Raw genomic sequence first — 235,442 nt, 5'->3', positions numbered from 1 at the left:
CATTATACCAGAAAATTGACATTATCACACCATAACATAGTTACAGTAAGTGTTGGAACTATTAACAACAGTTCATCCACGGAGATACGGTCAGTGAGCTCATCGGAGGTGGTAACCTCACTATGACGACTTTAAATACAGTAGTTGGAGTGTACAGTGTCTTGACTTAATTATAGAGGAGTATTGGTAGGTGGGGGTAAATAGGGGTGTTGGTAGATGTATTTTTGAACTGTTGACAGAGGCTAGCTACTTCCCTTTGCTTCCAGTAATGATGCTAAGCTAAGCTAATCACCTCCTGGCTCTAGCTCCATATTTAACCCCATTTAAGACTGTATGGGAGACAGACCTGGATGCTTCCCACTGAATAGCTCAGGTAAGCTGCTAAATGCTGCTCTTTATTGGAGTTGGGGAAGTTAACGAGACATACATATTAACAAAAACTGCATACTGCATTCCAAGATGGCGCCCCACTCATTCCTATGAAAGTGCTTATGCGCTCACTGGGCGCAAAATCGCCAGCCGTGCACATAAGCCAAAAAAGCTTTTTAGCCTCCTGGTTTACTTCCATGCTGTGCGGCCCACTGCACATGCACATCAGTGTTTCTCTGCTGGCCCCGCCCATCTGTGTCAACTGGGAACATAGACTTTACATTAGGATGATGGCATTCACTTAAATCACTTTCCTATGCTCCAAGAAAGTTTTACACACATAAAATCTCTGTGGATAAAAAATTCATAGGAAGAGTAAGAACGACCTTGTTTGGAGTTTGAGGTGTCCTGTCAGCAGTTTTAAAGACGTCGCTCTTATAATGGTGGTCTATGGGAAACTTTTCGTTGCAATACCACAAGTAGCTGCAAGGACAAATTAGCAGCAAGGCTGAATGGTGGTGCTGTGTACAGCTCTATGAATACATCCTTGGCCCATAGAGCAAGCACACTAGAGTCCTTCTCAAGCCGAGCCAGTGCATGCACGTTTGACACTTCCTTTGGTCCCCGCACATATGAATGGGATAAAATAATTTAATCATACGGCTCTTCTAGACTTTCCAAATGTTATTAACTTCAAACCAGTGAGAACAGCACAGAGAAAATCTCACGTAAAATAACCAAAACTGTTGTAATTTTGGCAGACAGTTTGCTAACCCATAACCTAGCTAACTTTAGTTATATTACTTGCTGTATCTTTTTTGCTCTATATCATAGTATTTGTCATGGTATTGGATTTCTCCAGAATCGCATATAAAGACATTTCTGTAATTGAGTCCTAAAAAACCTTATTCTGCAGTGCAGTGAGAATATTTCCTGTTTTAATTCAAATGTTCTACAAATAAATGTCTATATTTTGCAACAAGACGATTTTAGAAAATTCTCATACTTGATTTGCATTGAAAATTTAAATAATCTGAAAGTACTGTCAGATTATTTGCAATTTTTTATAAGAAAAAAAAAGTAAGGACTCAATTCTACTATAAAATGGCCCGATACAAGGGAGAACAATGAATAATATGTTTTATATGAAAACTTGTAAAATATGTGAAGTAACTCCAGCTGTCAGATAAATGTAAAAAGTACAATATTTTTTAAATAAAGAGTAAAAAGTACAATATTTTCCTTTGAAAGGTAGTGAAGTGAAAGTATAAAGTAGCCTAGCATAAAATGGAAATACTCAAGTAAAGTACAAGTACCTCAGAACTGTACTTCAGTATGGTACTTTAGTAAATGTACTTAGTTACTCCCCACAATTGCAAACACGGGGACATAATCAATCAGAACTAATCGATCATAAACTGACTGAGTGACAACGTAGTTTACTCACTGTGTGCGCACTCCCGCTTGGAAGAGGCATACACACGTGAGCGCGCACGCCCGTTGCTTAGACACCGTTGGATCTGCCGCGTGCCCAAGCTGTGAGTCCGGTAAAGCCGCTGCCTGTCTCCATAGCGACGACACCCCGGAAATATACCGTAACCTGCCAGTGGTGATCAGCTTACTGTATGTTTATCTGCCGCTTTGTTTATCAAACAAGAACAAACTCATATCCGCCGAGTTTGTTTGTTTGTTTGTTTGTTTGTTTGTTAGTCCTTTGAGCCAGTAAACATGTCGGAGCCCGAGGAAGAGCTGCAGGGAGAGCAGAGAGACAGCACGAAGAAGAAGAAGAAAGAAAAACGAAGCGGGAAGAAGAAGAAGAAGAAGGAGAAGCGGGAAGAAGAACAGCAGCAGGTGGAGGAGGAAGAAGAGGAGCAGAGGTGAGTGTTTGTTGTGAGATTCTTCCAGTTTCAGGTTCCCCACGGAACCACAGAGAGCTCTCTGACTGGTTCATACAACAAACTGTTGAATCAGACGAAACAACAGAGTTGAGTTTACACAGTGAAAGGAGGCCCTTAAAGCCTTCATTTCAGTAAAAGTATCAAAAACCACAAAACTCCTTTAAAGTAAAAGCCCTGCGGTCAAAACTTTACCAAAGTAAAAGTAAAACAATGGATTATTTTGGACTATTAAATGATTTGCATCAACAGGTACTACTATGAAAATACCCAAAATGCATTTTACTGCTTTCAGATCAGTTGTAGATCCACATTAGCCCCAGGTTCAGATTAATTTTCTGCAGCTCTTCAGTGGTCAAAGTTTTCATCCAAATGTAGTGCAAATTTTAATTGAATTTTAACAAAAGTCAGCAAAAGAAAATGCAAATTATTCGGTGCATTTCTGTCCACCTCTTTTTATTTGCATTTTCAATTTGTGCATAGAAACAGCTGGATGGAAACGCCGAAAATCTGCGTGGAGCAACGAGGAGACTATAAGCTTCCTCAAATTAATAATGAAACAAACATAAATGCCATATTTCCATCACGTTTTCCACATAAAGTGTTTCAGGGATGTTGTGTTTGTGTGTGTCAGTGAGTGTGTTGTGCTGCGTGGGATCTTCAAACTGGGGAAGAAGAGTCACGACGTCCTGCTCACCAGAACCAGACTGACCTGGACCCCCATCACCCCGGAGACCCCCACAGGTCAGTTACCACGATGGCAGGTTGTCATGGTGATCAGTTGTCCTGCTGATGTCAGACAGACAGACTGTGTGTATGTCGAGGCAGCTGGTGCTGTAATGGAGAAGTTCTGTCATGTTGAGACCACCTGAAACATGACATCTGGACGGACACACACACACACACACACACGCACACACACACACACACACACACACACACACAATATTACTACAGTTATGAGGTTGTTTGTGTTAGATCCCACAGTTCTGATGATCTTCTGGTTGTTTAAAACTCAGCTGGATGATGTCAAATCATCAATTCAATTGTCATTGTGAGCATGTTAGCATGCTGCCGTTAGCATGTAGCTCAAAGTACCGCTGTGTCTAAGTTCAGCCTCACAGAACCAATCTTATTGGTTTGAAAAAGTAAAGTGTACTGATTTGGAGACATGTTCCAGTCTTCTGCCTGTATTAGAATAATGACATGACAATATAATTTACTGTCCACCACCACAGGGTTAATGTCTTTTGAAGAAAAAGAAGTTAGGCTATATGTTCTGGAGTTAAAAAACAGACAAACATATTTTCCACAAGATCTGAGTTGGCCAAAGTTTTGTTAAGTGGTGCAGTGTGCATTGGTGGAGTTTGGTGCTTCACTCTGCTAACATTATGATGATGTACGAAGTCTTCACAAAATACTTAATTATTAAGTTGTTAAATCCAAAATGTGCCCAAGTGCTTTGTACAAAATCACTCCATATTTACTATATAGTGCCTTATTAAAAAAGACAGTATTTGATAAGTTACCCATAACATTAACTATCTTACAACTAGCTCACTTTGTGTTGCAAGTCGCAACATGCAAGAGCGCTGATGCTAACTTATCAGTACGATGATACAGGTTATTGAGTTATCAACATTATTTTCACTCTTTATCACTACACCAGCTGAATTTTGCTTTGGTGGTCTGGAAGCTGATTTATCAACATGATTAAAACTTTCAACTATTTAATAAATATATCTTTTATGAATAATATAATTTGGAATAATCAGCGTGTTACACAATAATAAGCCCATGTCATGGAAAACTGGACTGTGTGTAATAGTGTAACTAACCAAATTAGTCTCCACTGTGACTCTGTGTTTTGGAACAAGAAATATTGTATCGGCACATGTTTCGAATGGCCACTCAGACAGCTGTTATGATATCATATTGTTATAAACACATAATAAAACACATTCTGACCAGTCACCACGACTATTATAACAGCAACATGACCAGTTTATCCCAGAGCTGTGTGGGAGAACTGATCTACTTAGTGCCGCTATGTAAACAGATAAAGGTGATCACAAGCAGCAGATATCAATCTACACAATACAACACATTCCCACTTCTGTTGTAGACAGGAAATTAATAGACAAAATCATGTAGTCGGAACACTTCCTTGTTGCTGAAACATTATTAACGTCAATATAGGTAGTAGTTATTGAGTGAACGAGGGAGTGTTTTTGGACACAGCAGACATGACTTTATTGTGGACGTGTTGTACACCATCTTAATGCTGTCCTTACAACACGGTCGCACCTTTTACGTTCCGCCAACATAATCGTATTAACAGCCTACAAAAATTGAATTTTGGAATCTGTGAATCGATTCAGAATCATATAAGAAAAAATTGCAATTGTTATATGAATCTTTGCTCTATTTTTTCTTTGTCTACTACTACCTGGACTAACGGCAGGGCCACCACCATCTCTCAGACGGTATCTCAGCCGTGCTGGCTTCCTGCAGCTCTGATCACAGCAGAAGCTGGCAGAAAGAGATTAGCTAGCTACATCTCCAGCTTGCTAAAACAAAACACACATTTAAAGACACACTTTTAGTTTTTTATTCTGCAAGAGGAGACGTGTGTGTGAAGGATCTTCCTCCAGTTAGGAACTGAGAGTGTGAACCTTTAAGGTTTAACACAGTCTCTGGTTTAGTCATGTTTTGGTGATATTGTGGCAACATTTTGGCATTATTTTGATTATTTTGGTAATGTCCTGTGTTGTGTGTTTTTGTTTTTGGTTGAAATCCATGCAGGCAGAACTGGTTAGTGAAGCAGGATGAAGGTTTAAATACAGTGTGCGTATGTGTGTGTGTGTGTGTGTGTGTGTGTGTGTGTGTACTTGTACTTGCTACATAGAGAGGACTGAAACACGTCTTTTACCTACAGAGTGAGGACATTTTTGGAAAGGGAGGACATTTTGGCCGGTCCTCACAACTTCAAAGGGCTGTTTGAAGGTTAAGACTTGGTTTTAAGGGTTAGGGTAGAATTAGGTTACGGTTAGGGTGAGGGTGAGGGTTGGGGTTAGGCATTTAGTTGTGATGGTTAAGGTTAGGGTAAGGGGCTAGGGAATGCATTATTTCAATGACGGTCCTCACAAAGATAGAAGTGCAAAGATGTGTGTGTCTGTGTGTGTATGGTTGAAGCCAATCTGTTTTGCTGTATTTCATCCAAGTTAATGTCATTAAGCCAGCACTGTGTGTGTGTGTTGGCAGTAGTATAGAGCAGTTGGTTCGGCCCATGGGGGGTTATTAGAGTCTCTCAGTGTGAGGAGATTAACACACACACACAGTCAGCCTGTCAGCATGCTGTGTGTGTGTGTGTGTGTGTGTGTGTGTGTGTGTTGATGAGATATTTCTATATAAATGGATCAGCTGTTGTTGTTTATTTCTACACATGAATTCATCCTGTCTCACCCAGCAGCCTGTCTCTCTGTCTGTCAGGGAGGTGAGACCTGAGCTGTCAGACAGACAGACAGACAGACAGACAGACAGACCGTACTTTAGTGTTTTGTACTATCATGAAACATACATGCAGACAGATTTCAATAGAGGTTCGAAGTGCGAGGAGCAATTTCGGGTGCCCCAGCTTTGGGAAGTAAAATCACATTCATTTTCTTCATAGACAATGTTAGGTGACTGACAGTTGGAGCACTTCAAGGCTTGGATCGGCATGAAACTCTCCAGACAACTGTGTTAGAAAATATCTGGTTCTTTTATAAGAAGTTCAGGGGAGAAGTTAACTACGACTCCTAAAGGTATTTCGGTAAGACACATCCAATCACAGAGCTTAAGTTCTGCGACGTGCGCAGCAAATGGCGCGTGGAAGCTAAAGATTGTGATAATACAATCTGCAGCTTAAATTAATTCACTTGTGCATTCTGGGTCAATTTTGGATGAATTCAGCAACTATGGCGCCATGTTTTGTTCTCAACTACAACGACATAGTGTTCTGAATTTGCTACTGCACTGAGTCACGCCTCTGACTGGCATATTCTCCATGACAATGAAGGCTGCTCAAAATTAGCTTGAACTCTTCTGTGGCAGTATAACTGCTATATTCAGAGCTTAAAAAGATATTGGCTGACAGCAGAGCTATGCCGATGTACTGACACTAACTAGTAGCCGCTAGCCGAGCTACAACACAGGTACCCACACAGCGAATCTCTCACAGGGTCATAAATGTGCTTCTAGAGACTGTCAAAGCTCCACCAGATTCACTAGCATCTCGTGGCTGGTTAGCTCTGACTACCAGCTCTTACGTAGCTGTCCATGCCACACTGAACGGTGGACAGTCTCCCCCGTATCCTCTGACCCTTGACGTCACATACTAGGTAGCCACAGGGCCATGCCTCCTACAGCCGTTGCTCCCCCACTCCTGTGTTGCATTTTTTTAAATATGCTTTCTAGCAGAATTTGAGGGTGTAGTTACTCTTTAAAGAAAAATTTGAAATGGGTATACAGAATGGAGAAAAAAAAAGGTTCCTCTAACTTCATAACTATTAGACTAACTGTTAAAACTGTGACTTTGGATTGCCATTCTCAATAAAATTTTTACAAAAAACAGTATGGCACCGGGACACTGTTTTTCTTTATTCTGGGTTAAAAACTGAGAATTCCTACAGACAGTAAAGTATCTCTGAGGGTTTTAGGCTAGTAAGAAGTGTGAAGGAACAATAACTGATCAATTTACAATCAATTTAAAAATATCAGAGCGGTAGAGCAGTTTACATGATCAATGTTGTCAGTGACACTGAAGGAGTGATGCAGTGCTGCAGCCTGTGTGTGTGTGTGTGTGTGTGTGTGTGTGTGTGTGTGTGTGTGTGTGTGTGTAAACTATGATCCATAACTCCCACAGTGAGCCACATGGCCTGGTCACCATGAGACAGGACTGCCACTGTGTGTGTGTGTATATGTTGTGGGGCTCTCCTTATGCATTTAACCAATTATTTTTAGGATTTAGATGAGTTTTTAGTGTTTAGTTTGGAATTAGGAGAAGGTGAAGGGAGTGAATGGAAGTTGGTACAAGGTCCTCACAAGTATAATAATACCAACATAACATATATATTATATATTTATTTGTGCGTGTGAGTGTGTATTTGTATGTTGGCGCAGTCGGTGGTGAGGGCATGAAGGAAACTCATCTCCATCTGCAACCAACACGCTACCTGTGATGAGCAATACCCTGTGTGTGTGTGTGTGTGCGCGCGTGTGTGTGCGTGCAGCGACTCTGCAGGTCTCGTCAACTCAGATCAGATCAGAGTCATCTTTATTGAGGTGGATGGAAAATCTGTCTCTCTCTCTTTCAATTTAATTTTTTTATTTCCACCTCCTTTATTGAGATGACGTGTGATGTACATTAGTGTTGCGATCTGGGCATATTTTAATGGATTAGTATCAGCTAAAATAAATCAGATCAAAATACTATTTTCTTTACTGAACTCTACTGTGTTTTGTTCACCTTTATGACAGCCGGCTCTACATTTCACTGCATATGTGAGATTGAAGAGTGTATGAATGTGAAAAAATATTTGAGTGCACCGGTGAGTGATTCTGAGTTTTGCTAAGCTCTGATGCTAATTATCATTAGTAAAGAGCAGTGTACAAAACATTCAGGTTGCAGTTTCTCAGTTTTAGCTGGCACTAAGCTTTCTCTGAAAAAATGAAAAGCAGCAGCTTTCGCTAATTAACCTTAATTCTGTGAGTAACTTGATGGCAGGCCAATATGATACTTGTCTGTTGTCTGGCTAAAGTGCTCTCTGCAGCCAGTGTCTGTACTCAGCCTAAGATTTTTAGTGAGGGAAGAAGCTCCACTATGTAATATCACTACAATCAGAGTGGACGAGGGTTTCTGTAGTTCCAACAAATCCAGTGGAGTGATCCGTCTTCTCTCTATCAGATTGCGTCATTTCAATTTCAGGAGTCACATTCTCTCACTTAAACTTTCATTCATATTATATCAATAATTTAAACTCATTAACTTAATGTTTTTGAACCGAGACCTGACAAAGTTAGCATCTAGCTGGTGAAGAAAGAGGAAACAATTAGCCATATGAGATTTTTCTCAGGTGGAGACCAAACCAGAGTGAATATTAGACTTAACATTTGTCGGGTGGACACAAATGCAACTGCAAAGCCATGATAATATTGCTTTGTGTCTGCTGGATGTATAAGCAACTGTTTGCTAACAAGTTCGCTATATCAACTTTTTAAAGTGATAATATGTTTGATAATGTGTTTCTCATGTTGTTGTTGCCTGAAAGTGGCTAAAAAAATATATTAATGCAGCTGTGAAATGTCATTTCAATGGGAACAGATCTGTAAATGACTTAATTTAGTGATTTACACACTTACACACTTCATAAACGTATGGAGACGAGAAAAAACTAAAACACATTTTGGGGGAAATAATAGAAAGAACTGAGTGAGTTGTGAGTCTGAGCTGAACACAAACACACCCAGACGCACACAATAGCTAACTGACAAAGTAGTTTTTTGACCAACACGTTAGCATTCAGAGATAACACAAACATTTATGTGTACGTTGTGTTCCTGGCGCTGCTTCACAGTAAAATAAACCTGGTGAAAAAGTGTCCTGCAGATGTGTTTAAAGCAGGAATCTGCATCCTTGTCACTGAAGTGTGTTCTGCATTCAAAAAATCCCTTCACTGGATTCCTCACCTGAAGAGCTGATTTGTCATGTGACTCAGCAGAAAATAACTTTTAATATTCACAACATTAAATGAACACAATGAGCAGAGACTGAAGCAACAGCGACAGACAGACCACTGCCCCACACACTGTGACCCTGACATATGGATGCTGGCCTCTCTGGGTGGAAGAGGGGTGGGTGGTTTTGGGTATTTGGTATTTGATAACAACAGGAGGGTATTTCACAGGGGGGAGACTTTGACTATATGTTTGCTGTAGGGGCGCAAAGTTCAAGCAATTTCCTTAACCAATTATTGGACTTGTTAACAACAAACAAAAAATGACACATTTTTCCATAACAGCATTTTAAAACTACTGGCATGACCCATAATTGCAGCAAAATCCAAATAAAGAAGTGTTTGAACAATAAAATAAATAAACATTAAATAAAAATAACAAAATAATGCCTTCACTTTTCACCAATTACGGTGCTCTATCGCTGTTCAAACATAAAATAAACATAAAATAGGATTTCAGGCTCCAACCTTTGGGCCTATTGCATATCACATACAGTATTTTATACTATATACAGTACAAACTAACACGAAACTCATTCAAAAGGATTTGAACGAAAGTTTGAATTTCAAATAAAAAGTGACAGACCGACTATATACTGTCTATAGCAGGGCTGTAAAACTTTAGAGGTTTAAATCTGGATTGATAAATAATAAAAAAGATATCTGGATGGATTTAAATATTTTTGATGATTAAAGTGGATTAATATATCTCAGTAAGGAGAACAGATGTTTGTCCACCTGCTGTGATGTGTCTGTCCCTTCAGCTTCTTTCCCTTCTGAAGCTAGTTTGATCTTCTAAATAAAAGCCATTTTTTATGTCAAATACACAAACAAATAGGGCTGCAACCAATTATTATTTTCCTTTATAGAGTAATCTCATTTTATTTAGAAAATGTTAGAAAATAGTGAAAAATGTCTATCATAAGTTACCAGATTCCAAGCTGACATCTTTATGTCTTATTTTGTCTGACCAACAGTCAAACACTCAAAGATATTTGGTTTAAAACAGAAAAGAAGAACAGAAAAGTTTCAAAATTCTCACATTTCAGAAGCTGAATCCAGCAAATATTTGGAATTTTTCCTTGATAAATGACTTTATGATTATTTGACTTGATTATAGAGAGCAGAAGTGAAACCGGGTTCTGTTCCAGAAGTGAGAAAACCTCGTTCAAAATCCCATTGACATTCGTAACAACGCTGAAAATTAAAAATCCAGCCTTGGAAAAGAGCCTTTCTCAACAGTATGTCTTGTGGCTTGCTTCATATGTTTAGATAAGGAAAAACGATCTAATGTCGTTGTTTATTCAATATATATGTTTTTTAGCGTCTTTTAACAAACAACATCTACCATAAGCCCTAGATGTTTGCAGGATAAATGTCACGGCTCTACAGAAGAGGAGAGCATGAGCTGCGGTTAGCTCAGACATGTCTGTAATAACAGCAGGACAGGGAGGAGTCAATGCTGTAGAAGGTTTTAGACAGCAGAGATTACATCTAGAAAGTTGAAAAAATTACTTTAGAAGAGAGTGTTGGTGAGTTTTATGGATATGGATGAAACCAAAGTACGGCAAGGCAACATGGACGGCAAAAGACTCCTCGTTGTTCTCTTGTCATTGTTCGCTACTTTCCAAGAAATGTTGATTTACATTGTATTTCAACGCCATGCGGAGGAACAAGAAATGAGATTTACAAAGAATTACAATATATTAACTTACCATCCACCAAAAAATGAACTCCAAAAAAGGTTTCATTTTCTCATAGTAAGTGCTGTAGTGGAGCTGATTTGTCTTAGATTATGGAAAGTGAACCTCAGGAACACACTTCATGTTTTCAGAAATGGATGGATGAAAGAAATGCTGAATGAGAGATTGCATTGAGTTACAGAAGCCAGTGGAATAGAGGCTAGCCCGGATGTGACGTCGGCTCTCATTAAAATGGTTGACGATTCATTTTCTATTGATCGACTAATCGATTAATTGTTTCAGCCCTACACACAAACAAACTTTCTAGTGCTCTAGGAAGTTCTACAAATATTGAATCATTATGGTTTAAGTCAAAAGTCATATTAAAAAGAGTAATAATTGACGTTGTTTGCAGTTGGAGGTGTCCTGTCAACAATTTTACAGATGTGTCTTTTATATGGGTGGTCTACGGGGAAATGCTTTAGTACCGCCCTCGGCGTATGGTATGGATAAAATCTGTGTGTGTATGTTATGTAACTCTGAGTGTACTGTCTGAGCTCTGCTGACATTATCTTTAGAGGATTGGATGCTTAATCTGACATGGACCAATCAGATTTCAGAATTTCTCCCCGATTACACAGACTGATTGACAGGTGCTACTGTACGTTCTGCTATCAATGGATTAGTGATAATTACAGTTAATGATATTATGTAATGTGAACACAGATGAACCAGTAGCAGTTTGCTACTTTCATATTTTACTCACTGACAAAGGGGGGTGGACAAAATAATGTGAACACCTCTTCTTTACAGCCTGAGTATTGTAATTAAGTGAAAAAAGTAAAGGGGTCCGAATACTTTCTGCTTCTGAACAGCATTATTAAAGAAAAAGTCCAACATTTTGGGAAATACTCATGTCATGGAATTTGGTACAACCAAATACCTGCAAAACTAATGACATTCCCATAAATTATCAAATGTTAGCATGGTAACACATTAAATTAAGACAGTGAGCATGGTAAATATAATACCTGCTAATCATCAGCATGTTAGCATGCTGACCATTTAGCTGACCATCAGAGCCGCTAGCATGGCTGTAGACGCTGTAGTCTTGTTTCTGCCACTGCAACAATGTTCATCCCTTGACTTATACATAAGAATTTAGATCTTTCTGACGCATGAACACGAGTAAGCAGGCTTTTCAAACTCAAAAAGTCTGCATTTCACTAATAGTGAACAGTAATCATAAAAAATTACATTATTAGTAAAGTGTGTTGTGTCCAGGTGCTGTGTGTTAATGCTTCCTCTCTCCGTGCAGCTGAGGTGTGCGTGCTGCAGCCAGATGTGGTGCTGCTGCAGGACGTGTTTGCGGTGAAGGTGAAGCGGCGGCGAGCGGCGGGCCAGCAGACAGGGGGAGCCGTGCTCGGCGTGACTCTGTTCTGCTGCAGGAGGAGAGGGAGCAGGCTGGAGGAGGACACCCTGCACCTCCACAACGCCTCAGCAGAACACACAAACACCTGGTACAACACCCTGAAGGAACTGCTCACAGGTAACACACACATTCAGATGGCCATACAGTGTGAAGAGCAAGCACAAAAAAGAAATTGTGAGTTTTACATAATTTTAAGCTTGTCCCTTTTCAACAGGTGAATGTCATTATTTTCCATTGGCTGTTGAAAATTTGGATTAACCACTTTTCAGCCCAGGGTGGTGTACAACAGTTTAACAGAACATTAATTCACTACAAAATGTAATGGAAGGAGGATTTCCAAATGTTTTAGTGTCTAGAGAGGTTGGGAATAATATCCTGTGCACACTTGTTTCTTTTTGAATGAAAATAGTTGGAAATAAAAGCTGTTGACAGTGATGTTTGTGGATCATCAAGAGTAATGGGTCATTGTTTCTGTTTTGCTTTGGACAAAAGCTTTTTGACAAATGTATGTAATGTGAATGCTATTTTTTGGCTTTTAGTACCATAAACGGCAAACTTTGACAAATCAAACCTAAACTATCTGAATAGGGAGATGGCATTTAGTGACTTGGAATACATATTTTTTTGTGTAATTTGGATGAACTGAGCTTTAAACAGATATCCCACTTGGGGCCCAGTTTGGAGCCTCCTTGGCCCCACATGGAGTCTCTGTCAATCTCATTGACAGTTTGTCTGTATGACACACCGTAAGAGCTGAGATAAACTGGAAACATGACTCAGTACTTCTATGAGTGTCATACTGTAAGATGATTATAAACACACACACACGCTGTTGAGTAATACTGTTATTATTAGCACTAATTGTCACTGTATGCATTCACCTCTCCATCAGATAGATAGATTAAATGCAGCTGACGTTGCATTGTGTAGCTCAGCTCCAGGGTCAGCATAACATTTTTTAAAAATCTGTCATTTTCAATAATACCTGTATAGGCTTATTACAACAGTTGCTGCCTTGGACTATGAGTTTAGGGCAAGTGATTCAAATCCAACAGCTCTGGTTAGCATTTGGCTAGCTAGCCAGTCTGGACATGTTAGCGATTTCTTTTTCCATTAGTGGACAGTAGTGGAAAAGAGGCACTGTTTTTTCTCCTGTGTGTAGCCCTTACAGGTGGTCACCTCGTCATACCTTCTTTCAGGTATTTATTATAATATATTCCACTACCTTGTGTGATTTGGAATAAAGTTGAAACATGTGAATATATTTGTTTAAATTGCTCTTTGCAGACATGGACATTCACCACTGCAGCCACTCATAATGGGCATCCTGGAATATAAAACAAAGTCACCTTTGTCTACTCTATCTCTACAGATGGCTTTCATTGACATGATAGGGGGAGAAAAAACTTGCAAACTGTATAGATGAGGTATACATTTGTCATGTCCATTGGTTAGCTAGTTGTTAGCCAGTGCTGCTCAGATTATAATTTCATTGTTTTCTGTCAGCCTGTTCGTCACTCAGTTTAATGAGGTGAGTCACAGTTACGTCAGACAGTAGAGCTTATCTGCTAATCCACCGGAACAAAGTGACCGATTACTTACACACACGCACACACACACACACATTCAGCGGTACTCTGTAACATGCTGTCAGCAGTTGAATCATGTTGTCTGCAAGAGAGATTAGCTAAAAGATTGTCTACACAAACATGTGTGTGTCCAATTTACATTAGTTCACTGTGAAAACCACCCTGCAGAGACTTGAAACTTTAGCTAAGATACACTACAAGGCCAAAAGGATGTGGACATTCGAACATGACACCTGTATGTGATTCCAAAACCATCTGCTGCTATAACAGCCTCCACTCTTCTGGTTTCAGAGTTTTCACCAGATTTCTGAAACTGGCTGCAGGGATGTGCTCCCATTCAGCCACAAGAGCATTAGTGAGGTTCAACACTGATGTTGGGCGATAAGGCCTGGCTCACAGTCGATGTTCCAGTTCACCCCAAAGGTGTTGGATGGGGTTGAGGTCAGAGCACTGAATCCAGTTGTTCCACACCTAACTGGGAAAACCACAGACATGAGATTTATATCAAACTTCGCATCTCAGTCTCAGAAAGAAATAGATCAAATGTCTTGCACAAAATGTTAAATTATGCCTTTAAAGCTGCACTAGTAAATATTTCTATGCTAACAATGGATTAAATGTCACTTGTAGAAACAACCCACAGATAATTATCACCCAACTCTGCTGTTCCCCTCAGCTCTTCTGATCATTACTGTTTTGTTTCACTCTCAACGCTTGCATCGATCATTTCCAGCCGCAGCTAGACAGCTGTTTTCAGCAAAAAAAGCTTTGATAAACCCACTGTACATTACCTACTCAGCACCAAAATGTTGCTCCGTGTCTGCTTGATCAATAGTTATATAAATAGATGTAAATAGGCAGGTTCTTGCTTGACACCAACAACTTTATAAGGTGACAATATGTCAGTGGAGTGTTTACAGCTTGTGACGGTAAAAATTTGATTTTCTCCTAACCCATGCTTTCTAAAAATCTCCCTCAGTGTTTTCTGCCATCATTAAATGTTCCTTTGTGTTCTTTTCATCTTTAACATGCTCCCTATAAAAAATTTAATAGCATGAATTCAGGCAACTTGTACCACAGCAGCACAACCTCCTCCTGACAGGACCTGTTTAATAAAGTTTTGGATGTTGCTGCAGACTCAAGTTCCCAGACGCTGGTTTCCCAGGTGCACTGTAGTGGGCGGTGCCTGGCTGACACTTACCACACAATAGAAATGTTGGAGTGCTGTGTGTATGGATTTAACTCACACAAACACACTTTACATTTCAGGTTTTCTCTGTTAGTCCAACAATGTCGGCTCAAGCAGAGATGTTACGAGCCATCCGTAAATGAGGAGGTCAAAGGTCACACACACGCTACCGTTGTCCTGTCACCATGGCATTGGTCTGACACGTTATCGCTGGTCACCTGTCTGTCTGTCCGTCTGTCTGTCCATCAAACCAGATTACCCATGAGGCCCTGCAGCAAAGTCACAACTTCTTTAAGTGTTTGTCTTTGGCCTCACACACACACACACACACACACACACACACACGCAAATGGCTCACAGGTCGTGTGTCAGCTCGCGTGGTCACACTGCACATCAAACTGTGACGGCTTTTGTGACTTTACACACCGCGGCGGAGGAGTCTGTGTGTGTGTGTGTGTGTGTGTGTGTGGAAGGTAAACACAGTCGGTTGCTCTGCTGCTGTGCGAACATTAAGCCTATTTTCCAGCCAGAGGTCAGTGTGAAAAGCGCATTGTTGTGTGAATCGTGGCGTTGCAGAGCGGGCAGTTCCGCCACTGCAGACACCACTGCCACTTCTTAACCTTCAGGTCCGAACATTCAGCTGCACAATGGTGAGCAGAGAGCAGACACTTTCTGTTTCCAGCGCGTTATTCTGTGCTGTTCGCTGTGTGAAGCAGCTGCAGAACGCTGCGCAGAGAGTGAATGGCAGTCAGGGTGACAAAAGGCGACGGTGATGCTGTATAGAGTCTGTTTCCATACACCCAGTCAGACGCCGGGATGGATTGACTGCAGTTGTTTAACAGCACAACAGACTGACAGGCCGGTGGCGGCTATGGAGTTCATGGGACGGCTGGACTGAGCTTGTCCAGGCCGCCAGGGGCTGTTGCGACTCCTCCCAGATCAATTGTCTTGTCAATCCAATGTCAGTTTTCTGCTCGCTTACAGAGCTGTTAGTTTGCGTTCACAGTGACGAAGTGAAATCAGAGGGAGATGGCAGCGGTCGGTCGGGCAGTGCTGTAAGGTGTCATAAGGTCAAAATGAGGAATAGGAATGGCTTTCGATAGCATTTTATCAAATTCAAATCCATTATCCAATTCACTTATCGAATCTAAATCCTTTCAAATCTCTTATTGAATCTTATTAGGTTTTCCTTTCTACATTTGTAAGTAACTAAAGTCTAAAATAACTCAAAGATGTCTAATCACATTTGTCTTGGCTGAGAAGGCAGAAACACTACAGTTGTTAGTGTCAGCCTAATTAATGTTGAAACTGAGATGAGCAGCATAATATATGAGATGTTAATTAAATGTATCTGACGCATTCAATTAACAGCTGTAGCCTACTGTACTTCTCCAGCTACTTACTCCAAATACTGAAGGTCCTGATTCACAGCTATGAAGCTGATCAGATTAAAATGTTGATATGATATGAATAAAAGTTTAACTGATAGATTCTGAAAAGAGAACTCCACTGATTAAGCATTACACTGCTATAACGCTGTCGGACTCACGATGGACAGTGTATAAAAAAAATCAATGAACAGAACCAGAGATATCGCCTTTCTTATTCCATGCGTTCTTCTTTCTTGTGAAAACATGCCGACTACTTAACGAATCTGTATTTTGCCGAACGAGGACCAGATCCACAGTGGAACCGGTTATTGGAGCACATTCCTAGTGGCCAGAAAAGATCAACACCCAACAGACACAAAGGAAAAATGCAACTTTATTCTTATAATAATAAGACTTTTTCTCATAAAATTGCAACTTATGACTAGGGCTGCAACTAACAATTCTTTTCATTATTGATGAATCTTTCGATTCTTTTGTTGATTAATCAGTTCGTCTATAAAATGGCAGAAAATAGTATTTAAAAAAGCCCATCATAATTTCCCTAAAGACCGATGTGACGTCTTCAAACTGTCCAAAACCACAGATACTCCGTTTACAATGATATAAAACAGAAACGCGGTAAATCCTCACAATGGACAAGCTGGAACCAGAGAACAGATGTTATTTTTCTTAAACGATTATTTGATTATCAAAATAGCTAATTATGACTATTCTCTCGTAAAATAACAACTTTTTTTCTCAATATATTCTTACTTTATTCTCAAAATCTCAAACATCCAAATGATGCCATTGTCATCCAAGATCCCAATGCAACAGACACTCGGAATCACAGAGGAAGAACAAAGACTGCAGTAATAAACGCAACGCAACAATATTAGTTTTACTGATGGTGACGTGACCAACACAACCTGGTGTATCAAACCGTGAGCACTCAGAACACTAAACTGTGTGTTATTATTGCTCTCTTCTAGTTTGTCTCTTTTAACAGAAGAGACAGTTCAGTCTGACGAGGACGCCTCTATAAACTGCTTTATGGCCCAGTGTTTGTGTGTGTGCAGCTCTGTGTTACATATTAACTGGTGTGTCCGAGAAGTCAGTGAGTGTATCCATAGTGACATGATGAGAGAAACCTGTCTACCTCCCTGTCTCTCTCTTTCATATTCAGGTTGAAGGCTTTATTAGTTTGTCGGGAAACATACTTTATTGTACAGCAGCACACATTCACACCCCACCCCCCATCCACCCAATTAATATACAGGAGGTCAAACCCTCGAAACCCCTGATTGTAATGCAACCTGGCAACTCAAACATTGCTCACGAGAGAGAAAAATAATTCTGCTGGTGTTCTTGCTGTCACCTGTCAGTGTCAGTTAATCTGTATGTCACAGGAGAGTGATTGTACTCCACAGTTCTAAAGTAAGGTAGAGCTTTTTCCCTTTTTATCCTTGCTAGTGGTGTGGCTCTAAGGATGGCAATGTTGGTCGGAGGGTCAGTCGGTCTAGACTTTGGTCCAGACTGAACTATATCTCATAAGGTAGATTAGCATGAAATTTTGTACAGTCGTGGTCCCCAGAGGATGAATCCTAATTACTTTGGTGATCCCCTGACTTTTCTTCTAGCACCACTAGCAAGTCAAAATTTCTGGTTTTGAGTGAAATAGCCTGACAACTATTGGATGGATTGCCATGAAATTTGGTACAGACATTCATGTTCCCTTCAGGATGAATTGTAATAACTTTGGTGATCCCTTAACTTCTCATCTAGCACCATCATTAGGTCAAAATTTTTATTTGTTCAATACTCTGGTTTATGACTAAATACCTGCAAAACTAATGACATTCCCATCAGCCTCAGCTGCACTTTGTGTTTAATGCTAATTAGCAAATGCTAGCAGGCTAACATGCTAAACTAAGATGGTAACCATTATACCTGCCAAACATCAGCATGTTTGCTTTGTCACTGTGAGCATGTTAGCATCCTGATCATAGCATTTAGCCAGCGAGTACCACTGTGCATAAATACAGCCTCACAGAGCCTCTAGCGTGGCTGTAGACTCTTAGTCTTATTTCAATTTGGAAACTTGCTGACGCAAATCAAGTTGCTGCATTTGCTGCCACTTCTCTAGTACTTCTGTAGCATGCAAACAAGCTACATAGAGAGTGAGCCACAGCCTCACAGCAATGAATCAGGCGGCAAGTTGACATGACAGTGGATATGCTACAGCTACAGGGATTTCCAGAAGAATACTTTCTGTGTTTACTTTTGGTTGGACATAATCCCAAATCTGTACAGAGGAGGTGAGAATACCACGAATATCATGACTGATAGTCGTTATAGAAAAAATATGAGAATCAGACCCTGGTTGACAAATACTTAGAGCTGCTAACTAATATCAGAATTGTTGCCAATTAATTTTCATTCAGCTAATTGATTTAACTGACTAATCGTTTCAGCTCTAAAACTACTAGAATTCCCCTTTAAGTCTCATGTCTATGAAACATCTGTATTATTCCAGAGAATCTGATTAAACTGGATGTTTAAAGCCTTTAATTAATTACTACTGTCCATTGACCACAGATGGAGTCCGCACCAAAATATGATCTGTTTTTGTCAACAACATTCAGCCGCTCAGACTTAAGTCCTCTGTCAGAAACTCAACCCTTTTCTTTGACAAAACTGGGATTGTTTGCCATGGTAACGCTTTAGCAGCACCATAGCAACCTACCGCTGGCCGAGGCTGGGAGATGATCTGATGGATACTTTATCTCTCTACATCTACCTGGCTGTCTACCTTTCTTCTTAGAAATAGATCAACAAATTGAATGACATCATCTCCTATGATACTGTGTGTGTGTGTGTGAGCATCAATCACTTAGAGAGAGAGAGGAGGACAGAGAGGCCCGTTTAAGGCATTCAGGTTCACTATAGGACTGAGAATAACTATTTTTCTTTAGTGATGTAACAATGATTTTGACATTATTTTGTCATTAACGCCATGTGCATTAATCTGCTCTCTTTAAGCAGGTAAACAGTATACTTCCTGTAAAAAGGAAGGAAGCAAATTGGGACCATCGAATTAGCTATTAGTTGTTTGTGTTTGCAGTGTACTAATGGATGTAAAGACAACTATGACTGAATTACTTTGATACTGAAGAAAACTTAAAAATGTGAAGATTCTCAAGTAAGTTCTGGAAATATTTTTTCCATGATTTCTAAGTGGATTTATTTGTGATGGACGTTATGTATGTGTAGTAAAGCACCCAAAAAGAAGCACCGGACAGAGGATAATGTTTCATGTTACTTTACTGTGGGCGAGCATTTTACAACTCCACACACGTCTTTTTTCTTATCAAGTAGCATAATAGCAGTTACATAGTGCCACCTATTGGCCTGGAATAAGATTAGCTTTCAGAACACATTTCCCCCTTTCTTAAAAAGGGTTACTTCTACACTAAAACAAAGTGGGGTAACCAGATACAAACAAATATCTTCTATAATGATAACCTGGGTGTTACTTCACCTATAACAATAAGCAGAACAGTTTTTTTAACACTGTTACAGCAACAGACTATATATCCTTCTTGTATTCTCAAGTGACATAGTCTTTGATCCAGGATGGCTATTTTCTATTTCGCTGGCTCCTATTTCGTCACTTGTAGCAGGCTCCGTCTTCCTCTGTTCTTCTGCTGGAAGAGTGAAGGTCTCTGGCAGCACAATCAGGTGTGAAGCATCCCATCAGTCAGTGTGTAGCTGTGAGGTCCTTTCTGTTGTGTCACTTTTCAGAGGCTCACTGAACTCAGACTTTCCTTTCTTGACATGCACATGGTATCTCATGTGCACGAGACTTCCTGGGTGCAGTTTAGGAGTCTTGGCATGTCTCTTGGCATCAGTCTATGTTTTCATGTGTAGCTGCAGCTGTGAGCTTTGGCTGGAAAGAGAGTTTGGTTCTCATTTTTCTTCCATATATGAATGTAGCTTTACTGGCACCACTATTCTGTGACACTCTCTCAGAATAAGTGACTCGTGCACGGACAGTTAATTCCTGTAGAGTACAGCTTTCAGGTGTGTTTCATGATCAGCACGGCAAGATGAATAGACACTGATGTCATTGAGATACACTTAAACTCCAGGTAGGTCTTGCAGCACCATGGACATCATCTTCTGAAATGCTGAGGGTGCTGATGCTTGCCCATTGCAAACTCGCTTGTATCTGAAGAGCCCCTCGTGGGTTATGAAGGCAGTCAGATCTCTGCTGTCCTCATGCAGAGGAACCTGATTGTAAGCATTTGCAAGGTCGATGGTTGAGAACATGGGTGCTCCTCTGAGTTCTGAAAAGAGCTCCTCCATGTGTGGAATGGGGTAGCAATCAGTCACTACAGCCTTGTTGGGCTTCCTGAGGTCTGTACACATTCGTATTCTTGCTGAGTTCTTCCGTTGAGTCACAATGATTGGCGACACCCAAGGAGACGTGTCAATCTTCTCGATGGTGTCAGCATCTAGTAGGTGTTTTAACTCTGCAGAAACAGCATCTCTGACAGAAGGGCAATCTTCTCAATTTCTGTTGCACAGGTTTCACATCATCTCTCACTTTGACTTTATGCACAAAGTTTTTCACACAGCCCATGGTAAGTAGAGGTGGAGCTGTAGTAGCAGGCGTAGGTGGAACTGCTATCTCCCTGACTGTTCTGATATGAGTTTCACTTTGTTTTCCACAATGAACATTTCCAGTGCTTCAACTAAGTCCAACCCCAGCAGTTGTGAACCTGACTCCACAATGTAAAAGGAGGCTAATGCAGAACATCCATCATGAAGTGCGTGTATATCCAGTCTTGCGCACGTCACCAGAGGAATCTTTGTGTGTTTCAGGGGTATGTCACTGAATGAGTTCTCATAAACATGAGTAGACAGCAATGAAACTGAAGATCCAGTATCTACTATCATCTCGACTGGGACAGCAACTTTCAGAAATAACTATATAATATTATAATAATATATATATATATATATATATATATATATATATATATATATATATATATATATATATATATATATATATATATATATATAATTAATAGCTATACTTCCTGTCTTTTTTCTTATCAAGTAGTATAATAGCAGTTACATAGGGCCATCTATTGGTCTGGAATAAGATTAGCTTTCAGAACACAACAATGAACATCAGAGATAATGATATACTCGGGAAGTATAAGTAACACTGTATCTAAAAATATGTGTATCATGTCTGTGAGTTATGACTCTGTGAATAAGTAAGAATTTTCATGCTAATTGCGACAAGTTAAGCTAAGCTAAGTACCTTAGTAGCCTCCATGAGCTCTGTGGCATCATGAACTATGTTGACAGCCTATCAATGCGTCTGTGCTGACTGCATTGATAAGCAGTCAAATCAGCATGCCAAATTACAATAACTAACTTCCTGTTGTTTTTAGAACACCGGCATGCACCTGTCCCTTTCACCTCATATAGTATCTTTGCCTCACCTCTCTCCCTCCCCAGGGGAACACGAGAGAGTTGAAGGGGAGGCGCACCTCACAGTTTAAAAGCTCTTTTCCAGTGGACCAGGAACCTTTAGAAGAACTCAGGAACTTTACCTCAGTTTCACAGAAGGAACCAGGGACTAAATGTAGTTCCTGTATGGTAGTTCCAGGTGTAAAAAAAAAGCCTCTGGGGTTGTACTTGGTGATGGTTCAGGAACTATCAGGGCAGAGTATGATGGGCAAACACAGACACCCTGGCTGCTACAACATGCGTACAGCTACACTCACAAAATCAGGAAGAACTGGGTCACCCTAATATCAATAATATGACGAGGGGTGTACATGTCCCATAATTTTTTATTAATTTTAAAAGCATAGTTATGTAGAGAGACAGCGAGAATGCGGTGGTGGTTGATTGAGCTAGGCAGTGAATGAGAGGATCGGTAATAAGAGAACAAAGCAAGTGAACAAGAGAAATAGATCTTAATTTGCTGATTGTTTCATCGAAGTAACACTTCAGCAGATCTTCCACTGTGGAGACAGGTGCTCTGGAGTTTTCAGTCTCCTTTTCCATCTCTGCATCTCAAATTTATATTAGTTCATTACATCCACTCAAACAACAGGGTCATGCAACAGTAAAAACAAAGAACAACACATGACTCCGTGTTGTTGTTTCAATGTGTGTGAAAATTGTGCTTCAAACGCTGCTGTTGTTTTTCATTCCTTATTTGCCTAATCTTCACGGTTCATCAGATGCAGTGGAAATGCAAACAGAAATGTGCAAATGGGACTTTTGGTTTCATAGTTCCTGGAACTGTTTGGTCAAAAAGGGCTAAGTTGGACGGGGTCCAAAGTGCCATCCCAAGCCCCATTGCCATCATGGCTCCCAGTATCATCCTGGGTCCTTTAGCACAGGGCGGCTGCAAGTATCTCTTACCATTCACAAGGATGTGAAACTTGTAAACCAGGGTAGAAATTCATGTTTTAGTCAGGTTTGTGGTCTATAAGTGCTGTAGTATTTAGGGCTCACACAGGAATCATGTTGGTTAGAGGGGGTTGGGCAAAAAGAAATTTGGGGGGTACCAAAGAAATGGTTGGAGCTTCTGGTAATGGTGGGGGTCCAGTAGAGAGAGAAGAGTGGTGGGGGTGTTGGGTAACTCCTCACAGGGACTCCTGAGTACCTGCTCAGACCTGTGGGGTGGAGTGATGGCAGGAGGTGCACTGAGTGTATGTGTGTGTGTGTGTGTGTGGGGTCATTAACAGGGCGAGGTCACAGTCTTTTGGGAGCAGATTATAGTAATGATCTGGATAATGGAGCTGGTGTGTGTGTGAGTGTGTATATTGATCTGTGCTGGTCTATGGGGATTTATAATGCGGTCTCTAAATCTGCCTAATGATGAGCTGTACAGGGGGTCAGTGTGTGTGTGTCTGTAGTTTGGAGTCGATACCATGTAAGCACACACACACACACACACACACATACGCACACACAAACACTCTTACATGGTCTACCAGTGTTGGTGATGTATACGATATCCTGAATATTTTGTATCAAACAAGCCAGATGTTAGAACAGTATACAGGTGTCTGCTCTTTAATTACAATTTACAATTCATCCATCCAGACTTGTACTAGTTTGGTTTTTGAATTTATGTGACAAATACAAGCTGGTTGCTGATCCAAACTAAGGTCACATGCAGTGACTGTAAGCTGTCTGCGTAGTTCCTAAAGTGTGTTCAGTTGTTTGATGTTGGTGATGATAACACAGTATATAGTGATCAGTGTTCATTCCAGGCAGGATGAACAGGGACCTGTAAAGGCTGATGACTGTCTCAAATGACAGGGTCAGTTTTTGTGCTGCAACAATGATTATTTTCATCATCAATTTTTCATTTGATTATTGTTTTCATTTTATCCATTAACAGAAAATCATGACAAATGCTTATCAGAATTTCACAGAGCTCAAAGGGACCAAACAACAGTCCAAACCCCAAAGATATTAAGTTTACAATGATATAAAACAGAGAAAAGCAGCAAATCCTCACATTTGAAAAGCTGGAACCAAAGAAATTCTGGTAAATTGTGATGGGCATTTTTCACTACTACTTAACATTTTATGGACTAAACAATTAACTAATTAATCACAAAAACCCCACATACTAATCACTATAAAATGTGCTATTTGACAAAAGAAGCAAATACATTTAAATAGACACATCCAGCAAATAGTGAACTAGCCTTATAGTAGAGCATAATGGGTAAAAAGGTTTTTACGAGGTAAAAACTTTGTCTTGTTTTTAGGCGTTGCGACAAAAACGCTGGTCCTCCCATTCACTGAACGTGCGTTTGGGCTGCGGCAGTGGGGACCGCAGGGGGATGCTGGGAAAAAATCGCAACGGCCGTGCGGCGAAAAGTTGAAACAGAATCAACTTTGGGAGAAACGCAACCCAACGTCGTGCTGGGGTGGCCAATCACGTAAGCCACCCACGGGAAGAACAACCTTGTTTACAATGTACCTTTGTAGCATTCAACTGCTTACCGAGCAACTGTGAAGATGGAAGAGAGGCTGAGCTGAGAACTGTGCTTTGGCAACACATGTCAAATGTCATGCCAATAAAGCCTATTGAAAGTGAAGCGAGCTAGAGAGAGAACAAAGAGAGGCAGCAGTGGTAGAGAGAAAGCCGGTGAATCAGAGAAATAAAACGTTATTTTCTGATTGATTTATTATTTCACAGCGGTTACGTTCTAAGCACAAATAAACACACACCCGCACAACCCTGCGCTAACCCCCGCAACACCTGATTTGGTGTGTGTCCCAACTCACTCACTCATTCACTATTCACTGAAAAGTATATTGAAATTTTATTAATTATCAACATTTTGCATCATCACTAACAAGTGTAGCGTCACACAACAGGATTTTTTTTTCATTTTTAAAATGCAGCGTATTACATTGTGAGATTGTTAGCTGATGCCATTGCCACTACTTTTTTCGTTCCATTGTGGATTTTTTGAGACACTAAATAAAATGGCCAAGGGTAAATGTAGCGCACTATGTAGTAAAGAGGGAGTGATTTCAGACACAAGAAAGAGTCCACAGCCATCAGTACACTTTACTTTTTCAAACAAAGAAGACTAAGAGTCTACAGCCATGCTAGCGGCTCTGTGAGGCTGTTCTTAGGCACAGCAGTGCTCTGAGCTACATGCTAACGGCAGCATGCTAACATGCTCACAATGACAATGCTAACATGCTGATGTTTAGCAGATATAAATATACCATGTTCACCATCTTACTTCAGCATGTTTGCATGCTATGATGAGAATGAAACCAAAGTGTTGGACAGATTAAATATTTGACCCGATGATGGTGCTAGATAAAAAGTTAAATCGATACATCGTCTGGGAACCATGAATTTCTGTACAGTCCATCTAGTCCGTTTTGAGGTATTTCACTGGATAAGTGAAAAGTAATGGTTGCTTTAGAGGAAAAGCCAGGGGATCGCCAAAGTCATTGGGATTCATGAATGTCTGTGCAAAATTTCATAGCATTACCATTTCAGCCTGGACCAAAGTGGTGGATCGACTGACATTTCCTCGCCATGCTGCTAGCCATGCTAGCGAGACATGACAATTTTCACTGTAAAACATTACATTAAAAATGTGAAAACTACAGATAACTGGACAGAATGTTTTTACCCTCTTTTATTTTCAGCAAAACTCAACCTGTTGACAGTGTGCCTTAAAATTTGTAGCTTCCTCTCTCTTGTGTGTGTGTGTGTGTGTGTGTATGCAGGGTTCAGCAGTCGTCCCAGGTGTCTGAAGGTGTTCATCAACCCCAGCAGCCACAAGAAGGAGGCCGTTCATATCTACAGAGAACATGTGGCTCCGCTCTTCAAGATGGCTGACATCTGCACTGACATCACCGGTCAGTCCACCCACTTGTTCATGTACCTACTGATAATCTTCACAACAAATAGTAGTGATTATTATTTCATTCTTCAGACTGACAGTGGGCGGGACCACAGTCGATTTTTGCATGATGTCACACTTTGTGTATTGTAATAAAATTATGTGTAAGGGCAGCAGAACTGTTGTAGTGGTTTTAACAGTTGTAACAGCCCCTTCTTTATTGACAACAGAGTAGACAATGTGAAATCTGTGTGTGTGTGTGTGTGTGTGTGTGTGTGTGTGTGTGTGTGTGTGTGTGTGGAGGTCCAAAGGTCAGCGTTAATGGCAGTCTCTGGTCGCTAGGTAACATGATACAGGGGGCGGAGCTTAGCCCATCTGTTGTGACAGAGGGAGACAACCTGCTTCTCTCTCCTCTCCTCTCCTCGTTTCCTCTCCTCTCCTTTCCTGTGTCTTCTCCTCTCATCTCCTCTCCTTGCTTCCTCTCCATGTCACTTCTCCTTATCTCCTCTTGCTCCTTGTTTCCTTCCCTTTCTGCTCTTCTCCTTTCCTGTGTTTCCTCTACTTTCCTATCCTCTCCTCTCTTGTTTCCTCTGTTTTCTTTCCTCTCCTCTTTTCTCCTGGTTTTCCTCTCCTTTATTCCTCCTCCTCATATCTTCTCCTCTCCTCTCTTGTTTCCTCCCCTCTCCTCTTTTCTCCTGGTTTGCTCTCCTCTCCTTTCTTCCTCATATCTTCTCCTCTCCTCTCTTGTTTCCTCTCCTCTCCTTCTTCCCTCCTTCTCATACCTTCTCCTCTCCTCCTCTCAGCAGATGGTGTGATATCCGTTGTCCCACTTTTTTTTGGCAGCCATCGAACACACACTTGTGTACATGTGACCACACACATGCACGAACACTATCTCTGTCCATCTCAATGTCTCTCCATCTGTTTCCCTCCCTCTTCCTGTCTCTCTCTGTCTCTCGCCCTGTATCTCTCTCTGTCTCCCTATCTGTCTCTCTCTCTCCCTGTCTCTCTCTCTCCAGTGACAGAGAGGAAGGGTCATGCTCTCTCAGTGATGAAGGAATGCAAGCTGGATGAATATGATGGGTTAGTTGTCTCTCATCCCTTGTCTCTCTGTCTCACCACTCTCTCTCTCTCTCTCCCCTGTGATTTTAAATTGATTACTTGGCTTGGAATATATCACTCTTTTTCCAGGAAAATCGTGATTTCCTGCTATAAATTAAGTTTGTTGCGGAAAATTGCTCAGAAAATGATGCTTATTCTAATATTCTGATATTATTCTTTCATGTAAGTTAGATAGTTAAAAGTATTGTCAAATTAGGAAATGGTTGCAGCTTAAAAGTTGATTCGGTTATATTTAAAAATAACTTCTAAGTTTAATATTTACAGTGGCATGGTAGCGTTAATGAGATTTGGAGAAGGTATTTTCCCCGGGAAAGGGGCCAGTTTTTAGCCAAAATCGCTCCATTGACCGTTCACTAAGCCCCACCCTAGTTACTGTTGCTACCTGTGTCAAGCTGATAGAAATTATGGACAAAAATATTAAAATAAGACATAAGGTATATGAAACCGTTTAATTTTACACAGGAAAATAAAGTCTAACATGTTAAAGCTAAATGAGATGTATATTATAAAATAAAGGCCCTGTGTTTAGATAAACGTTAGCATGTCATGATCAAACTGTGACATCATCCTTCCATAACAGACTGAACCACCAGGTTACTGTCAGAGGCTGACACTAAAACACACTGACCCAGACTGATTACACACACACACACACACACACACACACACAGGTAAGGTCAAACACCAACTGCTAACTGAGCTAACCTCACTAATGAAAGTGAAAATAATATTTTGTGCTTCTGAAGCAAATAATAATACAACAATAGCTACGACTACAAAAACACTGATCAAACTCATCACTATCTGTGATGGTCTCTGTGTGTTCGTGTGTGTGTGTAAGCAGCTTTTGTGCTCAGCCCTCATAAAGCTTAATGTGCTTAGAGAAGATTAGCTCAGCATTGCTAAGCTAGCTGCTGAGTGTGTGTGTGAGGCTGCTCTGGTGAGGATTTGGTTGAAACCTACATTTGCCAATTAGGCTGGCTATCACCGTGGCGACCAGAGCTTCAGGTAATCCCAGGAGGAGGGGGAGGGGCGGAGTCTGTTTACCTCACATTTACTGCAAACTCTGAAGATGAACCTTCTCGCTTTTCAATGAGCTCCTGAAAATGTCAAACAATCAAGTTATGATATGTATTATTGTCTTTTACGACTACCACTATTATCACTACTGCTAATAATAATACACAAACAAAGTCATGCAACAATATTCATACAAAAATTAAAGAGAATGACAGTAATAAGAAAATATTGATCTGTACAAACCAGGGTTGAATGTTTTCTTCCACACTCATTATTTCTTATTTTTTAGGTTTTGTCTGCGTGTTTGTTGTCCAGTTATCAGGGTCGTAGACAGGATTTTAGAGTCCATATTCCCCCAGCAGAACCCTTATGGTGTGTTCAGACCAAAAGCAAAGCAAATTTTCCACGTGGCGCGATCACATACAGGAGTCAGTGCAAATAGACACGAATTTGTGCCGGGTGACGCGGATATGCGTCCACACAAGTTAAAAATGTTTCAACTTGAGCGAAAAATTTGCATGATGCAAAATTTGCATTGCACTGAGAATCAGAAACTTATTGTCGCCGTCTGTTGGGTTGGGTTGAGTCAACGTCTTTACTGTACAGACAGAACAAAAAAAGGAGAGGGCATGGAATACAGTGAGAGAACCCCCCCCCCATTTATTATTTGAGTTGTTTGAGTCTGTTTTCATGTTTCTCTCTGTCCCAAAGTAAAACAATCCACTGGACTTTTATTGTGAAGTTGAAGTCATTTACTGCTAGGGCTGGGTATCATTTACAATTTTCCATACCTGAGTTTTAGTACCGATACCACAACAATTCTGTATTGATATCTCTACTTTAAGAAATACAAACATGTTTTTCTACAAAATATTTTTTTTCATTTAACAAAAGAATCCAAGGTTTTCAAATGTTTGACTAAATAAAATACTGTCTAAAATTGGCAGAATTTTGATTTAAATCAGGATCTGTAAGTAAACAAGACTACAAATATGATCAGACATTCAGTGCCAGTGTTACACACTTGACGGTTTCCATACTTGGTGCTACAGACACATATCGGTTGGTTCCAAAAAAGTACTGAGGTTTGATACCCAGTCCTATTCAGTGCTATTGTTAGTAAGGAAATGCTCAGCAATGGTCCTGAGGAGAAGCCACACCCCCTGCTGAATGACTATGTATTTGAGGATACCTGTTTTTATGAGCGTTCGCTGTCACTGGATTTCCTGTTGGCCATCAGAATAAAAGTTCAGAGGATTGTTTCATTTTGACCTGGATGACAACTCTACAAAGACACAAATCATTTTCTACCTGTTTGACTCAACCTGTCTACCTGGCTGTCCTTACACCGTTTTGTCTCCACCTGTCTGTCAGGCTGGTGTGTGTTGGTGGGGACGGTTCGGTGGCGGAGCTGTGTCATGCTCTGGTCCTCAGAGCTCAGCTGGATGCTGATTCTCCAGAGAAACCAGTGAAACCAGTGCTGCCACTTGGAATCATTCCTGCTGGTGAGAGAGTGAACATACAGTACCCTCATACAGATCCACTGCATGTCGATCCACACACTGTAGACCAACATTGTACAGACACACATATATCCACATTATGTAGAAACTGCCAGAAAGGGTGTTTTAACTGTCTGTCTGTCCATCTTTACAGGTTCTACTGACGTGGTTTCCTGTTCTGTTCATGGAGTCAGAGATCCAGTCACTGCAGCCCTGCACATCATCCTCGGTAGGTTCTACGTGTTCTAGTTCTGTAGGTACAACATCCTAGGTCTGTAGTCACAATGGCTGTGGTGGGTTCTCCCTGGTCTAAATCTATAGTAACATTGTCATGGGTGCGTTCTACTTGTTCTAGATCGTTAGTCACATTGTCCTGGACAGGTTCTACCTGGTCTATATCTGTATTATGATTGTCATGGGTGGGTTCTACCTGTTCCATGGTCAGATTGTCTTAGGTAGCTTATACGTGTTCTGTGTCTATAGTTACCTTTACCTGTTGGGTTTACCTGTCTGCATCTGTGGTCACTGGGCCCTGGGTAGGTTCTACCTGTTCTATGTTTATACTTTTGTCATCCTGGGTGGACTCTGCCTGGTGGGACCTACTTGTTTTTCCTTGGTGGACTCTACCATTTCTAAATCAATAGTTGTGTTGTCTTGGGTGAGTCATACCTGTCCCAGATCTATTGTCACATTGTCCTGGGTGGCATCTACCTATTCTAGCTCTATAGTTTTATTGTCCTGGCTGGGTTCTATTTATTATTCTACCAGTTGTAGCTCTACAGTCACATCCTGGGTGGGTTTTACTTGTTCTATATCTATAGTCACACCATTGTCACATCGTCCTTTGTGGGTTCTTCCTGTTCTAGATCTGTAGTCACATTGTACTGACTGGGTTTTACTTGTTCTATATCTATAGCGACACCATTCTAGGTCAGGTATACCTTGTTTAGATCTATAGTCACTTTTACTCTGTGGGTTCTACCAGTTCTGGATCTAATGTCACATCGTACTGGGTGGCTGCTACCTCTTCCAGATCTGTAGTCACATCGTCCTTTGTGGGTTCTACCTTATTCTACCCGTTCTAGGTCTATAGTCACCTCCCCATCGTTGTTCTAATTTAATTTACTTCAAGCAACACAGGGAGCCAATCAGGAGCTTGTGTTCTTGTTAAGCTTTGATGTGATTGGCTGACAGTCACTCAGACAGTTTGAGAACAAACAAACCCCCCGACAGAGTGGAACAGACGGTGTGACTGGACTCCTGAGGGAGGGAGCAGACAGATGTCTAACAGCAGGATCACTTTCACTCTAAATCACAGGTTTACTCTGCTCACTGTAGCCCCGCCCCCTTCAACCTCTCCCTGCCTCCTTTCAGGTAAACCTGCCGACCAATCAGCTGGCAGCAGGGCAGGCTGCTGTGTTTGAATGACAGGTTGTGGTGTGATGGTGGTTCATTAACACTAATTAACACTGGAGCTGTGTGTGTGTGTGACAGATGGGAGTATTTAGTGGCACAAATAAGAATAATTCCTGAACAATAGAAAACAGTTAAAGTTCCCAGGCTGTTCCCACAGACACCAGGTGACTACAGGTGAGTTCAGATGTATTCACGACATAACCAAGGTGAACATACCTGAACTGTTTGTAATGATACCCCACAGTGTCCTGATACAATAAACGAGTCAATTATTGTCTATGTCAGCACATCAGTGTGTGTTTAAATCTTCCTCCATGTTTTACAGTGTGTTTGTATTCAGTTTAACCCATGGTTAGTCAGTTAACTACTAACGGAGCCTGAAGCATCAATACTGTTCTTATGGTTACCTGCTGTTTAACAGAACTTGAGCACCAATTCAAAATGGTGGTTAAACTGCTGACCTGAATTATGTTTAACATGTTAACAGGGTTGTAGCTACCATTGAGGACACTTCGATCATGTCCTCATGTCATGCCTTCTTTTTTGTGGGAACCTGGTGTACACATGGTGGGTGTTTAATTGGGTGATTCCCTTTTTTTTAGATTTAGTATATTTAAAATACTAGTTCAACATTTTGGGAAATGCCCCAACCGACGTTGCACCAAGCACAGAGTGAGACATACAACCAGATGTCATATCTCTGAGATATAAGAATGCAATGATAGAGATGGAAAACCATGAAGCAGCCCGTGTATAGGGCGGCCAATGAGGCAATGCTCCTCGTCCATCCGCGTAGCAAAACCCTTCGCCTCGTAAGCCATGCAAATTGCACCATGCCAGCCGCCACACCGTCAGAGGAGCACAGGGACACAGGAAGGTTTCCAGAAGTACAATAACATAGCAGCTGAGTGCACAGACAGGACACAGAGAGCAAGGGACCTGAACCTTGGACCTGAAGGTGAATGTGATGACTTTGGGTTGAGTCAGAGATCCCCTGCCCTCTAGTTGTGGAAAGGGGCTAAAAGGAGCGCTGTCTATGTGGACAAAATACCCAGGCACACCTGCTGCTAGAGTTCAAGAGCCAGGCCTGAAAGATACCCATGACCACCATCCGCAGATCTCACTAGGAAATCAGGCAAAAGGTGGGAGGCCGCAGTCTGCAAACCTTTCATAAAATCACATCACAAGCCGGTTTCTTGTGCTTGAAGCTGCCATAGCCGGCCGCTATCGCTGCAGCAAACACCCCCAAGGCGCGACACATCCTGCTGGAGGCAAGGACACGGGTCGATGGCACTGCTCGTGCACCAAACCGTAAACACAGGCCCACAGTGGCCCACACGCCCTGCAAGTGGAGGAGGTTAATTTGTTTAAGTGGAACCATTGCAGCTGGGAGACCTAAGCTGCTCAGCTCCGCCCTCTCAGCCGCCAAGGACGGGGTACACCGAATCAGCGTCAGGGGAAGATCTTGGATTGGCCTTCGGCATCGGCCATGATTTTGTTTATAAATCAAACTCTCTAGTATATTTCCTGCTGGTTAAAATAAATATTGGTTGCACCTTTAAGAAGCGCTGCAGGTTTGATCTCACTGACACACTGACTGTGAGACTGACCGTCTCAGGATTAAAGCCGAGACACACACACACACACACACACACACACTGATAACATGCCATATGGTGAGGAAATCAGATTCTATCCAGAGAGACAGACAGGCAGTCAGACAGACAGGTGGGGAGACAGCAGTTCAGTAGGTTATAGCAGGTATGTGGCCAGATGGCATGCTGTGTGTGTGCGTGTGTGTGTGTGTGTGTGTGTGTGTGTTTGTGGAGCATCTTCTTGATGGCAAAATCAGGTTGATTATATTTTTATTGCAGTTACGTCTATGGTTTGTGACGCGTTCACAGACTGTGGGAAAATAAACATTAATAGTTAATACAACTTTCACTGTGATCAGAGTAGAATTGCAGATATCAGATATTTCTTCAGCCAGACGGTCTGAACAGAGTTGGTTGAAGTCTTTTCCTGGACCTTCCCACATATTAAAGAAACTGTGTTAGTACAAAATGCAACTGATCCTTATAAATTACTTTGAAAATCTGAAAGATGTTGCATATGCTCGTGATGGGTGTTCAAAGCCACCAAAAAGTAGCCTAACAAAGCCTTCACCTGCCTCTGTTGGTCACATGACCCTTGCCTTGTATGTGTGTAGCCGTCCATCAAGAGTCTACCAGTGAAGTACACAACTTTCATGTTTATATTACCAATTATGAACAACGTAATGTCGACTAATCAGAAACCTTCAGAAAAAGACGTTGCTGGCTGCTTTACATCAGCTGGGCTGGAGTCACATTTCGACAATAAAGTTCTTAGTAGAAGTGAGTTTGAGTTTTTCAGCCACATCTTGTGGACTTAGTCAGCTGATGGAGTTTTAATGGATTCTGAAAAATCTCATGTTGTTTCTGTTGGCTCAAATGTTCCCACAGAACAGAAGTCAAATCATAGTGTTAGTCATTTAAAGGAGAATTTCACCCAAAAGTGAGAATCATTTAATCTTCACTTACACTGACAGACACATTTGTCTTAAATATGCTGTAAATGTCCTCTGAATTCTGCTGCAAAAGAGACTGGTCTAACTGGACTGATATACCACCAGAGACTGGTCCGACTGGATTGATATACAGCCAGACTGGTCTAACTGGAGCAATAACAACCAGAGACTGGTCACTCTACTGCAATGGGATTTTACTGAAGTTTATAGATATTAACACACACACACTCCTGACCTCTTTCTGTCGCCCATATTTCAAATGATGCTTCTCATGAATAATAATAAGATTCTCACCATACGACTACTTGGCTTTCTTGCAGTCTGTGTGTGTGTGTGTGTGTGTGTGTGTGTGTGTGTGTGTAGGGCCCTATGTTTTTCATAACTCAAAAATAATCTTTCATCAGTATTTCATTTCTCTCTCTCTGTCTGCAGGTCACCTGCAGCAGGTGGACATGTGCAGCTTCTCGTCTCTCGGTCAGTTGGTGCGTTTCGGTTTCTCCGCCATGTTTGGCTTTGGTGGACGGAGCTTAGCACGGGCGGAGAAGAAGAGGTGGATGCCGTCGTCACGGCGACGAGAATATGCTCTGGTGAAGACACTAGCTAGGCTGAGGTAACACACACACACAATTTTGGAGTTATATACAGTAAGTTGAATTTTATTATTATTTATTATATATTTGCTATTTAAATAAAACTGACTTGAAGTACATTCTTAGCCGTGCTAGCGGCGTATTGGATGGATGGTGCTCAGAGGATGAATCCTACTGATTTTGGTGATCCTCTGAGCTTTCCTCAAGCGCCACCAGCAGGTTGACATGTGTGTCAGACATTCATGTCCCTTTTGCTAATTAGCAAATGTTAGCATGCTAACAGGCTAAGCTAAGATGGTGAACATCATACCTGCTAAACATCAGCATGCTAGCATTTAGCTCAAAGCACCGCTGTGCCTAAGTACAACCTCACAGAGCTGCTAGCGTGGCTGCAGACTCTTAGTTTCTTAGTCTTTTTCTCCTCTCTCTCCCTCAGACCAGAAGACTGTCAGCTGTCTTTTCTACCAGTGAAGAAGTCAAACAGGAATTTGTCTAAACATCGGTGAGAAACACACACAACATTAGCAATGTGTGAAACAATGCAGTAAGCGGTTGTTTCAAGCTTCAGGCTCAAGGCTCTGTACCAGTGGTGGCTGGTGATTATTTACCTAGGTGAGGCTACCGGCACTGAGGGCTTCTGCTTACACACTAACAATGTTGTTGTCAAGCTTGGCGCACTAAGCTTTGACTTCAGCTATAGAAGACTCTATTGAACGGCCTCCACTGCTCTCTACATTCACTTTTAGACTTATTTGTTATGTACCTGCTCCAAATCTGTATCGTCACTTTAACACCACTGTGATTTAATAACTGATTTAATAAGTTGTCTAACTACTGTTTTGTTGGCATAACCTCTGATTTTATTACTTATTGATTTCATAAAAGGTTTTCCTGGTTTGAATGCAGTAGAGAAATATCGTGTACGTGTTTATAAATGTGAGTTTGTCATATTGATTCTCTTCAGAATAAACACAACTGTGTGTTTTAACCAAAATTTAATTTCTTTCTCAGAGACCAGGACCAGGACCCAGAGTCAGGTGAGACCGGTACTTGTCTGTGTTTAGACGGACACTTGTGGACAAGAGATCAAAGCTGGTTCAGATTTCCGTCTCTGTCTGCCAGTTTGATTTACTTTTTTCTTTCTGTGATTGGTTGGTGCAGAAGGGGGGGAGTCCTGGACGACCAATCAGGGCCTGTATCTGAGCATCAGCATCATGTCCATCCCCTGTCTGAGTCCACACGCACCTCAAGGACTGGCTCCCAACACCAGGTACATGGGTGTATGACGAGCAGTTAATCCTTCTGAGAATGTTAAAGTCAGCTGTGTTGCGTTGTGACCTTGAATGCACCACGCTGCAGGTAATTTGATCATGATTCTGCTACTGAATGTCGCTTCCACTTCCTGTTTGTGTGACAGGTTGGCAAATGGCAGCGCAGCATTGATTGCAGTAGGAAACACTTCCAGGTCAGAGTTCATCAAACACCTGAAGCGATACAGCAGCTCTAGTGAACAGGTGAGAGCAGCTGTCAATCAACATCCTCTCAGTTTTTACTTTCAGGAAAAACTGGAAACAACATTAATTCTACAATGTTTTAGGCTAGAGACGGAGTTCGATAACATTTTATCAAATAATAATCCAGTATTGCATCCTTTCGAATCCCTTATTGATTCTTATTAGGTTTACCTTTCAACATTTGCAAGTAACCAAAGGCTGAAATAGCTCCAACTCAAAGATGTCTAATCATCTTTTCTTGGCTTAGAAGCAGAAACAATACAGTTTTTAGTGACAGCCTAATTAATGTTCACAACCTGAAACGGAGATGAACAGCATGATATTTATTATTATTGAATTAATTAAATGTATCTGAAACATTTAAGCTACTTACTCCAAATACTGAAGAAAACTATGAAGTTGATCCAATTAAAATGTCAAAGTTTAAGTGGGAGATTCTTAAAGTGACATAAATCTATATTTTTATAATAACAATGTATCAAATGACAATGTGAAAACAATGTGAAAACAATGTGAAAGGGGTCCTCCTGAGAATTATCACCTGAATCTGCAGATCCCCTCGGCTTTACGGAGCTTTATAGTGAGTTTTAGCTCGTTGTTTAGCTGTCCGGCCCACAATTTTACTGTTTTGGATCACGTTCAGAGCTCTCATAGCGTCGTTTTCGGCAGCAGAAGGCAGTGAAAAAGCTCTAGAAACCCACTGTACACTCGAGCCCAGCACCAAACAGAAGACGGACACAGTTAGCGACTAGCTGATGAACGTATTGGAGCATTTAGCAGCTTGAAAAGGTGACGATATGTCAATGTTCACAGCTTGTTTCCACTGCCTGTTATTTTATTGCAGGTTTAAACTGACGTCAGGTGATCGAGAAGAGTCACCTCTGTTGGTTCCTGTTAAACAACAAAAACATAGTCTTCTCGCGGTCGTTCAGTGGCGTTACAGAGCGATGTGTCTTTTCACTCGCAAACAATCTTTGGCTGAATACAGACATCTGCGGCAGAGAGCACAGTAACCAGAGAACAGACAAACTTTTCACTTTAGCTGTTAATTAGTTCAAGTCAATTCGCTACAGCGGAACTGATCTGCCACCGGAGATGTTTGTCATTTTAACCAGCGACAGTCGGCTAAAAATAAGAAGCTTCTACCTGAATGTTTTCCATTGCTCTTTGCTAATAAAAAAAAGGAGTGGGGAGAGATAAAAGGTTTGATAAAACATTTGTTAGCGCCAGAGCTTAATGAATCCAGTTATTTTGCCGACCGAGAACCGGATCTGACCCCATCCCTTACATGGGTTGTGTTTGATTTAATTCCATCAGTTGCTGACATGTCTCACTCTTGACCTCGCCATCCCAAGGCTCCACCTCTCACAGCGCCAAAAAAAACAACTAGTTAGTGAGTAGATTAACCTAGTGGCCTGGCCTGTGAGACCGCACACTAACCCACTTACTAAATATACTGACAGTGTTCACTGTCCTGCAGAGCAAACGCGCTGTTTATTTACTGACCTACATCCTGTTAGCCTCCATCCTGATGGAGGGACAAACAGCTAAGTGTCAAACACGACAAGACGGGGCGTCCTGGTGGAGCAGCTCACGTGTAACCATGACGACCTCATTAGTCAGTCCTGTCTGGTCAAGTGTGTTCGAAAAACTGAAAGTAAACCAGAATTTTCAGCAGCGACATCTAAACACCAGAGTCAGAAACATCCACTCTGCTTCCTAGTGCACCAGGAAGGGAATCATAGACAGGAGGAAAGATTACAGCAAGTTCATACGGCACCTGAAGTATTCAGATCCTTTACTTAAGTAAAAGTACCAATACCACACTGTAAAAATACTCTGTTACAAGTAAAAGTCCTGCATTGAAAATGTTACTTAAGTAGAAGTACTAGAAGTATTATCAGGAAAATGTACTTGAAGTATCAAAAGTAAAAGGACTCAATGCAGAGAAATTACCCCTGTGAGTGTATATAGTATAAGGAATGCTATACTGTATATATACTATTATATATTATATCATCAGATTATTATTACTTAATGTTTAAGCAGCATTTTACTGTTGTTTGAGGTGGAGCTAATTTATATAGATCTGCAACTAATGATTATTTTCATTATGGATTAATCTGCTGGTTATTTTCTTGATCAATCCATTTATTGTTTGGTTTGTTAAACCAAAGTGACACCTTCACATGCCTTGTTTTGTCTGACCAACAGTCCAGACTTCAACATTATTCAGTTTGCTGTAATTTAAGACAAGGAAAAGCAGCAAATCCTGATATTTGAGAAGCTGAAACCATGAAATGTTTAATTGATTTTTGCATTAAAAATGACCTAAATGATTAATCAGTCTTAAAAATATTCACTAATCAACTAAATGATTAATTGATTACTCATTTAAGATCAAATTTAATAGACAAAGGGGTAGTAACATTTTTTGCAATGCATCACAAAAGTTCTTCATATGTTTTGTATGCAGAATCTTAACTAGTAAGTGAACTTATTAAATCAACGTAGTGGAGTAAAAAGTACCATATTTCCCTCAGAAATATAGTGGAGTAGAAGTATAAAGTGCCATAAAAAGTAAAGTACAGATACCTCAAATTTGTACTTAAGTACAGGACTTAAATAATTGTACTTAGTTACACTCCACCACTGAACTATTGTTGTAAAGCAGACTAGAAAAACTGTGAACCTTTCCTCTTTCAGCTTTATTCTCAGAAAAAAGAACAAACCTGAGGAGGAAAGAAAGCAGACAGACAGGACAGAGAGAGAGAGTCTGTCTGTCTGTCTGTCTGTTGGTCTTTGCTGCCCCCTGTTGGAGCTTCGTTGTGTTACAGTAGAGACAGCAGAGGACAGTAAACAGGAAGAAACTCTCACTCTTCCACATTAACAAGCTGCTTAATGAGGATCTTAATGAGCCTTTCTTTCCTCCTCAGTTGACCTTTGACCTGCAGGACTCACTCACACACACACACACACACACACTCACACACTCACTGTCTCTCCTGGTTGTTTTTTGTCCGTCTGACTGTCCGATTGTCCGTCTGCAGTTCAGCTTCCCCTTTGTGGAGACGCATGCCGTGTCAGCAGTGAGGATCCGCCCGCGGTCGCTGATTGGCTGGTCGGAGGAGGAGAGCGAGGAAGAGGCTGACTCCAAAACCTCGCCCATCATCCAATCAGAGGGGTCCGCCTTCCCCTGGAACATCGACGGAGAGCTGGTGGAGATCGCTAACGAAGTGCTCGTCAGGTATAATGATCACTGTTATTATTACTGAAAAAAGATATACTTATAATAATCAGAAATACTGCTGTATTATTACACAGTGAAACAGGGCTAATGATTAATTAAAATTATTGAGTAATCTGCTCTTGATAAATTGATTATTCGTTTGGTCTATAAAATCTGTCACAGTTTCCTAAAGTCCAAGGTGACGTCTTCAGTTTTCTAGATATTGAAGCTATAGCAATATGTAATAAACATATGTATACGCACATTACATAAATACTGTATATCATATCAAAGTGCACTCAAGATCACTTTTACAAAAGACAACAATATTTTGTCACTTCCCTCTCGTGGTATCTGTCTGAGCAGATAGTTTTGGCTTTAATTAATATAATAATTAATATCTGTCTCTGAGAGTTTTGCCACCACCTGCACTCCACCGATTTTACACACAACGATCAGTTCACTCATCATGGTCCGCACCACTCAGCCCGTGAAAAACAGCTGTATAATGCTTTCTGTGGCTCTGGAGGACCTTTGTCAAGTCTGGTGAAATATGTTGAAGATGATGTCACAGTGATGTCATCAGACCTCGGAGTCTGTCCTATTTCATCTCAGGTTAGGTCGAGCGAGAGAACCCAAGCAGACACATACAAGCTAATTTTGAGCAGAAACAGCAGTTTTTACGCACAATATGTGTTTTGTGTATTAACATCATGTGTCAGTAAGAATCTATGTGATTATGTGTACAGCGCAAAAACAACAGAGTGCACGAGTGACACTCACCCGCAGTGAATCCATTAATAATGCTGTTTGTTGATCTTTCTAAGGCTTTTCATGCTTAAGTTAAACTACGCTGTCTTTGTTTGGATGTTTTTGCTCAGAACTGGTTTTGTGCGTATCTGTCTGATTGAGCACAGGCGATCTGTACTGAAGGTCTCAAAACAACCCCCCTTGGGATAAATAAGGGGGAACCACAGGGTTCTGCGCTGGATCCTTTACTATTAACATTCTCCATAAGCAATATTATCACTCCAACACAGACTTATAACATCCATTTTTATGCAGATGACTGTCTTGTATGCATTTGGCTCGTCTTCAACTCAAGATTACAATCTGCCTTTAACTCTATTCTTCAGACATCTCTGCATAATCTTAAGCTTGTACTGAATGCTGACAAGACAAAATGTGTTTTAATCTCAAGAACACCAGTCCGTATGTCCCTGCCATCCACACGCTAAATGGAACTGAAACTGAAAGTGTCCAATGTTAAAAATACCTGGGAATTTGACTAAACAGCAGTCTCACTCTTAAACAGCATGTGGAGCAACTAGCACAGAAAATATAGATAAAAACGGGTTTCTTATATCGGAATAAAGCATCTTTTTTATCTTGAAGACATATTCTTTCTACCAAAGAATGAAAACTGTTGACTCTGAGTTATGAGTATTGTCCAAAGTAATGGAAGTAAATGTTGCTGTTGATTTTTTAAAATGTCATTTTCAATGCAGCGAGCACCACAAACTAAATTGCAGTCTCCTCCATTGTATTGGGGTGAAGACAGAAATCTCACAGGCACAGATATCTTAAAAATGTGGAAAAAATAAACTCCAAACTCTCTACATGGAGAGAAACCACCAGAGGGTGGTGAGAATTGTTTGTTTGTTTTGTGGTCTGGGTGAACTGACCCTTTACCTGTTACATTATTTTACATTTTTATCTCGTAACTAAAGATATTGAACATGAGACAGACAGAATCAGGGCATACGCTTCACCTGTAACCATAGCAACCATCCCTCCCTCCCTCTGCACGTATGTGCGTGCGTGCGTGTATGTGTGTCCATGGTGCGTTCAGGGTCCACCCGCGGCTCATCACTCTGTACGGGGAGGAGGTGGACGAGGCCGAGTCGACCGTCTCCTGCAGCTGCATCTGAGTCCAGCAGAGGGCGCTGCTGTGATAAAGACACGTTGCCATGGTGACTACAATGACTCAACAGTGCCCTCTCTAGGTCATTACTGTTTCCATGGCAATGTGAACTGATGTAGAAGTTTCATTCAAAGCAGCAGAAACACATAAAAGTAGCCACAGCAGCTTTGCAGCTACTTGTTTACGACGTACGTTTAAGCTGCATTAACTGATTTCTTTTTTGATAGATTACAGCAGCTTTAATAACCTATAAGATCAATTGTAAGCTACCTTTAACTCCAAATTGCCTATGCTTTATGATATAAAAGTTTACCACTTCTAGAACTGATATAATGGATAAAGATAAATGTTTTATATTCGATGTTTATATTTTACTATATTTTAATTACCGGCTCTTCTCAGATGACTAATTCGTGCTGCCTATTTTTTTTTTATTACAATTTTAATTTAGTTTTATCTCGTCCAGTTTCCGGTTCTGTGGCAGAGAACAAAGATTAATCTGTATTTAGTTTGTGAGTTCAAACTATAAACATGAGCTAAAAAAGTTGCTGCAACACAAGCAGAATCGGACTGGATGAGCTCAATGTGTCCAAAGACTGTAAAAGTTTTATATTTGAAAATAACAGAGCTGTTTTTACTTAATATGGCAGATTTTATTTAGAAGCTCTTTTAAGCTTTTGTATTGAGAAAATGCAGCTGTGATCATGATGAGAAAAAACAAGTACAAGTTGTTGTTTAAATAGAAATTCCTTCATTTTAATAGAAAAGTGTTGATAAAAGCAGTGAGACTCTCCAGTGCAGAACAACTTCACATAAACAAAAACAAACTAATTTATTAAAATATTAAAAACATCTCTGTGTGTGATGTGCATTTGTACTAAATAGGTAAAAAGAAGGGAAGGTAGCAGCTGTTTTAAATGTCTACATTCACAAAATACAGACCGTTAAAACAATGCTGTTGAATAGTTTAAATACGTTACACATTTCTTTTAAATGCTGATATTCAAGTAGTCGTCCATCATTCAACCCTGTGGCTCAATTTGTTGCTGGCTCTGTTACCTGTCTGTTATCCAACAAGTTGCATCTTTTACTGCTCTGATAGTTTAGTTTGAATCCAGGAGCGGTTCACCGAAGAATTTGGTGACACTGAAGCTTTTTACAAACCAAGGTGTCGACCAAGAAACTATACCCGGGTTCACCTGAACAGGTTTGAGATCAGTTCCAGTGAAACTGGTTGGACGCTTCATGTGCTTTGAGTATCTTGAAAAGCGCTCTATAAATTAAATATATTATTATTATTATTATTATTAGAGAACTCCCACAGGATGAACATTCATGTGGGCATGTCATGATTGTTACCAAGAAAAGTACGGAGGTAAACAGCTGCACAGCGGACGACACAAGCTGACCACAGATCAGAAAAACAGGGAACAAGTGTGAAATCGGACTGACGGGGTTAAGGCCCGGTCCCACCAGAAAGTGGCACAGCGAAATTCCTCCATGCAGTATTTGGTTTCAGAAGCTTGCTGAAATAGTGGGTGCTTTCCATTCTGATAATTATGCTTCCTCCCATCCTCCGGCCCGTGACCTGGAAATCCATCGAGGTCTGACATTAACGAAGATGTTCCAATCCCTTAAAAGCATCTCGAAGGAGACGAGGAGCTTGGAGAGAGAAGGAACCACAGGTATATCCTCTTGATTGGCCTGGGCTGTTAAAATAATGTTAATATTGCATGATTTGTACTGTAGGTTTGGCAAAACCTTTTCCATTCCAAGTGCATCAAAAAATATAATAAAAATATACAGTTACAGTCCTACAGCTGCACCTCCACAGTTGTTATTATTAGTCCTATAATATCATCCTGAGGCTGAAAAAGACGTCAGTGGTCTGTGGTCTTTTACAAACTCATTAAGCTATAGATTTTATTCAGAGCATTTATAGCTGTTTTTATTGCTTCCTCACATCTATTCTGCTTTTTAATTAATTTTCTTAAGTGTATTATTTCTATCACATTCTGATGCCACATATATTCAAGTCAAGTCAATTTTATTTATATAGCCCAATATCACAACTATCTATATTAAGTGTTGGACCAGCAGTCATCAGGCACCAGATGTTTGTTCTTTTATACTTTTACTGAATTATTTCTTAACATTTGACAGTTAAGATGTTGTCCGTCATGAGTATTTGGAGTCTCCTCAAAATGATGCTGAAGTGAGTGAGGATGTCCCGTTGGGTAACTATGATCCCTCCATGCTCGCATCCCCACTGGGAGGAGTTAGACCGAGTGAGGGAAGCGAAGAGCCACGCTGGCCAAATGGAAAGTACCCAGTGACTCACAGAGCTAGTTGGTGAACTACTGTAGGTGGTGAGCTAACCGCTAACACAATAGCTTCTTTCTATTTTCTTTCTTCTTTCTATTGGGCTGTTTACTTCCCCCCTGGCATTTTGTTCTCAACATTGTACATCCTGTAATTCAATTCAATTCAGATATTGAGAAGGGGAAAAAAAGCTAACGTGCAAGCGCTAACTGTGAGTTATTGTCTAGTTGATGGTTCGCTAACGAGACAAAATACATATTTGTACAGTTGACAGTTGACAAACCATTCCTCTTTTGTGGAGCAGTTTATACTCCGACTGAGGAGGTTAAATAAAAGTGGATGGTGCAACACAACTAATAAGCTACGATAGCTTTCTCCATTTTGGACTCTCCAGCTCTCCTTTCCCCCAAAGGTCAGCACTGTTAAGACGGCTTGCTATTGGCCAGATTCGCACATATTTACTGCCCCTGTGCGCAAATCCATTGATCATGTGACTCAGTTGAAATTAAGAGATTCTGACATGAAACGTCATCATTAAATGCTGGTGTGACCGGGCCTTTAGATGAACAAAAACCAGAGTGAAAACCAGCACAAACAGTGATGGCGTTCGGCGTGCTGATTGTTTTCTACGTAAGAACTGTACCAGCACATCCCAGTAGACCATCAGCACCTGCGTACTACTTGTGTGTGTGTGTGTGTGTGTCACCAGTACATAAAGTGTTGGTCAGCAGATAAACAAAAATGTAGAAATAATGTACACAGACCAAACTGAGGTTTTCCAGAGAGTCATGAGCCAATCAGAGGCCAGGTTTCCATCCCCTGAGATCAAAGGTCATCAGAAAATCACTTCCTTTGGTTTGTTTCCTCTTAAAAGAGTCACAGATGATGTCACATCCCCAGGAAGCCCAGAGGCCTTCTAATTGGTCAAGATTTGATTGTTTCAGGTTCACTTCCCTTTTAATTAATCCTCCATTCATCGCTGCTTTTTCAAGTCTTTGAACTTGTCTGTATTTGTGAAGGCACATCAGGCAAAATAGTGTAAAAGTCACGGTCAGATTCATGTGTGTTCGGGAGGCGTTCACTTGAGACATTTTATCATCCGTCACACTCAAGACAGGTCTGGGTCGAAACCAGCTGACTTGTCATGAGTGTGGCTTCAAACCATCTGACACAGTCTGGACAGATTTCATTGGCCGATGACGTTCAACAGCAGTACTTTCTACTGTTTTGGACAAATTGGGTTGCCATATTTTCATACACAGCGCTCCATCCATCGTTGCACAGTCACAATGTGAACTCCACGCAATGGTCAGAGGTCAGGGGTTAGGAAGTGCTCTCTCTTTTGTTGTTTTTAGGAACATAGTCCCAGCTGTCTCTCCTCAACTCCTTCTTCTGGATCTCCCTCTTAAAGAAACCAGCCTGAGAGACACACAAGGTAGACAAACAGGTGGACAGACAGAAAGACAGACAAGTAGACAGAGACATAAAGTCAAAAAATGAGGCTGTATATTGTGATAAACTGTGCTTTATCAGTAGATTATATTGCGATACACTGAGATTTATCAGTACCATTATATTCCAATATACTGCAGTTTATCTGCACATTTTATTCTGATATACTATAGTTCTCAGTACAGTACAGCAGAAGTGATACAGGTTTTACGGCACTGTGACATGTGCAAAGCAAATGTGTTCGTGTTTGAAGCATCTTTACATGAGAACCCAACTGATACATAGGCTTGGTCGATATATTCTAAGAATCTGCGTAGATGTTGGCCTATAAGCAACAAGAATATTGCAGTACAGAAATGCCAAAGATTTGAGGTGCAGCAATTTAGAAACAGTATCTCTGTTCCATAGTGTGTCCATCAGAGAGCACTTACAAGTTTATTCTTCAACTGTTAAATGTCATAAAATCAAAGATATTTGTTTATGATGGGTGTTTATGTAAAAAAAACAACAACAACGAATATTTACCTTCCACAGACACCAGATGAGAGCAGCCAGGATCATCAGACCCAAAATTAAACTGACGACGATGATGAAGACTTGCACTGTTGTTGAGGGTTTCTGGGTAAAAAGAGCTTCCACCACCACCTGGAAATGTACCACAAACAATATATGATTATTAGTAACACCTAGAATATACAGTAGGAATAACATTCAACAGCTACGACTACCATAAGGCTTTGATGGTGCACTTATGTGAGAAACTCATTTCCAGGTTGAATCTTCGATGAGGAGATAGCTGATGATGATGATGATGATGAAGTGTCAGATAGCAGAGTAAACACCCAGATGAGCTCGTTCCAGATGTGTTCTAGTTTGTCTCCCTCTACAGTGTTGTGACTGGTGTCAAGGTGATTTTACCTGTGCGACAGGTTGATCGTTGATGAGGATGGTGTGAGGACCTTCTCTGGGATTTGACACCATTGCTGTGCTCTCTAACCTCATGATACCATGACGACCCTGAGACAGACACACAGAGAAACAGATGTAAACACGTGTCTGTCTAAATCGAAGGCGGCCTGGTTACATAGCAGTAGAAAAACTTCTGCAGAAAGACCGAGAGAGAACAAGCACAACTTTTCCAATGTTGTCTACTTGTCAAAGCCATGTTTTAATGCCTGTCCTCTGTGACTACTTTACGCTAATGCCACCAGAAATGAGTTTTAGATTCTGGAAGCAATTAGACTTGTGAAAAGCCGAAAATACAAGACATGATCACCTTGTGTATAGTTCGATAAATACACTTGTACTTTTGCATATTTTGACATGAGAAGTTACAGTAAGATACAACTTAATTGAGCCTTTTTCAAATAATCATGATGTTTGATATAACATTGGCCAGCTATGGATTGGCCACGCTTTTTTTCTCACACTATCATATTTGTATTTTTACATTGTTTTTAATTTGTGAATGAATTGTTTGAGGGTATTTGTGTTTGAAAAGCAGTGGGGGAAGAAGTAATCAAAACTTTTACTTAAGTAAAAGTACAAAAGTATTATCATCAAAATATAGTTAAAGTACCAAAAGTAAAACTACTTATTATGGAGAATGTCCCATTTCAGAATAATGTGTTATTAGATTATGATTATTGATGCATTAATGTGTTCATCACTTTAATGTTGCAGCTGGTAAAGGTGGGGCTAATTTTAATTACTTTATATGCTGCTTGGTAAGTACATCAATAATGTCTTATCTTAATCTATAATAAAACTTCATAATTTATATTTATATTAGATTATATTTTGTATTATTAATATCAATCTGCAAAGTAACTAGTAACTAAAGTTATCAAATAAATGTCATATTTGCCTCTGAAATGTAGTGGAATATAGGTATAAAGTAACAGAAAATGAAGTACCTCAAAATTGTACTTAAGTACGGTACTCGAATAAATGTACTTAGTTACTTTTCACCACTGTTGAAAGGTTGTTTGCCTCAAATTGCCCCTTGAGGGACAAATAAATGATTTTTAATTGAACTTAAACTCAACACTTCCTGAAACTTCTTAATAAAAGCCTTTTAGTTAAAAGAACTGACTGAGGCTTTTACTATCAAGCGGCTGCAGGAAGTGTTGAGTTACAGTCGGTGTGTGATCGGTGCTCGGTGTTCGGTGATCAGCTTAAGTTAGTTTTTCTCTGTGGACCAGTTTTACATCGTTTCTACACAGGCTGCGTAGTGAAAGCAGCACGTTAGCAGAGCAGCAGCTTCAATGCTCCGTCTGTGTCTACACAGGATGCGTTCAGGCACAGTACTGAGTGTAGGTCACCCGTGTTTTGGCACTCAGAGTCTTAATACACACCAGAGCTGATTCAGTCTAAGTGAAAACAGTAATCTGTGTGTGTGTGTGTGTTACCGGAGCTTGCAGTAGTACAGCAGGGTTCAGTCTGATCTCCAGTTGGATAATGGCTTCTCTCCCCACCTCCAGGTTACCGAGATGACACACCAACCGCTCACACACCTCATCACCACGGCCACAAAACTACAAACACACATAACAAACAAACAATTGAGGTCAGTAGGTCAGCGTGTAGTTCTGGGGTGGCGGAGTGATGAATGTTGACTCCAGCTCAAGCATCTCAGGTTCTCAGCCACAAATTATTACCCGTGCTAGCAGCGTGGCTCTGTGGATGGCAATATCGGTCGTTGGCATCCATAGCAGTCTGATTAAGGTGGCAGACCTTAATCAGACTGTAGTACCCATGCAAGGTCAGCTCAGTTTGAAATGTGGGATGGCTCTACTACTAACCAATGAGTGGGCGAGCACTGCATAATGTAATTCTGAGAGAATTAATGTGTAAGGCTTCTTTGTGTGTGTGTGTGTGTGTGTGTGTGTACCATTCTGCGGGTGGTGGTGGAGGAGAAGAAGAAGACGAGCTGTTTGATGAAGGAAGCTTCAGGGACATCACAGTCCTCGATGACTGAAACAGTTGTGTCGCTGATCGAACACACACCGTGAGTCGACTGCAGAGAGAGAGAATCAATATATTAATATTATATACACACTGCTACCACTGGCTACGACTATCACCACAACTACTACTGCACTTCTACTGCCAATTCAACCACTGCTACCATTACCCAATCAGCAACCACCAAGGCTGAGTGTTGAAACCATTGCTAAAGTGTCTTAAATAAAACTGCCAAAAACCCCTAAATCTGTGTGAAGACCAGGGCTGGATGTCAGACATCAACATCAGTGGTACAGACCCGAAATCAGTCCATAGCACCGAGAATCAAAAACTCTTGTTGGCGTTTACATTAAAGGTCCAGTTTGTAACATTTAGAAGGAGCTGTAGGCAGAAATGGGATATAATATTTCTAAGTATATTTTCATTAGTGTATAATCGCCTGAAAATCAGAATCGTTGTGTTTTCATTACCTTAGATTAAGCTGTTTTTATCTACAGAGGGAGCTGGTCCCCTCCCACAGAGGTCGCCAGGTTGCACCGCCATGTTTCTACAGTAGCCCAGAACGGACAAACCAAACACTGGTTCTAGAGAGGGCCATTCACGGTTTTCGCGGCCACCGTAGTTTCTCCTAAGTTTTTGTGCGGCTGCTTGTTGAAATTTAATTCCCCCAAGAGGATTAATAAAGTTCTTCTTCTTGTGTTTAGAGAACATTTAACATTTAAAAACTTTGGCTTCTTTTGTTAAATGGAATAAAAGGTTTTAAAGAAAAACATGAACAGAAGCCTGACTTCTGCTGGTGAAAGCCGGTACTGAACTGTCCACCTGCTGTTGACTCTCACCGTCTGTTTTTATTGAAAGTTAGTTTGGGGTTTAATTACTGTTAATGCTGCAGTTCCTCTAGTGGCCACTGGATGCTGCTCTAAAGAAATTCTGGCTGTTTTCAAGTGAATGGGAAAATCCTCAGCTTCTCTCTAGAAATACAAAGTCAATATATTTTGGTCTCAGAACATCATTTTACTTCTTCTAATGTGAGCCTGAGTTGAGATTTTCAGAATGTTCAATTAAGATGATATTAAAGCTTAATGGCCATGTTTGCCATAATGTCAGGTGTCTCAGTCTATCACACTCAGCCGTAGTTTTTGCTGGTTGCTTGTTCTACCTCGGCCCCAGCCCTCTTTACCCAAATTGGGTTTCTCTGGCTCCAGTAACTGACAAAGATGGCAGCAAGTGGTAAAGTCAAACACTGGCAATTAAAAATGTATCTTCAGAAACCTGTGAGGGACCACACAGATACTACTTCTACTTCTGTTGCTACTGCTGCTGCTGGACGTACCTGCCAGTCGACCACCTGCAGCAGTCTGTGTTTGTAAGGTGTGAGGATCTTCGGTAGCGCGATGTGGACCACAGTATCTACAGACCTGCTGGGACCAGAGTTTAACACCTGTAGACAAACAAAACAACAAATATACCAGATTAGAATAGACTTTTTGCCTCCTGGATCCAACATTTTATGGCCTCACTTCTATGCACAGGGCCAACTCACATGGATGTGTCTTAACCTCAGTTAGCGCTGCTTAAAGCAAATTAACATCTATTCACTTCATGCACACTTTCCGTTGACTTTGTATGTGATTGCACTGCGCCCAGAATTCACTTTGCGTTCTGTCTGAACACACCTGAAGGAACTTCATACCTTGTACGTGTAGTTGAATCTTTCAGTGTAGCAGGCAACTTGAGTCGAGTCTTCATCTCCAAACACAAATGAGGTGGGAGTCACAAAACTGCAAGACAGACAGTCAGACGTCAGTGGCGGCTGGTGATTATTTACCTGGGTGGGCTTCTGCTTACACACTAACAATGTTGTTGTGTAGCTTGGTGCACTAAGCTTTGACGCCAACTGTCGATGACTATTACATTTAACTGAATCAGAAACGCAAACACATTCCATCCATCAGCTCAACGTTGCTATTTAATCCAACTGTCTCTTTTCTCACCAAGCAGAAAGATCCTCAAACCTTGGACTTGAAAAAAAGTGTATTTTCAGTATTTTTAAAACTGGAGTGTGGAACGTTTGTCTCCCCCTTCTGGCAGTGAGAGTGATGACACAAACACTGTCGACGTGCTTATGATGTATGCATACAGGTGAGCTCGCCCCAGGCTCCTGTTCAGAAATAGTTACCAAAATACAGAGAAATTTCCACAGTTCCAAGACAATGATCCATTATTTAGGTAATAAGTTTAAAACATTTAAGTAAATGTAATAGCTTCATAGCCTACTCCAAATATTTTACCAACCTGTCCAAGAGCAGTAAGGCGACATCTGTGTCTGCCCTCAGGCCCTTCTCTGATGAGGAAAAGCTAAAGCTACACCAATGGTTATCCGTGTTTGTCCTCACTGTCGATTGCTCTCTTATTTTGACAGTACTCCTTCCTCTGAACACCGAGTTTCTTTTTTTTATCTGTAGCGTCCAACACTTTTCTCGGACGCTTCTTAGGTTTTACTCCTAGTTGCTGTTGCCTACTCCATCGCTACGGTTGTTTCAGAGCCATGTAGAGGGAGAGCTGCGTCAACGCCGTTCAATTTCCATTCAAGTGGCTTTATTGGCGTGACTGTATATAATACAATGTTTCCAAAGCATATTAACACAAACTATACAATCATAATGAACAAAATAAACAATAAACAATGCTCATTAATAAATATTCTCTCCAATGGAGCTTTTTCTTTTTACAGCAATGGCGGATCGTGGAGTTCTCTACATGGCTCTGGGTTGCTCCTCACTTCCAATAATTGCCGGTTGACGTAAAACGCATCATTACCGGTGTGCCAGTGCGGGAATGTCGCCACAGACACCAGATTTAAAAACTCCGCTATACTGCCAAATACAGAGAGATTTACCTGCCGGTGAATGCTTAATCAGCATTGTGTGAACTCGTTTGGTAAGGGCTCGAATGTAACGGACATTCATTTGTGTGTAAAAGTCCCACACTCTAGCTTTAAATTCAACATAAATACTTGTTTTTCATATTAGAATTATAGTCTTGACTTGTTGTAATATTCTGCTTCTCTGTTTACTGCTATTTACTGCTTCTGTGATAGTTATAGCAAATGACAATATGCAACAGTGCATAGAAAAAGTGGCAACAGCCTAGAGTTTAGTCTAGCATGCCATATTGCTATTGACTGCTCCGTTTTTCTGCGTTGTTGCCATCTGGACCAGTGGAGCTGGCAACAGCTAATATTGAGGTAATGTATAGGCGTTTCCTACTGTGTACTATGACTAGATGTAAACAGGAAGAAGTTGAATAAAGTCAGAGCCAGAATTACTGCAATGTGTTGATAACACAAATACCTGATATAATAATTAATAATAATAACAATAAATTAATAATTTATTTGTTAAAAGAGTGGGCGAGTGAGTCACTGCTTCACTTACACTAAGCTACAGTTATTGATAGTCCAAGAAACAAAAAACAGGATCGGCTTCCCTTGTGTGGGTTCAATCATGAGTCGCATTGTTTTATTGATTTTATTGTGCTGTCTTCTGTGCCCTTTTTACACCCATTTACTTGTATTAGTAATGTAATAGTAATGTAGTAATGTATGCTGACTCACCCGTGGATGTTGACGTTGACTCCATATTTGAGAGGAAGAAGGAGACTGAGGGAGTTGTCGTGGAGATACTCCTCCCTCTCATAGTTATCACTGAAGAGAAAATTGATTAACACATAATTAACCTGCAAACGTCTCATCTTTAACTCACAGATGGAAGTTTAGAAGTTTAGTTCAAAAATAATTTAAGTTTATATTGTGCCTCAAATAATTTACAATACAAATATCTTTTCTGCACATATTGTCTGATTTCTCCTTTAGTTTCTTTTTCTGGCATAACTTTGCTGCAACTGCAACAATAAAGTAACACTGTGGATGAAAATATTCTTCACAAGTAGTTCTTTAGCTTTTGATACTCAAATTTTATTTACTGTGAATGCTTCTATACTTTTACTTTATTAACTTATGTAAAGGTTTTGAGGACTTTCTTCCCCTCTGGACATGAGAGGATGGGGTGTGTCCTTACCTGCTGGTGTTGAGGTGAATGATGATGTCACCAGGTGTGCTGTTCTGGTTAATGTCCAATAGGAAGCTGATATTCAACTAAAAGAAACAGGAAATGTGTCTGTGATTTCAAATAGTTTTCTTATACATCTGTTTTAATGACTGACAGCTGCAGGAAGATCAATCTGATTTGTTTCTTCTCATTTTGACATTTTCTTCCTTTACTATAGACTTTAATCTAGTATCTTTATTCCTTTAATTTTTTTCATCTATTATATATGTTAAACCATAACCTTTTACATGTTGAAAGAAATTCCACCTTAAAACTGCCGCGCTATCTTTTTATAAAAGGGGAACTGATATTTCAACATTTTGTTTAACAGTATTTACTCTGAAAAACAACAAAGATGAAGGAAATACAGCGAATATCTGCTGACAAGACAAAAGCTAGAGAACAAAAAGTACAGACACACTGGACCTCACCTTTGACCTCTGGACTACAGGAAGTTTTGAGTAAGACCGGGCTGAGGAGCAAAACTAGCTAACTGTGTTTATTAGCCATGCTATCAGCGTGACAATAGGGATGGCAATATGTGTCTGTCGGTCCACCACTTTGGTCCAGACTGAAATTTCCCACCATTGAAGGGACTGGCACAAAGTTTTGTACAGATATTCATGATGCCCAGACAATAAACCCTAATGATTGTGGAGATCCTCTGACCTTTCCTCTAGCGCCACCATCAGGTTCACATTTATGCTTTGGAGTGAAATGTCTCAACAGCCCATGAAATGCGTTTTATTCATGGCCTCCTCAGGATTAATTATATTTTTGGTGATCCCCTAACTGTCATCTAGTGCCATTATCAGGTTAAAATTTTTGTCCAATATTTTGGTTTATGACTAAATACCTGCAAAACTAATAACAGCAATGATCCGCATCAACTGTACTTTGTGTTACAACAACTAACACACTAAAATAAGGTGGCGCCAGTGATAAACATTACCTGCCAAACATCTGCATGTTAGCATGCTGACGTTAGCATTTAGCTCAAAGCATTGCTATGCCTAAGTGCAGCTTCACAGTGCAGCTAGCATGACTGTAGATTCTTAGTTTGTTAAAAAAAACTATTTTAATAACAGCGTGTGATTGGTTGAGGCTTACCTGCGCGTGGGCTGAGAGGAGGAGGCTGGTGACGCTACAGTCAACACCCGCCGTTGTACTGTTGACTTCTTGTGTGATATCACAACTGACCACATTGTCCTCCTGCACACACAGACACACACAGGCAGTTTGTTGTGGTTACTTTGTTAAATTAGTTATTTGTGATATTTTGATTTTCATAAAAATCAAACTCTGTTTTTGATACTGTTTATGGTTGGGTTTTTTCAGCAAAAGTCATTCAATGTATTTACATTTTATATCGTAGTTTTTATTTTTAGTGGCGTAGTCCGCCATTCCCGCTTCAGATTGCCTTCATACAGATGAGGGATTCACTGGAAATGATGCAGCATGTAATCCAGCGTAATATCATCTAATTGATATCAGCCTCACTGTTTATTGTTAACTCTCCTACAGCCATATCAGAGCTGGATTAAGTTATTGCTAATGCTAACACAACATTTATTACTGCTTCTGCTTCATATTAATAACATTCACCTGGCGAAACAGAGGGTGGCTTTTATTGTGAAGCAGTCACAACACAATATGAGTTTGTTGTGCTGCACTGTAAACAGATATACCAGTTGATCTTCTGTTGTATTTATGACTTTAAGTAGCTGCTCAATGAGTGTTTGCTGTATTAAACCACACTTGCTGTTAGCACCAGTAACCACAGGTGTTGCCAAATCAACCAGGATTGAAATCTTACGTATTTTAACTTTCAAATCAACCAGTTATTTCCTCAAGCTGCCCAATCAGCATGACGTAAACTCACGTTCTGCAAAACTTTAATGTAGTGGATATTTTTGGGGAAACGAAGCGTCAGTCGCGGCAGAAAGGCATCATCTCCAGAGTTCTGCAGCAAGGTTTTCAACATGATGGTCTGTCCAGAGCCAAGAGCAAAGTACTGCTGCTGACTGATGACAAACAACAACAAGATGATAAACAACAACAACATTGGTATTCCGGTCAGAACTAACATGAAAATACAGCTGCTGACTAATGACAACAACAAACACCAGGGCTGGGCAACAGAAACAATTTTAAAACTTAGGGCTATAGAAACATTTCCCAGATAAGAAAATGATCAACTTTGCTACTGTTAATGCTTGACGTACAATCAATTACATCACAGAAACAAAGGCTAACATCACTAACAGCACTGCCAAGATTTTTGCTTCATTTTTGGATAATATGTAGATTTTCTGTTTGCAGCTCATACAAGTGTTTTTTTTGGATTTTGAATCTACTCGTAGGCAATTTTAGGTTTTTTAACAAAAATATTGACTTTAAGGAATTGGTTACCATTTTCAAATAAGCTTATTTGCTTTCTTAACAACAGTTAGATGAGAAGATCGATACTCTCATGTCTGTACGCTTAAATATGAAGCTGCTGACAGGAAACAGTTAGCTTAGCTTAGCATAAAGACTGGAAACAGGGGGAAATTGCTAGCCTGGCTCTGTCCATAGTTTAAATATATGCCTACCAGCACCTCTGTTGCTCTCTAAATCACACATTATATTGCATTTGTTTAATCCATAACAAAAATGTAAAAAATAAATTTGTAGTTTTGGTAAGTGTATTTTTGAACTTCGGACAGAGCCAGGCCAGCTGTTTCCCTCTGCTTCTAGTGTTTATGTTAAGCTAGCCTAACCACATCCTGACTGACTCCAGCTCTGTGCACAACATTTGATTTATATCAATCCTCTCATCTCACTCTTGCCAAGAAAAGTGAATACGCATTTTTCACAAAAAGCACTGAACTATTCCTTTAATTTAATCAATATCAACTGCTGTAATACATTTTTTTGCCATATCGCCCAGCCCTAATGAACACAACAACAGCATGGTCCAGCCAAAACCAAGATCAAAGCACTGCTGCTAAGTGATGTTCTAAGTAAACCCTCCTGAATTTGCTAGCAGCTAATTAGCATCATATAAAGTTGAATAGCCTCCATGTTGTTTTTACAGAACTGAACCGCTGGTCTTGGATTATCTTGTACATAAAGCACAACGCAAGAGAAGTCATCACTACTATGACCTGTGTGTGACTAAAATGTTATAACTGGACAAATAAAATACGACAGGTGCTAATCCTGCTGAACTGAAATCTGCTGTTATTTCAACCTCTTTCTCCCTCTGTCTCTTTCTTTGTTAGCCATGTGTGTGTGTGTGTTAGTTTGTTGTGTCTGTGTGTGTGTTCTTACTGTGGCAGCACTAGTTGAGCTGAGAGCTGCATGTTGGTCGAACAGTTCACCAGAGAACAGGAACGAGCAAACCAAGTCTGACAGAGAGAAAGAGGCAGGGACTTTATCAATGACATCAATAATGATGATGAATTTAGAGTCATAATTTTCCACTTCGACTACTGTGACCTCTGACCCCTGACCATAGTCTTACAGATGGTGAATAATGTAACTGATGAGTAACTCCAGCTGTAAATTCCTACATGTTAACTTTTCCTGCTCTGTTTTTATGAGTCAGTGGGACATGGGGTGGACACAGGATGAGCTGAATGATGTTTGTTAATGTGCTGCAGATGATCTGTTGCAGCTGTAAACACAGGAAGTCATTATCAGTGTGTCAGATCTTATGTCAGATCCACCACACACGGTCTCCTTTCCTTTAAAACAGATAAGTTTGGTGATTGATAGACAGATCTGATACTGAAGCTGTTCTGACAGGAAAGTGATGGGTTAGTAAGCAGGGATGGGCGATACCAAACGTTTTTAATTCGATATGTTACCGATACTTTTTCAAAATATGGTGACGGTGTAGTCCCTCATTCGTCCAGGAGTGTTCTATACTATTCTATACCGATACTTTTTGTTACAATTTTAACGATACTGATGCACATACTGATCATTTCTTAAATGGGTATGTGATTTTGTAAAATAAATGTCATTTTTAGAAAATAAATATCATTACACTTAAAGGCAAATCACATTACACATACCTCCCATTTCTAACAAATGTATTAGCAAATATTAGTACAATTAAATAAACTTTTTTGTGCTAATAAGTGTAAAAAAAATAGCCCAGTATTTTACAGAAATACTGATTAAATACTAGTAAAATAAATAAATAATTATAACATAAATATGAATAAAATAAATTAAAATACTAACAACACAAAACGTGCACATTTATACTTTCTTAAAGATTTCTTAATCTTCCTAAACAGGCCATGATTTTTCCAGAGCAACTTCCACTATTTGTGGCACTTTGTCACAAATAGTGCATCTTGCTGTATTTTTAACTACAAGTGAAAAGTAGCACTACACCACGCTACGTTTCCTTTCTGCCATTCTCTCACAACTTTGATGTGAAAATGTGCGACTGTGCGCAGCTGCTTGTTTTCTCAATTCTTCATCTGTATGTATGTGATTCTGATGTTTTCTTTTGAAACTATGTTTGTTGACAGTTTGAAATAAAGATTAAAGGGGGGGGAGAGAGAGAGACGCGACTGGACGCTTGGTTCTCTCTTCTTCTCTAGCCGGAACCTTGTGTGTGTTAGCACTGGTACCTAGTTGGTTTTAGCACTAGCTGGTACCTAGTTGTTTTTTGTTAGCACTGGCCAGAACCTGGTAGCAATAATAGCTGGTACCTAGTTAGTTTTAGCACTAGCTGGTACCTAGTTGGTTTTAGCACTGGTATCTCATTGGTGGTAACACTAGCCTGTGCCTGCATGGTTAGTGTTAGCACTGATACCTAGTTGGTGTTAACACTAGCCTGTGCCTAGTTGGTGTTAGCACTAGCTGGTACCCAGTTGGTGTTAGCACTACCTAGTACCTAGTTGGTTTTAGCACTGGTACCTAATTGGTGTTAGCACTAGCGTTTACCTAGCTGGTGTTTGCACTAGCCTGGACCTGGATGGTGCTAGCACTATCCTGTGCCTAGTTGGTGTTAGCACTAGTCGGTACCTGGTCAATGTTAGCACTAGCTGGTAGCTAGTTGGTATTAGTACTAGCCTGTACCTGGTTGGTGTTAGCACTAGTCTGTCCCTGGTTGATGTTCACACTAGCCTGTACCTGGTTGGTGTTAGCACTAGCCTATACCTGGTTGGTGTTAGTACTAGCCTGCACCTGGTTGGTGTAAGTAGTAGTATCTAGTTGGTATTAGCACTAGCTGGTAACTAGCTGGTGTTAGCACTGGTCAGTACCTGGTTGGTGATAGTGTTCTTGTGTCCTGCGCTCTGCTGCAGAATGGGTTTTAATGGAGGGAAGGTTTTGGAAGAGGCTCTGTGGGTCTTTGCTTCTATGTGACTGTAGGACGCCTCAAACTGGACCGGAGTATAAATGTCCCTCACATCTTTCTGTAGGAGGAATAAACATTGTTAGCATCACTATAGCTAATCCAATCAGTTATTAACAGGTTATTAAATATTAAATGTATTCACTGTATGTTTTTTGCATGTGTGTGTGTGTTACCCTTTGGTAAGCCACGTGTGTTGAACAAGTGAGCTGGCCGTGTCGTGTTCTCACATGCCCCCTTGTGCTATTGGATGACCCGTTACCATGGAAATAGAAACGATGAGGGAAGGATGGTTTATAGACAGAGGTCAAATTATATTGAAGATCTGAAGAGCAGAGGAGAGGAACAATCTTAAATAACTGTAGTTACACTTGAACACTAATGTATAATATAATTAACCCCCCACTAACAATGATTGTCCAATCGTAGCTTAGCAACTGTAACTAGGCACAGCAGGACTGTCAAGCTTTGGATTTCTCAACATGTTGAAGCGCTGTACATGTGGGTTATAGATTACGTTAAAAAAGCCAAGTTCACGACAAGTACATCCACTGTGTTGCAGTCGGTCCTGGATGCTATCAGAGTTTACTTTAACTTTAGTGGCTCTGTGGAGCTCTGTCGAGATTTGGGAACATTTACACTCCAGAAACCCCAGCAAAACTTGTTATGTGTGATAGCATTACATTAGCCAAACACATTAGTTAGTCCTCATCCGAAAAGCCTTGTCTCTTGTAACATTAAAAGTCAAACATAATGTTTGAAAGTATGTAAGCTAAGCAGCCAAACAGGGTTTGTCCGAATGAAATAACAGTCTAACTAGCTCTACACTACTACACAAGAACATGGCGGTTTCTATGTTTCCATGTCTTTTTGCCTGGTATATGTGAGCTCAACCTCAGTCTTTTAGCATGATATCATGTATGTAGCCACAAAGTGCATATAAAGACCCTTTTACAGGGTCAACTGAAAAAGTCAGCCAAAGAAACCATTTCAAACCAACCTATGGAGCTATCATTAGTTTAAATAGCTAGCTATCTACACCTGATAAAATCTGACAATGACAGTTCTCATATCAGCCGGCAAAGTTGACAGCCGCCACTTAGAAATAAAAAGCTGCTTTTGTCTACCTCTGTCTGAAATGAAGGACCCATTGTTTCAATTAATACTAAGAATGTCTTCTTTAAATCTGCCAAAGTTATCGTTGTAAACTGCATATGTGCTCTGCGAGAATTTAAAACTTGAAAGGCGTTGTGACAATAAATAAGGGAGGCGGGACATAGAGAGCAGTCATTTGGGTGATCGGCAGGTTGGGTCGACAATCGTATAAATTAGCAGATTGGACCTAGAATCTTATATAATCGACAGTAGAGGGTACAGTACCTATCGCTCCTCTGAACTGTCTGGACCTGACACTGAAGCAGACAGTAACATTAAAGCAGACAGTCGGAGTCTTGTGTTCTCTGCACAGCGCCACCCGCTGGTCAATCTGCTCAGGCAGAGCCAGAGACGCCTTCACTTGTATCACAGGACGGGTCCTACAGCACACAGGACACATTCAGATAAATTATTACAGCATGCTGACTGAAATACAGTCATATGATTCCCTGTTGACAATTTTCATATCTGGATTGAAAACTGGAGATGGATTTTATTATTTACAATGATGAATCTGTTTCTAGAAAATCTTTTTCCTTAAAGCAAAGATTTCCGTCCACAATATTATCAACAGATGTTGGGAAACTTGGGTTATCTTATTGTGGGATGTCCTGCTTCCCCTGCTGTACAATATCAAATCAGCTAAAATAAGGTTTTACCTGAGAACCACGGCCGAGTCCGAGAGGAACGCGCCAACCGCCACATCTGCAGACACAGAGAGAGTTTAACCTGGTTTAAAGCAGAACTAATGAGAAAATAAACGTACAATATGGCAATATGGAAACGGTTGTTGTGACAGTTCATTTTACCCTGGTAGCCGTTATCATCGATGTCAATGCCAGAGCTCAGCGACTGGCCGAACATCCTGACGTCACGACCTAGGGTGGATCCAGTAATCCTCTGAAAACACACACACACACACCATGTGGTCTAAAATGACTTTACAGATTTGTATCTGTGCAAAGTTTGTCACTAGAGAGGTGTTTTCACATTCCTCTATTGAAGAGGGAGATGTCTGTATACTTCCCTAAAATCTGAGATTCAAGCGTACTCTGGGCGCTTGACATGCACCGCTCTCTCACCCATATCCATGCTCTCACCGGCACCGTACAACCTAACACGTACCAGTGGTGGGCGGGGCATTCATAGATCCAGAATTTCTCAATGAGGGAGAAAGAGTAGATGTGCTTCCAGCCCCTTTTCTGATTATTTTTATTTTTTTTACTTTTTATGTGGGATAACCATCTTAAACAAAATATTAATCATAGCAGAGTATTTTTACATACTTTAAAACATGTCTGGAGGGGAACTTTAATTTTGCCTTGTTTTGTACCTAAACTTTTAAATCTATGCTACTTTTCTCTACTACTACAAAGTAATACTGTTTAATACTGTAATTTATTTATTCTATTTATTTAATCTAATTATTCTATTATTATTGTCTTATGTGCAGTATCAGTGTTGGTGTTTGTACCTGAGATGGAGTTGGTGAGATACCGTCCTTCCTGCCGTTGTAAATGTAGACAGCTCCTTTTAGGTCGTCTTCCTGTGGGGCACCAACCGCCACATCTACACACACACACAGAAGTTTATATTACTGTATTTGTGAGGACTCTTGTTGTCTCCATTCAGTAACCCTTCAGCCTAGCCTCAACCTTTCACCTATAAATTGATTTCCTTTCCTCCTCTCTGGGAGGGAGCTCAGGTCCAAATTTTGGGGTGAGGTGGAGTGGATGTTGGAGAGGAGCCTGGACTTATGACCTCTGTATTTCTAAAATCCAAACTAAAGCCCTGCTGGAAAATGTTTAGCAGGATGAAAGTATTCAGGATTAGTATTTAATAATGAGAAAACATACCATAACCCTAACCCTAACCACTACTTAACCCTAACCTTGCCCTAACCTTAAACCAAGTCTTCATCTTAAAATTTAATGATTTACGTTATGGTGACTTGCATTTTGTCCCCAAAAGGAAGGTGAGTCCCCAAAATGTGACTGTGTCAACAGATTTATGTCCCCACAACATGAGTAATGCATGTCCACACAGACACAGACACACACAGCCTTTTTTCAAGCTTTGGCAGATTAGAAGGCAGGTTCAGTTACAGAGCAGCAACAGTCTGTCATTACAGTTTGAATGAACTTAATAACACACTCCACCCCTCACACACACACACACACACACACACGCACACAGACACAGATGGTGAGGGGTCTCTGTGTGTGTGTGAGGGGTTGTGTAGATGTATAATAACCTCCACACGGGTATCAAACCAAACATCACAGTATGATACAATAGCCTACGGCCAACTAAAGCAGGGCACAGTATACTCTGCAGAGTGATGTACTATATTCTATAGTTTATCGGCACAACACGGATAGGTCAAATAGCAAAACAGCCTAAACACACAAATGTATGAGCATTAAATCAAAAACAGAGCATGCCAGGCTGGCTACAAGGGATCGAGTCCTCATCATTAACGCTTAAAGTTACCCATCACATACAGATGAGCACAGTAATTTCTCGGTACAATTACTGTAACACATCAAATGTGAGGGTCTCGTATTAACAAAACCCGCCTATAACAACATACACATGCATGAGCATTTTAAATACCAACTAAAATAGGCCAGGCTGCCTACAAAGGATCCAGTCCTCATCAACACCCATCACATAGCCTACGATATAGTGCTAACAGGCAATAATACAGTTAATTGGGAATGGCCCTTACCTTTAAACAGAAGCAACCACAGAGGCCTGTTTTTTTTAAATCTTTGAGTGAAGTGAGTGAAGTTTATGATATTGTGCCGCCACGCTTCGATGGTGATAGCAAGAATAGCATGCATTCTTTATTAAATTGAATTAGTGATGAATCACCCTCATACATCAATAGCCCAATTTTATGCATGATCCATGATGATGAAGATACAGAAAAATAGAAATGCATGACAAAAATAGCATATTGTCAATATTTTAGAGACCCCCCAAAATTTCACAAATCATGTTTTCAGGGGAGCTCATGTCTTATTAAGAGGAGCCAAGCTCCCCCCCGCTCCCCTGTAGTTGTGCTCCCTTGGTGAGAAACCAAAAATACACACTGTATGTGTTTTTGGTTGTTTAGTGCTGCAGTAGCAGTAAAAGTATTGTAGTAGGATTAGTAGTATTGTAGGGTAATTTTTGAGGCAGAAAGCGAAATAGCAGCACTTAAACCGCCCTAATTACCACTGTAGAGGTGTCCTTGAACAAGGAAATTAACACCCAGCTGCTCCAGTGGAACTGCTCAGTCTACATCTGAAGATAGTACTACTGCTACTACTGAAGCTGCAATAGTAATAGCAGTACAGGCTTTTAAAGTAATATTAGTTGTAGTATCAGAAATAGTAGAAGCAGTATTGGAGTACTATTAGCTGTAGCTATATTTATATTTGCACTGGTATTAGCAACAGTAATAGTAGCAGTAGTATTAGTAGTTAAAACAGAAAGAGTTGTATTTGCAGTTATTAGTAGTATCAGAAGGAGTGGTAGTATTTGCAACAGTAGTAGTAGTTATGATTAGTAGTATTTGCAGTAGCAGAAGTTATTGGTGATATCAGAATAAGTTGTAGTATTATATTGTAATAGTAGCAGTATTTATTAGTAGCATCAGAAGTAGTAGAAGCAGTGTTGCAGTACTATTAGCAGTAGTACTAGTTAGGGTGTTAATGATGTTAGCAGCAGTAATAGTATCAGTAGTATTTGCTGTGATACAGTAGTTTAAGTAGTATTTGCAGTGGCAGAAGTAGTTATTAGTAATATCAGAAGAAGTACTAGTATCTTGCTGTAGTAGTGGAAGCGGTAGATATTAATAGTATCAGATATAGTAGAAGCTGTATTGCAGTACCATAACAGTAGCAATAGTTATTGGATTATAGTTATATAACCAATAGTTATAGTATTTGCAGAGGTATTAGCAGCAGTAGTATTAGTAGTGCCATGTATACTTGAAATGGTTTCACCAGGCTGTGCAAGTGTGGTCATTACCAGAGTAACCGTCATCGTCCAGGTCTCCCAGGTCAGCGATGGTCTCTCCAAATCGGGCGGCGTAGGCATTGCTGCCAGTCAGCTGAAACTCCGCCTCCAACAGCTTCGCCTGAAACGGATCCCAGATTAATATTCACTGTTTTGAGCTAAAATTAATAAACTGTGTGTTCGAGAGTGTGTGTGTGTGTGTGTGTGTGTGTGTGTGTGTGCGTGCGCGTGCTTACCTGCCCCTGGTTGATGTACACATGGACTCTTCCCTCCTCCCTGGTGATGCCTGTTGCCATGGGAGCGCCGACCAACAGATCTGACAAACCATCAGCGTTCAGATCCACCACACACACACTGGAGCCGAAGTAAGATCCCAGCTACACAAACACGCAAAGACACACAGGCTAGCAAGTGCTAAGTATTCCATCGTTTTGAATGGAGGATGCTAATGCTAAGTGGCTTCTTACCTCTTTTCCGGACACTTCGGAGACGACCCGCAGCATGGTATTGTCTACTGTGAAGATGAAGACCTGCACAAAGACACGCACACAATAACCTCAACCATCAAAACTACATAACACAACACACAATATCAACAAAAACTCAATTACAACTCAACTTTTATCCCAAACTTATAAGTTTTCACAACACTATCAAGAGGAAGTGAGGATGAGACTAACTGTAACCAACAAACATTCAAAATGTCAGAGGAGTTAGTAACAGACAGACAGGTAGACAGCTACACAGGTAGGTCCTACCTTGCCCTTCTGGTTGTATTGCGGAGCTCCACCCACCACCTCCACAGTAGCAGGACTCAGGAAGTGACCGGCTCCGACAGAGTAACCTGAACAGCAGCAGGAAACAGTGTCACATATTCAGATTTTTGCAGTGGTGAAAAATAAGTAATTGCATTTACTCAAGTTCTGAAGTACAATTTCGAGATACTTGTACTTTACTTAAATCTTTCTATTTTATGCTACTTTATACTTCTACTGCACTAAGGAAATATTGCATTTATTACTCAACTACAGTTATATGACAGCTGTAGTTACTAGTTACTTTTCATTTTTAAAAAAACACAAGTTTTACAGCACATTAAACCAAAGATTCTCAAACCTTTTGGATCTTGACCTCTGACAAAAAGCAGTGTGTAGTTGGGCTCATATTTCAGATATCTATGAGTTGTTAGCAGTTCCACCAAAAAGACATTTCCCCTATAAACTTCTAACATGGTTTCCTTTAAATAATTGTTTGAGGACCAAAGAGGTCAAATCATCCAATATTTGACAAAAAACAAAAGCAAAACTTTGAGAAAAGTAAAAAAAAAAATGAACACAAATTTAGCAGCATTTTGTTTTAGGGACATTTTTCTGCAGAACAAGTACTTTTACTTTTCATACTTTAAGTACATTTAGCTGATAATGCTTCTGTACTTTTACCTAGGTAAGATTTTGAATGTATTTTTATAAAGTTGTACTGGTACTTTTACTCAAGTAAAACATCAGAGTACTTCTTCCACCACTGATGACTTTTGACTGTCAGCATAATGTCTCCTGTACAGAAGACCAGGCCTGTTGGTTGTCATGCAAACTGACCAGTCTGCAACTGAAACAATACTACCAGAAAACCAGACCTACATGAAACTAGTCTTCATAGCTCACCACTTGATATAACTCATGCAAGAACATTTTCAAATTCTTATCCTAAATCTCACTTACTTTTTTGTTTGTTTGCTCCCATGAATGTTCAAAGTCAGATTCACCAAACTTGTTGTAAATTGCTCGTTTCAGCCTGATGAATGCCACCTTGTGTAAAAACTTGACTCAACTTGTGTAAAAAAGAGTCACTGTGCCTGGCCAAGAAATAGTCCGGCAAATAACACCCCCTAAAACGTCAATTTATCTAGAGTTATTTATTTTTTACACTTTGATTTACATATTAAACAAACGAGATGTAACGTGTTAATTAGTGAGCTTTAGAGGTACTGGTAGGTGGACTTTGTTACTTTTGGACAGGGCCGGCTAACTGTTTCCACCTGTTTCCAGTCTTTGTGCTAAGCTAAGCTAACCTGCTGCATACCGTAACTTTATATTTAGTGTACAGAAATTCGAGTGGTATCAATCTTTTCATCTAACTCTCAGCAAGTAATCAAATAAGCGTATTTCCCAATATGTAGAACTATTTCTTTAATACAGTATTGCTGTGAGCACGCAGTAATAACTGGAAGCGATCCAAATGAATTAATCACCATCTTTATCTTCTCTCATCTGCATTTTGTTTAGAGAGATTTTATTAATTACATCAAACTGAAAATGTCAAAGTAAGATTTGAAGAGTAGAAATGTACAGTGTGATCAGAAAGGGTTGAGACTTGGGTTATGGTTAAGGTTAGGGTTTGACATGTCCTGGTTATGGTTGAAGTGTGTGTGTGTGTGTGTGTGTGTGTGTGTGTGTAAGCGAGAGAGAGAGAAAGTGGGTGTCAGAGAAAGTCGCAAGAACAACCACAGCTTTTACATGTACAGTTTTCAAACCAAACCTCCGCCTTTGATATCAGCCTTTACTTCCTGTTGATTTGTGTTGATCAGTGAGTTAAACTGCTGCACACACACACACACATACTTGTACTTCTACCAAGTCTTCACCCTAAAATTTAATGATTTACTTTACGGGGACTGTTTTGCCACCAAAAGGAAGGCGAGTCCCCACAATGTGACTGTGTAAACAGATTTATGTCCCCACAACATGTGTACTACACGCTCACACACACACACTCCTAATGGAAGACAACATATACTCAAAGCTTCCACTTCCATCATAACTGAACAGACAACATGTTGTTGGGCTAGTGTCACTGTCTGATCCTCAGCTCATCAGTCTTGTTATTATCATCAGTCTTTGTGCGTCTTTTCTGACATGGTGAGAGCAATGTTTTCTTCTTGTGGAGTCAGAGCAAAGAAACACCTTTATTTGAAGATCATCACATCTTTCTGCTCAGTTTCCTGTATATCCTGTTCAGCACAAATACTGAGAAGTGATGTGTCGTGGTGACTTAGAAAGTACGCTCAGTTTTAGTGTTGAAATGCACTTGTGTTATTGTGATTTTTCTGCAGTAAACTCATTTCTTAAACATTGTTTCTTGAATCAGGATTAAAAGACACCTGACTCTTGGTCATGTAAACACTTGACATTTTTACATGCAGGGTTCACCCAGTTAAATTTAATAATAATACCGCTAATAATAATACCAATAATACCACATAGAATGCAATTTGATACCTGCTTCACAATCACACTGGCCAAAGCATGTAGGGATGATATGGCCTAGAATTATTAATTATTATATCACATTTTTTTTAATACTTCCCAGCAGTAAGTAACAATAATCCCATAATATAAATTCATTAAATTAACTTGACCTGAACCCAGATAACCTGCAGAAAACAGATGAATGGATTAACCAATTTAAAATGATTCATTCTTTCATTTAAGTTCATTTAAGTTTTGGCTAATACTGACACTTTTCATTATGAGACGATGAGCTTCCTAGCCTTTGTAGCTACCAGTAGTGGCCGTGTTTGCTTCAGATCTGATGGTGCTGACTGAAACTCCACAAAAAACGATTGAACAGCCCCCTGCAGCAGCACTGTCAAAATAATCCCACTTTTAGTTTATAGATGTATAACGTCACCCGACAGCCTGTAATCAGATACCTTACAGATCAGATAAAAACATTACTATCAACGGGAGGCAAGAGAACACGTTAACGACATTTGTAAATGAAAAGACTTTTTAATACCTTCTAAGGTATATCTTTTTGAGGAAACTAAATGCAATGCTTTTTAAAACTTTCAAGACCTTCAGATACCCTGTATATGTGAACATGGTCAGGACAAAGAGTCAGGAAGGAGAAAGTATCACTGTGACAGCAGTGTGGTGGGATGAAAATAAACGGCACAACTGCAGCTGTATCTAAAATTGTTCCCCACAAAGTCAGAGCTTGAACTGAAACTGAGATAAGTAACACATGCACAATAAGAAAAACTGTGATCTCTCTGTCATCTCACTACACCATCACTCCACATCATCCAACCAAAAACAAACAACCAAAAAACTCTCCAAGCTGTAGCATAATATATAATATATATATATATAAATAATACATAATATAATATAAATAATATTTCTGTAGAGCTGAGCCACAAGAAACTACAACCATTAAGTCATGCTGGCACAGTGTGAATGGTTTTTCAAAGGACAGCATTACTTTGATAATACCTTAATTTAGGCAGCTCACTGTGGGTGTTTCTTCCTGTATTATTCCTGCCTGCAATATTTAAAACTAATTCGGACTCAACTCAACTTTTGCCGCAACACAGTGCAACTTCATCCAGCAACACACTGCATTGTCCAATCAAATACATTCAAGTGCACATTCCTGGTAGATTACTTTGTAAAGAGCAACACCAGGCCTGTGGAAAAACACTATGATACACTTCAAATATGTATATTACAGTTTTGGTTGGAAAATATGGTCAAGTGAAGTGGCGAAATCAGATTACTGTTTAAATAACAACTTAGTCATGCAACTAGGTTTTATGCAGCTGAATCCTATCACACCCTGTCTACACAGGCTGCTCAGTGAAAGTGGCACATCAGCAACACAGCAGTAGCAGCCGGAGTCCGTCAGTACGCTTGGGTAAAAGTGATGTTCTATCAGCTGAAACATTATACACCAATTGTACACCAATTGTCACTATTTATGGATCAGTATTCTATCAATCTGCTGTGTTGCAGCTGGTTTTAGTACTTCCGGTATGCAAAGTGAACTGTATGTTTAAACTCACAGGTAGAAGGTGTATACTGCTGGTAGGAACAATAGTACCAGTAGTAGCATGTGTATTATTTACCCAGGTAGTGGTGGGTTTTAGTGGCAGTAGTAGGAACTGTATCTGGCAGTTTGTGTATGTGGCTATATTACAGTCGTAGTACCACCAGTGGCTACAGTAGGTATTAGGACAGATATATCCACTGCTGTGTGGCGACAAATGCATTGCATTTCGTATAACTTTTCCACGGTAAAAGCATCCCACTGGTTCGCCTGTGGAAAGCTTTTAATGTGAAGCAGCAGCAGCAGGAAATGTTCGGTTTAAATCAGCAGTGACTGTAAACGTACGGCTTGGCTTGGCACAGCACGGCTAAAGCAGGCCGACCAGTGTCCATGGAAAAACCTGTTGTACATCGGTAGTAAGCATTATTTCATTACTAGTACTGGAACAGTAGCAGGTGTATCAGTTACCCAGGTAGCTTCCATAGCTGACGGCTCCAGCATCGTCGTCCAGGTACACTGACATCCCTCCGCTGGACGTGTTAAAGACCAGAACTGAGCCCGTCCAATAAGACGTCCCCGGAGCCCCCATGATGATCAGATCCTGAGAGATAATGTGACCTCTGTTAAAGCTCTGTCATGTCTCTACATATGGCATATCTCTAAGTATCACAAAATCATAATTTCTGCAACATTTGATGCTTTAAAATGGAAGTTGTGAGTTTTCATTCTCGACACAGATAGCTGACAGTTTTTGTTTTCTTTACTTAAATGGTGAAAATGAATTTCTACATTTCAACAGACTGAGGAAGAATAAGAAAGTGGCTTCATAGGCTCCAGATTTTAAAACACCATATACTTCTGAGGGATCACATTCAGTCTGCTGGTGGAAACAGTGAAGACAAACAGGATTTTAAATTAGCTTGTTGCCTGTGTTACTGACCTCTGTCAGGAAGTTAGAAATACCGGCCTGACATGACCCATAATCCTCACCGAACTTCCTCTGGTGGTCTGCAAGAGACAGACAGAGACACAAACAGACAAACAGAAATGAAGATAAAACCTAAATGTTTTCCTCCTGCAGCAGGACAGCTGCTGCTTTCACACACTCTCACACACACAACAACATCACTTCATCCAGCAAGTTCTGGCAGTAGCTTAATATTTAGCTAGCGTACAGATTTAAGAGTGGTGTCAATCTTCTTATTTAACTCTCTGCAAGAAAGAGATTAAGCGTGTTTCCCAAAATGTCTGACTTTTTCTTTAAATGGGATAATATGATCATACCTCTGCGTTACCAAGGGATGGGAGGTCGACCAGGAGAAGTGGCCTCGGAAATTAGCTTAGCGTTAGCTAGGGGATGTTGTGAGGTGGGACTTTGCGGCTCTAACTTGACTCTGCATTGAGATAGACGCGGTTTTGCTCCACCTCCTTTAATAAAATGTGTGTGACTTTATTTCTATGGAAGTACTGATGTGCCTCAGAGCTTTTCAGGTTGTTCATTGGTTCACGGTCGATAGCAACAAAGTAGTGCTGGCTAAGTTAGTTACTGCACGCCATCCGAGGCCACTTCTTCAGGTCGTCCTCCTCTCCCTCGGTAGTAGCTAACAGAGGTGTGATATCATTATGCAGTTAGGTGTGAAAAGGTGTGTTCACACATCATTGTATGCTATATACAGGAAGTCACACCCATAATTCATGCAAGGTATCATAGGGTTAACAATAAGGTGGATATTGTTAAATTTTGGGTCGGTAGGTGGTAATTGGGGAAATTACATTTTTCCAAAAAGGCCCCGTCCACTTCGAACCACTTAATTTCCTTTCATATTGTGGAGTTATGAGAAAACGAGAAATTCACACAATACTTACATAATGTGTGTGTGTGTGTGTGTGTGTGTGTGTGTGTGTGTGTGTGTGTACCTCTGTAGCAGGGGATGATGGGTTGGGCGTGTCTCAGGTCGCTGCCATAGCGATAACAGACTCCGTTAGGCAGCTTGTGGTTCTGACCGTCTTTCTTTGAGTAGAAGACGTTCTTCCAGCGGTGAGCACATGCCTGAACACACACACACACACACACACACAACACACAAACAACATGTGATATGGACTCATTACTGACAATAACACAGTCACAAGTTAGCAAAAGAGTGTTGTTATTCCCATGACCCATGTCACTGTGACAGAGACTCTGTGAGTGTCAAACATTATCAGGATTTACAAATCTACTCTGCTGGTGAATGACTTTTCTCTGAAATTAAAATTCACATTTGCTAAGAATTCTCATTTTTTTGTGTAAGGAAATATAAACTATACTGATACTCCATTTTTCAAAGGAGAATAAAACCATTTTTGCACAAAAAAGTAATATGGAAGCTAGCAAGCTAGGCTAAATAGCTTGCACTTTCTGCGTGGATTCAGCATTCAGTTAAGACTTGAGCTGTGTTGAAGTGTTACAGACCTTTATGTAAAAGTGACTCTGGCTTTTATTCAGGCATGAGACCAACATGTGAAATTGCCAGAACATTTACTTAATCAAACTGTAATGAGTACACATCTGAAAAGGGCTGAAATTTGTGTGCGTGGTACTGAGAAACAGCAGATTATTGAGTATTTTTCTTCCTCATCCATTTATCCTCATTTATCTTCACTGTTGACAATCAGTCGTCATCGTGAACATGGAGGGAGAAACACAAGCAGCCTAAGGTGACCAATCACAGCTCGTCTACCTCTAACACCCTGATGTGTTGATACACTTCAGTGTTGGTGCATGTGTGTGTGAGAGAGAGAGAAAGTGTGTGTGTTACCAGGATGTGTCCTCCATTGTCTCCAGGTTGTCTGGACAGACTGACTCCCATCCACTGGTGATCACTCTCTGCTTCACATGTCTTCCCACAGCTCAGCATGTCTGCAAACATAGACAAACACACACAAATTAATTCAACTGTTCCTTCACAGGAAATTCAGTGGTGTTTTACTGTTAAATGGACAGACCTTGTTGTGAGCAGTTTCACGTAGGAACTATCGGTAGAAAGAAAATAGTTCCTACATGAAACTGCTCACAACAAATCTGTGGATTATCTTGAATAACCGGGTCGTGATTTCTGGAAAGAGGCATTGCTGTTGAGTTTTTCAAATATATTTTTTGGCGCTTTGAGCACCACAAGCCGAGTGCCATATAGTTCCATTATATTCAAGAAATGCAGACATCTCTACGGCCGATATCTCCAAAACTCACAAACAATCTAGATGGATAAATAGCACTGCAGGTAAGAGGACAAATATGTATTTTGATTTTGGGGTGAACTCTCCCTTTAAAGGCCACAGCTGATAGTGTTTACATGGTAGACAGCAAGACTGGAAACAGGGCTAGCCTGACTCTCTCCAAAGGCAACAAAGTCCACCTACCAGCACCTCTAAAGCTCAATATTTAACACGTTCTGTCTCATTTGTTTAATCTGTACAAAAACTTAAGTGTAAAAACAACAAGTTGTGGTTTAAAGGGGCTCATGTGCGGGACTAGGCGGATTGTTTTCTCTGGACAGAGTAACATTTTACTGTAACCCACCCTGTTTAGCATTTATAAGCAGTATTTAATAAATGGTTTATAACACATTATAATGTAGTTGTAAGCACATATAAGGACATTTTAAGTGTATAACAATGTACAGTAATTGTCAACAATTAGAATTTCTCCTATGAAGACCTATTTTAAATTATTACAACTGTGTTTTACTATATTGTCATTCATTATCTGTTTATACAGCAGCCTCTACTTGTGGCTGCCCACAGGAGGAGTTATAATTGTTGACAAATACATTAATACATTAAAACACTTACATCTGCTAACAACTATATTATAGTGTGTTTATTCAATATTTATATGCTGCTTATGAACACTAAATGTGAGGTGGGGCGCAGGGTTTAAGTAAAGCGAAAAAGTAATATTGTCATTGTTTACATTCTGATGTAGTTTGTTGTGTCACAGTTAGCTGCTTTGTAGGAGAGGTAATGCTTTATAATAGCAATGTAATAGATAATGCTTTAGATAATGCCCGTTTGCACATTTGGTGTGAGGAACAGGTTAGTTGGTGTAGTCATCTGGACACTGTTTTCAGAATCAAGATGTTTCGGCTCCCATCCGGAAGTCATTCGTCCAGGAGTGTTCTATCGTAGAAAAGGTTTCAGTCGTAGTCATCTGGACACTGTTTTCAGAATCAAGACGTTTCGGCTCCCATCCGGAAGTCATTCTCAATTGTGAAAAAAAATTTCACTATTTGAAAAAATCCATTTTTTCACAATTGAGAATGACTTCCGGATGGGAGCCGAAACATCTTGATTCTGAAAACAGTGTCCAGATGACTACGACTGAAACCTTTTCTATGATAGAACAGGTTAGTATTTCAAATCCTTGAGATGGGACTTAACAACACACACACTGACAGACAGAAACACACCAGCATGTATGTGGTGGCAGAGCTGGCGCTCAGCAGTGATGTTGCAGCGGTAAACAGCTCCTGGAGATCGAACCGACGGACTGGAGGACGAGTTCGCTACTGGGGCTCCAACCACCAACCTGAGAGAGAGAGAGAGGATCTGTCTTTGTGTCTGTTCAGTGTCTGAATGGCATCTGTGTGTGAAGCATCAAAGAGCTTCTCTCATTGACGAGAACTGGCTAATTAGCATGCACACACACACAAACACACACAGACACAGTCCTACTGTGAAGATGGCAGCTAATAAAGCATCACTATGATAATGAAATAAATCTAAATTTACTGATCTCTGCAGCTCAATAAGGACAGCAGTAATTTATTTTTACTACTTAAAGGTCAAAATTCACAACTGAGGAGATTCATCACTAACATTATTAACACCTATAATGCTTTGATATGTAGTTCAGCCATCCATGAGATCAAAACGCCCAGATTTCCAGGAGTTTAATATAAATTAATAGCAGATCAATAGCGGATCAACAGCAGATTAATAGCAGATCAACAAAGGTTCAATAGTAGATCACTATAGAAGATCTATAGAAGATCAACGCGATCAATTGTAGATCAATTAGAGATTCAACAATCAGATCAATAAAAGATCAATAGCAGATTAACAAAAGATCAATAAAAGATCAATAGTAGATAAAAATAGGGTGAATAGTAGATCAATAGAAAATCACTAGCAGATCAATAAAATATTAATAGATGATCAAAAATGGATCAACAGAGGATGAGTAGATGTTTAGTATAGGACAGCTAGAGGATCGATAGCAGAAGGACAGGGGATCAATAATAGATCAACAGAGGATCAATAATAGATCAACAGAAGATCAATAGAGGATCAATCACAGATCAATATCAGATGAACAGTATAGATCCAGACCAGCTGTGAGCTCTGTGGCGATGAAGCAGGACTGAGTATCCAAACATGGAGGAGGGGGGGCCGCTGAACTCCAGACTGTGTTCCTGATCCAGAGTGTATCCTGCCACAGGAAGGACCAGGACCAGGACTTGAACCAGGACCAGGATCAGGCTGCAGTGCGTGCACACGCTGCCCTCTGAGGGACGCATGATGAAGGACAAACTGCAGGACACCAGAGAGACACGAATCAATAACAATCAATACACATGAGGTCAGAACAAACTTTAAATCCAGAGAAGCCACAAGAATCATCAGCAGCTTCGTCTCCATCTTTACAAACTCAGGCTGTCTCATGTCTGCAGACAGTTAGCTTAGCTTAGCATAAAGACTGGAAACTGCTAGCCTGGCTCTGCCCAAATGTAACTAAATCCACCTACCAGCACTTCTAAAGCTCACTAATTCATTAAACACGTTACATCTTGTTTGTTTAATCTGTACGAAAACCGAAGTGTAAAAACAACAATTCTGCGTTTTAACGGGTGTTATGTGCCGGACCAGTAACTTCCAGTAGTCTCCGCTGCCTGGTTGCCTGGCAACTGCTCCTGGCCATGTAATAGTCCGCACATAACTTCAGTGAATTGTTGTCTTTACACTTCGGTTTTTGTACAGATTAAACAAACAAGATATACCTGCTAGTTAGTAAGCTTTAGAGGTGCTGGTAGGTGGATTTTGTTCGGACAGAGCCACACTAACTTTGTTCCCCCTGTTTACACTTTTTATGCTAAGCTAAGCTAACCAGCTGCTGGCTATAGCTACATATTTAATGACAGACATTTGAGTTGTATCAATTTTCTTATCTAACTGTGAGCAAAAAAAGCGAACTAGTGTTTTCCCCAAAATGTTGAACTGTATAGCTGTAACTCAGTTTGTGTTGTTATCGAACATTTTATTATTATATTTTGTCTTTGTTCGTTTCCTTCTGAGTTTTTCTTCTCATTTTAGTCTTGTTTTAGAAGCACTTTGGGCTGCACCCCTGCTTGAAAGGTGCTATAATTAAAAAAAAAAGTGAATTGCTTGATCAGAAAGGGGAAAATCAGAGTTGAAATATTTAAGCTAATCAAATGATGAAGTGATTCCTGTAAACCAGCTTGTACCAGTTTAACTTCCATACAATTAAACACATTATTATTTTTAAATAACTAGTCTAGCTAAGTCTTAGCTTGCAGACTAATTAGCCTAATCTACAGTTTAAATCAGATTTATGAATCAGACTTTGACATGAAATCCGACTGAATCAGTTGGAGGAACAAACTGACTGGGGACAGTTTTTTTCCAGAGCCCCCAAACTTCTTGGTCTGACCATGTCGACTCTTATTATCAATATTTTTAATTAATAAAAGTTTGATATCAGGGCGTTTAGCCTACTTGAAATTGAGCATTTTTACATTGCGGTTCTTTTACTGAAGAACAGGATTTGGGGACATTTTTCACCACTATAACTAACGATTAGTCGTATTAGGCTATCATCATCAGTTTATTTACGCATCAATTTTGATCAATCAATTAATCTTTAAAATGTCCACACACAAAAAAAAAACCCACACCAAATATCACCAAACTTATTTTTCAACAGTCCACAAATTCAAAGACATTCAGTTTAAGACAGAAAAGCGTCGCATTGAAGAAACGGAAAATGTTTTGTTTAGTGTTTTTATGACTGAAAACTTTTCTTTATTAACTTTGTCAACTAGTTTATTAACCGACTAACGGTCAACGTTTACTGTAGCCTACCTCTCAGACAGCAGATATCCCGGGTCAGACAGCAGATATCCCGGGTCAGACTGTGTGTCCAGTCGGTACCGGGCAGTGGTTGGATCAGTACCGGGCAGGCAGAGTCAAAGAGCCGCAGTGTGCTCCAAAAGTCTCCGTTACAATCCTTCCTGTCCCGGTGTGAGTCGCTCGCGAAACCTCCTGTTGCTTCTCGGTCCGTTAAGCGTCTCGTGTGTGAACCGGCTTGTCCGTCTGCGCGAGGCAGCGCACGAGGCTCCGGGATTCCCTAACTGACAGAAAAGTGAGCTGAGATGAAACCGAGTGAACAAAACTGAAGGCAAAAATCAGCAAAAACTAGAGTTCATCTGAGTTTCAGATTAAGTCAATGAAAATGAGAAGTGAGCGCGCGGAGACCATCCCTCCTTCTGCGCGCGTGCGCGTGTGTAACGGTGTTTCCTCTCCACCCCGGTTGTCCGCCTAAACTGAGCGCGCAAGGGTGTGCACACAGCTTTCTCTGTGTGTGTGTGTGTGTGTGTGTGTGAGTGTGTGTGTGTGAGCGTGTGTGTGTGTGTGTGTGTGTGTGTGTGTGTGTGTGTGTGTGTGTTCGGGGTGTTTCCTCTTCCTTTATCACTAAAGTGTGAATGGAGTCAGTGTGGCTGTAATCCGATTTTACCGTCTGAACGCTGAAACACACGAATACTCAAATATACAGCTTTGGAAACAAACAAACAAACAAACAACATAAATATGAGTCAGACTCTGATGGTCAGAGCCATAGACTAGTCCGAGCTTTTAGGCTACAGATGTTACAGATGTTACAGATGTGACACTGGACCACAGTGGTGGAACATACCAAAGTACATTTACTCAAGTACTGCACAAGTACAATTTTGAGGTATTTGTACTTAAATATTTCCATTTTTGCTACTTAAAATATTGTACTTTTTAATCCACCACATTTATTTGCTAACTTAAGTTAGTAGTTACTTTGCGGATAATACTAATATTACAATCAACAAATAAATTATGATGTATTATTAGGTTAAAATAAGACTTTATTAATCCCTGGGGAATTCACACGCTATCCAGCAGTATATAAAGTTATTAAAATCAGCCCCACCTTCACCAGATACAACATTAATACACAATAATCCATCAATAAAATAATCCAGTAATATAGTATATATTATTATGAAATGGGCAATTCAGCATAATGTGTGGCCTTCTTTCACTTTTGGTGCTTTGGGCTATTTTGATGCTAATTGTACTTTTACTAGCTAAAATTTGAATGCAGGACTTTTACTATCTTTTACTATTTACTATTCTTTACTTTTACTAGCCTATTGCTACTTTTACTTAAAAGATCTGAGTGAAATATCTGAGTACTTCCTCCACCACTGCTGGACCATAAATTAAAAGACGACATGAGCTGGCACTGAACGTTGTTTTTTTAAAAAGTGAACTTAAAGTTGATTTACATTTAAAGAAGTTTAGGAGTACTATAATTCCGGTATTGGAGTGTAACCCCAGTGGGACGTTACAGCAGTTATGTGGTCTGTAATCCTGCTCAGCTGAAGCGACACTTAACTAACCGTATAATTATTAATAAGGCAGTGCTCAGACCAACATTAGCCACATTTCAGACCGAAAACAACACCGTGTTATAACAAGACATGGGTGTCTGAAATCACTCCCTCGTTCAATAATTCACTATACCTCCATAATAAACATTTAATAGTTTGCTAGGTATAGACTTAGGACACTTATGAATAATCATAATTTTAGGTCTGTTGCCTGACTCTTTTTATTCCATTTCATCACACTCAGCATTCGGACACTCAAATTAAATAAATATAGTGCATATATGTTAAATAGCGACTGATTACAGCCACACTATAAGCTCTGTGAGGCCGTGCTTGAACACAACAGTGCTTTAGCTAAATGCTAACATCAGCATGCTAACATGCTCACAATGTTTACCATGTTCACCGTCTTAGTTTCGCACGTTTGCATGCTAACATTTGCTAATTAGCACTAAGCACAAAGTGCAGCTGAGGCTGGCGGGAATATCATTAGTTTTGCTGGTATTTGGTCAGAAAACCAAAGTATTAGACTAAGTAAAATTTTGACCTGATGATGGCGCTAGATGACAGTAAAGGGATCACCATAGTCATTAGGATTCATCCTCTGGGAACCAGTAATGTGCTGCTTTGGTTGCTTTGGTTGGGGGCGTGTTGTTTCAGGTACAGGTGAGATGATGAAATATGTTCCAGGAAGTCCAGTTTGAGTAATTGTCTGTGTCTAAACTAAGACGGTGAACATGTGTATACCTTCTAAACATCAGCATATTCGCATTGTCATTGTGAGCATGTTAGCATGCTGACGTTAGCATTTAGCTCAAAGCACCGCCGTGCCTAAATACGGCTTCATAGACTGAACATGGCTGCTAGCATGGCTGTAGACTGTTAGTCTTGTTATTTTGTCTGTTACCCAGACAACAAAAACTCCCCCAAAAGCTCTGCAGTATAAAGAGACAAGACATGATTATAGAGAAAAGATATACAGCCCAGTAGTTGTAGTAGTATCATATCAGTTATGTGTTGTTGCAGTTAAGTCAGTTCAACAGATCCGTCCAGCTGTTTCTGTGTAAATATTCACTAAAAATACATTCTACAGCACTAACTACTTGTGTGATTCAAACAGTTTTAATCCAGCGTTACTGGACTCAATAAACAATGACTTTATAAGTAGTTTGGAGTTTGAAGTGATGAATAGCTTACAGTTGTAAATTCAGGGGAAGAATATTTGCCCTTACAGAGTCACCGAAGAACTCAAACCGCTCTGTGGTTCATTCCAGACCTTCAACCAGCCATCAGAAAATAAACCAGAAGAAAATAAAAGAGGAACAGCATTTTTTTTAATTTTCAACAATGTTTATTCAGAGTGTCTGTATGTACTTTCACAGAAAGTTGTGAGCGCAAAAAAAAAAATAGGAATGTACCAAACTTTCTTCAACTCAAACTTTATAGCAAACATCTCTATTCATCACTATATAACTACTACATCAACTATAATTCTGATTTTAACTATTGTGATAAAAATAGCTCCAGACAGAAAGGCAGTTGCGGAGCAGACAGACTGATTGTGTGAATCTTGGACAGGAACTCTGTACTACACACATACATACACATTCACTCAGTGTGTTTGTTGGTATTTCCTGTTAATGACCCTCCAGTTATTATGTTGGAATCTGTCCAGCTGCTGTTCCCACCCTCCCACACACTCTGAGTTTAAATTACTGACAGAGACACGAAGTAGAGTCGAGTTTCCTCCTCCGAGTCCGTTATTGTCTGATATCAGAACACCTGGGAGTCCATTATGTCTCTTATACCACGTCCACTGACCAAAGGAACAAAGACAGGCTGTATTTAAATCCTCCTCCTCCATCCTCCAACTGTGTTTGTAGTCAGTTTAATGCACGGTTTGGTTAGTTTCAACACTCAGTTAACAGTTAGTCAGTTAGCGAACAGAGTCTGAAACGTCAGTACTTGCTATGGTTAACCTTATTATACAGTATATTGAGCACTGATTTAGTACAATAGAGACAGAGCACAGTCCCGCCCACACCGGAGGGTAAAACAATTCATCGCTCTCTCCAGTGATTTTGTACTGCGTGAAGGTGCCTCCTTGTCACTTTGGTCCACTAGCAATCAACAGAAAAACGCCTAAAAGCTGCTGTGTGGTGGGATGCACTACCAACAGGGTACAGCACCCAGAACGAAGTTTTTATTAGCTGCTGAGCCGAAAAACTGAGCTTTTAAGAAGACAAATGTGTATACAGGCAATAAGACGTGATTTGCTGTAACTGGTGTGTGGGGTTACTACCCTCTATGCCGAAATGTATAAATACTAAATTGTATGCTTGTGTGACCTCAGTCGCCTTGCAAACCTATTCAGGTCTTTATAGATTTCAATAATGATCTTTAAAAACTCTGATGACGTTGCCTCCGAACCTTTGATTTCAACTGCAAAAGCAAGGTAAGGAGAAGGGACACTGACACAGACCGACAATATTGAGTTTGTCAATATACCTTTTCCTCTCTGGTAGACATAGGGTGCTAAAATAATCCTTTGACATGCTGAATGTTTTTAGCTAGCTACAGGCATTTTGTTAGCGTTTCAGCCCTTCAGTTGCTCTCAGTCTCTATGGTTGAACTGTTGACCTGTTTTAACAGACACCTGTTAGCCAATTAGAGAGCAGGATTTTCCTTGGCTGTGGTATTTTAATTAAAATTTCTAAATATTAAATGAGACAAATATTAATGAGACTGGTATACACAGCTCAAGTATTAAGACGACATACTGTATTATGAGTGACATTTTATCTAAAACAACAATTTTTTGGCAGAAGGAGCCATTTACCTCTTGCTCTGTTTCCATGGAGATGGCGCATTTGAGGACGGATCAAACATGGCAGCTCAGGCGTCAGAAAATGGGTCTATTTTCTTTTAGACTCATACAGATTTTGGGTGTGTCGTTAATGCATTAATAGTGACTGTTGTCAATGTTTTCCGCGGACACTAACTCCTAAACTTAAAAAAAAAACCTGAGGGAAGTGGTAAGAGCTAACTGTAACAGAGATCAAGTGAAGACAGATGGGTAAAATATATAGAGTGAGAGTACCGTAGTCTGAAGCTGTCATTTCCTTTGTTTGTTTGTTTTGTTTTTGCTTTGTTGTGTGTGTTTGCTTAAAGAGTGGCAGATCAACTTTTCTCGCGCAGCACATTGTCACTAGCAGATTTTATCAGCTGTAGCTAGCTTGCTAATTAAGATAGCGTTAGCTTAATGAGTTGGTTGAAAACACCGTCTCTGGTGGACTTTTTAACGTTTCCAGCTTACTTGTTTTAAAACAAGAATCTTGTGAAAGATTCATGATCTCGTGCTAAAAGGCTGAAGCTAAAGCTAACAGCCTCCTCACCAGGTAATGATCCATGTAGAGGACATTTAAATAAACATAATTGTTCTTGCTCTATAAGGAAACAGTAGTCTCTCATTTTATTCCTGTATTATAAAATTATTTCATTCTAACATAACCCTGTCTGGCTGCTTAGCTTACAGACTTGTTAATATTTTCAAACATTATGTTTTCGCTTTTAACATTACAAGAGAAAAGGCTTTTAGGATGAGGACTAACCGATAAGTTTAGCAAATGTAACGCTATCTCAGGTAATATTGGCAGGGGTTGCTGGAGTGTAAACTTAAAGGCCGAATGAGTAGGATTTTCCTAAAAACAATGTACTCATACAAAAATAGAGAGAGAAACAACAAAAACAAGCAAAAAATAAAAAGGATAGAAATACAGATAAGATTAATTAATTAACAGGAGGTGTACTACTCCAAGGGGGCATTTCTGGTCGGCCCCTGGGATGTGTCGGGGTGGAACCAGGACACGACCGTTGGGTCCCTTTATTTTATCCCTCTATTTTGTTTTGTTGTTTTGATTTTGTTTGTTTTTCCTTTTTCCCCCTTTCTCATTTGTTCTTGCTTTTTTTTTTTTTGCTTTCTTGTGCTTAAGGCCACCCCGAGACCCGTAGGAGGTAGCTGGCCCGTTGCAGGTCAGATCCCCTCTAGAACAGCCCCCACCCCTACAGGAGGGGGAAGAGGACTTAGCATCGATCAGGCCCTCTCCCACCATGCCATCCCATACTAGTCCATTCCCCCCAAACCCTCCTCAGCTGCCAGTCTAGCCAATCAGAGGTGTCATCCCATTCTGGGGAACCCTTGGTTATTACAACTGTAGGTTGTAAGATAGTTTGCCAGACATGCTAACGATGTACAGCTTCAACATGTGGAGAAATCCAAAGCTTGACAGACCCGTTGTGCCTATAGTTTGATTGGACAACTGTTAGGGGGAGGGGTTTGGAGAATGGTCAAATTACTGTTGGCCCGGTTAACAGGAAGCTTTAATGCCATCACATCACTTTCATTAAAGACAAATTAGTTGTTTAACCAGCTGAGACTCACCAGACTGTCCAGGTGATGGATGTCTGTAACACCAGACAGATTAGCAACCACTCAACTAATTTGAACTGAACTCAGCTAGACTCTAGTTAGTCTAGACAACTATTTTAAACATCTAAACTAAAGTAAACTGGAAAGACTGGACGTCTAAACTCTACTAAAGGGGTGGCAGTGGCTTAGAGATAGAGCAGTTGCCCACTAATCAGAAGATCAGCGGTTCAATCCTCAGCTTCCCCTGCATGTCGGAGCGTGAGTGTGTGAGAATGATTAGTTTCTTTCTGATGAGCAGTTGGCACCTTGCATCGGTGTGTGAATGGGACACGTAGTGTAAAGTGCTTGGAAGACTGGAAAGGTGCTATACAAGTACACTAAGAAGAACAAGAGATTTTTTGGGTTTCAGTGTGAACGCAAGATGTTTTTACATGTAACCAGTTTTCAGATTTAAGTGATTTTGTTTTGGACAAATCAGGTTACTGAAGCACACACGCTGACTGCCATCCTGCTCATTCATTAGCGTTCCTGCTAGCACTGATAGCACCCCTTTAGCTGCCAGTAAGACCAGTTAAAACAACCAGTATAAGCACTTAGTCTCAATCATACACACAGAAAGCAGCAGCAGTGCTGTCAGTCATGCAGTCATCATGCGCTGAGTGTGTGCTTTTGTTTCAGATGACAGCTCACAGCTTTGACACTTCCCCAGTTCTCTTTTCATTTCACTCTCTTTTTTCTCACATTCCTGGGAGTACATCCACACTAAACCAATTAAAATTGGATCAGCCCTCCACACCGATTAAAACAGTGTTTTTCTCCTCCAAAACTGAGCTTTTTCGAATCTGTCTTCAGAGTGTGTAAATTGTTTCTGTGTGTACGGGAAAACTGACCTTTTCTAAAACGATGACGTAAGCTGCACAGTGAGGGTAGGGCGCTATGTGGCAGCAACGTTTAGAAGGCCTTTCTGTTCCCTACAACTTTCTTCGTAATCGATGTTGCGATTAAAAGCAAATGATTTTATCGCCGCGGCACAGCAGGTTGGGATTGACTGCTGGTTAACATGTAGAGTTTATGAGCCACAATTAAATCACTATTTCTTTCTAGTTCAGTTGGCTAACAACAGAAACAGAAAATATGTAAATGAGAACAACTATATTATGATTTTCAGCTGTAATAAAACACAGTACTGTTGATCACAGAGAGCAGGAGGAGACTGAACAGAGGTGAAACCGGCTGTGTCTGTAGCAGTTTAAGCAAAAACTGAACATTATAACCTTCATAAGACTGTTGTATTAGACTGCATTGGTTTTTGCTAGGTGTACCTAATAAACCAGCGACTGAGTGTACGGGCATGTTGTCATGTTGTGTTCAAGTGCAACTTAACAGAGACGTGACGAGATGCATTCGATCAGTCAGTCAACTGTTCTCCAAGTGTTGTCCCCTCTTTCTTTTTTTCTGCTTTACAGTTTCCTAAAAGGCTGATGTGTCACAGTTTCTACAGATGTGGAGGAGTGATTGTGTGTAACAACGACATCAAGAAAACAACTTTCTGGGGCGCCCCAGTAGCTCACCTACTAAAACGCACACTCTGCCCATTACTGCATGTCATCCCCCCCCCCTCTCTCCCCCTTTCCTGTCTATGTTCGACCGCACTATCAAATAAAGGCACAAAAAAAAAGAAGACAACTTTCTCAACACAGCAGCCCAGGATTGGATTTTTCCTCTGCTAGTAGCTCGCATGTATGAGTGTCTATTAAATCATTTTAGTATGGTGGTGCAGTCGTCATGACAAGAGAAACATGAAACAACACACAGTATCTCAGCAACAACATCTGTGTGAATGGATACTGAAAGACAAATTCAGAAAACGGGAAACAGAACAGAAATTACCTTAGAATAAACACTATTTATGTAAAGTTTCCCTTCAGCGGAAAATGGAAAATTTAACTTTGTTTTATTTTAGTTGTTAAAATCAGTCTAGTTCTTTAGTTTTTCATTTTATTTTAGTTTCTTTTGTATAGTTCTTGAATTTCTTCAATAGATTTTGGAAGTTTAACTTACTTTTGTTTTTCCAGTTTATTTATTTATAGATTTAGATCTTTAGTTTATTTAAATTTTCTTTACTTTAGCAATTTAGTTTAGTAGAGTTGTTTAATTTACTTTAGTAGAGTTTCCATGTTTAGTTTTTTCATTAGTTGTTTAGTTCAGATTCTTCAGTTTGGATGTTTAATTTTTTGTTAACTTTAGCTTAGTTTAGTTTATTATTATAGTTTTCTTTAGTAGAGTTTATATGTTCTGTTTTTCCAGTTTCCTTTCATTTGGATGTTTAGTTTACTTCAGTTTTCCCAGTTTAGTTTAGCTGTCTAATTATCTTTATGGAGTTTTGACGTTTACTTTACTTGCAGAACGTTGTCTAATTTACTTTAAATGGACTGTACTTGTATAGCGCCTTTCTAGTCTTCCAAACACTCGGAGCACTTTACACTACGTGTCCCATTCACACACCGATGCAAGGTGCCAACTGCTCATCAGAAAGAAACTAATCATTCTCACACACTCACGCTCCGACATGCAGGGGAAGCTGAGGATTGAACCGCTGATCTTCTGATTAGTGGGCAACTGCTCTATCTCTAAGCCACTGCCACCCCTTTAGTAGAGTTTAGACGTCCAGTCTTTCCAGTTTACTTTAGTTTAGATGTTTAAAATAGTTGTCTAGACTAACTAGAGTCTAGCTGAGTTCAGTTCAAATTAGTTGAGTGGTTGCTAATCTGTCTGGTGTTACACAGTAAACAATTTAATTCACAACCACATATAACTACAAAATATTATATAAGATAAATGGCGACTAAATTTAACCTAAAACAAAAATGCATCCAATTTGTAAAAACGTGACAAAAAAACTAATACATTTGAAGCGTCAACAAATAAACAGATCACAGGTCTGTAACAGTTTGTTTGTCTTCTCTGCTGATGGCTGATTCACATGATAAACATGACTAAAAGAGCTGAACTCACTTCATGAGACAGACCGTGTGTGTGTGTGTGTGTGTGTGTGTGTGTGTGTGTGTGTGTGTGTGTGTGTGTGTTATCTTGTTATCTGTGGTATGCTAATAGACAGCTGATCCCTGCTGTGTTCACATCTACACAGATCAGTGTGATCAGATACAGGGCTTTGATCTCAGAGTGGGATGTGTGTGTGTGTGTGTGTGTGTGTGTGTGTGTGTGTGTGTGTGTGTGTGTGTGTGTGTGTGTGTGTGTGTGTGTGTGTGTGTGTGTGTGAGGAGGAGGCTGCACAGGATCAGGAGGAGACAGGGAGGGAGAGGATGGAGGAGGTGAGCGGGGCTGCTGACATTACTGAAAATGGAAGGACACGCATAAACACACACACAGTGACCTACTGACCACATCTGATAGAATCCATTTAACATTTCCCCTCATGTTTCTTTGAATTAAAACTTCCACATTGTGCCTCTGTAAGAGAAAATACTTGTTTCTGATTGGCTGGCTGTCGTCTGTTTAAGGAGTCTTTAAAGCCCCGGTCACAACAGAAAGTGGCACAGAGAAATTCATCCTAGTTGGTGACTCAGTAGTAGGTAATTGTAGCTGGCCAGCCTGAATCATGCAAGCCCTTCAGTCAGAGTAGCTATCGAGCTAGCTAGGTTGGTCGCTAACGAGACAGTAAGTTCACACAGTTTATTCAAAAGACGTATGTGGACTGTCGAATCCTGTCTTATAATTTTCTGCAAACCATTCCTCTCTTGTGGAGCAGTTTATACTCTGACAGAGGAGGTTAAATATAACTGGATGGGCTATACACAGCACAACATATAATACTTCCTCCATTTTGGACTCTCCGACTCTCAGTTCCCATAAAGATCAGCACTGTCAAGAAAGCTTACTATTTGTCAGCAGTGAAAATTTCTGTTTCAAAGTTCACCAAATTTGAACTCTTCACCCCTGTGAGCGAAACCACTGATCACAGCAATTTCATTGAAATGAGCCGATTTTATTTTAAATGCTGACCAGACTGTTACTCATGACCACTTTTTCTGAACCCAGGTCTGGACCAAGTTACTCCAACCAGGTAGTCTGAGATCAGTTCCAGGTGAACTTTAAAGTGTGATGTATTGTTCTAAATTATACCAAATGTATAAAATGTCAAAATTGATGGTGAAGTTGTTTCCTAGCAACAGCGGTAAACAGACACACTTTACAGATTTGAGCTGAGAGAGAAAACGGTCCGATTTTAAACATGAGCACGGACACAGCACTCCGAAGCTTTGTGTGTTCACAGCCTTATATGGAGATGTTCCTGTGGCTGAGGTCACTGACAGTCAGTTAGCCATGACTTCACACACACACACACACACACACACACACACACACACACACACACACACACACACACACAGATGAATGTAGGTCAGTAATATAAACTGTAAAACACAGAGGACTGTAAATATTTTAGCAGTGATGTATGTGCAGTGACACACACACAACCACACACACAGAGACCCCCTGGGGGGAGGAGGGGGGCTGGGGGGGTCTGAACAGCTTGTGACGTCTCCAGGCCATGATAACGTCTGCTAATTGGTTCCATCAGGCCTCACTGTGTGTGTGTGTGTGTGTGTATGTGCTCTGTTGTCTATGAACTATCTCACAGTCACAATTACACACAGCCTGCAAGTATGTTTCCTGTACGTTTTAAACAAAAAGGGAAGCCGCCATTTTACGTGGAGGAGGAAACAGCAACATGCAGCTATAGTGTCGGAGTGCAACAGTCAGTTTGCACATGGCAACAGAGGAGATGCATGGACAGAAGTGGTGGAAAGTAGCTAAATACGTTTACTCAAGTACTGCACTTAAGTACAGTTTTGAGGTACTTCTGCAACTTTATACTTTTACTCCACTATGTTTATTTGATAACTTTAGTTATTAGTTCATTTCTAAATTCAGTTTAATAATACAAAATATAGTCAACAAATAAATGCAAACCCAGCAGTATCTAAAGTAATTAAAATGAATTCTGAAATGTGCCATTCTGCATGATGGGTACTTTTACATTTTGTCCTTTAGGTAAAGTTTGTTGCTAATATTTTTGTACTTTTACTTAAGTAAAATTTTGATTACATGACTTTTACTTGTAACAGAGTATTTCTACACTGTAGTATTGCTACTTTAACTTAAGTAGAGGATCTGAGTACTTCTTCCACCACTGATGGACAGGCACAAACAGACCTTCACCCTGGACGTAGAAGGAACGAGAGTCTGACACCATGTCCTGACATCCTTCACAGGTGGCTTCACACAACAATGTGACCTGCCTCACATATGACCTGTCCAACACTCAGGTGACATCAACTTGTGAAAGATCCATGATAGACACTATACAAGTACAGTCCATTTACCATTTACCAAGAGAATTTTAAAAAACGGGGCAAAACACCACCACAGAGATCCACGGTTCATTTCCAGGTGGTGGTACTTTACCGAGTACACCAGTGGTAGAAGAAGTTCTCAGATCTTAAAGGTGGGGTATGCGATTTTGGAGGAATCCAATACCATGACAAATACTATGATATTAAGTAAATAACGACACAGCAAGTAATATAACTAACGTTAGCTAGGTTGTGGGTTAGCAAACTGTCCCTACAGTTGCTGCTGCAAAGCTAACAGCCAGAGAGGACGAGACGGTTTCCCAGAGCCAGCACAGCAGCTCCAGACAGCGATACTCACAACTCTCCTGCTACTATAGCTAACGTCACAAAAACAGCATATCTTGGCAAACTAGAAAGTAAGCTGAATGTCCGTGGGCAAGTCATTTAATGTTACACGACACACACATCATGGCTGGAATAGTGTTGTGTGGCTCAGTCCGAGCCACTTTGTTTGTTTCCCATTTACAGAGCTGTGTACAAATACTGGAGTTTTTTTCAGTACACATACTGAACGGACAGATAGCGGACTGCGAGGAGATATTCGCTGAATTTGACAAAAAGCCATGTATTGGATTAGAATCACATACCCCGCCTTTAAGTAAAAGTAGCAATACTACAGTATAGAAATACTCATGTGTTAAAGTTTTAGTTATGTAAATGTAGCTTCAGCCAGGAGCCGGTTAGCTTAGCTTAGCATAAAAACTAGAAGCAGGGGGAAACAGCTAGCCTGGCTCTGTCCAAAGGTAACAAATTTGAGTTTGTGGTTTTACCTAAATTTTATGACGACGCAGACTGTACACACCCGATGGCACGTGTGAACATGTCTGCCTATGCAGCAGTATAAACAGAGCCGTTCACATGTCTACTTTGGAGTATATCAGGGAATTTAGAGTGACAAGGACTGCTTTGTGAGAGGACTGGATGTTAAAGATGGAGCGGAAACATGGAAAAAATGCCAAAAATAGATAGAAGGTTAAAAATGTCTGGGACTTCTCACCAGTAAACAATCAGGGGAACTGAGGAAGCCTCTCAGATGAGAAGAGAAACATCTTCCAGAATTAAACAGTAAAAACAGCTGCCTTCAACTCAATACTTTTAGATATTCTATAACCTGAATGAGCGAGAATCTTTAATGCAGAAGAAACACCTTCTACTGTTTCTGACGACAGAAAACTGATCACAGAATGACGCAGGAGTCCCAACTGTGAAACTCAACATAAATAAACTCGGTCCAGTGAACTGTGTCAGAGTTCATATCGTCAGTCTGTCTTATTTTAAATACAACAGCAGTAATTAATGACAAGATCAGAAGAAACAGTTTACTGTGTGTGTGTGTGTGTGTGTGTAGCCATATGTTGATCAGTAATGAGCTACAGGCCTGCAGCAGTTATACCGTGTGTGTGTGTGTGTGTGTGTGTGTGTGTGTGTGTGTGTGTGTGTGTGTGTGTGTGTGTGTGTTGTCCCACAGGCAACACAAGCTGTTACTGAAGAAGATGCCTTCGGATACACACACGCGCGCACGCGCGCACACACACACACACACACACACACACACTGGCTGCTGACTGAGGAAATGACTCTACACACAATGAGACTCTAGCAGCTCTCAGTTTTTTCTAAAACACTGTCAAATGTCTCCTGTACAGTGGCCCTGAGAGTTCAGCGCAGTGCGACTTAAGAAAACACATGCAAACAGACAAAACACGAGCAAATTAAGAAATCGTCTTCACCAATTTGACAACACATGCGCAGCATTTAGAAAAAAATGTTGCATAGTAATAAAACACAACCAAATACCGAAATGCTGCAAGTAGCACAGACGACAACGGAAACTGTTTCCAGAAGACATTAAAAAGCGAAGAGCATGCTCGAACACGGCAAGGACAGGCTTGTTGTCCCACAAAAACAAAAATTAATTTTAGCTTATTTTCCAATGCCACTTACGGATAGCTGACTTCAATAACTTCATGAGTCACAAACCATGGCAACAACAAGCATGTCCCAGCTGTGCGCATCACTTTTTAGTGAACTACTTAGACATACAACTATTATGTGCATACAAGTAGGTGAAAAATAGGTGTATATATAAATATATATATAATGCTTGTGCACTGTCAGATATTGTAAAACAGGCAGCAGGATTTGCTCTCTTATAACGATAAATCATGAAATTGATGAGAAAATGAATCAGTGTATTCACTGTTAGAAGCATCCCTCATGCTCACGATGGTCATTTATTAAGGCTTCAACAGCAAAATAAGTTTTAAAAATCCATCAGTGATGCAGCGAACATAAAACACTCTTCCTCCTTACTTCTTACCTCACCTCTCTCTCTGCTCCTCGCTCTCTTTCTCGCACACCCAGTGGCAAATATCGCTCAAGCATGCAGCTCTTTCGGTAAGCTGTCATGTCTGAATAAAGCCCTAAGAAACGTTAAAGTAAAAGTCACCTGTGTCTGAATGACAAAAAGCCATCACTTTAATGGACAGATGAAGTTAGCAAAGTTATGTATGAAAAGGGCTTAAGATTTGAGACATGACATGTATGTAAAAGTGACGTTTATTCAGACATGAGATCAACATGTAAAATTGCCATCACATTTACGTAAAGAGGTGGATGGTGCAGAGGTTTGTCTTTTCTTATGAGATATACTCTTTTGTCAGTCTGAACAGCTATAGTACGATGACTCTGGAGTCTGGTGTGTTTCTGTTTCAGTCTTTTATTGTTAGGATGAGCCTTAATACTTTTAACTAAACACAGCTGGAATTACACTCCTGTGTCAGGCTGGTGTGGAGACGCAAACCTGTAACAACACATCAGCAGAAACGCCACATGGAGAGCAGGAGAGCTGTGATTGGTCAGCTGAGACTGCTTGTGTTTCCTCCTCCATGTTTCTGATAACAAATGATGAAAAAGGTTCAATAATATGGTATTCCAAAAGTGAATAAAATGTTAAATTAATAATTAACTTAACATATAATTTGTAATTTAGCCAAGCAGCATAGATCTGGTATTTTACCACTCAATGTTGAAACATTGGAAACAAGGTTGCTATGTCAGTCTGGAGGAACTTGTCCAATGTGCCAATTCAAGTTATATAGAAAATAGGTTTTCTATTTCTATTTTTAATGGAAACCACACAATATATTGTTTAGTAAGATAAAAACAGAAATAGCTTTTTTTTCAAACACAGAAGCTGCACAAAGACTGAGTTGGCTGTTCACATACGAAACAATTAAACTCACCTGTTACTTTGAGAAAAGATGAGGAAACAAGCCCTGTTACAAGCAGTTTCTTTCTTCCTTATGCTATTTAATGTACAATTTATTTAAACATTTTGTCCCAAAACATGTCACCTGAAATAATGTAAATATACATATAATGTTATGATTGCTTTTATTGATATGTGTTACTGAAAGATGTCTTGATGTAAAGCAGTGTCTTTAATGTGACATAAATAAAGAGTAGATTTTTTCAATTTGGTTGTTCCTTTAATTCAGTTTTTTTAATGTCAGAATTTAGCACAGGGGGGAAAAATGCACAGACATTTTGGCTATGCCTTCTTTAGTGTGCAATCGTCCTTCAGTTTCATGGTTGAGTCAGTCAACTTCTCTCCAGCAGGTGCATCAAGTGGCCACAGGTAGTCAGAGGCATCCTCAGACCTGCCAACTGAGCCCCTTACCAACATAAAATCCTATAAGTCTATCAACCAGAGACAAAGCTATACATTAATTCACAAAACTATATGCAGATTATACAAACAAGAGCCATATGGGCAATTCTAAAACAATTTCCAACCAATATGTGTTACTGTTATACCAGGCCTTACAGCCTGTAATCACCCACACCTGCTACCAACCACACTCCTGCTCCCCATCAATCCCAATCACAGCCAGTATAAGAACACTCCACTCACCTCATTCAGTGTCCGGCCTCGTTTGAGTCTAGGACTCCCCTTACCATTTACCAAAGAACCTCATTGGGATTGTTTCCCCTGTCTCTGGTGGTTTCCCAGACTCTGCATCCCTCCAGTGACCTCCCTACATCCACTTCCCCTTTCCTAACACTCTCCACTCCTGGCTGTCATTAAATAAAGATCATTCCTGTCACCCTCTGTGTCGCCCGCTTGTCTGTAACCGTAACATTATGGACAACAACAAAAAAAATCCCATGCTAAATTTTGACATTGTAAACTGAATAAAAGGAACAATCTCATTGATTTGGGTGCGTGAACCATTTTTGTACGTTTTTGATAAATAAAAAGAGTAAAATGTATAAATTAACCAATACATTGATAATTTAATTAGTTAATTAATTAGTTAATTTGTTTATTAACATTTTATTTTTTATTAACACTATTATTGATGAATTATTGTGAAATATTTTTCGTCATTATTGTCATAGTAACTAAGTAAGTCTATAGTTAAATTGGCGTTGAATTGAATTTTCTACCAATTTTTTTTATCTCATTATAATGGCTTAATTTTCTGAACAAATTTTTCCCCACTAACTCTTCACAACACAGTAGACATAACTCTATCAGCTAGCTTGACACTAGCTAGTTAGCTAGCTAGCAAGGTAGCATCTGCAGCCTTGTTACAGTAAATAAAAGGAAAGGTTAGTTGTTCTGTCGGTCTGTATTTATTTACAGCAGCAGCTAGTTGGTTGATTCACAATTACTTTGGCATTGTTGTTGTTCTGGCTAACACAAGCTAGCAGGCTAACTTTGGTAGCAGTTGTAGAGCTTGCTAAGAGAGGGCGGAGGCATGTGATTGGCTGAGGAGAGAGGGGGAGGTTACTTGTGACATCATCACTGTCATAAAAAGTCACTTATAATACATACTTACTTATAAAACATACATACTACATACTTACACATACAAATACATTTTTCAATGAGAAAATTTGACAAACAAAAAATGATAATAATAAATATAATAGAAACCCAAATTTTCTATAATGAAATTAAAATGAACTTTATAAAAACGCATTAGAAATAACACCAACTCATAATATTGACATTTGTTTTGGTAATTCATGAAATTACTGTGCAGTTTTTGGTTATTTATACATTTATAATGCATTTATATGATTTTTCATTTCATAATGTGATTGAGTTATTTAATATTGGCCATTTTGGTCCCATTCAGGCCCATACAAAACTGTAAAACCCTTTCCATAAACTTCCCTCTCATTGTGATTGTGCCTCTTATCCACACAGTGAATGACAGGAATACTTTGAATACACAAAATGACCTGATAACGTACAACACGTCTATCTACGTTTGCAGTGGAGCTACAACAATGAATCTCTGAGTCTGACCTCAGCTATAACATGGATGGATAGATACGATGCTCTGTCCTCCACTTTACAGGAGTTTCACACACACATCAGCTCCTTCCTGTCCCAAAGTCCTTAATGATGATGTCACATCCTGTCTGGAACAACAGCCATTGTGTTCCCCAGGACGTGGACATCCCACGGACAGTACATTCTTCCCTCTGAGGGTCAGTCAGTGCAGTCTGACTCTGATGCTGTATAGCAACAGGAAGAGTCATTATGAAGATTCATCACCATGACAGTGCTGTGTGAATGTAACACAGCGACAGTGTTTAGTTCACACCAGCACAGGTCATTTAAGTGTAGAGGCGAGTATTTCTCCTTCCACATATATAGATACATGATTCACGATACGATACAAAAATGATGCAGTTAAGTTTGTGACAATACGACATGTCACCCCAGTTTTCAGTGGTGAACTTTTTTCAGTTCCTGAATCAAAGCAGGTAAAATAGTTTGACTTTCACACAGAATTTGTTCCGGATCTGTGGTTGTGTATCGATGTAGCATCTCCAACTCTTGTATCAGTTCCCCAATATGTATCAGTTCCCAAATATGTATCAGTTAATCATTACACACCCTTATTAAAAGACACACACACTACATTCTCCACTGTTTATTTAAGATTCTGCCGTGAGGCTTTATTTTGAAATTTCTATAATGGCAGTCCTACCATGTGTTCAGTCCTCACAGGATATGTGATAAAGTGTCAGGTGTTTGTGATGCATATACAGTATCAAGCTGTGTCTCATCTCAGGTTCAGGACTATGAGGCTCAGCTCAGGTGCCACCCACATACATTAAAAGTGTAATCACTTGAAAATCGTAATCCAGGGTGTCACAGTTCGCCGCTCTGTGAGGCTGTACTTGCTTTGGGCTAAATGCTAACCTCAGCATGCTAACATGTTCACAATGACAATGCTAACGTGCTGATGTTTAGCAGGTGTAATATTCACCATGTTGACCATATTAGTGTAGCGTGTTAGCATGCTAACATTTGCTAAATAACACTAAACACAAAGTACCGCTGAAGATGATGGGAATGTCATTAGTTATTAGTTTTGTTTTCATTTTTTGAAATTTTGACCAGATGGTGGCGCTGGATGAAAAGTTAAGGGATCATCAAAGTTATTACTAATCCTATTAAGGACTTCTACCACACAAGTTACTAATATCCACCTACTCTAATCTCATCACGTTGCCACAGAGTGGGCGGGTTGTAGCTTAAAATGTTTAGCATTATGTGACACATGGTTAATGCAGCAAGTTAAGCTAACTAATACCATAAGTCATTGTGCCAGACTGGATAATCAGACTTTGAAGCTGATGTTGCTCCAAGACCACACCAAAGGTGTATACTTCAGGGAACTCAGATACCAGTAGCAGCAAACTTCAATCATCGTCAACTCAGACGGCAGTGATGAAGAGCCGTGCACATTCACGAGAGCGGCAGCTGTCCTCTTTGTCCTTGCCGCTGCCATCGTGTTTACATTGGAAACAATAGAGCCTTTTACAGTTTGTAAACAATGATGACGTACGTAAGCATGCGCATGTAGTTTGGAAGGAAGTGTGGTGGAGTGCAATAGTTTGTCAAGCAAGGGCATTAACCACCAAAGATTTTGAATGCTACCTAAACAAATTGACTTTGACAAATGGGGACCGATTTCCAGAACCGTGTGCTATTAGTGATTGGCTAGAAGACATCAGCAAGTGGCCCAGTATTCAGTGGACAGATATATACATGTATTTGGTGGAGAAACTTAGTGTGTATACCAGCGAGAAATTACTAGCATACAAGTCACTAGATGCTTACGACTACATTATCTGTGGTCACGTACAGAACGTCAAATACCATGACATAAACTGTGCCTTGAAATCAGACGTCCTCCCTAGCCAAAGACAAGGACATAAGACCACTATGTATGAGGCTTGGGTTATAATTAACAAACCAGAAAATTACGTCTTAACTGCAAATTGTACCTGCATGGTTGGGTATTATTTTGTGTTGTTGGCTTGCTAACTAGCTGATATAGTTGTTATGCTTATGCAAACATGAATTCTGCTTCTGTTTTACTGTAATTTTGTCCCCTTACTCTTATTACTTGCCTCACCATATCAAAAATCGAATGTGCCTTGCCCCTGTAACTTAGTCAACACATTTAATAACATTAGATTGCAGCCATAGACGCCGCCGGTTGCTCTGAAACAGTCGTGATCCTATCGGAGTTCTGAAGAACTTGAGTTCGCTATTGGACTATAGATTCTGACAACCGAACACACAGCAACCAGACATTTTGATGCTGGTAACAGTTTTAATTCAATACATATATACAATCCTAAAGTTTGCTAACTCGTTTAGATGGCTGGGTCAGAACGCCACTTCCGTTGCCGACATGCACGTGCATATTTTTGATGACGTCGGCTGTAAAAGGGTCTATAGAGTGAGCGATGGCCACCGCTCGCTGTCTAATATACAAAACATTTCCTGAATATTATCAACCTACAATTCAAATCAGTTAAATGAAGACTGTTTACAACCTGGATGGAAATCTTACCTGTAGATTACATTGCAACAGTTCATTTAGAGACAGGAATGTGCAACATTAAAATCTCCATAGTTTGTTTTATTAGTGTGTACTTTTTATTTTTATTATGTATTGTATCATTAACTTTATCATTAACTCAGCTTTTTCCACAGTCACAGACGATGATGCTCATATGACTGATATGCTGTCAGATCCTGTTGTTAAATTGCTTTGAACACTGTCACGCCATTAATTCGCAGAGCAGATGAGACTCAAAGTGTTAAGTGAACTCTTCTGCTGTGTCAGAGTCTTAAATGAACACTGAGGACTTTGTTCTGTCTGTTAACCTGCAGCTTCATTAAGCTAATGAGCATCAATTAATTATGTTAATGAGCTGCAGTTAAAATCTCTCCTGGAGGGAAACTGATAGTCTGTTAACGAGCTGAAGGCTGAGAGACGATCCGATTGGCTCAAACAGCCGTTAGAGCCAGAGCATGTGTTTGTGTGTGTGTGTGTGTGTGTGTGTGTGTGTGGGGGGGCTTCATCCTGAATTTTATCTCTCTGTGGCCCTGACATGCTTATCTCTAACAAGTACACACACACATAAGACCTTGTCCAACTGTGGTCTCCTGCCAGACAGGAAAAGATCTGTGTGTGTGTGTGTGTGTATTGGATCCAGCTGTTGGCTTCATATCTGTGACCTCCTGTGGTGGGTGTGTTTTGGGGGGAAGGAAGCTATAAGGGGTTCACACTAATATCATCCCTAATGAAGCTCCTGTGTGTGTGTGTGTGTGTGTGTGTGTTTGGGAGAGAGAGTGCGATAGGCAGATGGAGGACATTCTCCATTTAGGTGGAATGAAGTCAGAAGTCAGATTTGTGTTGGCAAACGCACAATTGAAACCATCAAAGCCAGAAAACAAAAAACTAGTATGATGTGTTCATTTTCTGATCAGAACAAGGTGACGTGCAGTTTGTTACACAACAGTACAGGATATTAATTAACTGACAGAATAATGCACTGTCAGCATCATTACACAGTATGTAGTTTACAGTGGAAGTGGAAGAAAGTGCATTAAATTACATGCTGTGAAGGAACAATTAAAAAGAATTGACCTTCATTTTGACAAATTACAGGTTCTTTTCATCGACTGGGACTGTCTTTTATTCATTCATCCTAAACCCTTATTTGGGATGGAAAATGATGATGTCAGCTTAAAAACAAAGACTGCAGTGTGAGGTCTTGCTGAGGCTTTAACAGCAGAACACACACTCTCCCATTAACAGCTGTGTTGTCTCCCACAGCTCTCTGACTGTTTTCAACTGTTGATGATTCATTAACAGACTCTGCTGGAAGTGGAGCTCTTTCTCCTGACGTGATGCTTTGTGTTAGGAGAGTTTCAGAGTACAAATATCTTGGGATCTGGCTGGATCAAAAAGTTACATATAAATTTGACACACTTGTCAGCAAGCTGCGACAAAAAATGTTAAGTAGGAAGGATAACTGAGGCCGTCTTCTTGTCTGTCTTGGACTATGGTGATGTTTTCTATTGACACGCCTCTGCCTCCACTCTTAAACTGCTAGATTCAGTTTATCACTTCGCCCTAAGATTTATTACCGGTGACAGTTATTCTACTCAACATTGCATCTTGTATGAAAAGGTTGGGTGGGCATCTCTAACAGTAAGATGTGACAGGCATTGGTTTCTATTTATTAATAAAGCCCTTAGTGGCAATCACTTCCTTATTAAACTGGTCGAGTCATTATTTGACTCGATCTAGTGATTGGTTGAAGCTCGATGTCTCGCGTGCAAACACTGAATTTGGGAAAACTGCTTTCCATTTTTGTGCTGCACACACTTGGAACATTTTACAACACACACTAAAACTCAACACATTTGTACCTATAGGTCAATTTAAAACCATGATTACAAACTACTCCGCACTTGAATTAATTGTTTTTAACTGTGTTCTGTTGCTGTTTTCTCGTTACTTATTTTTTGTGTGCATTTATTCTGTTTTGTACTCTCGACATCATTGAAAATGAGGGCATGCCCTCAATGATTCCTCGCGATTTAAATAAAGGTTGAATGAATGAATGAAATGACAAAATACCTCATTTCTAAGTAACTGCCCTCCAGATCGACACAAAGAAGCATTTTCTGATCTGATGCCCCCATCAGCAGGACAACAATCATTTGTCAGTGTCTTCTAAAATGTACAAATCACCACACCAATAAAACAATCTTCTTATGGGTCATCACTGTGGTGAGGTTAGGGAGAGAGCATGGTGTGGGTTAAAATAACTACTTGGTTAAGGTTAGGGAAAGATCGTGGTCATGGTTAAAAGAAACAAACTGTCACTTGAAAACGGGAAGCAGTTTACTATCTGCCTATATAAACCTGGCAACCCCGTCTTTTAACCCATCACAGGTCGCTTTCATCTAATGGACAGCTGTCATCTGTGTACTTGTCCACTGAAAGGTCACCAACAAATAAGGTTTGACTTGAAAGGGATTGAACTTTGAGTGCACTGGTGAGGTGTGAAATCTGAGCGGTGTGCATTGCAGCTATTTTCAGCAAATTTGTATAGTATACTCCACTCAACTGCTTGTTGGCTGGCCGAACAGCTTCAGAAACTCCCCTCCCCCAACAGCTTGCCGATGTCAGAATTGGGCGCGCTGTGTCCAACTATTTCTGTAACTTTCTGAAAGAGATGATCGAACATTTACGCCCACTTCACACTGTGACTGGCCAGAAAGTGAGAAGAGTTTGAACTTCTCTCTCTAGCTCTCTTTTTTCATTCTTCCCACAACTATTTCACTTTTAACGTGAACAGCCAAGTGCAAAATGTCTTCTAGGAGACACAGTTTGAAAATGTGTGCTTTTATCCCCATATTTAAATGATTACTGCATCTCCCGCCTCTATGTGACGGTCTGCTTTTCACACTGCGTTCCAGTGTGGCCGTTCTAAACAGCTATAAACACTTTTGCCTTCCAATGTGGTCGCACAATATGTCGTACAAACTAGTTCTTTTCTAGCATAACCCGGGCCCCAATTCTCCCAGCACCAATCTGTTGCACACCTCAAGTATGACAAAGACAACAGTCGGATACCGTTGACTTGAATATTAGCTTAACTTTTAAGTCTTTCTCAAAACAATACTGACTTGCCCATGTGCACATTAGGAGAGTAATGTAATCATCCCTCCTGTCCGTACCAGCTGTGAAGAGATGCCTTCCAATGGAAGAGATAGAGGACTGTGGATTTTGTACTCTTTCTGTAGAAAAATGTATTTCAACGTTCAGCTGAAGGTAATATGAGGCTTCAGTATCTGGTATCTTGAAAAGCAAAATTCCCTTTTTTTTGGTTTCCTCTGATAGTGTTTCCCCCTTTCTTCATAGCCAGTATAAATAGGAGGAAGGATTACAGTGTCCAATAACTCTTTCACTGTGCATATGGACATGATCAGTGTTGCTTTGAGAGTTGAACAAAAATCCCACTATTAGAAGCAGAACCGATCCATGCCGACAGCATCATCAGCCTGTGGCAAAGTCCAAAACTTTCTGACAAGACCAGACTGGCTTACTTGTTTGACTTCGACTTAATAATTAATAATCTTGACGTCTAAATCAGAGACAGAATTAGTCTAGTATTTGTAATGTGACCTACGAACCTCCAGGACTTTAAACCCATGACTGAAGACAGACGGTTGTTCACTGAGCGTGCTGAAGCAGTTCAACAGTGAAATTACCTCTTTCTACCGTTTGTCCTTCAGGAATCATAGTATCACATGGTGACCCGAATGTAACATGGCTGTCACATGGCACACACACACAGACAAATAGCCTCAGGATGGTGATGTCAGTCTGTCAAAACACTCCAGAGCAATATCGCTTCGGAAACCCCTTCCCTCCCCCCACACCTTTCTGACTCAGATTTGGGGGGGCTGCATCCATCAATTTTATTAGCTTTCTAAAACTGACAATCCGACATTCACCCACTGCACGCCATGATTGGCCAGGTGTAAGAAAGTAAGCAGGCTTTTGTGTGAACAAACGATTGCAACACGATGAATGCCTTCCAGGAGAGACTGTCTGAAAATGTGCGTCATTACCCCCGTATTTAAACCATTATTGCATTCAAACTTACTGAAGTTAAATGTAGCAGAAAAACAGGCTGATTTTTCATTTAAGTTCAGATAAGTGATGATTTTTTTTTATCATCATATATTTACATTTATTCATTTTGTAAGCACTTTTGTTCAAAGCGATGTACAAATGAAGAATATATGAATATATCTGTAAATGCTTGCTCATGGTGGGATTTGTTGGGTCTCTGTAAATAATATTATAAAGAGTGCGGTCTAGACCTGCTCTATAGGAAAAGTGCAATGAGATAACTTCTGTTATGAATTGGTGCTATATAAATAAATCGAATTGAATTAATGTATGTAGTAATTTAACACTATGGACTGACTGTACAGTGTGTGTGTGTGTGTGTGTGTGTGTGTGAAACTACAGGTGTGGCAATGAGGTTTTTGGTTGGAAAAAACTGTATTAGTCAGATACAGTCAGAGGTCAAAGGTCACCACACTGACTGCTGCTTCCTCTCAGCTGTTTTTTTGGTTCGAAATACCTTGGTAACCATGGCGACGGCACCAAACTTCCTCTTTGCTTTTTGACAATGAGGCAATCTGGTGTTCCGCCGTCACTGGGGAGGTTTTGGCACCCGTTGCCCCCGGCAACAGATGTTGGCTCATCTTCCGTTATCCGTCCCTCCCTCTTCCTGTCGTTACAGGACGTTCACCAATGTCAAGGCCTCTCCTATTTAAGGACATCAAAATAAAAGCACTGAATGCTGACCTCCTGTCAAAAGAAGAGTTTTGTCCTTCACCTCTGTCAGAGAGAAAAAAAACATCCTGAACGCAGACACACGCAGCCCCGTCTCTGCTTCCTCCTGATTGGTGGACAGAAAGAGGGTCGCTGTGACATCACCAGCTAAGGCCATGTCATCAGCATATTTCAACAAGGACCAGGAAATTAATTTTTTATACAGATGAAAGTAAGTAAGTAAAAGTAAGGAGGCTGGACAGACAGGAAATCGAGTCGGAGTCAAGTCGCCATTAACCCCAAATACAATGTGCCTCTGTACAATCAAATCTAAAAATAAAACTCTTTTGGATGCATGAGATTTTTTTGTAATGATGTTAAGAACGGTCTGCACTGAATTTGTATTTGAATTGGGAATTGAGATCCAAGCATTTCCCAGGAATAATGCCTGCAGGAAACTTGGGTTTTCAACTTGTGTGTGCTTTCATGTCTTTGTGCATGTCTTTGAGTGGTCACGTACTGAAGCCTGTTGTATGTACTGTAACAAAGTCCCCGTCTCCAAATCTAATTAAAAGGAATAGTTCGCCATTTTGGGAAAAATGCTTATTCGCTCTCTTGCCGAGAGTTAGATGAGAAGATTGATACCACTCTCATGTCTGGTTAGCTTAACTTAGCTTAAAGACTGAAAACAGGGGGAAACAGCTAGCCTCGCTAAACCTCACCGATCAGATCGGATTATCTCGAACATTAAATGTGATGTTTTCCCGACAACATCTCTACTGTTCATTCATCTTTCTCCCAAACAACAAAGAAGTCTTCTCAACCAGCTGACAGCTGCACTCTGTGTGTGTGTGTGTGTGTGTGTGTATGTGTGTGTGTGGTTTCCATTCTGCTGTTTATTTCCCTGGTTAAAATAAACAAACAGGAAGTGAGATAGAATGGCAGGAATGGGACATCCTGTGAGGGGAGAGCCCCAGTAATATAACCTCCAATCAGACACTAGAGCTGTAGTGAGGCTACTTCCTGTTGGCTCAGCGCCATCAGAGGGAAACTCTGAAAACTGCAACTGGTTTCTATTCAGAACAAAATGGATTTCTGCAGAGTGCGCAAACGCTGCAGCGAGTGGACGGAGAGGACAGAAGCACCTCACAGTGTATTTATGCTAATGACGTTTTTTCTCCTCATCGTGGTAGAGGCTATGTTGATGAAAATTATGTTGTTGTTTTCATCATGGTTGCCAGTAGCGGTGTTGACATCAGGAACCAGAACAGCTGGCGTAACTGGAGGCATCCTCACAGCAACACAGACCCACAATGCCTCTGGAGCAAAACAGCTGTTCTGTCCAGGGGCGAGAGACAGAGATAGACAGAGAGACTCACAGAAAAAGACACATGCGTGGCAGTTTTATTAATTTTTTAGTTGCCCAGAAACTGTAACAATACTGCTTGGTCTCTGTGTCAGTTCATTTGATTAACCTCACATTTATTAGTGGCTATAATCAATATTTTTATATATTAACAATGGATCAAATGACTACTAGTATGTGAAAGTGGTCACATTACTGTTTTTGTTCACTCTCAATGCCCTCATCAACCTTGTTTGATAAACCCACTGTACATTACCTGCTCAGCACCAAACAGCAGACAAAGTCAGAGAGGTGAACACAGTGGAGCATTTAGCAGCTAAAGAGCCAGATATTTTTCTCAGAAGTTGGTGGAAATTAGATAACAATGTCTTAGGTAATCGTACTTTCATGTTTCAAATTCCTAAACAACATTTGATCAATTTATGTGCAACTAGCTGAAAAACAGTGAACCTGGGGCTATTGGGGCCCTTGGGTGTCTGGGAACCTGGGCGTTTGGTGGTAATCTAGCCTTGAGTAGGACTCATTACTTTCCTGTTTTTGTTTTCTAAATGAATACATAAATCAAGGAATTTATCAGTGTTTATTTTAAATATTAAAAACCAGGTGACAATCTGATTTTTCTTTTTAAATGGATGCCACAAAAATACTGCACAAATACTACGCAGACACACATTTTATGTACTTTTTATTTACAATGAGGGACCCACAACTCTACAGGATAAATAGGTACAGATGATAAATGACTGGGTGGATCAATTGATCTGGATATCTTTTGTTGAAAACTGCTAAAAAGATGATGACTCTTATGTATCAGTGTGCTGATTGATTAAAAAAAACAGGCAAGGGGTGTTTTGAAAGTGCACTGTGCTGTTAATGTTGTTGGCAGCCATGTTGGTTTGACATCAGGTGGAAAACTGTGGTTTAAGGAAACCTACCTGACATCCAGAGGAGGAAGTGTTGCTGAGACTGAAGTTTGATTTTCTTTTGATCATGGCATTATTTTAGATAGACTGAGGCACTGGGTGGGCATTTCTGGCACTGCACTGGACTGGTTCTCATCTTATTTGTCCAATAGGAAATTCTGTGTCACCATTAATAACTACATGTCATCCCTTTCCCATATCAACTACGGTGTGCTACAACGTTCAATTCTGGGACCAATACTGTTCTCACTATGTATGCTCCCCTTGGGTGATGTCATCCGCCGACATGGGATTTCTTTTCATTGTTATATCGTAGAAAAGGTTTCGGTCGTAGTCATCTCGACGCTGTTTTCAGAATCAAGACGTTTCGGCTCCCATCCGGAAGTCATTCTCAATTGTGAAAAAATGGGACGGGAACTAGAAATATAAGCTACTCTGTGTTATATAAGCCCTGCCCTCAGGAAGGAATCTACCTGAGTATCTGTTAATTAGCTAGTTTCACAGATACTCAGGTAGATTCACCTGAAACTAGGTAGATTTCACCTGAAACTAGCTAATTAACAGATACTCCGGCAGATTCCTTCCTGAGGGCAGGGCTTATGTAACAAAGAGTAGCTTATATTTCTATTATATATTTCTATTTTTTCACAATTGAGAATGACTTCCGGATGGGAGCCGAAACGTCTTGATTCTGAAAACTGTGTCCAGATGACTACGACCAAAACCTTTTCTACGATAAAACACTCCTGGACGAATGAGGGACTACACCGTCTTTTCATTGTTATGCAGATGACACACAGTTGTACCTCCCTGTCAAGCCCACTGACCTCAGTATGCTGAGTTCTCTGCAGGACTGCCTGTCTGACATAAAACACTGGATGTCGATACATTTTCTTCAGCTCAACTCAAATAAAACTCAAATACAAATCCTTGTTATTGGGCCCCAACACATCACTAAACAAATACTGCCATCTACTGGTAACCTGTCACAACATATCAAGCCTGTTGCAAGAAATCTTGGTGTCCTGTTTGATACCAATTTAGTTTTTCATATCACTAAGCTTGTCCAATCATGTTTTTATCACCTGAGAAACATTGCAAAAATCTGATCTATTTTAAATCTTAGTGATGCAGAAACTGTTGTACATGCTTTTATCTCCTCACGCCTTGATTATTGTAACAGCCTGTTCACTTGTCTTAATCAAAAAACTTTGAAACGACTGCAGACTGTACAAAACTCAGCTGCTCGGCTGTTAACCAGGACCAAGAGGTATGACCACATCACACCTGTTTCAGCCTCTTTACATTGGCTCCCTGTTGGTTTTAGGATTGATTTTAAGATCTTGTTGATTACTTTTAAGGCTCTTCATGGCCTGGCTCCAGACTATATTTTAGACCTTGTAATCCCTTATGAACCCTCACGTAGTTTGAGATCTTCGTGCAGGGGTCTCCTGTGTGTTCCTGAGTCCAGGATGAAAACTAAGGGGGACAGAGCTATCAGGGCCCCGAGGCTCTGGAACAACTTGCCCCAAAAAATTAGGTTGTCTGAGTCAGTGTCTTCTTTTAAGTCTCTTCTCAAGACGCATTTTTATCGGAAAGCATATCCTGATTTTACCTGAACTGTCTGTTTATTTTATTGTTTTTATGTATTTTAAGTATTTTATTTATTTTATATTTTATCATTCACTGTGGTATTTTATTTCTCTCTCTGTGAAGCACTTTGTACTTTGTTTTGATAAGGGCTCTATAAATAAAGTTCTTTTATTTATTTTTCTTGATGAGACATTAATGCAGAGTTCAGACTTTCAACTGAAAGTGTCAGAAAGCAGAGAAACACCAACACACACTGACAGAGGAGCTCTGCCTGAAGCTGACCTCTCATTACATGGTCTGTGATTGGACCAGTTTTCAAATGGGCCAATCAGAGGTGGATCAGGTCTGCCTGAGTGTGTAGATTCAACTGACTGCACCTGGAGAGGAACAATGATAATATTACTTTATTTTAGAAATGACACAAATAGTTGAACAATAATATTACTTTATTTTCATGGCACTTTAAAGACACATGTTACAAGGTGCTTTACATGAATAAAATAAAGAGTCACTAAAACACATACATATAGTAGAATCTATAAGTTAGGATCATAAAACAAAAATGTAAAGAAAATAATAAAAGAAATGATAAAATAGATCAAATAAAACATTTTAGCAAAAGTACACCATATAAAATGACTTCTCAAAGGTGTTTAAAAAGCAAGACAGACATCATGACGATGAGCTCGAATCTTCACATCTAGAACATGGACTTAAATAAACAGAACAGATTTATCTAATTCATATACAGTTTTCTCCTGCAGACAGATGACCTTCCTCACTGCCTGCAGAGGAGCGTATCAATATGCACTGCTGGAGAAACTAGTTCCACTAAATCAGCTGAGCGATGAAGTCACACAGAAACACAGACAGACAAACAAACACTGAAGTCAAATGTGAAATATGAATCAGGACGTACAGTGTGTGTGTGTGTGTGTGTGTGTGTGTAAATTCCATGTCTAATTAAAGTTTAAATTTGTCCTTCCTGTCCACAGTTCCCATGGTGACCGTGGGAGAGACTGAGGGGGTGTTTGATTGTCTAGCAATACACACACACACACTCACACACACACACTCACACACACACACACACTGTACATTCACACGATGAGCAGATAAAAACTCTGCAGAAAAATTTACTATTTAGTATTTTGCATTCGAGAATCAGCAGTAAGTGGGTCAAATATAGCACAAAGGCAGAATTTAAAGTTCAACTTCTAACTAAAGTTGAATGTACTTTTTGTCCAGTCCTATTTTCTATGACTTTTATTTCATAAACATCTAAATGCTGTTTTAAAAGCCTATCAGGAATCGGCCTATAAAACAAGTGTTTTTAACTGTAAATGTGAACTCCCACCAGGTTGCTAAAACCTTTAAAGCGGCTATAATTAATATTTTTATAATAACACTATATTAAATCACGTCTTTGAGACCTAAATGCAGTTTTTTTTCTTTAATCTTGAACCGTCAGCTTTTTCGAAAACTCTTTGCTGTAAATAAATGTATAACGATTATAAATCTGTTCCTGCACGATCTCAAATCACAGATTAACTTTGGCATACATTTATGTTCTCTCACTACTTATTTCATATTAACATTAATAATGTTCCCTTGCTGCAGCAGCAGGAGAGGAGCAGATTCACTGCTGGACACTTTCTGGTTAAGATCTGAGAGAAACGGGACAGGAAACAGGCTTCCCCCGCCCTCCAACAGAAACAGAAAAATATACAGAACAGTCTGTGTGTGTTGTTAGTGTTTCAACTCTATTGTTCTGTTTTGTCCCAGATCTGACAAAGCTAAAGTAACTGTATTAATGATGAGGAGGCTAACAAACACACACACACACACACACACACACACACACGGTGCAGTGTTAAGTTGTTGGACAGCAGAATAGAGCTCTGTTGTCACATCTGCAGCTCTTTGCATTTTCCTTCTTACAGAGTTCAAAGGTTATTCCACCACTGGGAGGTCAAAGGTCACCTCCTCCTAGTCCCACAGCTGCTCCTCCCTCTCTGATGTCTTGAAATTTAAACTTGAGTCTCGGTGTGACTGCAGTTAATGTTCCTCTTTGTTCGGAAACAAAGAACTTATGTCATCTGAGAACAAACATTACTCAGATGAGATATTACATACTGAGGAGGATATACTGCAGTACAGTGTGTAACCATGACAGACCCAGTTAACAGTTAAGTATACTGACGATGAACAGCAGACACTGAGGATCAGCAGGCCTGTTGGAAGTTTTCCTGTGAATCCAAAAACAGACATTCTTTCAACCTTTAGTGGGCTGAGCATGCTCGTTTCCACCATTAATCAACTAATTCTTTATATGTTGTAGCTTGAGCTGTTTTCCGGTGTCTTTAAACCTGCAATAATTTATTTTTTTACCACTTAGGGGCAACAGAAACAAGCTGTAAATACAACATTATCATCACTATAAAATTGACATGGCTAACATGTTAGCAAAAAGTTGCTTATTTACAGATCCAGCAGTCACAGAAGAACATGATCATCCTATTGGAGTCATGTTTGTGTCCACCTTATGAATGTAAGACCAATTTTCAATCTCCTTTTAGCTCTGTTTTTAGTCTCCACCAACTCCTAAAGGAAATATGTGGCTCTTTAGCTTCTAAATGCTCCACTACGTCCACCAGCTAGTCACTAACTTTGTCTGTCTGCTGTTTGGTGCAGAGCAAGTAGTGTACAGTGGGTTTTTAGAGCTTTTTCACTGACGCTATGAGAGCGGTGAGATTGGATAAAAACAGCAAAAGCAAAACAATTAGCTAAAAGAAGCTAAAAAGCCATGTACTAATTCATAACACAGCATGTGTGTGAATATCCAGCGTTCGCATAGTATCTTTCAAACACATCGCCACAGTAGACATGATGGATGTAATCACTGCACAGGAATTAAGTACTAACACATTTCCTCAATCATATTGTTATTTTTTCAAGGTCCTAACATATCCAAATTGAGCGTGCAAAGCGGTCAAAGGCTTGGCTACATTTCAGTAAAGCCAAAGATAAGAAGGAAGCGAAATGCCATTAATGCCATTAATAAAATTAACGATCCCCATCTCCATCATCTGGAGTCCCGCCATGCTCGACAGCGCCATCTGGAGTCCCGCTATGATCGACAACAGCACCATAAGGAGTCTCACAGTGCAGGACAGCACCATCTGAAGCCCCACAATGCTCAACTGTACCGTCAGGAGTCCCGCCATGCTTGATAACATCACCATTAGGAGTTCCACTATGTTCCACAGCACCATCAAGAGTCCCACCATCATCAACAGCACCATTAAGAGTCCTACTGTGCTCAAAAACCACACCAAGAAGGTTTTTATGCTGTTTCGCTCTTATTTTTTTATGTAAAGCACTCTGAATTGCCTTTGTGTGTGAAATGTGCTATACAAATAAACTTGCCTTGCGTTACCTGGACCACATGTTTGAACAGCACTTTTTTGTATTTTGTGAAAGGAAAGTGTGCTCTAAAATTGGACCGATTGGTTCAAAATGTACCTATCCTGCCGTCTGGATGGAACCTCGGAGCTCATTTTCGATTTCCACGTGCTGAGCGACACATGCATGTTGGGGCGGTGCTTTTCAAGCAGGAAAAAAATGGCGGTCTGGTCACAAACTTTCTCAAATTACATCTAAACAGTACACTAAAATGTGTTTCTGAGAACACTTGAGGTGGGAATGCAATAACAGAATCTTGATTCATATTTGATCTGCACTGCCTAGTTTGACAGTTTTATCTGAGTTTCGTGAGCTTGGTGCCTTTCGCTGTATCAACCAATCAGAGCAGTGAAACATGTGAGTGTGACTTCAAATCTGGGCCGGTAACACTGATCTGTCATCATATCAAACACGCCCCATATTAGATAAATGTCTGTGATTGGCCCGACCGAATCCAGGACGGTGGGAATCTGTTTGAATGGGAGGGGGGGCCAGACGTGCCTGCCAGAGCAAATGAAACGGCAGATTCATCTGGTTCCCAGGCTAAAATTTACCACTTCTATTCAAAGTAAGTGTTTTGCTTTCATAGCCTTAAACAGTAGAAGAATAAGAATTATAATAAAAAATAAGGCTTTAAGAACTCGAGTCATTAAACAAATATCTATGTATATCTAAATATATATGATTTTGATTAATTGGAGCATCTTTATCAGACTGAAATCTGTGTCCTCACAGGAATACAAACCTGCAGAGGTGTGTATTTGAAAGAAAAGAATAAAGAGCAGGACATAAACAGTGTGTGTGTGTGTGTGTGTGTGTGTGTGTGTGTGTGTGTGTGCGCAGTATTTATGCATGTTATACCAGTGGGACTGTACAAAACAATGCAGCATCATAATAACTGAACCATTTCATTTATCACTTGCAGTCTCAGCCCTGTGTGTGTGTGTGTGTGTGCGCGCGCTTTCATTAATCACAGCAGTGTTGTTCCTCCAGCGGGACACTCTGATCTCAGGAGGGGAACCATCTGTTGCTCAACACCTTTTCTTCTTCTGTGGTGAAACACACATCAAACATCAGAGATGATAAAACACTTAAAGTCATCGTCAAATCTGTTCTCACACTGAGTGCTGGAGGAACGAGCAGGTTGAATTTCTCACTGAATTTACACTTATATGTTTTTATATGTATTTACAGGGCACATCACATCCACACTAACACACCACTCTCCCCCAGATATCATAATGAACACAATGCTAAATATTTTAGGAAACCTTCAAGGGAAAGCTATAACATAAGCTTAATTTTCGTCATGCAGAGCTATTCAGCTGTCAAGCATCTTCTACAATTTTTAATATAGGCCTGCTGCAAACTAAGCGTGCACTGTGTTTTGTAGGAAAAAACAAGATTAAGAGTCTACAGCCATGATTGCAGCTCTGAGGTTGTCCTTAGACACAGTGCTGCTTTGAGCTGAATGCTAACATCAGCATGCTAACATGCTCACAATGAGAACGCTAACGTGTTGATGTTCAGCAGGTATAATGTTGTCCGTGTTCATCATCTTAGTTTAGCTTGTTAGCATGCTAACATTTGTTAATTAGCACTAAACACAAAGTGCAGCCGAGGCTGATGGGGATGTCATTAGTTTTGCAGGTGTTTGGTCATAAACCAAAGTATTTGGACAAATAGGAATTCTGACCTGAGGGTGGCACTATATTTAAAGTTAAGGGATCAACAAAGTTATTACAGTTCATCCTGAGGGGGACATAAATGTCTGTACCAAATTTCATGTCAATCCATCCAATAGCTGAGATATTTTACTCCAAACCTAAATACACGTTCCACATCATGTTTCCAGTGTGTAACTCACTGCCTAATCCATCCCAAAATACATGTTAGAAGATAACAAATCTGCAGTGACATCAAACGAGTCAGAGAAGAGGGCTGCAGCTTGATCCCAACTTAAACTCTTATTACATTTAGTGAAAACTAAAGCAAGGCCTCCACCTAGAGTCAGAACCATGATATGAGCACCTGCTGGAGCACACAAGAGAACCACAGGGCAGGAAGTCCTGAGATCTCCTCGGGGTGGTGATTGGTAGGAAAAAAAACATAATGCATCAGGTTGGATTTATACATTAAAACACAGTGTCACCCCATGGTTTTAATTAGGAATGTGACATAAAACCCTTTATGTAAAAACAGGAATTACATAATGTAATTTCCTTTCCCCCTGTTTGATGATAATATGTCTCCCTCTGGTGCCAAGACCTGGAACAAATATTGATTTGTTTCTTCTCATGCATATTCTGCAGAATGTAGCCTGCATATTTTTCATGAAAACGTTTAAAAAAACGTGTATTATAAGTTCTTTATAAGCTACATTGTGTGTTTTCTCTGAACACAACAAAATGATAGGGGTGTTATTTTGTATAATGTCATCTCCTAATTTTATGTTGTCATATACAGACTGGTTTTTGCCTGACGAGGACCTTGCAGGTTAAAACATTGCACTATGAAAAATTTGTGAGCTTGGAAATGTCAGTGTGTTGACAGTCTCTCATTTTCCTTTATTGCTGTTTTAAAGGAAAAGGACCTGGGATGAGATGTTTACACTATTTATTTATTTATTTTTACAGTTTTGTACGGTGGCCGACAAGAGCAAACGCACTGCAACTTAAGAAAAAACATGCAAATAGACAAAACACAATCAAATTAAGAAAACATCTTCATCAATGTGACAACACATGAGCAGCATTTAGAAACCATGCTGCAAATACACAAACCAACAACAGAAGTGTTTTATAATTAGCTAGTATCTTTATGCATTTACAATTATGCAAATGCGAAATGGTACAAGGAAAAGACACATTATCCAATATACAAGATGAGCTATCTTAGATCAGTATACTCAGTGGTGGAGGAAGTATTCAGATCCTTTACTTAGGTAAAAGTACTAATACCACACTGTAAAAATACTCCATCACAAGTAAAAGTACTTAAGTAAAAATAGGTAAGCATAATCAGGAAAAATGTACTTAAAGTATTAAAACTAAAAGTACTTGTGCAGAAAAATGACCCCTGTGACTGTTATACTATTATATATTATATCATTAGATTATTATTACTCATGCATTTATGTAAACACAGGATTTTACTGTAGTTGGTTGAGGTGGAGTTCATTTTGGACTACTTTGTGTAGAACTGATTATTTCTATTATGGATTAATCTGTTGATTATTTTCTCCATTAATCGATTGATTGTTTGGTTTGTTAAAAATTCTGAAAATAGTGAGAAATACTCGTCAGAATTACCCAAAGCCCAAGGTGACACCTTCACAATGCTTGTTTTGTCTAACCAACAGTACAAAATTCAAAAGTATTAAAAATAAATTAAAATACTTCAAAGATAAGCAGAAAATCCTCACATTTGTGAAAAAGCACTGAAACGATTATCAAAATTGTTAAAAATTAGCTCCACCTCAAACAACTACAGTAAAATCCTGCTTATATAATTATTAATATATAATAGAATAACAGTCACACAGGGGATTTTTCTGCATTGAGTCAGGCCTATTTTTAGTTTGAATACTTTAAGTACATTTTCCTGATTAAACTCACATACTTTTACTTAAGTGACATTTTCAATGCAGGACTTTTACTTGTGACAGTGTTTTTACAGTGTGGTATTGGTATTTTTACTTAAGTAAAGGATTTGAATACTTCCTTCACCACTGGTTGTACTTCCTACACGGACCGGGAACCTCTGCCTCCATTTCCCATCATGCCCCTCGGTGATTTCTCCGGAAGAAAACCTCTGCTTTTCCCTTGCACTTCCTCTTTCCGTCAACGGAGTTTAGGTAGGACAGCTACTCTCTGATTCCTGTCCTTAAATCTGCTCTAAATCGTGCTTTTATTAGTTCATCCACTTTAAACCAACAGTTCTAAATGTGCAGCAAATGTATAAGAATAAGACCTATTGTGTATTTTAACGGCAGACGTCTGTGTTTAAGCCTTTTTTTGTGGTTCTGTGTAGCTCATTGATGACATGGCGCTGTAACAGCGGTGTGTAACGGCTAAAAGGCCGACAGTCGCTACAGACAGCACGGATCTGTGTTTCATGTGAACCCTTTTGACAAGCTAGAGAGTTTAATTTGTACATAACTATCAAAGTTGTCACCAGTTTGTTCTGTCATGCCACTGCGTACCGTAACATTAACAATATAAGCTAGTAAGTTACGGTGATAGCTTGCTAGGCTAACGATAGCTTACAACTTAAAGATCGTTTTAGAAACATGTGAGGTAAAGTTAGGTTAATGGTAGCTTTCGGCTTTAGCCCACTCCTAACATGGCGTTTTAAGTTACCTCCACGCAAGAAGGCTGTGTTTTGTTTTTAAGTCAATAATTTAGCATTAGCCGCAGGCCTCGAAGTTAGCGTTCACATGTCACGCTGGTAAATAACGCTAAGTTGTGGTCTGTTTCAGTACACGATGGGACGTGTGATCAGGGGACAGAGAAAAGGTGCGGGCTCCGTGTTCAAAGCCCACATCAAGCACAGGAAAGGTGCTGCTAAACTCCGGCACATTGACTTCGCTGAACGCCATGGTTACATCAAGGGGATCGTGAAGGTAAGGAGGAGACTCTCCACTGTCTTCAGGGAGCAGATCAAAGTCATGCTGGTTTGTTGTTGGTGAGTTTGTGTCATTGTTTTCCTCTCTGCGGTCTACCTGCTCTCAGGATATTATCCATGACCCCGGCCGTGGTGCTCCCCTGGCCAAAGTGGCCTTCCGTGACCCGTACCGCTTCAAGAAGAGGACAGAGCTCTTTATCGCTGCTGAGGGCATCCACACTGGACAGTTCATCTACTGCGGCAAGAAGGGTAAGAGGCTAAATGTAGACTTAAGGGACACTAACTGTTTTGACTGTAGTCTTGTTGTCCTAGCTCTAATGTCTCATTTCCACCGCAGAGTCTGACTCAACTCGCGTGGAACTGTTCTGTTTTTGGTTTTCCATTTGCAAAAGTTGTGGATAGTGACTGGTACGGTGAGGGCGAGGGGTTATCACTTTTTTAATCAAGACCACCATCCCTTCGATATCCTCCATTGTTCCTGTTCGTGTAGTGTTGAAGATGATGTCAAGGCAGTTTGATGTAGCGTCACTATGACTATCAGCTTAGACTCCCACCTACAACGAAAGGGGTGCTATCTACAGTGCAGAACGAAGTTAGAAAAGTACCTAGTACCGAAAGTCGAGCCGAGCCGTACCGTGCAGTGGAAATTAGACTTAACGTAAAGCCCTTTTTAGACATGCAGTTTAAATAATGGCTTTTATACTTAGAAATATTGGTCTCTGTTACGTAAATGTTCCAAGATGATTTAAGCATGACGGGGTCGTTACAGATGCAGTTGTATTGCTTGCACACTATCAAGGGAGGGATTTTAAAACAAATTTTGCAGCAACATTTAACTCTGTAAATGTATTAATGATCATTTTTTAAGTGCGAGTCACTTTACCAGGCATGTAAAATTGCCGGCACATGTTAAGGTGCATGTCTGAAAGGGTTCTTGACTGTAAAACTTGGTTTAAGTTTGGATAGTCACCAGTGTGGTGGTTTTAATTCATCTGTGGTGTTTTTTTAAGTCTTGTTTCTATTAACCCTGGATTTGAAGTTGAAATATGTTTAGCTGGATTGGATGCATCCGTCTTTTTACAGCATGTTTGGCATCTTTCTGTTTGCTTTGTATGCATTTATGCTTCCTCAAAATTTTGTATTGCATGCATGTTTATACTGGACCCAATTTTAGATTAGTCCGCCTACAAGAAGTGGCATCAAAAGCAAAGAAATGGGATTGTCTAAACGATAACAAAGCAGGTTGTTCTTTAAAATGCAACGCTTGTAGTTTGGTGGTTATTAAGGGTCACGTTTTCAGTGTGAACCCTGTGCCCTTACTATGTTTTATCCCACAGCTCAGCTGAACATTGGCAATGTCCTGCCCGTTGGCACAATGCCTGAGGGAACCATCATCTGCTGCCTGGAGGAGAAGCCCGGCGACAGAGGCAAGCTGGCCCGCGCTTCAGGAAACTACGCCACAGTCATCTCCCACAACCCTGAGACCAGGAAGTCCAGAGTCAAGCTGCCCTCTGGCTCCAAGAAGGTTATCTCCTCTGCCAACAGAGCTGTTGTTGGTAAGGACCCTTAATGGCTGGTAGCTGATGTTTCCTCATCGCCTTTATGACCTACTTTGGAAACTAACGCCTTCTGTGTAGTTATAAACAGTTCATTTGGCGTTTGTGAACTGAATATGATTGTACCAGTGCATTTTTTTGACCAGCTCTACCCCGTTTGTTAAAGGTGTGGTTGCTGGAGGTGGTCGTATTGACAAGCCCATCCTGAAGGCTGGTCGTGCCTACCACAAGTACAAGGCCAAGAGGAACTGCTGGCCACGCGTCCGTGGTGTGGCTATGAACGTAAGTGAACATGAACATACTGCAACTGTTATCTATGATGCAAACCAGGTAAAACAGAATACATTCAAGAATAATTGAGTGCAGAGAACTTGACCCTCAAGGCCAGAAGTAGCAGTCAGCACAGGATGAGGAACAGTAGTGAGCGATGAGATGGGGACAGATGTTTAATTTACTAGGTGCACGTATGAATGCATTTGAGCTGGGTAATATATCGCCTAATAGATTCTGTTCTACTGGGATTTCAGTTTTTGTAATGTGTTGGTCCCGTCAAACAGCGTTACTTGTAGGTCGTATTTTGCACTTTTTTCCAGAATCTGGAGAAAGGTTTAATAATGAGACTTAAATAATTTCACTGTCTAATGAAGCATATGGGAAGAGTATGTTTAATGGGCTGAAATACTGTGAAACTTGAGGAGAAAGGGATGCAGACAGCATGGTTTTCTGTTGTATAAGGAGGTGATCATTAAGCTTTAACAATGTCTTGTAATTTCTGGAGTTTCACACACATTGCACTTTTGAGTTACCTGTAGATGTGCGAGGTGGTTCAGCGGCTGAGACGGACTGCTCGCCTTTTTTTAAAATATGGCTCAGTAAAAACTTTGTCAAGCAAGGTGGAGCTGACATGAGGATTTGGTCTTGAATCTTAAAAGCATTTTTGACAACTTTAACATTTTCCTAATTGGATCATGTTGGTTTAACCACCTTCCTGAGTGTCTACATTTTAGAAAATCCCTCACATTAAGAGTCAGAATTTGTCTCTCAATGTGAATGTCACAATGTCTTTAAAATATAATCACAGCTCACCAGATAGAAGCTTGCTGGATTCCTGGAGCTAAGAGTATAATGAAAGGTTGAGATGCTTTCCCTTGTCATAATGAAGTATAGAAGACATGTTCTGTATGTTTGTGCACACTGGAGATAAGGCTAAGTATTCAGCAGGTTAGACGCAAGTTCATGCAGGACGCTCAAGCAGCACATTAGGGAGAGGAGGGAGTTTGAGGCTGGCGTCTCGTTCCCTGGCTCAATGTGAGGATGAAACCACACTATATCAAATCCAGGTTCCTCAGCCTGATGTCCCTTTTTTTCTCTCTCTCTCTCCACACAGCCTGTTGAGCATCCCTTCGGTGGTGGTAACCATCAGCATATTGGCAAACCCTCAACAATCAGGAGGGATGCACCTGCTGGTCGCAAGGTCGGTCTTATTGCTGCCCGTCGTACAGGCAGACTGCGCGGAACAAAGACCGTACAGGAGAAGGAGAACTAAATCTGACTTTCTTGATAATAAAAATATGTTCCAAAAGAATCTGTTTTCTTGCTTCGTTTTTGGGTCCACACACACACACACACACACAAAGGTCAAAGTGGAACTGATGTTTACGTTGCATATTGGGGGGGGGAGAAACAGGTGTAAACAGATGTTTACAGGTGTAAAAGATAAAATCCATTTAGCTGCTACAGTTTTAGGGTCCTGGTATTGCTGTCTCACTGTCCTTACTGGGACACTTGAATAGAAAAGAGCCATTGTTAATGTTGTAAGTGACACCTGTGCTTTTCCTACTAAGACGAATCACAATGTTTGCAGTGAAATTCTTATAATCTTGTGTACCACTAACCCAAAAAGGCAATTTGCTGCTTCCAGCTACACAAATATGGGATAATCAGTTTTAATGTCAAATAGATTTGTTTGTGGGTTGTTTTGTTTTTTTTAGCTGTCCTAAGCTGTTTTTAACACTTAACTATTATAACTAGTTAATTCAAAACAGGAGCTTGACTATTGGCTACTAATCACATCTGATTTTAAGTTTGTGGTGACTATAAAAACAATTATCGCAGCATGAAATCCCTTTAGATTATATTGATTATATTTTTGTTGAAACTGTTGTTGCAAAGGTGTTGATTCACCGTCATGGTCAGTTTGGCAGGTGCAGTTTGTGTTGTTGAATTATTATGAGGTGTTTCCAATGTTTTATGTACTTTAATATCAGACAACCACAAACTACAGCCTCCAAAATGACCATGAAGTTGAATCCACACATTATAAGCCTCATGAAGGTAGGATTTACTGCAAGAACTTCAAATTACATTGTAGTTGTAGCTAGGTGTACCTAATAAAGTGGTAACATAGTGTATGTACACTAGAGGGAGCTCGTGCATCAGGACAGTTTGGTTGTTGTAGCCCTCATGCAATGCTGGATCTATTAATAGGCTGTAGTTGGCCTTTCACGATAATAACTTGATCGACTTATCGAGGCCAGCAAAATATTATCGAGGTCATGTCCATGTATCGTGCGATATTGCCCGTTGTGTTTATGTGAATGTTTATTTGGACAAGAATGTCACCAACATTTTAGCGAACATGATGCCAGAATAAACAGCAGGGTTTTCCCTACATTATAAGACTTGGGCACAACAGAAAACAACTACGCTGAGTCTGAGACACATTTAGCTGTAATTTCTGGTCCTTCTGTCCGCTCGTCGTCTGTGTCTGTCCTGTCAGAGTTTCACCCTGGGCGGGGCTCAGGCAGCTTAAAAGTTCATTGCTCTTTGAAAGGTTGTACTTGCATTATTATGCTATTATATTATCATTATATCAGTGGCATAAAATGGTCTTAAAATGACGATAATATCGTTTATCGCAATTTTTTCAGGGCCAATATTATCGTCCAACAAAAGTAGTTATCACGACAGGCCTAGCTGTAGGGGATTTAATAGTGCAGAGGCTCCCAAGTTTATTTGGCTTGTGACTCCTTAAAATTACGTGTCCACTCACAGATTACGGCCTTTGTGTGAACGTGAGTTGTGAACAGTTAAACCAAAAGAGTGATTTTCCCTCTTTTAAGAGACATTAAAAGGTTAAAATATCCAGTATTTGTCAAGAAAAACTGAAAAAAACAATTAACAGAAATTCATTAACAGAAGTATCTGAAATCTTTCTTGGGACCCCTTGAAAGGTGGCCCCCAGGTTGGGAACCACGATTAACATCCAGCAGTTAAGTATGTCACTTCCATAAAGCTGGGGCACTCCAAAGAGGTCAAAACTGAAGCAGCAGAGGCCAAAATATCTTGACTTTTAAGATTGTAGCACAAAGTGTCAAGCTCCAGAAACACTGGATCCTGCCTGGTGAACAGGTACGTCTTTCATATGATGTGTGTTGCAGAGTTGCTGCCCAAGCTCAAAATTAGCAGGCTGGTTTACACGCACACATTTACAGAAATGCTCCTTTATGTGTTCATTATTGAAAAGTCAAGATAACCCTGATGACATCATCTAGGTAAGACTTTGGAGCGCACCCTCTGCAGCAATACAAGACATTACACACTCAGTTGCCAGTATATTAGGTACACCAAGCTAAAGTTAATAGTCTTAATACAACAGTCCTGCAATACATCCTGAAGGTTATAATGTTCAGTTTTTTGTTGAAACTGTTTTAGAGAGGTTTGGATTTAACTGTGTGGACATTTGGGAGGATGTAATTTGTGGTGCTGTTGCACTATACTGCATTATACTGGCAGGTGTTTCCATTATTTTGTCCACCCCGTTAACATCAATGAGGATATCCTAACAGTTAAACAGCAGCACAAACTACATCAGGGAGGATTTATTGCCGGACTGTTGTATTAGACTGCATTTGTTTTAGCTTGGTGTACCTAATAACTGGTGCAAAGTAACTAAGTACATTTACTCGAGTACAATTTTGAGGTATTGTACTTAAGTATTTCCATTTTCTGCTACATTATACTTCTACTCCACTACAATTCAGAGGCAAATATTGTACTTTTTACTCCATGACATTTATTTGATAACTTTAGTTACTTTCCAGATTCAGATATAAAATATAATCAAAAAACAAATATTATCAATAAGACATTATTGATCTCCAGGGGGAAATTCACAAGCTACCCAGCAGTATATAAAGAAATGTATATAATATATATAACTACATTAGAATTAGCCCCACATTTACCAGCTGCAATAATATAGCACTGTACACATCAACGCATCAATAATTATAATGCAATAATATAATAAATATTATTCTGAAATGGTCCATTCAGCATGAGTACTTTTACTTTTGGTACTTTAAGTATATTCTCATGCTAATACTTTTGTAATTTTAAATGCAGGACTTTTACTTGTAGCAGTTTTTCTGTACTGTAGTAATGCTACTTATACTTAAGTAAAAGGTCAGAGTACTTCTTCCACCTTTGCTAATAAACTGCTGTCGTATAGTAGTACATGACAAGTGAACTTGATGTGTAAAATAGGTGGAGTGCCCCTTTAAGAGAGGTTTCAAATCACGTGACCAAAAAATGTCCCTGCGACAGTGACCTCTCTAATCTCCTCACTGTCTTAACTGATGCAGAATCAACAAACCTTACTTGTCATAACTTCACGACTTGGTACAAAACAAAACGGCACTTTGAACCCTGCCGAAATGTCAGCAGCAAATGTGAATGCATTTTGTAACAATACTAGATAGGGTTTAGCTGACTAATGTGTGTATAAAGTATTTCTGATATAATTGGACACTTTCTGGATGGAAGTCTGTGATGCTTAGCAGATGTTTACTTTCCACAAGTAGAAATGAGACACAGGCAAGATTCCATGTTCTTTATTTGCTAAGGGCGCAATGCTTTTTTTTTTTTGTTATATTTCTGTGCACAAAAAACCTCACAAAGTGAAAGTCCACATCGCGACTGTAGCTCCAGAATTCAACGTCACACCATGGCCAAAACAAAAGTCGGCAAAAAACAGGGCGCAGAACTCTGTACAGTCAATATCTTCTTTAAAAATAACACAAGGACAAAAATGTTCCTCTTAAATCAAATTCTATTTTTAGTGAAATACAACAAAATAAATTCTATAAAATAAGAGCAAAATATTTAAATATAATACGATGGGCAGAATATTTTCATTTGCAGGAGTATTTGGTATGTTTTTAGACAAAAAAAAAAATTCAAAAAATACATGCATTCAAGTTACCAATTAAATACAGTATTTACTGATGTTTACCTTTTACTCCTACAGAATTACGTTAGCTCAAGTTGCAACATGACTAACCAGCCGCTATTCTTACGGTACAACCCTGCTGTGGAACCTATTCTCCGTGGAGCGAGAGAGGGCGAGGGTCTCGCTGTGGTTTGGGATGAAGTCACTAATCCCGAGCAGCAGCCAGACGCCAAACCTGACCAGCTCCACGGCAAAAAGGAAGCCGATGGGCAACAAGTCTGTCTACGACTAGGCTCTATTGAAGAGACAGAAGCAAACCACACAGTCTAGTATACACCAGATAGCCCAGTGCAGCAATTCTGTTGCATATGTGTTTCATTTTTCAGAATTCCTAAATATGAAAGCTAAGCCGTCTATCCCACCAAAACTGACTGCCAAATGTGAAGTTGGAGGATTATAATGTGCAATTGAAAAGCCACTTATTCATACATTGGTTCAAAATATCGCCCTCATTTGTAGATAGGGTAGATGAGTAGAAAAAGGAACAAAAACAAAAAACCTAAGGGTAACAACACCCCTCTGGAGATGTGGATTAAGAACAGCTTTAGGTTGTTATGATCACAAGTCTTCTCTTGGGCTACACTATTCTGGTGAGAAGCCATGCTAAATGTTACAGCATATTAACTAGAGCTTCGAAAAAGGATTGAATTAATTACCAGAACAAACAAAAAAAAAAAAAAAAAAAAAAAAAGAAAGGCAATGAGTTTCAGAACAATGTTGCATCACTGCTTTTTCACATCAACCAAACACCGTAAAAGTCCACCCAACCATTCCTTATCTCACACTAAAACCAACCACAGCTCATGAGTTGATTTGGCATCGGTCGTAAGGTTGCCAAGGAGCTTAAGAATAATAATATAATTATGATAATAACAATGTGTCCTTCTACAGTTGAATGACCAGTAACTGTCCGATGGTAGAACAAACTTTACTGCTGAGCATGGGTGATAAAACAAAGAGGAGTTGTTGTCTTCTTACAGTTTTTTTTGGGCATTTTTCTTATTTATAATATCCATTTTGTTTTTCATAATATCTGCAACATCTCCCAACAGCAAACCACACAGAGTTATGCTACTGGGGGATCTGAACAGTCAAAAACATTAACATACTATGTACACCTTTTCGTCTTGTAGACAAGCGCATCAGCATCGTCGGCTCTGGGTAAATTTGTTTTTCTTTATTAGAACTCTTGTCCACTCCCTCGCCTCTGCAGCCGCCAGCAGGCCCCTGTCACACGGTCAGGCAGCCCCAGGCCAGGGAAGAGCACCTCTCACTGGATGACGGGAGAGAGAAGTGGCCTGGAGAGGGGATGGGAGGCCCGGCTCTGCCCTGCCCTGGGGCCAGAAAGAAAGAGAGAGAGAGAGAGAGAGCGAGAGAGAGGCGCCCGACAAGGAGCTCTGTTGACCGAAGGATGAGAGGAAGGAGAGCGGGACGATGGAGGCTCGAGGCACAGCAGACAGGGAGGGGATGTTACTCCTTAGGCGGGGCAGGCGCTGGGGTGGAGGCTGGGGCGGGTGCGGGTGCGGGGGCAGGGGCGACCTCCTCGGTGCTCTCCCAGTTCTCTTGTGCTCGCGGGCTTGGGCCGGGAGTGGGACCAGGGCCTGGGGTGGCGGTCTGTGTGGGGCCTGGAGTCGGGGCAGAGGCAGGACCAGGACGCTGGGGGTTGTTCATGTGTTGAGCAGCAGGCCCGGTGTACGGCTGCCCATGGGGGTGGTTGTTCTGTTCAGGAGGAGAGAGTGGACAAAAATCAGTGCACTGTGAACTATTGTTTACCAATTGTTTAACTTTTTGTTTAAGTAATAAATTTGTCCGAGCACCCACAGCCATGTTTTGGGCTTGTCCAAGGCTGGAAGACTTCTAGACACCATGAAAAGACTAAAAACCAACAATAAATTGATCCTACTAACAAGTATCGTCTGTGTATGAAAAGCCTGAGATGTCTTATTCCTGTATCAGAGAGCGCCATTGTTGTCCAAAAAACAATGAAAACACAAAACATGCCACATCATAGCACTGGGTGACATGTTCCATTTTGAGTCGAAATGTCCTGAGAGACAAACTAATGCATTGTTTGCTTTGGTCTTTTAACAGGATTTGTTGACGATAACAGAAACATTTTGAATATTGCTAACCTTGTCCCTTAATGATCCTAATCCTTTAACGGCCATATTCTCGGTGGTCTCGAAGGACTTAAAGATCACAGCTAACCAAGAAGAAGCTGTGGTCTTTTCTACATTGCTTGATTCTCCTCAGATGGAAGAAAAACTATGCTGCCCTGTCACTGACGGTTAGATAAGGTAACGGCACATCTCAAACTCAAACACACCCCTCAGAGCTAAGAGAGGAATTTTTATAAGATCTGGCAACTATTTTATTTTCAAAACTGGGCTGATCTCCATTAGTGTGTGTAATGTAATAGTTACTTATTCCGTGTTATTTTATTCCCCTTCTTATCGTTTACTCCTTCATGCCACATATATTTTTTAAATTTATTTTCTCTCTCTTTTTTTTAAACTTATTTATTTATTTTTAAATGGGACTGGTGTAAACATCTTTTAATGTGTGATGAAAGATTGTGAGGATATTTTTTTTGATATTCAGACTTCAGATTTTTTTTAAAAACAAAAGTAGTTAATTTGTCAGGAAAACTGACTTTAAACTTGAGCCTCTGGTTGTTTGAGCACTCGGGCACTAAATAACTCTTGGGATGCTTAAGTAAAAATCTCTGTTGCCATGGTTACTGGCATTACACATGGCTGTGTGAGACTGGCTACGAGAACTGACGCCACTTCCATGTTCATACTCCCTGCTCTGCTGTAATAGGTGAGACACAAATAGAAAATACGACAAACCGAAATCCCAGCAGCATGAAAGAAACCAGATCGTCTTTTACACATCACTGCCTGTCGTGAGGATGTGAGGTAAACGGGACCCCGATACACTACCTGCTGAAACTGGGTAGTTCCAGGAGAATGTGGGTACAGAGACGTGTCCTCAGGTGGGGAGGAGTCTTGATCGTCAGGTGCTTCCTGTTCATCTGGCTCCTAGCAGATATGGGATAAATGTTATCACAAATTAATTTAAATTTTCAAAGTAAATTAGAGACTATATATAAAATATATACAGCAGGAATTGCTACTTTATTTGAACAAAATAGTGGGTATAATGTTAAGCCTCTGTCAGTAGGTTGTGTGGGGAAAGTCAAATTTACAACTGTGTTACATTATCAAGTAAATGAGGTTTAAATGAGATTTGATTATGTGTGTGGGTGGATTCTACACCTGAGAGAATCCTCTCAGCACCAGAGCTGCTGGTAATTGTTTAGAAAAACAGCTAACAGAAGGTGCACATGAACCTCTCTACTGTCGAGGTTATTTCAGTGTGCCATTTTCAAAGGACAAGGCTGGTGATAGTTTTTAATTTTTCTTATGCCATTTGTTGACAGTAAGAAAAATATTAAATAACAGCAGCCTTATCATTTCACAATAGTTAATCATATATCTATGTGATGGTAAATTACATTTCTGTGTGCAAATGAACATATTACAACATGATGTAAAATCATAAGTGGGAAAACAACAGAACCTGTCAGGCTATTAACACAAATTTGTACTAATAAATGCCATCACAAAAACCATCCTTGTGTTGTTTTAACTCTTTAAATCTAGCTATTATCCGAACTATATCAAAAATGTGTGAATTTTTGTTGCCTACAAGATTTTAAACTACATCTGATTTGAATCAAATAAAATAAATGATTGACAACCTTGTGTTAGAGGTTGTTTTGTCAAATTATGTCCTAATTTTCTAAAGGAGTGGTTCTCCCAACTAACAGGTGAGGATATTCAGTTTTAAAATGTATGTTTACTGGTACATAATATCAAAGGTTAACAGGTAACTACCAAAATGACAAAAGCCTATAAATACATAGTATATTAGCTACAATAACATAATGGGGACAAAATCTTGCTTACAGTACAGTCATTGTCTCACAGTTTAAATACTGTAACTACGACTGAATACTGAAGTATAGATGAGGCTAAGAGTTTTCAATCAGATGCAGGTGGCTGGCAGCATCACAATTTGAGTTGGGGAGGAAGCAAAAATTGGCAAAAGAGCACTAGATTGAGATGGAAGACTGGGTATGTCAGTGATGTTGCTTTGGCGAATCACTGGCACTGACTGGGCAACAGGACAGCAAGAGAACAAAGATCTGTTCACTGTGTGCAGCTGCATAACATGATCTCTTATGCCAGTTACACTGTATGGCATCTCACTGGCAGCCTGTCTACCTTTTCTTTTATTATATACGAGTGGACAACAGGATGGGGGATGGCAGTTTTTACTTTGTCGTTTATCTATGGTCATAATCTGACTTACTAACACAGCATGTACATAATTTGAGAACATACTTTCTACATATACAAGATAGAAAAACAATAATACACATCTCAAGGGGTTATATACTGGAAATAAAAGTGTTGACAACTCAAAGTGCTAATTAATTTACTGTCTATAAATCATTCTGGCAGTTTGTATAAACATAGCCTACTCTAACATTCTGTGCTTAACTATTTATATAACATGTTTGTCACATAAATAAGAATCCAAAAAGAAAACTGAGAAAAGTTGAAAGAATTGGGAAAACTATGGGGACTCAAGATGTTTCTAGCCTCTGCCACTGATGACTATCTAAGCTACAGGAAACTCAAATATGTGCAATTCTAACTAAACAAATGTTAATTGTGTCGGAGGCCTATAATTTGGCCAACTGTTCATTGTTTCTCTGCTGATTCTTTAATCAAATTTTGTTTCATTTCCTTCCTTTATGTTGTGGTGCCTGGAATACTGACCTTCCCTGGGCTTCCCTGAGTACACTTGAGCTGTGTATGGAATATTACAGGAGAAGTGTGTCATTTGACTGGATTTGTCAACATAAAAATACAAGTAACTTATTTTAAGTGAGAACAAAAAAATTATATTTGTATGCATTGTGAACTGCAGCCATGTATCAATACAAAACATATTCAGCATAGTAAACATATCATAGCTGTAACTTGGGAGGACATTTACATTTAATGGCTTGTTGGAAACACTAAATTAATGGGTCCAATTAATCATTCTAAGTCTTAAATGTCAGATTTTTAAAATTCAGTCTATAAAATCATTTATTCTATCAAATGTCAGAAAAAAGCAACAGCCACAAAACCGAAACATATTCAATTTATAATGACATCAGATAGAGAAAAAGAAAAATCAATCATTAAAATTGTTGATAAATATTCTGGTCAACTTAGTACTCAGTGGGTTGCTGTGTTGATGTGGGTACACATCAGATTGTTAAAGCTCCTCTGGCTCAGTCATACAGTATTTCTGGGGGATTTTTCTGTTACCTTCAACACTGTACACCATTGTTAACATGTTCCCATAGCAACCTCGGCCATGTAGATATGTTTTACTGTGGTGTTTTCAGGTACATTTTCAATATTCACGTGGCCGCCTTGATTTCATATATTTGCATTTAACAGAAAGACCCCTTGCCATACTGATGTTTGACTTAATCTGAAAAGTTTGACAGAACTGTTGTGATTCTGAACAGCTGTTTTGAACTTCAGATGTTTTTTTAACTTATCACATGTATACCTACATACAGTGTCCTATAGCTTTACTGGTATGGTTTGGCTCCCTAAGCACAATCCCTAAGACTGAAAGATAATGCTAATGTGACATTAGGCAAAAGTGTGCGTGCATGTGTGTGAGTGAAGGGTACAACGTGAATGCAATTACCTCCTCGGGACAAAGTTCACAGGCTTTGGCCAGTGTCATACGTGCACTGTGTGAACGCTCCAGGAAATAGCCGTTGGAGGTCTCGTTGCTCTGAACCGGAGGGGACCAGTTGTTGTAGGTGTACTGGGGGTTCCCTGTGTATGGCCTCCTTTCAAGCTCATCCCCCAACCACTCCACTGCCCACGTCCACTTTCGTTTCAGGTCACCATTACTCTGTATGCACAAGAAGAACATGCTGATTAGCATATATGGCTTCACCTGTTGTATGGATGAATGCCACAGTTTACTGTTCTTAACATGTAATTTGACTGTTTTATAGTGCTGTGCTCGGACAGGAGAAAGACATTGGTTCCTATTCAATCAATGAGTCTTGAGTGTATATTAGCTAGTGTTTGGAAGAGACAGCTTCTGGTAGAGATGGAAAATACAAATAAAATAAGAAGATAAATGCTCTTCACCAAGGATAAGTAACTGGGCCTGACAACAGGAGAACTGTATCGAAGATACAGGTTTTTTTTTGTCCTGCCCAAAGTTATCTGGCATTTTCAAATCACAAAATACTTTTAATGGTGTATGTGTAGTGTGACATGTCGTGTAGACAACAGGAGAGAGAGATCGTTCCATCTGTCAGTAAGCGTACCTGTAGGATCTGGTAAGCCACAGAGCAGTTGCTAAAGAGGGCCACCATGCACTTGATGCACTGGTAGGCTCGTTTCTGGTAGTGGTTCTTGGAGCGCTGGATGGTGTCAAAAAGCCCATCTCTGTCATCAGGAATGCCCTTCAGCACATTGTGGATCCTACACAACCAAACAGGGAAATGAGAAATTTAAACTCTGACCACATTCAAAACAACGCAGTACTCATAATTTACACACTGAGCAATCGGTCTGACCTGTGTGTCTGCCAGGAGTCCTCAATGAGCAGGATCTGTAGCAGCAAGTCCAGGTAAGGCCTCAGCTCATAGGTGTAGGAGTACGCCACCTGCAGACACACAACACATACGTGATCTGAACATAGGGTCTTGTGGATACATACAAGTAAGCCACCTGTGGAATTATGGATGTCCTGTTGGTCTAAAGAAGCATTTAGACATTTACCTGCCAGAGGAGCTCACTGAGCACAGTGGAGGAGAACTGAGGGTTCTCCCAGCAGCTGAAGCGAAGCAGCTTCACTGTCTCCTCAGAGTTGCTGCAGTCCTCGATGATCTTCTTCACATAGCTGGTCCTCACAAACAGGATCTCTGCCACCAGCTGCTGCACAGGCATCACTGGGGCTGTCAGGTTGTTGTCACCATACGGGTTAGGAAGAGGAGGGTTACCTGGAGAGGGTAGAGGAAAGAAATTTAGAGTAACTCTAATCTGAAATACATGTAGTTATTAGAGGCAAATATATATATAGAAAAGTTTTCTTCAGACAGTGCCTTTCACCCATCATCTCTGAAAGCCCTCAGCTCCAAGCTCTGCCTACACAAGGCAAGAGGCTCAGAGTGGCTGGTTTGTCAGTCACTAGATCCTGAGCAAGGATGAAAATCCTCATTGGGCTCCAACTCTCCCCACCCCACCCCACCCCAGGCTGTTTAATGATTTATTACTGGCTAATATCGGCTCAGTGCAGATCACATTTAGTGTGGCTGATGAGTAAAACACTTACCATTGATGGAGGACTGCATGCGTGTAGAGACGTCACAGCAACGGACCAGCTGGGAGACCACAGTGTAGAGCTTGCCCAGCTCAGCGTACTGGTACTTAATGGGAGGGCCGGGACCCTCGTCCAGAGCAACCAACATGAAAGTGGCAGGGACATTCAGCTTCAACAGCTGGGTCTTTTCTGCCAGGCCTGTGTGAATTATATTTTGCATTAACCTTGCTTGTACAATTCACTGAGGAACAGATGTACATGACAGGAGTGTGATTGCTATGTGCTACTTACCAAGATTGGCATACATGACAAAGAGGTTGAAGTACTGCTGCAGGTGACGGCCGTGTTCAGAAACCTCTCTTCTGAGCAGGTTGAGTACAGCTCTCAACAGGTGGTCACTTAGACTGAGGTTATCACAGCCCTGATGTACAAACATGGAAAACAAATGACAAACCACAGCAGGGTTACATCAATCAAAAAAAACAGGAAGGCAACACTCTCAGTAATACAAACTGCCTAAAGTATCTTCCAAGAATTGGTGACTCAAACTTCCAGAAAATCCTAATAAAAGCCCATATTCCAGAGAGCTCAGCTGAAGCCTGGCACCAACCTGAGTAGAGGGTCCAGGCGAGGCGGTGGGGGAGGGGCAGGGGCCGTCTTGCATGGAGAAGTGAGCGATGAAGACAATGAGCTTGGCAAATGCACCACGGACCTCAGCGCTCGGGCACTCAAGCAGGTACTCCGAGAACCGGTTAGGGTAAGCGAACAGAACGTTGTGTGCAAACCAATAGCGTACATTCTTACTGTGTCTCAGGAGGATGCAGAGGGCGTCATACCTGGAAGGAAGGACAAGGAGAATATTTATAGAGAAGCAGAAAACAGAGAGAAAACCCCAAAACACAGATGCAGACAGAGCTTACCAGTCACTGGCAGGACCCCGTACTACTTTCTTGGTGTGAAAACCTGTGCTGAAGAGGAACCTTGCAGCCAGCTGAGCACTTATCATAGCAATCTCCTCTGCCTCTGGCAGAAGATGGTCTTGTCCTGATAAAAAGAGAGCAATGATTAACAAAACATGAAAATCTTTTGTTGCCTAATTTGGGAACTATAAACAAAATGGGTTACAATTCCTACACAGATGTAAACATTCTCAAATTGAAGCTGACAGTTGGCACTTTAACCTCGTAGTCATTATTTCATGTCAAATCCAATGTGCTGGAGTACAGAGTCAACACAATGAATAATGCGCGAACCACGACTACTTTATACACATCCTATTATAAAGAGTGACGTAAAAGATACTGAATGCCATCATGTCTCATCCTAGTTCAATCCAGCATAAACAAAATGCAAGATGATAACGCAGCCGCTGGGAAGTAGTCAGCTCAGAAAGAGAGACAGCAGCGTTAAGGCTCAGAGCAAGCTACAAAAAATGTCCACTGATCTCTGAGTGAGGCCAATCAGTAATATATCAAATCATACATTCAAACTACCATACTGGGTCAATCTGTTGGGTCAGTAGCTGGGTTGTCTGAAAACCTAGCTTATGACAATAAATTATTTTGTAAAAATCACTTTGCTGCTGCTGAAAACGATATAAAGGTAGCAAACAAAATGTACTACCCATCCATGTTCTTCAAGATCTGAATCATTCTATCGCATGCTTCTATTTTAACGACTGCCCTCAAACATTTATTTTCCTGTGGAACATTACCAGGCTCTGGCTCCATTAATAATGCATTGCAGAGGCAGTGCATTTCTCGGCAGCCAATGCTAAATGCTACTGACCACCAATTCTTTCCACAGGGATGCTGTATATTAGCATCACTTTGAAATGTAACTCTTCAGACAAGCAAGCTAGATATTAGTGATAAAATTATAATGGCAGCTGCTACATCTTCAACGTCTAAGAGAGAAGCTTTGAAATCCACAGTGGAGATATGATGATACCCCATCTGGGGTTATTGGATATGCAGTCATAACTGGAGGAGTGACGTGATACTGTGCAGCTGTAACAAATCACATGCCTCACATTTACAGTCACTCTCACAATCGTGCACACGCAAGGGTTGAACTGTACGTTTGTAGAGTCAACCATTCCTTATCAGGTATATTATCGATCCCTGATGTATTTACCCACGTTGTGGAACAAAGACAAACACTAATTACTTGTCTGATTAATGCTTGGTCTCTTATTATCTTATTTTACCCTTCTTAATATCTGTCGCTTGTTTTTGTATCGCAACTTTATTTAGCTGCCATCTTCGCCAGGTTTCGATCCCAAAAGAGGTTTTCAAGTTCACTGGGCTTTACCTGGTTAAATAAAATAAGTAAAAACAGCTACACAGTGTGAGAAATGTAGATTTCATAGATAGACATAGAAAACAATATTGTGTTCACAACCATCATTTACCAGGGCAATATCTGTTGCAACAGCCAGCTTTTGTGTGCGTTTTTGTTGCAGTTTATGTTTCAAGTGTTTGTACAGTGCTTCTAAAACATCCCACCCAAGGTTTGAGTTGCGGTTAAGTGGCTACCTAGAAGCGTTTCATTTTTTCTATCTTTCAATATACAATAATATTGAAGATCCACTGAATTAGTTTTGAATTTAAAAACCCATTTAGCAGCACACACAAAAATGATGCATACCTGGAGGAGGGTTTAAATAGACACTGTTACAGGTCAGAAGTTTCTTAATGAACTGGAAATATTCCAGGCTGTATTGCATTCGGTTGTGCATGAATTGGACGTTCTGCTTGCGGACGCTGCACTCGATGACACCAGGCATCTTGACCTGATGCGGCTTGGTGGAGGAGACGGTCAACTCTGAGATGTATTTGACAAGCTCGCTGTCCTTGTCCAGTGAGTCCATACGCTCATAGAAAAGGATGTAGGCGTTCCACCAGCGCTTCTGCCTCCGGTACGACATCCTTTTCATCATATGATCGAACACCTCGCCCATGTATTCCCCTCCAAAGCACTGGTTCTTCATCTCCTCCTCATCGTCCATCTTGCACTCAGTCACATCACCATCATCAAACTTATACCAGCGGTTCTTCTCGCCATCACCCCCGTTCCTCTGGATTATGTAGGAATAGTAGTGTCCGCCACTGGCCTGGCCTGAGTGGACCAGCACTCCCACCAGACGATACTTAGAGCTGCCTGAAGGTGTGGGTTCAGAGGGCTCGTTCTGTTGGATCACCTGGTTCTCCGGGTTGACGTCATCGCCCTCTAGCTTAGCCACACCAGCTACAGTGTACGGCTCCATGTCGAGTTCCCTGGGGAACTCAAAGTAGTCATTGAACTTAATGGCACACTCTCTCTCCCAGTCATAGTCAAAGCGCTTCAGCTGGATGGCCAGGACAGGTGGCAGCTTCTTAATCAGCAGGCGCTTCACTGTGTCCACCTGACAAGGAGAGCAAACATTACAGATTACCTCTCTGGCCCTTTAAATAAATCTCCAAGAAGTTAATGAGAAAAAGAAAACAGATACTGGTCAGTAAACCATGGGACAGCCATTAATGCCTCCTCTGTTTTATCACAGCACTTTATGATTATCACATTCTAACATTGGCTGGCAACCAGATGGGTGCTCCATTCTCACCTTCTTATTACACTTCTCACAGTGGTAGGCGTTGGCTCCCTCAAGCAGATCTCCTTTAACGTACTGCTCCATGGAGTCCAACAGGTTCTGGTGGTTTCTGATGTCTACATTGAGTGTTGTGAACGACTCTTCACACTCATACCTGACAACATAAAAAATTATTAATAAAAAGGTAACAAGAAGAAAAGGCAGTCTGAAGTTTATATTTCTGAAAGTGTTAAAATATTTCCAGTAACCACGCACAGGGAAAACGACTGCACTCACCTGTGAGGGCATCCCTGACAGATCTTCTGGTCAGCGAAGGACCCTCCCAACACCTTGCTGAGCATGGCGGGGTGGCCCAGGGCTTTCAAGGCTTCATCGAGACTGTCCACCAAAGAGTTGAAAAACTCCAGAGCATCATGCTGCTCCCGCAAGTTCACTGGCTCACCCCATAACCTAAAAAGACAATAATGCATCAGCAACTGCTGAACAGGCAAAACGCATATCCAATCAAAATTACTTTGAGTCTTTGAAATACCTGAACTGTTTCCAGAATCCCCTAGGGACATAGTACTGCAGTCTGGATGCAGCCAGATGTCCAAAAATGACCTGTAGGTGGCGTAGTACCCCAATGTTGTACTCTTTCCTGTCCTCTGACTTACTGGCGGGCTTATCATCGAACTGATGGTGGTAGCTGAACACCTCATCACGAGGATCCACGTTACTCTGTGGAGACAAAACGTACAGATGAAACATAACTAACAACATGTCTCCACATCCACAATTGTTCATTACTTTTTGCTACTGTATGTCATTGTGTTCACTGGGGACACAAATCAAATTTTGTCATTGGATGTTGAGAAAGGATGAACATCGTTATAGAGCAAAGCCTTTATTCCAACACAAACTCTCACTGTACCTCATTCTCCTGCTTCTCATCCCCTGACATGTCATCATCCACATCAGTGCCTGTGCCTTCAATGGCCAGGATGCCGTTGCGAATTGGAGGGATCATGTACAGCTGCTGAATGACAGAGTTCATATAACAGGTGGCCCCAGCGTTCTTCAAACCTACAAAGCCTTTGTTGGGCCGTGGCCCCACCGGAGGCAAATACTCCCACTCCGTCAGTGTCTCACAACCTAGAAGGAGAGGCATGGTGTAGTTTACAAATCGTCAGTGAAATTCATCTGTGAAAATGCCAGACTGGAGTCTCCCTACCTAAGTAGTACATGTCAGTCAGGGTGTCGACTATTTGCTTGAGGTTGCGGACACAGCCAACAGCCAGTGCCACCAGGAGCTCAAAGCCAGCGTTGATGGAAGCAGGGGTGCTGCACACTGGGATGGCCTGCTCTGTGGGGAACTCGCCACTCTTCATGTACTGCAGGTACACATTAGATGCTGGGAAGATGAAGTCGTCGATCAGCTCCTAATCAGAAGAAAGGGAGAAATTACCTCTTAGTTATGTTGTTGATAAAAGAGACAAAATTAGAGAAGGGATGGTTTGTTGTACCTTAATGAGGTTGGCGCCTCCTTTCTCGCAGCCGATGTAATACTTCTTCTCGGGTGTCTGGAAGGCTAGAAGCTCTTTGGTGACCCCAAGGTGGCCCTCCAGGATGGTCTCCTCCACACCCGTCTCCCCTGTTCTCTTAACCTCATCCTAGTAAATGCAAACATTATGTACCATCAGCTCTGCCTCAAACTCAACTGTGAGGGCCAAACAACAGGCTCTTTTAGGGGGTGTAATACAACATATTGGCTAAAATATTTAAAGTATAAAAACCGATCATGAACATATGATTAACAAGCGATTGTACCCTTATCCGTTTCAGCCAGTCGATCTCATTGTTGAGCAGCACCTCAGCATTTGGCAGGTTGATGTTGCTGTTGTAGGCATAGTTCAAAAGATGTCGGAGTAAAGTGAAGTAGTCTCCAGCATGTTTGGCCCGCTCCTTGGCTGTACTCTGGACATGGACAATATGTAATTAGGATCTTGTAAGCAGTTAACTGTTGTTGTCTGGCACTGTGGTGATGCACTATAATGCATATTATAAAAGAAAGTAGAGATAAATGATAGTTTTTAAGAACACAAGGCATACAGCCACTCACCCCCAGCACAGTGAAGAGGAGGGTGATAAAGAAGAGGAGGGGTCGATGGCCCATACAGCACCTAGTTGCCATCAGGAAAAACTGCTCCTGGGCCATTTGACGCACAGATCTGTTTAACACAAATGACAACATCACCATCATGGTATTCTGTCAGAACTATAAAAGGCTACAGATAATGAGGATGTCGCCGCCATTTAAGTCAGTACATTTATGCTTCAGCAATTGGTTAGAACGCATCCTGGTGTACTTACTTGCTGTGGCAGTGTAGCAGCAAGTCTATGATGAAGGTTTGCCAAGCCTTCTCCTTACTGAGTGTGTCGAGAGCCGTGGGCATTAGGGCGAAACACAGTGTCATCACTTCGAGGGCCTCGCAACACACCTGCTCATCTTCCCCATCCGGCTCCTTAGCTGCATTTGTCTAGAAAAAGAAAGATCAAAGATATTTTGCAAAAATACATACAGTATTGCAATTTTTAAATTGCTAATCCCTTCAAAGTCCACTAAGCCCATCAAGCACTCTTTGTCTCTCGGTTGTATCTTGCTCAAAAGCTTAGGACCTTTAGAGATCAAGGTTTTACTGTCCTGCCTCCTAGGTTCTACAACAGTCTGCATCTATTATGGAGGGATGTGCAGCGCGGATTTTATTCCATTTATTCCATTATGGAATAAAATCTACTTCCTATTCAATTACTTATACTTTATGAACTGATGTTTTCTAAAATAATACACATATCACAATAATATTACTTTCAACAAAAATTAAAACCAAAAACTCTCACAAGAGCAACATTCAAAGGCAACTTACCTTTTCATATATCTTGCTGATTTCTTCATTTGAACTGAAGACAAGCTGCACTGTACCACAGCCTGATGCCCACACTATTTTCTGTACTGCTCGAATCACACAAATGTCTGGGATGTACTTCGATGCCTGGAAGAAATTCTGTTGAAAAAAAATTATCCCATTAAAGGCCAATTGTCCCATAAAAATCCTCTTCTTATCTTTATGTACAACCAACACTACGTTAAATATCAAATTTTCAAGAGTATCTACCTTTATTACTAGCTTATTTATGCAGACATTTACCCTTAAATTACTATCTGACATACAGTGCCTATAAAAAAAATATTCATTAAAATTCATTACCACACTAGTTCACAATATTCTAATATTACAAACCTTAGAAAAAATCCATTCTTACATTTTCTGTTACCTCATCAGAAATCTGCTGCGCCAGGCGGATGGCTACGTTGCGCAGCATGCATTCTGAGGCAGGGTTGGGGATGTTTTGCAGGGCACTTTGGAGGACCAGGGCCTGGTCATGAGTGGCCTGATTAATCTATAGACAATGCAGGTGATGGGGGTGTGGAGAAAGACAAAGACATGTCAGTGATATGGTAGTTAACTATAGGAACTACTAGAACTAGTCATACTGGTATGTCTCTGTGTGAGTTATGTGTGTGGCCTAACCGGTGAGACAGGAATATTTCCCTCAGCATTGGGCTGGCAGGCCTCTGCCACAGCTTTCACATGCCCAAAGCCTACGGCAGTAAGAAGGAGCTTGGCGATCTTCAACGCATTGAGGTAGGCCCCACGCCGTGTCTCCATGTCCGCTGATGGGAGGAAGTTGTTCCTGGTGAGCATGCTCAACACCAGGGGCAACCCACCACTCTTCAAAAAGTTGTACTGGAAGTCGCTGGCGTCCTCGCCCAGAGTGGCACTGGCTGGCATCAGCAAAGCATAAACAACCTGGAGCATGGGCGAGAATAGTGTGAACCTTCTTATAGATGGACAGACATGGGACAGAAACAGTGGGTCTGTTTCACATAGCAGGATTAGTGGCATATCTTGGTATCTTTGCTGAGTAAAAGCAGGAACTCTCAAATGTGGCACATGGTTAACACGTTCTGTTCACTGTAGTTATCCAGCTAATTTAGTAATTTTGCATTGTGAGACGGACTACATATTTCTATACTATCTCATGACTGCTAATGAAGTTGTAGTACTGCTGTTCACACACAAATCAACACACAATGGCACACTACTGCATCACAGGCTAGTCAAGCTGAAAATGCAAAAAAGTGGTTATCAGGGTACAAAAGGTATCACCACGTGTGATGCAAAAGCACACTGGAACCCACCTCAATGAGGTAGAGCACTTGTGAGGGTGAGGGGCCGAAGAAGCGCGAGTCCAGTGATGGACTGAGGCTGTTCTCACCAAGCTTGGCGTGGTCCAGACACACAGCTCGCAGATTCTCCACTGTAGTGTTATCTAAGGACACAGACACAGGACAAACATGACCATTGAGTTAACATTGCCTGTGTGGGTGTCTGTGTAGGTGAATGTTTTCATAAAGTAAATTGGCTGGAAAATATTGAGAGAATAGGTGCTTCTATACCTGGGGGCATGAGTTTCATGAGAATTCGAGCTCCATCTCTAAGCAGTGGCATGTTGAGGTTGCAGCCCAGGTCAGCCACCTGCCACAGGAAGGAAATGTAGCGCAGATGCAGCGACATAATCTGTGAAACAGGGCAGAGGTTGTTAAGAGCACTGCTGTTATACTATACATACTGATCAACACACAATGACACACTGCCTCATGTTCGATTCAGGGGTTAGAACACAAAACACACTGTAGTAAACGTTAGGGATGAGTGATGTTGACATTTTCACATTGTGATTTTGACTTCACAAAGTAATATGATGTACAATATAAGGGTCCCTAAATAATAAATAAGACATTTGATATAAAGGTTAAGTAATATTTTAAAATTACTGCTCACTATTGCTTAAAATTTGCATCCATGGAAATTACTGCCAAGGGATTGCTCCAGATTCTTTGTTTTCCTTTCTAATAACATAACTAGCTTACAAAAATCACATTATCATAACAGGGTATATGCAGGAATCCTGATGTTAAATTTAACACCATTTTAAAAAGACCCTTTCCAGAAATTTTAAGACCTCATCGCCACTTCGAGTTGACTAACCCAATGCATCAGTAATACACAAGAGCTAGAAACACAATCTCGTTCCCTTTAACACACACACACACACACACACACACACACACTTGAACTCTGTGTTATTAGGCTACTATATATGAATTCTTTATATTACTCTTTTATATGTATGTTATGGCACAATTAAAAGGAACTGGAGGTCAAGAATGTCCCTACATGTACTTGTATAACCAGTATTAGACCAATGAACTTTGATAAAAGTTAATATTTGAAACTTTGGTGAGCTTCAGGGGTGTGATGTCATGTAAGAGCTTGCTCTTATCAAATACCCATCATGGCATCTGTTGATGCTATCAACAAGCTGTTCTTTAAAGTATGGGGCTAAACCGAATCGGACTATGTACCCTTTTCCACAGGCAAACATCTTGGCTATTTCCGAATCTGGGAACATCGCTCGAAAAAGATCTGAAATCCTGTCATTAGAGTTGAGGGATTGGTGTTTTGCTGCTATGATGAAACACCACAGAACCTCAGCGTGCAGCGTTGGGAGTGGTACCCATTATCACTCAGAGGTCAGCAGCAGATGATAAAGCGGAGGCCGTTGTAGTAGCTTCAGTGGTGGTTGGTAGGGATGGTGGTGTAGCACAGAACTGCGTGAAAGAGACCCGCTGTCTGCGTCCCATGACGGCTTTGTGGCTAGCACTTAGCATGTGGGACCAGACAGTGTTGATTTCTGTCGAGGCTACACTTATCGCCTTCCGACACACAGAGTATGCCTCACTGTTATTTCCAGAGACGTGCCTCAGCCAGGCGTAAAAGGACATTCGTGTAACGATATCAAGCAGCAGTCAGTCAGAGGGACAGTGAGCGTGCTAACGGTTGTCCTTTCCAGATGACGTCAAATCTAGCAGGATTCCATAATTAAACTACACAGAATCCCACTATGCGCCTACACAATGATTAAATTCATGCAAACGTTAGCATACAACCTCTTTGGATAAATATACATATTGAAAACTAGCTAAAAAATGTTATACCTTGGAAAATGGCATTTAAGACTTTTTAAGATCCCCATAAACCCTGTATACACAACATGTCACACATCATCAATTAATGATTTAATTAAAACATCACTCAGCCCTTGTTATCGCGGCACAAGTAAAGTATTTGGAGGTAACATGGAAATAGCTCAGTTTGTGCAATTAATACAGTAACTGTGCTGCAAACTCACCACACCAGGAAGACAGCTCTCCACCTCAGGGTTGGGCCCATCGCTGTAGTGGTTGCCGTGGTTACCAGGAGAGCCAGTGGATGAGTCAGAGGAGCTGTCTGGGCTTGAGGGCATGTTAGCACTCACCTGGGTCAGCTTGGCCGTAATCAGCTATACAAAAGAAATTACAGAAATTACAGAGTTAATGCTGATCTAATAGATAACGAAACTAACAATGGTGGGCATCAAATTAACTGTTATTTTGGCTTTAAAATAAGTGGTACTTTTGAAGTGGAAACAATGGTTAGGATCACTCATTTTAATTAACAGTAAAGAGCAAGAAAGTGCCATACAGTGTGCTTTTGTATGCACATTCTAACATTTGTATGCACATACAAAAGCACAGAGAAGGCAGCACAGCACCTTTAATGAAAAGATTTCTATTTTGTTTATGCAAAAGAATAACATTCAGTCCAACATTCTCACCGTTTTGTCCTTCAAATTGAGCTGTCCAATCAGCTTCCTGTCGTCAGCTGGATCAACAACCTCCCCACCAATAAAGAGCTCTATCTTGGTATGTGCAGCATTAGCTTTGATTCTGTTTAGGATGCCACGCCGAACAGAGCCGATTGTGTCATTGGTGTGTGACCAGATATCCAAGTCATCTACCTGACGCCCCTGGTTGGGGAAACGGACGATCAATGTGATATGCTTCCCACGGAAAGCTCTGCAGGAGAAATGGAAGAAAGAGGTATAAGTGAAACAGTAAAGACATGCCACCTTATATATCGTATAGCGTATATCTCACTGAGAGGAACACGGCAATAAATGTGAATAAAGCAAATACTCTTGCCTTGTTCTGGAGCGTACACACTCAAAAGGGAAAACAGGAGGTCCTCATTTATGGTGGGCAGCAATTTATCAAATTTTGAGAAGTAATGTAGATTAATTCTAATGTGTGACCTGTAAAAAAGCTTGCTGCAGTGTCTGGGTTGGCGACAATGTTGATTTTGTTTTTTTCTTATCATTTTATCACACTGAAAATGATGGTACTGCCAGGCATCTTTCATGTCAAAGCCTCAACCCGTTGATAAACAGTAATACGTTAACATCTATTTATGAAAAATGAAGCTCAATGTCATTGTTGCTGTACCTTGACATAGGCAGTATAGTCCTCTCCTCATGGTAGTCACTGTCACACTCATTGATGTACTCCTTGAGCACAGTGAGAACTCGCACCATACGAATAGCCTCCTGACGGGCGCAGTTGATGCTGTCTTTGTCTCCATCTAACACACACAGGGTGTCATAGGATGCCTTCAGACGGTCAAAACAAGACTGGATGAAATCTTCATGAATTTCAACCTAAAGGGAAAGGAAACGGGTACAACGATGAAGACAAGTAACTTGTCATTACACCAAATTATTTAAAATAGTTTCAATTGACCCTTTAACAGTACAACATTTGCTGACAGATAAACCTGCACAGGAAGGAGTCAAGAAGTAGAAAAAAGAAAACACAGACACAAGCAGATTAAACTTCTACTGCCAAACAGAACAGTTGATGTACCTGATTGACTTGTAGTTTTGGTCCGAGGTTGGTGTAGATTTCTTTCAGCAGGTCAATGGCTCGGCTGGCAATGTCATCACTTCCTTGAATTACCACCTGGGAGAGAAGAGAAAATGGGAAAAAAAGTCTTTTTTTTCCCCCCAAGCACGGCTCTCCATCATACTCAGCTGAGTCTGACTTCAATGCATACATGTCTGTGGAGGTTCAAAGCACTAAAGTAAAGAGAAGCCTCATTATTGAGCACTCAGAACACAAGAGGGGGCAAGGCGCAATGAACTACAAGACTTTTTTTTTCTCAGTATAGTGGAAACAGAATGACAAAACATAGCAGAATTGGCTCTGGAGGAACAGAGGACCTCAAAAACACGTTCACAGTGCCAGTCATACCTGCCAGTCCACTCTCAACTGTTCTTTTGTTAACAATGCAATTCTTACCTCAAGGCTACAGTGACAAGTGTACAGTAGTGACAAACTGCAAAACATATTTTGCTCATATGTGAACCAACTTAGGAACATTACATCAAAGTTTTTAAAAGTTCTCAGAGCAGAGAGTGTGAGTGTAATGTGAGCCTAAACAATTACATTTACATTTATTCTTTTGGCAGACGCTGCTGTCCAGAGCAACGTACAAATGAGCCTTCGAGAGTAAGTGCCTCAACACTTCCACGTTCCACCTGACAAGTACCACAAGGATTGCAGATGCATGAAGTAACATATAAGTGCATAAAAATTACAGATTTCTCTGGGTTTGAACATTGTTGGAAACATTTCGGATAATTTAAGTACACAACAAAACATAGGTCTAGTTGTTTTTAGACATTTTAATGTAGAAAAGTTATACCTTATAAGTTATACCTTTAGTCATATTATACCTTTAAGTGGTGCTCAATGTGACTAAATGGACATCTCTTTCAGTTTAAGGTATTTCATAAAAATGAAAGAACAGGGAAAACTGTTGAAAGGCACTTTTAACTTTCTGTCTCCCTCCCCAATAAACAAAAACATCTGTTTATCTGTGCCTGTTGGAACAAATCTCCTCACCCTCCAGAGGTAGTCCAAGCCTATTAGTTCCAGGTCATCCATCATGTAGGCCCTGCGCTTTGCTACCAGCTTGCCCTCCCTGCAGTTGACAGCCTTGAAGAACCTCTCAAAGCACTTCATGCCATTCTCCGTCAGCAGAGATGGGTCCAACTGCAGAACGTTGTTCTCAAAGAAGTCCTTATTGATGTCTGGGTCCAGGTCTGGCTCATCACCCATCAGCTTGGAGTACCTATTGGGTGTAAAGTAACACAGCATTCAGAACAGACGTTTGCTGATGAAGGGAATTCACTCAAGCCGAAAGCAATAGATCACATCAAACAGTACCATTTGAAGCAGGCCTCACGGTCACAGAGAAACACTGCATTCTCAGCCAGACACTTCCAGATCTGCTTGGCCTGAGGGGCACACAACCACAGCTGGCCATCTTTTAGCAGGAACCTGGCAAAAAAACAAGAAAGAAAATCAATAGTGGACACTGATGGCCTGAAAGTTAGCAAAACGTGCTTGTGAAGGTCATGTAGTTGGTCCCAGACTTGCATCATAATTGCTGGTGGGGGTGAAGTCACTGGGTACCCACTTGCTCCTCCCTAATTACCCACTGTTGTCCTTGAACAAGGCACTTCAATTGAGCAGCTTAGTGGCTAACAGACACGACTGTGTAGCTCCCATAGGTTGTGTGTGAGTGGGACATATTAGGGCTACATTAAAACAGTACATTATATATTTTCCTTTCTACATTAAACAGTACATTATATATTGTCCTTTCTACATTAAACAGTACATTATATATTTTCCTTTCTTACATTACATTATATATATGAAATGTTGAGCCACTGCCAACTGTAGCTGAAATGCAACAGTATAGCTTTTTTTTAATCATTCAACACTGATATTCCGACTTACACCTTTTTCAACATTCTCTGTGCTATTGACGAATAAGAGCTACTTTTATAAAACTGACCAAATTTGTCTTTGAATGGGCATGATAGTAATTGGATGGATCTAGTAGCAATGCATTGCCAATTTATTATAGCTGATCTGAACCAACACATTATGAGAGATTCGACCCCCACTTAACTCAAAGCACAGTTATTTTTAAGCAGAATATGCTTGATAATTAAGGTTTTTATATTTCTTCCATTTATTCATGTAGTTTCAACCTTTAGGGAACTACAATACCCTTGTTCATTGCATTCGAGTGTGAGTGTGAGGTGACATTGTACCTCAGGAAGTTGAGTCGTTCCTGTACTTCCTGGACATGGCTATAGCGGCTTCCTGGCCTGACCGTCTGGGGGTCAAACTCAGCTTGTTCTTCTGTAAAAGCACACATACGACCAGTCAGACTGCAGACAGTGCACATCCCTGATCCAACTGCTGTTCCTATGAAAATGAAATGTACAGCTAACACAGGATGCCATTTCTGGCCGCGACAATGTACCTTTGGAGAACTGCCTCATGGTCTCCATGTAGGCTGAGAGGTTCTCAGCCACCAGGGTGACCAGAGCGTGGTTATGCTGCAGCTGGTTGATCAAGTCATGGCGGTAAAACACATGAGGACTTCTCTGGGTTTGACTGAAGAGAGAACAGCAGGAGGAGTGGAGGTTGTAAGGGGGACAAACACAGAAATTCAGTGCTGAAGCAAGAAAGACTAAAAAACAAAGTGATAATGAAAGCTGACATTACATACTTTTAGCAACACTATTTCTGATTTAGAAAACATAGCATGACTGATTTCTCATTCGTTTCTATCAGGGACATATAGAAAGCAGCTTTTGGTGTATTGGTATGTGTGTGTATGTGTGTTATAGAATAACCAGCAGAGGAAGTCATATCAATAAAGGCCATTTCCTGCCTTGTTTTCCACATAAAATAATATTTTGGGCTTGAAAACTACTGAGGCTGCAATGATTCAATTTTGATAGCCACCATACTACAAATAGCCACATGGGAATCTGCAACATACTAAAATCAGTTCAAATTACCAATGCCAAATTATCGAGAGAAGAAAAAAGAAAAAGAGTTGGCTTAGATTTATTAAAATTCTGCAGTTACATTATGACTGCAGTTTACATATTAGCAGTGGCTAGAGTACGCTGAATAGAACAACTACTATCTAAAACACATTCTAGTGTTACTATATTTCTTAAGTAAAATATCTACATGCATATCGAATGCAAGAAAAAAAATGTTAAATAATATTAAAATCAATTTGAATAAGTGGGTCCAAGGCATGAAATACCCCTGATATTTTGCATTGAATGATTTGTGCTGAAAGGAGCTGGCATCAGGAAGAATGGGGCTCCATCTCAAAGGACCTTTCATTTAGTTGTGTAACTCTTGATTAAAGGACTATTCTGTGTACACACTTAGTATGTTATACTGAGAAACTGCACAGAAACTCCCACCAAGTGCCTCTAGAGAAATTATGCACATCAGATAAGAGTTTATGTCTGATTTTCAAAAAGTATGGTAACCACACCTCATACATTATTTGGACTTGGCTTGCATTCAGTAACTTAACCTTGATTTTATCTAACCTGCAATTGCATTCAATATAAAACAAACAATTGTGTCTTACGCAATTTTCTAATTATACTGCTTCATGATGAAATCAAATTACATAAAACTCACTCAATAACTATTCTACATATACATATTGTATATTACATGATTGTGACCACAGCTTTTAGTCCTATTGATCTATGTTTCTCTTTAGGCCTAATTTTCATTTTCTTAAACCTAATGGCCTTAGGTTTAAGAAATGGAAAATGTGCTACAAAGAGTGTGATGGGTGAGCATCTAGGTTGCCAAGGTTTCTAACAGAAAGAGCAGAGACGGTATAATTTAATGTTCCCCAGACCCCGCCCCCGAAAATGTATCTATTAGTCAACAAGTATCTTGTCTCAATCTTTGTGACTAGCTTAACTGAACTACACGTGTGCAGGACTTTGAACAGGAGATTGGATGAGGAATCAGTCATTTGAGATGAAACCCAAGAAAGAATTGCTTAAGCGAATTCATGACAGAGATTTACATTTTACATAGTCTATATCATAAACATGTCAAAGAGAAAGTTAGACTTGACGTGAAACAGAAATAGGTAGAACCCTGGAATTAGCACTCAACTTACCCCACTAAGTTCGTTTGTATGTTAATTGGCATTTTCTTTCTGAAAAACAACAGGCATGTATACTACATATTTTCTACATTGACTAGAAAAAACACTACTTCAAATCAAAATAATTTATGATTAATGCTGAACAATTTGACTTCAAATCAATCTTACAATAATTTCACAAATTTACCATGGTAATGTTAAATGAATGTTAATGTTTGTTGGCACTGCAGACCCTGATTAGAAATTCACTACTACAGCTCCCTGACAACTTTAAAGTCCTTACAACATGATTCACTGACGGAACAAGTTTTGAATTATGCTAAACCTACGCTTCTTATCAGCATGTATAGCAATTAAGCCTTTTTCATTGAAGACATTTTGACATATCACAGTAGGAAAAGCACATGTATAATTAACAAAACTAACGGCATACTGAGACATTTGGATAGAACAAAGCTATGTTGTTAGTAACAACTATGATTTTCCTACTATGACTAGGTCAAAATATCTGCTGTGAAGAAGGCCTATGAATTAAAAAAATATTCATGTAAACACAAACAGTAACTTTCAATATATACTGAACATTTACTTGACAAGCTAGCTACCAGAATAGACAGATAAATGGCTAGTCAGCTGTAGAGAGAAGTGGGCATTTTGACTGGTTGGCTGTGACTGAGTTTAGGCATGAGCTTGGAGTGATTAAGGTTGGACCTGAGTTAGGGCTGGGCGATATGGCTTATTAATAATATCTCGATATTTTTAGGCTATGCTGTGATTTATATCTTGATACACACATTTTCTCTAAAATAACATACCGTAAATTCTCAAAAACATATGATGATCTAGTAGAATATGATGCATTGCTGTATATTAAACTACGCAACATATATATAAAGCAGTTAAAATTTGCTTAACTTTAAACATCTACAGCAGTAAATTGCTACATACACATTAATGTAGCAATAATATTAATCCAAAAACATCATAGAGTAGTAAAACACTGACAGGGACCATTTTACTGCACAATGAATACTTGCAGAACTTTTACTTGTGGTGGAGTATTTTCCCAGTGGGGTTGGTATTAGTACTTTTCCTTAAGTAATGGACCTGAATACTTCTTCCACTACTGGTTAGCACAACCACAGCCTAACTGCACGTGTGTGTTACCGGCCAAGTCTTTCCCTTTAAGGAAGGTGGCCTTGTGGGTAACCAGCGGTGTTGTGAAAGTGAGCCTTTCCCTTACGTTACTTTAGTGTAGTGTATCGATGAGCTCAGGTTGCAGTATAAGTTACTTGATGACTGTGTGTTGTGTTTGCTGCCACAGAAAATAAATAAAAGCCCTTGTTTATGTAAATTCATTTTGGAGCTGCGGAGTTGGAACCGCAAGTAGAGTAATCAGAGCGATCAGATGATCACGTTTTCGCTTGTGATTTTTTTTTCACAGCGAAAAAAATATAACAAGTTAGCTGTTCACAGTCTGGACTGCGAAGAGCAGAAGACGCTATAGTAATGTTACATAAACTGGGACTTTATTTATTTTCTGTGCTGGCAAACACAACACAGCCTTTCAGTAACTATTATACTCCATCCTCAGCTTATCTAAACACTTTATGGCTGCCTAAAGTAATGTAACTATCTCAGCGGCGACCAGCGGAAACATTGAAAACTCAAATATGACGATATGGTCATCTGCTATAACGCACATTAATTAATATTCGAATATATCAAATATATTCGATGTATCGCCCAGCCCTAACCTGAGTCTATCAACGTCTTTCAACTGCAGTTACAGAGTTTACTTTGTTACAGTAATAACAAAGCAAACAAAGTAAGTGTACCTTTCAGCTCCTTTCAGTGTACTCAAAAAGAAACATGAGCATCTCTTGCCCCTAACCATCCTAACTAAAAACATACGGCCAAATACCTGTAATGGGGTTTTAAGGGGCCTCATGTTTTCAGAACACACCGAAACAACAGTCAAAATGAGGAGGTGAAATTTGGTTAAGTGAGAGATATTTCACATCAGTAAAAAATGTTTTGTAAATTTTGGGTGTATTGCCCAGCCCTGTTGGTTAGCATTGACGGTTATGTAGTGCACTGGGTTGAGTTGCAGAGGACAATTCTGATCTTGCAATGATATGACACTAAACTGCTAGGCCATTTACTCTCCTGGGTGCCAAGTATAAGAGTTGACATGCCTCAGCTGTGCAAATGTGATTTAAAAAAATGCCAGGAATGTGAGCTGGTATGTGAGTATTTTCTTATGGGTATTCATGCATTATGTGAAAAACAAACATTGATAATGCAGAATAAAATACTTTAAAACTATACCAAATAAACGCTTCATACTTGCCAACATTAGAGTCGTCCTGTATGTGATCCTGTAATATAAAATAGATTTTTACCATGACCTTACCTAAGGTTTTGAGGGGCTTCTCCAAAGAGGCTACAGATTTCTCTGATTTGCTTCAGGGCAGGGATCACCCATTTGTCATTGGTTCGTAACTCCTCTATGAAGCGATCTATCCACTGAATCTTCTGTGTGTCTCTGTCCTGTGAGTGAAAATTAAACATCCTCAGTATTTGGAGTTAAATAAGCCCTCCATCTGTTATTTTGCATGCCATTCACCTTTAAACATATTCACCAACATGTACCTGTGAGCAACTGTAATCCAGTATCTTGATGTGAGCACTAAGAGCCTGGTCCATGATGTCTACAGGCACATCATCGCTGTGTGCCAGGTTCCACAGCAGGTTGAGCACCTTGTGGGCCATCACTCCATCCTTATCATCCTCAGCCAAGCGCCGGATAAGTTCCAGCAGTTTTTCACGCTGCTTCTTGCTGGCATTGGTCCAGCTTGCCTGCACAAGAGGAACAACCAAGTACGAATGAAAAGGTACAGTATATAGTGTCCAAAAACTCTTTATAATCTGTGATTGAGTGACTGATCAATACAACTCTTACTCACCTTGAAACAGTCAAAAAGGTGATCAAGCTGCTCAGGTGAGAAGTCCCACGCCAGCTTGGCAAGGAGGTCATGGACATTCTTTACAATGGCCTCATGCTTACCAGCCTGCAGATATACAGAGACAATAACTCGACCGTTGGGGTAACAAAACACCTCTAATGTCCACCACCAGACATCTCAGCAGTGTCAGGGATATGCTGCAGTTGCAATGTGGACAACTGGCAATTAACAGCGAGATCCTGTACTTTTTACAGCAACAAACTCTTTGTTGGCAATATACAACTGCAGTTGGGCTTCAGTTACAGCTATGTGAGCCATGATTTGTACAATATTCTTTCAGTGGGTGTTCTTTTAAAAACAAATGTAACAAATTTATATTTTAACTTTAATGTAATATTGCTCTACTCTACGTGTGAAGAGGTCAAACTCCAGCAACACTTGTAGTATAAAGAACAACTTTATTGTGAGACCAATGCTTTGGCCTTCATCAGGGTCATGTGATGAAGGCCTCATCTGACCCTGATGACCCTGATAAAAGGCCACAAGCTGAAAAGCGTTGGTCTCACAAATAATCGTTCTTTATACTACAAGTAGAATTTTGACCTCTTCAGACTAATTCCCTTCTCCATGCACCTTGGAAGTAGGTTAAGTTGGCACACAGACACAACCTGTACTGGTATGGTCAGTATCATCAACGCTAGTGATATAAGCCCAGTGCCTGGAAGAGTGAAACGCTGATGTTGAGGATCATTTCCTAAAAACACAACTGGGCAAGAAAACGTGACTGTTTGGAAAGTTTGTTGCTCAACAAGTACGCTCATGCCAGTCCATAACATGCAATATTAACTAAATAGCTCCAAGCTATTTTCATTTAGGTTTCTAAAGAACTACAAGAACATAAAGTTTGTCCCTACAGTGCAGCACAAAACGACAGAACCACACACTAAGTCATGTTGTGTCATGTCATATCACAATTACTCAAGTAGTAGTGCTGTATTGTTGTATTCTGGAGAAGATGGCATCCGTTGAAGGCTTTATCCAATTTTGCCTGTTTTGATCCAACTAAAATACATCAATACTCAATGTTAAATAATAGCATACTCAGAAAATATAATGAAAAGTAACAATTTACATTATTTCTGTAATGTAGCATTAGCTAAATACAGAACTCCAGAAAAACAACAAACATTGGCTGGCTTAGCTTGCTTTGTGTGACATCATTAGACATGTTAAAGTCGTTTGGCTCTGTTAACTTGTAATGGGCATTTGTCAGTTTATAGACTAAACAATCATTAGAATAAAACTAAAAATATTGTTAGTTGCAGTGTACCTGTGCAGCCCAGATGTTGTCCAGATCCTGCATTGTAAGCGCTTTCTCTTTGATAACGAAGCGAAGGATCTTCTCCAGTTTCTCTACATACTGTGGCTGGTGCAAACTGTCCCTCAACACAATGGACAGGATGTGGTTCTGCTGGATCCACTCCTGAGGTAGGATAAGGAGACAAGGAAAGGAGAAGTGGATTTCAGATACAGAGACATCTTTAATGCAAAGCAAAAAGTTAAGAGCTGAGCTGAGGCTTACCGCCATGCGCTCTGCAGTCAGCCATTCCTCTTCTTCAGGGTTATGCCGATGAGTGTAGTACGATACACTGGAGATCACCTTGTTTACTTCATTTAGTGCATTCATTTTGCCGTTAAAAGAAGAAATTTGCAATAACCTGGTGGTATAAATTGGGAGTTTAATCAATTAACATCAAATCACATTAAGTGTGTATGATAATTGCACTCAAATTTGAACAAAATCCTTACTCTGATGATTATAACTGACATAAAGACATGATCTTTTGATACTCACCTAAGAATCATTTTTAACCTAAAAATCTCTAAATTTTTAACGGTCTCCTCCTGCCCTGGTACACGAGAAGCCAGATTCTTCAGAGACTTTATTATCATGGACAGTGCGTCGTTTTTGGCTTCATTCTTGGCCTCTTTCTTCAGCTCCTCATCTGTGAGATTCTCTAAAAACTGGGGAACCATCTCGATGACTGGAAGGAAGTACTTCTTTACCGTGTGCAATGTGAGGAACTCGTAACACTGGCCAAAAGGCCTGTAACGCAGAGAAAACAAAATCAGCGCAAACACAAACTTGTAAGACCATTAACATTACACTGAGAGCACTTTGCTAACGCATAAAATGTTAAGAAAAGCCCATTTATGTTGTAGAGTATTGTGCATTTTCATTGAACAACAGTCTTACTTGATAAGTGCAGCGATGATCTGGACGTTCAGTGCTTGGCCGCTCATGAAGCGATCGTGTAACATTTGAAACCCGTTTAACGTGCCAAATTTGTTTATTAAGTCCACCAACCAGCCCTGTGAATTAAAAACAATGGAGAAAAACACAAGTTAGCTTTAATCTGTTGACTGAGGGATGGTTTCACAAATTGTCCACAATGTTCATCAAAACAGATTTCATGTTGGGATTATAACTGACATTCATTTCCTTAAAAATGTATTTGTTCATTTTTAGGTTTTTTTTAAATATATATTTCCTGATTTTTTTCCCCTCCATCCAATTTCATAATTACAAGCTTGAAAAACTATATTTTGGTGCATTATTTTCTCCTCGAGTGTCATTTGAGAAAGCGATCCAAGTCACTGAGGAAGAGAGACAGTATTTGAGGGGGACTGGGGGAGACTTCAAACAGCTCTACCTGACCAGATATTTAACTGCTTCTTTTTAGCCAATAAAAAGTTTGCATTGTTGTTTAATATTTAAGAATTACTGATTAGATTTCAACCCTAAAAAAACACAACAGTCGCAAAATCTGACTTAATAGTTGCACAGTGGAACCCTGAGTAGCCCTGGGCACCCTGCCAACAGAGGCAGACAGGCAAGCAGTGCTGCAGTACTGTTCATAACCCTGTGCCCACGCTGTATTCATCACTCTTTCACTGTAAAATTCCTATTCTCTGGTGTATCCACCTTCTCTTTTATACCATCTGCTTTCTGACACAAGCACTAAGTGTCTTATGGATTGTGAGTTCCATATTTTTCATTATCAGGCTACTCCAGAGAGGGATTCTCTTTGTTTCATAAGGGCCCTCAGGTTAAGACTAAAATGCCACTCTTTTTCTGCATGACTGTTGCTGACAACATGATTTTAAATTTTCTACACGCCTAAACATTTATCATATGATAGGAATGGAATACATTTGTTGAGTGATATCATGCACAATCTAAACTGTCAAATATGTAATAGACATTCATCTGATCACAGAGTGTAGAGCAAAGTGCAAAAAGGTCAGCTTCAAGAAAAATATAAACCTGGCCAGTTGAAAGAATAAGGATTACAGAGTACATGATTAGCCTCATAATACTTGAACATTATATTAAGGGTGCATTTTTCATGTTTGGTCAACTGTTACAGTGGTGGTTCACCTTAGGAGAGCGAGGATCTGGTGGTCGGGCGAAGAGCTCATCATCGGCCAGCTGTGCTCCAGCGGGGACAGTCTCAGAGGGCCGAGTGCCATTGTAGATGTGGAACTTGCAGTGAGGGTTGGTGGCCATGGCCAGCAGCTCCAGTAGAGGGAACCAGTCCTGAGAGAGTTTGGCCACACACAGCTCCACCAACCGGTGTGTGTTATTGATGATACATCTCTGTGAAACAACGTTTGTGGGTAGAAAAAAAACAAAAACAGTATTAACCATTAGACTACGGGAGACAGAGAAAGAAAGCAATAGTGGGTGAGAAAGAGAATTTCAAGGCCAACTGGAAAGTGTCCTTCCTCAGGAATGCTGTGATCCACTTCTGCTTTAGTAACAATAATCTTGTATTTTTACCTGATAATCCAGTGTTTTCCACACTATGCCTGGGTGGCTCAAGTATATTTTTTACGTATTGCAACAAAAAGGTTCATAAATACAGTTTGACATCATCTTATTTGCACTGAACAGTGCACATACTGTATACGTCACCTGCTGATCTTGTCAATTACACAGAATTGCAGAACAACTCAAATAAACCCAACAGCTGACAGCTGTGGAACTGAAGAGGTGATTGCAATGTAAAACGCACAAAACTGCTACCATCAAACCAAAGCTAATGTTTTAAATCTTCTCTCTTATTTTAGCCTTTTATCATCTGGATCTACTTTTCTGCAGCTCTTCAAGTTGAATTTACAGGACCAGTATGTTGAAAACAGGTAAGGAAAGGATGGAAGCTCTGCAGAAAATATGTTACAACGACAGAATTTTCCATAGATTATTTTATTTTTTTAACAGTATAAGCTATTTAAATGCAATGTTTTTTGCACAAATGAAATAAAAAACAGTGATATGCCATGGCCTAAAACATATAAATATTAGGCCTGTACCCAAATAAGAATTTACAGTAACAAGTTGAATCTGACTCAACAGTGTGTGTCAACGCTTCAAATTATTATGTGCTACTGGTCCTCGTTTTTGTTTTTAAAGAGTGTTATAACTGACACCTTTACATTAATAAACTGTACCTGGAAATATGAGACATACTATATTATTCATGGCTTCTGCTTCTGTTACCCTGCAGTCAAGCGACCCTCGATAGAGCAGCTGTCGCAGACTTAACTCATAAAATAGACTACCTGTCAAGTCACACATTTGCCTTTACTGGCATCTCACATTATCGACATGTTTGATGTGAAAGCTTCAGATTTCCATGTAAACAAATAAAAAGTGTGCCTGCTAATCATATCATTAATAAAATAACAATCCACTGGCCCTTCTGCATGGCTCCTGACTGGTTCACAGATCTGAAGGAGCCAGATATGAGTAATCAATATGGGACCGACCCATCACTGCATTCCAAAGAAGCTTTCAGAGATGTCAGTCATGAAGTTTAAAGAAATCTGGTTGCTTCCTAAAAATGTTCGAGTGACTAATGAGAACAAAGCAGCTGTGGATCATGGAAACTAAGGTACAATCCTGTGTAATGTACTAAAATAAGGTTAGATTTAAAAACCTAGTCAACATTATTTTAAGGGTGACAGGAGAAACAAAGACGTTTTGATCATTACATCCTTGTCTGTCTCACTGGTTCATTGTGAAAAGGTTCCAGAGATCAATCTTCTTAATACAACACAACAGGCAGCCTCAGCTACTTCTAACAAAAAGATCATTGATCACTTCTGGCATTGCTTCTTTCCCTCAGCTCTGAAAAAACAAAACTAATTTTCAAGCAGGACCCAGGTCTGAACAATGAGATAAGGGCAAAGATGTCAAAGAATAAATAAAGCTGAGGTGACTATGCTGAGTCATGCCACCTGACAATAATATAGATTTTTGTCAGCCTTTCTTAACACCTTTGATCCCTTCCATTTAACCAACCAACCAGTTAAGAGTAGTTGTCGTGTTCTGTGGGAACTTAAAGCAGGGTCAACTTCCAAAGATGGTTATCCTTTATCAGGCTAGTCTTTAACTCTAAAATTGAGCTTTTCTATGAGTTACAGACACCAGCTTAATTTTTTAAATGTAGCATGTAGGCTTCCCGCAGTAGTCAGTGTTACCGGTGTTACACAGTGTTCAGCCATACACCGATTACACGATTTGCTCACCGCCCCCACTGTCGTTTTGCTTTAAAAAAAAAAAATAATAATAATTGAAATAAAACCCATTTAGCTTTTCCCCCCCCACTTATCAGCGCCACTTTCATCAAATAAAAAACTAAAAAAACTACAATTATCAACTGAAAGAGTCTGCTCCGTACAGCAGCAGAGTATCAGAAGTCAGATTTCACTTGTCACGTGACGAGAGTTGACCAACAAAACGATGGTGGAGGATTTGGTGTCAAAGTCAAAAGCCAAAGCGTCTATTGGGAAATATTTTGGATTTAAACCCAATGCTAATAGGGAACCTAATAACGTAATGAGGCAATCTGTAAATTTTGTCAGATGAAGGTGGCAGCATCTGGAGGCAACACCTCTAATCTACACACACAGTAAGCATTCGTATTGTTCAAAGTAAGGGGAAGATCACCTAAAGATCTAATGTTAAAGATCAAAGTAAGCGCTCTACAGATACTGAGTGTCATCAATGAATATCTTTTCTTGTAAAATGTCCAGTGTAATCGATAACACTGGTGTTGTCACAAGTTCATTAACCGGTGGGGAGATTTCCTCACCGTGGCATCCCTAGTATCATGGGTTGATTATTTTATTTGAAAACATTTAACTCTAGACTGTTAGCATTAATTCATTGGCTTATATAAGCTAGTTTTGTACCAAAATACAAAGCAACAAAGAAAACTCACATGAATCTCAAACTTCCAGCCACTGACTGCCTCGTCTGTCAGGATCTTTGTGAAGGAGATGGTCAGACCATCTCGGAAAAACCTCTGACATGCCTCACACTTCACATCCAGTCCTGCAAGAAAGACATCCCTCATATAATACAATAACAATATTGTATGTGTGTAACATGGTGAAATGAAAGAGCATGAAGCAGGTACAAAGCCTAACACAGATTCTCTGCAGATACCAGAGAGATATATTTAATTATCTTTAATACCTTTTTAATACTAAATATAAAATTACAATAATGACAAGATTGTGGACATATTTCATAAAGGATGGAGTTTACAAATGGCCTACGTAGGGGATAATCTGCAGTGGTTTTAAAATTGTAGCTACTTTTTTTAAGCCCTGTTCAGTCTAATAAGATGAATATCTGGACTTTGAACTCACTGTGGCATTTCATGTCTGAAGTACAAAACATGTATTGACAAGATATTTTGGATTATTGAGTCAATTCAGAGAAAATTTCATATTTTCAAGAATATTTTTCAACAGTCTGAATGTAATAGGCAAGGTAGTGCTACAATCCAGACACTGACCTGAGGAGGGTAATTTGTTGACAAAAGATATTTGTCACAAGCTCTGTAGACACAAAAGAACAGTCGGTATATTCCTACCTTTTTTACTCAGGTCAATAGCAGCTTCCAAGAGGACTTCTAACTCTCCTTTTGGCAAAACTGGAACGACCCAACGAGGCCTGGGAGAAAAGAAAAAACATACATCAACAGACAAACAGCCATATGCATGTAAAAAGAAGCATGGATATTGTATGGATAATATCTCTAGCTGCACCCCAAAGATCTCAGTTTACCTTGTTGTTAAGAACCTTCCCTGTATGACTGTTACTGTTGTGATGTGTTCAGGCTGAATGTGAAGCAAATTTTAAAGAGGACCAATTATGCTCATTTCCAGCTCTATATTCTTTTATTCTGGGATTCCGTTAGAGTAGCTTTGCATGATTCACAGTTCAAAAAAAATCCTTCTTTATCTTATACTGTCCCGTATGCACACCCTCAGTTCATCCTCTGTCTGAAACAAGCTGTTTTAGATTGTGTCTCTTTAAAAGGGGCACGCAAAGTCAATGGAAAGACACAAGTTAACACAGGTTCATGGTGCAATGAATTGAACTCCATTTGAAAATGTTTTAACGTGTCTGTTTGTCACGATTACATACTGAATGTTATTTTAATAAGTGCCACAGCCTTCACTCACTGAGAGGAATTTGCCATTTCACTTTACAAGCAAATCTGCAGTAAAACTCACTTAAGAGGTATCCAATGGAGTTTTCGACGACTAATAGCGCTGTAGAGCATTTCTATGAGCAGGTCCATGTTCAGTTTCTATATTGTGTGCTGAATTAGAGGTGACAGAGGATGTAGCCTCTGTGTCAGTATGTGAGTAAATACCTGTTGATCATGTCATCCAGCTTGGCTAGGTCAGTGTGAGGGAAGGCGGGCTCCTCCTCTTCCAGCTGAGGGGGCCCATCCCCCTGGCCCTGCTCATCTGGTGGGCTCACTGGAGAGTTCTCATTAGATGAATTAGGAGATGATGTCTAGAAAAATCAGACAATCAAAATTATAGAATGCCAACTGACCTCTGCAGATGCATCATATAACCAAAATCTGACAGTAATATTATGTCAGACAAAGTATCAAGTACCTGAAAAACCAAATTGCAAGAAGTAATGTCATACAGCTGACTAAATTCAATCCTTCAGAATTCTTACACAGATATCATAAAAATAACGCTTTTGTGCATCTTTTCTGCAGTGTAGATACATAGTCAGAAAAATATTATCATCTGCAAAATGTAATTTAATTGAAACACAATGTAATGTAATAGAAAAGTAATACTTTCCTGATTACTTTTTATGTAATAAACAAGACTATACGTCTATGGTGATGGTAGAGGTCCCATTAGCTGTAATGCTCATTACACACCAGAAAACAAAATTGTTGGATAGACAAAAAACACAGTGTGACAACTTTGTTACCGTTAGTTTCTTACCACTTGTGGGGTGAAGCATGTAAAGTTTGACCTGAGGGTGGAGATATTTAAAAAAAAAAATTTTTTATCCTCAAATGTTTTATTTGATGATGCTGTGATCTGTTTTTTTATTTTGATAGTAGGACAGTGTAGAGAGATAGAAAAAAAAATGGTGAGAGAGGGGGTGATGACATGCGACTAAGATTCCTGACTGAATGTCGTGGAAACATAGCATGCGTATTAAACCACTCAACCACAAGAGCAATCTCTTTTGAGTTTGTGTTTATTAACATATGGATGATGAAATATGACATGGCCACAAATAAAAAATTAATCTCCAGCACCACGTTCAAATGCAGTTTTCAACCAACAGCATCGTTTTAGAGCTGTAAAGAAATGCTGCACGGCAAAGCAACCATTCTCACTGATATTGTTAACTGAAACTGCAGGTTGTTGTTTATTTAATGGTGGGGTATGCGATTCTAATCCAATACACTTCTACCTCACGGTACGCTAGCTGTCCGTTGTTCAGTGTATGCACTGAAAAAACGAGGGAAAAAACCCAAAATCTGGTGTTTGTACACAGCCCTGGCTCTGTAAATGGGAAACAAACAAAGTGGCTCAGACCGAGCCACACAACACTATTCCAGCCATGATGTGTATGTCAGGTAACGTTAAGGTACTTGCCCATGGACATTCAGCTTACTTTCTAGTTTGCCAAGATATGCTGCTGTTGTGATGTTAGCTATAGTAGCAGGAGAGTTGTGAGTATCGCTGTCTGGAGCTGCTGTGCTGCTCTGGGAAACCATCTCGTCCTCTCTGGCTGTTAGCTTCGCAGCAGCAACTGTAGGGACAGTTTGCTAGCCCACAACCTAGCTAAGCTAACCCATAACCTAGCTAACGTTAGTTATATTACTTGCTGTGTCGTCGTTTGCTTTATATCATGGTATTTGTCATGGTATTGGATTTCTCCAGAATCGCATACCCCACCTTTTAATTTGTGTGCTCGTCTGGTCACTTGCTAACAAGGCTGTGCAATTGCAGTGTTTTATTGGAGCACAATGGAGCATTTTTGATCATTGGTTTACCCACAGCAAACAAACAAAGGATCAGAAATAGGCCTGGCTTTATGTAGCTGTTACCAATCCATCAAAACAAATGCCTGAGTGAGCCCCTATCTCAATGCACCAGTCTCTCGCCACATCCCTAGGAGAATGTTTGTAATTTTACTAATGGCTATGTTTTCTTTTCAATATCTGTGGCAAAACAACAAAAAAGCAAAACACATTTCAATTTTCAGTCATTTTTGGTTGAAAAAAAAAAACTGACTTGTTGACCTGCAAAGTATGAGTGGGACTTTAATTGCCTTATATACACCTGTTTCTATAGTGACATATACCAACTGAAAGGCAGTGTTATCAGGGTAGGGTTTCTATTGTCCTGGTCACTTAGTATACATGCATGTAGGTATAAAGAAGCAGGTGTCTCTCCTGAAAGGCCTTTAAACAAAACCATTCAAGTCATTATACTCATAGTATTTGACATACAGAGCATGCTCTTTTCATCCTTATCTACCTAGAGTAAAAACAAAAAGTGAGGGCTGACATGGCTGTGTTAGAAGAATAAATGTGTTAGTATGTGGGTGTATCTCTGTTACGCTGACAAACAGAAATTTTGGAAGGAAGAGTGTTTGAGAAACAATGGTACCAATGTGCATCTATGAATATGCATTTCAGCACCAATGTGACCATTCCATTTATTTATTTCCTCATTAACGAGCGTGTTTTAACATCAGTGGTGGTGTGAGCAGCTGTGTATGAGAGAGTAAAAGAGGGATACACATAGTCAAGAGAGATGCATAACTGAGAAATATGAAATGTGGGGGTGTGTGGTGAAGGCTCCTTCTGCTTGGCTGACCTACATAGGCAGCTTGCCTCTCACGTCTCACAACGGCTCATCTCTAACCAACACAGGCCTGCACATGCACACGCACAAAGACACACACACACATCCTTCATCCATCACTCAGGAGGCTCTGTTCATTGATGCCTCGCCTTCACTCTCTTTCTCCCTCTTTTCCGCTCCCTCCCTCCCCTCCCTTTTCGTCCCTTTTGGCATCTGTGTGTGGTTAGGTACGAGCAATATCTGTTAAAAAAAAAAAACTGTGCTGCAGTGTCTGGACTAACAAAAAGAGAGGTTTCAAAACACACTCTGTTCATTCTCTCTTTAATTTATTTAATTACACGTGTCTAATGTCAGAAAGGAAGTGTAATGCACAGTCATTTAAAACAAGATGGAATTGGATGAAAACAGTAGCCAGCAAAAGGGAGACAAGATCAACATTACAAAATATGGTGGGTGTATTGAAAGACAGTAAGATCAGGTCTAATGTTGAGTATTAGCTGGAAAGATGATGCTGACCTGGTTCTGTGGCAGTGGGGGTTGGCTCTGAGCATCAGGTGCCTGGCCCTGGCCCTGAGTGTCATTGCCTCCCACCGGAGAGCCACGCGTGGTGGCCGTCATGCTCGCCACAGGGCAGATCTTGGCAATCTTGGCCTCTTAGGGAGCGCTGGCCAGGAGGGAAATCACAGCCACCTCAGCTGTAGAGCAGAGGGAAGAGAGCCCGAACACACGAGAGAGGGACACAAGCACCTGGAGATCTGGATGTGCCGCTGAGACCATTGCATAACCTGGAGCAGAGAAGAGGGGTAAAGGTCAGAATTATCAGCAGGCTGGTTAAATTACTTGTAATACACAAGCAAAATAGGTTAGGTGGTGTTAATCTTTTACTGCAGAAATTACCATCTAAATCAACTTTTTCTTAACAAGGCTGTGCTTGGTAGTTAACTACTTTCTCTCGCAAGCTACCTAACAAAAGTTCTGTGTTCAGTGACCAACTAGATGTGGTAATTAGGATGCTACAGCCAGGCTTTGGAGGGCTGATACAGATCACTGATTTAAATTAGATTCAGAATATCCAGTACCAGTCAAAGATTTGTTCCAGACTCATTACATCTTAATTACACCTAACAAAGTCAGCAACTGCATCTTCTCACATTTACAATTCTTGATGATGTGTCTCCCACACCTGCATGCTTTTCTAAATTAACACAGAGACGGTTTGAAGGTCAAATGATACTACTAACAGACATTTCACATCCTTCAGACACAAAGTAAAATTGCCAACCAAGAGACAACACTGCTGTGGCAGGTGACACTGTCAGCCACTGCTAGTCTTACAATAATAATGCTGTACCTAATGTCCCACTGCATTTTTGTCACAGCAGCTGCAAAACAGGATGAGATGCCTTAAGGCACTTCTAACACTTTGGCCAACCCTAGGGACAAATCAAACTCAGATATACCGAGTTTGATATGTGATTTTTGGTCGCAACATTTTCATAGGTCGCACTGGTTCGTCTGAAATTTAGCAGGTCTGATAAAAATATTTTTTAATAAACACCAACTGGATGTACAAATATTAGCCTTGAAAAAAAAAATTTTAGAAACATATTTTCTGTAGATTACTTTGTCAGCGTATAGCAGGATTTTATGTACATCTTGCACATGCGCATGTCTGTGTGTGTGTGTGTGCGCATGTGTGACACCACACTTTAACATGGGACCTATGAGGATTGACTCGCTTTTGGAGCCAGCCTCAAGTGGCCATTCGAGGAACTGCAGTTTTTGAGACTTGCGCATTGGCTTCATTTTTTAGCCCTGGAGGTTGCCACATGGCACGAACGAGAGAAATCGAGACCGACATTACAACCTTAAAACATAATTCAAAACGAACACTACTGATTATTTTTTCTTCAAGAAAAATGCTGTGCTGCCCGTTCCACCTGTCATCATCATCAGCGGAAGAAACTGTTCCACCTGTCTCCCCTGTCCCGGGTCCTAAAATGCCTAATCCTGACCCAACATTTTCGGCGGAGATGGCCTCATCTGACTCCGAGCCAGAGCCAGAGCCTACCACATACAAAAAGTCCAAAACATATGCCTTTTGCAAAGAATGGCTAATCCAATTTTCGTGGCTCATATAATAAAATGGCCAACATTATGGATTGCATTTATTGCAGAGTGTGGCCAGAGCATGGCTGTGAACAGTGCTTTTGCTGTCAGAGAATCGACGTTCTGAACTGAAACGTTAAAAAACCACAATGTCTCCAAGAAACACGTCCTATGCCGCGACAGGTGGGTGGCTGGCAGAGCAGCCCCCATTCCCGCAGCGTTTCAGCGCTAAGCAGAGGCAAAACGAAGCAGTGAGGAGTCAGAAATGATAATAAAATTTAACACTGCTTATAGCTACCTTTTACTAAATTTAAATCCATTAAAAAAAACATTTATCTGCACCTTTATTCCTGTTTACAATCATTTACATAATGTGTTAAGAAATTACCAATGTATTTGGGAACTGTCAAACAAGGTAACGCTTAAAATGTATTATTGGGTGCACCTAAATTATGTGCTGGTGCACCTAAATGAAAAAGCTAGACACACCAGTGCCTAGTCTGGAGCGCTGGCCTCAAAACCCTAATTTCAGTTCTGAAATACTGTTAAATCATGCTAACACAGGCCCTCCAAAAATCGCTATGAACAAGCAGCCTGAGGATAGGATCCCATCATAAGTCCCACCACAGTCAACAGCACCATTTCAAATTTATGCAAAAGGTAGACAAGAACATACTGCCTCTGGTGTGTATGGTGGCAATAGGGCAGCCGTGATGGATTGTAAAGTGAAAGCACTCTTTTACATTTATTTTAACAGTTTTTCTGACTGGCAAGTTTTAATACTACTTCCTTAGTTATTAGTAATGCATTTTATTAAATTCTGATCATCACCTGATCAATTTATGCATCCCTAGTTATAAACTAAGTGCTAAGAGTAATAATAACCACCTTTATAACAAGACACCTTGAACAGTCTCTGAACACTGTCACACTTTCTCTGGATACCTTAGTTTTCGCTGATTCAGTTTATTGCAACCTGGGTCTTATTTTTGTTGTTTTGGCCAATATTTTTATCAACTGTACTCGTTAAGTTAATTGCTAAGATCTAGGAACATGGTGACATTGCTACATGGTATAGTCCAATGGGGCAAGATCCCCAAGCTGTAATGCTTAGTTTATGTTCTTGCAAGACACCAAAAATTCAGAGGTGCACGACCAAGCTCCGTGACAGCTTGCGGCCCGACGCGAAAGGCTCGATGACGTCATTTTTGGTCCGCAGACCCTCACGCTGGGGACACTGCGTCACCCATAAACCAGGTTTAAGACAATCAGACTGTTTCAAACAAGCCAGCAGTTTGGCCAGATTCGGCCAGATTATCTAATCTTTAAACCACTTTATTTGGAGGTAAAATCTGTAATGTTAGTAATATTCCCTCACTGCACAGTAAAACTGTGTGCGCACTCGCAACTGGTCTGTAAACTGTCAAAGATGTTTACAACAGAAGGTTTGGGGAATACCATTTGCACTCAATTTTTATTCCAAATGCGTTTGTCTAATCTGAAGGTTTATTTAAAAACCTGCATGATCGGGGCGCCCCATTAGCCTAATGGTTAAGGAGTGTGCCACATGGGACCTTTGTTGCGTGTCATACCTCTGTCTGTCTCTCTCCCCATGTTTATTGTCTCTCTCTACACTGTGACTGTGAAATAAAGGCAGAAAAGTAATCTTTAAAAAAAATGAACAGCATGATTGTCTGACTGCATGTTCTTTGCCCCGTCTGACTTATCTGTGGCAAAGTCACAACATTCCCAAATCTCAACAATTAACATTAGTGAGTGCAATGTAATTATCACCAAAAGAAATGATGGATAAAACTAGGAAAATAAGACACAGCCTGTATGACACTGGAATTTCCCTTTAAATGTCAGTATGAAAATTCAGCACTTGACTGTCTGATCAACAACATATCCTGGAGATAAATATATCTTTTTTAAAAGGTAGCTTCATCCTGCCTTTCAACCTAAAGGTTTCATACCTCAGCTTACAGATAACTTTCAGATACAATTTGAACAACGGTTTCATTTTTCAGCATCCAAAAAAAGGGTGCAGAAAAAACAACTATAGAATCTGTCAATAATGTTTTAAAAGAGTGGCAGCCACATGTATAGAGAGATATTTATGGCTGGGGTAATTGTACAATAATAGAATTATGAATGAACTGCTGTGACTTTTGGGACCAATTGGCACACATGCCTTCATATCAATCTAGTACAATACAAGTCTAATACTAATATCAGAAAATAAGCAATTAGGGGTTATTTATTAGTTCCTGTTTCTTACAATGTCCAAGATTTACCATTGGACAACAATCCAACTACAACTGTTAAAAATCTAGTGAAATGCTGGAAGACACAAATTAGCCAAATGAAAAGTCAATGTCACAGGACAGGATTCAATATGTTGATTGACAATTATATTACGCACCTCTGTCAAGGCAATCAACACCACACTTTTCAGTCTTCAAGTCATTAAGATTAACACTTAGCATTGACTCTGACCCAGAATATAGCCTGTTTTTAATTTATTTTACAATTTGAGGTGGGAAAAGGTCATATCAGTTTGACAGACTGGCAATGAAGCCTCTTCCACAGCGATTCCTGTGATCAAAGTCAATAAGGTGCAGGGCATAATAAAGGTAAGGGAACATGACTTGGTGGTTTTTAGATAAAATAGAAAAAAATTAAGACATCCCCTATGCTCTTTAACCAGATGAAAGGTTCAGTGAAGTTGACAATCACAATATAAGGTCTGACCCTCTGTAAAATCAAGCTTCAAAGGACACAAGTCCATAATTCATTATGATCTCAATTTCTCTTACTTTCTAAAAGCCCATGCCCACTGAGTCTTCTGCCCAGCAACATCAATAGTTTACCAGATCAACAAAAGAAATAAGAATAGAATTCAAGTAGAATGTTTGATGCACGTTATACAAACATATTTGGTAAAAATAAGACAACCCAGAACTGGAGAATATAAACATCATTAAGAACCATAACTGCTGCTGTTATTACAGCTAAAACCAGTCTGTTTTGCAAGTGCCTTACAACAAGTTAACATGGGTGTACTAAAGTGGCTGATTTGACTTTTAGTGACCATAAATCTATTTAGTGAGCAGCCATTAATTTCTTATGGGATACGAATAGGGTGAAATCAAACGGTTAAAACTTATGTTTGGTTTATCTACTGTTAAAGTGTTTTCTTAGTTTAGGGGTAGTGAAACTAGATAATTTCCTACTTTACAGGTGGCCAGTGACATCTGCTTCAGCATCAGCAATTGCAGCTGTCATTACAGAGAGTACATTGCATTACAGTCATTATTATAGGGGAACTCTGGCGAGTGTCTTTGGCTTGTAGAGAACGAAATTTCATATCATGTATCTAAAGCTACTATCAGTGAAACCACTCAGTAGTTAAGTATCTACTAATGGGGGGATAGGGTGGGTTACTTTCATGACGCACAAAAACATAATGTTATGTTTTATGAACAGTGTCAAAAAAGTGACACACACACGGTAACAACAACCAATATTGAGACAAGCGCTAAGCTAGGTTCAAATGCGGCCTTTTGGACTGAACCGGCTTTGAAACGTTAACGTTAGAGTTAAATTAAAAAAAAACATCATATGGACGGAGAAATCGGTCTTGTAACATTATGTGTGCTACCTTGGAATGTGTTAAACTTAGACAGCCCAGGTACATTTAAAGTACACGGTGACATTACGTAACTATAAATACAAACTAAGGCCGTCAACAACCGTTAACAGCTGGTGGGTTAGGTAGTTAACGCCTGCTGCTAGCTAGCTGCGGCAACTAACGTTAGGTTAGCCTGCAAGGCGATCCGCCCAGACAGCAGAGCAGTGACGGCCTTGTCGTCCAAAGCCCATTGCGCTGAGACACGAAGGCCTCATTATTCGGTCGGGCCTGACATTACACTTGCCCAGCAAACCTTTGCTACATAACGGGCGAACTTAAGCACACAGAGAGTGTGGCTAATACCTAAAATCATTATCGATCTAACATCACTTTCCCTGGCGTTATTGTTGACCAACCATGTTCCTGTAACGCCATTTACAATGAGCATCGGTCGTGCTAGCGTGCTAACGAGGAGCAATCTAGATAAACAGTTAATGTTAGCTAGCCGTTAGCTTACGTGCGAGTAAATACCCGAAGGTGCAGTTGGCTAACGTTTCTATTTTGACAAGTGGCTTGCTGATATGACTCGACAACTAGTTTTCCCATGTATAAAACGAACACTCTGTGATTAAGCTTAACGTCACTCTGCAGCCATTTCAGCGTTCAAAATAAGTTAGCCTAGCTAGCTATCTTAGATAACGTAAAAGATGTTAGTGACAGAGGAGTCGTCTATTTCCTGAAATTTAACTGAGCGTTCTCTGACCTGTACTGTCTAACGCTAAGTTATAACTTGGCTAAAACAAACCGAAAATGAAGATCTTGGGAGCCCAAGTGAAACTAAATGTTAACAGCAGTGTGCTTTCGATAAAGCTATTATTAATGAAATATAAAAAAATGTGAGTGAAGGATAACCAAAATTCAATAACTTGTAAACATGAGACGTTTAAAGGAAATGTTCCTTCTCAGTCTGTAGACAGTGTCGAGGACCATTTGCGGGCAGCTAGCGCTAGCTTGGCTTCAGTGAATCTAGCGGAGTAAGCTAATCAGACTACACTACCGTTAAGACCATGAATTGCAGTTTAATCGCGATGACATTATCAAAGATTCAATAAGCAATAGCCAACAAAGAAAAACCGCCAGCAACTGAATAACACAAGTAACTCAAATGCAGTATTGTTACCTTGCATCCACTACCAGCTGACGCTAATACTAGCTGTAGCCAGCTAACAATCACCAGCCAGCGTACCGAGCTAGTTAGCTAACAACTCACCAGGAATTTGATATGACTTCCCCCTCTATTCACGGGCTACGTCCAGCCTTGAACGATGGTGTCGTCGTATATTACATAAACGTGACCTATATCGGTGACAGTTTCGCAGGACCCAAACCTGTTACTAGAAAGATCTAATTCCTACGTTTTTTCCTTTGCTTCTGGGTGTTTTTCCTGCGTCACCGGCGCGGTAACAGCCCCCTAACTCTATCTAGTCCGATTTCTGGGGCTTGTCACTTCGGTCCCAGCAGTCACTCACAACTTGATTCAGTTCAACATGGCGGAAGCGCAGTCGGACACAAATGCTGCTCAGTAAAAACAGGCCAGGCGACTGTGTGAACTCCCAACAGTCAGCGTTGTCTGTGAGCTAATTTGCACCGCAACCGAGAGCAGCTCAGCAAACACAACACCCGCTGAATGGAAAGGGCATAAAACCCCTCTCGATTCTGATAAGTGACTCCGGCTCCAGCGGGAATCTCCAATCCGTAGTTTGATTAAAACCAGGCGTAAAAAAAAAACTGAGCGACCTGGCGCACTTGACTATATCGCCTCCTATCGCACGGGCTGGTCATACATTAATAGGTAATGTCAGAAAAACTGAAAGCAACAGAACGCAGGAAAAGTTCAAACGTACACACAAACTGACATTTCAGCCTATCAGAGAGGGTACAAACAAGGACAACAAAGCTGAACAAAGAGAGGTAAAAGTAAACATAGAACTATATGTACATGCAAGTAGGTAGAAATAGATGCGTATAATTATATATAAAAAGCAACAATAAACAACAAAGGCTACAATGTTTATATACAAGTCAAACTGTCTCTGTAAATTCAAAAGTTACAGTGTTTTTAGTACAAAATGTCCTGTTTTTGTTACTGTTCTTCCACTGCAGCGCAACAGGAAAACACAAAGTGGGAATTTTATACTAAAAAGACAGTCAAGTTGGAATATATCCACTTAATTTGTCTAAGACAGACCTGTGAAGCCTCATATTAGCTTCAGATGAACTTTGGAAGATATTTTTGCACAGAACAAGGACTGTGGATTTTTCCCCAAATCACTTACACTCAAAGCACATTAAGAAGGACTCTTGTAATGGCCATTTTGAACAGGAAGAATGATTACAGCAAGCAAAATCTGTTTCACTGTTGAAATGGGCAATTGTTTTAAGACAGACTTGAAAAATTGTGAACCTATCCTTTAACCTGTTTGGAGGCCACAGGGCAAAAATGAGCTGCTGGGCCCCTGTTAACCCCATGTTCCTCCCCCTCTTTGTGCATTGTGTACATTACCTGTGGAATATTTTATAGCCCCAAATTTGTTGTGTGGTAATTTGATTAAACACACATTAATTTACCCATGTCTGGGGCCCCAGGGAAGTTGCCCGCTTTGCCCGGGTGGTAATTCAGCCATGGTTATGGCTAGGGTTACATGGTTCCATTAGTTTTGTCAGGTATTTGTTCATATAGGGTTACCTTTCACTTTCTGTGGCCACCTGTAATAAACAGGGAACACATCTTACAGGTTTGTTCCCACATCCTTAAACAAGACACCAAACTCCTAATCAATGCACAGTAAATGGCTTAGGATGCGAGTCAGCCAAGGCCTAAAATATAAAGTACTCATGACTCACTTGTCCTACTGTATGCACTCTAACTACTCAGATGCTAAACAGGGACCCACCTTATTGTTGCAAATACAGTCAGTGACCTGAAAAATAGAAATAGCTGTACCTGTAATATCCCTGCAATAAGCACAAATTAATTTGAAATGTTTGGTTTTAGTTGAGAATGTGGGCAGCCAAATAATCATCCAATAGAGCTGGTTTGGGGTTAATTATTCTAAGACAACAACACAAACTAAAGCTCAAACTTTACCTTAGAGATCAACAACTTTAGCAATCACAAGTTAGAGGGATTTTACAAAGGTGGTATTTGCTACAGGGCATTTGTACTGATTCTATTACAATGTATAGGGGTTCAAATGTTACTAGATTCTCTACTTTCCTGCAGTTGCAATAAACAAGCAGCTGGAGTGAAGGGGCACATTTAATTTATAACCAGTTAACTGGCAGCACTGGGGGATGATGCAAATAATTTTCATCTCACTTGTATTTGATCTCAAAACCTGCTTCTTGGAGTCAGTTTAATATGCTATTATATTGTTTGTCAGTCTTTTCTGCCATACCCCTGGAAGGCCCCACGGTGGTGGATGCCAATGGAACAATATGAGCCCCTTTCAGACATGAATCTGTAACATTGCTGGCTTCACGTATCTGTTAAAGTGACAGCTTTGGGGCTTATACACAATGTCCTTTACACAGAATAATCTTGACCAAATACACCACTAGGATAGCATCATATTTACAAAATGAGGCAAAGGAATTCAATAAATGAGATGATAGAAAATACAAATCATGGTATGACTCACTGTAAATGTGTGAATATGGGTGTGTTCCCATCTTTTTGCATATCATTTATGTTTCTATATAGGGTGTTCTCTACAGCTCTTTAAAATGGAGATTCTACAGAGAATGATTAGAGGAAATACTAAACAGGAAGAGAACTGATGTGATTACATTTCCAGATATACTCCTCTGATGAGACAGTAAAAACAAGGTCGATAGCACTAGAGTAATCCATTGAACAAGTCAAGTAACCCCCCCATGTCCTGCATTAGGTTCTTTGTGCTCTGATTGTGATTTGCTTTGGTCTAAAGTAGGAGCTCCCTGACTTAATTGAAATACAAATTATTTTAATGTTTCACAAAGGGGTCCTACTGAGAGGGGCTTAGCTGCCTGTAGGTGGGGAGATATAGCAGTGAATCGAAATACAGATCGACTTTGACCTCTAATAAAACCACTGGTAGAAACTAAAATTAATAATATATTCAGACCTCAGAACACATTAACCCAGATGTCTCTTTTCAAGGTAGACCTGAGCAAGATAACATACCATTACAGATGGCAGAAAGATGGCAGGATTTAATAGTAGTATAATCAAATCTATTATCAAGCACATATTAGGAATATCAGCTATTAAAGATTGGATAAGGCAGAAAGTTGTTTAACTGGTGCCTTAGTTATCTCTATCAAAAGCTGTACACATCAGAGCTGAGGAGTTTTAATGGGTAGTATTACATTGTGTTGTTTTTTTCTTTTAAACATGGGTTATAAATATCTGTGTGAACGGTGTGCTTGAGCTTTGCCTCTTGTGTGTGTTGTGTAGTCTGTCCTCTTTCCATGTCTCCATGGTAGAGAGGAGCTTGTGTGGTCTATAATTTTGTCATCCTGATTGTCCATACTGTAATTTTACTATCTTGGTCTATTCTGTACACACGACATCTATTGCATGTCTGTCCGTCCTGGGAGAGGGATCCCTCCTCAGTTGCTCTTCCTGAGGTTTCTTCCATTTTAACAGGGCATAAGGGGAGTTTTTCCTTCCATTTTATTTTTTTTTTCAGTAACGTTACTGCAATAACCTGTTTACAGTACATTTACTGTTATGATGTTTTACAGTAAAACAGCTTTACTGTAAGTGTGTTTTACAGTTAGACAGTCTTACCATAAGTGTGCTTTACAGTATAAACGCTCTAATGTAACTGTGTTTTATTATATGATACTGTAACTGTGTTTTACAACATAACATATATTAATATTGTGGAGTATTACTGCAAATTTAAACACAGGTTTACTTTAATATAAGACTATTTTACTATGAACAATTACATTTCATGAAAGAGGTATTAGTCAGTGAAAGAGTACAGTGAATAAATTATAGGGTAATTATTGTCAACTGATTTATACAAATTAAATCCATAAAGACACATAAAGAACAATGTCACAAAACAAACAGTGGTTTAAATAATTAATAAATGCTGTACAAACTTTAAAGCCCCTTGAGGCAAATGTGTGATATTGGGGTATATAAATAAGATAAAATAAGATTTTGTAATGTAGCATTTTGTGATACATTTTTTTAAAGGACTTTTTGTCATTTTGTGTATTCATTAACATATTCTGTCATCCGTTACCAGGGCAACAGATTAGAGAACACGTTAATGCATACATGACAGACTGATACAAGGTAGCCCACAGACTTTAAACAAGACATTAAACAAATAGTTGGGTCTCACAGTTACCCCAGTCTAGGAACCAGTGGCCTGGCGTAAAGCACAGTAACGAGGAGACAGTCATGACTCTCACTCCTCAAGGCTCTTGTCTGGGTTTTCTTTTCCACCGGACGTATAGTAAGGATTCCCGATAGCAAAGATGGCGGCTGAGCGGCGTTGACTCTTCTCCGTAAGGACTTAGTAAATGTGGTGTATTTGTTGAGTTTTATGCTGAACAGGGAAACCAAGTCCATGCGGAGAGACTCGTCTCGTGAATGAAATGTTGTGAGACTGCGAAGAAAATCTTTTCACAAGGAAGTTAGCTTCTACAACTCGCTAGTTTTCCGTTGTAGCGCTGGGTGTGCATCGCCGTAGCTAACTAACTAGTCTGTATCGTCATTGTAAAATGGCTCCGGTGCAGATTGGGTCAGATGGGCAGCTCGTCCCACTCGGAGGTCCGGTTGTCTCGGGTCCACAGCCACCACCACCCGGGACCCCGGCCACACAGGGGGTCCGACTGAGCCTGCTAATTGAATTTCTTCTCCAGAGGACCTACCATGAAATTACCCTGCTGGCAGAACTGTAAGTAACAGTTTAGCGTTGTAGGCCTCAAAGCTAACTAGGGTAACCGGCGGGCTAATAAGCTAACGTTAGTAAACTTAGAGGATGCTCTTCTTCCAGCCACTTAAATAAACGCTAACTGGCTCATGAAGTTGGGTCCACTTGAGAAGTTAGGAGATACTTTTCATATTGACGCCCGGGAAGAGCTCTAACAAAGTGGAAAGCACCGATAAGTACTGTTATTTGAGGGGGCGTACCGGTAAACAACACTTCATCATACGTCCGAAGATAATAAAGTTATAGCTAATGGTTAGTTATTCAAGATAAGTGTTTGTGTGGGGCGATACATATGTGGGACAGCAGGATGATGAGGGACCACTTGCATCAGTCTGCTGTCCCAAAGCCAGTTTCTCCTCGTTTTGGTCCCTTTTCACCCAGTTGCTAACTGAAAAGATGAAAATGTTTATTTGCTGTAATCAAAGCAGACTTGTACCAGGGATGCACAGAATTTGGGCATGTAATATGTTGGGCTGTTGCTCTACTTTGATGATAAGGACAATGGCAGTAAACGTTTTATTGTGTTTTTTGTTTGTTTTTTCTAGGCTTCCAAGAAAAACAGACATGGAAAGGTATGTTTCTCTGAATTTCATTCAGAACTTCTTTATCCATTCACCCCTTTAGTCTCCCATTCTGATGAGCTAAATTTTATTTAAAGTTTTATCTCCTTTTTCTTTTTTCAGGAAAATTGAGATCGTCCAGTTTGCCAGTCGTACTAGGCAGCTATTTGTGCGTCTGCTAGCCCTAGTGAAGTGGGCAAGCAATGCAGGGAAAGTTGAGAAGTGTGCGGTATGTTGTGTGTAATTTGACTTCCCTAAGATTTGGATTTTGATAATACACTGCAAACTGCCTTGTGTCTTACTTACTGTCACCTCTCTCCTCCGCATCCATGGTAACAGATGATTTCCAGCTTCTTGGATCAGCAGACCATCCTGTTTGTAGATACAGCTGATAGGCTTGCATCACTGGCAAGAGATGCCTTGGTACACGCTCGTTTGCCCAGCTTTGCCATCCCCTTTGCCATTGATGTTCTCACCACAGGGTCATACCCACGCCTGCCTACATGTATACGAGTAAGTCTGTTAAACTTCCTTCTTTGTGTGCTAAGACTGCTAATCTATAGTCTTGTATGAAAAGATGTTGGGAGATCAAACAACTTGCTCTCTTGTATATTTGGTATGTCAGCACAATTGTTTCTGTGTCTGTGTCCTTTTGTGTAGGATAAGATAATTCCTCCAGACCCCATCACTAAGGCTGAGAAGCAGACCACCCTGAGCCAGCTTAATCAGATTCTACGACACCGTCTTGTCACAACAGACTTACCACCCCAGCTAGCAAACCTCACAGTTGGTAAGCACTTTCTGTTAACCCACTATGGTATATTTTCACTAATAGCCATTCTCATACCTTCTTTGGAAATTTGTTTTCAGCTGTATTGGTAATGAGAAGATCTTGTATATATGTTTGCTTGTGTGTATATCTGTGTAGCTAATGGGCGTGTAAAGTTTCGTGTGGAAGGAGAGTTTGAGGCCACTTTGACGGTGATGGGAGATGACCCTGATATTCCCTGGAGGCTGCTGAAGTTGGAGATTCTGGTGGAGGACAAAGAAACTGGAGGTAAGTCATGCACTCATCATTGTACTCACACCACCGTGAGTACCATCGACAAGATGATTGACAGTATACTTCATTGCTAATATTTTTCCCTTTCCCATTCACTCTTAACTGGTTTGTCTGTCTGGCCCCCCCCATTGACAGATGGGCGAGCCTTGGTCCACAGTTTGCAGGTGAACTTCATCCACGAGTTGGTCCAGGCACGTCTGTGTGCCGATGAAAAACCCCTACAGGACATGTACAACTGCTTGCGTATCCTTTCTTTGTCTTTGTTTGTCAATCTGCACACATACACAGACATTTTGTGTACGTCCTGCAGAAAACCCCTTGGCTTTTGTCCCAATCTGATGTGAACTACTGCAGTAGTGCGGGAGTGTGTGTTGGAGCATATAGAGTATTGACTGGTCAAGCAGGCGCATGCAGCATTCCAATGAGAGCAGCTGCAGAATTGCATCCTTTTTAATCCCCTCTTGTTTCATTAATTATCAAACAACACAACCACCTTTTGTTACTGACAGGGAAGGAGCAAGACTATTCTCACTACGACCTGTCACCCAGTCAGGTCATGTGAGGTGTAATGAACTCCTTATGGAGATTTGTCTCCAACACCTGTTAATACTGTAATAAGAAACTGATACTTTTTAAAAAAAAAATTGTCCACGCTTTTGGAAAATTACAGCTAAATTACATTACAAAATGCAAGTGTACCATCATGTCAACATCAAAACCAATCACCTAACATTTGTATTGTCAGGCAGTGATTATCGTGCCATTCATCATGCTTTTGTAACCCATACATATTTGTTCTGATTACAGTCAGAGGCCTATCACTCATCAGTCTGGCAAAATGTAGAGAGAAACAACAGCTTGTTAGCATTCATGCTAATATCAAAGACCCTAATCAAGTATGCGAGCTGAGCACGACTGTGCTTATCACAATGCTAATCAGTACATCTCTGCTCTGCCTTTCCCCCACCAACGCTAGCAGTGCAGCTTACCGTGTCAAAGAGCAGTCTGTGTTGGGCACAAATAGCCCTTTTACCAACAAAGTGTATGTGTCTTGAGGATATGTGTGAGTGTGTTTTGAATGTTAATGGAAAGATGTGTATAGTACTTTATTTCTATTCACCTGGACTTGGTATTTTCCCACAGTGTCTTCTTTAACCGCATTGTTTCCAGACTCCTTCTGTCTGTCACTGCAGCTAGAGGTGCTCCACTCTCAGACTCTGATGCTGATTAGAGAGCGATGGGGAGACCTGGTGCAGGAGGAGAGATATATGCCTGCAAAATATCTCACGCTCACCGTCTGGAAGTAAGACTTTTGCCCTCACATATATGGGCAAGGACACTGTTCTCAAAAACAGAATGATGAGAGAAAGCTCAAAATGGCAGAATGCATTCATACAGTTTTCATTCCTTACTGTCATCCTTTTTCTTTGTTTCTCCAGCCAACAGGTTTTGGGAAGGAAAACAGGTACAGCGTCAGTACATAAAGTCACTATCAAGATTGACGAATCAGATGGATCTAAGCCATTGCAAATATCCCATGAACCTCCTCTCCCTGCCTGTGACTCTAAATTAATAGAGAGAGCTATGAAGGTAAGGTGGACATATGTTTGCAATGTTTACACATGTTTTTAGTGTAATATAAAGCATGGGGCAGTATGGCTTACTGTGCAAATATAGTACAATTTATTAATGTTTGTTTTCTCTCACTCACTCTTGAGATTGACCATCTGTCAGTGGAGAAACTTTTGATCGACAGTGTGCATGCCCGGTCCCATCAGAAACTACAGGAGCTGAAGGCCATTCTAAAGACCAACAATCCCAGTGACAACTGTATGTCTACTTTCATCATTAAAACAGTTAAATACATTTTTAGGTATATATTGAGTAAATGCACAGAAACCAGTGTTGTCTCCCACAGCAGCTACAGCCTTGTGCCAATTGGTGACAACAGTTGAAAAAAGAGGCATTGTTTAGCCTGAAAAAAAATCTAATGGGAAGATTTTCGTGGTCTTAATTATAATGAATTGCATGTTCAAAATTCCCATCACCTCATAGAGATGTGCTTTCTCACACATCCCTCCTTCACCTTCTGTCAATTAATGTACTGTAACCATGGTTTTGAGTCATCTGCAGAATTGAAAAGAGACAAGTGTGTGTTTGTTTATTTCAGCATTCATCGAGACTGCTTTACCCACACTTATTATTCCAATACTTGAGCCCTGTGGTCGTTCAGAGTGCTTACACATTTTTGTAGACCTGCACTCTGGCATGTTCCAACCCATGCTGTATGGATTAGGTAAGTAATAGTAAGCATTAACTCATAACAATTTTTTTGTTTCATGTTTGTTCATGTTGTGTCCTAGTGAAGTTTTTTCATTCAGATTGTGTTTATATAATGGTTTGGTTTTGTATAACAATAAAGGAATCAACAGTTTGGCTGGTAATGTGGCTAGGGTGACTTAAATTCATACTTACTTTCTCAATAATTCTACTTTTACTGTTTTGTGTGCTCAGCTCTGTGAACATAAAACCCTGATGTGTTCTCTCTCTAGATCAGTCCATGCTGGATGACATTGAAAAGACCATTAACGATGATATGAAGCGTATCATATCTTGGCTTCAACAACTGAAGTAAGTCCACCTCCTCAATTTTTAAATAGATATGAACATGAAATGTATATTCACAGCTAACCGTATAAAGTATTTTTTGGCACAGGCGAAACATAGCGGAGGCAGTTTAGTCAACAGTAGGAGCCAGAGTCTGACGCCTGCTTCTAGCTTGTCAAAATTGACTAATTGCAGTCCGTAGCAGTAGCTGTCAGTAGCAACACTTGGCGAAATGGGTGTTGAGAAGAATTGCCAGAGTCTTGCACTAGTAAACTGTTTGAATGCTGTGAGTAAGAGTATGAACCTATGAACCATGGCCTTTTTGCAACTTAGATTTCAGTGAGACAGAGTGTTTCTTTCTCTCTGGCAAGGTTCTGGTTGGGGGAGCAGCGCTGTCGACAGTCTGTGAAACACCTTCCCACTGTGTGTACTGATGTCCTTCACCTGTCCAACTCGGCTTCTCACCCTGTTGGCAACTTGTCCAAACACAAACTCTTCATTAAGCTCACTCGTCTTCCGCAGTACTACATTGTGAGTTCCTCAACCAATATAATGCTGAAAGGGCTAAACCAAAATGACTTCCACTATAAAGTTAAAAAGCTATGAGCTGCTTTAATTTTTATGTCCTCCCTCTAATTCTCTATTGTGGATCTTTCCAATTCCTCTCTTTCCTCCTCCTCCTCTATTTTTTTTTGTAGGTGGTGGAAATGTTTGAAGTGCCTAGCAGTCCCACAGCGTTGCAGTACAAGTACTCTTTCCTGTCTGTGTCTCAGCTGGAAGGAGAGGACGGACCCATGTGTGCACAGCTCCTGCAGCATTTCAAACCCAACCTAGAACACCTTGTCCAGGACACCACAACAGGGAGAAGGGCCCGACCTGGAACTAAGAGAAAGGTAGTCAGTACTAGAGTAGTTATACACCAAACGTTAATTTGTGTACGATGAAATGCAGTGTATTTGGAGTTTTAATGGATGTGGTTCTGGCCTAGAGGTTAGAACTAGGCAGTTTGTACTGGCTAGGAAAATGTGGGTGGGAAAAGTGAACAATTAATGTTCTGCCCCACCTCAAAAACTGTTTACAATACGTGGCTGACAAAAACATATTATACAACGATTATGTTCCAGAGTTAATATTCCTGCCTAATATTATTATAAAATGCTCCGCCTCTGGGGTAGACCCAGCAGCTACATGTGTAGGCTGCATCGCAACAACTTAACCTCCAAACATACAAGTATACATTTAGCTTTTGCTTGTACAGGTCAGCCTCGTCTTGTGGACATGTGTACCTTTTGTGAATGTGAGACAAGCCATTGCTAAGAAAAAGTATATGTGAGCAGCTGGATAAATTAAACTTAATAAATGTCCTTTAATGTGCAATTTTTTGTGTCTTCGTTGCTCTGTAGATATCTGGGGACCAGGGAGGCCCAGAGCCAAAGAAGCCTAAGCGGTCTGGAGAAATGTGTGCCTTCAACAAAGAGCTGGCTCACCTAGTAGCGATGTGCGACACCAACATGCCTTTCATTGGCCTCAGAACAGAGGTAAGTCACAATGCTCAGACTGTTTGAATCATTCTTGCCAGTCATAGATGTGTCCAAAAAATGTTAAGCATGGCAATCCCAGTCTTGTGTTTTCTGGCTAATGCTGCATGTCTGACTGTCTTTGAGTAGCTGTCCAACATGGAGATCCCAAACCAGGGTGTCCAAGTGGAGGGAGACGGCAGCAGTCATGCGATACGTCTACTGAAGTAATACACTCAGTCACAAGCACACATGCGTGAATTTATGTACACACGATGACAGTCAAATGTAATGTTTCTTCAAAGTATGATAAACCATTGTGACTACAGTGTAATTGTTTTTATCCTGCAGGATTCCTCCCTGTAAAGGTGTAGGAGAGGAGACCAGGAGAGCTTTAGACCGGTCCCTACTGGACTGCACCTTCAGACTGCAGGGCAGGAACAACCGAACCTGGGTGGCTGAACTGGTGCTGGCCAACTGCCCTCTCAACAGCACACACAGCAAGGAGCAAGGTATACACCACATACAGAGTGTCCCAAGTTCATCTCACATTTATTTATGTGCCTTGATTTATCCAGAAAAATTTCATTAAGGTTAAAAATATTTTTCAAGAGTGTCCTGTCCAAATCAGGCAGCAACAACACTAGGAATCAAACTAATTAATACAATCAACACATACCCGGGGATATAATAAATAGTCAGTGTAGCAAATTCAGCAATTGGCCATAACATTATAAAAACATAGTATGCCAAAAACATTGTCATCATTTTTCATAGGATGTCTTGCATTAAACATTATGTGCTTTGCTTAAAGTATGGCCTCTATGTGAAAATGGAAAACTGTCTGCGTCTGCTACATGGCCCAGTGTCTCAAGAAACCCATCTGTCCCCTCTATTAGCCTCCACGCGGCACGTGTATCTGACTTATGAAAACCCTCTTTCGGAGCCAGTGGGCGGGCGAAAGGTAGTAGAGATGTTCCTTAATGACTGGAGCGCCATCAATCAGCTCTACCAGTGCGTCCTCAACTTCTCTCGTGCACTGCCAGGTTCGTGCATGGTCATCTGTAAAGCAAAAATTGCATTTGTAAATGACTCTTGATGAAAGTCAGTTCATCTTAAATCAGTCAGTATGTTTCTGGTTTTCATTTGCAATGAAGGTGATACATGTATATTCAAAGTAATATATTGTTTTCTTGGCCTGGTTTCACTTTTGTGCTGAAAAAACTTAAAACCAAGATTTACTCAAGTTAGTCTGAGCCATGTGTGTGAAATCCGCACATAGTTAGAGTTACAGTTAGTTAAGGCTTCATCAGTGTCACTGAATTATTGAATTAATGCTTAGCAAAAGAAACACACTGTACTTAATTGAGCTGCACATTGTGACTGCTTTACTCCAGAGATGCCATCTTACCTGAGCCTGTTCTCAGAGGTGCGGCTCTATAACTACCGTAAGCTGGTGCTGTGCTACGGGACCACCAAGGGCAGCTCTGTGACCATCCAGTGGAACTCCAGCAGCCACCGTTTCCACCTTGCCCTCGGCACTGTGGGGCCTAACTCTGGCTGCTCCAACTGCCATAATATCATCCTTCATCAGTTACAGGAGATGTTCAACAAGAATCCAAATGTGATGCAGCTGCTGCAGGTACACAATAGCACAGTTAAGAAAATACAGCCATAACATGCGCATGTGCACTTGTTAGATCTGGATCATAAATGTGTTCACTTAACCTTCATGTGTTGAACTACCTGATAAATGGAGCTTAATATCAGTGGGCAGTCCAAGTACATTGGCTGACAGCATAAATTATACTACTACATTCTTTTCCTTACATTTCTGGTATTCTCTGTTTTGTTCATGCTCCTCACGTGGCAAAAAACATTGCACAAACATTACTTTGTCCTCTGTGCTGCGTTCGCTATTTCTCTAATCACATCCCATCTATTTTTACTTTAGTGTTCTGTGTAATTTCCTGGGTAACCCGGTTTCTATTTATCTTCCTCAGGTGCTCTCTGACACACAGGCCCCTCTGAATGCAATCAACAAGCTACCAACAGTGCCCATGCTGGGCCTGACCCAGCGCACCAACACTGCCTACCAGTGCTTCTCCATCTTACCCCAGTCATCCACACACATCCGCCTGGCGTTCCGAAACATGTACTGCATCGACATCTACTGCCGCAGCCGTGGTGTGGTAGCCATCAGAGATGGAGCCTACAGTCTTTTTGACAACACTAAGATTGTAGAGGGTTTCTACCCTGCGCCTGGACTCAAGGTACACCAGACATAAAGGCATAGAAGTGGTGTCAACTAACAGACTTGATCTTGGAAAGGGAATAAGTTTCTCCTTAACTGAAGAGTCTGTCTAAACTGTCTAAGCTGCCACTTTTAGTTCTTATGTACATGCATCTGAGACTGTAAGTATACTAATCAGGGTCAACCCAAAGAACAAACATTGTGACCAGTTGATATGAGTTAAAGGAATAGTTTGACATTTTTGGAAATACATTATTTGCTTTCTTGAGTTTGATGAGATACCACTCTCATGTCTGTACAGTAAATATGAGGCTTCTGCCAGCAGCCGGTTATCTTAGTTCAGCATAAAGACTGGAAACATGGGAAACAGTTAGCCTGACTGTCCAAAGTCACTGTGTCGGACTAAGAAATACTCTGGCGCTTCACCCCCCATAAAACCACACATTTTTACAGTTTTTACTCTTTGGTTTTTAAATTGACTAAAATGATATATGAAGTGTTAGTTAGCTTTAGAGGTGCTGGGAGATGTGGGGGTAGATGTTGTTATCTTTGGACTACCAGGCTAGCTGTTTCCCCCTGTTTCCAGTGTTTATGCTAAGCTAACTGCATATTTCCCTTGTCATCACTCCAGAGTGAAAATGTGTGTTGAGAATCAGCACAACTAAAGAATACAACTGGATTCTAGAAGTAAATGTAATGCAGATACAGTTTTATGATCAACAACTTCAATGTTTTTGGTCCAGCTTTTTACATTACAGTCTGTCCTTCTGCTCTTTGCCCTGTCTAGACATTCCTGAATATGTTTGTGGACAGTAATCAGGATGCTCGCAGACGCTCTGTCAATGAAGATGATAACCCACCGTCGCCGGTGGGTGTAGATGTGATGGACAGTCTGATGAACCAGTTGCAACCTCAACAGCAGCCACAGACAATGAGAGGGGGTGCGGGAGGTGTTTACCCTCCTCTCACTTCACCACCAAATTATCACACTAATGTAACTCCCTCACCATCCATGATGCCCACCCAGTCACCAGGTAATAGCAAGTTTGGTACTTGGTGTTTGTCCAAATATGTGTGAGTGAATGATCTCCTATATTGTTTATGTCATCTGAGCTTGTCAAGCCACCATACAGGATTATGACCAACAAATCATTGTTTTTGAGTATATTACATTGCACAGTCATCAACCTCCCTGCTGATTTATGTATTTTGTTGCAAGAGCAAATTGTGTGAATGTCACAGAGAACGAAGAAGAGCGACCATGTGTGCCCATTTTAGTTTTGTGAAACCATGAGATCAGTTGTGTTTCTCATGCAACATACACACACCTTACAGCCAAGAGGGAACAAAGCATGCATTTAGTCCTGCTCCTTCCATTCCATCTCAGCCCGCCAGCCAGAGACTGCAGCCCTTCCGCCCTACTTTAGCATGTGTGTACATGAGTCAGTGTGTCTGTGTGTGTGTGTGTGTGAGGAGAACTTGTCAACCTCAGAGTCTGACGAGCCATTTGGTATGTGTGTGTGTGTGTGTGTGTGTGCAGGGAACATCCATGCCTCTGGCTCCCCTAGTGGAGCTCTGAGGGCACCCTCTCCTTTTGGGCCCACCCCATCTCCGTCTTCGCTGGGCATAGCCATGGGCCAGACCAGCTTTGCCAGTCCCCACGGTAAGCAGCAGGGTGGCCGTAAATGCTGGCCTGGTAACAACTCTGGTCTGATGGGCAAGGGCTGGAACGGGCTGAACTGAACATCTTCATTAGGCACTTCTATACATTAGCAAGCATATGGCCTGTGGTTAGTGGGCACACAGTGGTGTATTCATCTGACTGCTTATTGTCGTATATTAAGTGTTGTTTTGTTGCTGATGGCTGTCTCTCCTTCACGCTAGGTGCTCTGGACCCCAGCTCTCCATATGCCATGGTGTCCCCTAGCCATAGGGGCCAGTGGCCAGGCTCACCCCAGGTCTCAGGGCCTTCTCCTGGGGCAAGGATCCATGGCATGTCCCCTGGTAACCCATCATTGCACTCACCTATCCCTGACCCTCATTCTCCACGTGCTGGGACCAGTAAGTCCTGCTTTCTCAGTATTGCCTCACATTATTTTGAGGAGAATAATGACATCAATATTTGGGAGTTTAAATAATTTGCTAGTGATGCATTTTGGTTCGCTTGGATTTTTCTCTGTGTGAAAAGCAACCGAACCAAGGGGAAAATGCTCAAAGTTTATAAACTCATTAACTGATTCGGACCAGAGCAAACAAACTATAAGTGTGAAAGTGCCCTAAATATCTCAAACCTAGTTTGGCACTTCTGTACTGCAATTTCTTGTTACTTATCGGCCGACATATACACAGATACCAATATATCTGCAAAATGCTAATATCGGATGATATATCAGTCTAGCTCTATAAATAATTTGAGTGTTTCTTTACAACTCTCTCCCTCTCTTTCTTTGGTTTAGGTTCACAAGTCATGCCTACCAGTATGCCTCCACCCCGCAAGCTACCTCAGCGCCCCTGGGCTGCCTCCATTCCTACCATCCTCACCCACAATGCCTTGCATGTGCTTCTGCTCCCCTCACCCACTCCCTGCCTGGTGCCAGGCCTAGCAGGAAGCTACCTCTGCTCGCCTCTGGAGCGGTTTCTAGGTTCAGTTATCATGAGACGGCACCTACAGAGGATCATTCAGCAGGAGGCCAATGTAAGTGTTGCACAAATCATGATGATGATTTGGAGAGATTATTCCTTGGTGTTTCCGCCCCCCCTCAAATTACATTATGTGTTCCGCCCTCCCCTAACTTTCATCACTCTGTCAACTCTCCTCTAGTTATCTATTGTGAACTCTAATGAGCCGGGGGTAATCATGTTCAAGACAGACGTGCTCAAGTGCCGCGTGGCTCTCAACCCAAAGAATTACCAGACACTGCAGCTCAAAGTCACTCCAGAAAATACAGGTCCCTGGTCCCAGGAGGAGCTTCAGGTGCTGGAGAAGTTCTTTGAGACACGGGTAAGTATCAGCAGCATCCACTTAAAGCCTAATAAATAAATTATTCAAACATAAATTTGAGACATATGTACATGCATAGTTGAAGAGTTTGACCTATACATGAAACAAATTGCATTTTGTGTTTCTCGAACTGATCATAATTAAAAAAATATTGTACTGTACTGGAAAAAAAGTAAAGCCTGTTGTGTTTCCCTCATTTAAAAGACTTGTCAGTATTTAAGGTCACTCATAGGAACACATGCCTGCACTCATGTTATTATTCCATTGATCCATCTTCTGTTGTCCTCTTTCTAGGTTGCTGGTCCTCCCTTCAAATACAACACTCTGAATGCCTTCACAAAGCTGCTGGGGGCACCCACGAACATCCTTAGGGACTGTGTGCGCATCATGAAGCTCGAACTGGTGGGTAGCTGTTTCTTTTATGAGGGGTTGTTACATGTATTGAATTATGAGCCTCGTCAGTTTTAAGTATTTCGATCTATTAAATATGTTCAATATATATTTTTCCACAAAATGTAGAAAACAACTGGAAGTTGCTTAGCATCATCTCTACACTGTTGTTACCACAGTTGTTAGAAAATTCAAGAACTTATGAATATGCAAACTGAATAAGACCCCTTCCACTTTTGTCAAATAACAGTGGAAACATTGCAAGATACAGATATAGTAGTACACCATATGCCCTGATAAATGAGGCAAAAATGATATTTTTATGCATGCAGACAAAGGTGAATATTCCATCCTCATACTACTGGACTTGACTGCAGCCTTTGATACTATTGATCATGCCATTGTACTTGATGGGTTACATCACTGGGTTGGCATTTCTGGTACAGCTCTAAACTGGTTTAATTCTTATTTGACTAATAGATATTTTAATGTTTGTATCAATAATCATGTGTCCTCCTCAGCTCCCCTGCTGTGTGGAGTCCCTCAGGGGTTGGTCCTTGGACCAGTACTCTTCTCATTGTACATGCTTCCTCTGGGTCATTTGTTCAGCCGCTTTCATGACGTGTCATATCACTGTTATACTGATGATACACAGATGTTTTTCTCCGCCAAACCCAATAACCTGAATCAACTGTCCTCCCTCCATGATTGCTTAGCCGCCACCAAAGATTGGATGTCTCATAATTTCCTCCACCTAAACCCTGACAAAACAGAAGTTCTTTTAATTGGACCCGATAACTTTGCCACTGCAGCTGATCAGTTTATTGAACCATTTCACTCTAATATCAAATCTACTGATAAGAATCTTGGAATCATCTGTGACCAGTAAACGACTTTTGACCATCATGTTACCAAGCTCGTCCAGACCTGTTTCCTTCAGCGAAGAAATATTGCTAAAATCAGATGTATCTTATCTTCTATGGATCTGTAATTATTCATTCACACTTTCATTTTCTCCCATCTAGATTATTGTAATTCCCTACACACGTGCCTCAGTCAAGCTGCTTTAAATCGTTTACAGTTGGTCCAAAACGCAGCTGCCAGGCTGCTAACTAGAACAAGCTGTCGGTCCCACATAATAAACTACAAGATTTTGTTGATTACATATAAGGCTCTGCATGACCTTGCCCCCAGTTACATTTCTGATGTCCTCGTTCCTCATTCCACTTCTCGACCACTCAGATCCTCAAATCTCAGCCTTTTGTCCATCTCCCGCTCCAACCTCAAACAAAAGGTGATCGTGCCTTTGCTGTTTTAGCCCCAACCCTCTGGAATCATCTTCCACAAACTATCAGATTTCCCGAATCTTTGGACTGCTTTAAGCAGCTTCTAAAAAGCCTTTGTTATAGGCAAGCCTTTTTATAGATCTCCATCCCTGTCTGATGTTTTGGTTTGTTTCAGTTTGGTTTTGTGCTGTATTTTTGTATTGAAATATATCTTTATTTATATATTCATTTATATTTTTCGTGTATGTGTGAAGCACTTTGTAACTGTGTGTTTTAAAAAGTGCTATACAAATAAACCTTTACTTACTATGTGATTTGTGTGACAGTGTGCACACATTACACATGCACATGCTTTAGTTGTGGTCTAATATCTTGATGCATTTCTTTACCTTTTATATAAAGCACTTGGAATTGCCCCTGTGTTTGAAAAGTACTATATAATGTGTTGCCTTTCTCTGCAGTTCCCTGACCAGGCTGCACAGCTGAAGTGGAATGTCCAGTTCTGTCTCACTATCCCTCCCAGTGCTCCTCCCATCGCCCCTCCTGGAACCATCGCTGTGGTGCTCAAGTCCAAGATGCTCTTCTTTGTAAGTCTCAGCAGAGCCTCACTGTTAGCTCTTCAAAACCAGGACACAAGTTATATACCTGTGTAGCATAATTTGAAACACGTAGACCAACGTGACCCCTGTGTGTTTGTTCTGTTTTGCCTGACAGTTGCAGCTGACCCAGCGTATCCCTGTGCCACAGGAGCCAGTGAGCATTATCGTGCCCATTGTGTACGACATGGCCACAGGCCTCACTCAGCAGGCCGACATCCCCAGACAGCACAGCTCCTCTGGGGCCGCAGCGCTCATGGTCTCTAATATCCTTAAGAGGTTCAATGAACTGCACCCCGCTAGACAGGGTGAGACTTGCATGCTGATGAACACTGAATAATTTACTATACTGAAAAAGTGATATCAAATATAACATATAATGATACCAGAAACTGGTATCAACTGAATATTCAGTTTTGTTTTCCATACTTGATGCAAAATGCCTTTGCTAACACTGGGTATTTTCTGTCTTTCTTTCAGGTGAGTGTACGATATTTGCTTCTGTTCACGAGCTGATGGCCAACCTCACTCTACCCCCCGGCACTCGTCAGTAGAAACAGCAAATTCAGAGCCAGTATTGGAACTCATTTGGAGTCCCTTTGAGACCGAGGATGGCTCCATCCGTGAGCTAAGAAGAAAAAGGAGAGTAACAACGGTGGTCCCAAGATGTCAAAATCCAGCATGTGTCCTCTGCTTCAGCCACTGGACTGTTGACCTGATGTATAATTGCTGTTATGAAAGGGAGTAAAAATATGTACAGCTGTGGACCACAGTCTTTATTCTTGATAGAACAAGATTTGCTGTTAAGGTAGATCATGGACGGGGGGGGGGGCATTCGATGCAAAAGGATATAAATGTTATTTTTTTCCTCCAGGTGCACTTGTAAACAAGATTATCTATTGAAACTAAGGTTGTTTACGAAAATATGTACATTGTTGTATATTTGAGTGTGAATCAGGTGAGTTAGAGTTTTGCTAGAGAATTGTCTTCAGTTTTTTGGGTTTTTTTATAACGCCTGACTGATATTATTATAGTATCAGGAGATATATTCCTTAGCACACTATTTAAATGTCTTCTTGCCTTTACTTTGTCAAGACCTCTGCATTTTTATTTCAAACTTTCACTTTGGATACTGTAAAACTGTGACAAACTTTATAAGCCAGTTGTATTTTATTAAGACCCATTTTGAGTCCTGGTTGAAGGATTTGAGACATTCTGTCTGACTTTGCTATTTAATAAACCAAGCCCAGAGTTGGTTTGTGCTTTGAGGATCTTCCACTGGCAGTGCTAAAATATTCAGATCTTTTACTTAAAGTACTTAAGTTAAAGTAGCAATACCACACTATAAAAATACTATATTAAAAGTAAATGTCCTACTTTTTTAAGTACAGAAGTAGTGGCAACAAAATGTACATACTCATTATGCAGAATGGCCTCGTTCAGAGTGTTATCTATATGATCATTATTATACATTGACAACTGCTTTCTCTTCAACTCTATTCATCACATTTCACTTCGACTGATACACAGCGCTTCTAGCTCCACCTAAATTGACTCAGTATTTACATTTAAAATGAAACTTAAACTTCTTTCAGCACTTCCATTTTATTAAATGCCACTTCAACTTCTTCAGTATACCATATCATTGCTGCTTTTTATTCCCTTATGTGATTGTAAACGCAATGTATTTGGCTTTTGGACTGATGGTTATTTTTCAATTTTTTTTTACATTATATAGACCAAAGGATTAATTGAGAAAATAATTGGCATATTAATAATCAAAATGTCCGTTAGTTGCAACCCTAGAAACAAATGTAGTAGCATAGAATGAAAGTAGTATAAAATGAAAATACTTGAGTACAAGTACCTTAAGATTGCACTTAAGTACAGTACTTGAGTAAATGTACTTAGTTAATTTCCACCACTTGTTAGTCCTACAGGCTGAATCCTCACCAAGTGATGCTGTGATCCTCATCCCTAAAACATGACATCATCTTTCAGAAAGGCTGGTCCTCAGTCTGTGGGGGGGTTAGACTGAGGGACGTTCAAAACTGCAAATCACAGACTGTGACCGCACGGCTGCTGTTGCAAAGGGCGTGGGCATTGCTTTTGTTTTGTTTTTCATTGCATCAAGCTTTCAGCAGGTACATGGATCCTCCGGGGACAAAGGATGTATTATTCACCTTGAGGCTGCGTGTGAGCATCGTCACCTGCAAGGAAACGACGAATTACGGATGAAGAAACATTGTGTCGGCTTTTATTCACCCGCCTGAAACGACTGACACTCGAACGCACCCCTTGCTAGATAGATAGTTCAGACCAAATGCAATACAATAAATAAATAGATCCTAAAATATTTTTCTCCAGCCTCAACTTGGCTATTGTTTTTGCTTTCATGAGCTTCATATGGCTTTTATCAGCGGGACAAATTTAGGAGAATAGTGAGGTAATCGCAGCCGGTTCAAGTCAGATATGGCAGTAAGCACATCAGAGCCGCTCTGTCAGCCGTGCGCTTACCATGAAGCTTTCAAAGGTAAGTCCCAGCATTATACACACTCGTTTTTATTTCGGGTTGTGGCAGCGTTAGGTTGAAGTCTTTCTGGCGTTTGAATTAAATTGCATCTTGGAGGAATGCGCTCTGCAGGGACGGGCCCATCGCAACACATTGACCACTCCTCTTCAGTCCTTAATCTCCATCCTTCCTGGGACCCGTAGGATAGATGACACATGCACGTTGTTTCTTATGCTGTGGTGGTGCCCCTGTGCGTTTGTGTTGATTAAGGGGTGAAGGAAAAAGGGGGGAGATGTCAGACAGACCTACTGATTTGGTTGCTGTGTGGTCAGTGGAGCTACAGGTGAAGAGACCTCTCATGCCTGTCCAGCTGAGTCCAGAGCAGGTGGGCCTGGAGATGTTGTGTCTTTGTGGGCAGCTGGACCTCCTCATCAGGGCGCAGATGCAGCAGGTAGGGTGACCTGAGCGCTAAATGCATTCCTTCCACCACTGCTGACAAAGCTCACATTTACCTCGACCACTTTCTCCCCAGTTTTTTGTCTAACTGTCAAGTTAAGTAAATAATTAAGTAACTAATTACCCCCACGTGCATCTCCATCGGCTCAACCAAAGCAAATAAACAGGCATCTTGGAAGTATAATGAACAATAATAATAATGCACAACACACACCCATTAAGCCAGATTCAATTAGCACTGGGTGTGCAGTACAATTACATCAGCTATTGTTGGCCATACATCGTGGTGTATGACAGTGGGCTGATGTACTACAATTAGGACTTGCACATTGATTTTCCATCATCTTTCATTTGTTTTTCTTTTAGTTTTAAACAAAATAAAGCCTTTCTAAAAATATGTTACACCATAATTTACATCATACTGCTTGAATGGAAACCCATCAATAGAAAATTACCAATTCAGCAAAGCAAATTAAGGAAACGGCTCTACTTGTTGCATTAATTTGAGTTTCTTGAAATCATTTAGGGTGCTACCAGCCAGAAGCAAAAATCCAAGTAATTCACATTTAGGCCACACAAATTTTCTACGCAGGTTTTTGGCTCTGCCTTCCTCAACGTGTCAAATTCCCACTTTTCTGGATCTATTTACATCTTTGAGATGGACTTGTGAGCCTGTCCCATACTGTAACTGTGACAATTACGACACCACTCAAAGGCAACTTGACCAAGTCATTGCCAGCTTAAACATGAGATCTAAACATCCCAAGACTTATAAACTGGTTTAAGTCCATTGTGCAACCTGTCCTACTGTTCATTAACATTTCTCCTCCTTTTATCCTGTGACATTATTCATAGTTTGTATGTTGCAGTTCCAGGAGCAGTTAGGACAAGGCTGTAGCCCAGAGGAGTCAGACACTTTCCAGGCTCAAGGTCAGTTTGACAAAGTAGTGTTTAATTTGACTTGGATAGCTCCCGTATGTTTTACTTTTTTTCTGCTGTATTCTTAAAGGATCAGAGATTCTTGACCAGATGCTGCAGTGCCTTGAACATCTACCAAAGCCTATGCCACAGCTGGAGGTATCACATTTAATAATATTGTCCAATGAAACAGGAACCTGATTTTTATGGCATGCCATGGAATACCAGAACGTTTACTTCACATGCTTCCCCTAAAAGTGCTTGAAATAAGGAGACTGTGATTCAGCTGTAACTGTTACATGCTGTACCAGAAGTCAGTGGGTTTATGTGTTTCCTCAGGACTACCTGGACATGGTGGGTCTATCGGCTATGTTTCCTCGTGTAGAGGTGTTCCTCATTCAAGGCAGCCCAGTGGACATGCTGGAGAGGCCACCAATGGACGGTAAGAGATCCAGCTGAGCTGAGGAGGAGGATATAAACGTATCCCCAGCCAGGAGGAAGCAGCATGTTTCAATCTGTTATTGTTTTTAAAGACAGATTATGAATAGATTTAGAAAGAAATGGAAAATATCAGCCAGCTGGCATTCAGTTCAAGACACGTATTGTACCATCCTGTTCTGTATTAATCTAAGCATGGACACCCGACACAGCTACTTGTTATAGCCAGTGGTTAGATTGTAACTAAATACATCTACTCAAGTACTTTTTTGGCAATTGTACTTTACTTAAATATTTCCATTTATGCTACTTTATACTTAAACTCCACTACATTTCTAAGGCAAATATTGTACTTTTTTACTACACTTGATAGATATAGTTACTAGCTACTTTGCAGGTTAAAAATTTACATACAAAACATAGGATTGGTTTATAGAATATGATGCATTGTTATAGATTAAACTACCCAATAATTTATAAAGTATTTCAAATTGGCTCCAGCTTGACATTCGACTACATTAAGTGCTTCTTACATATTAATGCATCAGTATTAACAATTGAATAAAAAAACACTTACAGGGGCCATTTTTCTGCATAATGAGTACTTTTACTTTTGAGACAAATTGTCTTTCAGCACTGGTATACCAAGGTGAAAATGTATGTTCTCTACACCCTTTTATATCCACGTGGATGCCTTGTAGTTGAAACTGTAACAATGACCTTACAAATTTCAAGAAGAGGGCTTTCTAATCATCTAACCATGATTAAAACACATTCCTGTTTTCCCAAAGAACACAATTAACATAAGCTGATGCTTCTTTTGCAGAATACTTCTTCCACATTGCCAAACTGAACCAGCTCCTGGTGCTGAGTCAACAGCTAGAAGAAGATATCAGGCACCTTGGAAGTCATAAATACATCGCCCACCAGCTCTCGGTTATATATGTAAGGAGATCATTTTTTCATCTTTTTGCTATTATGCATCAACCTCTATGTTTTCATTCCACTATAGGTTGTGTGCTTTTTTAACGTCGCTGTTTTGCAGCAAGTCACCAGCTCTTTCAGAGGAATTCAGGCTTTCTCTGAGATAAAGAAAGACATTGAGGCCAACTTCAAACAGATGAAACAGTGTCTAGTGGTAGAGGAAGGCTCCAGGCATGAACCTCAGCTGGCTGCTCAATACATCAACTGGTGAGTTAAACTCCAAATGTTAAATTGGCAGAGATGATGGTTAATGTAGCAATAACAACCATATGTTGTTCTCTATGTAGGATTTTAGAAATAACTCAACGTTTAACATCAGTGGTGTTGTCACTCCCGGAGGAGCTGACAGAAGACCTTCACCAGGCCGTGACCTTCATGTCACAGTTCCTGTCCTGACTCACCCTGACGAACGCCTCTGTATCCATGAATCCTGACGTTCGGATGGAGGAGGTGTCTACTGCTTCTAAATGAACTGATGTTGTTATGACTGTGAAAAGGTGCTACACAATTTGATTCAACTGACTGATGGTGGTATTTTGGATAGTCTACTTCATTTACGAATCATGTAGGTTTTTATATTGTTCTCCTGAATGTGGCCCATATTAGTCCCTATGGTGAGTCAGTTGTTTGGAAATGAATGTAACCTTGTTGAATCCCTCCTTGCACTACTGTTTTTTTTTTTGTTGTTGTTTTTTTAACCTCAAATGTAATAATAAATTAAATGCAATAGGGAAATGTGTTTACTTTCTCCCTTTTATGGGACTGTGTATGTCCGCACTTCAAACACGTTCAGTAGATGTGATCATCTAACCCAAGAACAGAACCTTTATAGCCGACATTTTGACTTGCCATGGCAGGTAAAGCACAGGTGTAACTACTAGTAAAGGCTCCTCTGCTCTCACTATGTGCAGTGGTGGAGGTATGTAAGTATTCAGATCCTTTACTTAAGTAAAAGTACTAATAACGCACTTTAAAAATACTCCATTACAAGTAAGAGTTCTGCATTGAAAATGTTACTAAAGTAAAAGTATGTAACGTTAAGTATAACCATGAAATGTACTTACAGTAAAAAGTAAAGTACTCAATGCAGAAAAATGTCCCCTGTGACTGATATATTATTATATATTATATCATTAGATTATTATTACTCATGCATTAATGTCAAAGCAGGATTTTACATTTGATTTGTAGTGAGCTAATTTTTAACAATTTTGTATTATTTTCATTATGAATAATTAGTCATTATGAATGAATAATGAATGATTGATTGTTTGGTTTAAAAAATTCAGAAAATAGTGAGAAATGCTCGTCACAATTACCCAGAGCCCAAAGTGACACCTTCACAATGCTTGTTGTGTCAAACCAATAGTACAAAATTCAAAATTATTAACAATAAAGAAATTCAAAGAATTCAAAAGAAAAGCAGCAAATCTTAACATTTGTGAAGCTGGAACCATGAAATGTTTTTGCATGAAAAATGATTATCAAAACAATTTTCTGTTAATCCATTAATCGACTTATCGTTTCAGCCGCACAACAAACTAGTAACTAAAGCTGTCAAATAACTGTAGTGGAGTAAAAAGTACAATATTTCTTTCTGCATTATAGTGGAGTAGAAGTATAAAGTAGCATGAGATTAAAATACTAAAGTAAAGTACCTCAGATTTGTGCTTAAGTACACTACTTGAGTAAATGTACATAGTTACATTCCACCACTGACAATGTGCACAGCTATGCAGCGAGCTTCCAATGAATTGATAGTATTGTAAAAATGAATTGGTAAAGTAAAAAGAAAGCTGGATTCACTGAAGTATAGACTAGCTGTCAAATCAGTGGATGCTACATTGTCCTTCATTAAAAAGTATCATCAGTGAAAAAATCAGCATGAAAGAAAACCTATTTTCTAATTCATATATGAGTGATGGGTTCCGACAACAGAACACAAGATTTTCAGTTGTGGTCATTTCACATGAGAGATTTTCTGTATTTGTGTTTTTGTCTGAGCTCTTCTCACTGGTCTGAAGTGGGCGGGACTCAGTTAGAACAAAGTGACTTCATTTACATCTGTGCACCAATCAGGATTTAGCTAAATTTGTACAGTATAAACTGAAGCAATAGGGGCCTTAAGGCAACACTTACCTTGTAGAAGTGCCCAAAATCTAGTTTGAAGGCCTTCACTTCTTCAGTTTATATTGTCTTTACGGTGCATATTCCCAAATAAAGTAATGCTTAATCAATTTACCACAAACTAATGATGAATTACAAATGAATACATACAAAATGTGGCCCAACACTTCATTTTGCCTGATGGGTTAAATGAAAATGTCTTACTTCCAAATCAGTTTATGCATTCAATATTTTAATGAGTAATTATATTAACATTACTAAATCTACTTAGTAATTGGAGAGAATTTCATATGTGACTCCAGCTCCATATCGTCCGTAACTAAAATAAACAAAAAGATCTTCATTGAAAAGAGTAGCCTACATTTTATTTCATGTTCTACTAAAAACATCTTCTATTTGACACTTTGACCCTGAGTTGTGGCTGATAGTAGGCCTGTAAGCATGGCCATATTAACTTGCATTGGGGCCCTGATTAACCGCTTGTGTCTCCCCCTCTCTGTGCATTATGTACAGTATATTCCTATTTTGGAAATTACACAGTCGGAGGTTTGCTGTGTGGTAATTTGATGAACCACTAATTAAATTTGGAATATACACCATGTAAGCACAGTATCAGCATCAGTATCATAAAACTAGATTTAAATGTTCAAGAGCTTCAAGATGGGGTAACAAGACAGAACCCACCTTAAAACCCTTTTAATGCCACTTGATATCGTACTTCCCAAACAAATGTTATAATTAATCAAATTATCACAAACCAAACCACACAATGAACATAGGGCTTTTGGGGCCACTGGAGGAAGCAGTTAACTGCCTCCTTTGCTTGGTGCGTAATCAAACCCAGCCAGGGGTGGAAAGTAGTACATTTACCCAAGTGCTGAACTTAACTACAAATTAGATACTTGTACTTTACTTGAGTATTTCCTTTTTCTGTTTTATTATCCTTCTATACTCTACTACAGTTTAGAAGGAAATATAGTACTTTTTACTTCACTACATTTTTCTGACAGGTGGAGTTACTACAAATTCACTATAGTTACTTTAAAAGCGGTTACAATGAGCTGTACCTCAACCAACAACAGTGATGTACTTCTTATATGTTAATGCATCAAAAATAATGATCCGATATTATAATATAACACGTAGAGGGGCCATTCTGCATAATGAGTACTTTTACTTTTGATACTTTAAGTATATTTTGTTGCTTATACTTGCACTTTTACTTCAGTAAAATTTTAAATGCAGGAAGCTTTATTGGCCAAGTATGTGTACACACACAAGGAATTTGACTCCAGTTTTAAGTTGCTCTCAATGTATTTACACACAGAACAATTTACAGGAAGATAGAAAAACACATACAACTACAAAAGGACAACAAAGCTGAAAAAGATAAAATAGAACTATTATGTATGTACAAGTACACTATATATTTTGCTTAATGTAACTGCTACACATGTTCATACTGTACATATCATAGCGTATTCATATCACACTGCTCATAGTGTTAATACTGTAAATAATGTATATATCCTAATGTATTCTTAACTCACCCTACTGTTTATTCTATTTATTATCACTATACATATGTACATACTCTGCACTTTACTGCATTTTGCACTTCTGGTTAGATGCTAAACAGCATTTTGTTGTCTCAGCACTTGAAGTCTGTGCAATGACAATAAAGTTTAATCTAATCTAATATAATCTAAAGTGTTCTGTAGATTGCAAAACAAATATAAATAGTACAAAGTAATAAATACTGAATGGGTAAAGTACTAGATTTATTTATTTTTTTTTTTTACAGTGCAGTATTTCTACATATACTACTTTTTAGGATTTGAATACTTCCTCCAACACTGGACTCAGCCTTGCTTGAGTAAATGGCGCCTCCTGCTGTTCAATTCATGCAAAACGTTAAATCAGAAAATACCACTACAGCTCCCTTCTGAATTAACAACCACTGGCCTGGCTAATTAAAATACACGAGAGATACACCAAACTAACAGCATTAAGGATACAATACGGTGAGCTGTATTGCTGATTATTGGTGCTGTATAAAAGCGATACTTTGTAATGTTTCATATCGACTAGTTCATGCCTCATGCGTCTGAAGCGTCTCTTCCTACAGTTGTTGCTGTGGTATGCAGAACAGCACCGGACGGCGTCTGTCTGTCACAGCCGCCAGGGGCGGGACAAACGTGAGAGTGACGTTTTGGAATAACCAACCACATAAGTTTGTTTTGGTTCGTCAGCCAATCAGGATCAGTTAGGCTGTCCGGCAACTTGACTATGAGAGCTGAGGGAAAAGAAGGAAGATATTCGTGCTAAATATTTGAGTTTTATTAATCTGACAGCCTTCGGATTTAAAATCATTCATCAATGAACGCCAAGGAAGGATGTATCAATGTACAGAGGGTAAGTTTGTAAAGTTTAGGAGCGGTTGAGCTGTCTGTCTGTACCTGCCAGTCAGTTTTAATCTTTGTTTCATTTAACGCACCACAGGTCTACTTCAGGATATTGTTACTGATATTTTTATTTGTTTATTTATTTATTTATTTTTTAGAAAAATATGTGTTAGCTAACACAGTCGCATGATAGCAGACTGTTGTCTTTCAGTTGTCTCTACACCTTCAAGCCTCATGGGGCCAAAAGCATCTACTCTGCCGGAGTGTCCTTGAGCAACCCTTTAAGTCTCTACAGCTGCTCCCTGTGGAGGGGGGCATGCAAAGGTCATTTTCATGCAAGGATTAAGCCACAGTAGCAACCTGCAACCCTCTTCTCACTTGAGTTAGTGGCCAGAAATTCACGATTATGGCAACCTCCTCTCTCTGTGGAGTTATTATCGATCAAGAGTCCTTAATTTTGGTTGCACATACTGTCTGAAATATCTTCTGTTTTTTAAACCCTACTTCTCAGACCAAACACGGATCATACTGTATTTCCAGATGCAGAGAGACACACACACACACACACACCTGAGCCCCGTGTAAAGATCTGAGGAGGAGGCGATGATACCTGAGCCCACAGCTACAGCTGCGTCCAGGCAGAAGTAAGAGCGTGTGTCCTTGAGTGCAAATTTTTTTTTTCTATTCATGTAATCTAAATTTTATGTTTTTGACTTCCCAGTAAGAACTCTCATGATGAGGCAAACTCCTCTGCAGCTGTCAATCATTCAGAGGATGAGTCAGGGAATGAGAACAGACAAAAAAGTGTGGTAGGTGTTTTTCTATTGATCACTTAGCACGCAGGGTTTCCTCCAGAAAAGGTCTAGAGTAGTAGAAGAGCAGTGTGATGATACAAGGAAACATCAAGTAAAGCACACGTTTTACTGTGATGCCTTCTTGGTGATACTGTATATTTTATTATCACCATTTGCCTTTTTCACAGAAGACATTTTGGCATGTCACAGTATGAAAAGCACAGGTGTGAATAATAAAAGTAAAGATGGCTGAATTCCATTTAGCTGCTTCAGTTTCAGGGTCCTGCTATTGCGCATGCTGACTCACTGTCGCGGCTCACTGAATGGATCGGAGCCATCGTTGATGTTATTAGCAACAACTGTGCTTTTCAAGTCAAGATGTCTTGAGATGGGTTGATTGGATATTTTAAGAGCTGATGCATTTAGTTGATTAATTGATTAGTTGATTAGCCAATCTGTAAAAAAAACATATTTGACAACTATTTTGATAATTGATTAATAATTTCAGTCAATTTTCAAGCAAAAATGCAGAATGTGAGGATTTGCTGCTTTTCTTTGTCATATATGATAGTAAGCTGAATATCTTTAGGTGTTGGACGTCACCTTGGGCTCTGGGAAATTATTCTGAGCTTTCTTCACTATTTTCATACATTTTACAGACAAAACGCTTATTTGAGTAATTGTGAAAATAGTTGGCAGAGTAATTAATTCATGAAAATAATCGTTAGTTGCATCCCTAGATGTTTTCACATTAATCAATATTGTTAATTTTATCATGTGGTGAAAGCTATTTCACCAATGGTGAAGCTCGTTAGCGCCCAGGTGGAGGAGTGAAGTGTCTGGCGCTTGACTGACTCTTGAATTTGCATCTTGATCATCAAGGTACTTCACTGCTAACACACAGAGGAGTTTGTCATTCAGACATTTGTATTTGGCCTGTTTAGGATGCAGCACACTGGTGTAAACTCATTTGTATGTGAATTTAAATCATTACTTGTACCTACTGTATATTCTCTGTCACATTTTCAAAACCCACAGAGACGACGGAAAAGAGCACACAAGGGCTCCGAGAATGTCAAGTGCAAAAGTGCCAAAGCCAGCCGCAGCAGTGTTAGCAGAGCAGGAGGCAGCCACGGTAAACGGAGGCATGTGGAGGCCGTCACCCTGTTCGAGGTGGTCACCATGGGCAGGAGTGCCATGCAGGTAAGACTAGCTAACCTTCAACTGTGATATATTTGTTTCTTCTCTAGATTGACTTTCAAATGACATAAAATAAGACAAAGTTTTTGTTTTTCTCAGAAGTAGTGTGAGAGACGTGCACAGAAAACAGTTCACCTTTGATTTATAATACAAGAGTAGCGCTTGATCATTCTGTTGGTACGTTTATATGCACATTAATATTCCAGTTATACTCAGGGTATATATTCAGCCAATGAGCAGTTGCATGCAAACAACATTTACAACAAGAATGAGCCCATATCCTGATTATAAAAACACTTGAATATACTAACAGATAATAAGATATTATCTGGTATATTTTGGCATGGAAAGGCGATATGTCCAGCCTCAGACATGAGCCAGGATAAGTCTCATCATCAAAATATTAATATACAGTAAATACTAATGGACTCTTTGATTTCTGAGCAGGCGGTGATTGATGACTGGATTGAGGCTTATGTGACGGACAGAGACTCTTCTCTCCTCGATCTCATCAGCTTCTTCATCCAATGCTCTGGGTGCAAAGGCAAGCAGACACCACACCCCACACACACACACACACACACACACACACAAACATAGAATACACAGAATCAAGTCTATGTTTCCCTCCTTGTCTTCCCCAGGTGTGGTCACAGCGGAGATGTGTCAGAGCAAAGAGGACAGTGAGGTCATGAGTAAGATGGTCGAGGAGCTGGATGAGGTAAGAGGTCTCCAGTCTTTGTTTCTTCCTGTGTCTTTCTGTGTTACGTCGGTTTTAACACTTTGAACTGAAACTGTATGTATGACTGTGTGTATGTATGACTGTGTGTGTGTGTTTCAGGTTGCTGGTCTGCAGTATAAGAAGTTTCTGGCCTTTCCATGGATCCTCACAGTCACATGGCCCATGGATACAGTCAGTAGTACCTCCCTGCTTAATGGATTTGTCCTAACATTTACATCTTTCATGTCCTGTTTTTAGAGGGTCTTAGTAATTATAAAGCCACCTTTTTGCACCACAATTTCTGGTTGATATCAGTGATCAACCTATGAGTTATTTGCATTATTATATTCAATACAAATTATTCTAATAACTCTTATATTTGCACTAAATTTACCTGTCTAAAATTTCTCCAAATCATTCACATATTTTCTATTCCCTTCATAATAAATACTCATTAGGGCACTTAATAGTGACACTCTTGATTCATCATTTTTTTTTGGTAGGTGTAGTGTCAAATAACTGTAATTTATATGTCTCTAGAGCAAAAGCGTAGTATTGCATTGTGGGAGCAGAAAGTAGTCTACGTGCTAGGAATTTTTCATTCTGTTGGGAATTTTATTTGGGCTGCCATACATTTTATTCTTTGAATTCAGACCCTCAGTGACAGTAAAATGGCAGTAGCAAACTGGGAGTGATAACTTTTTATTTATGCAGGGTTGCTTCATGGAGCGTGAATCCTGTTTTGCAGCAACGCCTTATTTTACATACAGTATGTGTCTCAGTTAATCTCATTCACACCTGGAAGCTGTTCAGTCATCTGAGTTATTGAGCAATTCCACTGGAGCAGTTATGAGGTTAAACTTACACAAGTTTAACACAGGAACAGTATGTTGATGACCAGTGTTGGGCAAGTTACTTTCAAAATGTAATATATTACATATTAGTAGTTACTTTTATTTGATAGTAATAAGTTACTTTACAATATTACTGTATGTGTAGAGTAATGCGTTACTGATTACACTACCTTTGCATTACTTTCACCAAAATAACTGCAGAAGTATGAATAGACATTATAAAATGGAAGAGGGTAAAGTTGTTTCATAGCGAGTAATCAAAGCACAGAAGCTCAACTTTATTGCAGTTGATTACAAATCCAGCGGTGGGCGATATTGTATAGCCAAATGAAGGCAGCGAGTCCCAGAAGTGTCTCTCCGCTCTGCTCTGCGGTGAATACACAGCGAGTCTATTTTTGATGGAAGCCGCATCAAGCTGCACAGAGCAGATGAACCGGGCAGGAAGTCAGACACAGAAACGGCATAGAGAATCCGGTCAATTTTCAAAATAAAACACCCTGTGCAGACTCCTGGTCGTACATCAACAAAAAACACAACTAAAACAGACAAAAAGAGAAAACATTTAACTATGCAGCCTACTTACCCACGGTAGAAGCACAAAAGTCAAGGAAAAATGACCAAATCAACAAGTTAACAATGTCAGGCAGGTAAACCGCTCTGCTCCTGAAACACTCCCGGTGGGGTACGAAGCCGCTTGGAGGACGGAACAAAACCGGATCGCAGATGCAACGTTATAGAACCATGAGTTTATACTACTTAATACTACTGTATTTTACTGTCTTTTGTGCCTGTGTCTGTTTATTTCTTTACTGTGTACGCCGTAGCACTGAAGGAACACAATTTCTCTCCCCTGTTCAGTACTGGATATGGAGAGAAATTCTCCCTTGACCTTTGAAGATAGATGACCAACTTCTTTCTATTTCCCTTCTAACTGAACTGGTATCCAATTGGTTTAAACTCCTGAGTGATTCCTCATGGTGTTATGCCCCGTCCCAACATACTCCTTCACATCAGGAAAGTAAAGATGCCAAATAATTCAGCCTGCAAGTGACTCGCTTCTTAACCTTCCAGTCATTGCTGCCCTTTTTCTTCTTCTCCCTCCCCCCTCTCCACTGTAGGATAGTGTGGAATATCCTCTGATACAATCTGGACCGTACGGCCGCTGGTTCCACTCTGAGTTCTGTGACTTTGTGTCGGTGCTGGTGGCTCAGTGTCAGCACAGTGTCATATTTGACAGTTACCTGATGAACACCCTCATCTCCCTGCTCACCGAGCTGTCAAACTCATATGTACGGGCTTTCAGACACACCTGCACGCTAGCAGGTAAGGAATAGTAAACACACACACACACACACACACACACACACACACACACAGATACAGAAACACCAGTGGTGGAAGACGTATTCAAATCCTTTACTATGTAAAAAGTGCTAGGTAAAAGTACCAGTACAACAGTCTAAAAATACTCCATTACAAGTAAGTCCTTCAAGTGAAAGTACAGAAGTATTATTAGCTAAATGTATCAGTTAAAAAGCTAAAAGTATCAAAAGTAATGGGAAGTAAACGGCCCTTGTGGCTTATATATATACACACACAACTGATTTTAACTACTTTATATACAGTTAACTAGTTTAGTCCAATGGTTCCTGAGATGATTAATGGGAGAGGAAAGAAGAAAAATACTGAAATCTGTTTTTAGACTTTTGTAAAATATTTGATAGTTTGAACATTTATTGAAACCATCTGAGAAGCTTAGAGGGGAAATGTCTCTTGGGTGAAACTAACAACTCATAGACTTCTGAAACGTGACAAGACACTACTTGTTATATGAGCAGTCACAAGCAAACCACTGGTTTAATATTTAAAAAAGAGTAAAAAAAAAGTTGACTGTTTTATTATTTTAAAAGCTTATCATTTATTTTGTATGTAAAATCTTAATCTGAAAAGTAACTAGTAACTAAAGCTGTCAGATAGATGCAGTGGAGTAAAAAATACAATATTTCTCACTGAAATGTAGTGGAGTAGAAGTATAAAGTGTAAACACTCAAGCACAAGTACCTCAATTGTACTTAAGTACAGTACTTGAACAAATGTACTTAATTACTTTCCACCACTGATAAACACATTCCATAAACTAATCTGTACTTTTTTTGTTTTTGATCTTGACGTCCCTGATAAGCGGTGAAGCTGCTGAGCTCTCTGGTGGCCGTGGCTCTGAGCCTGAGCGTCGGCATTGAAAACAGTCAGAAACTGTTTGAGGTGCAGAAGACAAAGACGATGAGACAGAAAAGCACACTGCAACTGGAGAGAATACAGAAGAAGATCACAGAGGTAAGACCAGTGTCACTTTAGCTGTGTAGAGAGGAAGTTTAAGAGGATTTTTATCTTTGCTCTATGTGAGTAAGTCATGTCTGACTCTGTATGCCTTTCCTCATGCTCTTCAAGCTGCAGGAGAAGAGGGCGGAGATAGAGAGCATGATGGACATCATCTTCAAAGGAGTTTTTCTAAAAAGATATCGGTAAGTATTTCTTTGACATTGTAGGTTTCAGCATAGCTTCCAAGTATTTTCTAATGTAGTGTGGAGCTGATTTTGTGTGTGTACCTGTGCAGCGACGTGCTTCCAGAAATCCGCTCTATCTGTATGGAGGAGTTGGGTTTGTGGATGAAGCTCTACAGTTCTGCATTTCTCACCGATAGCTACCTCAAATACATGGGCTGGATGATGCACGACAAGGTAAACAACAGCAAACATATAATGTAGCGTAGTGTGAGATATAACACAAAAATGATCAATAAGATAAAATTGAGAACAAGCTAGATACTGTACATACAAACTGTCTCTGCACTGACATGCATATCATCTTTCAGATACCAGATGTGCGTCTCAAGTGTGTGTTAGGTCTACAGGATTTGTATGGAGATCCTCTGCTCCTCCCTAAACTGGACCTGTTCACCAGCCGCTTCAAGGTAAACAATTCTGCTGAAAGCTGCATCAATGGACTATGGCCACTAGGGGCAGGAAAACATAAAAACATCAAATATCAATAGTCGTATGGTGAATGTTAGAATAAATGTCCTGTTCATACATACATGCAGCAGCCACAGAGCAACAGTAGCTCATTTGGAGTTGTGTCTCTGGCCACCTGACAGATATTTACTCTCTACTCTCTATTTACGCTTTGGTCTCCTTTAACTTTCTTAAAGTGGATATAAGATATTTTTATTAACAGTGTATCAAATTGCTCGTCGCTCGTAGTGATGAATCTGCAGCTCCCCTCTGTTTTACAGAGCTTTATAGTGAGTTTCAGCTCATTGTTTTGGTTTTAAAGCCCACAACTTTACTGTTTTTGGTTCACTCTCACCGCTCTCATAGTGTCATCTTCAGCCACAGCAGGCAGCTGTTTTCAGTGAAAAGGCTCTAAAAAGCCACTGCACACTACCTGCTCAGCACCAAACAGCAGACAGACACAGTTAGACTATAGCTGGTGAATATAATGCAGCATTGCAGTTGGTGACAGAGCTAAAAGAGAGTGAATATTGGACAGAAACACGACTCCAAATAAATGATAATGCTGCTCTGTAACTTCTGGTTGTGTAAATAAGCAACTGTTTAAGTTTGCCATATCAACGTAAAAAGTGATGATATGTCAGTGTGTTCACAACTTGTTTCCGCTGCCCCCAAGTTGCTAAAAACATCAAAATCTTTTGCTGCTGGAAATGAGGTTGATGAGAGTGGCGATACTGAACCAAAACAATACATTTACCTAAACAATGAGCTTAAACAGGCTAAAAAGCTCTGTAGAGATGCAGAATTTAGTGATAAGTCTGTGTTTTTCACGTTCCAGAGTTGAGTCAATCTTTCTATGCAAAATATGATTAATGCACATTTAGACAGACATGTTTGTATAAGTGTTTGAACTCATGCATGATGTTTACTCTATGTGCTCCAGGACCGGATGATCTCCATGACCCTGGATAAGGACAATGAAGTGGCAGTGCAGACCATGAAACTACTGCTTCTTATCTCCAAGTGAGTCACCAGCCTGTTTGTTGTTCTTATCATTTTCCAATCGTCCTTAATGTTTTCCTACATCAAACTACTTCTGACTCCCCAGAACATCTGATGATGTGCTCAGTCCAGAGGACTACAAGCAGCTCCTCCAGTTTGTTTTCTCATCACAGCGCCCGCTTGCGGCCACTGCAGGGGAGCTGCTCTTCTCAAGGTACGTTGACCTCCATCACTTAAAAAACAAACAAAACAAACAAACAGTTAATTAGTGTTTGCCTGTATATTGTTGGTCTCTGTCAGGCTTCTCAACACTGTAGCCCCTGCATCTGATACTCAGGATGAAATAAATGAGGATGAGGCTCATAAACAACAAACATTTGCCAGACTGAAGGCTCTGCTGCAGTTCTACCAGGAGTCTGAGGTGAAAATACACAGGCTGTTTCAATTCAAGGCTCCTGTTTTAGCGAATAAAACTTTAAATCCAGATCATGATGCTGTGTGTCGTCTTCCTCGTCATGGACGCACTAACACGTCTGTCTGCATACGCTTTCAGCTGCACAAGCATGTGGTGTACCTAGTGGACAGTCTGTGGGACTGTGGTGGAGCCCTGCTGAAGGACTGGCCCACACTCACATCTATACTGCTGCAGGACCCTTCCTCACACAGTCCAGGTAACTGTGATGTGTGTGTGTGTGTGTGTGTAGTGAAGTGTCCTTAACATTCTTAGACCACCAAAGGATTAGTTTGACAAATAACTTGTTGATTTGATTGAAATCGTTTCTCTTGTATTACGGATGAATTTGGTCATCCAGAAGGATTTCTTTAGATCTAGTGTTTATTGATGACTAAAGCATTTTTGTGAATATTATTTTTGTGGAAAACACCATAGCAAGCCACCATTTAAAGAAAAATGTCTTCGGCAGCCAACACCTTATATGCTGACCTCCACTAAGAGAGGCAGCCATATAGTGTGTGACACGAAGGCATATCATCTAAATGTTGTATTCTTGTCTCTTGGATGCTTAAAAACATCAGTGTTTTAGGGAATATGCAATAGACTGAGGTAATAAAGGCTTTTTAATTTTTTCCCCCCAGAAGAATACATTTTGTGCTTGTTTTGTCTCCATGTAAGTTTTAAGAGCTTCTATAAGCCAAAGCAGTATGACATTATTTGTATTACAGATTTTGCATTTTTTTTTAAAATTTCAGTTTAATTGTAATCTTTTAAAGGGATGCAGAGCTTGGTCTAACTTCATTCATAAATTATGTTTATTTTAATTAATTTTTTTAATTTTTAAAAAACATTTTCTCTTTTTAAATGTAAACAAAATGTATTTCATCTTTTTCTTTATTTTGTGAAGTAAATTCTCAATTCATCTCTAAGGGAGATTATGTCACATGCATTAAGTCTACAGTAGTCATCATCTTGTGTGTGTGTTTAGGGTTAGGGTAATTCTCTAGGACATGAATGTAAGACAGTGTAATGTCCTGTGTGTGTGTGTGTGTGTGTGTGTGTGTGTGCAGGTCTCACTCAGGCAGAACAAGCTGTGCTTGTGGAGATCCTGGTAGCGTCGGTGCGTCAGGCCTCAGAGGGACCAGCGCTGGCAGGAAGAAGTGGAGCAAAGAAGGTCAGTGATGAGCCAGGGGTGGAGGAAGTATTAAGATCTTTTTACTTAAAAGTACGAATACAACAATGTAAAAATACTCCACTACAAGTGAAAGTCCTGAATTCAAAATCATAAATAAAAGTATTATTAGCTAAATGTATGTAAAAGTATCAAGTACTCGTTCCTCAGACAAATGGCCTCTGTGACTGATATATTATTATAGAATTTATTATTAGGTTGTTAATACTAATGCATCATTGCCTAAGCAGCATTTTACAGTTGTAGCTGGTCGAGGTGTAGCTAGTTTTAACTACTTTTATATACAGTTAGGTAGTTTCATCCAGTGGCTCCCAACCTAGTGCTCGCCCCCCCCAAAGGGTCACCAGATAAATCTGACGGGTCTTGAGATTATTTATGGTGTAGTAAAGAAGAAAAGAGTTCTGCTACCCAACTTTGTATTTATTATTTTGGACTTTTCTCAAATATTTGCTTTTTTGTGAAACATTGGATACATTTACCTTTTTTTGAGGCTCAAACTGTTATTTAAATGAAACCATCTGAGAAATGTCTCTTCTTTGGAACTGCTTACAGCTCATGGTCACAAACCAAAACGATTGGAAACTGCTGGTTTAATCTTTAACAGTTTATTGTATTTTATAAGCTTATCATATGTTTTTTAAATGTAAAATCTTAATCTGAAAAGTAACTAGTAACTAAAGCTGTTAAGTAAATGTAGTGGTGTAAAAAGTGCAATATATGCCTCTGAAATGTAGTGGAGTAGAAGTATAAAGTAGCATAAAATAGAAAAACTCAAGTAAGTAAGTATCCCAAAATTCTACTTAAGCACTTGAGTAAATGTACTTAGTTACATTGCACCAGTGTTTATAAGACAGTTCTGGTGACACATGACTTTCTGATAGACTGAAACATGCATATATTGAGTTATATTTTAATAAATGTGTGTCTTAATGTTTCAGGTGATGAGTGCCAGGGAAAAGAAGATTCAGACTGATGACTGTACTAAGCTCACTGAACATCTCCTTGTGGTGCTTCCTAAGTTACTGTCCAAGGTATTTATTCCCCACATAATTGTCAATATATGAGTCAGTTTGATTCTGTATTAAGAGCATTCAGATTCAGTGCTGCACAATTAGATTCTGGGCATTCCTTTATGCTAATATCTATTCTTTGATGATGTTGTTGTTTGTGCAGTTTTCAAGTAGTTGTGACGTTGTTGCCTCCCTGATGAAGATTCCTCAGTATTTCCTCCCTGAGTGTCCTGAGGCTGAAAACACACAGGTCTGCAGCTCAGCCTTTCAACTTGCACAAACAATATCATGAAGAATTAAATGAAACATGAATGGGATGACACAGTTCCTTCATCTTCATCATAATTTTGTTGTCACTATTAACATTGTAGTGTTTAACCAAAGTGCTGGAGCCATGAACTAAAACTTAAATCTGACACTTTAATTGAGAAGCCACTATTATCGATATGATTAGTTACATTTAATAGTTAATTATAGATGTATTAATGGTGAAAGGACACTAATTTGAGCTAAAATCCCAAAGTTGGACAGAGAAAGTATCCCAACTTCTCTAACTAGGGCAGTTTTTTTTTGTTTTTGTTGTTTTATTGATTTATCTACTAATTATATTTTCATTAGATTATTCATCGTGTAGTCTGTAAAATGCTGAAAAACAATAATTACCAAATGTGACGTCTTGAAGTTGTTTATTTTGTTAAGTGCAAAAAATAAAGATTTTCAATTTCTAATGACATAAACCAGAGAGAAGCAGCAAATACTCACATCTGAGTGCCTGTAACGAGCACATTTGGTATTTTTAATGAATAAATTACACAAAATGAATTAAGTGATTTAGTTAATTAAATGTCATCAACTAATTGCTCAATAAACTAATTATTTTAACACTGTCACGATAGTGTAGATTGTCTTTATTTGCCTTAATAGCTGTTGGCTATGGCCACAAAATTGTCACCGTCCACAAATTTTGAAACTAGTCTGCGTTGTCCTCGTCCTCTCCCTCAGTCAATATCCGGCCTGATGGCAGTGGTGGGAGCTGTTCTGGACCGCCACTCGGGCCCTGCTGTTCTGGAGGCTGCAGCCTGCACCTACCTCAGTCTGTGTGGGGAGGAGACGGCCTGGTGCTCCATGGTCCTAGCTGCCAGAGACTCTCTGGTCCAGCGTTGGGTGGACCGACTGACAGCACTGCTGGGGGACTCACTCACGGTGAGGGGAGTATGTTGATGCACCTGGGGAATTTTTTTTTTTTCTCTATGTTGTTCATTCTGAAAAAGTGACAAATGTAGATGTCCAGGGCATTTAAATAAACACTCTTCTCTGTGACATACAGTATAAATTTGCAAATGAGCCTAATAACACAGAGCAGCGTTTCCCAACCTAAGGGTCAGGTACCCCTAAAGGATACCAAGAAAAAATTGAGGGGTCACCAGATACTTCTACTACACAAAATAATGTACATGTTTCAGAATTTTCTCTATTTTTTGTTGTTCTTGCTTTTTTATGTATGAAATACTGCATACTTTCACCTCTTCAGGCCTCTAAAAATCTTTCAAATTAAACAGTCAGAGAAGAAAAGTCACTCTTTGGTTGAACTGCTCACAACTGATGTCCACACTTTAGGCCATAACCTGTGATGAGGGCTCACTAGTAGACATTACTTTATTCTAAGAGGTCAGAAGCCAAGATGACTTATTATTTACTATTTCTCTGTTGTAGGGGGACAGTTTCTCTGCTGACGAGGAGAAAACTGGAGACATTTTAGCCACACTGAAGAAACTCAGAGCTTTCCACAAGTAAGATTTGAGAGCCATTCACAATAAAGTTTAGCCAAAAATATTCTGCCAGTGATGTGTATTTATTGGCTGTACAGATCTGTTTCTCTTCACATTTTGTTAGCTGTCATGACCTCCTACGGTGGAACCTATTTGAGCTGTTGTCTCCTATCCTGTCAGTAGAGAGCAGCCAGGGAGGAGCACCGCCTGAGGTACCAGCACTGCCCTGATAATTTAGCTTCTTTAAAATCAAGTTTTTTTGTTTTGTTTTTTTTTTACTTATTTATCCTCAGTCTGGTTCTCTTGTCTGCATTTTTTTTTTGTCTGAAGGTGCTGCTGGAAGTGCTGCAGTGCCTGTGTTACTCCATGCTCTGGTCTCTCAACACAAGTAGTGAAACTCTAACCTCCAGAGTGAGTTACATCTGCTTTACTTTTCAGGTGTTAAGCTGATGCTTTTAACTAGTATAAAGATTTAGAAATAGGACAATAAGAAATTTGTATAAATGCCCAAAATATTAATATATTTATAGTGTGTGTGTGTGTGTATGTATGTATATATATATATATATATCGGTCTGTAAATTGCAATTTAATGAAAACTGATACCATGTACAACTGTGTTATTTGAGGAAACATAAATATAATTTGTTAATGCCTAGAAAAGAGATAAAACAGCTTTGGTTTTGTGAGAGAAGATTCATTCATGTGAATAAATGAAATTATTTTTCTGATTGATTGCACTGCATTATTGATCGATAAGTGGTCTCAGCCCTACAGTGATCGCACTTGTCGAATACGCTTAAAGTCTTAACTACCAGTGATTACAAGCAACCAGTAGAGCAGCCCACATATCAGAACTTCAGCATACAGACAGCCAGTCGAAATGATTTGTCAATTAATCAGCAACTATTTTGATTTGCTTTTTAAATGTGAATATTTTTTCAATTTCTTTGTCCTCTATTATAGTAAAATAAATATCTTTTGGTTTTTAGACTGTTGGTCGGACAAAACAAGACATTTTAAGATGTCACCACGGGCTCTGGGAACTTCTGATGGGCATTTTTGAGCAAACTGCATTCTATAGTCTATAATCGATTAATCAGTAAAATAATCAGTAGATTAGTAGAATTATGAAAACAATCATTAGTTGCAGCCCTATAGAGAATGGATGAAAAAAGTGTTAAGTAAACAACAAGATGGGTGACGCAGATGACACACAATCAGATGAGATGAGCAATGAACTAGAGTATAATGTATGTGTATGTATATTATATATAATTTTGAAGAATTTCTGCACAATTTTAGGCTCCCTGTTCCCCTTTAGAAAGCTTGTAAATTAACTAAATGTACATAGTGCAGCATTCCGCCTGCAAATATTTGTCTCTTATCAGTGTGTTTGTGTGTTTTAGGATAAAGCTGTGGCCCAGAGACTCCAGCTGCGTCTCTTCTGTGAGAGGGGTCATCACTGTCTCTCCCACTCTGACCACAGTGTGCGGCAGCAGGTCGGCCAGACGGGAAGCATAAACTGATGTTTTATCAATAATGTCACCATTTTCTCTTTCTTCTAGCCCTTCTAACTTCCTCTCCCTTTTTCATATTAGGCTTTTCTGGGTGTCTGTGACGTTCTCACTGCTCACTCCTACCAGCTACAAGTGTGGGATCCCACCTCCTTTGGTCCGCTGCTTTACACACCCACTCCCAAACTGCAGAGGGCGCTGTTGACCTTTGTATGTGTGAACATCTTTGTTGGAGCAGACTGTGACAGTCAGAGCAGTGGTGAGACCTCAGCCTGTTTACATGAATCGTTTTTCACTTACTCAACCCACGTGCAAATATGTGTTGCTTTTTGTTCCTTCACTTGGATGTTTGAGCTTCACTGTGCAGAATGATGTGTGTGTGCAGAGTTTGATACTAGAAAGTTTTCACACCCATCTGCTGAAGGAGGGAGGTTTGTCTGTGCTCACCTTAAATCTGACTTCAACACCTGGACATACATGCATGATTTTGTGACATCACAAATAGTTTGGAAACCAATCGTGGTCCAGTATTCATCTTACATAAATTGTGATGTGGAGACTTGAAACCTCCAGCGCACACACAGTGAGTGTGAGAGTTTTCAGTTTCAAGCAGGAGACAGCTTTTGTCAAATATATTTTTATAATATATTTTTCATAGATTCTGGATTTTTCAATGAGGGAAAAGGAGTAGATGTTATTTTTAGAAGTAACTGAACTCAGACACAAATTAGTATTACAACAATCTTTTTCATTGAGGATACTTTAAAACAAATGTTTGTGGCATTTTTGCCTTCATTTTTACAGTGGACAGGTGACAAACAAGGGGAGAGAGAGAAGGGAAATGACATGCAACAAAGGTCCAGTGGTGTAAAAAGTACTCAGAATCTTTACTTAAGTAAAAGTAACAATACAACAATGTAAAATGACTCTATTGTGAGTAAAAGTGCTGCATTCAAAATCCTACTTAAGTAAAAGTGCGAAAGTATCAGCAGCAAATTGTACTTAAGTACTCATTATGCAGAAAAATGTCTCCTGTGAGTAATATATTATTTTATGACATTTATTGTCGTAGCTGGTCGAGGTGACACTAGTTTGAACTCCTACTTCACTATATAAATTAAGGTATTTTAGTCCAGTGGTTTCCAACTTAGGGTTCAGGCCCCCTCCAAAGGGTCACAAGATAAATCTGAGGGGTTGTTAAATTAATGGGGTAGGGAAGAAGAGAAAACAAAGTTTTGATACACGAATTTGTATACATTTTTTAGACTTTTCTCTAATCTTTAATCTAAGCTTTTTTGTGAAGCAATGGATAATTAGACCTCTTCATCAAACTTATTTAATCGAAACCATGTGAGAAGTTTAGAGGGGAATGTCACTTTGTGTGAATGTTTGAGCTGCTAATAACTCATAGACATCTGAAACGTGACAGGGGGCCCCAAGACACTGCTTTGTGTAAAGGGCCACAAAAGGCCAAAAAGTTTGGGAACCACTGGTTTAATTTTTAACAATACATTATATTTTATGAGCTTATTATATTTTTTCATGTAAAATCTCAGTCTGAAATGTAACCAGTAACTCCAGCTGTTGAATAAATATAGTGGAGCAGAAGTATAAAGTAGCATAAAGTGAAAATACTCAAGTAAAGTACATGTACCCCTCAGTACTTGAATGAATGTACTTTGTTACTGTCCACCACGGCAAAGCTCCCCGGCTAGAAGTACGCTGCGATTACTGTATATGTTACGCATCTTAAACACTAGCCACGAGGAACCCCCCCAAGTTGATGATACAACATTGCATTTTGTTTTCACTACTGTTCAGATAAATGCATCGATCTGCATGATTTGCGACATTTCCATTCTCACACAGCTTCCTCGTAGTGGTGTGTTTGACAGACATGTACCCAGGCAGTGTGTGGGACACCCAGGAGGAAACACATTGCAGTATTACACAGTAGATGGCACTCTCACTCTGTCGGAGCACAGCATCTTTTCTCGGGCCCTTGGGTTCTCTGAGTGAAGCATTGATTCAGTGCGGCAGCTCACCATGGTAAAAACATGCAGATATTAAATGCATGGCCACACATTTGGCTTAATAACTCACTGCAGAGCTGCCCGCTGACTGTAAATGGGGTCTGCTTTCCAACCTGACCTGACAATTGACCCTCAATTACAAAGGAAGCCCTGTTAAAATCCTCAGACTGAAACTGGCTTGACTAATTTGTATGAAAGGATGTTAGACTTTGTTATGCAAAGTGAAAATTGAGCATGTAAATTGATGACGGCAGTATGTTCCCGTCTGTTCTAAAATGAGAAAAACAAGATTGACATGTTGGAAATGCTAAACTTATGAATTCATTCATGGCTGACTGTAACTAAAACATTTTATTATCTTTACAATAGCTTCTACTTTCAGAGACATATTGCATCCAAATATGGGATAGTCCAGAGAAGTCAATAGCTGTCCTGGTGGGAATCTCTTAAATGTTCAACCAAATACAATACAGGATTATTGGTTTTTGAACATGTAATAAAACGCTATTGTTTTATTGGATTTGCCTGGTAATGGTTTTGTTATATAGACAGTGTTTTCTATTAGCTGCTGGATCAGAGATCACTCGGAGGGCAAGGGTACTGAGTTAAATCATAAAATCAGGGCAATCTCTTTCCGTGAGAAAATTCCATCAACTCTGGCTCACCTCCGAGACTATTTTATTAGCCTTGTGAAAGATTGAAGCCACATGGTGTCACAACCATAACTCTAGTCTTATGTTATCTTTGATTTCCACCTGCTAAAGCCATTGTCCTGAAACTAAGTAAAACACTTTTTCCCGCCTCTGCTTTGTTCTTTTCTTTCTGTTATATGATTTCTAATGATTAATCACTCTTCTTACTTCACCCCCTTCAACTTCTCTGGCTCGCGACCATTTCACATCCAATCACATGCTTCAACTCCATCTGGGTCCCTCAGTCTCTGAAAACTCTGAAGTGGAGAGGCTGGAGGACCTGCACAAACGAAGAAATCTGCTCGCGGCCTACTGCAAACTGATAGTACATGGAGTGCTGGAGATGAGCATGGCAGCTGAGGTCTTCATGCACTACATGAAGGTAAAGGTTAACTCCTTAAAGGAATAGTTTGACATTTTTTGGAAATATTCTTATTAGCTTTCCTGCCAAAAGTTAGATGAGAAGACTGATACCACTCTCATACCACTCAGCCTACCATCACCTGTAAAAGTGTGTTCAGACAAAATTCGCCTTGCGTCATTGGCGCAAATTTGACTGCTGGACCCAAACAGCCAATAGACTGATGTTAGCTGTACGCTAGCTAGCAACGGATGCACCGACTGTGTGTGTGGGAGTGTCTAAATGTCTTTCCATCAACTCTGTATGCAATCGTGCAGCCTCTAAAATTCACCTTGCGTTCTTTCTGAACACACATTGAAGCTCACTAATTAACTTGCTGTATCTCGTTTGTTTAATACACTCAAAAGCCAAAATGTAAAAAGGACAGGTTGTGTTTTTACGACGAGTTATTTCTTGGTTGGGGGCGACGCCAGAAAGTCACTGCGCCCGGCGAAGACATAGGCCGCCATACAACCGCTACTTGTTGTTTTTACACTTTGGTTTTGTATGGATTAAACAAACAAGATATAACATGCTAATTAGTGAGCTTTAGAGGTGCTGGTAGGTGGATTTTGTTACCTTTGGACAGAGCCAGGCTAGCTGTTTCCCTCTGTTTCTAGTCTTTATGCTAAGCTAAGCTAACCGACTGCTGGCTTCATATTTAATGGACAGTGGTATCGATCTCATCGAAATCTTGGCAAGAAAGTGAATAAGCGTGTTTTCCAAAATCTCATACTATTCCTTTAATGCTAGTATGTCCTCTGGCTGGATCGTCCCATATTCATTTCTCCCTCTTTGTCCCCAGTACTATAACGACTTTGGAGATATCATCAAGGAGACGATGTACAGGACCAGACAGATAGATAAGATAGAGAGTGCTCGTACACTGGTGCTCTGTTTGCAGCAGGTATAGTTGCTCCATACACATCCTAAAAAATATAGGCTTCAGCTACATACACTGGCATCGCCAAGCTGCATGATGCTAATGTGTTTTTTCTCCACTTTCCTCAGCTGTTTGTTCGTCTTAAGCGAGAGCAGGAGAGCGGCGGTAGGGCTCAGTCAAGAGTCCAGACCTTCACCAGCATCAAAGAGCTCGCCAGGCGGTTCGCCCTCACCTTCGGGGACCTTGTCAAGTTTCGTGAGTGTGTCGTCATGATCCACAGGTCAGCGTCAGTTGTTTCTCATTACTTGGATTAGTTTTTTGCTGTTTTTTGTGCGTAAATTTTGTGTGTGTTGTTTGTATGTTAATATGTGCAGGAACGGCATAGAATTTGTGTTCCAAGAGTTTAGTCAGACCCCAGAAACACCTACGCCATCGTACCTCTCCTACCTGACCATCCTCAGTGAGTTCTCCAGCAAACTGCTCAAACCAGACAAGAAAACAGTGTAAGTGCTGCATACAACGTGCAGGGTTACAAACAGGTTTTTAAATGTCCTGAACTTGGCTTTCTGAAAGTCTGTTCTTGTCTGTGAAGGTTCTCCTACCTGCAGAAGCACACTGCAGAGCACATTATTGACCTCAGGGAGGAGTGCTGGCAGCCGCTTATCTACTATCGTGCTTCCCTATTGGCTGTAGCTGAAGGGGAGGACGCTGTGTCCTACGTTAGCTCTGACAGGAAGCCGTACCTGCCCAATCGCTCTCCCTTCTCCAAACAAAAACTGGAAGGTACAACACTAAACAACAAAATCAAGCACATAATGGTAGCCCTTTACATTACAGCTCTGTAATAACATGGTAATAGTGGGGTAATAGTTTGATAAAGAGGTAATAATTAAGTAATTCCATGTAATTACCAAAGTAATAACCAGGTAATAGCTTGGTATTAACAATGGGTATATTTGGGTAATATTAGACAGAAATGTATGTAACAGGGTACTAAGAGGCCAAAAACAAAGGGTTATATCAGTGCAATATTTGGATTGAAAAATGTTAATATGGTGACTTTAATGGTGATAACCTGATAATAATGAGGTAATATAGGTTGTTTTCACAGTATTATAGGCTACTATCAGCATAATAGTGTCAAAATCACATGAAAATTTTTGGTAATTACCATATTATAATGCTGAAATTCATTCTCCCTTATGTTTCAAACATTCCCTTTTGTTTCAAGGTAATACTGTACAAATTATATGTTAAATGCTGCGCCTTGTTACCTGGAAACACTTGTGGTAGTATCTGTGTAATAACCCTGAAATGTTAAAAATGCTAAACTACCACAAGTGTTTCCAGGTAATCATTTTGCGTCTTGTTTGGTTTAACATATTACCATGAAATTAAATAGAAACAGGTAGTTTAGCATTTTACAGCCCTGAGTCAGGGTTACTACACAGAAACTACCAAAAATGTTTCCAGGTAATCATTATGCCTCTTGTTGTTTGGTTTAATCTTTACTTAGGTAATTACATGGTATTACTTATAATTATTACCTCCTTATTATCAAACTATTACCCCACGTTATTACCGAGCTGTAATGTTAAGTACTACCCATAATTTTTATCTCTTTGTTGTCACCAAGTACCAGCTGCATCATGTGTGTATCTTTTTTGTTTTTAGGAAGCAAGTCCCCTGGCCCGTTCAGCCCTGTTGACTCCAGAGTTAGTAAAGTTCACAGGTCCAGCTTCAGTCCAAGGTGAGGGTCAGGAATCCTTTCTCACATTCAGATTCTTATTCGTTCTATAAAACAGTTATACAGCAAATGTCCTTCACCTCACTCATATTAATTACTCATCCAACTCCTCAGCCATCAAGAAAAAACAGCTGATATGGATCCTTTTGCTGTCCCCGTGGAACCTCCTGCAAAAAGACTGAACATCGAGGGATCTGTCCCCAGCACAGGCAACGAGGCGGATGATGACACTGTGGAAGTTGAACTGTAAACAATGGCGAGGTTGGGGAGACTCGGTGTTTCTGTCTGGACGTCAAGACCTCACTGGACATCACAAACTTTGAGACGTTTTCCTTTTTTTTCTGTCTTTCTCTGTTCTGATGCGCAGACATCCCAGCGTCCAGGTGTGCTGAAAATGCATTACATTATGTTTTGTATGAGGACATAGTTTTTTTTAAAGGATAAGTGCGATGTTCTATATTTTTCTTATTGTGAACAAATCCCATGAAAAGACCAAAACCAACAAGAATTTGTCCTACTAATTCACTTGTGTATCCAAGGCCTGATAGATCTTATTCCTCTGTGCCACAAACCTCAATTGTTTCCCAGAAAGTATTAACACATCATCAATGAGCCACACTGTTACGCTAGGTGACATTTTACTACATTACAAAGAACATGGGCACTGTAGTTTAGTTTGATTCAGTGCTATATTCACTGTCCTGCAGCTGTAAATACTGACACGCTCGCCAAATGTGTATTAATTTGCAGCTGAAAATAGTCCCCAACAAATACACTGTTAATGCTTGTAATTTTTAGCAAATGTTACTCAATGACCAGTTTTATCAAATTACTGAACCTATTTCTAAAAAAGTAAACTAAATATCTGTGATCAGTTTTTTTTTATTTATTTTTTTTAAAGAAACATTTTCAGTAGAAACCAATGGGCTTGGGGCCACATACAGGGCAGGGAGGTTGGAAAGAATTGAGTCTTTTCATGGGATTTGTTAACATTGAGAAAGATATAGAATAACATTTGCCTTATTCTTCAAATAATGTCAGACTAAGCTCAAGTGTATTTTATTCACAGACCAGTTTCATTTGAAGACCAAGTGTATCAGTATGTGCAAAGGTTTTTTTCCCCATATACACCTCTATACTGTACTTGAATGTTACAAGTGACACTAAATGATCCATCTTTTAATTTTACTTTTGGATCACACTCAGGTCCAAGATTTGTTTAATTATCTCAAACTACATTAACAATTTTGCTTTACTGTCCTGCCTGCCACTTTATTATTGCTCCTTATAGGAAATGGTTGGGTTAGTGTTTGCCAAAAACAACTTATGTATTACTGTAAATTAATCTAAATAAAAAAGTCCAAAAGCTGTAATATTTTTTTAACATGTTCATTTTCTATTAATACCTTTTTACACCTTATTCCACTTAAAACCCACAAAGACACGTTACAAGAGGGATAACATTTCAAAGTATTTCATTGCCTTTCAACATCTGTATTTATGCTTGTGTACAACAGCAGCTGTATGGTGACAATCACCAACAAAGTGCTTCTTACATTCTGGAAATATTGTGTTCCTGTGGTATTCAGCTGACAGACATCTACAGTGTGCAAAACAGTGAACATTTTAAAACCAGTTTTTACTAGATGGATCAAATTAAACTGCACACTCTGTTTTCTTTACTGTTCCAACCCTTTATTATTAATTTAAAGAAAAGCAAAACATTTTAAAATTGGTTCCTTTTGTTCTGTCAAAGTACATTCAAATTAAGTACTTTATAACATAGAATTGTCTAAAACACTTTTTACCAAATCATTTACAACACAGCAAGCACCAATTAATATTTACAGGTATTTATAAATTCATCTCTAATAATTTATAACCCCATCTCACACATACAGTAAATCTATGTCATAATGAATACAGGTCTGTACAATATACAGTGTGTGTGTGTATGGCAGTCTGAACTGTGCTTGTGTGTACAGCAGGCTCAACGGTGACTGGTTTGGCATTTACAGTCTTATAGAAAAACTTCCGTTATGATCACTGGAATGTAACATTAGCCAATGACTTCAGATGATAATTAGTTCGAAACCTGAATCAATCAACATGGTTTCTGTCCAACAATCCAGGGAGCTCCAGCGTGTAAAGAATGTGATTTAGTTCACGTGAATGTGATTACACAGTACTGATGTTCAGATAAAATAACACTCGCCCCAAACATTATTTGTACAAAGCATTACATGCAAGTCACAATTTTTCCTGTGTTATCATGTGGGGATGGAGCAAAGGTCTAAATGTGCTGCTTGTGACATCATGGCGTCAGCTGTTGTGACTTCTTTAAGTATGACCGGTGAAAATATTAAAACATCTAGTAAAGTATTGTGAAGAACCACCTCCTGCTCAGACCGCTTCACATTTCCTGTTAGTCAAATATGTGATACTGTGTCCATTTGTCCAGTACATCTGACCCCACCAGTGCTCTGACAGTGTCTTCTGGTTTTGCATTCACTCCCTGTTTATTGAAGTGTGTCCTGTTAGGCCTGAACCTGCGAATCTCTGGCTAGATGCGATTCATCCACTAACACTGCTGGTTGAGCTCTGTGTCTGGGAGCGCACAGCGCTCAGCAGGCTTGTGAGAAAACGCTACAGGATCGAGGATCATTCAAAGTCATCTTCATATTCATATTCATCCAGGTCCAGGTTGCAGTGTGGACTGGGGATCTCAAAGAACTGTCTCTTTGTCAGACCCAGGTCACTGGAGATGTGCTGCCCTAAAGGGCTCAAAGGATTATCATACCTAAACAGACACATGGAGAAAAAGATCAGTAATATATGACCCAGAAAGAGAGCATGCTTTTCAATATACTCTCTCTTTCGCTCTTACTCTTACTTGCCGAGTTATAGAAGATCCATACGACTCTCATGTTTGTACGGTAAATATGAAACTACCACCAGAAGCCGGTTAGCGCAAGCTGCTTAGCACAAAGACTGGAAACGGGTAAACCGCTAGTCTGGTTTGTCCAAAGGTAACACAAAATGTGCCTAATAGCACCTCTAAAGCTCACTGATAAACAGGTTATATATCTTGTTTGTTTAATCTGTACAAAAAACAAAAACAAGTCTCCACTGGTTGCCTGGCAACCTCACGGTAACAACAAGACTCCTAGAAGTTACTGCGCCCGGCCAAGAAATAGTCTGGCACATAACCCGTGTAAAACCACGACTTGTCATGGTTACACTTTTTGTACAGTTTAAACAAACAAGATAGAACGTGTAAATTAGAGAGCTTTAGAGGAGCTGGTAGGTGGATTTTGTTACCTTTGGACAGAGACAGGCTAGCTGTTTCCCCGTTCCCAGTCTTTATGCTAAGCTAAGCTAAGTGGCTGTTGGCTGTATCTTTATATTGAACATACAGGTATGAGAGTGGTGTAGATTTTTTCATCTAACTCTCGGGAAGAAAGCGAATAAGCAGATTTCCCAAAATATCAAACTATTTCTCCAAACAGACAGAAGATTTTCAACAAACCAGTGTGATTGGAAAGGACAAAGGAGCACAACATAAAAGCATTAACAGAGATAGTGCAGGAAGGAATAAACAAAGTGTCTGGTTCAAAAACAGACTCCCAGCTCTAACACGTGGCTACATACACATAAAAGTGTGCTGTCTGACAAAACAACTATCTGCTAACAGTTGGCTCAGACCGGTGGGGTGAAGGTAGATGCTAGGAATGGGTTTAGGACTAGACTCGTTAGAGAGAAAGAGGAGGAGAGCACTTAGTCCCTGTCAGTACCCTGGGGGGCAAATTCACAAAGAATGAATTGCGGCCGCTGATACCACAATGAATTGCGCATCATTTACAACCGCTATCTGTGCCGTCTCAAGGTCTGATCCACAAAAGATACTGTACTAATGATATTACAGCGCAAACAAGCCCATAACATTTTGCAGCTGAATTCAATTTGCCATTGTTTTGCGTCTGTTAAATGTTCATCTGCAATTTTCTGTAGTGGTCTCAATATTTGTTTAAAATGTACTGAAGTAGCTTATCACATGACATGGATAAGCAACGTTTGAGTCAAAAAATGTTACAAATGCAGTTGCAAGAACAATAATTTCCACTCATGTGGAAGGAGATGTTTGATTTGAAAGAAAACTTATTATAAGTATTCGAATTATTTAATAACTCCCCCTGCTCTTTCATTTGTTTCTATCTGTAGGATGTCTTTTCTGTATGGAGTATTGGTATTTGGAGTGCTTTAACTTTGCGCTCTGCCTCATGCTTCTGGGCAGAGGCATGAGAGGTGTTTTCTCTCCTACTCTGCTCCATGCTGGACTGTTACAGCAGCAGGTTTTATGATGTTTTACAGTTTCATTACCTCATGGTGAATATCAGGTACTGTACTGTCTCTGTGCCACCTGTGCGCATATGATGTACTGTGATGCGCTGTTGCTTCGCCTGGCTACAGTCACTGCTGCCATGATCACTGGAACCACGCCCCTTTATGAATGTGCTTCAGTTACCAGCAACTCTCTGAAGATGCTAATAATTTCACTCTAACTGCGTGTGGCTGTTTGTGAATTTTACCTTTTTCCAATGAGGCTCATTTGCATAGAAAGGACAATTTTGCGCCAAATGTTTGCATATTATTTAATTTACATACTTGCAAATATCACAGAGACACTATTTGCTTGGCAGTGCAGTTAGGGGTGCAGCTTTGAGAATTACACAGTTTCTTTTGTTGTATTTATGGAGGTTTAGCGGCCGCAAAAGCTGCACAATCCTTTTGTGAATTCGCCCCTGAGTGTCTTACCTGCTCTGGTTAGCAGCCTGTCTTTAGAAGTCGGTGGTGTTCCTAAAACCGCCACACAACATACCTGTCAACAGCCTCATCTGTCACTGACTCACTCTCAGAGGGGCTCTGCTGCTGGACATAATGGCCAGTCTTAGCAATGAGCCATCAAGCTCTGTCAATCTGCTATGAACATTGTCCAGTTAGACAGAACATTTTTTAAATCAGCTTGCAAAAACGGTGTAAGCATTGTTATCTCTGAGTACATTAACTTTTTACTAAACCATCACTGACTGCACAATAGACTTTCTTAAAAAAAGTTATCAATTAAACCTGTGCTTTTCCTGCCATGACATGTCGAAATGTCTGCCGCAACAATTGTCAATTTATGTTTCCACATTTGATAAACATACAGTATTGGTAATACAGCAACCATATTCATGATAAATATTTGTAATTACAGTAGCTGACACAATAATCAGGGCCCGTCTTTATCAAACTTCTAGAAATTACACTTGCTGTACAGAGCAAACTTTGCTGTAACTGAAGAATAAGACACATTAATCAAGCAACAAAGTCCTGCCTACTGCTAAGTGTAGGAATAACCTTTGAAAGCAACTTTAAGTGATCACATGATTAATCACATGTATGCTTCAAGCAGGAATAGCCAATCAGAGACAAGGATTTACTCTACATCTGCCATGTTGTTCATTCTTCATTCAAATTAGCCAAAATTGATATAAAAAGAAAACTGGAAAACTGGAGCAGGAAAGAAATTCTGCTGCTGGTAGACGAGATACATCAGGAAGTTTCCTTACTGCAGTCATCAAGCTCTCTTAAATTTAAGAGCAATTTTAAGTCATAAGAAACATAATAAATTAGCTGACATCGCCCTCTCAGTTCATTTTCGATTTCCAAGGGGCGTCATCAACGTTATAAATTTTCTTATGATTGCGAGTAAGATTATTTTCATGGAATTTCCTATGTATGTGTAATATCCCATTATTTAAGTTATTTCCCCTAGGCCTCTGTGCTCTCAGCCGTAGCTCACTGTATTGTCTCCCGGAGCCGTCTTCTCAGGCTGGGAGGGAGCAGCCGGATGGATAGGAGAGGCCGTTACCTAGGCAACTTCAAGGTCACTCACAGCAGCTCTTGTCCTCTCCCATGAAGAGTTACTGACTTATTTGCCCGAAGAATGCACCACAGTTATCCCGTGAACTCAAATGTGACCATAGGTGAGATGTATTGTTTACCTTCCAATAGAAAGAGCACACATATTTAGACTAAAGTTTCTAACCCTTGTAAGGGAAACACCTAGGGATAAATATGGTGGGACCTGGTTTGGCACTACACTAGGTTTCACCTTGACCAAGCCCCATTAAACATTGCTGTATAAGACATCCAGAGTCTCCTGAAGTCTTCTTCACCAGAGGTGACCAGCTCACAACAATATTCCATCACAATTATTACTTTTATCTTTCACGTAAGTCCAAAGTTACACTTTTAGCAGTTTGATAAATTCGGGCCCGGGATTGTATATGCAGCCGTATCTAACAGACAGGGTAAAGTCAGACTTACACGTCGTTGCACTGATCGTTGGCAGCCTCCTCAGCCACTAGGATGTCGTACTCCTCTGCAGCATATTTCTCCCAGTCTGAGACCTCCTGGCCGTCTGTCTCCACCTCCTAAAAAACATGCAAGTTACGTGATCCACTTGACCTCTGACAGAGGACAAGTCATGATACTATCTCACATCTGATTGAGTTTAACCTTACCCTTATAACAGAGAACGGGTCCTTCTGCTCGTGGTCCAGGTACTTCTCTATGTTGAAGAAAGTGTCGAAGAAAATGTGGGACAACTTGCACCTTTTAAGGTCCCGCAGAGTGATTTTACCTAGATGGGATAAAATAGGCACTTTAGAAAAGTTACAAATTTACAAACAAATTTACCCAGTGACAGATGATTTATAGCATGGGTATTATTAAAGTATTTAAGAGGTCTCACTACAAGGTATTCATGGTATTATTATTATTATTATTATCCAATCTAGCTATCAAAATTGGCCTGAGACTTAGCTGACTCAGTAAATGTCCAGTTTTCAGCACCAACAGTCACCCTAGCTCATCTCTGTGAGGGGTTAGGATGTGAGCTTTTGCCTACTGATCAAACTACAAAACAGCTGGGCCACAATATTTCAAACCAGGGCTGCAACTAATTTTTGCTTTTATTATTCATTAATCTGTCAATAATTTTGCCCCCAATTAAATTAATCATCTCTAAAATGTAAAAAACGGGAGCCAAACAGGCTGCCGCTTAGCTCATACAAAGTTTAAGATGTCCGATTTGCCTTACAATAAGACATAAATGTGCTTTCAAAGTCATGTATAAAATCTTAAAGTGAACTCTAAGCCCAACAGATAACTTGTTAGATGATGCCTGAAATGGAGTGATGTGATTTTTATATCCTTGTAGCAGTCACAAATCCTAGTTTCTGCTTTTGAAAGAGCAGAAAAGAGACTTTTGGTTGATGAGAGAATGAATTCTGCATTTCTTGACAGTGGCACTTTAGAGATTCTCTGGGTTGTTTGTGAAACCCCCATCAGACTCATCTGATCAGCATATTATGTCACGCTCCTTGTCATCAATGTAACATCTCTATCTACAGCTAGTGTTCATATGCTTGTACCACCAGACCAGAAATCTCCTACCAGAAAATCTGTTAAAATTGTAAAGGTTGTGCTGTCGAGAGGAGGAAATATCTGCCTTAAATACTAAGTCAAGAGGTTACATATATATTACATGTTATATTACACAGCTCCAATAGCACAGCATACCACCTGGTCGTCTTGCTGTGGCTATCAATACTAAACATGCATAAACTCACCATGGACTAGTGTCTTCTAAATGGCTTAGTGGTAAAGCTAAGTGCTGAAAGGAATTTGTTGACGGTGTAGATGACACCAACAGCTGGCATAAGGCCGTCCAGATCAGTTAGTCAGTCTTTCATCTATAACTGTTCCCTCAGCTAATGATCAATGACCCGGCCTGAAAATGTATGTGTGTCTGCGACTGTCACTGTTAAAAAAATGGAACTTGTTAGACTCTCTGGTGTGTGAACTTCTGAGAGTGTGTATAAATGTAAACAGGTCTGACCTTCGACCTCAGGCTTGACAAGGTCCAGCATTTGACAGAGGCAGTCCTCAAAGGGAAGGGGCTCAATACCCATGGTCTCCAGCTTCTGACACTGCTCCTCGTAGAAGTACTCCAGTTCGTACATGCTGAGCACCCCGTCCCCGTCCATGTCCATACAGCGGAACCAGTACTCTATACTGGATACAGATAAAGGGAAAGAGCAGCGAGCAGAGGTGCATGTGAGAAAAGACAAAGGCTGTAAAGAAAGAAACAGAAGATTCAATAAGTGTGACTGTGAGTCTAGATACCTGGTATCAGTCTTCTTGTCCTCCTCAGAGATGAGGAACCAGACAAAATCAGCATAACTCAGCCGCCCTTCCCTATACACCCGTCTGTCTCTGATGGAATAAACCACACAATCACTTTTGAAACCAGAAGTTAAATAAAAACATAAAATGTGTAATAATTATTAAAAAAAAAAATACAATGAAAAAGATTAGTTCACTTCTTATGATAAGCATCCTTTAAACTCTATTACATTTTTCACTTACCTTGTTACTGTTCCTGAGAATATTCTCTCAATCATCTTATGTGAGAGGGCTAGAAAAAATACAGAAAAGACATTACTTACAATCCAGACTGTTGGGGGGAAAAAAAGGTTTTTCTCTCAGTTAATGTACAACTTTTTCACAACACATGTAATCCATTCTCACAGACTGTAAATCCGGACTGGCTAGTGTAGCTCTTTTTTATCTTGACAATGCTATAAATCCTTTGGTCATCATTTTGACCATATAGTAGTAGAAATTGTTCCAGACATGGCGTCATTCAAGCAGAGTATATACGCTGCTCTCTTATTGATCTTGGTCTCATTTCCCCTGTCTCACTCACAGACCATCAACCAAGAACATGTGGTGTTGAGTGTGTGTGGAGGAAGCGTCAAAGACAAAGTCTTTTTCATGAGTATATGCTTGTGTGTGAGCACTTGACCTGGACGAAATAACATTTACAAATGCTTTTTAGAGCTACATGTAGTTTCAGCCTACTGACTGTGCCAACAAATGTCAGGAAGGTTAAAGGAAAGTTAATTTAGTGTGCCTCTCGTGTTCTGACAAGATATCAGCACGTCTTTTGTCATTTGTTGTTTGAACTGCGTATGTGATTATAAGACATACAGTTTATCGGAATACAACAAATTCTGCAACATGTTTCAAAATTTATTTTAAAGTTTGTGTGTGCTGTCTTGAAAACAGTGAGGTGTGCTTGTGCACCTTGGTCATTGTGCTGTGCCAGGTCCTTCTGGTCTATGTAGAGGTCATGGTCAGTGTCCAGCTCCCAGAACTTGCAGTAGATGACATAGAAATGTTCATAGGAGAAGAACTCTGTCAGCTGGTTCACGTCCTCTTCCTGCTCCAGCAACGCCACATTCTGGGACAGAAGAAAAATAGTTATTTTTTATTATTGTTTATTATCAATATACTATTAATATTAGCCACAATGTCTGTTGTAAACATCCATTATAGTTTACAGACCGACTTCCTTGTTTAACTTTGACCTACTATACTTGGTGTAGTTGTACGTGCAAACAGTTTTCCAGTGCAATGAGGAGTTATACCAACATTATGAGTGTCCTAACTCTTAGTTTTACCTCCAAATAAAGTGGTTTAGATAATCTGATTAAACTGTTGACATGTTTACAACCTATCTCATTACTATTATGTTTCGCCCAGTTGGAGTTGAACATTGGCACGTTTCTAGATTTTAGCAATTATGCTGGCAAGAACAATGTTATTATAACAGATAAAAATGATGGCCCAAACTACAAAAATAAGACCTAAGCTGATATGAAATGGAATTTTCCTTTAATAAACATTACCTTATTAACACAGGTTTTCTTTAGAGAAAAAAGCAAGCTAAGTGATTACTGAAAAAAAAAAAAAAAAAAAAAAAAAAAAATCAAGAGTAAGTATTTAAGTACATTAGGTTCAGCATTGAGATTTCCATTAAAACCTGTGACTGTGCAACTGAAGATAAAGGCTTAAGAAAATGTAATGTGTTTTAAAAACATTAGATATTTTTAGATTTTTAAAGGACTAAGACTAAAAATAAATGAATCTGAGTCATTTACCTGAAGAAAGTTACTTTTCCTGAGCTCAGAATATGTTATTTTTCCAGTCCAGGACCGATTCACATTGTAGAATATCCTTTGAATCACCTGAAAAACAGTTGACAGCGTTGTTATGTCTAACAAAATAATACATTAGCAAAACTTAATCAATGCAGTGCCATTTTAATGCTTCACTATTTGCAATTTTGCAGCAGTAATGTGCTGCTACTTGTTTTATGGTAGTATACCGTGGTGATGTATCGTGAGTGAAAGTCCGGTGCCTCCTTCAGAAAGGCCAGGCCTGCGTGTGAGTTCACCACATCCTGAAAACATAAAGTAAAGTCAGCTCATCTTGACTCTACTGCATGTCTGACTCATTTCCATAACAAACCCCACAAAACTAACAAACACAAATGCAAAAGAACAACTCAATGACATGCTGTGTCTACTACAATAACATACATATGTTCAGTTAAATTCTGCAGTTACTCTCAGAGACGAGTTTAATAGCAAACCATATGTGTCTTTCTTTTTTGGTAGACAGAACACAAGACATTCAGAGTAGGCATATAAATGCATACTTATTCAAATATCAGAAGTTGTCAGTGTCTATCTACATCACTCTGTCATGCCATATGCTTTATAAATTGTGCTATGTAAAGAAAAGGCTCCAGGCCTTGTTGGGAGAGGCCATCAAATTGAAATGTTTCTTTGAAGTCAGAAAACACCGGGTCAACCAGTTTTGGGATGCGCTTAAGCTTCTCTGATTTGACAGCAAAGTCGTGAGAAGGCCAGAGAAAAGACGTTTGCTAGTGACTGCTCTTAACCTTCTCTCCTTCCTCATGCCATAAAGTCACAGGGGGTGTGCTGCATTTCAAATGAACTGTAGCTATATTCTTGCCATGAAACTCGCCCCCATGTCTTTTCTTTATTCTGCCCCCTTCCCGTTCTGCTGGGGGAAAGAATTGTTGACATAAATGCGAAGGCGGCACTGAAATTAAAAGGCCTTATTTCAGGGCAGCCGTCGCACCTCTTTGACTCTTACTGTGAGAAATTAAATCATAGAGAAACACATAAATCACAGGGCACAGGAAACAGGCGGGGACAGTCAAATCTACTCCACTGCAATCCGCCTTTCATTCATCAAAACAGTCAAAGGCGATTCGCTGAGCGGAACCATACAAATTAAACAGCGTGTGCCACAAGGCATCTCTGCTGGTATGCTAACGGGTGTTCAGTACAGCCCCACCACTCCTGCCAGCATGAAAATGAATCAGGTGTAGGGCGGGGCCAGTGTGGAGCACCAACAGCTTGTCAGAGGGAAATGAGAATACAAACAGCCAACACAGCAGGTCCACATGACAAGACTGACCAAACAGTCAATTAGACTATTCTTATGAAACTATTTGATAAATCTACATCCATGTTTTCTGGGATTATTTTGGTGCTATAATATGTGTATTACATGAGACCCATTTCCATCTCCATCCCCCTTTGGTTAATTTCTGCTCAGCTTGAGTCTGCACCAATAGAACCTCCCTTCAGTACACTCCCCTCCACTATATTACTGGCTTACAGTAACATCCCTGAATTAGTCCTCCGCCACATAAAAAAAGCACTGCCTCAGCAGGGCAGTCCAAAAATTAAGTCCATTTCACACCACCCAAGCCAATGCAATTTTGCCATCCCACATCGCCAAGTCCAGCCCTCTCCCTGGGTGTGCTGCAGCCAGTACCTGCAGGAATGGAATAAAGTCGTCTTGTTCCAGGTAATTACAGCCAGGCTTGGCCAAGAGGTGCACAAATTTAGAAGCGTCATCGTGACAGGTCTGCAGAGTTCTGGAGAAGAAAAGAGAGAACAGATGGTTGCAAGGTTACTCCCTCTTTTGCTCTTTATGTTCTCTCTATCCTTTTTATCATTCTTTCAAGATCACAAGTTTGAAACTGTTCCCCTCAAAAAAGTGCAAATGCAGGTATAATACATTCTGAAATTAGGATTCTGAATTGCTCCCTGGTGATTATAAGCATCGAGTGTTATGGTAGCAACGAGGAAATAATGAAAGCATCTGTTGTGGCCTCTAATCTAAGAATGGCTCAGCCATGAGCTTAAGTCAAAGGCCAGGTCTGTCCAGTTCTCTGGGGGTTCACGCATTAATAAAAGAGCATGCCTATTGCATACAACGGCATACAGCTAAGTGCACAGCCACCATTACAAAAGCCCTATGGTATTCCTTTCAATTCCACGTAGAAAGACATTGAATGAATGTTTTCGTTCAAATACTGTATATGCCCAGCAACTAGTCCCTTGTGGGCATTTGTGATCAATGATTTCTGTTTAGAAACGAACAGGAAAATGTCATGATAGCAGAGAGCTGCATGTAGCGTCTGTAATCTCAACGAGTGGTCATCATTGTTCATAGAACATTGTATGAGTCATTTGGCTGTGAGTATACCAGTGGTCCAGTGAGAATAAGAGGAGCCATTGTCTTACTTTCTCCACATAGCCACAAACTTGTGAACGGATACGAAGCCGGTCCTGTCGCCTCCAGCCGAGCAGAACAAAGGCATTTTCCAGTAGAGAGGACACTCACAGGCCTTGGGAGACAAGGAAGCAGGAGAGGTGGGGCAGTGTGTGGTGTGGATATAGAGAAGAGAGATGGGAGAAAAAAATTAAATAAGCTCTTAAACTTCCTAGATATACATGTTATCTTTAATGCAGAAAAGAACAGCACAATGACACATGATACTGTTGTTGACACATGAAAAGTAGTTCAGTGTTGCATCACTTAAGGACTTTCCTGAGGAAACCTAGCTGTCATTTCTCTCGTCACCTAGGTTCCCCTCAGGACATTTCGCACATTCCTCAGGGAGACAGAGATAATATTTTCCCAGAGTTTTAAAATCAGCAAACATTCGTAAAGTCAGGAGCTAAATGGCACTAATGAAAATAATTTGCTGGGTGGCAGCTGAACCTCCATGCTACAAATCACATTCTCACCTTGGCAACCTGCCCCATGTCCTCAATGGTGGCCCTTTCATTTGGGAATTGGGAAAATATTTTCTCAATTTTGGAAATGAGACTGTCGATGTTGAGGTTGGCTTGGGGCCGGCCCAGTGGGAAGTAAAACTTTGGAATGCTTTCACTCAGCGCTGTGGTGACGGGTTCCTGCGTCCTCACCTGGGCCTGAGACAAACACACAGAAATAAACTGTTAGCCACTGATGCTAGCAAACATTAGCATGTGCTAATGCTTGCCTTAACACAAACTCTACATTGCTAGCACTATAACCACACCTTTCAGCAGCCCCAAGGTCTTTCAGGGAAGAGTTGTGACAACTCAGCAATCATAATTATTATCCATTTATCTGTGATAGCCATTCCCCTCTAATAGGTTGTCACTCTGCAATAGATTAAGATACACCAACTGACATTAATATGTGTAGAATGCTTTGACTGACAATCATTTTACTCTGTCAGGAATTTAAGGCCTATATAGAGCAAGATAATAACAAGATAATACTAGTCAAGGCTGACAACATAATAAAAAAAATAAATAAATAAATAAAAAATCTATATATGGTTATCTACTGACAGATGTACTACTCTATTTTTATTTGATAAACACAAGCATTTGAACATACATAAATAAGTGACCCGTCTTTGTTAAGTCAACTCATTGGTGCCACACCTCTCATTAACACAGAAACCTTCCAATATGTCAGAGCTTGGACATCTGTGTGTGTCATCTGTGTGTGTCCTTTTAGCTACTTCTGCCTATGACCCAAAATAATAGCTGTGTGTGAGGGCTTTGCAGCATATGCTATTACGCTATTTAATCATGACAGTGGAAACCAGTACCAACAATGACATCATGCAACATTGGGCCCACATCTTTATGTAATGATAAATTTGATTCCAAACCAGTATGATTTATCACACCAACTGAGCACAGCTGACATACTGTGAGGAGATCATATTCATTGATAAAATCTCCACTGGGTGTCTTGCTGTAGACGTGAATCAGTGAAGATCTTTTCATAGCCAGAATGCATTAGGATCCAAATGTGTTGTTATGTTGCACATATTAGCCAGTTACTAAAAACAGCTTGAGCATAACAAGCTTCACTCTCAATCGTCATCTCATACCCAAAGACTATTTACATGACTCAAGAATTTGCTAACTGGATCAGTCTCCATGGCCTTTAATAATCACGTAAACAGACCACACACACAGTCCTCCTCTAAGAGATAAAAATACCATCTTGTTGTTTTTTGGTCAAACACATTCTACCCATTGTTCTCACCTCTAGTTATATTTCCCTTCATATAACCATCAGGTCTGCAACAATAAAACCTTCAAATTATAGAGGAGAACTTAAGGGGGGTAAGTCTAGCCATGTTGACTTCTACGTGTATATGTGTCAACACTGATTGAAATTGTTCTGTTGTTTTCTGTCAGTGGTAATCTGCTCATTTTAACTTGATAAATGATAAATGCTGTTGATACTCTGCTCTTCTCTGTCCTGTGTGTTGGTGTCAGCCATGGCTATAAAAGGACATAAACATCTCCTGTTGGCCTGCCCAGCACTGTCCCCTCTCTCTCTCTCTCTCTCTCTCTTGCTTCATGCTAACCACTAGCAGAGCTCTTGAGCACAACCGCTAAGCCCCATGACATTTTGCACATCCACAATGATGTGGTCTGAAAGAGGACAGTAAAGCGGCTGAGGACAACATGCCACACAAGATGAAACATCATCCAATAACCATGGCTCACATCTCTCTGTACAAAGAATACCTTGCCCCCAAACAACTGCAAAAGTCATTGACTAACAAAAGTGGATATGATTGCACAACAATCACATTTCATATGGCACATAAGTGTGTTTAAGCTCTTTGATGAAAGTTTTAAATATCATTTGTCCTCACTTGTCCTAGGTGCAAGTGGCTCTAACAACACCTATAGTTCCACTTTGTTAAGAATAAGTGGAGTGAGCAATAGGTACAATTACTGTAGTTTAACAGTGGCCTGTAATACAGCAGATATGTACTAATGCATCTCTGAATACCAAGATATGAAGTCCACAAATACCAGTCCAGATTAACAGACATGCCCACTGGCTGAAAGGCCAGCAAAGCCTATGTGGTAGAGGGTAAAACCATACAAACACCTGCCTGTCCTTGTTGGAAGGCTCTGAGCCTCTTCTTGAACCGAGAAGGCAGAACAAAGTCACAGCCGCGTGCCAGCAGAGCCAACTCCTTCCTCAGGTCAGGATCCTGACGCAGAGACAGCTCCCTCATCCTCATCCTCGCTCCAGACAGGACGAGGAACACATACACACAAACACAACACTCAGTCCAGTGTTATTCTCTTGACTGTACAAATTGCTCAGTATCAGTCAGCACTGTACGCAAAAGGCAGTGGCACCAGTGGAAGTCCTCTGTGTCTGTGTCCCTGTGATTGTCCTCTGTCAGAGTGAGAGCCTCTTAATGCAAGGGAGCAGCTGCTACTGTGACTCTCTCTCCCATTCCAGATCTGGTCGCACAATCTCAGCTCTGCCTGCTGCTCTGTCCCAGTCTCTACATAACATGCACATACGCGCACACACACTGCACAGGGTCAGGGAGCCTTTGCCTCAAAGCTGCTGGGGAGATAAGAAGTGACGGGGTGTATGTGTGGGATGGGAGGGGTGTGTGCAATGGATGTGCCCTTTCCAGTTTGCATTCCAGAGTGCTCATGGAAGGTTATGTAAAGAGACAGACCTGTTGTTGCAGCTTGCAGAAGCTACAGAAGCCAGTTGAGGGATGCACGTCAATACCACAATAACACGCTGCTCATGTTCACTGGCTTACTTTCTGAAAAGCTGCCACACTATGAAAAACTTCAGAGAATCTTTTCTTGTGCTCTGAGCCCTGCAAACTGGACCCCCCCTCTTTTGGACAGTACACACAGACACTAATGGGAAAATTCAAAATAAAACCCCTGAAGTGATGAAATATAATGAAAGCCACATGTTACTTCTGCTAAATCTGCTTACATCTGTTACTAAATCTGCCTGAAAGTATACATCACAAGAACAGCAGGCAGACAAAATAAACTTAATGAGGGATTGGCAAAAAAAGAAAACAACCAAGGTATGACTACTTAATAATAGATAACAAGAGTGATACACACACAACAGTAAGACATACTGTAAATATAATCAGTGTTCTGCATCCGATTGTATGGCGGTCTTTGTTTTGCCTTCCCTTTTGCAAGCTTGGGCTGCCAGCCATTCCACGTCTTATTATAGTTGATGGGCAATTGGGGGTGTGTGTGTGTGTGTGTGTGTGCGTCAAATTCAAAGAATGATGACCGAACCAGTTTGCACCTATTAAAAGCACCAGCAAGCACAGTTTGGGCAATCCAAGAAACTAGATCTGGAGATACAAGGGTGTATCTTTAGTCCTCAAACAAACATCTGCTTCCGGTTGCTGCTGTCCTGGAGTGATGGCAATTACCTCAATTCTCCATGAATATGCTGATTTAACAGCTATGGGGTTGCGTTCACTGCACTGCCTGTACACAAGGAAAGCCCAACGCGTACCTGTATACGCCTGCTGATGTAAATGTTAATTTAACAAAAATGGTACAGAGATGTCCACATCAGTAGACTACATAAATAAACCTGTATGTGTTAATGTTGTTATTTTACACGGAAGGTGAAAGCACACCCACAGTATTTTTAGATGACAGGATCACAAAGACCACAGTTTTCCACTGGTTTCTGCTCAAACCCAGTTCCTGTTATCCTCCACACAGGTAACTGCACATGCTTGATAAGCTGCTTGTATGATGGCTTTTCACACTGGCACACTCATCAATTCAAACCAAATATGGAAAGGAAAGAACCAAGGCCAAAATAAAACGTGGTAGATCACATGAAACTGTCAACTTGCATGGAATACTGTTCTGTGTTTGAGCAAACAAATCCTGAATCTGAAAGTGTGTTCCACAAACAGAGGTATCACAACACAGCAGGGATAATGATGTGTTGGTTTACATATGACACAACAGCCCCGTTGGTGTTTTAAAATCCATTCACACATGGTGTGAACAGCAACAACACAGATGGAAAAACATACTCAGGTTCTGACTGTAGGCTTCCTACAGGGTTGTATGAAGCATGTGCCATTTAAATAACCAGAATGGACAAGCTCTAGCAAACATTATCAATTAGGGCCATTGCAGGCAGGTTGTCCAAACAACATCACTCTCTGAGGCAACTACCAGCCAGATAGGTTGCTAAAGTAAGTGTGTCCACACACTCTAGTGGGTCACTGTGACAAACAGAAAAACACGACAATTCAGGCTGACCCCCCAATGTGTCTGTAAGCCGTTAAACCTGATTTACACAGAAACATGTGTCCAGTCATGTTCACTTCATTACATAACAGAGCAGATTATGAAACACACCGTCTGGAGTTGGTGACTATTGGCAGGTCTAGATGTTAGAAGTCCCAGCAGTCAGATGACTATTCACAAGTTGTTGAGGTTGTTTTTTAGCTGAGCTTCAATCAAAATGGCATTCAACACCGTTGCTCTAAAACTGTGATATTCAAGAGACAACATGCAGAGCAGACAGGCAGCCACAATGGAAAGAAATATTATAGAAGGGTGGGGCAAACCTGATCAAAACTCCCCAGAGGGCTTCCCTAAACTGTCGATACAAACATACATGGTGTCCCACAAATACTATGTTCGGCTGGCTTCAGTATCTGCATTACAAACATTGATTGAACCAGTGACATATTACCACAGTCAATCCACACAGAGGTGACCCAAACCATCTCATGACAGTAGGGTAGAGCCACAACTGGTTCACAGCATGGGTACAGGACCGATGCTGCGGTAAAATCCAGAAAGCTCCAGCTCAATCCACCACAATCAGATGTCTGAGACAGGGATTTGAGATACATGTGAACGTGGGCCAAAAATAGGCCTTGATTAACTGATAACATGGTGGGCTCAGGGAAGGCCAGCAAGTAGAACATGATTTGAGCAGATCGGCTAGTTTGCATAAGAGTAATAATGCAAAAGCAGTGTTGGACAGTTATCATGGAGGTTTGTCGAAAAATCTATGTAGTCTACATGGCACCAGCAGTGGAGCAAAGGGTCAGAACACTAAAGATAGAAGCTGCAGATAAGGAGTCACAGTGCATAGGGCCCCCCACACTTACACAACAGAATTACAGTAACTAACTAACTATGTAAACACTTAAAGTTTATAGCGATTAGTTGTTAGAGACAACAGCTTTAGAGACCAAGTGAATTTTACCTATTATTTTATTGCATTTTCCATATATTATTAGAAAGAAAATTTTTTTTTTAAATGTGCTAAGATGATATTTAACACCGTAATTTGACTTTATAATGGCATTGCAAGTATTTACTATCCTGGAGAACAGACTTCAAAAATTACATTACCTTTATTTTTCCAGGGTTTTCACTACTGTGAGAGTCCAAATGATGTGGCTGCATACCGAACAAGCTGGAAAATATTTGTGTTTAGAGTTTATACATATTTACACAATTCAATTATAAGTTTATAATGGAACGAAGCTGCACAAACAACACGTCAATTGAGACTAATGACAAAACTAGGGTAAGGAAATTAAAATCTAAAATATTAGATCACTTTTCTTTTCAGAAAGTAAAAATTTGGCTCAAATCTCAAAAATGTAGAAGCTGCCATAGTGCTCAAGAAATATTCTTAAAATGCAAAGGTTGACAGACACCTTATATTTCTTTGTGCTGTCTCACATAAGGCCTAGACCAGCTGAATCCTAACCGAAACCCAAGGTTTGTAATGGTACACTTTACACTCACAAGTCACCAAGACTCCAAAATAAAAAGGACCTGCGGGAAACAGTTTAACACCTGGTTCTCTCTGACAGGTCAGGCAACATAACATGACCCTAGACCCCTGCTTCAAATAGCTTCAATGTTGCTGATCCCAACCAAGCATGTTATAAAAATACATCTTGAGAAATAACCATCGCAGGTTATGTAGACGCTGAGAACAGAAAGAAGTAAATTCATTTCTACTGTTCTATATTACTAAAACTATAGAGTATATATGTGTGTGTGAGTGACCTATTGCACTCATACCACAGAGAAAAATTTGAGCCACACAGCAAAGCTTAAAGCCAAGCCTTCCTGGGAAGCTGATATTTACTGTACATGGTGTAAATAAAAGATCTAAGACCACATATTCTGACAATATTCTGTAATTCAACAATTACACAGGATGAATGCCCTGCCACACCTCATCTCACTGGCAGAGTTCTGGGTATCTAATGCCAACACAAGTGAACCAAGGCTATCTATATCAGTGTCTGATGTCAAAGTCAGACCAGCTGTTCCAGGCTGCACCAGTGTGACATAAATTGAATTTTTGAGTAATCCTTTGAAGAATGCATCTGTATGCAGGAATTAATTTTGTTGTCTTAAAATAGAAGCATTACTTTATACAACCTCACAGTCCCTTAATATTTAGTGGCACAATGTGGCCACATGCCATGACACATCACAGCAGAATACACAAACTGTCCAGCAGTTGCTTTTAATTAATCTGGGATGAGATGGTGGCATTAGGTGTCAAATGTCACTGGGAGGAAAGAGACATGGATGTGAAAATCTAAAAGTTCTAATTCATCTGACAAACCTCTTACTGTTCAACATAAGAGCTCATGGTAAACAGACAAGACAAAAAAAAAAAAAGAGAGAGAGAAAGCTCTAGGTAAAGATGCATAGCCAACTGATCAATCTTGTGAGAAACACTAAAATCTACACAAAAGGAGACCAGCATGCTGCTGCAATGCTTTTTGTCTTTTACATCCTCATCCTCCCGTGTTCAGGCTGTTTTAGCAATGAATCATTTTTCATCGGGTCACAAGGACTTGGTAAGACTATGTTTGTATCTTCACCTAGACCTGAGATATTCTGGTGTACAAAAGATCAAAAACTATAATGGATGTTTACTTTTGAAGCGTTTTAGTTAGCTACATTTGTCTGAAAAGAATGGAAAAGTAAGCACGATCGACTTTTTAAATCAGTATTCACTCCCATTTTTGTAGTTGGTTAAAATATATATTCTTTATGAGTAATCTATTGAATTTGCTGTGGACGTGAAGGTCTAAAAATCTGATTATGTAAGTTATGTGAACTGGTATTCTTCTTTTTTGGACTCTTGTAGCAGTAGTAGTGGTGTTTGAAAATGTATTCTGGATCTGGTTTATATTGATTTGTGGTGACTTATAAGCCCATGCGGGGCTGGGTATAGTTATATTCATAACACAATAATAAAAAACCATATCAACATCATCTTCAAGACACAACTGCCTTGCTCTGAGTCTAACATTAGGTCTAGCTCTCCAGCCCTGGTGTTTCAGTCGGAGAGAGAACACATGTCGCACCAGTGACCACTTGAACGCCTACTCATGCCTGTCTTTAGCATGTCAACAACATGTAGAAGGCGGAGTCTCTAAGAACACATGCTCACAGCTGTCTGGCTGTCTCACTGTGATCACACTCACTTTGTTCACAACTTCTCATCTTTACAGAGTGGGAGTCCTTGAACAGATATACAAGACATTTTGAGCCGTTTAACTGCTTGTGTGGCTTGATTTCTTCTATAAATCGAAGCAGCCCAAAGCAAAAATCCTATTTATCTCTGGAGACCCCAGTCACAGCATAATAAGATCTGCAACACACAGTCTGAAAGGAGTAACAAGAGTGCCAGGGATAGGCTAGGTTCAGACACACCCACATCTCATTCCACACTAATTCGTGGGTGAGGCCTGAACATTTGGAAAGTATTTGACTAATAATCACTACATATGCCTACAGACACGGAGGCTCCACTATGACAGTGCAGAGTGGACAGCCCTTCAATGCCTTTGATCCTGTAGGCTACTCAGCAGCCTCTTGTGGTCAGCCTGGGAAATTAAAGATCCCAGAGGATACATTCGGGCCAAGTTGAAATTGAAATCTATAAACAGTCAGGATGGATTAAATAAATATATTAAAGCCCATGTGTGCAGGACTTTAAAAAATGTTTCAACTCTGAGGACTTCTAGTGTTAAAAAAAGACACTAAAGCCGATAGCAATTATTGTTGCTACCAACATGGAAGGTAATATAATCACATGGAAATTCTACAAACTGGGGATTAAAGCAAAAAAGACATAAACCCAGTAACTCAGTCCAACTCAGCAAACCCATGAATGGCTTAGGCTTCTTTCACAGCAGACATTTTGACCTGTCATAATAGGATAAGCACAGGTGTTACTATTAACATTAATGTTGGCTCTGTTATATTCAAGTGTCCCAGTGAGCCATGCCAGTGCGCCAGCATGCACAATACCAGGACCCTGAAACTGAAGCAGCTAAATGGAATTCAGCCATCATTATATTTATTATTTACACCTGTCTTTTTTCTACTGTAACATGTTAAAATGTTTTCTGTGAAAAAAGCCTATTGACACAAGGTTTTTGTGCATCCTTGTATGTATATAACATAGGTTTAGATTTTATGGGTTGACAGAGTGTTCAGCAAACTCAGCCTCTAAAAAAAAAAAAGAATAAATAAATAATGTTCAGACACCTTTCTGCAAGTGTAACAAATCATCATCTCCTTGGCAAAAGTGAAGTTAACAAGCAAGTTAACATGCTTGTAGCTAAGGCGGTTATTAACTTAGCTTCAGAAATATGGAATTCATTCTAGGCTATTGTATTAGAATGCATCAGATTGTACAGATGTACCAAATAAACTGGTAATTTAGTGTACAGTCTACTAACACAATATAACCATTTAAATATATGTGATGGATATGAATTTGGGTTGTAATTATATTCAACGTACATTGCAAAATAATGATATATCCTGCCTCTCTACTTGCACCTTAGATTTTACTACTAATACCTGCTGTCAAACAGAAACAGAGCTTACTGAGACTGTGATTTTGCTACACACCCTTGAGTGACAGATACCTCAGGTGAATCCAGGAAGAAGGCTGAAACTCCAGGACACACCTTGTTTTTTATGTTATTAACAGCAGCCTTACATAAAAGCCCTGTTTCATGATATCTTAAGAAAATAAATATTGTTTAAACCTGTAAAACTGTTTCCTAACAGATTGGATAAGAGGGTCACGAATTATGTCCATGAGCGATGAGCTACATGCTTACAGAAATCTGATGTCAACCATTTAAATGTTATTCAATCTATTAATTTACTGTTTCAATAGACAATTTACCTTTTTTGTGCTGACAGACCTCCGTAGTACTCTGCCATTGGGTCCGGTCACTCTGGTATTACTGCTACTGCCGGAGGGCAGGGTACTGGCAGATGGGGGGCTGGAGGGAGTACTAAGGGGAGCAGGCTTCTTCTCTGCCAGGTTCTTTTGGGATGCCACATTGTTGTTCTCATTGAAGGTCAACAACCTTTTGTCCTGGGCGTCCCCACTGCTCAAATCAATGTGTTGTCCACTTCTGATTATGTCAAGATAATCTTTGAGTAGTGACTGGGTTGCAGGATCACTCAACCAGTTGAGAAAGAGCTCGTCCACCTTCATTTTAAGAACTGGCTGGAGGATTTGTGGTGACGGCATTTTGCAGAATATTACTTAATCGCTTCTCTGACAAACGTACCTGTGTAGAAAGAAGAGTAACTCTAACGTCACAGTACACCACACTGGTTCTGTATTTACAGCACAACCTCAATTAATAAGGCGACACTGTACAATCCAGGAGCTGACCAAATTATTATAAATGCAGTGACTGCTAGAAAATAAAACGTGCAATAGTTTGGTGTCAACCGTCCTTGCTTTGAGTAACGTTACGCACCGTACCAAACACTCAATAACGTTATTGAATTTAGCGCGAACCGTCAATGACTTAGCCCACAAGCAAAAGTAAACGTAGTAACGTTAAACCCACATAGCTATTTTTAACGCCATTGTTGGAAATACAGGCGCTTAAAGCCAGTATTTACTTAACTAGCGTCACTTAAAGCTGCCAGACTATGTAGGAAAGAGAAACCAGGCTCGACAGAGTTGGTAAAGTTGGTGTTAGGTAAAAACTAGGAGCAGCAGGCAACAACAGTTTGTTAGCTAGGAGAGCTTTAGCAAGCTAACGTTAGCTGGCTAGCTAAGGTACCAACCTTGGGAGTGAATGGACGGTACTGCCGAATGCGTTGATATGACTCTACATTACTTCCTTCATAAGCGAAGATGTTGAACGCATGTCTATTTACGGTAGCTGTGAATTACAAAAGTAACGCTGTATCTCCGGTGTTCATTTCGCTGGGCAAAAAGCAAAGCACAACAGGCACGCGCAACTTCTCAGGCTCGCGTTCCCCTGGTAACCACAAAGTGCTAACGCGAGATCTTCCGCAAGGTGAAGGTTCAAAACACCCCGGTTTCTCCACCAGTTTAATGGACTTTCACCGTTAAACAATCCGCTTCATTGCTCGACATGGTGTACAAATATATTTCTCCACTCCATCATTACTTCTGCTGCACAGTATCGTGCTGCACTTTTCCTCAATAAAAACCCCAGTATTCAGTGGTTGAAGAAGTCAGCCTTCAGAACGTTTACTCAAGTACAAGTAGCAATATCATAGTGTAGAAATACTTTGTTACATGTAAAAGTCCTGCATTCAAAATTTGACTTAAGTAAAAGTAGGCTACAAAATTTGCATTAAAATACACTTAATGTATAAAATGTGAAAGTACTCAATGTGCAGAATGGCCCATTTCACAATAATGTATATTATATTTTTGGACTATAAAATGATTGATGCATTAATATGTACATGACTTTAACGTTGCAGCTGGTAAAAGTGGGGCACATTTTTTACTATAAATACTGCTGGGTAGCTTGTGAATTTCAGCAAGGGATTAATAAAGTCTTATCTTAACCTATAATAATACATCATAATTTATTTGTTGATTCAATTTTGTATTATTAATCTGAATCTGTAAAGTAACTATAGGTATCAGATAAATGTAGTGCAGTAAAAACTACAATATTTGCCTCTGAAATATAATGGAGTAGAAGTATAAAGTAGGAGAAAATGGAAATACTCAAGTAAAGTACAAGTACCTCAAAATTGTACTTAAGTACAGCACACTAAATGCACCTAGTTACATTCCACCTCTGCATGTACCAAGTCCATCTTGCATAAACACTGTCCGTAAGGCACTGATATAAAATGTTTGACATGGGCATTCTTGATTTTTGCAAGTTAAGACATGCATACTTAACACAATTGTATTCATACACTGTGTTCATCACATTTATAATTACCATCTACATTCTTTTTGTTAATTTATGATTGTTTGCTTAATGCAATGCATAATCCAAATTTGAACTGGTCATTATTGCAGAACTCATTTCCAGGAAACTGGTCCTGTGTGTTCAATTTAGCCTCTTTTGAATTTGATCCTGACTCTCTTTGCATGAATAACAATGATACATCTGTGCCTGATTCCACTCTCTTTTCTCTCCTCGTACCCTTACTCCTCGGAGCAGCTGGGCTGAGCACCTGGTGTGTATGGAGCTGGACATCCTTATTGATTACTGTAGGGAGGAGTGGTCCCAGACATTGTGGCTCCCTCACTGCATCCCCGGCGTAGAACGCAAGCAACACAAGGAAAGGTCAGTTTAAATAATGGGCACCATATTTGACACCCGGGGCAAGAAATGGAGTGGATTGTTTTCAGCAGGATGGGACTTTCCAACTCTCATCTCATACCAAATCCTAAAAGCAGACTTCAACCACCAACATATTAATTTAATGCATATTTAAGAGATGAAGAAACACATTTTGGTCGCACTTGAGTGGCTAACATGAAACATGAAAATTGCTGAGACAGATTTCATGATCACAGGGTCAGGCATTAATGATACAATAACAATTGCACCTGGAATTATTTTTACTTACACAAGCATTGCAACCAAAAACAACAACTTAATTGCTCTATGTCTCTGTGACTACAGTGTTGCTAGGTAATTATGCAGGCAACATAACACATTTTGTCTAGACTAATCTGTCCCTTTTGGCAATGACAAATTATGGCCCTAAAGAAAACATTTCACATATTATTTGTTTTTCCAATCAAGTTTTTTTGTGTGTTTCATTTGTTATGTAATTATTTGTTGCTAATGCTTCTATTTTGTTTTACATTAGCATTATGACTGAGATGTGACATGAAGGATGGCACTGCATGCATTTTTTAAGATAATTTTGGAAGGAAAACATGAAAATGTTAATTCTTGATGAAGACCATCACACAGTTGTATGTTAACTTACCAAAAATGACCTGACATGGACTTTATTGATATGTTATGTTTCTCTGTATTTTCAGCATGAAGGACAATAGGGACGCCTATCACCGTTAACCTCTATCTCGTTAATAACCACATTCAAAGTGCCTATAGCCTTTTTGTTTAGAGCAAATTAATGGCGTTTGCACGGTTGTGAAAATTATTGACTGAATTCTCCTGATTGCTTCCCTTGATAACACCAGTGAATCAAATCTGAGACATTCAAAGCTGTCTGAGGCGCAGCACGTATTGAGAAACCTCTTTGTTCTTTAGAACAGCGTGTGTTTTAGCAACATTTGTTTTAGAGCCTAATCAATATCAGAAACGAGAAGAGAAAAAGTGAAGGTCTTGAAACTTTAAACTTTGCAACTTTTCAAAGTGTAATTACAGTGTACAAATAGGATTTTACCCAAAGCAGTGTGCATGTTGTTTTTTCACGCCTTGAAGGACATTTCAAAGGTTTGGCCGAGGCTGAAACCACAGGGGGACAGCTGGTTAGCGTAGGAAAGTGTTAGTGAGGAGTTCATGTGTGCAGCTCTCCCTTACTGCTGTCAGCTATGCTGTATGGGTGCTCTGTAAAGAAGGCGATAAGCAATCTGCTCTAATAAGGAGAGTGAATAAAGTTGAAAGTGTTGTGTTGTAGCTATGCGCTGTAGAGTTATTTGGACCGTACAATAGTCTATGCACATAGTAGTATGGACAATAAGTCATGGTTATTTCAAGGTTTATTTTGTTTCATATTGTATAAATTTAGATACAACTTTGTTCTCTTTGTTTATTAAACCTTTTTTTTTCAGTATTCAGATTTTAGATTTTTAATCTTCCGAAGTACAACATAAATTACTTAACAACATTCCTCAAGAAGGCACCTAATTTACCTACAACATTTGGCTTATCCAACTGTAATAACAACATTAATTTAAACATAGATGGATGGTTTAAATAGTACTTTGGCAAGTACTTTCCCCTATTACTCATTATGCTTACATTCTAATATTGAAACTAAATGTGATACTCGACTCCCAGGTGGTTGTCATTGCAAAGGTTGCAGATTCTCTGATTCCAATCCAAGCCTTTATATCTTCGAATGATCCTAGGGATTCTGGTGTTGCTAACGTTAAAGTTACAAATAGCTGCAATATGTACTTTTCCAATTAAAACGCCTGTTTAAATTGGACATTAAGATCACATGGTGACATACGTTTGAGCTCGCTTTGCCACTTCTGTCTGAGCTGGTCTTTCAGCCGATGTTCAGCAGTTAGTTTCAACCAGCTGATGTTGTTACATTTTTGTGTGAGATAAGACAAACCACAGCCATACATACAAATTAACTCCATATCTGTTCCAAATATTATTTTAATAGTTTTAACAGATTTTCTTGAACTTTGAAAAAACTGGAGGGGTTGACAAACATTTTAAATGCATACAGAATAAAGATGAAAAATACACATAAGGGTTTGGCATCTACTCTGGAACAAAAGGTTAGATCATTTTAAAATTTGGGATTCATATCTTTGTACTGAATATACAGTTGCATGTGGCACTATGCAGTTGGTGGTGGTTGGAAAAATGCTTAGAAATGATTTCAGTGAGGAAAAACAGAAACAGACTTTGAGTTGTAAATATAAAGTTTTGTGGATAATTAATGCTTTACCTATCACATACTGTTAAGTAAACTGTTATATTATTCCTTACACATTTTGTTAATTTGTATCCTAGATGGAATAAAACTTTTGGTACATTTAGAGAGGGATTATTCCTCTTTAATCAAAACACAAAGACAGAGATAGGTACGATATACAAACATGGGTATGTCAAGTGGTCTGAGGTGTATTTGTACCATATTATTTTAACTGTTAACTATTTAAACAACTCCCTACAACAATGTTCTCCTCACCAATCACACAAGTCAAATTTCCTTCCTAATACAAGATCAGTAGTGTTCTGTGGAAAACAGTTAAATCTACAACATCAGATTACATTAACTGTTGTTTTTAAGATCAAATTGGACCTTATAATATCTGTGCTGAAAATTTTCAGCCGAGCTGACTGTGAATGTATGTCAAAGTAATACTGATGCAGACATTGCCTTACCCTCCCCTCAACAACTTACAGTCATGAGTGAGCATTCAGGGCTACATGGATGTTCTCCTTCTCTTATCCAGACTGTGCAGAAAAAATGTCTGTAGCTCCTTTGAATAAAAAAAAACACTGTGAGAGATACCAAACTGCACTGAGATCCAGTATTAGGGCTAAAAAACAATTTAAAGCTAGTTGTTTATCTATTTGAAAGATCACATTTTCACACTAGAGGAGTACTTTTGAATTTTGAAATAGCATGTTGCACTTTGCAATAAAATGCTTAACTTAACTTTAAACGTTTTACCTGGAAATTATATTTACTTGCTCATTGACTGTTATCAATAAAAGACGTGCAACATGCGAGTAAAACTGAAAATTTGATTACTGAATATATACAAAAGCTATTTTATAAGCAGGCTGATGTATCAAAATATTAATACTTGTTGTAATTGTTTATATACACTAGAAACTACTTAGGATCCCACTTTATATCTCATGTATACATTTTTAAATTTGTAAATTGCATAAGCTACAAAAGCATCTCAAAAAGCTAAGCATTTTTTTTCTGCCTTGAAAGGGCACTCACATTATACTGTGTAAAAAAAATAAAAATAATGTGTTACACCCTCCCTCATAAATAATTATTATTATTGTAAGTATTTATCAGCTTTGATGCACAAAAGAAAAATGATTACATGCTGATGGCTGTTACAGGCTGATTT

General features: G+C 40.0%; 8 protein-coding genes across 28 annotated transcripts; 5 read left to right on the top strand and 3 right to left on the bottom strand.

Annotated features, from left to right (window-relative positions):
- The first annotated feature begins 1,887 nt into the window (after window positions 1-1,887).
- Window positions 1,888-41,447, top strand: cerkl (ceramide kinase-like). Its single transcript, XM_044217061.1, has 14 exons — window positions 1,888-2,246; window positions 2,899-3,008; window positions 12,041-12,271; window positions 25,615-25,746; window positions 26,750-26,813; window positions 29,247-29,377; window positions 29,529-29,603; window positions 33,771-33,948; window positions 34,365-34,430; window positions 34,940-34,965; window positions 35,090-35,198; window positions 35,346-35,442; window positions 38,493-38,689; window positions 40,524-41,447. Exons 1-14 carry the CDS (start codon window positions 2,098-2,100, stop codon window positions 40,600-40,602), a joined length of 1,644 nt encoding a protein of 547 aa, XP_044072996.1. The 5' UTR covers window positions 1,888-2,097; the 3' UTR covers window positions 40,603-41,447.
- itga4 (integrin alpha 4) lies at window positions 41,330-74,422 on the bottom strand. Its single transcript, XM_044217060.1, has 29 exons — window positions 73,941-74,422; window positions 72,171-72,371; window positions 71,249-71,367; window positions 69,599-69,699; window positions 68,715-68,847; window positions 67,738-67,805; window positions 67,266-67,398; window positions 62,729-62,814; window positions 62,438-62,500; window positions 62,207-62,347; window positions 61,983-62,091; window positions 59,437-59,531; window positions 58,772-58,862; window positions 58,622-58,667; window positions 58,188-58,342; window positions 56,984-57,132; window positions 56,716-56,868; window positions 54,761-54,837; window positions 53,328-53,469; window positions 52,556-52,657; window positions 51,416-51,492; window positions 50,953-51,042; window positions 49,030-49,117; window positions 48,670-48,777; window positions 47,263-47,388; window positions 46,781-46,906; window positions 45,288-45,386; window positions 44,895-45,014; window positions 41,330-44,336 (listed from the first exon to the last, which is right to left on the bottom strand). The coding sequence occupies exons 2-29, from the start codon at window positions 72,356-72,358 to the stop codon at window positions 44,241-44,243; spliced, it is 3,081 nt and encodes a 1,026-aa protein (XP_044072995.1). The 5' UTR covers window positions 72,359-72,371; window positions 73,941-74,422; the 3' UTR covers window positions 41,330-44,240.
- Window positions 74,423-109,238: 34,816 nt separating this feature from the next.
- On the top strand, window positions 109,239-113,178 carry rpl8 (ribosomal protein L8). Its single transcript, XM_044217247.1, has 6 exons — window positions 109,239-109,267; window positions 109,892-110,035; window positions 110,145-110,286; window positions 111,375-111,593; window positions 111,760-111,875; window positions 112,981-113,178. Exons 2-6 carry the CDS (start codon window positions 109,898-109,900, stop codon window positions 113,137-113,139), a joined length of 774 nt encoding a protein of 257 aa, XP_044073182.1. The 5' UTR covers window positions 109,239-109,267; window positions 109,892-109,897; the 3' UTR covers window positions 113,140-113,178.
- Window positions 113,179-116,472: 3,294 nt separating this feature from the next.
- usp9 (ubiquitin specific peptidase 9) lies at window positions 116,473-160,622 on the bottom strand. 7 transcript variants are annotated; one of them, XM_044217235.1, is made up of 48 exons: window positions 160,115-160,622; window positions 153,618-153,886; window positions 150,617-150,762; window positions 149,828-149,907; window positions 149,168-149,280; window positions 146,320-146,538; window positions 145,135-145,250; window positions 144,733-144,984; window positions 144,460-144,595; window positions 144,208-144,360; window positions 142,878-142,982; window positions 142,564-142,770; window positions 142,325-142,461; window positions 139,921-139,959; window positions 138,229-138,362; window positions 138,014-138,104; window positions 137,115-137,228; window positions 136,791-137,019; window positions 135,750-135,845; window positions 135,333-135,544; window positions 134,666-134,906; window positions 134,201-134,350; window positions 132,405-132,525; window positions 132,147-132,277; window positions 131,476-131,754; window positions 131,219-131,344; window positions 130,810-130,947; window positions 130,256-130,422; window positions 130,005-130,113; window positions 129,713-129,859; window positions 129,409-129,555; window positions 129,117-129,324; window positions 128,817-129,037; window positions 128,436-128,623; window positions 128,180-128,353; window positions 127,916-128,057; window positions 126,961-127,717; window positions 125,232-125,355; window positions 124,922-125,147; window positions 124,603-124,732; window positions 124,324-124,509; window positions 123,771-123,991; window positions 123,566-123,654; window positions 123,314-123,470; window positions 122,674-122,886; window positions 121,740-121,769; window positions 119,832-119,930; window positions 116,473-118,605 (listed from the first exon to the last, which is right to left on the bottom strand). In XM_044217235.1, the coding sequence occupies exons 2-48, from the start codon at window positions 153,717-153,719 to the stop codon at window positions 118,357-118,359; spliced, it is 7,851 nt and encodes a 2,616-aa protein (XP_044073170.1). In that variant the 5' UTR covers window positions 153,720-153,886; window positions 160,115-160,622; the 3' UTR covers window positions 116,473-118,356. The 7 variants fall into 7 exon arrangements, with proteins under 7 accessions (XP_044073170.1, XP_044073169.1, XP_044073168.1 ...); XM_044217234.1 differs by having other exon boundaries at window positions 131,207-131,344; window positions 160,025-160,621; XM_044217233.1 differs by having other exon boundaries at window positions 131,207-131,344; window positions 160,115-160,621.
- Window positions 160,623-164,225: 3,603 nt separating this feature from the next.
- Window positions 164,226-179,393, top strand: med14 (mediator complex subunit 14). 4 transcript variants are annotated; one of them, XM_044217241.1, is made up of 29 exons: window positions 164,226-164,807; window positions 165,389-165,415; window positions 165,527-165,632; window positions 165,743-165,916; window positions 166,064-166,193; window positions 166,332-166,460; window positions 166,602-166,709; window positions 167,637-167,769; window positions 167,906-168,056; window positions 168,185-168,296; window positions 168,637-168,762; window positions 169,019-169,097; window positions 169,445-169,604; window positions 169,772-169,966; window positions 170,477-170,611; window positions 170,741-170,817; window positions 170,942-171,102; window positions 171,490-171,636; window positions 171,988-172,232; window positions 172,594-172,863; window positions 173,632-173,878; window positions 174,385-174,507; window positions 174,729-174,848; window positions 175,301-175,539; window positions 175,666-175,845; window positions 176,140-176,247; window positions 177,983-178,108; window positions 178,236-178,425; window positions 178,598-179,393. In XM_044217241.1, the coding sequence occupies exons 1-29, from the start codon at window positions 164,632-164,634 to the stop codon at window positions 178,669-178,671; spliced, it is 4,248 nt and encodes a 1,415-aa protein (XP_044073176.1). In that variant the 5' UTR covers window positions 164,226-164,631; the 3' UTR covers window positions 178,672-179,393. The 4 variants fall into 4 exon arrangements, with proteins under 4 accessions (XP_044073176.1, XP_044073175.1, XP_044073179.1 ...); XM_044217240.1 differs by having other exon boundaries at window positions 164,228-164,807; window positions 174,729-174,905; XM_044217244.1 differs by lacking the exon at window positions 174,385-174,507 and having other exon boundaries at window positions 164,229-164,807.
- Window positions 179,394-179,879: 486 nt separating this feature from the next.
- Window positions 179,880-184,164, top strand: si:ch211-218d20.15. 2 transcript variants are annotated; one of them, XM_044217245.1, is made up of 8 exons: window positions 179,880-180,650; window positions 180,962-181,080; window positions 181,955-182,015; window positions 182,095-182,162; window positions 182,343-182,445; window positions 183,268-183,386; window positions 183,487-183,632; window positions 183,713-184,164. In XM_044217245.1, the coding sequence occupies exons 1-8, from the start codon at window positions 180,590-180,592 to the stop codon at window positions 183,819-183,821; spliced, it is 786 nt and encodes a 261-aa protein (XP_044073180.1). In that variant the 5' UTR covers window positions 179,880-180,589; the 3' UTR covers window positions 183,822-184,164. The 2 variants fall into 2 exon arrangements, with proteins under 2 accessions (XP_044073180.1, XP_044073181.1); XM_044217246.1 differs by having other exon boundaries at window positions 180,900-181,080.
- Window positions 184,165-187,806: 3,642 nt separating this feature from the next.
- On the top strand, window positions 187,807-208,609 carry si:ch211-269e2.1 (cohesin subunit SA-2). Of its 7 annotated transcripts, none has more exons than XM_044217221.1 (33): window positions 187,807-187,967; window positions 188,169-188,281; window positions 188,498-188,601; window positions 188,679-188,766; window positions 189,790-189,954; window positions 190,399-190,495; window positions 190,596-190,672; window positions 190,793-190,864; window positions 192,645-192,849; window positions 193,709-193,860; window positions 193,975-194,048; window positions 194,141-194,264; window positions 194,399-194,497; window positions 195,481-195,560; window positions 195,646-195,753; window positions 195,840-195,960; window positions 196,093-196,210; window positions 197,064-197,167; window positions 198,124-198,216; window positions 198,359-198,445; window positions 199,198-199,398; window positions 199,909-199,985; window positions 200,089-200,176; window positions 200,295-200,375; window positions 201,374-201,466; window positions 201,566-201,740; window positions 204,452-204,588; window positions 205,412-205,513; window positions 205,618-205,769; window positions 205,864-205,992; window positions 206,082-206,272; window positions 207,164-207,239; window positions 207,351-208,609. In XM_044217221.1, the coding sequence occupies exons 3-33, from the start codon at window positions 188,561-188,563 to the stop codon at window positions 207,484-207,486; spliced, it is 3,543 nt and encodes a 1,180-aa protein (XP_044073156.1). In that variant the 5' UTR covers window positions 187,807-187,967; window positions 188,169-188,281; window positions 188,498-188,560; the 3' UTR covers window positions 207,487-208,609. The 7 variants fall into 7 exon arrangements, with proteins under 7 accessions (XP_044073156.1, XP_044073158.1, XP_044073154.1 ...); XM_044217223.1 differs by having other exon boundaries at window positions 188,469-188,601; XM_044217219.1 differs by lacking the exon at window positions 188,169-188,281.
- An 85-nt stretch (window positions 208,610-208,694) lies between these two features.
- On the bottom strand, window positions 208,695-230,719 carry ppp2r3b (protein phosphatase 2, regulatory subunit B'', beta). Of its 5 annotated transcripts, XM_044217230.1 has the most exons (15): window positions 230,471-230,718; window positions 229,566-229,959; window positions 220,268-220,453; window positions 219,761-219,864; window positions 219,006-219,108; window positions 217,519-217,593; window positions 217,292-217,378; window positions 216,435-216,591; window positions 215,715-215,763; window positions 215,472-215,561; window positions 215,185-215,360; window positions 213,806-213,924; window positions 213,609-213,715; window positions 212,052-212,093; window positions 209,900-210,036 (listed from the first exon to the last, which is right to left on the bottom strand). In XM_044217230.1, exons 2-14 carry the CDS (start codon window positions 229,917-229,919, stop codon window positions 212,075-212,077), a joined length of 1,626 nt encoding a protein of 541 aa, XP_044073165.1. In that variant the 5' UTR covers window positions 229,920-229,959; window positions 230,471-230,718; the 3' UTR covers window positions 209,900-210,036; window positions 212,052-212,074. The 5 variants fall into 5 exon arrangements, with proteins under 5 accessions (XP_044073162.1, XP_044073166.1, XP_044073165.1 ...); XM_044217227.1 differs by lacking the exon at window positions 212,052-212,093 and having other exon boundaries at window positions 208,695-210,036; window positions 230,471-230,717; XM_044217228.1 differs by lacking the exons at window positions 209,900-210,036; window positions 212,052-212,093 and adding an exon at window positions 212,105-212,213 and having other exon boundaries at window positions 230,471-230,719.
- Window positions 230,720-235,442: the final 4,723 nt, after the last annotated feature.

Source organism: Siniperca chuatsi, linkage group LG12 (genome assembly GCF_020085105.1).
Source record: "Siniperca chuatsi isolate FFG_IHB_CAS linkage group LG12, ASM2008510v1, whole genome shotgun sequence".
Lineage (NCBI taxonomy): Eukaryota > Metazoa > Chordata > Actinopteri > Centrarchiformes > Sinipercidae > Siniperca > Siniperca chuatsi.
The sequence above is the reverse complement of the archived record's forward strand: the minus strand, read 5'-3'. Positions and strand labels throughout refer to the sequence as shown.

Bases quoted from the DNA above. Each gene is read 5' to 3' on its own strand.
- cerkl (XM_044217061.1), top strand. From the start codon at position 2,098: ATGTCGGAGCCCGAGGAAGAGCTGCAGGGAGAGCAGAGAGACAGCACG. The intron at 25,747-26,749 runs GTCAGTCCACCC...CTCTCTCTCCAG, and splicing joins CATCTGCACTGACATCACCG to TGACAGAGAGGAAGGGTCAT. The intron at 34,431-34,939 runs GTGAGAAACACA...TTTCTTTCTCAG, and splicing joins AGGAATTTGTCTAAACATCG to AGACCAGGACCAGGACCCAG.
- itga4 (XM_044217060.1), bottom strand. From the start codon at position 72,358: ATGCGTCCCTCAGAGGGCAGCGTGTGCACGCACTGCAGCCTGATCCTG. The intron at 59,532-61,982 runs GTAATGACCACA...GTGTGTGTGTAG, and splicing joins GGACGATGACGGTTACTCTG to ATGTGGCGGTTGGTGCCCCA. The intron at 52,658-53,327 runs GTGAGTTTACGT...CTGTGTGTGCAG, and splicing joins ACATTAAAGTTTTGCAGAAC to GAGGACAATGTGGTCAGTTG.
- rpl8 (XM_044217247.1), top strand. From the start codon at position 109,898: ATGGGACGTGTGATCAGGGGACAGAGAAAAGGTGCGGGCTCCGTGTTC. The intron at 110,287-111,374 runs GTAAGAGGCTAA...TTTATCCCACAG, and splicing joins CATCTACTGCGGCAAGAAGG to CTCAGCTGAACATTGGCAAT. The intron at 111,876-112,980 runs GTAAGTGAACAT...CTCTCCACACAG, and splicing joins TCCGTGGTGTGGCTATGAAC to CCTGTTGAGCATCCCTTCGG.
- usp9 (XM_044217234.1), bottom strand. From the start codon at position 153,719: ATGACGGCCACCACGCGTGGCTCTCCGGTGGGAGGCAATGACACTCAG. The intron at 134,351-134,665 runs GTGAGAATGTTG...TCTTTTGTATAG, and splicing joins TCAATTTGAAGGACAAAACG to CTGATTACGGCCAAGCTGAC. The intron at 118,606-119,831 runs GTAGTGTATCGG...CCTCCTGAACAG, and splicing joins GAACTACCCAGTTTCAGCAG to AACAACCACCCCCATGGGCA.
- med14 (XM_044217240.1), top strand. From the start codon at position 164,632: ATGGCTCCGGTGCAGATTGGGTCAGATGGGCAGCTCGTCCCACTCGGA. The intron at 164,808-165,388 runs GTAAGTAACAGT...TGTTTTTTCTAG, and splicing joins ATTACCCTGCTGGCAGAACT to GCTTCCAAGAAAAACAGACA. The intron at 176,248-177,982 runs GTGGGTAGCTGT...CTTTCTCTGCAG, and splicing joins GCATCATGAAGCTCGAACTG to TTCCCTGACCAGGCTGCACA.
- si:ch211-218d20.15 (XM_044217245.1), top strand. From the start codon at position 180,590: ATGGCAGTAAGCACATCAGAGCCGCTCTGTCAGCCGTGCGCTTACCAT. The intron at 182,163-182,342 runs GTATCACATTTA...GTGTTTCCTCAG, and splicing joins AGCCTATGCCACAGCTGGAG to GACTACCTGGACATGGTGGG. The intron at 183,387-183,486 runs GTAAGGAGATCA...GCTGTTTTGCAG, and splicing joins ACCAGCTCTCGGTTATATAT to CAAGTCACCAGCTCTTTCAG.
- si:ch211-269e2.1 (XM_044217219.1), top strand. From the start codon at position 188,561: ATGATACCTGAGCCCACAGCTACAGCTGCGTCCAGGCAGAA. The intron at 194,049-194,140 runs GTAAGTATTTCT...GTACCTGTGCAG, and splicing joins GTTTTTCTAAAAAGATATCG to CGACGTGCTTCCAGAAATCC. The intron at 194,498-195,480 runs GTAAACAATTCT...TATGTGCTCCAG, and splicing joins TGTTCACCAGCCGCTTCAAG to GACCGGATGATCTCCATGAC.
- ppp2r3b (XM_044217227.1), bottom strand. From the start codon at position 229,919: ATGCCGTCACCACAAATCCTCCAGCCAGTTCTTAAAATGAAGGTGGAC. The intron at 217,379-217,518 runs GTATACTACCAT...ACTGTTTTTCAG, and splicing joins ACTCACGATACATCACCACG to GTGATTCAAAGGATATTCTA. The intron at 210,037-213,608 runs GTAAGTCTGACT...GTGTCTGTTTAG, and splicing joins AACGATCAGTGCAACGACGT to GTATGATAATCCTTTGAGCC.